General features: G+C 35.3%; 1 pseudogene; it reads left to right on the top strand.

Moving 5' to 3' along the window:
• Window positions 1–63,028: 63,028 nt before the first annotated feature.
• On the top strand, window positions 63,029–193,435 carry LOC116551119 (annotated as a pseudogene).
• Window positions 193,436–250,702: the final 57,267 nt, after the last annotated feature.

The raw sequence follows: 250,702 nt of genomic DNA, 5'->3' as shown, positions 1-250,702 counted from the left end.
AAAAACTGGATCCCTATCTATCTCTCACAAAAAAAAAAATTAAACCAAAAAAAAAAAAAAAAATAAAAAAAGAAAAACAAAAAAACAAAAAATAAAAAAAAAAAAAAAAAAAAAAAAAAAAAAACAAAAACTGGGAAAAACTCTTCTAGACATCGGCCTAGGCAAAGATTTTACAACTAAGACCTCAAAGGCAAATGACACCAAAACAAAAATAGACAACTGAGATGCAATTAAACTAAAAAGCTTCTGTACACCAAAAGAAAAAAAAATCACAGAGTAAATAGAAAACCAACAGAATGAGAGAAAATACTTGCAAACTATGCATTCAACAAAGAACTAATATTGAAAATATACAAATAACTAAAACAAATCAGCAACAAAATCCAATTAATCCTGTTCAAAAGTGGTCAAAAAACATAAACAGCCATTTTCCAAAAGAAGATATACAAATAGCCAACGAAAATGAAAAAATTCTCATTACTAATCATCAGGGAAATGCAAGTTAAAACCACAATTATTTACCACCTGACCCCAGACAAATTAACTATACATGAACTGTCAAAAAATAATAAATGTTGGCATGGATGCCATAAAAAGGGAATGCTTACATACTGTCGGTAGAAATGTAAATAAGTACAATCTCTATGGAAAATGGCATGGAGATTTTTTTCAAAGAACTAAAAGTAGATCTGCCATTTGATCCAACAGCCCCACTACTGGATGTATGCCCAAAAGAAGTTGTCATATCAAAAGGCAACTGCATTTGTATTTTTACCACAGCACAATTCACGATTACAAAGCTATGGAATGAGCCATGTGGTATATGCATATATACCATAAAATACTACTCGGCTATTAAAAACAACAAAGTAATGTTTCTTGCAGGAAGTTGGATGTGACTCTGAAGGCCATTATCCTAAGTGAAGTGTCTCAGGAATGGAAAACCAATGCTATTTTCTCACTTACTAGAGGGACCTACACTATGAGTATACAGGAGCATACAGAGTGATATAATGGACAAGGGAAACTCAGAAGTGGGAAGGGTGCAGTGGAGAGGGATGAAAAACCACTTACTGGATAGAATGTACACCATTCAAATGACAGGTACACTAAAAGCCTGAATGTACCAATATATAATCCATGTAATAAAAAATTACTTGTACTCCTAAATCTATTGAGATAAAATTAGTTTTACAACATTAGTGTAAAGGTAGAGACCACAATTCTATGTCTAAATTAAGGCTTTTATGATTGGTTTTACTGCAGACTTGTCATATGGAGCCGTCTTTATAAATGAATCTGTATAGATCTTAGAAATAATTATTTTAAAACTTAATAATGAAAATAATTTAACAACAATATGTTCATAAAAAAATAGAAAATCCTGTATGAATTGAAAGGCATTTTAAGCTAAATGGTGCCTTACCCAAATAAAAATGCTTTTAAATTTTTTGTTTTAGATAAAGTTTTCTATTGTTTTTATTTATGTGAGGTGTATTTTTGTCATTCAATAAAACAAAATTTTTGACTTAAAAATATTTTAGTGAATACTCATCACCCTGCTAAGCTTTGTTGATATAGCATTTTATTGTGAGAAAATAGGCCATATTAATACTTCTTAATAGCAATCATCTCCTTTGCAATGGTAATCATTAAACTTGGAAAAGTGTATACCATAAATATCACTAACTGGTAAAGATGGCATATTGAAACTCATAATGTTTAAATCAATGATAGTAACATAACTGTTTAAGATAAAAAAGTCTAATTCAAACTGTAGCTACTTAGGATTCACAATGGAAAATAAATGTACAGTTCAACCTAGAAATATAATATGGCTAACATTTAAAAAATATGCCTAGTCTCCAAATTAAAAGTGTAATTATTTTCAGAATCGGGCAGGCGGATAAGAGAATATTAGCCACTGCTTTCTTCATTTGTCATTAATAAGCATTCTGCTCTTTATAATTTAAATGGACCTAATAAGAGCACAATGAAATATTTTTTATTTCATTTTGATGTAAAAGTAAAACTGTCTCATTAAGGAAATCATGTTATAATGACTAAAGAACAACTGGTCTTACATAACTTTACTGGGAACAAAGGCTACCTTTAATAGACACAGTGTAAGAACACTACTAAATTGATAGATTTTCTGTCATGCATTTTCAATTAAAGCCAGTTTGTCTCCAAAAAAAGACATTCTTAAGTCATTTGCTAAATTGACTTAATTGACTTTGCTAATTATGAGTATCAAAAGTTCTTGGAATAAAGAATCGTAGAGAGAAATAAAAATGATCATGATTACATGAGCACCACTATGTAATAACATACAAAAAAGGGATCTATGGAATGTTCTTTTTTGAACTACATTGTTATTTAATAGTAAGGTCTTTAATTTCCCAGCATCCGGAAATTTTCCAGGTATCATTTTGTTATTGATTTCTAATTTAATTCCATTGTGTTCTGAGAACAGACATTGTATGATTTCTATTCTTTTAAATTTGTTAAGATGTGTTTTATGACCCAGAATGTGTTCTATCTTGGTGAAAATTCTATCTGCTTTTGAAAGAATGTGTACTCCATTATAGTTGGATGAAGTAGTCTATAGATGTAAAATTTTTAAAAGAGGATAATTTTCCACCCAGGAGTATCTTGTTAAAATTTTCCTGTCAGTGAATAGAGAACATCAATCAAATTTACTTTTATATATGTAATTTTTCCCAACTTTATACAAATAATTTCTCAACTCATATTCAGCTTATGCATAATTCCCATGTGTTTCCAATTATCTCACATTTCAAACCACCTACTTTTCCATTACCATGGCCCCTGTTAACCCATATACAATCTAAAACTATTTTTATCTTTAACTTCTTACCATCAAACTTTATACTTTGACCCCCCATCTCTGCTAATGAATTGCCATGTTCTTAGTTATGCACAAAAACTCAGTCATATTTCTTTCTTTTATATACCCTATAAATAATCTGTCGCCACAATTTAATTCTTCCATAGAGTTTGCTATCACTTTTGTTTGCTTCTTCACATTTTTATTGTGAACAACATAGTTACTATTGCATTATTGAACAATTATAGTAGTTTTCCAATGGGCCCTTTGCTTCTAGTTTACTGATGCCTAGTAGAGTTACTCTAATTCACTTTTTATAATACTAGCAGATAAATAATGACAGCACCTCAGTGTCACCAAATTACTGCTTCAGGCACAATGTCTTAGTTGTCTGGTCCTTCAACCTACAGAATTCAATGTTAAGCACTTTTAATGGATTCAGGACTCTATATAAATTTCTTATTTCTTATGCTTTCAACAGAAGCCAATAATTCTACTCAATTTCTTCCAAATAATTTTATGCTATCTTATGTCCACACCTGTAAGTTTGACCTTTTTCTTTCCTCATCAAATATTTCATTTTATTTAAACTCTCCATGAATCTTTCCATGTCCATCACAGATCATACTGGCCACTTTAATTTTCTGAAATAACATTTTTAACTGTAGTGCCCAATTATTTTTGTACCTCAGTTGGCTAAGGTTGAAAAGATTTAAGTTCATATTTGCATGTTATGTCTCCATCACAACTACCAGCTTAAGATAGAAAGAGTATTTTAGTTTTTACTGCATTCCTTAAAGAATCTAGTAGCATATTTTAGATATTGTCGACACCCTATTATTATTTTGACTTTCTGTTTCTGCTTCTGAGGCTATTGTAATTAATAATTATTATTATTCTGATAGAAGAACTTGATATTATGAGAGGCTCTGATTACTGTTAAGCATTGAGTTAAGTATTTACATACTATTAGATGATATAAAGTCAGAGACGCATGGACGCCTGAATCATGTTCCACAAATCACAGCTCCCTTTCTATAGGATACTCAGTGTTAGAATAAAAATACTAAGTATTAATAGCTACAAAAGTGTGTCATATAGAGTAATATTATAAAAGGCTAAATTGGAGCATTTCTATGAGTCTTTGGCATAAATGAAACATTATCCTTCCTTTCCTTGTCCTAAATTTTATTACTTGCATTGGCATGTTTAGGCATTTCTGTGAAGAAAAAGATAAAATGGAACATGCTTCAGAAAAAGCTCTGTGCCCATTTTCCCTTCTATCTACATTGAGTCAATAATAGAGAGAGAGAGAGAGATTGAGAGAGAGAGAGAGAAAGAGACAGAGAGAAAGAGAGAGAGCAAGAGAGAGAGAGAGTGAGCCAACAGGACTCCAAGGGTTCCTAACTCAAAATATGTATCTTATTATGTTATGATAGAAAAAAAATCCAGAAAAAATAATACCAAATAGGGATACATTCACTAGGAATCACAGAACAATAAACATTCTTGAATTGGACTGTTTACATTAACAACCAATCCCTGAGTGAGGTTAGAGGAAGTGGGGGAAGTGGGAAAGAGGAGAAAAAAGAATACTTTTTAGATCACTAGAGTTAAGCAGAAAACAGTGGATTCTTTCCTTCCTAATAAATATTATAACCACAGCATCTGTTTTGTTTACTCATAAGTTCAGTGAAAATCATTTATCATGGGATAGATTGTGTAAATGATACTTCGTGTTCTAAATTCTAAAATGTACATTTCATTTCAGGTTTTTGCATTTCTAGGCTAAGGCGTGTCTTACAATTTGTGTGTGTATTTCGTGTGGGTACAGTTACATATATTTTTAAGTATGTGACTTTTATACCTGTGATGTACCAAAAACAGTCAAAATCTTAAAATTAAGGAAATGTAATATTGTATTTATTGATGTTATATATGTGGTACACTTCTCAAGACAATGAAGGAACAGAACCTTAATCTGAATCAATATATAATCTTCTGGAATCTTTAGGTATACTACCATTAAGCATTATTTTCACTATTGGATTTCCATTTTCTTATAGTTAAAACTATATAGTAAGTTTTACTGTAAAAATTATAGCTATAACACATACTCAGCTGTAAATTATAAGAATGGTTTTTGTTCATAATTTGTTTCAGATGAAAATAATAGGAAGTATTTTGTCTATTATTAGGATGAAATGGTTAAGGAAGAACACTAGCATCCTGAACATTTTTTTTTCTTCTACTACAGTTGTGGAGCACTGCTACTATGACTATTAGAATTACTAAATTTTATCTTTAGCACATGAGTAGCTTATCAGAGAAGTGGAGCAGAAATTAGTTTCAAGGAGCCAGACCATCAAGGTTGAGTGTGTGGGCCATGTAAATTTCCTTAGAGATTCCTGTAAGTGAGAATACAGGTTAAAAATTAATTAAATGAAAATTCAATTTTCTCAATTTATGCAAAATCAGAGGGCACAAAGTGGCTGTAATTTGGAAAGCTAATGTAAACACTCAAGTTTATAAAACTATGACATACCAGTTACTACTATAAAATAGATAATAAATTTTAAAGGGATTTTAAAAGGTGGTTCATTAAAATGAAAACATAATAATGGTAGCTGAAATTAAAACAGATATTTTAAAATATAACAAAAACTTCATAGTCTGCAAATAAGGAATGGCCATTAACAACAAATGAGTTCTCAGATATAACAAATAAAAATACAGTGTGTGTGTTAACTATGAATTTCATATTAGACATACTTGTACAGAAAAATTATTGCTTAGCTAGATGTCCTGTATTTTTTTCTGGCAACCCTATACTAACACTTTTCTCATTAGGACACAGAAACAACAGATATATGACTTTCTCTAAAACTGAAAATTGTGTTAAAAACGAATATACCAGCCAGCCAAATTTCTTAGCAACTGAGATAAATTACCTTGCATATTTACCTTGCATATTTAATTGCATATTCTGCTTAACAACCCAAATGGCAGAGAAAATTAAATAGCTCTAAATCTGTAAAAGGGTCCATTGCTTTAAGTCACTTATTTCAAATTACAAAATTCTTTGAAGTCTCTTTAAAAAAAAATGTATACATTGTATTTCATACATATATGGGTTGTTTGTAAGTCTCATATGTATATCAAAGCTTCTCTTTTGCCCTGGCCCACTGGAAGGACATCAACACCCAGTTAGTAAATTGCTGGTACAATGAAGTTAGCATAAGACTGTAATTTGGCCTAGAATAGCTTCACTGTTTACTTACTTTTTCAACAGTCTGGGAGCAAATTTTTCCTATTTCGTATTCTCTACTGTTTACACCTTTAGTCTTGTTCAGACTCCTAAATATTTACCCTATCAATTGCCTCTTTTATGTTTCCAGCTCCTTATCATTTCTTGCCTAGGTATCTACAAAAACACCTGAATTGTTGTTCTGCTTTCAGCCTTTCCCTGCACCAATCTAACCTCCATACTGCACCAGAATTATTTTTCTGAACAGAGTATGTGTTACTGCTTTATTGTATTATTTCCCTGCTTAAAATACTTTAACGATTCTCTTTTGTTTTCAAATCCATATACCTTAGTTGAATAATCAAGTTGTACCATGATCAAAGCCTAGTTCTTTCAACATTTTTTTCATATATTCCTTTAGGTTACACCTACTTGTCTCTCAACCTATGTTTTTTTTTGCTTGAATCCTTTCCTTGATCCCAACAGAATGACAAGTTTCATCTCCTATGCCCCTGTTGGACCTTGCATGTAACTTTTCTTGGGAGCTCTTTTGATTTAATCAACATTGCAATTATCACTAAATATTCAGTCACTCCTATTAATTCCAAAGGCCCTCAGAGAAGAATTTGTCTTTTAATTCAGTAATAATATTTAGTACACTGCCTGGAACATTGTAATCACTCAATAAATGCTTGTGGAATGAATATGTTAGTGAAAAACCTGTGTTTTCTAGTTTCATATTTAACTGTAAACATTCAACATATCTGATTGCTTCTGAACCATAACATGAGGGATGGAGCCAAGTGTGGTCAATAAAGTTGTTTTTGCTGTAGTATTCTTAACCGCATATAAATACTGGTCTTATTTTTGTAACACATTGAATTTTTCTGAAATATATAATCAATTGAGAAATATATTTATTGCACATTTGCTAACCCTATGGCAGTTCCAAAAGTATAATGGAAAGACATGAATGACATATCACTGCTCAGGTAGTGAAATGATCAGGGACAAGGATCATTTATCATGCCTCAACTAGGCCTTAAATTATGATAAAAATGCACTGAGGCTCACTTTTGCTGATTTCATTAAAATGTAGTCCTATCTTCCTTGGCAGACATTTCACTTCAGACTCCCCACTGGCAACTTAATAATATTAAAGGACAACAAAATGAGTCATGAATGATGAAAATATAGTTACAAATAATAGAATACTTGGAGGTGAAATATGTTCATTATTTTGTTTATTTTTAAGTGAGCAAAAGCAGTTGTAAACATTATTTGTTTCAGTTGATAAATGTTTATCATGCATTTATATTTCTCAGATATTTACTGTGCAACAGAGTGTGAACTAAATAGCTTATGTCACGGAATGCTTGTAGCCATAAAACAGACTATGTCAAGACAACATGGTTAGAGATAGTATGGCATCCTGTTCTTAATTATCCAGCAGGTTTGAACAGAAAAAGGAATTCATATCTTTGACTCATTCAAATTTTCCATATTGATCAGGTCAAATTATGTGACATATATTGTAGATATGAGATATACTACAACAAAGATTACATCTCAGACAATATGATTCCATCTCTGACAAGCTAGTGCAATTAACTGAGTGCTGATTAGGATATGTACTATTAATGATTTGTGAACTGGGTTCCATAAGAAGTAAATTTTCCCTTTTTTGGAGAGCAGTTTTAGGTTTACAATAAAATTAAAAGGAAGGTACAGAGATTTTCTATGTATCCCCTACCCCTGTAAATGCATACCCTCCTCCCTCATCAACAATCCTCCACAGAGAGGTATTTTTGTCACAGTAAATGAGAATCATATGTGGACATATTATAGTTACCCAACTTCATAGTTTACATTAGGGTTCATTCTAGTGTTGTACATTCTATAGGTTTAGACAAATGTATTATCACATACATCCATTCGTATAGTATCATGCAGACTATTTTTACTACCCCAAAACTCTTCTATTTTCTACCTATTCATCCTTCCCTCTCCCTAATACCTGGTGAGCATTGATCTTTTTGCTATCTTCATAGTTTTGCCTTTTATAAAATGCCATATAGTTGGAATCATATATAATATGGCCTTTTCAGACTGGTTTCTTTCACCTAGTAATATGCATTTAGGGTTCCTTTTCATCTTTTCATGGCTTCATGGTCCACTTCTTTTGTGCCGAATAATATTCTATCATCCAGATGCATCACAAGATTTCTATCCATTGATCTACTGAAGAATATTGTGGTTGCTTCCAACTTTTGGCAATTATGAATAAAGCTGCTATAAACATCTGTGTGTGGATTTTTGTGTGGACATAAATAATCAGCTTCTTTGGGTAAATATCAAGAAGTTGATTGCTGGATTGTATGATAAGGATATATTTAGTTTTGTTTATAAACCACCAAATTTTCTTCCAAAGGGTCTGTACCATTTTGCATATCTGAAAGAAATGATTGAGAATTCCTGTTACTGCACATCATTGTCAGCATTTGGTATTGTCAGTGTTCCAGATTTTGGCCATTCTAATAAATGTGAAGTGGTATCTCTCACAGTTTTAATTGGCATTTCCCAGATGACATATAATGAGAAATAGATTTTCATATACTTATATTTCATCTGTAATCTTCTTTGAAGAGGAACCTGTTAAGGTTTTTGCTTATTTTAAAATTAGATTATTTGTTAACTTATTGTTGAGTTTTAAGTGTGCTTCATATATTTTCGGTAACAATCCTTTATCAGATGGGTCTTTTTCAAATATTTTATTTCATACTATAGATTGTCTTTTCATTTTCTTGTCACTGTTTTCACAGAGAAGTAATTTTTAATTTTATTAAAGTCTAACATCAATTTTTTTCTTTCATGGATTATGTTTTTTGGTATTATATCTAAAAAGGCAACACCATACCCAAGATTTTCTCCTATGTTGTTTTTAAAGAGTTGTATACTTTCATGTTTTTCATATGTTTGGAGTTAACTTTTGTGAAAAGTCTAAGGTCTGTGGTGTCTAGATTCCTTGTTTTGCCTTATTTGACATACAAATGTCTACTTGTTCCAGCAGCATTTGTTCAACAGATCACATTTGTTTCATTGTATTGCCTTTGCTCCTTTGTCAAAGATCAGTTGAATAGATTTGTGTGAGTCTATTTCTAGGTTCTTCATTGTGTTCCTTTCATTTATTTGTCTCTTCTTTTGCTGGTATTATGCTCTCTTAATTTCTGTAGCTTTAGAGTAAATCTTGAATTGGGTAGTGTCAGTCCTCTAACTTTGTTCTTCACCTTCAATATTTTGTTTGATATTCTGAGTCTCTTACCTCTCCATATAAACTTTAGAGTTAGGTTGTGAATATCCAAAAATGCCTTACTGGGGTTTTAGTTGAGATTGTATTAAATTTATAGATCAAGTTGGAAGGAACTGCTATCTTGATGATATTGAGTCTTTCTATCCGTGAACATGGAAAATCTATTTATTTAGTTTTTTGTTTGTTTATGTATCAAAGTTTTATCATTCCTTATATAAATTTTTTGTTAGAGTTAAGAATTTTATTTTGCATATGTGTTAATATAGGTGGTGTTGTGTTTTCAGTTTCAAAATGTACTTGTTTATTGCTGTTGAGGAAAGTGACTGACTTTTGCATGTTAACCTTGTGTCCTGCAATTTGCTATAATTTCTTATTAGTTTCATGAGTTTTTGTCAATTCTTTTAGAATTCTACATAGACAATCATGTCATCTGTGAGGAAAGTTTTATATTTTCCTTCTCCATCTGTGTATTTGCTATTTTCTTTTCTTGTCATATTGCATTAGTGCTTCCAGAATGATGCTTTTGGAGTGACATTAGGGGACAACATATCCCTGTTCTTAATTTTACTTGGAATGCTTCATGTTTCTCACCATTATGTATGAAGTTAGCAGTAGGAATTTTGTACATATTCTTTACCACACTGAGTTCATTTACATTCCTAGTTTACCAAGAGCTTTTAATCAAGAGTAAGTGTTGGGATTTGTTAGATGTATTTTTTGCGTTTATTGATACAATCGTGATTTTTTTTAACCTGTTGACATGATGGATTACATTAACTGGCTTTTGAATGTTAAACCAGCTTTTATAGTTGGGATAAATCCTACATTTTTCTTATTTTTATATAAGAAAAATATTTTAAAATAACATAATGTGTTCATGACATTTTACTATAGCCTTTTAATGAATGTAAAGAATTAGAAAATGAGAAGGAAACTATTTTAAGTACTTTTGAGCCTTTAATTTTGAGTCTTTTGAGCCTAAAAGATTATGAATTCTAAGGAATAATGCAAATTGCACAAATAAACACGATTTGGCATTAATTTGCACTTTGTGCCACAGAAGTAAATATACTCCACTTGCCTGTTTTAATAGGTAAGTAGGCTCTGAAAAGTTAAATATTCTAAACGAAATGGAAAAATGTAATTATGATTGATGCTAGAAGAAGGATGTGTGTAAATTGGCTTTGTGTTAAATTAATTTATGGCAATTAATGAAAGATATAATAGAGTAGTTGCTTTCTAAGGACATTTAAAAATGCAGAATTACATGTATTTAATAATTTGCAGAAGAGGTAATTATTTCCTTGGGTTGTATATTGAAAATTGTAACTCATACCTTTTATAAAAAGGCTAAAATAGAGAAATAGCTTCACCTGCAATCCCAATTATAAGGGTGTCATTTCCATAGCAACTCTCACTATATCTTAGCATTGTCACATTTTTGATAATATGATGTTGTTCCCCTAAATAAATATTTAATGGTTATTAAGGCTGGTTAATAATTCTAAAAAGTCACTGAAATTGTCTACCTTCCAGCCTTGACTCATGCTATCTTTCACTAGAATGTCCTGGGGGAGATCTTAGTTAGCAAATTAGTTCTGGGCTCAAAGACTAGATAACAAATATCTTTCCTTGTGAATTATTCTAAAGCCTCAGATAGACAACATTGCTTTTTTTTTTGTGCTCCCACAGACTCAGGTCACACAATCAGGCTATAGTTCATTCATTCAAGTTCTGCAGTCAATATCTTCTGATAGATTCTGAGTCCTTTAGGGCAGGAGCAGAGTCTCATCCATCTAGGTTATTTCAGCCTCAGTTCTTGTCATGAGAGTAAGCCTTCACGCTGGTTTGCTGAATCAAAACACTTAATGGTTTTTCTGTCAAATGTAAGCATATTATCAGTAGCTGTTAAGAATATTTACCTTTTCTTACTAAATTCTAAGAATCTGTATAAGCAAAGAAGCCATATTAATCTTATGCACCGTTAAAAACACAACATTGGTCATGGTGCCTGGTACATTGCAGACAATCAATAAGTAATTGCTGAATGACCATTGAACAAATTAATTCAAAGTAGCATGAAGGGTACCTACAGAATATATTACTCCAAGTAAACATTTTTTAAATGCTGTAAGTTACAGGAAGGCTTTTCTTTCGATTCATAAAGAAGCTCTTTTGTCATTTATTTATTCAATTCTTTGCATCACAGCTATTACAGCAGAGAAGGTAAAAAAGTCATTACAATAAACTGTAATGAGGGTCATGAAAGAGAAGTACAAGGTCTGAAGCAAGTGGATAGACCAAGCAAATAACATTGTCTAAAAGTCTAGAAAGACTTTCTACAGAAAATGATATTCAAAATGAGAACTGAAGTCTGATGAATTAGACTGGGAAGAAGACATGGGATGAAGGTGAAGGGTGCTCTTGGAGAACAGCTTCCCTTAAAAGCCAGAAATTAAAAGGGCAGAGAATTCCAGAAAATAAAAAGAAAGGGAATATTTATGACTCACTGCTATGCACACATGGTGGTTTCTTTCAAGTACCGTATATTCCAGTACTTCTTAGCCTAAAAATAAAAAGAAATAAAATTTAAAACCAACCTGTTCAGAAGCACCCCAACACACAAAATGCAACTATTTTTTCATTCTCACATTCTTCCATTTTCTACTGAAATGTCACTTTATCAGCAGGGCCTTTCCTTACCACCCTGACCCTATACTTTGTATCCCCCTATCTTCCATTTACTGCCACCTAAAGAGGTATATGTTATGCTTACATGTTCAGTATCTGTCTCCTTTTATAGTAAAATGAAAGCTCTGTGAGGGACTTTTGTCTAGACTGGACTAACTACATGAATGAATAGATTAAGGCAAAGGGTCTGATGCTTTCGTTATTGTCAGCCCTTTCAAGCTGTAGAGCATCCTTCTAGATATTTTAAAAATGCAAATCTTTTTCAGGTCATTCACTTATTTAAAACTTCCTATGTCTTTGCACTACATAAAAAACATGAGCTGAAATCCAAAACTTGGATTAATAAATTCCTCCAGTGAGGGCCTCAGGAAGCTTTTGGTTATGGCAGAAAACAAAAGAGGAACAGGCATGTCACATGAAGAGACAGGAAGCAAGAGAGAGTGGAAGTTCCAGTTTTTTTAAAACAACCAAATCTCATGTGAACTCATAGAGTGAGAACTCACTTAATTCACTCATAAGACAAATCCAAATTGAGGAAATTTTTATAAGACCTGACCATTACTCTGTAAATTTTCAGGAACATCAATAACAAGGAAAGTTGGAGAAACTGTCATAGCCAAGAGGAGCCTTCAGCCACAATGATAACTAAAGGTAATGTGGTATCTTAGCTGATAGCATAAGGCAGACAAAGGGCATTATTAAAGAAATCTGGATAAAGAATGAACTTTAGTTAATAATCATACATTTTAAAAATATTCAGTTTACATATTAAATAAATTATATCTTAAAAATTAAGGTCTATAATATAACGTCCACCAATATTGAAAGTTAACTGATTGGACAGGAAATATACAAAATGAGTCTGTAGCATTTTGATGTACTAAAAGCAAAACCACAATGCTGAAACTATGTCAAAAAAGCATAAAAGCCAATGGAAGGAGTTCTCAATATCAAATGTTTGTGTGTCTCTAACTATTGATAATGTGTCAATATTTGTCCATCAAAATTGTGAAAAATATACCATACCAATGTCAAATGCTAATAACAGGGAAAACAGGATGTGGGGTAACACAGAAACCCTCTGTACTATCTTCACAATTTTTCTGTAAATAAAAACTATTCTAAAGTGTTAAAACGTTTACTTTTAAAAACGTTAACTGAAGCACACTACAAAAAAGTGCAGTCACCAAATTTGTAGCTCCAGTGGCACAATTTGTTAGAACATGATACTTACAAGACACACCAAATTGGTTCTTCATAACTTCTGCCCCATGGTCAAGACTGCCCCCCTACACTTACCTGTTTACTTTTCCCAACTTCCTGCTGTCTCCACCCACTGAGTGAATGCAATAGCTCTAAATGAAGGATTCGTTGTAAGTATTCCTTTTCTGTTTTTTTACAAGTATTCTTAATAGAAAGCGTTCTATATTTTTGAGGAGAACAATGAACAGTAAACATAAATATGAAAAAAATGTCTTAGTAGTAAAAATGTGGATGATACTCCTCTGAATGTCTCACAAAATCTATGGTGCAGCGGTTATACATCCAAACACTATAAGCGTCAATCCTAGCTGTGACACTAGCAGCTTGACTTTTAGCCGTTGCATAAACATATGTAGGAAAATGAAAAGAAGCTACTTATATATCATGTGTGCTTTAAAAGGTGTAATTTGTGCAAAATGTTTACAACTCTGTAAGGTTAGTCACTAATACTACTTCGTGCCTCTCAACTATTCCATAGTGTGGTAAACTATAGAATAATGCAGCCACAAACTCTATACTCTTTTTTTCTTTAACATTTTTAATGTTAACCCTCTTTATACAGTTACATACCAATTATTTTTACTTGGAAACAGAGTGTAATGTGTCTGGAGACTGAATTCAAGCCTCATGTTAATTGTCTGAAATCCAATTTGTTGTCCACATCCCTTTAGAAATGTGAGCTATGTAGTATGCAATATTCATTATATGGCTAGATACCTCATATGAGAGTAATTTAATTGTCAGTGCTGCTCAACCATTGTTTAATGAATTCCTGACAATTTGAAAGGCAAGCTGTTGGAAAGCCGTTATTAAATTTCATATTTGCTCTACAGTTTTCTTCACCATTGCTTCATCTATTTAGGATTATGATAACATTAACTTTTGAATTCCTTGAAAAAATATGACTTTTTGCATAACGAAAAATTTGAACTTTTTATCTACTTGGAAAATAGGGTAAATTTATTTTTAAGGCAGGCATGCAATTAGGTCAAAGAGTGATAATCACACTAGTCTGTATAATAAAAAAGATTCATAAAAAGAAAGGAATGTTTGTTCACTAATTTATACAGTAGCACAATAAACAACATTACGGTACACACAGAAGGAAAATTCATGTAAATAAAGGAAAAGTTAATCTTAGCTTATAAGTAGCTTAATAAACTGTAACCACTAATATCTCAAAGAGAAAATTGTATCTATTTATATTATTGATCATGCCACAAAGCATAGTAGACTATGTATTACTGTGTTCATTTGTTGTAATATCACAAGAGGCACACAGGCAAAGAACATATTTTAGGGGGCTTCATATGAAAATCAGATATATTAAATCTAAGGAAGAAAACTGATTAGATCAATAACTTTAGGTGTCAAAAAACAGGTAAAGCAGGTATATGTGAATATTTCCAGATGCTTCAGTATTATAAGCCTTGAGTCTTACAATGCATTGAATAAAATAAGTTCCTTTGTATACATGTGGATATTTTCTGAATCTCCAAAATATCTCATAAAATAACATTTACTTATTATTTAATCATGGCTAAGAATACCAAGGAAGCCAAACACCATGACTAAGCCATGTTGTATATGTGTACACCCTTTCATGGACTCGGTGGGCTCTTATGAAAAATAGAAAAGAAAATGCAAACACGTCTCCCAGATTTTTGGGAGACAATATTAATGAGAGGGATTGCTAAGCACTCTGCAATTAAAAATTGATGAAATAAATAAAAAATAGTTATTGGGCTGTTTCCTGAATCAGTAAAATGTAATTAGGAAAACCTATCAATTCAGTGTTGCTTTGATGGAGCTTCAGGAAATTCTTTGTAGCACTATGTAAAGTGTTGCCAATTATGAAGAGAAGTAAGATTACCAAACACTTATATTTTGAGACCCAGTATAAATTATCTGGTCTGATATTCAATAACAATGGCCAGGATTCATCATATAAACATTATCCTTAAAATTAAAATAGCAGGATGGCACAGTGGACAGACCATGCATGCTGCAGTTAAAGAGACATGAATGTGAATTCTCATTACAACTCTGAAGGTTTAAAACTACTGATTGTCTCAGAACCCTAAGATCCCATCTATAACTAAGGAGTTTTGGTTACATGCTATGGTAGCCATCTTTCCTGGTGCCTACAAATACTTCTTGCACTTTTCATGTTACAGATACCATCCTCATGGACACAGAATGGTCACGTCTCATAGGCTAGGCTAGTCAACACTCTATCCTTTTCTGAACCTCCAAGAGTGATTGATACCAAAGGATGAGAACCTCACTGAAGCTGGGTCAACCAATTTCCCCGACTCTTTTATACAAACTAGAGATGAGGGACACCAGGCCCCTGTTCCCTTTAGTCAGGAATCTGCATGGTATTAAATCTGGAGTCAATTACAGTCATGCTTCTGATAAAGAGAAACACAACTATGATAGCAAAGCAACAACAAAAACAGATACAAGATGTGAACTAAAGGCATTCTGGGGTCACATTTGCCAATTTTTACTTGTCTTTGCAATTGCTTTTGATATCTTCCTCATAAAACCTTTGCTTGTGCCTATGTCCTGAATGGCATTGCCTAAGTTGTCTTTAAGGGTTTTATAGTTTTGGGTTTTACATATAAATCTCTTAATCCATTTTGAGTTAATTTTTGTATATGGTGTTAAGGAAGAGATCCAGTTTCAATCTTCTGTATATGGCTAGACAGTTATCCCAGCACCATTTATTGAATAGGGAATCCTATTCCCATTGCTTGGTTTTGTCAGGTTTGTCAAAGATCAGTTAGTTTTAGGTATGCGGACTTATTTCTGGGTTCTCTGTTATGTTCCTTTGGTCTTTGTGATGATTACAATTTCTGGCACCTGTGCTAAGGGCTTTTTTTTTTTTTTAAAAAAAAAACACTGTCTTATTTAATCTTCACAGAATTTACTTAATTATATTAATTTTTGTTATTATCCCAATTTATAAAGAAAAATAATAGTACCTTAGTGAGGTTAAGGGGCATACTGTGAATTCATGTTCAGATAGGCTTCACTCTAAACCAGAGTACGTGATCGAGTCATGCTTACTGACATTAATATAATTCAGATAAAATATATATATATATAATTCAGATAAAGATTGGCTATTTGCTGAAATCATACAGACAAGTTTTTCATTTTTCTGTTTCTCTGTGTGTACAAATACAGCATGAGCCCAAGTTGCAGGACCACTGAACATTTCAAAATGAAAGCAAGGATGTGTTATCCTAAACTATAACATGAATGCCAACTCTGTTTGAACACAATATTGTGAGATGAAAAGAAAATCATGCTTCATTTTATTGATTCACCTTTAATATATTTTATAGAATATATAGAAATTTGGTAGATGATATTTACATAGGATTTATGAAATGAGGAATGAAGTGTTGCTATTGTTTCTACAGTCTAAGTCTTGAGAGATTAGTCATAAGCAATACATCTAATAACTGCTTCTGCTAAGAAAAAATGGAAATTGTCATAAACCCAGATCATGCTAGAAAAAATAAAATTATCCTTAAACTGAATGGAAGGGTAGAATATTGCTAGAGGGAGAAATAGTTTCCAAAGGAGCCAGAAAATGGCAATTTAGTGAGTGTTCCCTTCATCTATTCTGCATCCAATTTTTAAATGTTCTTTATCTGGCTTTAGTCCTACACTGGTCATATCCTCTGCAACTAAATCTTTTAGTCATTTTTGGGTCAGTTTCAGTGTCCTTTTCTTTATATGAAGTTATTTTTTTAAAAAAATTTAAAAACTACCTTCTGGGAAAACTCTTCTCCCTGTTCAGCTGTCAAAATGATTTAAAGTGTGACCTCTCAATCAACGGGCAGTGGGCACTTTGCCTATAAACGATTTTTTTTTTCTGACTCTCTTTTGTCTTTTGTTCCCTAAATGTGCCATCTAAAGCAGTGCCTTCAAGTTGCTCAAATTGGTCCATTTCTTGAATTGTCCTCCCCTTTCAATGTTTCATTTAATGTTTCTCTAATGGTTAGTTACTGTCAGTAACCTTGCAAAAAGGTATGCCCATGAGTTTATGTCCTCGCTAATGCACATAATCTTGAATATTTAATAATACAATTCTTTGAAAGGATGTAGTTTTATCTAATTGCAGGCTCATTTTCTTGTCCTTCTTGTGGAATATGCTCATGAAATTTCCATCGGTATTTTTAATCTTAATTTAGACTTCATAGTATTAGAAAAAAAACTTTAGAGGAGGCATGTTTTCTGAATGTCAAACATAATTTAACTTTCAATAAATACTGAGTATGGACAGTAAGGGAAAGAAAATATAAAAACAGCATTTATTTAGTAACATTTTTGCCTTTTTTTTTTTTACTGTACTAGATACTACCTCATTTAATATTTACCATGACTTTCTGTAAGTTGAAAAATGTTCAGCCACAATCAATGAATAAGTGTCTTTTTGTTTATTAATTATTGCTTCATTGTAAAGCTATAAGCCAAGCATTTGCAAATTTATGTATATTAAAGTGTAAGAAACACTATAAAACTAAACATGAAAAAATATAAGCCATTATTTGATAAAAACACTGTTCAATATAAATAAACTTTGTTTTCTCCTGCCAATTTTTTTATTGCAAATTTATCGCTTGTTGAGCCCTCTACACAATCCCCCTGGGTGTCAGATAGATGATAGACTCTGAATAGCTTATCATTTTTTTGGTTCACTGGAGTTAGGGTAGCTATTCAACCAAGGCTTGCCTGTTAAACATACTTGACCCCACTACTGTTTTTGTTTAGATCCATCTCAGATCGTCCCATGACAGTTTTTCAGTTTTGCAGAGATCTCCATTTCTCATTCTTCTTCCTTTTAGCTCTACTTTCTCTTTACCAATGTTCAGGTATTTTTTTTTTCAAGTGTAATTCAAAATATAAATGCTATTTATTTTAAAATCTAGTTTTAGTGTATCTTTCCAAATGTACCCTGAGATACTTAACAAAAAACCCTATACTTTTTCCACTGCTTCCCTTGATTTAGAAAACATTCCTGTTTAAAAGCTGCATGACTTCTGGGATGGCAGCATGAGGAGATGAGCACACCCTCCATATGCTCACCAAGCACATCTGAAAATGAAATTAAGAAAAACAATTTCATTCATAATTGCATCAAACAGAATAAAATACTTGAGATTACATTTTTCACAAGAAGTTCAAGACCTGTTTTCTGAAAACAACAAAACATTGCTGAAAAAAAGTTTTAAGAGATCTGAAATAAATAGAGAGGCATTCTATGTTTATGCACCACTAAGCTCAACATTGTTAAGAAAGCTATTCTTTATAGTTTTATCAATTGGCTCAACACAATTCCTGTTAAAATCTCAGCTGATGGTTTTGTAAATATTGACCAGCTTGTCTTAATATTTCATTGAGAATGAAAAAGGCTTACAATAATCAAAAGAATTTTGAAAAAGAACAATGACAAAGCTTACTATACGTTTACAATAATCATGACACTATGATACTGGTGTAAGAAAAGAGCCATAGATAAATAGAATAAAATTGAAAATTCAGAAATAAAACCTTAGCATTTACGTTTCATTGACTTTTAATAAAGGCGCTAAGGCAATTGAATGGGGGGAAAAGGTAGTCTTTTCAACAAATGATTCTCGGAAAATTAGATAATCCCAAAAAATTACTAACTTAGATACTTTACTTATAGCATAAGACAAAAAAAATTAACTTAAAAGAGATATATTAAATGCAAAAGTTAAAATATAAAATTTTAGAATAAAATATAGGAGAAAATTTTTGCGAATGTAATTTAGACCACAAGTTTTTGGATATAACAACAGTAACATAATAACAGTAACATAAAAGAAAAAAGATATAGATTGGATTTCATTAAAAATAACTTTGCACATACATGACTTAAAGAACTTAAAGTAAAATAAAATAAAATATAAAATAAAATTAAATTAAATTTAAAAAAAAGTTTTTGACTGTGTACGGTGGCTCATGCTGTAATCCCAGCACTTTGGGAGACCCGGGCAGGTGAAACACCTGAGATCAGGGAGTTTGAGACCAGCTTGATCAACATGGTGAAACCATGTCTCTACTAAATACAAAAAATTAGCCAGGCATGGTTGCAGCTGCCTATAGTCCAGCTACTCAGCAGGCTGAAGCAGGAGAATCACTTGAACCTGAGAAGTGAAGGTTGCAGTGAGCCAAGAGTGTGCCATTGGACTCCAGCTTGGGCAATGGGAGCAAAAATACCATCTAAAATAAATAATTAAATAAAAAATAACTTTTTGGCTTCAGACCTTTATGGAAAGAAAAGGATAAGACATTGACCAGGAGAAAATGTTTGTGAAACATAATATCCAATTATGTTAATCCAGGATGTGTAAAGAATTCTCATAATCTAAAAAGGAGAAAAACAACATAATTTGAAAATAGGCAAATCAATAGCATAGGCATTTCACTAAAGAAGATATATGAATAGCTGATAAGCCCATGTTGTGGAGAAACTACATTCTAGCATAAGGAAGAGAAGAGAGGTAGAATTTTGAAGCCTTGGATTCAAATATGAGACTCTCATTTTTCAAATGGATAGATTTGTGAGTAGAAAAGCATCTCTCAGGAAAAAACAAAATTGACTTTTCCAGAAAATAGTCTAATAGAATGATAGGTGTAAGGAACAGATTTTATATTTATTTCCTTTTGCTGGAAGATTTCTTTCTTTCTTTCTTTCTTTCTTTCTTTCTTTCTTTCTTTCTTTTTCTTTCTTTCTTTCTTCTTTCTTTCTTCTTTCTCTTTCTCTCTCTCTCTCTCCTTCTTTCTCCTTCCTTCCTTCCTTCCTTCCTTCCTTCCTTCCTTCCTTCCTTCCTTCCTTCCTTCTGTCTTTCTGTCTTTCTTTCTGTCTGTCTGTCTTCTTTTTTTCTGTTTGAGATGAAGTCTTGCTCTGTCACCAGGCTGGTGTGTGGTGGTGTGATCTTAGCTCACTGCAATCTCTGACTCCCAGGTTCAAGAGATTCTCTTGCCTCAGCCTCCCAAGTAGCTGGGACTACAGGCATGCACCACCACACTAAACTAATTTTTGTATTTTTAGTAGAAACAGGGTTTCACTATGTTGGTCAGGTTGGCCTCTATTTCTTAACCTCTTGATCCCCCTGCCTTGGTCTCCCAAAGTACTGGGATTACAGATATGAGCCAATGCACCTGGCCAGGATTTCTTGATTAACTTATTATAATAGTTTCAAGGCCCTGAGAGATCAGGCTTGCACCTCATGACTCCTGCCCTTTCTTTCATTATACTCCAGAAACAAAGCATTTGCTGACTCAGGACCTTCACACAAGCTGTCAGCAACGTTTGCTCTTGGATATCTTCCACAACTCTACTGTCACATCTTCAAATGATCTTTCCTGATGCCCTCTCTAAAAGCCACCCTTTTCCAGACTCAGTGACAATATTGTTTTTATCACCCTATCCTGGTTTGTTATATTCATTGCATTTCCAATTATAGAATATTCAGAATGAAAGAAAAGCTGTCACACTTGCTAGCAGCTTCATCTTGGCATCCCAAGTGACTGCGGTTGAGAAAGTTGGTCTAGAAATTTCGAGGGAAAGGGCTGGAATTGGCTTCCCTCTCTCAGCAGCAACATCCATTAGAAAGTCTGCCACATGAAAACTGCACCGTTGAAGGGCTGGCCCCAATATCAAAGTCTCTGTCAAGGGGCTTATCATCACTCCATGAGAGTCCGAGAGTTTAGCATCCATGTGCCTCAAAGCGATGTAACCCACAGTTCTAGTTTTCTATTTCTTTTTCAGTTTTATTTGTTTTTATGCAATTTGTAAGATATGAAAAGCAAGAAAAGCCACCTCAAGAAAATGCAGATGCAAAGTTTTGCTGCATTGACCAGGGTTAAATTGTGACTGTGATATACTCAGTGATAAAAGAGTATGTCCCACTATGAGTTTTGAAGATGCCTATGTTCAAAATATCTGAAAATATCTACTTTGTGATCTCCTTTCTAAGTGTTACAAGTTGAAATTAAGGTGATCGATAAACATCTGCCCGCTTAAGTATGTTATAATAGTTTTTTATGTGAATGAACCAGGCAATTACTTTCTCCATTCAAGCCATCCGCTTTTAGAAATGCACTGGTTTTCTCTAACATGAAGAACAAATGTGACTTTTGAAACAACTCCATTGCTCCATTTTATTAAATAGGTTGGGTGCTGATTGCGGCAGTAAGTCTTTTGAAAGATTCACTCCTGCATTGCAAGCTTCTGCAAACATTGTAAATGTGCGTTAACATTCTGGAGACCAGTCTTTCACAGATATTGGCTATGTAGAGTTAAACAGCGTGAATCTGCTAGGGGTATAGCCATATTTCTATCAAGCAAGAGAAAACCATTATTTTTCTGGCCAAGTGACTACCTAGAAAAGAAGGCTGGTGTGCATATTCAGTCCTTGATAAATATATTCTTCTTAACTAGTCATTTAACACATCTCTATCTAAAGACCTATCATTCTTATTGAAACCTAAGGAACTATGCTTAGTCCTCTAATTCTGTTTAGACAGAAAATTAAATTGTTTTATGTCTTAATCCTCCATTTGTCATTAACAGAGCAGAACCAAAGGGAGAAATAAATAATGCTATGAAAATGTGTAGCTGTAGGAATAGTTAAGATATGAGGGGCAAATTGCTAATTATTAAAAATAAAATTCCATATAAATACAAAGTCAGAACCCTGCTCCTGGAGGCTTTTAACCATGTTTTACTTGGTGATGCTTAGAGTATGTATATGTATAGTGTGTGTGTGTATGTATAGTGTGTGTGTGTATATATATATATATATATATATATATATCTAACTGTAAAGCAGCCTCAGGCAGGCTCTTTAGGAGGTATCTGGGAGACGGCATTCTTGTCATAGGAGATTATATTTCCATGTGTGTTATTGCCCCAAAGACCTTCCAGTGATACAAGATGTGAAGGTTGAAGACAGTGATATTGACCCTGACCCTGTAGTCCTAGGCTAATGTGTTTCATTTTTATTAGTTTTTAACACATTTGTTTAAAAATTTTAAAAACTTTTAATTTAAAAATAGAAAAAAGCTTAAAGAGTGAGGATATATAAAAGAAAACATTTTTGTACAGCTGTACAAGGTGCTGGTATTTTAATCAAAGTGTTATAAAAAGAGTAAAAACCTTAAAAAATTAAAAATTTTATAAAGGAAGTAGTTGTTAGCTAAGGTTAATTTATTGCTGAAGAAAGAAAAAAATGATAAATTAGTGGAGCCTAAATGTACAGTGTTTATAAAGTCTACAGCATTCTGTAACATCCTAGGCCTTCACATACACTCACCATTCACTCAGAGACTCATTCAGAGCAACTTCCTGTCCTGCAAGCTCCTTTTATGGTAAGTACTCTATGCAGGCATGCCATTTTTTATATTTTATACTACATTTTTACTGTACATTTTCTATACTTCGAGGTGTTTAGATACAGAAATACTTTCCACAGTGTTACAGTTGCCTATGGTATTCAGTATAGCAATATGCTATACAGATTTGTAGCCTAGGAACAATAGCCTATATCATATACCTAGGTGTGCAGTAAGCTATACCATCCAAGTTTGGTACGCTGTATGTTGTTCACACAAGGACAAAATTGCCTAAGGAACACAATTCTGTTATGAAGCAATGCATGACTGTATGTACTTTTTATCATGACTCCTCTTTCAATCTCTGAGAATATTCCCTAGTTTTTATTCTTCCCATTACAGCTCATTTCCTGCTACTCTTATGTACACTTATCTCATAGATCATTCTTTTTCATCTTATATTCACCCAGTATCAAGTACAGGAATCAGTGTTTGCCTGCTGATACAAAACTGAGACCTGAACCTTGAAACAATCAGTTTGTGATTGTCAAAAAAGTACCTAGTATTCAGAGAATAAGTCTTCTCTAGGGATGAAGCTCAAAACCAATGGAAAGAATAAGGTATGTAGAAAGAGTTGGGCCAGAAAAAATGGAGTTAAACCTAATGTGGGTAGCAAAGTTTGAGTTTAGATGAATAAATTCATGTACTATAAAAAATAAGTTGTGTGGTATATTCTAGTTATTTTGCTGAAATTCTGTAAAATGGTGTGAACCACTTTTTCTTCCTGTCTTAGAGATCCAGTGTATTTTCTCTGTGATCTTAGGCTATCATTTCCTTCTCTTCCCCAGCTACTATGGAAATTATTTTCTGAAACAGGGGTCAACCAGCTATGGGCTTCATAGAGACCACCACCTGTTTTGTCAGTAAACTTTCATTTGAAATAAAGTCACATCCATTAGTTTACTTATTGTTTCTGACTACTTTTGTTCTACAGGGCAGAGGTGAGTAGATGCAACAGAGACTATTTGGCCCACGAGGTGTAAAGTATTGACTCTCTGGCCCTTTGTAGAAAAGTTTGCCTGCTCTGAAAGACTCATTAAATAATTATAACTATTGCATTTCTTTGTTTTGTTTTCATGTGATTTATTCCTCTCTAGTAAAGTCATGTGCCTTTTTGAGTAGATGTTCTGAAATGTGTGACTTGGTGTCCTTAAACAAAGCCAAGTAAAGTAAGCTTTAAACAATAAATATTCAAATTCTAGGAGTTTAGAAATTATACATGTCTTATTTATTATTGTATCCTCAGTATCTTGCAGTGTATTGAGTGCACAGATGTGCAACAAAAATGTGAAGAAATGAAAGAATGTTGGTTACAGAGCTTAGGATTTAACTAAAATATTTGAATTTAGGGACAAAACCAAAATATACGTACCTAGTCAAATCCAATTGCAGATGCAAACTGTACATTAATATACAAGGCAAAATCAAGTAGTAAGCTTCAAACAGGGAGTCCAGCATGGGTCATTCAGCCATTCAATAGTGTTGCGACCTATTATATTTGAAGAAAACTGCCTTTACATAAATAAGCATTCAGATAGAAGATATTTTCTCTAAATGGTAAACATTCTTCCTCATATTTTTCTACCAACATGGTGTTGGCTCTTTCAGACAACAATATCCATGCGTGGTTCCAACTAAGACTAATTGAGCCTCCAAAAATATGCAAAGCCCACCAGGAGAGGACTTAATTGTTAGGAAAATAGTGCAGGTTTTGTACATCTTAGTTGCTATTTTATTTTTTTATTACCTTGCCTTAGCTCATGTCATACCTTTTCTCATGCTGATTTACGGGATCTAAAAATGAAGCTAAAGGAACATATACTGGAAGCTGGAAATGTAGAACCTGCTGATTTTATAGATGAAAACTGAAAACCTGTAGATATCTGTTGACTGTTTATGAGCTTTCATATTAAAATAAGAGTCAACATGGCATTCTAGGAAATAATTTTGGAGGGGTGTTTTTGTTTTTAGCTTTCTAATATTATTTGACCAAAATTCATTTTGTCTGAAAATTATAGGCCAAGATGGATTCTCTGATGCTTTTGTGCTGTACCAGTCTACAATTAGGTAGTACCATGATGCTCTAGGTGTTGTTTTGTAGTCCTTTAGCAAATGTTCTAACATCTACACTCCTCCTTCCCTGCCCACACTCATTTGGGCCACTTCAGCTGATCACCTAGTAGCTGTTTCAGCATCCTGCTGTCATTCATCCTCCGCATGTATCCAGCCCAGTGGAACTGCATTAAAGTGAGCAGGGCTTCATTGCAGGAAGATTGGCTGCTTGCCAGGACTTCATTATTAGTGATCTTTCTTACTGCTCATGTTTCATAGGCTCTTGGGTAATACTGAATCAGGTTTTCAAGAAACTCGATGGAGAGTTGTGGCAAGCCCACATTTCACTGCCTCCACTCTGTAGACGCCAAGCTTGACAGGTGACAAGTACGTCCCCTGCACAAAGCAAATGTGTGTGCAGATAACATGGTATTTCAATTTTTGTATACTAAGATGATTTGGCAAGAGTGATGGTGACTGCACTTGCTTAGCAGAAGAAAAATGCCTCATCACAACTCCAAATAACATTATGTTATGCTATTATAACACTGAGGATTTGTTTTCAAAGGAAACTAGATGTATTGGTACCCACCATCTCCGTATCAACCAAATGCCTATTTTCTAATCCCTCTTTTTAGCAACAAAGATATGTGTATTTTAGTATGACAATGCCTTTATTTTATTTAATAGTTTCAACTCACCAGGAAAATTAGGAAAAATCTAGGAAGAATATGAAATTAAACAGAAATATATTTGGAATTCATGTCTTATTTTCCAAACAAATGAAAATGAGTATCAAAGAAGCAAACAAAAGAAGCTTTGAAGTGCTTTCCTTCCTTGATTTTGGCTCTGTAGGAAATAAAAATTCATAAATGGAGATTATAATCTCATTCCATAATCCAGCTTGCCAAATCATCACCTAGAAGATTCCATCAGGCAACAGAATTTGAACAATGTTAAATATGAAAAATATTTTAGCATTATTCACTGTAACGCTCTCACATTTCAAATGAGAAAAAGAAGTCAAGCAGCATAGTAAATGTCACACACTTAGTTAGCAGCAGATATGGGTCTACAATTCTTTTTATTTTACTCTACCACTGAAGAGATAGGTTCTTTTATTTTAGACAGAAAAATTCTTGGATTTGCTCACCATCCTCCACTCCTTCTCCCCAATTTCTTTTTTTATTTCTTCCCAAAGTGCCACTTTCACTTTACCCTAGAAAGCTTTATTATAAGTAAAATGGAGAGAGGAACCTCTGAATTTTACTTTTTCATAGTGTTTGGCTAGAGCATACCATGAAAACTCAGTAAGATATACTGAGGCCTAGACAACTCTATGCTTTCTTGCTTTCCTTCAAGAATCAAAGAAGACAAGCATAGCGAAAAGCACGTGGTATAAGAATAAAAGCACAGGACAAGGGGTCAAAAGAACCTGGATCTAAGAGCCAGGTCTTTTATTAACCATATTGTCTGTACACATCTGAGTATCTTTGGCATCATATGTAAAATATAAATGACACCTATCTCATAGAATTATAAATTTAATGAAATGATTCATTCATTTAGAAAAAAATATTTATCAAGAAACTACTATGTATTAAGGATTATTCCAGATGCAGGGGCTATTATAGTGAACAAAACAAGTACAACTCTCTGTCTTCCTGGAGCTTTTATTCTGGTGTATAAATCAGACAGAAATCATAATAAATGTGTAAATTACATAGTATTCTAGGATGTAATAAATGCTATGAATAAATTTAAAGCAGAGTAAGGAGGAGGGAACATGCTCGAGGAGGAGTGGTGGGTAAGATAGAATGATCAGGGTAGGCTTCAATGAGAAGGTGGCATCTGCAAGAAACAAGAGGCAGATATCCAAATGGATACCTGGAAATTAATATGGTCAGCCAGCCAAAATATTTAAAACAAAGACTCTAAGGCAGAAATATTCCTACCCTACACTAGGAAGAAAGAAGGGGATAGTACAGTTTGAGTGAAGTCACAGGGAGCATACAGGAGATGAAGTCAGAGAGAGTGTGAGACTCAGGTCACTTAGGCCTTTGAGAAAACTGTGAAGCCGTTAGTTTTACATTGAGTAAAATAAGAAATTAGTGATAAAGTTTGAGTTGGGGCATGATATGGTCTGATTAGTTTAAAAAAAAAATGTTTCACTTTGGCTTCTCTATAGACAGTAGACCAAGGCAGAAGTAAAGAGGAAACAAAGGTGTTGAAAGCAGGCTGCCAGCTAAGAGATGGCAGAAGTTATTCAAGAGAGATATGATATCTAAAAACAGGAGAGAAGCAGAGGCATTGATGAGAAGTATTTTAACTATAGTAAAAGGCAGATGAAAAATATAGTATTTACAGGTTACAAAACCAGCCAATATGTGCATGCACAGTTTCTGAAGTGCGGATTTCAGGACTTGAGTATTTGTGGATTTTGGTATGGGGGTTGGGGACCTGGAGCTGATGCGCCATGTACACTGAGGGGGACTGTAGTGAAAATACTTCTCATCAATGCCTCTGCTCCATCCTCTTATAACACAAAAGCAAACAAAAAAATCAAATAATTTAAAATGAGCAAACAACTTGAATAGACATTTCTTCAAAGATGATATAAAAATGGTCAACAAGCATATGAAAAAAATGCTCAAGATCACTATTCATCAAAGAATTGCAAAACAAACCCACAATGAGATATCACCTCACAGCCATCAGCATGGTACTGCAAACAAATAAGCAAACAAATATGGAAACTGCTTTCTCAGAAGTTTTATCAAAGATGGGTAGAAATTGGAATTTTTGTGCATTGTTGGTGAGATTTTGAAGTGTCACAATCATTGTGGGAAAAAATCATGAATGTTCTTCTAAAAACTAAAAATAGAATTACCATATAATCTAGTAATTCCACCAGTGAGTATATATCAAAAAGAAGTAAAAGCAGGGTCTCAAAAGATATTTGAACACCTATGTTCATAGAAGCATTATTCACTATAGCCAAGATGTAGAAGCAGCACACATGCTTGTAAACAGATGAATGGATAAACAAAATAAAGTATATACGTACAATGAAATATTATTCTACCTTAAAAAGTAGGGAAATGATGTAACATGCTACAACATGAATGAATCTTCAGAACGTATGCTAAATGAAATTAGTCAGCCACACAAAAACAAATATGGATCATTTCAATTATATAAAGTATCTAAAGTAGTCAAATTTATAGAAAAACAAAGTAGAATAGTCGTTACTAGGGTTGGCAGAAGGGGAAAAGAAGGCTGTTTAATCGTTATAGAGTTTAATGATTACAGAGTTCCATATTTGCAAGATGAAAAGGTTTTAGATATCTGTTTCACAACAGTGTAAATACAATTAAAAATGGTTCAGATGGCAAAAAGAAGGCAGAAAGGGAGCTAATATATGAAACATAGGCAAAAGTCTATGTATATTTCCTACATAAAAACAACTATAGAAAATATAATGGAAGTAAAGAGGTCATATTCAATAGCAGCAAAGTAAGATCAACTGTCTAGGCAAAATCTTAAAAAAATGTACAGGATCTAAATAAAAATGCAGTGAAAGACTTACAAGAATGCTTGAACAGAAAAGCACATATTTCTCTTCACTCTGTAATATAAAGGTATCAGTTTTCCATAAAGTCATACTAAATGTTTTGCAGCAGCAATAAAAACACCAAAAGTATTTTTGTTTGCAGCCAAAAATGATAATAATAGGATTTACTTGAAATATCTAGCAAGAATGGTCAGGAAATTCTTCAAAAGGAGAATAATAGGTAAGAAATAACCCTCTAAGATATAATGTTTATAGGTGTAGAAACAAAGATAACTGGATACTTGCATTTAAATATACTGAGAAATGAAGGAAATAGCACAACCAGAAACAGATGCCCAACTAAGAATTTAGTGTATGAAAAATTTAGTGTATTTCCTGAAGAAATTCCTTTAGAATAAATGGAATTGAGAAGGACAAACACGGTGGCTCTCACCTGTAATCCCAGCACTTTGGGAGGTGGACAAATCACTTGAGCCCAGGAGTTATAGACTACCCTGAGCAACATGGTGAAACCCTGTCTCTACAAAAAATACAACAATTAGCCAGGTGTGGTGGCACACAGCTATAGTCCTAGTTACTTGGGAGGCTGAGGCTGGAGGGTCACTAGAGTTTAGGAGGTGGAGGTTGCAGTTTGCTGAGATCAGCCTCAGCAACAGAGGGAGACCCTATCTCAAAAACAAAACCAAACAAACAACAAACAAACAAAAATATAGAATTGAGAAAACCTGCTAACCATCAGGAAAAAATAAAACATAAAAATAAATTTCAAATTCTATATCACCCCTGAAAACATAACAAACTCAGCATTAAACAAATACAGATAAAAATGAATTTGTAAGAACATTATAATTGTATTTGAAGAATGTGCTTTGTTAGCATGAGCAAATATTTTCTAAGTATAGTGCAAAATTAAGGTGTCATAAAATCAGTGCAGATTAGTTGGACTACACAATTTTTAAAGTAACATTTGATAATCATTTCATTTTGAGGATTGTATCCAACAGATATTTTTACACTTTAACACAAAGACATTTGAATAGGGATATTTATATCAATAATCTTTGTGGTAATAAAAGATTAAAAACAACATAAATCATTGAGAGATCATTTGTTAAATACATTATTTTCAGGCTATGTTTTATTGTATTATTATGGGTATTGAAGAGATAAAACAGTTCTATATAAACAGATATCAATGACAACCAATTTGTATTAGAATAAAGCAAGTTGCAACAGAGTGTATATATTACAAAACCACTTAGATATTCAGAGATATATCTGAAATTATAATAGGACACTAGTAGCTGGATATTTCTGAGAAAAGATTGAAAATCCTTAAAGATAATATTGAGGGGAGGCACATTACCTATTAATTGTTTGCATTATTTGAATTTTCTTGGTTATATTATTTGAATAATCCCTACTAATAAAAAACAAGTATAAGGTCTTAATGATGGAAGATGCATTACAGGGAAAACTCCTGTCTATGTATTTTGTTGGTTTTCACTGTATGCTTTTTAATCCTTGAAGTATGAACACTATCTGTGTATAGATGAGTTTTTTCACCAGCTAACTCTACTAGCGTTTCCCCGGAAATACAGTGTAAACTGCTTGTGAGAGGAAGAGAACAACCTAATGACTCTAAATAGTGTAAAAAATATGTCATGCATGGATTACTACTTTTTTTTTCACCTGTACTCTTGTCTTTAAGTATTATGGAGGAGAAATTCTTTCATTCATTTTCCAAGTACTTATTGCGAGATTGTATGAGCTAGTTACTGTTCCAGGTACTTGAGATACATCAGTGAATAAAACAGGCCCAAATCACTGCCTCACACCTTGCGGGAGCTGCAATCATCCCTTACAAGTGGTCACTTTTATCACCTGCCAGAAGCATAACTCTCAATATTCTTGAAGGACTATATGAAGTACTGGGAATCAATGCACTAGAAATCATGAGTGCATAATTTATTGGGCTAACATGTTGATAAAAGTGGATTAGCTGAAAGATGATATTCAGAAAGACATTTTGGCTGACCACATTTGATGTATGATACATTATGTCAACAAATTAAAATCAAACCATTTTTCAAAGTACAACCTAACAGACATTAAATAATTACATTTTATTTCTGCATAAATCTTCACAGGTTTAAAATACTTTCATATATTACTGTCATGTTTTCCTAACAACCAGATTATAGGAGGGAATCAGGGCAAGTATTTTTAGCCCCATTTTGTAGATGGAAATACGAGCCTCATAAATGTTGTGAATTTTCAAAGGTTAATTGGCTGGTAAGTGGCAGATCTTAAACTAGTTCCCAGGTTTTAAAAATCTTAGTTCACTTTTCAGCAATACACTTTTCCTTTAAAATACAGGAAAACTCCTATAGCACTCCAACACAGGAACAATTCCTTAGGCCATAAAGTTTCACTGACAGTACAGAGGTGATAGATGCCACTAGACCATGTTAAATCACAGAATGGCAATCTTAAAATCTACCTATGTAATGTTACTAAGAACATCGAAGATGCAAATATTTTGCACTCACATAACAGTAAAAGAAAGTACTCTTCCACAGTTTCATAGGTGAATGAAAGAGTGAATAATGTTAGCTTCTATTCTTTTGAATGTTTGTTTGCTTTTATATAAAATATAACTTCAAGAATTTTAATGAAAAATGTAATGTTTAAAATAATCTTTTAGAAACAATGTCAGGTAGAGAACATTACTTATTCATATTTAGCAGATAGTATCGAAACGGAATTGACAAACACAACATAGTTTCTACTAAAGTATTTAGAAAGACTTGACTAGTCATTAAATATAGTCTGAAAATACTCTAGAAAATACAATGGAATTGTAACTGATGTATTTTCTATATGACTAGCATCACAAATCCATTTGAGAATCAGATACGGTGGTTTCCCAACACTCTTCCAAAATAGTGACAGTGAAAGCATCATCTTGGAAAACGTAATTATAAAATGACATATTCAATGTGACAACAGAGGTAGTCAGTGCCATACATATCTGACAATGCACTGTGCAAATCACAAACACCCTTACTGATTGGTGACCAAGGTAGGGCACAGACTGCACAAAACCTGGTCTCTCAAGAGAGTCTTTGGTGTGGTTGTCATACTCTCTGTCTTGATAGTTCCTTCCATCTATTTCCTGTACATAAAATCATCATTTAGAGACTGCACATTTCAAGCAATTACCAAATGGTTCTCTGATTAATCCATGTGGCTGAGAATACACCTTCAATATGTTTTTGCAAAGAGAGACACTTGACTGAAAGAAGGATTAGGGGCTCAAATTTAACCTGAGTCCAAAACAAGTTATCACCCCCACTCCACCACCACACGCACACACATGATTGCGCCTTCAGCTTGTCAACCTGGAGAAAAGGGCTTCTTCTTTTTTAAAATTTTCAGTGTTAAAAATATCTTTTTTTTTTTTGGTAAGTTATACAAAAGCAGTGGTTTCTTTTAGTTGCAGTTCTGGTTGAGATGTTGATAAAATTGAAAACCAATAAAAATATTTAGAGATAGTTTTTAAAAATCTTCACCATACTCTTGCAGAGCCAGTTTTATAGTAAGAAACAAAAATTACTTCAAATTATATAAAAACTGAACACGTGCCACAGGAAATTGTTATGGTAAGCCAAGTAGGGGCAGTGCCAAAAATTACAACTGATCTAAATACAGTCCATATTGTCCTAGAAGCCTGGACTTACATAAATTTAGCTTTGTTAGAGCTAACAATATCTAGTTCAGGTATGCAAGCTAACCTAATTGTAGAGAAAACACCGACTTTGTTAACCAGAATCATGTGGAAACATCCAGTAACACATAAACATGGGTTAAAACCACGCAACTAGGCTTATTTTGGGATTGTTTCCCTTATAAGAAAAAGAGAGAAAATCGCACAGACTGTTGGCTTCTGTGTCAAAACCTGTATTATTTGAATGAAAACTGAGAAATATTAAAGAACTAGGAAGGGGAAGAGCATAGAGAATATGTCCAAGGAAGGATGGTATAGTATGATGAAAAAGGTGTGTGCTTGGGAGCCTGGAGAACAGGTTTAGTCTCTGGCTCAGCCAACAGTGATTTGCCTGTGGTGTCTCTGGTTCTCTAGGTTTGAGTGCCTTGACCACACAGTAAAGAGGCTAGATGAGACATCTTGTAAAAATTTCTAATTCTGGGGATCTAGGACTTGATGAAATTGGCAATTATCACAGCAATGGTGGCAGCCCTGGCTGTCTCAGAAGGTTAAATGTGGAAATGAGCAGCCATACTCACAGATAAGACAGAATTTGTCTTTCTCCCTCTTCCCTGTTTATCAAAAGCCCTTGGAAGAATAAGCTGCCTCTATAGTGCAAGGAGTATTGAAATCAGAGAGAACACAAGCTTGAAAATCAGAGAAGACTGAGTTTGAACATGGCCTTTCCATTCACTATGATTTTGTATAAGTCAAATTATTCAACATTTCAAAGCCCCAGTTTTTTCATGGATAATAGGAGTATAATACTCCATCTTCTGTAATTGCTGGACTTGGCTGGACAGCGTTGGCCAATACAAGCTTTTCATTCTGCTCTAATAGAAAGCAAGCTTCTTGAGGTCAGAGATTAATGTAAAGATCTATGAAGCTCTAAGGCATTGACCAGTAATTGACAGTCTGTAGTTGCTTTATGAGTGTTATGTTCATCGAGTAATCAATTATATAATTAGTAGCAAGTGACCCAAGGACAGACTGTTATCAGAGTTGTTTTCTAAGGACAGCTGATGCAATCAGAATCTCTTTTGGATGGCATGCAACACAATTGACATCAGTTCTGCATAATACTTACAGCAATGGCCAAACGTTGAGGATTGTAGTGATCACCTTGACCATAAAGTGATGTTTAAATTATGCTCAGGTGTTCTGTTTTAGAGCCAGGGGAAAAGTTGCATATTTTAAAACCGTGTCCTTTTTAAAGCACAAGGACAAACACTAGTGATTAAAATATTAACTCCTATTTGGAAAATTTAGCTCTCTGATTTTCTCTTTTATGAAACATTCCAAAAACAGAGGCTTACAATTCTGTAATAGAAAATGTTTAACAAATCTTATTGACAAGCAGCAACTGCTACAAAATAAGAATAGAAAATAGACATGGCATTTGTAAATTTGTTATTTATCTATTTGTGCTTAGCCATCAAGTAAGATATGTAAAGGTTACTCTTAATTTATAGATTGGTCTATTCAAATGAGAATGGTCAAATATTCTATACTTCAAATTGAAAAGCATTTGGCCTATTAAATTACAAATATGAACTTAAAGATTAATTGAATAAGATCTATAGTACAAAGAATTCATTAGAAATTACCTGTGAGACCTACACATTATGGAAATACTGCTGGGGTGATTGGATTGGGAGGACTTGTTTGTGCATATGTTGATGTGAATATGAGTTTGTCTTGTAGTTGCTTTATCTATTTCAAGAGAGAAATAATTTGAATACACTTAAATAAATTTTATTTGCTAAGATGTTAACATCTTATTGACTTTAACTGTCCAAATTGTTCACTCAACTATTTTAAATGTGGGAGAGTTGGACAGATATTGGTTAGGCAAACAGTAATTTAGACTATTTCTACAATTTTAAAGTTTTTTTGTTAATTTTATTCAAACCGAACTTCAGTGATTTCTTTTTCAAACTTTTACTTTTGATATAGTAAGTTCCACTTTACTTCTTACATCTAGTTAATAATGTGATTTCATTTTTCTAATAGAAATAATCATATATCATGTTTTATTTGATTTTGAGGTTTGTATGATTCCTCAGAATTGGGAAATTATAAGTTCTAAGATTAGTTTTTCTACCAATCCTCTTATGCAAGCCTCATATGTTTGAATGTGAGTTAATTCTTCATGATCTATTCTTCATTGCCTCATTCCTTGTAGTAGGGGAGAGTGAATCTATGTATCTAGATAAAAGTGATGTTTTATTGAGATGGTTGTATAACGTCATCTATCACCTTGACCAAACTGACTTTTACAGAACACTGAACCCAACCACAGCAGAATAAGCATTCCTTTCCCATTCATGCACGCAAAACATTCTCCAAGATAGATTGTATGTTGATAAATAAATCTAAATAAACTTAAAAGAATTCAAGTCCTGCAAAATGTGTTCTGTGACCAAAACAGAATTATATTAGAAATTAATAGCAGTAAAATATCTAGAAAATTTCCAAAAGTTTGGAAATTTAACAGTGTGCCTCTAAATAACACATAAGTCAAATAAACATTATTAAGTGTACTATTTAAATTGAATATTTTTAAAAAACTAGAGTGAGAAAACAAAAACTATTAACATCAAGAATGAAATAAAAGACATGAGTATAAATTCCACAGATGGAAAGAGAGTAATAGAAAATATCAAGAAAATATTTATGCCAATTAATTTGATAGCTCTAATGTAATGGAGAAACATCTTGAGAAAAAAGTTTGCCAAAATTATTATAAGCAGAAATAAATACCCTAAATATTATATCTTTTAAAAATGAAGAAATTGTCAAACACCTCCACCCACACACACACAAAAACATATCCAGGAATCAGATCCCTTAATAAGGAAATTCCATCATTTATTTCTAGGAGAAGTAATACAAATCATAAGGAAGTTTCCTTCAAAGATAGAAAAGAAGCAATATTTTCCAACTCAGTTGATTGGGACAGTATAATTCTGATATAAAAATCTAATAAAATGTTACAATATATGAAAAAAACCAAAAATGATCTTCATGAACATAGATGCAAAATATTAGCAAATTGATTCAACCATATGTAAAATGTAATATATCATGATTAAGTGGGGCTAATCATGATTTAATCAAAGAATGCAAGGTTGGTTTAACATTTTAAAATTAATTATTGTAATTTATGATGTATAACTATGATAAAATACATGTAGAGAATGAAAAATATCAACATCTATTTATGATTAAAAAAAAGGAGAAACAACTTTAATCTCTAGGTTTTGAAGGGAAGTTTCTCAGTCTGAAAAAATAAGTTCATTTTAAAAAACCTACAGCTAACATCAGTTAATAGCAAGCATTGAATATTTCCTCCTTAAATAAAAAAGAAGACATCCAGCATAACTTTGTATACCAATACTAATATCTGGGGAAAACTCCAACTACACGGAGTCCAGCAAAGATCACCAAAATGCCAGCCATCTAGAACTAAAGTCCAAGTACTTTTGTCCACTGCATCTTGGCATCCAAGTCACTGAGTAAAACACAACACAGCACTGGATGGAACAAGCTTTTACTCATGTAGAGGACAGAGTAAGATTAGCTCCAGTAATGTGCATTGGTCTCCCATGACTGCTGATGTAGAGCAATTAGCTTAGTCACACCTCCATGCCACATAAAAAGACCCCTTCTTCTCTCACATGGAGTCTGGAATACTGAAAGCTAAAGGCATGACTGAGGGCCATTTTTCCACACAGTTAAGCAGAACAAAGCCTCCTTTCAAGATATTCATACTTGAAAGATAAGCCAGGCCCAGGCTGTGTAGTCTCTTTATCTCTTGGTAAGAAAGTATTCCAGGCCCAAGACCCATTCATATGTAACTTAGTGAGGTTCAAAATACTGCAGCCATGGAATTGCCTCTCTCAACAGAAGACAAAGATGTTTGCCAGGTACTTACCTCTTCTAGTCAACTTTGTACCCAAAACTCTAGCAAAGAGTAATTAGACAAGAAAAATAATTTTTAAAAAGCATAAATGAAGAGAGATAAAAAAAAGCTGCAGTTATGTATTAGAAAATAATTTGGGATATACAAAATAACAATAAAATTAGGAAAGTTTAAGATATAAGATTAACATAAAATTAATTTTATTTTAATATTTGATCAATAAATGTTTGTTATATAAAACTAAAATAACACTAAAGAATATATCTAAAGAAAATGTTTAATATCTCTATTCTGAAAAGTACAAAACATTTGTAAAATAAATGAAATAAGATATAATGACAGGAGAGATACATCATGTTCATGGATTGCAAGCCTCAATATTTTTTTTTCCTACCAATAATTCTACCAAATAATTCTACCAATTATTATTTTTTTTAAAGAAAGGAAAAAGAAAGAAGAAAGAGAGAAAGAAAGAAAAAAAAAGAATAAAAATAGAATGAAGGAGAGGAAGAGGAAGAGGGAGAGAGAACAGGCGTGTTGCTTTATTGCCCGGGCTAGAATGCAGTCTAAAAATGGGTATGAGACATGCTTCTTCTGATCTTTGCTGCTTTAAAGCCTATCTTCACAGAGGCAAAAATTACAACTCCTGCTTTTTATTTATTTATTTATTTTTGCTCTCCATTTGGTTGGAAAATCTTTCTCCATCCCTTTGTTTTGAGTCTTTGTGTATCCTTGCATGTGAGATGGGTCTGGATGCAGCATACTGATGGATTTTGGCTTTTTTTTTTTTTTGCACATCTGTGTCTTTGGATTGGGGGATTTATTCGATTTAAATTTAGAATTAATAATAATAGCCCAGGTGCGGTGGCTCAAGCCTGTAATCCTAGCACTTTGGGAGGCCGAGGCGGGTGGATCATGAGGTCAAGAGATAGAGGCCATCCTGGTCAACATGGTGAAACCCTGTCTCTACTAAAAATACAAAACATTAACTGGGCATGGTGGCACGTGCCTGTAATCCCAGCTACTCGGGAGGCTGAGGCAGGAGAATTGCCTGAACCCAGGAGGCGGAGGTTGCGGTGAGCCGAGATCGCGCCATTGTACTCCAGCCTGGGTAACAAGAGTGAAGCTCCGTCTCAAAAAAAAATAATAATAATAATAATAATATATGTGAGTTTAATACTGCCATTTAATGTTAGCTGGCTGTTTTGTCCATTAGTTGATGTAAATTCTTGATTATATTGATGCCCTTTACTTTTTGGTATTTTTTAGAAAGGCTGATACTGGTTGTTCCTTTCTGTATGTAGTGGTTCTTTCAGAAGCTCTTATACAGCAGGCCTGGTAGTGATGAAATCTCTGAGTGCTTGCTTGTTCACAAAAGATTTTATTTTTCCTTCGCTTATGAAGATTAGTTTGGCTGGATGTAAAATCCTGGGTTGAAAGTTCTTTTCTTTAAGGATGTTGAATATTGGCCCCCACTCTCTTCTGGCTTGTAGGGTTTCGGCTGAGAGACCTGCTGTGAGTCTGGTAGGCTTCCCTTTAAGGGTAATCTGACTTTTCCCTCTGGCTGCCCTCAGTATTTTCTCCTTCATTTCAACCCTGGTGAATCTGGCGATTAAGTGCCTTGAGGTTGGTCTTCTTGAGGAATATCTTTGTGGTGTTCTCTATGTATTACCTGGAGTTGAATATTGTCCTGCCTTGCTAGGTTGGGAAAGTTTTCCTGAATAATATCCTGAAGCGTATTTTCCAGCTTGGATTGATTCTCTTCGTCACATTCAGGTACACCTATCAAATGTAGATTAGGTCTTTTCACATAGTCCCATATTTTTGGAGACTTTGCTCATTCCTTTTTATCCTTTTTTCTCTAATCTTGTCTTCTCGTTTTATTTCATTAAGTTGGTCTTTGACCTCTGATATATTTTCTTCTGCTTGATCAATTTGGCTGTTAAAACTTGTGCATACTTCGTGAAGTTCTTGTGTTGTTTTTCTGCTCCATTAATTCACTTATATTCCTCTCTAAATTGTGTATTCTTGTTAACATTTCATCAAACCTTTTTTGAAAGTTCTTAGTTTCTTTGCATTGGGTTAGAGCAAGTTCTTTTAATTCACAGAAGTTTCTTATCATCCACATTTTGAAACCTGCTTCTGTTAATGGAACACACTCTTTCTCCATCAGGCCTTGTTCCATTGCTGATGAGGAAATGTGATCCCCTGTAGAAGGAGAGGTGTTCTGATTTTGGGTTTCTCAGCCTTTTTAGGCTGGTTTCTTCCCTTCTTTATAGATTTATCCATCTGTGGTCTTTATAATTACTGTCTTTATAATTGGGTTTCTGAGTGGACATCCAACTTGTTGATTCCCAGCACTAAAATCTGAGCAACCCACTGCACCGGCCAAAACAGCAGTGTTAAGATTGATGGTGTTTTTCTGACTCTGCACCAAGAACCGCTGCACCAAGGCAGCAGCAAAACCACCTCGCCGGCCACAAGAGTCACGCTGGCGGCCTGTGGGGCTCTTACGCTGGGAATCTCCTAGTGTGTGAGTAACAAAAATTTGTCTGAAAGTGTGGCGTCCTCTCGTTCTCTGTGCTTTCACTGGGAGCTACAATCCCAAGCTGCTAGTGATCAGCCATCTTGGATCTCTCCCCCAAGCCTCAATATTTTTAAATATTCTTTCTCCCTTCTTTGATGTATAAATTCAATGCATTGATAGCCAAAATTCCAGTAGTCTTTTAAAGACAAAATTGATAAGCTTATTCTAATATTGATACAGAAATACAAAGTATGCAAAAAAAATCAATCTTGACATTTGAAACACAAAGGCAGAAATAGGGGATTTACGCCTTCTGATTTCCAGACTTACTATGAATCTACTAAAACAAATAGTGCTTTATTGGTCTAAGGATAAACACATGGATCAATGTAACAGAACAGAGAGCCTCAACCCACACATAGTAGTCACTGCCTGTGTGTGGAAAAATATTGTTGGAACAACTGGATATTTCTGTTCAAAAACAAAAATTGAAAAGATTCTCAACTCTTTCTTTATCCTATAATAAAAATTAATTTGAAATGGCTCACACCTAAGCATAAAAGCTACAGGAAAACAACAAACTGTCTTCATAATCATAGTAAGGTATTTCTTATGCATAAGACAAAAGTATTAATCCTAAAAAAATGCCTTTGTCACAACTAGTAATTTCTGCTTATGAAATATACCATTAAGAAAAAGAATCTGCAAACCACAAACTTAAAATATATGCATTTAGGATATATAAAGAAAGAATTTCAACAGTGCAATATTGAAAAGGTAACCAAATTCAAGGCAACTGAATTGAAAAGAACTGAGAAAATATGTCCAATATACACATCAAAAGCTGCACAACATTATTACTCATTAGAAAAATCTAAATTAAAGCTGTTGAGGTTCAGAAATATTACTGCAAAATTAACAGTTTTTTTTTTGTTTGTTTAACCTTCTTCAGCCCTCCTGTCTCTGGCCCCTCATTGTCCCCTGAGGCTAGTCATGGAAACTAGCATCTGTCTTCCCTAAGGTAAGTTAATATAAATCAGAACCACTTTCCCTAAAGTCAGTCATAAAAACTAAAAATATTACTCTAACTTTCCCCCCACCTTTTTGTATAAAAACATAAAGCTATGTTCTGACCTACCTTGTATGACCGTAGGTTGTAAGACCCCTATTATAGAGAGGATCCTGCCCCATACCCAGAAAGAAGGAAGGCTGTTCAGAGAGGCAAAAAAGAATCTAGACAGATAGGATTCACTAGGTTTTGTTTCACTCAGTCTTTCAATATTAGTTCCTATCTTTTTAGCCTAATCATATTTCCACATGGCTGTCCACATTTTGTTGAACCTAAACATAAAAATGGACAATCTCCCCTGTCCCTTTGGGTCTTCATTCCAAAAGCTCCCATGTCACCTAAAACTATGATCAAATAAATTTGTATGCCTCATCTACGATGAATCTGCCTTTTGTAAGATCATTTTCAGCAAACCCTCAGAGGGTAAAGGGGAAATTTTTCATGGACCCTACAAACCCAAGATGAGATACCAGGTTTCACCTGCTAGAATGACTAATATCAAAAATATTCACAATGCTGACAAGAAATTAAAGCAATTGGAGCTCTCATACATTGCTGATAAGTGTGTTAATGAACAAGAATTTTAGAGAACTCTTCAGCATTTTTAATAAAATTATAAATACCTCCACATTATGAAACAATTCCACTTCAGGGTATTTAACCTATTGTGTTAATCTGTTCTCATGCTGCTACTAAAGACACACTCAAAACTGGGTAATTTACAAAGAAAAGAAATTTAACTGATGCACAGTTCCACATGGCTGGGGAGGCCTCGCAATCATGGAGGAAGGCAAAAAAGGAAGAAAGCCACATCTTATATGGCCCAGGCAAAGAGAGCTTGTATGGGGAAACACCCTTTATAAAAACATCAGATCTCTTGAGACTTATTCACTACGTCACGAACAGCATGATTCAATTATCTCCCACCTGGCTCCTCCTATGAGACATGGGAATTGTGACAGCTACAATACAAGATGAGATTTGGGAGGGGCCACAGCCAAACCATATCACATATGTCCGCAAAAAATTGTACATAATGTTTATAGCAGCCTTATGTATTATTGCCCCAATTTGGAATGACCCAAATATCCATCAGGAGAAGAGCCGATAAACACATTGTTGTGTGCTTATACAATGAAATGCTTGTTGGTAACAAATTGGAATAAAGTAATGATATATCCAACAACATGGTGAATATCTAAAACACGCTTTGCCAAAGAAACCAAGCACACACAAAAAATACGATCTCTGTGATTCTGTTGTATAAAAAACAAGAAGCAAAAATATTAAAAGGATTATAAATTCAGAAAGTAGTTACTTCACAGAGCAAGGGCATTTGTTTAGAAGGGATATGAGGGAACTTTGTGTGGTGGTAGATATGTTCCATATCTTGATTGTGGTTGTTGTTACATGCAGACATACAAATTGTGAAAACTCATCAAACTGAAAACTATATACATTTTGTATGTAAATTATATCTCAACTTAAAAACTATATATCAAATAAAAATATGTGTTGATTCTTGGTTACCTTTAGCATAAATTTAAAATACTTTTCAACCCATATAAGGTTTTATATAATTCATGTATTTCATTTAGTCTTCCTTGTCACCTGTTTCTCCACTTGCATGTGCTTTACAACTTCTAGTGATTTCCATGAACCCTTCAAAACCAAGATGAGATAACCTCTATTGCATATAAAACTCCCCAATGTGGCATGCTTCTCAAATGTTCATACTATTACACATGATTCTTCTTTCCTCTGGAACTTCTTGCATCTATAACTTTTATTAAATATGTTTTAATTATTTTTCAGAATTCAGCGTATTTGTCTGAGGTGCCTTGCCTAAACTTGCCAGGTCAGTTTAGATGCACCTACTAATTCAAAATTAGGTAATCTGGCTCAATTTCCATAGGATAATTAATATTCAAGAATAAAGATTTTCTATTTTCTACATATAGTGCAAAGTTAATGAATAATCAATCTGCTTAACTTCCATTTTAAGCAGATTGCTGAATATCCATTTAATGTGTCTCATTAATTAAATTAATTCAGAGCTCCTTCTTTTCTAGTACATGTGCTTTTGTGCATAGCATCAATGAATATAGTCATTACCACAATGTAATGCCATGCCAAGTTTGTTTGAAAACATGTTTGTCAACAAAAAAGACAGAAAGATAATGTATGAAAAATTCCCCAGAATTTCCTGCCAGCAGCCATCAATGTAGAAATCAAAACAGCAGCTTTTGCCATTAACATCATCCAGTAATGTGTTTAATTTCACCTATGTCTAAATGGTATGTGCCATCTTCTAAAACGTGTTTTTGTCTCAAACTTGAAATGTCAGAGACACTGCACAGCACACCCTTTGTTTTTAAATACAAATCTACACACATATAATTATGTATTTCTCTAGCTGCATCTCTATGCCTCAATTATTTTTTCCAATTATTTCTTGTATACAAAGCAGAGTTTAAAGCCGACCTTAACTTAGATGATACTCTCTAAATAATATCTTTTCTGACTTTTCTTCAATTTACCAATTCAACAGACATCTATTGGGTTTTTAATTACTTCAGGGTAGGAAACTAAACATGAACAAGAATTTTCTCATGGCATACGTATATAATGAAACTGTTAAATAAAATAAATAAATGTATTTACAAAATAAATGCTAAATATATAGTGCTTAAATAGGGAAAAGAGGCATTCAAAGGAGAAATCACTTTGTTTAGTGGACAGGGTAAATATGGTCATAGAGAAGTAAAAAGAGCCTCTTACTCAAATTTTTCTTTGGAATGTCAACTAACACAAAATTTGTGCTTTAAGTTTAGTCTTCCATGACAATTGATATACTTCTTGGTAAAATAGTCATTTCAAAAATGTTTATAATTTTGTTTGGGGTAGAAGAACTAAAAATACTGAGAGAAAGTTATTCATTGAAAGGCTTCTTCAACAAGCCAAATAAAACACAAAGGATCATTTTAGAAGTTCCCTAGCGTCCCTTTATAGACGTGTGTATAAATTGGGAAATTGCAGAGGAAGAAGCATATATTCCAAGTGCCATATTACGTGGAATGTTTACTTTCTTGGTTTCTAAATTTGGTTTCTCCTTAGTAGATATTAGAATTCAACATCGCAGGATAAATATGTGTGTTAGTCCATTTTCACATTGCTGATCAACCTATAACCAAGACTGGGCAATTTACAAAAGAAAGAGGTTTGGTGGACTCACAGTTCTACGTGGCTGGGGAGGCCTCACAATCATGGTGGAAGGTGAAAGGCATGTCTCACGTGGTGGCAGACAAGAGGAGAGAGCTTGTACAGGGAAACTCCCCTTTATAAAACAATCAGATCTCATGAGACTTACATACTATCAGGAAAATAACAAGAGAAAGACCCCCCTCCCCCGCCATGATTCAATTACCTTCTACCGGGTCCTTCCCACAACAGTGGAAATGGTGGGAACCTAAATTTAAGATGAGAGTCTGGTAGGGACACAGCCAAACTATATCAATATGTCACACATTTTTATGACTACTGATAAGACTTTTAAAACTAAAATCCATCATCTATTTAAAAGGGATTTTAAAATAAGAACTATGTCCCATTTATTTTTGATTCATTAGGAAAATATAATTAAATGCTTACCTGGCAACTGGTGTGTACCTAATGAAATAATTTTGTTTTCTTAATTTAAAAAGATATTTACATAAAAACTAAAGAAGGTATGTTTTTCCTTGTTCTAATTAACAGTGTTATATCTTAAATTTTTACAACAAAAAAGACAAAAATTATTGTGTTACAGGCCAGCTCTTTTTTAAAAAACAATACCAATGTTGAAGTCTCTTAAAAAGTATTTTATTCCTATACCATCCTTTTCTATTTTTTCATGCTAAGTACACTCCACTCAAGCCACTAGTTGCTTCCATTCTTCCAAAATATGTAGATCTTCCTTTCTTGTTTAAAACTGAATAAAATTAAGTGAAAGTTTAAATAATTTTTCCAACTTTATACTAAATAAATTATGTATGTAAATTATATCTCAATTTAAAAAATGTATATCAGATAATAAAATCTGTATATCAAACTGTTCATCAACTATTTTTGTTTCTTCTTAAAAGATTAAAGACAGGCAAGATGTAAGCATTAACTCCAGTTTCTGTAACATACTTTCAGTGGTCCATCATCACCATGTGTAAAATCACAGCATGCAATACCATTTCAATCCCACAGCCTTGATCTACTGGATTTGTAATACTTAGTTCGTGGGCTATGTTTCAGGAAGATTTTGATGGCTCAGAGTTATGTTATTATTTTCTTTAGTACCAGTGTTACAGCTCTTTTACTTCTGTAGCTTGGTGAGTTGTGAGTTCTTTTCCCATGACTGAGAATAATGAGGTATGTGGACACGAGAGAGTGAGTAAGGCAGAACAGAATTTGTTGAGCAACAGAAAAGCTCTCGGCAGTGAGAGGGTACCCAAAAGTGGGTTGCCGACCATGAGGTTGATTACAGGAGTTTTTATGAGCTTGGAATGAGGAAGTGTGTGTTGATTGGCCTGTGTGTAGGCTTGGAAGAAGCACCATTCAGAAAGCAGCACGATAGTGTAAAAGACCAACTGAGGGAGGGTACGTATATGTAAAATAGATAAAGAAAGTATAAGAACTAATTGAAAGGGAGCACACCAAATGGGAACGGGAGTTCTCAGTCCGGTCCATGGATTTTAGCTGGAATTTGTAGCTTGGTTTTCAGGTTTTAGACTATCTTTGGCTTGAAAGTTGAGTTTCACTGAGGACCCATCTCTGTCTGCCTAAGAATTTGTCTGCTTCCTATGACTATCATCAGTTCTTATTATAAGAAGCATGCACTTTACTAATCTCCCTTTGAGAGTCTTTGCACCTCACTCCCCTTAGGGAATAATATTTTAGCTTATTTCTTATAAGGCATAGTAAAATTCAAAGAGTTCTTCATTTTTCCCAATTAAAAATTAAAGCCACCTTACTTTTAGGATGGGGATATTTTCCTAAGAGAAATATATGTTGTCTTTAAATTGAAACATCCTAGAGTGCTTGGAAAGTCATTAAGGAAAACCATGTGTAGCTCTGTATTATGAACACTGTGTCTTATGATAAATTTCCATCTGTGTGTTTTTTTTTTATTTTAAATCAGTTAAATATAGCTGTCTTTGTGTTTCTGACTTTTTGAATCTTCAGAGGCTGTAATTTAGAGTTTCAGATAAGCTTTTAATGTACTTAATTTCATTAGTAATCTAAATTTTTTTCTGACTTTTTCAATAACAATGTAATGATGGGGGTCATGGAACACAGCTCTACTTAGCCTCCCTCTAAGAGGTTTGAAGAAATTGCTTGAAAATTAATACTTAGTATAATAACTATGATGCAACCATATATACATTATCTATTAATACAATTTGACAACCTTTCACTGTTTCTATGATTACTTGTGACTTATATAGCCATATATTCAAAATACAAATAGCTATTTCGGGGATAAGGAATCAAAATCTAAGAATAGTGTGTCTAGAAAAACTCATTTATTTTTAGTTGAAATTAGAGAATGCTGCAATTGTCTCACTCCTTTTTATTTTATAGACACATATATTTAATTTTTGAGCAATATAAGACAGGTTTTCATGCACATATTTTTATACTATTTAAAGCATACTACATAGCAAAGTTTCTCTGTTTACAATTATTTTACATTTAAACATAAATATAGCATTACTGGAAATTTTTGTTAAGCCCAGGTATGTATTTTTAGTAACATTTTATTTTGTAAAACTTTAAAAATAATTTCATTTCTCCATAATTATATAACTGTGTTATATAACTGTATTATTTATAATACAGACCACATATTATAAATCTGTATTATAAATACAGACCACATATTATAAATCTTGTTTATAGAGACTACTTAGCTTTGTAGGACATGTCATCACAATGGAAGGAAGTATAATCTTCAGAGTCAAGTAAATTGTTCAAATTTTATCTCTGGCTATTTCTACTATCTCTTAATTTCCCTAAGTCTGAGAATTCTTCACTTATAAAGCTTGAAGATTTGGATAATTCATATGCCTGTACTATTGAATGATCATATTGCATCAACATTACAATAGTTAAATGCATGATCTTTGACTTGTTAAATGTATGATCCTGGACTCAGGCTCTGAGCTTTAATTTTCTCATCTATAAAACAGGAATATAAATGTCTACCTTGCAGTGCTTTAGAGATAGTGGGAGAAAAACAAGTAACATTAATAGTCGAGCATAACACTGGTAAATTGAACGAAATATGGCCTGAGAAGGACTCTATACTTCCATATTTGAGTCCTCATGGACAAACCGTAATGTAACCTAACCTAATAGGTAGATAAGATTAAAAACCTAACTTAGGAGTATGCAGCTGTAACAATAGCTGAGTCTTGACCAATCCCAGCAGCCATACTTCAATCACTCCTATACTGCTGAATGTTAAACTATGTTCAAACAAAGCACATGCCAACCTATAACCAATTCAGCAGATCCAGACTTCACTTCTTTTTCTGCACATCACTTCTGATTTGTTCTGACCACAAGGCGTCTCGAGTCTCTCCCAATCTGCTGTGATTCCAACAGCTGCCCAATTTGTAAATTGTTCATTGCTCAATTAAACTCTTTAAATTTAATTTGGCTGAAGTTTTTCTTTTAATAGTAGAGAGAACTATTATCATAAAATATTACATATATAGTTTTCCTTAACAATAATACACTTTGAACTCCAGGAGATCAGATCCCCTCATCCATTCGGAATAGGAAGTAATCATAACTCTTTAGATTACAACTAATAATTTCACTTCATTTTTTCATTAACCCATAAACTTCATGAGGGTCTTATCCCGGAATTTCTCACATGTAGCACAGAATTTGGTTATAGTAAGGGAGTTTAATTAACTCATTTTATTTACCAATTCCTTTACCCAATAAATGCAATTCAACTTTGAAATGTTTTACTTTGATTTTGGGGAATATGCAATTTTTTTAGGGTCCCCAAGAAGATCCTCAGGCTGGATAATTTGCTAGAAGTATGTACAGGACTCAGAAACATTGTACTTATGGTTACGGTGTATACAATGAAGCGGGACAGTTTAAAATCAGCGAAGAGAAAAGGCACATAGGGAAACTCGAAGAAATCAGGTACAAGCTTTCAGTGGTGTTCCTAAGCAAAGTCACCCTGAGGCACATTCCATTCTCTTACCAACAATATGTGAAAATATGTGTGAAGTGTTGCCAACACAGGTTACCCAAGACTTGGTGTTCGGTGTTGTGTTAGACATAGTCATGTAGTTCCTACATTGGCCTCACACAGGTTTCAGTCATTTTTCACCCTCCTATTCCCCACTCCCATCTTCTCATTCCAAGTTTCCCACCCCTCCACTCTACCCCACATTGTTGGGATAAATTTATCTGGTCAAACTGGTAGAGCATGGCACAATGCCCTAGGCATACAAACATAGATATTTACCTTAAAATGCAGTGTGGCCTAAGGCTTTATTTATACAGAATCACACTTCTCAGGTAGATAGTTCCAAAGGCTGAGAGGTTACTCACAGGGCGATACAAAGGGCCAGTCTTAAAGACAAGCTTTTCTTCAGAATGTGCAGGGTTTGAGCAATTCAGGATTGCTGAGTTAATTCTTTCTTTCCCAGTAATATTTTTATAGAATGGAGAATTTTAAAATATATAAGGGAAACAATTGAAAATTATTTCTCCCATTTTTTTCATCTACCTAGTTTCCCTGAGCTTGATAAAAAATAATCTTCATTTCTGTTGTATTTTTTGTTTCAGAAGTATATGTATACATCTTCCTCTTCTATATATTGGTACCTCATTTTAATTAGCACCAAATTTTAGAAAACTTTCTATATTTGTACATAAACAAGCAACCTCCTTATTTTCTGTGACTATGTATTTTTCTGTTTTGTGATTATACCATAATTGATTTAATCCATCTTGTATTTATATATATTAAGGTAGTTTTTAATATTTTGCCTTTCAACATTTTGAAATGTTTACAAATAAAATTTCTGGGTCAGTTTTAATAGATATTTCCAAGTGAACTTCTGTAGCAGGAGCAGCCATAAGAAACAGGGCTCTGGGACACCGAATGGGGAAGGAAGGGGTTTATTACGGGAGCTGGGCGATGATTTGGCTAAACCCAGCTCGTCTAACAAAGAGAGGCTCTGCCTTTATATGGGTTTTACTCTAGATATTACGTGTGAAAGAATCTTAGGTTTACAGCCTTAGAAAATGGGTTTTGGATTTACAGCTTTAGGATCACATATGAAAGGGTTTCGGGTTTACAGTTTTAGAAAACACATATGAAAGGGTTTTGGGTTTACAGCTTTAGGAATCACATGTGAAAAGGTTTTGGTCTCCGGATGGAGGAGTAGGGTGGGGGTTTGATCTTGTTTAAGTAAAAACAGTGTCTTCTGGAGAGTTTCCCTAATACCAAGTGTGCTATTTACAGGAAGGTGATTCATGATGCGCCAGTGGCCAGCCTTTTCTTCTACTGAAATGCAGTGTGGAAATCAAGGGGGCGTTGATCCCAGATGCCTGGGTCTCGTTCCTCACTTCCATTAGAGTTTTGTTAAATTATACTTAACCAGGCTATGGTTATGACGATATTGAGTCAAAGTTTCCAAAGGAATATTTATTATAAATTTCTAAATATCAGCAACATTGTAAAGTGTAACTTTGAATCATCACATTTCAAACTTAGCAAACAAATCTTATTAAGGACAATTTAATATAGTAACAGGTATAATGCTAATGTTAGTAGAGGAGAATTAAGGGACAGTACTTGTGAAGGATTCTTCCCAGTCCGTGAGGGGCATGTTTTCAAAGGCAGGAGTTTCCTGGCCCACGCCTCCATCCAGAAGCTAAAGGTCTTTGTCTGGGTTTCCCCCAGCGGGCTACGTAGTGAAATCCTGGTGGGCTCCTTTGTCCAAAAAGACCACTGAAAGCTTTGAGAAGAGGGGGCTCTGTTGTGGACCAAGCAGCCAATCTGGTATCAGAGTCAAAGATCAACCACTCCAGAGGAAGTTTGAAAGAACTCCTCCCTTGGATGAGAACATGAATGGGGTGGGAATAACTCAAGGGTTAAAATTCAGCTGCTCTTTACCTCTACAGATTCCTTCTCTGGATCCCCTTTAATGGCAGCATGGGAGCTGTTTCTCTCTGTCTGTCTGTCTGTCTGTCCGTCTAATAAATCGCTTTCTGGAACACTCTTTGGGCCCACGATATTTATTTGAATGGCAAACTCTCTGCACCTCTGGGGCCCCTTCACCCATTCTTTGGGGGTTAGTGAGGCTAAGAACCTCTTTGAATCAGGGAACTGGGAGCATCTTTGGGACACCATCCGCTTTACACTTGGACTTTTTATGTGTTGAATTTTATAAATTTTCCTGTATCAGAAAATGAGAGCATTATTTTAGATGACTTTTTGTAATTGAGTTTCCAAATCTTGATCTCCCACTTGCCTGTATGTGAGAAAATACAGTGATAGTTGTATTCAGGCCAGATAACAAGAGGTAATGAAATAAAGTATTACAAACTGTAGATTTGACTATTAATCTAATTGTTGGGATTACTGAGACTGCAACTTCATCAAGTTTTTTGTTTTCTGTAAGGAGAGCCTTTGCCTAAAAAGAAAATACTTTTCTCCAAATAAAGCTTGCAAAAAAATATTTTATATATAACATAATTACATTTCCAACTAATTTTAGATAGTATGAAGAAAACACTTCAGGAAGATAAACTCAGTCTCTTCATAGTTTGATGACATTCTTGGCCATTTTGTGTGATCCTATGGTTTTTTTTTAATGGCAGTGGGTTCTTTTTTATTCTTGTCATAGTCATTTCTGACACAAGAACAAGACATCAGCATTTTAATATCTTGTATATATTTTCAGTGATTCTGGCTAAGCTAAATTGCCAGCAGGCTACATTATTGTAATTCTCTCTTTGCAAGTCTCACAGCTGCAAGGTTCTTGTTCATGACAAGTTTCATGAACATATTTCCCTTGTTGGAACTTCTAGACCAGCTGGCTACCTGTGGCATATTTGATAAATTCTAAAATAAATCATTTACAGGCTTTCATACTTTGAGATTTTTCCACTCTGATAACTTGTATATTTCAAGCCTTCTGTCCTTCACTTAGGTCCAGCTCTTTGAGTTCTAGACAGCTTATCACTATGAGTAATTTTGTTTTAGTATTTACTTCTAGTAAACTTTTAGTATAAACTTCTAGTAAAATTATTTAAAAAAATAATTTTAATATAGCCTAAGCATGATATTAATTCAAGTTAATTATTTTGATCCTTTACATTTTAATCTATAGCATTGTGGAAGATTTAATTGCTATTCTTTCAGGTTACAGAGAACCACATTTTATTAGTTAGTAGTAACAGTAGTAATTTGGAATATTTACTTCACACACTACATATCAGTTTATCATTTTCATTTTGATTTTTCATTGACATTTGGCTGAATGATTCTAAAAAAAATTGAGATAGATGATTTATTATCTAATTCACAGGGGAGGAAAGCATCTGCTAATATCCTTCGCTTAACACCTAGTTGATAGAAGCATTGAATATAAGTCTGTCTTTCTTGAGCAACAGCAAATGGTCTTTCTCTCTGTAAAAGAAAGACAATTCTTCCTTGTTAGAGTCTCTCATTTGCTTTCCTGTGTGTTGCCCTTTTCTTCCTAGGCACTCCCTCTCTCAGTGTTAGATTTGCTTACCTGTTTTCTCTTTTGTCTGCCTTCCTAACACTTGCTGGGAATGTTCAGAAGTTTGGATGCAGGTTCCTTCCCACCTCATATTAACCTGGGGAATGTTTTTCCTTATCTTTAAAAATGGTGCTAAGATGATCAATTTTTCATTCTTGAAAGATCACATAAAACCATAAAAAACACTAAACACATAGTGGACATTTAGAAAATGTTTATTTTCTAGTTCTATCAGAATGAATTAAATCAAAGCATAATTTGGTTCACTGTATCCAGATCATATTTGTACTAGAACTCTTGTCAACAGTGAGTTTCTACTAACTGATCAAGAGCTGCAGCACCACTTTTTGGGCTGAGGTCATTTAACATCTTTACTGCTGATGTGGTCAGTAGTAGTCCTAGAGGAATCCGCCTGGCATTTAAGGCAAGCTGGAAATCCAGAAAAGTCTCTCCTCTTTGGAAAAAGCATTCATAGAGTAGCAGGATTCATTTGTTATGAATAAAAATTTATTTCATTGCTGGTTTGAGGAACTTTGAGGATTTTTTGAGAAATCAGGTTACCTCTGTCCTTCATTGATTTTCCCTTCTAATGTCTTCAGTGCTTATATAGTACACAGCCTCCCTAAAGATCAGAGTGATAAGGCAATAGGGATATTTAAACTTTGATGAAAATATTCATCAGAAAAAATTCACAGAAAAAAAATTTTAAGACTAAAGAAATAACAAAGCTTGCAAAAGAGAAGGTAAAAACTTACTTATACCTTGGCATATTTAAAGTCACTTCCTCCTCTGATAATGTTTCACAATGTAAGTCATATGTATATTTAAAGCATTATTAATAGTCACCCATAAATATTAATAATTTAATATGATCAAAGTGATTGGTATATCCTCCAAGAGAAGGACTATTTGCTGAATTGGAAATGAAAGGGTGAGAATAATGTTAGCCAATAGGCCAGATATGGGTTTATACCTCATTTGTGTGTTCATAAAATAGCTACTCTTTATTGAGCATTCCTTACATGTCAATTATTGTGTGAAAAATACACCTTAGGCCCCTTTTAGAAATTATTTTAATATACTTATGGGGTAAGTATAATTATATAATTATTTACTGTAAAAACACTAAATTTTTCATATTTCACAACAAATAAATTCCAAAGACAGGATTTTAACTAAAAATCAGTCCTTTTTTTAAAGCATTTACTTTAGGAAATGTACCATTGTAAACTCTTTCTCTGCTAGTTTTAAATGTATGTAAGTTTTTCCCTTAGCCCTTGCGAGTCTTACAAATCAAGAATGATCTTTCTCCTGAAAATTATCTTTCTGAAATGTAAACCTCAAATGAGATAACCTCCCTATTGTCTCATAGGTGTCTAACTTAGGATGGCCACTAATTAGCAAATACAGATGACCTATAAACACTTGCAAATGCATGAATAACTCAATATACTGTACATATTCCATCGATTATTCTTCCTACTAACATCCTCCAACACTTTTCCATTAGCTTATCACAGTGCATAAAAACTGTTCTTTTGTTTCTGTGAAGTTGAGTTCAGTCTCTCTCCCTTATTGCAATAGTCTTGAATAAAGTCTTCCCTATCTTTTTGTCTGATGCAATTTTTGCTTTGATAGTGGAAAAAGATAAAAAAAATTGGCAAGTTGGGCTGGGTGTGATGGCTCACGCCTGTAATCCCAACACTTTGGGAGGCTGAGGCAGGTGGATCACTTGAGGTCAGGAGTTCAAGACCAGCCTGGTCAACATGGTGAAACCTCATCTCCACTAAAAAATACAAATATTAACTGAGCATGGTGGTGCATGCCTGTAATCCCAGATGCTTGAGTGGCTGAAGTACGAGAATTGAACTGCTTGAATTTGGGAGGTGGAGGTTAACAGTGAGCCATGATTGTTCCACTGTACTCCAGCCTGGGCTTCATAGACTGTGTCTCACCAAAAAAAAAAAAAAAGAAAAGAAAAAGTTGGTGAGCTATTTTTAAGGGCTACCACTTTCTCTGGAGTGAGAAACTGTATAGCTTCTTTGAAAAATTCTGTTCATTCTTTAGTGTGTCTTTCAAATAGCTACTTCTTCATGGTGCTTTGCCTGATTTACCCCAAATAATTATCATCTCCTTGGTGTGTTGCCATACTCCATTTGTAACCCTCAGAGTTTGTGAGCTGTGGTTTCCCCATTAGATAGGGTACACTGTATAGGGACTAATAGTGTCTTACATGTAACAAGACAGGATAAAGAATTCTTTGAAGACCTTTTATACCACTGTAACATTTGAGAAAGAGCTACTAAATTCACAAAGACAGAACTGAAAGAAGTATACTTCTTTTTAGACTCTACGGCAGCAAGGACAAACTATGAAGACCATTAGCAAAGAGAGAGAGAGAGAGAGAGAGAGAGAGAGAGAGAGAGAGTCAACAGTATGAGAAGAAGTTGTCTTAAGGCAAAGTTCAGTGTTTTAATAGTTGTTCTACTGTTTTTCCAGAAACCTAAGAAGAGATTCTTAAGAGAATTGCTTAAAGATTTGAAAATGAAAGTCTTAGAACTTTGTTTCCCCATTGGTTTTCTACTAAACAATAAGAGTTCATCATTCTAGATGCTGTTAAAGAATGGGAAAGAGAACTGTAGAAAGACAGTATGTGCCCAGACCAAGAGCAAAGAGGGCAGGGAATCCTTTTAAATGTTACAGATTTCCAAGAAGTTTGATTGAGCTAGTGAAAGTTGAGATCCAGAGCTAGGGGTTTCTTGTAATCTCATCAAAGAATTTCAGCTCAATGCTGTCTGCTGGGTGTCCGATAGAAGATTTGGGACCATAAATGCTTAGGAAAGTTGACTGGAATTCTGTCCTAGGTCAGCATTGCCTGATGAGTTCTACGGTAATGCACAACATTTCTCTTGAAAATGAGCTACGTCAACAGTGATTGTCAACAAAATGAGATAGAAACCTTCCCCCAAAGGCGGTTTGTTCACAAAAGAAAACCATCATTATAACCAAGAACTACTTATGCTTATTTTTTATATTGCCCTCATACCGGCCCCACCATACTGCAAAGCAAATGGAAGAAAGAATGAACAGGAGGCATGAGAAAGCAAACTGCTCCTCATTCTTCCTCCTCATACTTACTCTTCATTCTCCTCCACTGCACTGGAGGGATGAAGGCATAGTCTGGTCTTTGTTTGGTGAGCATGTAAGTCTAATGTAGGACCACTGTTTTTAAAGAGGCATAGTAAGTGTCAGTGATAAACATAGGACTGCTTAAATAACCAAAATTACCCCCAACTGTATAAACCAGAACGAGACATTTTTAAGTTAGCCTAATATCCAGGGAAAATTTCATTATTTTATGTATACTGGTTGGGACCTGACTTAGACCTGTGACTAAATATTTATTGCTACTATCTACAACATTCCTTTCACATATTGAGTCTTTTATGAGTTGTTCTTGAATTGACTGCTTAGAACAGAGTAGCTCAGAAACTGAGAAACCATCTACATACACACTCTCTCAGTTATAACAACAGTATAACAGGTGGAACTAGTGCTTACCTGGATTAAGTATCCATCTATTGGTGGATAGTGGTGAGATAACTGGTTTGATGGGGCTGTGTGAATCACTTGGCCTTACAATTACTGAGTATTCGGTTAGGGAAGAAACACAGAAATTATAACCAAAACTTCTATAATGATGCAGAAACTGCACAGAAGGCAAATGAACACTTGGCCAAAATGTTAGTAGTTCCTTCCTCAGAACATGTTATGTCTTGGAAAGAGAAGAATTGAAAGGTAATCCTGCCATCAAAACAGCAGTTGATCCATCCAGTCCTTTTCTCAGGAAGAATGTATTCTTTGCTGAATGTTTGAATTTATGAATACTCATGTATTAAGGATTTTGTGAGCTTTCTAATAAGTTATTTTACCCACATACATGTTTATTATATTAGAAAGCAACAAACATACATAAATCTTAAGTGAATTGAAACAAAAACTACATTTAAATCCTTCATTTATTTTTCAAATATTGTTATTCCCTTACCTGATGAAACAATAACCTTGAAGTTACATCTCTTAATTTTAAATATGTCCATGCAATTTTGCCATGCTTCCAAGCCTTGCTTGAGTTAGTTCTTCATCTATGAAACAAGTACAGAGATGCTTTTCTATTTTTCCAGGGTACTGTGAGGAATAACTACTAAAAATGACTGTGGCATGCCTTTGTTAAAATGGAAGTGCTATATAAAATGCTAAATAAGTCCAAGGGTCCTAAACACACAGTGAGAGGTGTTTTCATAATGAAGAGTAATACATTCGAATAAACAAACAGCATATCCCACACATAGAAATAAGAGAATCTTTAGTGCTCAGGCAGCTTGTAATACTTTTCAAAGGGGTTCTGTCTGGGGCAAGAAACTGATATTGACTACTTTCAGAAGATAATTCCCTCAAAGTAAAAAGGATTTTATATTTTACTGACACCGATTATGTCACAGTAGAAGGCAAAATAAAAACTCAGAAATGCTCAATTTGTTTTTGACCCTTAATGGTAAATAAATGGTCTAATGTGTGTTGGCTCTTTTGCCACATAAAAGATCCCAAGATTTTCCTCTGGATCTATTCAGAGAACAAAAATAAAAGGCCCACTATAACCATAAAATTCTGTTATGAGTAAACATGTGAGTATTTTTATAAGTCAGGAATGGGCTCTGTTACAGTATCCTTCTAAATTAGCCCCCTTAACTTACTTTTCATTTTTGAATTCAGCTTTGGAAAAATATAAATTCTTTATAATTTATTTACCACCAGCATTACTCCTACTTATTGGAATTTGTATTCAGAAAAAATATATGCCACAGCAATGGTCAGTGACAAAATAAACTTCACATGTTCACTTGCTAAAGAACAGATAGGAGTATCCATCTACATTGTGCAACAAACACTAAAGGTTTCAACTTTGTTCTTAGTTATTGCTACTCTGTTATTAACTTTAGGTAGACATTTGCATAGACTCCTAGTATGAGAAGATTATAAAGAATAGTGGAGGTTGTCCGTTCTGGTGGGAGAAACTGGGCAGGAATTTATTTTCGTACTTAGGGACTTTAGTACTTAGTGCCTCAAACAGTGCTCTGAAGAAATCCTCACATGGAAGTACTTTTGATGCCATTGCAAAATTGAGCCCAGTATTCCTGTATTTACTTTGTATCTTTTGTCTGAGTATTTCAAAATTTCAGATGACTTCATAAACCTCCATGCTATAATTCTTCCACTGGTACTATGATATAAGAGAGTGAATCTTCTACCTTCCCTCTAATTTTTTTTTTAAACAGGAAAGAAAAGTTTTCTTTAAAGAACTCTTACTAGGAATGACCAACCTGTTCAAAAATAGCTTCACTGACAGCTTCATGCCTTTTCAGAACTGAACTTAAGCTGTGTCTTCTCCCTTTCTCTTTTAAGGCTCTGAAATAATTGGAAGAATATTTTTATTATGCCATCCATCTGGAAAAGGAAGGTTGGAAAACTATGAGAAGGGCCATTTTTTTCTTGTGGTATTTTTGGCCATGACTCAGGGTGAAATGTCTGATATGTCATGAGAAAGATGGCCTTCATTAAACTTCCAGCCCATTTGCACAGGCATAGAAAAAAAAAAAAAATCTCAAAGAGAAGAAGATCAGCAGCTGATCAGTAACCTATAAAACTTCTGTCTTCTGACTTTTCACTCTCACTAATTCTCATACAGCATTTTTTGTTGGTTTTCTTTTCTTTTCTCTCTTTTTTCCTTTACTGCTTATTTACACCGAGTTCCTTAGTAGCCGATCCACATGCCAAAGACCATTTGCAACTTTATAATAATAGTAATAACCCATGCTAATGCTTAGGGGCTCTGAGAACTTCATAGATATCATCCTTTTAAATCCGACAACTTATCTGATGGATGGGCACACAGTATCTTTCAATTTCCCCAACTTTCTAGACCAGGAACTGAGAGGTGTAGAAATTTGTCCATATTCATTCTTATCAAAACAATTGCTTGTTTATTGTGCAGAAGTGTGACATGATAAAACAAACCCAAGATTTAAACAACATGACCTTATTAGCTATACTAGTTTCCTTTCTAAAAGTATTTCATCTGGACAGAATTTTATGATACCATTCCTGCTATTAATTAGAAGCATTATTTTTTGCTTATTAATCATCATTTATCTAAAACTAAAGAGTATAATTATGTCTAGATAAATCTCTATTTTGAGTTTGCCAACAAAATCAGCTTTGTCTGAAGTAACTATAAGGGATTTTAAACTGACTTTGTAAATCAAAATTTAACAGGGTAAGAACAAATTCACATGCAGATGTAAGATATTAATATTTAGGTTTTAAGAATAAAATAAAAACATTCACATGACTTTATGTATTTTAGGTGTTGAACCTTCTTTGGTATTGTTTCTGAATGTCATTATTAATAAGAAATTTGCACTTGAGGATATAAAATATTTATAAAACAATGATAGGTTAAAAGTGATATAACTCATATTCACATGCAAAAGTCACAATAAAGATACAGTGAGAACCAGAAGTATATGTTTGTAACACTTGTACCTCATATCTTTCTCTTAATAATTTGTCTTTTGATCCCATTAATAGTCCTCAAACTCTCCTTGGCCCCGCACCTTCATGACTAGAAGTTAAGTATAATGATCAAGATAATGAGCTTTGGAGCATCACAGATCAGCATTGGAATCCAGCCTTTCTTACCTTTTATGGATAATAGGCAAGCTATCTTGTTTGAGGCTGGGTTTTTTCATTGGTAAAAAGCGAGTAATAAAAAAATTCAAAAACACAATAGAGTTGTTGCATGTATTAATGGTGAGTAAAGGATTGGCATGTATCAAATCTATTCAATACATGATAGCAAAATAGTAACATTAAAAAAATTCTTTGGTTATTATGTCTCAAGCTCTGACTGGAGCTTTCCTTCCCTAGTGAGCATCCAAGGCTCTCTCCAAACAATGCATGCATCTCGTGCTTGTTGCTCTGGATTTCATTGAAATTTACTGAGAATTTGTTATCTCTTTGATCTGAGATGTGCAGTGTCTTTGATAGGGACTATTAGCTAGTCTGATAACCACTGTAAACCCACTAGTAAGTAAAAGCCAACTATGATGTCCAGATCATTTATTTTACCCATTTTATCAGTGAACACATGTTTGAAGAGAGAAACTCTGAAGGCCATACAAGATGTCATAGAACTTATAGCTGACAGGAACCATGGTTTTGTCCAGAAAAAAAAAAAAAAAGTCTTTCTTTTTAGTAACAAGAAAATTGTCTCTGGAATTTTTCAAGGTCATATATGTAGCGTATCAATCTGAGTCTAGTTAAAAGACTGAATTCACATTATTCTAACCATGTATATGTATATGAACATCATTAAATAGGTGCTGAAAAGTGAAAAAGAAAGCAAGCTATCACAGAGGTGGTCACTACAGGGTGTAGCTTTCACCCCAGGGCAGAGAAGAGGTTAAAATTAATGAAAGATAGAAGTTTTTTAAAAAAGGATCCTGCCTGATAGGGAGGTAAGTGGAAAATAGAAATGCGACTGGCAGTCCCAATCCCATCATTACATACTGCTGAAGAGTGGGTTAAAAGCTGAAATACTTTACTAATTGGCTAAAATAGTTAATCAAAGGGTCAAATACACCATCAAACCAAATAGAATAACTCTAATAGTAGATGTTAGAAGTGGCAGGTGAAAGGTGTGTCTCCAACTTCAACTTAATCTCTGTTTTATATTTGTGTATAAGAAATTTTCACTGCTCTACCATTTCTGCTCACAGAATTTTCCATTGTCCTGCCAGTGGGCTCTCTTATTCCTCATAATTCATAACAGTTCACACCTTGACTTCTCTCATTTGGCCTATTCCCAGGGCCACGATAATTTAAAAATCATACTTCAGTCTCTCATCCTATGATTATTTTAAAAATCAAGAGGGAAATTCCTGGAGGCAGGAACTGCAATTTTTTAGCAGATTTTACCCTTTGAAGAGATTAAACTTAAATGCAGACCACTACTCAGTGGTCCGTCCATACTCTCAGCACAATCTTAAGTTCTCAAAAATTCTTCATTTGAGATTCTTTCTTCAAGGCCAGAATGGTGGCTCTCGCTTGTAATCCGAGCACTTTGGGAAGCTGAGGTGGAAGGATCACTTCAGGATAGGAGTTCAAGACAAGCCTGGGCAACGTAGCCAGACTCTATCTCTACGGAAAATTTAAAAATTAGTCAGATGTGGTGGTGTGTGCTTATATTCTTAGCTACTCAGTAGGCTGAAGTGGGAGAATCTGTTGAGCCCAGGTGTTTGAAGTTACAGTGTGCTGTGATTATACCACTGTACTCCAGCTTGGAAAACAGAGTGAGACTCTATCTGAATAAAAACACACACCCACACATAAAAAAAAAAAATAAATTTAAAAAGAGAACCTTTCTTCAGCTCTGGCAATTCACATCCTTCCTCGTAATTCTCTCTGCCTGATCTCCCTCCAGTACCACTCTACTGTCTGGTCCCCATGCTTTTGTGTAGTCGTTTCCATTGACTGGCACTGCAGTTACTGACCTCCTCCTCATCTCCTGGCAAAAGTGTTGATAGTGGTAAAGTATCTCTAATCAGCTGATTCATACCCTACTCAACATAGTTGCCATTATCCAGCACTTTTGATTAGGTTATATTTTATTGATAACCTATTACCCTAATCTTCTGTCTCTACTTTAAGATTAATATATCTTCGATGGCAAAACTGAAAGGAAGTGGTTAAGAGTATGGTTTGAGTGCTATGATGCCTGAGTTTGAATCTTAGCTCTGTCATGTCCTAGTACATGGTCTTTGAACAACCTCTGTGCTTCAGTGTCCTCATGTATAAAATTTCTACCTCATTGGTTGTGAGAAACAAATGACTTAACACATTTTTGTTTGTTTGTTTGTTTTTTTGAGATGGAGTCTCACTCTGTCACCCAGGCTGGAGTGCAATGGCACAATCTCGGCTCACTGCAAACTCCACCACCTAGGTTCAAGTGATTCTCTTGCCTTAGCCTCCTGAGTAGCTGGGATTACAGGCACATGCCACCACGCCCAGCTAATTTTTGTATTTTTAGTAGAGACAGAGTTTCAACGTCTTGGCCAGGCTGATCTTGAACTTCTGACCTCGTGATCCATCCGCCTTGGCCTCCCAAAGTGCTAGGATTACAGGTGTGAGCCACTGTGCCGAGACCAACACATGTTAAGTGATTAGAACATTAACCAGCATCTAGTAAACACATAAGAAATGTTAATGTATTATTCCATTCTCACATTGCTATGAAGAAATACCTGAGACTGGGTAATTTATGCAGAAAAGTTTCATTGGCTTATGCTTCTGCAGGATGTACAGGAAGCATGATGCTAGCTTTTGCCTCACTTCTGGGGAAGTCCCTAGAAACTTAACTATCATGGAAAAAGACAAAGGGGACACAGGTATGTCACATCCCTGAATCAGGAGCAAAAGAGAGGGATGGGGGAGGTGCTACACACTTTTAGACAACCAGATCTGGGGATAACTCACTTGCTCACCATCACAGGAACAATAGCAAGAGGATGGTGCCAAATCACAAATGAGAAATCCACCCCTAAGATCCAATAACCTCCCACCAGGCCCCATCTCTAACATTAGAGATTACAATTTGACATAAGATTTGGGTGGGAACACAGATCCAAACCATATCAAATAGATATTTTACTACTATCAGAATTATCTTCACCATTCAAGCAGGTAAACATTTTTGACTTTATCATTTACTAGATAGCTGACTTTGTAAAAATTGTTTAATTTTCTTGAGGTTTAGTTGCTTTACATGCTAAAATGTGGCTTGAAATTGAGATAATATCTAAACTCCTGTGATTGTTGTATTAAATGATAGTGCACAGGTGAGAAGTCAATATGCTTGAGCCAGAGATAAGAATCAGATAGACCAGTGGGGCAGCATTAACAATGACTACATCTTAGAAGTCTTTGTGCTCTAAATAGACCAATCTCTTAAATATAATACATATTTTTAGCATTAAAAAATGTTATACATGGTTATAGATAAGTTTACTGCAGTGTTATCTAGCTATAAGTTTTAATTTATACATGGTCCAGAAACACAGTGTGAAAGAGCATGAACTTATTAACAAACTTCTCTGAGAACAAGTTGTTGAAAGAAGCCAGATAAAAGGACAGAATAAGAAACCAATAATCTGGGAGAGATCTCTAGAAGAAAGGACTAGATTGAACCACAGGATGTAGAATGATTACAGCTAAAATGTAAGGGGCACACTTGGCTGAGAGGGATCCAAGATGACTGAGTAGGAGCAGCTCTGGATTGCAGCTCCCACTGAGAGCCTGGAGGCCGCTGCAGGTGATCCTCAGGCAAGCAGGGCCTGGAGTGGACCTCAGCAGTCCTACAGCAGAGGGGCCTGACTGTTAGAAGGAAAACTAAGAAACAGAAAGAAATAACTTCATCATCAACAAATAGGACATCCACTCAGAGACCCCATCTGAAAGTCTCCAACTACAAAGACAACAGGTAAATAAATCCACAAAGATGGGAAGGAACCAGCGCAAAAAGGATGAAAACACCCAAAACCAGAGCACCTCTCCTGCTCCAAGGGATCACAGTTCCTCACCAGCAAGGGAACAAAGCTGAATGGAGAATAAGTCTGATGAATTGACAGAAACAGGCTTCAGAAGATGGGTAATAACAAACTTCTCTGAGCTAAAAGAACATGTTCTAACCCAATGCAAAGAAACTAAGAACCTTGAAAACAGGTTTGATGAAATGCTAACGAGAATAAACAGCTTAGAGAGGAATATAAATGAACTAACATGGTTATCATGTTCTTAGAATATCTCCACTGAATATCTCACAGACATTTATTAAAAGTGCAATTTTCTGGTCAAGAAAAGGCCCACTTTTTGAGACCCACTTCAGTTCCACTCTACTGAGTACCAGCTGAGTCAGAGAGCTGAAGGAAATGAGAGGCAGATCCCAGATAGGACAGCAAAGTGGGTCCAATGCGGGGTGGGGCAGCAGCCTGAGAGCCTCAGGGGCTGGCAGCTTTCCAGGCGGAAGGCCCCGAGCAGATTCTGGTCCATGTATTTACTCTCTCTGAACAGGTGATTATTATTAACAAACATATTCTGTATTTTCACACAACACAAAAATATACCAAGTAGGCAGCTGTTGCCCACTTACTACTGATTATGGACAAGCTAAACGGTATTCTCCATGAGGGAACCATGGGCGTAGGGTCGGCTAGATCAAAGAATTGTTTTAACAGGTGTATGATATTTATACATTGTCCTGCCGCTTTGGAATGCCCCAAGTAGCTTCCTACTTTGGGGGTGGTGTGTGGCTAGGTTTTCCTTGCCATTGTTCTTCTAGCAAACAATATATTCTATCATACACTCAGCATTCATCAATATTCATAAACTTAACATTTCTCAACACCACTCAAAGTTTTATCCATATACCAGCAACATCAGCATTAGTTTGGAGCATGTTAGAAGTACAGATTCTGTTCTCCACCTCACATCTATTAAAATAGAATCTGCATTTTACCATGGTCTCCAAGTGATTACCCTCATTGTTCTTTTAGCAACCCAAATGCTTTTGCCAATATGTGCAGTTGTTATGTAGCCTGGTAAATTGAGAATGACTTGAGAAGAGGCTTTATGTCTTTGAAAAACTCCACTGCTCAGTGCCTTATTACAGAAAATATTTAATAATGCTTGTTGGATTTAGGACATCTGTGTCACCTATGTGAAAAGCTGATCATTTGTAGCATCTTTATAAACTAGATTATTTTTATTTATAAATAGTAACATTATAGAGTAAATGCTCTGATCAGAAAACTAAACAGAAAAACAAAAACAGAGACTGTCAGCATCCTCTCCTTCCATTTTTAAAAGTAAGATTTTACATGCTTATATTCTAGAAATAATATCTGCACCATATTTTTACAACAAAGAGAAATCAAATACAAATAGACTTTTTCCATGTTAATCATCTTGCCCAGACTAGATTTACTTAATAATACATTGTATTATATTTGACATTTGATTACAACTTAAATGTGAAAATTATATTTCAAATGGAAATCAAAATGCACATTTTATTTATAGAAGGTTTAAAAAAATTGATTTGTATTCTTGGAGTATTATTTTCTTACTAGTTCAGTACTGTCCATGTTTTCTTCCTTTGAGTATACACATATCCCTGGAGTGCAAAAAAGAGGAGCACAGAGCTCCTTATGTTGTTTCAATAGGAAATTTGTTCAAAGTTCCACTGAAATTATCTGTCTTGCAAAGTTTTAATTACATTTTAATGGCCTCAAAGTGGAAAACTTGAGTTATTTCACTCAAAAGGTTGGGTTCCCTCTTCAAACTCAATAACCATTTGAGTGAAAGTTCTCAGATTGTATTGTTTTGAGAAGCAAAATGGGGATATGTGTGACTGACAAAGCACATAATAGTACAAATGTAGCATTCCGCTGCCTGTATGAGATCTTGGAATGGTGTGTTCACAACACAGAAAAGCTTTACAGGTAATGGGAACATTTGTTAGGTTTCCCTTGACACAGTAAGTATTTTATAAGCCGATTCTCTGCTTATACTGAATTCATTTTAATCTTATTACTGTTACACAAAACAAAGGAAATAGGAATTAACACTTCAAAATACTATTCATTTTAGATTCTATAAAAGACAAGTTTACATAAAGATTTCTAGAAAATTTTCCAGCAGTAAAACATGTGCTTTCATGAAATGTGGAATTTTAGAAAAAATACTTTTATTTTAAGGAAAATAAGTTGTGTTATCATAAGAAAATCAATTCACTTCTGATCTGCATAGAAATATAAATTTATTTATTCACCAAGTATTTATTAAGACGCTGCTAGGGGTTAGCACTGTACCTACCACGGGGCATGTATTTAATAATAATGTGCCCTCATGGATCTTACATTCTAGTAAATGCACAAAAAATAAACTATATTACATAAATATTTATAAAATAAACTATATTATTAAAATATGATAAAAATGAAGCAATCAAACAAGGGCAGGTAGGTAAAAACAGATTAGCTAGAGAATAATTTTCTGAGGAGTTGCATTTAATTTGGGAGCAGAGAGCTTGAGGTATTGTGAAAGAGTTATACAATTTGAAATTTAAGAGTGAGTCATGGGCTAGATTATCCAGGGTTTTGTTGAGCTTGGAAGTTTGGATTATATGTGAAGTACAATTGGCAGCTGTCAAAGAAGGTTAAGCAGGTGAATGAAATTATTGAACTTACATTTTAAAATTATTTTCTTAGATATTAAATGGATTTTAGACGGAATAGAGATTTTTTTAAAAAATGGAGAGCAAATTAAAAGATATTGCACCTGAAAACCTAGGAGAAAATGTTGCCTTGGACCACATTTTTGGCAGTAATGATAGAGAATAACAGCTAGATATAAAATATGTTTTAGGGGAATGTGCCATTAGACTTGCTGTTTCTTTACATAGGAAAAACAAATTAGCTTTAATAAACGCGATCATTAAATTGGCTTCTTTTTAATTTAATATGTTGTGATTTAGGAATAGAATTGTCTTAATAAAGCACAAATTCTATCTGGTTACCAACAGAATTTGTCTATTTGCTATTTGGCGTTTTGAATTTTAGCCATTAATTGTTTTTAGATGCAAGCAATAGAAGGTGACCCTATTGAGGCAAACAGAATTAATTGTAAAGATACCAGGGAGCTGAAAAATGTAGAGGCAAAATTAACAAACGGAGCATGGAAGACTCCTAGAAGTTTCAGAAATTATTAGATAGAGCAGGAATTCTCATGCACCATGGTACTATTTTTGAAATAAAACCAATCACCTTTTTTATCATTGCATTGTTAAACCAAAATTCAGTGTTCCGGAAGAGGAGTTATGATTACATATTTCTTTGCCCTATTGGAGTTGTAAGAGAAAGGACTTGTTAAAGGAACTGCCAAAGACCTTTTCAATTGCATAGTGACAGCCAATATATACCTGAAGTTGCAGTCAGACTATCACCATATGAAACAGGAAAGAGATAATTTCCCAAAAGAAGATGGATCCTGGGAAATCACAAACTTAAAAATATTCAGTAAAATAATAGAATGGTTTATTTGCTGGCTTCTATGGGTAGGCTATATATATATTATATTGGTAGGCTATACATACATCATTCTATATATAGATAGAATTCTACCTATCTATATATAATTATATATATATAGATATATATCCTACACATATGTATGTGTGTGCATATATATAGAATTATAGATAGATATAATTATATATATGTAGCCTACATATATATAGCATACCTATGTATAAATATATATATATATATATATATTTCATTCAGAGAATGTAATTTAGAAGAACGTATTTCATAGTAAGTAACATAAAATGATATGGACTACCTTGAAGAGGTTGCTTTATTTAGTTGATTAAATTTATCTGCAAACAACAATACATTCCTCTAGCTCTTACCTTTGACCACTGATTGCTGCATATATGGTGGGCTGCTGATGGTAGTTCAGTAATTACGGAATTAAATTCTTGTCATTTTTTTTTTTTTTTGCTTCATTTACCTTACATCTATCTCCTTTTAGATAAGTACCTCTATTAAAAGCAATAATGGGACTATGAATACATGTGAGCTTTTTCATTACCAGTTAAATTTTAAATTCCTTTTACAAATACTAAGAAAATTATATGATTATGTGAAAAATTAATAGAATGAACAAAGAAAAAGACACATGCATCACTTCACTGCTATGCTTGCCTTTAAAGATATATCTGAGAGAACCATTTGGAAGTCAGTTTTAAATAAAATTAAATCACTTGATTACTTATCAAAAAATTAACCAGTCAGTATTAATTTTTTTCTCTCTTACCTCAGGTAAATCAAGCCACATAGCTCCTTAAGACTGATGTCCTGGAGGGGGTTTGTTAAAGAGTATTTCTGTCTGTCAATGGAATTTTATCAAATCTCATAATTTAATTATAGCACATAACAATGGGATAAATTTGTACAAGAATGCTTAACAAGCAACTGTATAAAAATAGCATCCTTGAGGCTAATAATGGTTAAAAGTCATGGCTTTGAATTCAAATATGGGTTTCTATTTATTACTTGTGTGATCCTACGTTAATTATCTCTCTAAGCCACAATTTTTTCATATGTGAAATAAACATAAAACTACTCAATAACAGATGTGTTATTGAGTAATCAAACTTACTGACTGATTTATTTTTAAGTACCCAATAATTGGCTGTAATGACAATATGATGATGATGGTATAAAGGAGTATGGTAGGGACTAGAAGGAAGAACTCTGCCCTGAGGTTATGGTTGTCCCAAAGACAATAAGCAACAGAAATTCAAGCAGAATCACAGACTACAGTAACATGCTTTCTCAGAAAATTCTTGGACTTGTCAGTTAGGGACTGAACTTTAATATTACCTGACAAAGTTCATTTTATTCCATCATATTAACCTTCTTCCTCCAATCAAAATTATTGAGGCAGGTGGTAGGATTGCTGGCCATGGGAAGCTATCAGCACAGCACTGGACTGTTAGTTACCAAAGGAATCTGAAGAGAATATACAAGTGGTGATTTTTCCCTCTGGTGAATTTAACAGCATGAAATCTCAGATAGTCTTTCCTGCCATATCCAACTTCTTTTAAAAATAAAATAATACAAAATTGTAGACTGTCTTTTTTTTTAATGAGAGTGCAGAATGCTGTCCACATCATAGAATGATCCTTTTCAGGCAGAAATACTGGGTATAATTTTCTACATAAATGGAAAAAAGTAATCTTATCTCCAGTATATTCCTCTTCTGTGTTCTGCAGTTTTAGCCAGGCTAAAGCTGTTGAGAGAAAATTCTTCACTCGCATGAGAAGCAAAGATGAGAAGAGGTACTGCAATGGTGATGGAAAAGCTTTATATAATGAGACAAATCCCAGCACCTCTGGGAACTCATTCGATATGGAAACCATTTCATGTTTCTTTCATTATGGGGATGATACACTGTCTATTAAAAGTACAGAAGTGAGATTGTCCAGACAGTTATTTTAATAGGGTGACTTGCTTTGGATCGTCATTTAGTTTTGCAAACAACAGCATGTAAGCCTATTTTTCTACAGCACTATGCCTCAAACAAGTCCAATCTATCATAGTATGGTGGAGTTAGCACCTCTTATTATATAAACTTGTCAGGGCATTACAACATAAACAACACATTCTGCCCAGCTGCAAAACACTTATTCGAGGAGTCCATTTAGTTTCATAAACTTTTTCTAAGTCTCTGACACCTTAAACAAACTATGACAGGCATTTATATTGTATGCCAAGCAAGTGGAATAACTCACTATATAAAATGTATCTAGAGAATACCAACAAAAGACAACGTTGTAAGATAAAATAAATCTCTCATGGAAAAAAATCAGACATATTAAAAATTTCTAGGAAGATATTCACTTTTCCTGTCATTGAAGAAGGACATGACAAAAGGTAAAATTTAGCTCAGCCTCAAATCCCTTTTAATTTTGTTCATATAATTATTTTCTCACTGGTAGAATTAGTCTCCTTTTAGTAGCGGTGGTGTTTTTTTTTCCCTGGGCTCATTCATTTGATATGATGCTATGTAAATACAAATGTTATAAGGGTAAATACTTATATGTATTCTGTGACTGAAACTAGGTATATAAAAATGTAGATTTTCCAGAAATCATAGGCAGCTTTATCTCACCGTGTGCATAAAATAGTAAATAAAATAATGAAGCAAGACAGATTGTTCGGGGCTTACATATCTATTTTCTATAGAGCAATTACTTTTCTCTAAACTGTGCTTCCCAACTGAAATGTGCCCTAAGGCAATTCTGCATCATAGCACTGTGGTTTACAGAACTGATCCCAAATTCTCCCAACCATACCATTTAGAAGTCACCCCAAGTATTGACAAGGATAAGCTACAGTCATTCACAGAAGACAGCAAGCTCATATGAAGAGAGACAAGTGTACTTTCAAGGGACTAAGATTTGAAATATTGATATAGTCACATTAATTGAATTTTTGCCTTGAGAAGTGATTACAAAAATGTTGCTCCAATATTAATTTGTATCTGCTTTGGATAAGATTAACATTAATTTTTTCACTAGTCCCCATTACTCTTTTATTATTCATTAGCATCTCTCTTTGCATGTGTAAGAGACCTTGATGAAGCATGTTTATTCATAGACTAACCTTTTTAAATAATTCTAACAGCTCTCTAACAGTAACCTTCCTGGCATGCTGAATATCTTCTTTGTTTCATTATTCAATGCTTGCACTCTATCCTCCACTTCAGATGCTGAACATGAATCATACTCCTCTTCCTATTGCTCTCTTCCTCCCACTAAAATGTCCTCTGCAGCTCGTTCCCACAGGAGAGCTCTGTTCACAAAATACTGCAGCAAAATTGTCTCTGGGTTGCATCAGGAACAGTGTAATTTCCACAGATCTGGAGTGTAATTGTTGATTTTTTTTGTACCTCACATATTTGTTATCATATTTTAGTGCATTGTTCATTTACCTTTTGTTAGAATATTTAGTTTCAGTTTGTCTTTGATAAAAGCTCTGGAGGTGACATTTTGTCTTTTCTTTGTGTATGCAAGCTCTCCAGCTTATTTTTCCTAGCTGATAAAATGGACAAAGGTGTGAAAATGAAAGGGAGAAAATGAAAAAAAAAAAAAAGTAAAATCTGTGAAGTAATTATATTTTTCTGCAAACTGAGATATCATTATCTTTACTTGAGCCTTATAATGCTGTGTAAATACTTGAAAATGAGCAAACAAAATATTTCACTTCAATTCTGGGCTTAGTGATAGATACTTAGATTAAAATAAAACGTAAGACTAAGTCTCACATAAAATCACAGGTTTTCTTCTTTTTTTGAGTGGGCTCAAAATATTTTTACCATGGTATAAGCATTTTTATACCTATTTTTCTGGGCATAAGCATTATATTTATGACATTGAAGGAATATTAAGTGCAAAATTTGTCCAGGAAAATATAATTCTCTATCATCTATAAAATGAAAATTACTTCACTTTATTTTACTAAGTTTGAGGAAGGAAGGTACATATTTTCCTGTAGTCACTCATTTTTCTCCCAGAGTATAAGAAGATTCTCTTATTCTTTGTCATACAAAGAAAAATTTTTAAAAAATCAATTCAGTCAAGTTGACAAATAATCTAACAGTTGTGATTTGACAGATTACAGAAATTTTATAATGTTATTTTTCTTTATAAACACACAAAATATAAATCTAATTGAAAAATTCTACTTTTAAACTTCTACTGTTTGGATTACATGAGATAATTTATTATGGTTAATTGTTTGTGTTATTAGCTTTTTTGTTTTCATGTTAAGAACTGAAGCCTTTGCTGCTGAACACCTGCAGCAAGGGCCTTGCATGTCAACCAGGATTTCATTTTACCAAACCTTTCAGAGTGCAGAGGAAGTCTGGTAACAAAGACTACCTGAGGCTACAGTGAACAAAAGGTCCTAGGTTTCATACAACATATCAAATCAAGTACTGTGGACACATTTTATAATTTGACATAGCAAAATGTAATTCAAATTAAAGAAATTTACTCTTGACTTCATCTCTCCCAGTTATAGAATGTTATAGGTTACAACCTAAACAACATATGCTGTGACAGACAAATCTAGAAAATGAACTTCTGTAAAATACTGCAGTGGATCCAGAAACATATTGAACACAGCCATGTACATATGGCAGAACAGAGTAAAACCTATAAAGAAAATGTCACCCCTTTATTAGAAAGAGAGGAAAGGTTCCCATCTAATGACCTTGGGAATGTAGAAGCTTTCTTCCTAATTTGATGTCTTTCTTTGTCAGAGACAAGGCCATAGGGCACTGAACATACCATGGAGCTTTGCTTCTGCAAGACAGGAGAAAATCCCAATTAAATGAAGAGACTTTAGACATCAGGGATGAGTTCAGAGTCTAAAATTCCATGTGACTTAAGCAACTGAATAAAGAAATGGTGGCCAAAATCAATAAAAGATATTCTCATAGCATTCTAGCTAACTAGAAGCAAGAGGATAAATAATAACTTAGAAATATTAGATTGCTGTTATAACCCAAATGGGTTAAACCGCTTAAAGCAAGTAATAACCCTTCTCTTGAGAAGAAATTCAGATGGACATTTATTACGTAAAGCTGATAGATTGGCAGGAACTCATGTTAGGAGAGTAAAATGATAACCAGCTTCTTCCCCCTCTTTCCTTTTTGGGGACCTTTGAGATTCCTCCCTGAGTTTCTAACTCAAGGAGGACAAATTTGAAACCACTCATAGAAAGACTCCTGGACATGGGAAAGCTCAGTTATCTAGTCTAGGGTTCTTTCACAAAAGAGCTGTTCTACTCTGACAAATAACTTGGTACTTTGTTAAAACAAGAGCCAGATACTTTTTTTGTTATATTATTTTCGCTACAATTTTAGGGCTCATCATATATTATATCATATATTTTATAGTCAAGTAAAACTACAGATAAAGTAAAAAAAAAAAAATGAAATCTTTCTATTCCCATCAGTAACAAGTAACTCATTACTTATCCTTCCAGATATACTTTTTTTTATTAGTACAGATGTAATTATGCTCTGTGGATGAAGAGATCAACTGATATCTATCTATCTGTGGATAGAGGGACATAGATAGATAGATGTCTATATATTTTGGGGGTGGTAATGCTTGGTTCCATGGTAAGTCTTAGTTAAATATATACATGGTTTTATATTATATTAATTATATTATATTATATTGTATTGTATATTATATATATAGAGAGAGAGAGAGAGAAAAAGAGAGAGAGAGATTTGTATGCTTTTTAAAGCATACACAACATATTGAAAAATAGATGATAGATAGATAAATTCAGTGATTTATGAATTACATTGATAGATTTCCTGATGTTGAATTACTCATCCATCTATAATACAAACCTACATTGTTTTGCTTTTTGTTTTCGTTGTCATTTTTTCCCTCAGAAATCTTCTGTGGTCTTCTATCCCTCAAAATCTCCTTCTGAAGTTTCACAATTATTTATCTTGGTGTAGGTCTTTTTCTTTCTCCTGCTGGATACTCTGTGGGTTCTCTTAATCTGGCACTAACATTCTTCAATTCAAAGAAACTATTGAATTGCCTCTTTTATGATTGCTCCAACAAAGTTTTGCTATTTTCTCTTTCAGAAACTCAAAATATTTCAGATTATTGCTCATAGCTGGATCCTGTTTTTCCTTTTCTCTAGTATTGCTAATCGCTTTTTGAGCTACTTCCCCTCCAATCCTTCTATTAAATACATATCGTATATATGTATCTGTATGTGTAAATTTTTCACTTTTCTGCTTTTTTTTTTTTTTAAAGATCAGAGCTCTTCTTATTCTTTGCACATTTTTATTTAATAAATACCTGGTATTTTATTGATGTTACATCATCTTATATTGCTCTGAGTATATTACATTTTGGTGATGTATAGGCTTTGTCTAAGGCTCTGAACTATAATTATAGAATACTTCTTCAACTACCTGGAGATATTTAACAGCTTGAATAAAACATGTAGATATTGGTTGTGGATCACCCTACCAAGTGATAGAATTGTTGCTCAGCTTTTCTTTGGGTAAATTTCAAGTATGTGTGTAAGTGTCTATAAATTTATTGTGGTGAAATATTTTGGTTTTTCATTTGTGAATATCAATTATCTGTATGACATCTCTCATTCTTGATCTTATATATCTATTAGTTTTCTATATTATTTTCTGTCTGCCTGTCCTTGGGAGACCTTCTCAGTTTTCAGTTCCTGTAACTGGCTATATGTTCTTCGTCTGAAATTGTGCTCATTATCACAAATAATGTAATCTTAAATTCTGCTACTTGTTTTCATTTTCCTTAAAAGCCCTTTCTAAAATGTATTCATTCACTTTTAATGTTTTTCTATTGCTTAAAAAGGAAACCCTCAGTCTGTCTTGGTTTCTTCTTTAAATTCAGGGAGGACACATCTTCCTCAGGTCTTTTGAAAATGGTGAAGACTTACTGATGCAGTATTACTATTGCTTCTATCATTACTTTCTTGTGCTTCTGCCACAATTTTATATGTTCTTACTTCACATCTTCTGTTTTTTTTTTTCAATCACCCAATTTTCTATAATCTATCATGCATTCATAGTGTTGCTCTTGCTCATCTATCTTCAGTCTTGAAAAGCATGTTTTATACTGATGTAATATTTGTGGAAAAAAAAACAAAAAACAAAAACAAGCGATTTTCCTTCATCCCAGTTTTTGGTCTCTGATTGGGGAATTTAAAACTTCTCAAAATCTATAGCATATAGAACTGATTGATATTTATAACTCCCAACACAATTCCCAGGGTCTCATAAGTGGAGAATTTCTAAAGTGAATTGTTGTTGTGAGATCCTCTGCACATGGTGTACAGAGAAACTTGGATAACTGTTAGATAACTACCTTTTGTTCATTTGTTCAACACAAAATTAGTTACTATGCGGAGCAAAGGCTTTGCAAGTTTTCAGTGCAAGATCCTTTCTTTTCATTCAAAAAGGATGATACGCAGGGGTACACAGGTAGCTATCATGCCGTAAAGACTGTAATTATGAGTAAATGTAGGAGATTGTGCAAATACGTAGAAAGAGCACTTGCCACCAGCTGAGGCTGACCAGGAATGTCGGAGACATAAAGCAGGAATGGAGTTAAACTTCTAAAACATAAAGTATGATGGAGAGGAAAGCTTTGGGGAAAAGATTTGCAGATGCAAAGGTTTAAAATTAATAGTGACAGTGAGCATTATGAGGGCAAAAATTTGTTTTAACAACTTTGGAACACTGATTGTGAGATATTTTTGCCTGTGAGGTAAGATTGGAGAGATAAGCCATTAATTGACCACAAAGGACATTGTAAGCCATGTTAAAGGGGATTGTTATCTGCAGAGCAATACTGAGACATGGAAAATTTAATCAGGGAAGTCACATGATAAACTGCATTTTATAAAGACCTTTCTGACTTCAGAGTGGAGAGTTGTTTGGAAATGAGTAAGAATAGAGACTGGGAGATCAATTAATGGGCTATTACCACAGAAGAGTGATAAGGTTTCGAAGGGGGTGAAATGACAATTAAGAGATGTGACTAGATTTGTCAGATATTTACGAGTTAGAATTTACTGGATTTGGTAAATTGATCTGATGATGTGAAAACGAATGAGAGAGGTCCATCATTATGGTCTTTGACTAGAGCAGCTGGGTCACTGATAATGTTACTTCTTTCAGAAATATTTAAAATAAAAAAATTGGTTTAGTTAGTGTATGTGTTATAAAATGGATGGGGGAACAGATAAGATAAAAATAAATATCAAATTATTACATGAAATATAGCATGTACCAATTAATTTCAACTACAGTATTATTTCAGCAAATCAACTTAACCATGGGGAAATCAAATCTCATTATAAAAATTGTATGTTTTTTTCTTCTTTAATATTATCTTCTTTTTTTCCTCTACTGTTAAACACCAGGGGATTTGGAGAAGAGGCACATAAAACATCATATTCTTTATTCTTAAAGGAGGATTTTGATTTTTTTTTTCCCATAGGGCAGATCAGTAGACCATCTGGCAACATTTTAAAATTCAAGTGATATTTAATAGTATTTCCACTGCAACAAGATAATCATAGAATGCCAGGAATTAAGGATATGAATCTGGAGAGATTAAATGTCAGAGCCATAGTTTGACCAAAGTCTCCATGCTTTTGGCCTTAGGTGTCATTAGGACTAACATATTCTGTTTCTAGCTTTCTCACAGTTATGTGACCACCTAACTACCTATCCATGTCCCTTTCCTTCTTTTTATCTTATGATGGGTTTTGTTTGATTATCTATGGGTGACTGAAAAAATTCCTATCTTCCTGGTGTTCACTGTGTAGTTTCCTATGTAGTCACATCTGAGGGGGCCTTGGATTATGCCCACCTTTCATACACTATTTCCTCTTAATGCAGTTTTGGGAACCCAACTCTTTCTTTGTTTTAGTGTCAAATTATCAAAGACATTTTGGAAATAAGTTTCTAGATTTCTTTCACAAAAATATTCACTCAAACTCTGAATAGATTTCTAGCTTACTTGTTTCTAGTCAATTCCATGTGCCAATAAATGAACTGAAATTATTTTCTAGACATAATGCCTAAGGCACATTTACTTTTTTATGCCCTACTTTTCCTCAAATTAGTGGTCAATTATCAATTTCAGGCTACCAAAAATAATAGATGAGGAATTCACATGTACAAACTGATTTTTGTCATACTTTCAGTCATTTTGTTCACATGAGAATCTTTATCTGGTTCTTGTCTCTTGAGGCTTTTTAAAATCCTGTCACTTTCTTTTGGGCATCCAGATTTCCTACAATTTGAAGATCCAGATTTTGGATTCTCTATATTCCTTTCACTTCTGCTCACAAAGTGGCGAATTTTTTCTCAATTTATTTCTTTCTTGTAATATTTTACAAAAACCAAATGAAATACCAGCACACTAATTCCAATCATTCCCCCAGGAGTCCAGCTCAGTACTTACTTGATCTGCCTTCTGAGTATCACAGTTAACAGTTATTTCACCAAGTGTCTTGCATCCCATGGGTCTCCATCTTTCAAGTCTCTGATAGTTTCCTTACCATCTGCTCCTTGACAAATAAACCAATGTCACACAATTTTCTTTGGCAGTTCCTGTTTCTCTTCCCTTTCCCTTCCCTCCCCTCCCTTCCCCTTCCCCTTCCCTCTCCTCTCCTTCCCCTTCCACTTCCCCTTCCCCTTCCCTTTCCCCTCTCCCTTCCCTTCCTTTCCCTCCCCTTCTCTTCCTTTCCCTTCCCCTCACCTCCCCTCTCCTCTCTTCTCCCCTCCCCTTCCCTCCCCTCCTCTTCTCTCCCCTTCCTTCCTTTGCTTTCTTCCTTCCTTTGCTTTCTTCCTTCTTTTGCTTGCTTTCTTTCTTTCTTTCTTTCTTTCTTTCTTTCTTTCTTTCTTTCTTCTTTCTTTCTTTCTTTTTTCTTTATTTCTTTCTCTCATGCTATTGACTCGATTAGAGTGCAGTGGCAGGAACATGGCTCACTGCAGCCTTAACCTTCTGGGCTCAAGCAATAATCACACCTCAGCCCCCCAAGTACCTGGGACAACAGGTGTGTACCACCATGCTCAGCTAACTATTTTTTTTACTTTTTTTACAGAGGCAGAGTCTAACCATGTGAGTGGTAGAAGGTATCTAAATTATTGGTGGTAAATCCATATAGGTCTGAAGCAACCTCAATTCTCGACTCATCAAAAGAAAGAATTTGATTGAGGGACATAAGGCAAAAAAAGAGACAGAGGCATGTTTCAGAACAAGTGTCCAAGTTTATTAACAAAAAGCTTTTCAACAAGAAAGAAAAAAATGTACACTTGAAAGAGACCCAAGCAGGCAACTTGAAGGACAAGTATCCCATTTATCTTTGATCCCGGGACTTAATATGCTGGCCCACTTCCCATATCCTGTGCATTTTTCCCTTTATTCTTCCCTAAGGGTGAGCTCTCCACATTCATGATGGCCTCCTTGCATTTGGGAGGTGAGCACGCACAGGGTGTTTAGGAAGTTGTAAGCATATCCATCTGAGGCTTTCTTCCCTTTTCTGGTAGAATGCCCTCAGCAGGTAGTACTTTGTCATTTTGTCTCTTAATGCACATGACCAAGTTCAGTTGCTCGATCCTGAGATTTTACTGGAAACTGATTACTAATTTCAAGTGTTTTTACATGTTTTGCAAACTGCCTCTTCGTGGTGCCTGCAATCAATGAACACTTTAGTGTGACAACTGTGTGCCTCTCAGAGGGAATTGCCTCTCCCTGGTGCAAGCTGCCAATTATCATTTTTAGAGAGGCAGTGTAAAAACTGGCAAGCCATCACCTGATGGTTGCCTGACATTCCTGGTAGGTGGCTGGGGAGGGGGTGGCATGGATCCCCCTCCTGCACTGCTCATGCCTAACTAATTACCTGTTACAACCGTGTTACCCAGGTTGGTCTCAAACTCCTGGATTCAAGCACTCTTCCTGTCTTGGCTCCCCAAAGTGCTGGGATTAGAGTCCTGAGCCACCACACTCAGTCTGTCATTTTAAATAATAATAACTGTTTAAAAATATGAACCCCAAATTTAAATGTTATTATACTGTAGACTTTGTTTCTCATTCATGTGAAGTTTGCAACAGATTTTCCTGATTGACTCCATATTCTTCCCAAAATGGTGAACGTGAATTCAGGTTTCTTCAATCTTTTGAGTTTTTCATTTTAAATTTGTGGCTTTTAAGATCACCACTGGTATTTGCCTGAAGCCTGGGGAATAGGGAAAAGTATGGAGAATTTAGGATAGGAGTATTTTTTCTGCCCAACATGGCAATAACCCATATCAACTCAGTTCAGATTTTGTTGGCTAGAACTCAGTTGTATGGTCACGCTTACCTACAAAGAAGGCTTGGAAATGTGGATTGGTATGTTCCCATGAAGAAGAGAAAATGGGTGTGGTGAGCAATTAGCCAGCCTTCACTGTATCAAACATCATTATAGCCTACCTCAGCTTCCACTCCACCTTCTTTATATTAAGAGAACTGGAGCTTCTGAGTCACCAGAATAGATGATTGCCACCCCTCTGTGGATTTTTGAGGCCATAACCATTTCTGGTCAGACTATTCTGGGGGACTCCATATAGAAATTGAATCTTCAGTTTCTGAACCCTCAGTAGGGCAACCAAGATCTTTACAGCTCTAACGGCAGGAAGGCAGACACACACAAACTTTCCTAAAGTTTAGATCTTCCTATTGCAGTAGGAAGTTCTCTAAGACTTAGTTCAGGCAGACAAACACAGGATTAAAGCAACTAAAAGCAGATGTGAGCTTTCTGTAAGTCAAAGCAAAATTCTGACTTAGTAAGAGAATTGATAATGCATGCAAAGCAGCAAGGAGGGTCAGACACAGACATGCCAAATGGCACAAGACAAGTTGTCCTAACATGGATTTTAGGATTGGAGGCATTTTAATTTTTAATCCAGCAACCTGGGGCTTCCTAATCAACCCACTCAATCTTCCTGGGAGCCTTCTGATCTACAGGGTTTGGAAAATTATCAGAGAACTATAACAGCTCAACAACAAAGCAGATGAGAGAAGTGGGTGGTTACTTAAAGTTTTTGGTATGTCTTTATTCAGGAAAAAAGGAGGAATACAAATTCAACCCAGTTTTGTCTGCTGCTCCAGCTATGAGAACCATCCTCCTTACTAAGAACAAGCTTCCTGATGGCATTTTGGCCAGGAGGGGACGATTTGCTTTCCTGATTAAGTGTCTCTGCTGGAGCATTACTGCTTTCAGTGATGACTGTCCTTTTTTAAAAATGACTATGTTTTTGAGTCTCACCTTCCCTTAGGTAAGTAAGACCATACAGTTTGCAGAGTTGAAAACAGCTGTTAGAATTTTTGTTTTATACACATTTCCTTTCAGCCACTACTGAATAACAGTAGTGGGAATAAAAGCCAATCAAGTTTATGCCTATTATCTAAATATCATGTAAATATTTCTAATAAGTTTAATTGATCCTCTCAATCAAAAATTGAAAAATTAGCCTTTCCCTAGATGTCATCAGTTTCAGTGTAATTGAAAATTGATTATCTTTACATCTATGCTGATGAAATATTTTCTAGTATTGCCTCTTTAACAGATTTAAAACATCCTGGAGCCTGGATGTGAAGTCGAATGTACCCAATTTTAAAAGGCTTGGTTAGAGGCTATTTGGTTATTCTTGCTTTTTTTTTTTTTTTTTTTTTTTTTTTTTTCAGATTGCTGCTTACTCATTCCAATTGTTTACTTCACAATTAATCATAATGACAGGCTAAAAGTTCAAATCAACAGGCCTTGGCCAAACTGTGTGTTATTGAGAAGATTTGGCTCTGCCTAACTGTGCTCTGAGGACAACTCTTACAGCACCACTTACCTAGTAGATGCTCGATAAATATTTGATGTTGATAATGTTGATGGCCATAACTGGCATCAAGTAGGAAAATAATAAACAGAAATCAAATTTTCAGTTAGGCTCACATACCAGTCTGCCTTTTAAAACAGGATTATAATTCTTCCTGTCTCTGAAATTTGCTTTCATGCCCAAAGTCAAGATGCCACAGAATTAGCATAGCCACCAACACTGTTCAGCACTTACTCTCAAAATGATTTTAGATGTATCTGTAAGTTAAAATGAATTTCCAACATGCTGAGCAATGTGATCTGTCATATTAGTCTAGATGTCAGGTGCCTAGACTTTATCTATAAGAAAGTATTTACAGTGCTTTTGCTCAAGAACTCATGAGGAACATAAGTGGGAGACAATTGTTATTTAAATTAGTGAATTATAAATATTGTGAACTTTTTAATAAAAACACCTACACCAATTAGTTCATATTTTGTATGAAAGTGATTATTTCCCAACCTCATTTTCTCTAATCAAATCACTGTTTGTTATGAAAACATGGCAAGCTGTCAAATGAGTGAAATGTCTTTTTCTAATCCTGACTTATTAGTATAATTTTTCCCTTCAAGAGAGGCAGCAAAAATATCCACAGGAACTATAATTGGCTATGGAATGAGACAGTCGCCTCTGGCAATTGAGGTGAAGTGGGTTGGCTGCTGAATTGTAAAGATCCTATTTTTCGTTGTTAGCCCTTGTCCCTCCCTGGTAACCCATCCACATGGGCAAGTTTAATCAGCAGTTATATAGTAGGAAGCTCCATGGCACTCTGAACTTGTATTTGAGCTCAGTTTTCTACTGATTAAACATGTGAGCTTGGAAAATGACTGCACTCTTGTAAGCATTAGTTTTCTCACCTGCAAATCAAGCATAATATCACTTTCTTTGTTGAACTGTCTAAAAAGAAACATAGTATATATTATGTGCCTAGCATGAGGCAGTAAGTAATGGCAGAAATTATCACTATATTCTTGGAAATAACAATTTAGCTAATGAGAATGGCATGGCAAAAGAACCCCGCCCTCTTTCCTGACCCTTCTTCCCAGAGCATGATCATGGCTATCCCATGGTCAACAAATTAAATGTCAATTTTAGTCTCAGGGTAAAATTTTACAGCCAACTATCAACTCTAGAAAATGGAGGTTGATAATGGAAGTGCTGACAAATCTTTTGATGTTTTCAGGAATGTAATGGGCTTCTTAAGAAACTGGAGTTGCAAGGTAAGCTGTTTATTTATTCTTTTCTGCTAAGAAGGCAATTATGCAGTCTTGTTGGAGAAGTTTATAATATGATTAAACAGTCAACATTAAATCAAATGGTGATGGAATCCCCAAGAGGCAGTTTACCTTGGCAGTACTTTTGAGATACTGAATTGTATTTTCAAATGCCTTTGCACTGAACTATGAAGAAGAAATTGCTAATGTTTTTAAACATTAAAAACATTAAAATGGGCTGATGGAGGGATGACCTTTTAACAGTTTTTTTTCCTAATTTTAATATTTACTAACTGACAAACATTTTCTATATTGGCATTAAAAAAAAATCTTCACAATAACTGAATAACTGGTCCAGACAATCCACTGACTATTTGCTCATACCAGTTTGCATTAGGTTCACATTTGATGTACTGTAAAGCAACTTGTGCTAACACATGTAGTAACAAAGATTACACTTTAAATCTGTGTAATAATTCAATTAGCAATTTATTTCTAATATAGTAGACATTAGTATTTTTATAAACACCAAATATATTAAACACGTTTTAAAGGAGGATTCTGTATATCAGCCTTAGAAGATAAAATTATGGTAAGCAAATCAGCTTGTAGTAATATGGTTTTTATATTTAATAAAGGGAATATTTATTTACTACCACTATGTCTGCATAAAATAAAAATCTACCATCTTCTCTCTTCTGGTATGCATTAAAATAAATAGAAACCTCCTTATCAGTGAATTTACATTCAAAAGTATTTTTAAAAATCTAAGAGAAAATACATTGTAATCAAAAATGGATCTACTAAAACATTATAATAATGATATGCAATTAGAAATGTCATATATCCTCCCTAAGCCTCAATTTAACTAGTATAAATTGGAGGAAAATAAGGATTAAATATGACACAATAGGAGATACTTCAAGTTGTACATGTATGTTCAAAATTCTGATTATTATGAGAACTTTGTGTTTTTAAAAACAAAATAAACTTAAGAAGGATAAAAGAATATTTATTTAATAAGTAACATAAAGTAGTGTTTGAATGTTTGAAGTAGTAGATTGCCTGAGTTAAAATATCTACTGTTTCTCAACTACCTTTATGACTTTGGTAAGGGTACTTAAACTCTGGGCCTTGCTTTTCCTATCTGTGAAATGGGAAGTTAATAATACCTCATAAGTTGCAGAGAAAAGGGTACCCTTATACGTTGCTCATGGAAATATAAATTAGTTAAGCCACTGTTGAAAAAAGGTTTGTAGATTTCTCAAAAACTTAAAACAAAACTACTATTTGACCCAGCAATTCCACTACTGGTTATATAGCTAAAGGAATATAAATCATTCTACCATAAAGACCCATGTACATGCATGTTCACCGCATCACTATTCACAACAGCAGAGACATGGAATCGACCTAGATGCCCATCGATGGTAGACTGTATAGAGAAAATGTGGTACACATACATCATGGACTACTACCTAGCCATGAAAAAGAATGACGTCATGTCCTTAGTGGCAACATTGATGGAATTAGAGGCCATTATTCTAAGTGAATTAATGCAGGAGCAGAAAAACAAATACCACATGTTCTCACTTATAAGTGGGAGCTAAACAATGCATACACATGGACTCAAAGAAGGTAACAATAGACACTCAGGCCTACTTGTGATGGAATGTGGGAGGAGGGTAAGGATTAAAAACCTATTCATCAGGTAATATGCTCAAGAATTGGGTGATAATACCCCATGACATACAGCTTGCCCATGTGACAAGCCTGCACATTTACCCCCTGAAACTAAAATGAAAGTTGAAAAGAAAAAAAATAAATAATACCTCATAAATTCATTCTGAGGATTGAAGGAGGCTTCAAACTATAGAAAAGCTTTCAAACTGTACCTGGCAAAGAATGATATTTAATTATTAGAGGTACGTCTGAATGTATAAATTTATGTATTTGGAACCCTAACACTCATGGAGCTCATTTTCCAAAAACTTCAGATGTTGTTTTTTGCTATCAACAGAAGCTTATAGTTAACTCACTCATTTTTTCTGTAGCAGGAGTGACCTAGAAAAGAGTACAGCATTTCTTTTATACCAATCTCACTTTATTTTGAAAAATGAGCTCGGGATTGGTAGGCATTAGTGTAGTGGTCCTCAAAGTATATCACATATTAGAATCACATGGATGACTTGCTAAAAACAGATTGCTGGGCCTGGCTACCAGACATTCCAAGACTGAGAATTTGCATGTTTTATAAATTCTCAAGTTCAGTTGATGCTGTTCTTTTGGAGACCACACTTTGAGAACCTTTCCCAAGTAAACAATTTGGAGACAAATGGAGCCACCTGGATATAGCTGCAATTGCACTATACTACTAACGTTTGAAACAGACATGCCATTTCATTTTTTAATTAAAATATAGAACCACTTTTATTTCTGCATATAGGTAAGAAATCACATTAATGCAGTATATGCTAACATTTGACTAGCTAGTTGATATGCAGAGGATATTTACCCCAATGACTTAAATTCTGCTATTTAAGAGGTTCTCCTTTGCAAATCAATGTAGTCTGGAAACCTCTTCAGCACATCCCATTAGGGAAAATGGTCAGGTATTTTGTAGCAGAAGATAAATAATGAAAACATTTGGATAAATGATGAAAAAAGTAGACAATCCCATAGAGCCTTTGATTGACAGGCTAATGAGATTACACTTCAAAATCCTAAGAAAGGGGGCAGCCAAGTCTCCCTCTTCTACAAGGTGTTTGACCAGAAAAGTGTCATCTAAGTAATGTTTCAGGAAGATTAATTTTGTGGTAGAATACAAAGAAATAGTGATTAAATTGGACTGGGAGGGAGGCTATGCTCATAGAACGCTTGTGAATGGTGGCAGAAATGAAAAGAGAGAGAGAAAATGAATTAGCAAAACCCACTCACTGATTCTATGCGGGGATAATTGAAGTTTCAAGCTTGGGTTCTTGTAGATTAGTGTCCTTGAGAGAAAGGGAAGGCAGCTGGAAGAAGTATTTTATGGGTATGCTATTGGATTAAGTTTCTGATTTTAAACCAGTGTAGCTTGGCTTCAAGGATAGACTTTTTCCCCCCTACATCATCCTGAAAGCAAAATCAGCACTGGTCTTCTTGTCTCAAATAAAAATCCACCCTGCCAGCAATTAGTTCAACCAGAATTTCATGTCTTCACAATCACCTTTAGAGAATCTCTATCAATTTCTTTTCTCTCCTTTCATCTTCCAAGTCCTATCATCTGCATTCTCTACTCTCCCACTCACTCTACTTCATGTAAAATGTGGGTAGAAAGAAGCAGGATCAAAACAAGCGTTAGGTGACTGTTATTTTTTATTGAATCATTTTGTTTCATCTTATCTGAACAGCAGAGAACAAGGATAAACTGTAATTTGGAACAAGAGAGGAGATAGAAATTGGAGAGAAATAGAAAAAGAACTTTTGAGAGAGCACTGTCTAGGAACAGTTATTGGCTTATTCTTTATCATCTTGTTTAAAAACATGAAGGCAAACTGTGAGCACACAAGATAAGTTATAGGGTTGGAGACAGAAAAGAACGGAAATCTAGGGTTTAGTGATGAGAGAGAAAACTGCTGAATGGGATGCCTGATACTACCTACCCCATAACTTGGTGAAGGACATAGGGAAGTTCAGGAGGTTGCAAGGTCAATAATCACCACATGCTATTTAGAGCATTCTCAGCTATCGCCAAAATTGTAGAAGCAGTTCCATTATGTAATATTATTTTCATGTACATTATTCCCATGGAACACAGCAAGTCAAAGGTGAAATTATCCAACTACATTGATTCTTTAGTTTATAAATTGAAGGTGTATTGTGTAATGTATTACACACTTGGCACTAAGTTGCTTTTGTTGCCAATAAACAATATGAAGCCAAAGTGCAAAAACAAACATTTGAAAGAGAAAGATAAGAGAAAGTCACTAGATCACAAAGCTCTGCACAGAGAAGTTAAAGAAACCCCAAAGCAAGTGCAGCTATAAATATTTAGCATTTAATTGGACAATTCTAGTCTCTCTGTATTTGGGAAATCATTCTGTAATGAGCACAGCAGCTAAGATTCATCTTTGTATCACGAGACAATGTCTAAATGACAAAGTTGTCTGCAAATGTTTCCTACATTTTTGTGTGAGATATTTTTAGGGGTGAATCTCCATGACACAGTAATGACAACTGATATCTTGGTAATGTTTAGTGTGAGAGTCCTTATCGTGTTGATATCAAATTTATTTTAATGCTTCAAAAAATGCACCATTTCAGAAAGCACTATTCTATAAAATGTGTGCATTATTTATTTTAGTATGTGTGTTTTCCAAGGAAATAATGAAAAGTTGAAAAATAATATGAACACTTTCAACTTTGACATGGAGATAGACTTTTTACATTTGTGTTATTATTGTTAATTTTAATCTTCATTATAACATCATGAAAATGCTCAGACCCACAGAGATAACAATGATAAAAGTAATTACTCATTCAGGTGGAATTTTTAAAGTGCAATGTTTTCTGAATGGTGGAGAAAAAGATTTGAATGGGGAGGAGAGTAGTGTTCTATCTGGAGAGTGACTGACATGACAATGTCACTGAAAATTATGAAAATAGTGGGTAAAATTTAGCAGCCTTTGGGGGCTAGGAGAGCAGAGGTGAAGGCATCCACAGGAAAGTGGCTATTGGCCTAGGGGTTCTGACTCTCTGCAGGAGATGCCACTGCATTCCTATATACGATATTTTCTGTTATCTCTAGTGTGCCTAAGAGGCTGAGAAGATGGGAGAGAAAATAGGAAGACATTTGATTTATGTGGACAAGAAGGAATATTTACAGCATTGTTCCTATTGAAAAGTATCTTTTGCATTTTAAACATTTGAATTGCAGTTGAGCATCTGGTACATTCACAAACTAGGGCTCGAATTGTACAGAATGGTACAAAGGAGTTTTAAGAGTCTGTGGGAGGATGGTATTCCTTGAATACAATATAGTTTAATGAGACAGTGGCCATGCATCTGGAGCCAGTCTTGTGAAATTGCCCAGCACAGGCTTAGTCATTTACCTACATTTCATATGAGCTCTCCTTAAGTTTATCCATAGCTAGCCTTCTTTCAAGAACTTATTGATCTTCTTATCTGGTCTGCTTAATTAAGCACACTATTGACAAAATCTGGATCTTTATTTGATCTAGCCTAGTAGAAGTTAGAAGCACTCTCTCAATTGCTCATGAAGCTTAGCCATGGTGTGAAAATAGAAACCTTGTAGTAACAAGCAAGTCAAGTTAGTATTCTGATATTTACTACATGCTAAACATTCACTACCACTTAACAAATATTGTCTCTTTAATCTTTCTAATAAACATATGATTATTATCCCCATTAGACATATAAGAAAGCAAAGGCCAAAGTCTTATAGCGGTAATTGCAGAGCCAAAAATCAGATCCAGGCATTTTATTTCAAAAGATTGCTCTTAATTTCTCTGCTCCATTGCAAGCTGTTTACATCTGTCTGGGAGGTGATGCATTCATTCTCATCAAATGTATTTTGAAGCAGAGTTGAGTAGTCAGCCTGGAAAATCAAAAATTACTATCTTATCTTCCCCAAGTGATGATAAACTGTTTTTCAAGGATTGGTGCCTTTAACATGTTTTATCTCTCATTCCATCTAGAAAAGTGTTCTGCACCTTTCAGGAACTCAATAAGCATGGATTGACTTAGAACTAATATATATGTAGTCAACTAGCTCCTTAAGATAGAACTATTCTATCAAAATAGTTAGTGGCTCAACAAAATAATTGAATATCTTTTTCATATTTTTCATATTTTGCTATTCTTACAGCGTATGGTTCCTTATCAATAATTTTATTTTTTATATCATTTCTTGAGTGGTTACTGACCAGAACATTCAACACATATATTAGAAATACTATCTAAGATTGACTTATAGATGACATATAATTTGAAAAAAATGCACATTAATAACTGCTTAAAATGCAGTTGTAGTTTCATATGGATGAAAGAAAACGTGTACATGTATTTCTATATACATATATGTGTGTATTTCTATATACATATATGTGTGTATTTCTATATACATATATGTATATATTTCTATATACATACATATGCTTAGCTTAAAAATATACATATATATGTTTTATATATACATACATGTGTATATATAAATATACATATATACATACATGTGTATATTTATATATACATATAAAATATATGTATATATACATATATGTTTTATATATGTATATATACATACATGTGTATGTATATATACTTATATATGTTTTATATACACACATGCATATAGAAATATACACATGTATGTATTTAAAACATATATATGTATATTTTGAGCTAAGCCTTGTTTTAAGTTCTTTACTTTCATCATCTCATAACTTTCCTTATCGGGGAAAGAACCACTATTGTTCCATTTGACAATTGAGACAACAGATTTGGGGCAGTTAATAAACTTGTCTCTTGTCAGACAGCTAGCTAATGGTGGAGCTAGAATTTAAAACTAAGTATGTGGACTCCAGAGCCTGAGGTCTTAAACATTGCACAACACTGGCTCTCTACAGTCATAAATCATAAATTATATTTTCTTTGATGTGTAATTTCTTTGAAGCCTTCCTCCTTTTGGGTCTGCATACTAACCAGTTGTATTACATGTTTTGTGACTGTAAATTAGATAGAATGTTCAGATTTTCATCAGTATTCTTTAAAAAAATTTAAAACAATCTCATTTTTATAACATTTGTTCAATACATTTTGTCTCAGACATGCTATGCTGAAGAACACAGGGTTTTCAATGAGGCTTGGCATGAATCATTTCCTGGATAATCATATATATATATATATGTGTGTGTGTGTGTGTGTGTGTGTGTGTGTGTATATATATATATATATATTCAGTGAGAATGCTGTTCCTCAATGAGAATGAAGTGGAAGGAAGACAGAGAATTACGAAAATCATGAGAAGCATTTTAAAATCTTATATGTAACACATTTGGCAACCCTCTCCCTGAGAATCTGATATTCCCATCTCTAGTTTTATAGTAATAATAATATATTTTATCAAGAGGAGCAATGTGTTTAAATATCTCTCCCTCCTCCTCCCTACCCCCTTTCCCTCTCTTTTCTCTCTCCTCTCACTAGACGCTTTCTCTGTAGCAGTGCGTGAAGTGATAGGGCTCAGAGGGTGCTTGCATTTCCTTTAGTAGGGCAAATGTGAACAGGGTGATATTTAGGGAAAAGAGAGCTAGGAACAATCTATTTAGTTCTGCTTCTAGTATAGGTTTAAGCTAAGGGTGATTTGTGTTCTTGAAGCCCATGGACTGTTCAGATTAGATTGCCAGGGAAATCATCTGCATGGGTACCTTAGAATTACAGATGAAAACAAAGCCATGCTGCAGGAGGCCACTCTGAATCTAATTCCTCTGGGAAGGAGAGAATGTCCACATTTGTTCAGAGATATGAGGCTATAGAAAATTATCTTTTCATTTGAAAAATGACTAAGAGTTATACTGCTTCGACTTTTTTAAGGTTTTGATAAAGCTTGTGGCACAATGTTACTAAAATTATCTCATTCGTTTCTCATAATGAGCCCCAGAGTAAAGTTTTTGTTTTACCAATGAGAGAGAAAATGACCCTTTCTGGGAAATATAGGACATTGGCTTAAAAATGAAATGTATACTAAGCAGAGATGTGTGTACCCTAATATTATAAAAGCTACATGAGTCATTTAGCTTTGCAGACTGACCTATGTGAATGTGGTTGCCATGAGGAGAGATTAGGGTAGGTAGGTTTTGACTAAGTAAGAAAGCTGTAAAATCACTTGATAGAAGACAAGTTAATGAGGATTATTCCACTGTACCAATTAATACAACCCAAGTAAGATGAAAATCAAATGTGAAAATCTTATGCTAGTATTGAATTAATGACTATAATGAAAATAAAATTTCGGCTATATATTCAAGTGCATCAGGGTTTAGTTTGTTTCCAATTCAGAAACAGGTGTTAAATGCAGGTTTAGATACTGACAGGGAGGTTATGATCTCTGTGATCCACATGCCTACAAAATCACCCTATGTAAGTTGCCCAGCAAATACCTAATTACAACTTAACATGTTCATACAACCATGATATAATCAATAATTTTCCTCATAAAAATCAGCCCTCCATTGGAGGCTGAATTTCATTTCCATTTTTTCTTTCCTTTTTTATTTAAAAGCAAACACATTTTCTGTTTGAATGTTGAATAGGAAATGCCCGAAAATTTGCTACATCTCCAGGGCTAACTTTTGAAATTCTTTATTTTTAATATAGTTTTGATGAACAATTTTTAGTCAATAGGACTTAATAACAAAAACAACTGAGTATTATTTAAAGTACTCATGATTTTTTAAGCAAATAAAAGCCAAAGGAAAGAAAAAGCCTTTAATATATCAAAATATAGAACCAACAGTATAATTGAGAATTTCAATTGTTTAGAGGAGTGGTTTCAGTTATGTCCTCTCAACCATTGTATATTTGCATTTAAAGGCAAAGATATAATGTCCTTGTTTTAAAATATGTGTATATTCTTCCTTTTTACCTTAATAGGAAAAAAAAATGCCCAGTGGTACAAGTAACATAGCACACAACAATTTTAATGATTATTTAGTTTAATGCTGTGGTCTTAACAGAATATAATAAAATCTATGCATTGACCAAATTCTTAGTCTTTGAAACATATCATTTTGAGATGAAATATGCTTTGTCCTGAAACAGATTGATATAAAAATGCATGCATGCTATAAAAGAATAAAGACAAACTGTTTTCTAAAACATTAACTTTTTTTATATTCACACATTTGGATATTGGTGAAAATAAACATTTAAAGCAGTCTAACAAGCTGCCCCAAACCTGCACAGTCCCTTTGTATTTTACCAGAATGACAGATGCAAGACTGGAGAGTGAATAATTCCCTTTAGATGATGTATTCACAAAGCCAGTGTTGCCAGGATTTTAATGAACTCTTTCATTGCTCAAACCAAAAGTAAAATAAAATTGAAAATGAAATAATTAGCTATTCTTAATTTTTTAATATATGCCATCTTGTCACATAGTATCTGTTTCTGTCAATCTGCTAGTTTAATTAAATCAATTCTTTTTAGTCTCAAAGCACAAAAACTTACAAACTGGATAAAATCTGTAAAGCAGCTTATGATGGTTTCCATGGTGTGCCAATAATGCATCAGAGTGACCATATTCCAAGACATTAATGTTCAGCTTGATTGTAATAGATACAACTCTCTTTCTTATTATATTTGTATTTAAATACTTTACCAGTATTTGATGCTCAAAATTAAATGATAATAGAATTAAGATTTTTTAAATCAACTTTGGGGTTCTGCATCCTCCTTTTCCTATACCACTCCAAGAAGCCCAGAGTAAGCAGCTCTGGGGTTTCATGATCAAACTGTTCTCTGAAAATTAAAGGATCCCTTACTCATTTATGTCCTCAATACCTTCATATTTGACATCATTGATACCAAACTCCCATGGAGTTCACAAGATACAAAAGAAATCTGGAATGAAATGAAAACTGGACTGAAGATCCAATTTGTAATCATTTGTAATCACTGAGTTCCTAGACAAGGTAACTTACCGCCAGTAATTTATGGAGAAAACCATTTAGTTTATTAAGTGTTGCATTCTTCTTGCCTAGTACAGACAAAAAGGATTTTGTACCCCATACTTCTCTTTCAGCTTTGGTTTACTGAGTTACGATTTAAATACAATAAAGTCTATCTTAAAAAGGTGTCATATTCTATATATTTTGACAAACTTACACAGGCCTGCAACTATCGCAAAAATCAATATAGAATAGTTTTATCCTCTCTCAAATTTTTCTCATCCTCCTTTGTAATCAACTCCCTCTCCCCATTACCAACTTTTGCCAAATACTGATCTGGTTTCTGTTCCTATATTTTTACCTTTTCGGGAATGTCAAATAAAAGAAATTTTTTTAAATATATTTTTTCTGAATCTTTCATTTAGCACAACACTTTTGAAATTATCCATGTTACTGCATGGAACGGTGGTTTGTTCCTTTTTATTGCTGGGTAGCATTCCACTGTATGGATGTATCACAGGTAATTTATTTGCCCAACCCCCTACCTTTGGTGGATATTCAGGTAGTTTACCACTCTAGGTAATTAGAAATAAAGCTGCTATAATATTTGCATATTTTTTTCTGATCCTATGTTTTCATTTCACTTGGGTTATTATCTATTAATAGGAACAGATTGCTGGGTAAGAATATCTTTAACTTTGTATGCAAATGAGAAACCTTTATTCAAAGCCACCATACCAACTTTCATTTCTACAAGTAATACATAAGACTTCTAGTTACTCTAAATCCTTGCATGTTTTATTTTTATTTTTAGTTACAGAAATTCTAAAAGCTATGTAGTACTCTCATTATGGCTTTAATTTGTATTTTCCTAATGACTAATTTCCTAATGACTATACTTTTATGGGCTTATTTGCCAGTCATATATTTTATTTGGCTTTTGTTCAAATATTTTACCCATTTTTAAGTTGGGTGGTCTTATTACTGAGTTTTCAGAGTTCTTTACATATTGTGGTTCTTTACATATTCTGGAATGTAAATGATTTCTTTTTTTTTTTAACTTTCTACATACTTAGTGGAAGTGAATGTTCTTTGTTTCACTTGATGAAACACACTATCTGCAGATACTATTTGCAGATAACTGCTCTATAACACTCAAGGTTCTTATTCAAGTTGTTTGACCATCTTAAATGTTTACTGTATACCAGTTCTGTGCTTTTCACCTAAGTAAAATATAAATACAACCATATATAGCCACTTGCTTATTAAAAAATCTATAAATATAAAATACTGTTATTTTAAAAATAAGCAAATGAATGATTTTGTTAGTTTTTCTTTTATTTTTAATTTGAAATTCCTACATGATAGTTGAAATACAAGAAAATCAAATCTGATAGTAATATAATTTTTGAGAAATAATTTTATAAAAAGTTCAGCTCAATTAGCATGATAACCAAGCTGTCAGAATCTACCTATGAATCACCTTTAGTTCCATTTTGCCTGGATTCTTGCATTAATTTTAGTTGCTGAATTTATTTCAACAAAAGGAAACTACTCTAAAGTTTCTGTAAGAAGTTTGCTTAACTTTTTCAAGGAGTCTGAATCAAATTGAGTTGTTTATAAAAGAAAGAAATTCCACTTCTCATTTTGCTGCATAAAGTCATAGCAGGAAATGCACAGAACTTCTGTGAGATATGTAAGGTACTGCTCTAATGGCATAGCACATAAACAACTCTAATGATACAACACTCTTTAGAACACTCTGAAGATGAGTAAGCATCATAGCCTTGAATGTGGATGCACTTCATTAAGCATTCCCACTTTATATTTTATTCAACCTCTTTTTTTCTTAAATATTTCAAAAAAAAGAGAGGGACAGAGGAAAGACGAGTCAAAATTGGTAAAGAGATGAGGAGCTAAGCATTACAGGTATTTAAAATACTTACTACCTTTACCTGATTAGAGATTTAAAAAATAGTGAAGAGTATTCTGCACAAATATTTCAAGGCTTCTACTTAGAACTTCTGCCAAATGCCTGTAGAACAGTCCAATATACTTAAGTGACCTATATTGTAGGATACAATTGAGGAATGAGACTTGGCAAGTGGAAATTCAGCTAATGAAAACTGTCTATCCTGATAATGAGGTGTTTTTGGACATAGGGAGGTGAATGCCAGCATTCGAATGTTAGGACTCCAAGTTGGAAAAGAACAGGGCTTGGGAGTTTGATACGTGGCAGGAATAATTAATCTTTTGGATTTCATCTGACCTATGGGAAATAGTGGTATGGCATCTGCAGGTTTATCTGATATATGTGTATGGGAGGGTGGACAGATATTAGACCCACTGTATCCCACATGTCAGAAAATGACAGCTCTTTTTAAAAAAAAAAACCCTGAAAGTTAGAGGGGTAAAATAGAAGATTCATAGCCTTCTAAGTTCCTCCCCATATTCCTGCAGCTATCTACTTCAAAAACCTTTCTGATATCTGATATCTTTAGAATGTTTATTGAAAGTGTTCCACCAAGGCTGGTGTGGTGGCTTACACCTGTAATCCCAGCACTTTCACAGGCAGAGGAGGGCAGATTGCTTTAGCCCAGGAGTTCAAGAGCAGCTTGGGCAACACATGGTGAAAATCCATCTGTGCAAAAATTACAAATGTTGTCTGGGTGTCGTGGTGTGAACCTGTAGTCCTAGCAACTCCAGATGCTGAGGTGGGAGGACTGATTGAGCCTGGGAGTTTCAATCAGATGTTGCAGTAAGCCATGATGGCACCACTGCACTTCAGCCTGGGGGACAGAGTGAGACCCTGTATCAAAATAAATAAAATGTTCCACCCTGAGATTGAATACAACCATTTAAGGATGATTTAAAATGATAAGCATTTTGATGTACCTATAAATGTAGCTTTATATGAGGCTTTTTTATAAACTGATCCACTTAAGAGCAGTCCAGGAAGTTTGCATCTAATGTTGAATTCTCCTTAGTGTCTCTGCTATACAAGGATTTCAGATTTTTATACAAGCATGGCATTAAGCAATAAATGGGACCTGTTTTTCCTATTCTCAACTCTTCGTGTTTCCCAGACCAAACCAAACAAACAAATCAAAAATCCCTCACAAAATATTTGATGCCTTTTGCCACCAATGCTACCTTCTGATTCTTGGATATTTGTATCTCTTTCTGCATACTTCTTTTAGAGCTTATGCATAGTAGGAAGCTTTGCATAACCATGGAGAGAACCATGAGCATAGTGCCATGGCTCCGTCCTAGTGAATACAGAGGAGTTTTCTCATAAAAGCAGCTTCTCCACATATTACCATATTTGTGGTGTGGATCTTCAATCCCTCAGTCTATTAGATAGATGAGGGGAGGGTCTAGGAATATGGGGTGGGGTTATTGTCTGTTAGCTCCTGTGTAAGGACAATGTTGCAGATATTAACTTATTTTCCCTCTTATTTACCAGGTATTTTCTGTCTTCTTCTTTTACACATTAATAAAAAAGAAAGAAAAAAGTTTCAGACACAGGGAGGGGAGCACTACACACTGGGGTCAGTTGGGGGGAAATAGGGGAGGGACGGTGGGAGGTGGGGAGCTGGGGAGAGATAGCAAGGGGAGAAATGCCAGATGCAGGTGATGGGGAGGAAGGCAGCAAATCACACTACCCCGTGTGTACCTATGCAACAATTTTGCATATTCTTCACATGTACCCCAAAACCTAAAATGCAATAAAATAAATAAATGGGAAAAAAAAAAGAAAAAAGTTTCAAAATTCTTTGGAAGAGGGGTATGCAACAGGTTGAAAACCAAAAAATAAAAATGGTATGTCCTAGCTGTTATATTTCAAACACCCAAATAAATCATTTGGTAGTCTCAGAGCATTGCACAGAATTACTGGAGAGTGTTCCCGTTCCTGTGAAGCCATTGCAAAGAAGACCAGGGAAAACTTTGAAAGAGAATTGAAATTACTGACTTAATGGAACACAATTGGATAGGTATGGTATTGGCCAGTGCCTGAGTGAACAGATGATTCAAGTGCTCCCTGCCTGCAACAATGACTTGGCACTATATAATACTCTGAAAACTAGATATGACCCTTAGAAAATTGAGAACTCCAACAGAATAAAATCTAACTATTATCCTATTAGGGCTTTCAAATATAAACTAATCTATTAAATCAACATTTTTGCACATGTCAGTTTATAGTGTAAAATTCCTATCTGCTACACCAAATTATACTTGGAACAACAAAGTGTGCATAATTTGAACCCCCTTTCTTGAGGGGTAACTATGGGTGGTAGCTCTAATGTCTCTTCCAACAAAGGTAATTATATGTATGAGTAGGAAAAGAATCAGTTAAATTAATATTAACTTCTATATTCTCTTCTCTATATTTCCTGAAATACAGTGCTTTAATCCCACTAATCTCAAACAAAAGAATTTAGTTTATAACTACAAAAGTCAGGGACAAGATATCATCTGGTACATTGGGTCAGATGACATTAGTAAGGACCATATATACAAAACAGATATATGGAGAATTCCCAAGTACAAATATGACAGCAATTTTGAGAAAAACAGTATTTTGGCTCTCATACGTTCTCCACCAAATTAAACTCATCATGCTACTGGTAGTAAAATTAGGAGTGGTGGTAATAACAATAATTACTACAATAAGAAGAATTATCACAGCATGTATTATTTATTATGTGCCAAGCACTGTACTAAGTATTTACAACATTATATTATTAAAACTTTGTGATAATTTTATCACTAGAGTCCATGCTTCTGACCACTTTTCCATATTGCTGTCCCTTGCCACCAAAAAACTCTAAAATAGACATTCCAAAGGGTAGGAATCAAGTCTAAGTGCCTCCAATACAATTCAACATTCCCTTTGAAATAGTACATATTTGTGCAGCCAAAAACATACATGTTATTTTCAGTACAGCCTTTCTGCATTTCTCTGGATTCTTTGTCAATGAAATTCTGTTGTAAAGGGAAGAATGCATTGTCATATTTTATTTTGTACTTTAATGAATGCACAACTAAATAATCATCCAAAGGATATAATCTATCATTCATATGCTTCCATACTAATAAAACAGAATGCCCACTTCCTGCATTTTATATGGCACATTGGTTAGAAGTTGTAAAAGCAGGTTATGTTATAGGTAGTTGTGGGTATTATACTTCTAGACATGGTTGAAGCATATCTGGAAAGAGATATCTCAGCTGCACTGTTATTTTTATATGTGAAGAGAAGTTCTTCACAGTTATCAGAGTGAAAATTCCATCTGCTGCTTGCTATATACAGACTGGGAGCAGAAGCCACAGACCTTTAAAAATGCTTATTTGTTACAAGAAAATACAATACATTTTCAGAATCCTCAAATATTGAACCAGAAAGATTATAGAAAACTCCATGCCAAGAAGAGCCAGTAGAGATTACAAACATCAGAGAGAGAGGGAAACAAAAGCATCCTGAATATCCCTGTTGAGTAAACTGACTCATTATTTAGTTTTGAAACACAACTTAGATTTTTTTCCCTCTATTGTCACTGATATAATTTCAAAGTTAGGCCGATAATTGAAGAGTGGGTGAGGAAAAGGCACGTACTGTACATGGCCGGGGCATGTGGAACCAAGGAGGCAGGGGGAGATATGAGCAAGTTTATCTTTTGATTCTTTTTAGAAAAGAAAACAATGAGAAAGAAAACAATGTCTTAATTGAGAGGTAGTCCCACACACCTCCAGAATATCAAAATTGAAGCAGCCGGTATGGCATTTCAAATATGCATTGCAGGCTGTTCCTTTAGAAAGTCATCTTAACCTCTCCTTTCCATTGTCTGTAAAGAATGGATGTTTAATGGCTTTGAGTTTTAAGAGAACACTTCGGGCATCACAAAATCTCCAAAACATGTTTGTTTGCTTGTTTTCTAAATATTTAATACAATGCATATATAGGCTAGTATACATTATGATCCCTTGATATTTTTTGATTGACTTTCCTTTTCAGATGTTCATGATACTTGGTATTCATGTACAGCAGGGAAATATTCATAACAAAACTATGAGCATAGTTATTATTTATGTGTATTCGAGTCTTCTATCCTTCTCTTGTTCTTTTGTCCATTAATTCTATTTTACCTATGCCCATGCCCCTTATATACTTGAAGAACCTTCCAGGAGAAAAAGCTATTTCTATATGCCCTTGCTTGTCTTTGTTGTGGGTGTTTTTTTCCACGTAGGTTTTTTACTAGCCCCTAAGGTGTGCCTTTTTGGAATAATTTAATACTATCCTAGGGCTAGTCAATTGTAAACAAGTCTGTTCTATGAAAAAACTGCTTAAAAATTTCAACTGAACATCTTAGAATATGAAAAAGAACTGACTGAGAATGTATTTTATAATAAGGCTCCTCAATTCATATTTTAAATTAACACTTCCCATTGGAGTTTGTGTGGATTGGAAAGAATAAAGAGAAATTCTGAACTGTCATTCAGATAAAGTTAATAACAAAAATAGTTTCTATAATTTTACAAGGGCAAATCTAGTTCTAGAAGTCTTACATCAACGATTCACCAAAGTTTACAAAATTTGCTTTGTTCACCTGGGGAGTCACATGTATCTGAGTTTGTTGCCATTTTCCACAATATAAGTGACCACCAAAAATTTGAATGATTTCATCTAGAGGTTGGCAAACATTTTTCTTTAAAGGACCAGTTAGTAAATATTTTTTGACTTTGTAGGCAAACTGTCACAACTGCTGAAGTCTGCCATTACTGTGACTCCCAAGTACACATAGACAATAAATTAACAAATGGGCATGGATGGCTGTGTTGCAATAAAACTTTATTTACAAAAACAAGCAATGGCCGCACTCAGCCTGCGAATTGTAGTTTGCCATAGTTTCAAAATAGAATCATTACAATTTAATCGTTTCCATGAAAACTCAAGAATATTTTATGAAAACCATTTTATTTCAGATATTTCTAGAGTGTCACAACTACTCTTTATCACGTTGTCACCAGATTCAATTTTTTGACTGAACTGAAAGCTTAGTATAGTCATATATAAAATGGTTGTAAAATATGAGAATTTTTATTCTCCACATGCTTTTCATATTTTTATTACTATTTCAGATTTCTGAATTAGTTACTGCGATCTGACAGAAGAAGTCAGTTTTCTTTTACCTTCCAGTGATTTCTTTCATCAATAAACAGCTCGATACAAAGCTTTGAGGGATCAAATACACTGTTAGTCTTTAACAACTTCCTGAAAAGAGGTCTCACCCATGTAAATTATTAAAATATTGATGAAAGCAAAACGAGCTACTCCAGTAAACATTATACATAGTGAGAGTATAATACTGCGGTTAATGTAAAAAATAATTTGTGAAAAACGATTATAGAAAAAGAAAGCTTCATCCTATACATACAGTTTTAAGGTGTGTCTTCATTCTTATTCATGGCAGTACACTGCCAACAATACATGACTTTAATGTTTCTGACTGCCTCTCTTCTCTCTTGATATTACCAGGAGACAGAGGATCCTTTATGTACATTTTCAGCTGCATAAAGACTCTGTTTAGAACGTTTTACTAGAGTGAGCTAAGAGCTTTAGCTTGCTTAGTGGACTCCTAAATTACTGCAGCTTCATCCTGTCCTTATGCAGACTGTGACAATGTTTTATTTACTTTATTATCTTGTTACCCTTTAAAGTGTGGGTACTTTGCCCACTTAAATTAGCAGAAACCCATTTTCTCCTTTCACTAACAATAGTAAAATAGATCTATTAAAACTTTACAAGTGTAAAAAAGGACAGTCTACCATTTAGCTTGAATGAACTAAGAAAACTAAGACTCACTTTGCACCACTGATTTATACTCTGCCTTTCACTAGATCTCATTTACCCTATATGTTGCTGGCAAACAAAGAAATATTGGAGAACATCTCATGTGTTTCATTTATGGTACAACATATTCTGTGTCTAATTCTAACATACATCCCAGAATGTTAAATCTACCTGGCATCAAGCAATTCATGGCTTGATGATTAATTACAAGTCTAATAGAAAAGATAAACAACCCATTGCAATTGCAGAACAGTAAGCAATTTCCTTAATCATGGAGAAATTACTAAACTCTATTCATCACAGGTGTGTAGGTTTATGTTATCAGCATCTTCTGTGAATCACATGAAGTTATTATTTTCATTCTACAGCACCAATGGGTGTTTATGGAAATAACGGTACACTATACAATTTTGATTGCACAGTGAGAAAAATAGTTATTTGGAATGCAATTTGGACTGCAATATTTCTTTTTTGTTGCCTCTCATTTGGCAGCTTATGCTACTCAGATATTATCATCAATATGCCATACATAAACTTACATTCATCACTGGTACTTAGGCTTATTAACTAAACGGCAATTATATTGTCGTGGGAGGATTACGGGAATGCCTATGACTGAGTGTTGCAACGTTTCCTTCTTTACAGAACAATGTGTTTTTGTTGTTAACAACAAGCCATAATGTAAACGCTCTGTCTGAAAGTATAAGAAATGTCATTGAAGGCAAAAACATCATTTTCTGAAAATGGCCATTTATAAATATTATTTTATAAAATTTAACAACTCAGCATATTCTAACATAAAGTATATTAAACACAGTGTACACAAAAGGTTCAACTATAATATGCAATTTTACAAATCAATTAATGACTGATATTCATGCAAGATCACAAAATCACTTGAACTGAATCTCGATATTTTTTTAAAAAGTAGGTGAGTTTTAGAGTTATCAATTCACAGTAAATGGTATATAACTTCCCCACAAAAGAAAATGGTGGTAACTGGTTGTACCTCTTGGTAGCCCATCATCTCTCTGCGAGATGCTTCTCCAGAGCAAACCCAGCCTTTGTGACTCCAGATCAGCTGAAAGTAGAACAAAGACAAACAACCTCTCTTGCATCCCAGCATCACTACAGCAAGTTTATGCACCACATGGTAGGTCCTTGATATTCTTTTGACAATGCTCAGTGTCTGTAATAGGGAAAAGTTCATTTTTAAATCTTGTCACATACCTGAAAAAAGAGTCGAGAGGGAACATCTCTGCCTGCTACCTACATGGTGAATTTAGTGGGCTCGTTATCAGAGTTCAAGACTACAGTTCTTCCATAATCTACAACATCATAGTGAGTTTGCTAAAGTGGACTATGTAAGGCTGGTAGTATTGAACGTTTCCAGATTTGATTTTTTTTTTAAAGGACAGAATTGAAAGGGAGAGACTACAAGCTATTTTATATAGGAGATAGAAAACTAGTTGAAAAATAGACTCTCCTAATCTAATAGAAATGGTATACCAAATACTTTAAAATATGTAAATGTGCAGAGAGAAGAATTTTTACTGGGGAGATTTTTTTTTAAACCATCATCAACTGCTTACTTGTAAATAGTAAGTTGTAATATGTGAAGTAATGAAAATCATATTAAATACTATCACCTGAGTTCATTAGGTTTATTGATATAATTGCAGTTCTGCTTTAACTTGCATATATTATCAGAGATTTTGTATTCACTATGCAATAGCTTCATAAAACAACATGACGTGACTATAGTTGGGACTAGAAATTAGGAATGGCCAAAAAGAAACCACAGACTTTCTATTCAAGCTTCAGGCAATGATTCCGTCTGAGTTTGAATGAGCTGTTTCACTTGCATCTGTACTCATCTTCCTAGGTATAAATTAGAATCATTTCTGCCATGTGATTCCTCAGAAGTGGTAAGAGTATAAGTTTGGATTTCAAATAAATCCTGGAAGTCTTTAAAGGAAGAAAAGAGTTATACCAAATAACAATGCATCTATAATTTTTTTTTTATATTTAAAAATTATCATGCAAATTTGCATTTTATTTTAAAAACTCAATGCCGCTGTGTGGTCCAGATGTTGAGTTGACATTCCCACAATGAGCAAGAAGTAATTCATTCTCTACATGTGTTATTACAATTTTCAATCTATTTACTCTTTTAAGACTGCAAACTCCTGTTGATTTTTTACACTTTTCGAATATAGAAAGACATATACATACATACAAAATACAATTATTACTTTTTAAAGGAGAAATTTAGAATATTGATTTATAGTATATAGTTCCTGGAATGATTTTTGCCCTGACATTTTAGGCTTATTTTTCTTTCAGCGTTCAAGTAATAGTATTTATTTAACGTATCTTTAAATAAGCTATATGAAAGAAGACTATTTTTTACCCAAGATGACTTAGGTTATTAAGCGTTTTATTTTTTCTCCTATCAAGTATTACTTAATTTTACCTTATTTTCTATGAAGAGATTTCTATTCATTGCTATTTTAGGAAGAAATTTGATTTTCTTATTTTTTTCCTGTCTTGTATTTGTCTTATCTATTTGATTCTTAACCTGTGGGTTGGTTTTATTGTTATCTCAATATGATAGTTGAGGATGATGAGGCACATACTGACTAAGTACCCTGCTAAGGCTATACAGCTTTGAATTGGGAGAGGAAGAACTCATTCAGGCTATCTGGCTCCAAAGCAATACTTTACCCATCTATTATATTGTCTCTCTGGACTATTGCCCTGAAAAAATAGAGAAATGAAGGCACCATTTATCCAATATGGGGAAAGGTGCAGAAAGATAAGACTGGTGAAGGCAAGACTTAAGGGAGAAAGAGGAGGACCCAAGGGTTTGTATTTAGATATGCTGGCATTAGGGGACTATTATAAGTTGAATTGTATACCCTCAAAAGGTTTCGAAGTCCTAACCTCCACTATTTGTGAATGTGGCCTTATTTAGAAATAGGGTCTTTGATGGTGATCAAGTTAAGGTGAGATAATTAGGGTGACTCTAAAATAGTATAACCATGTCCTTGTGAAAAGGAGATTTGAACACAGAGATGAACATGCAGAGAGAGCACCATATAAAAATGAAGGCAGAGATTAGGATAACATATCCATAAGTAAAGAAATGCCAAATACCACAGGCAAACCACAGGAAGCTGGTAAAGAGGCCTGATATAGATTTTCCGATATAGCCCTCAGAAGGAACTCACTTTACCAGCACCTTGATCTAAGACTATAGCCTCCAGAACTGTGAGACAATAAATTTCTGTTGTTTAAGCCAACTAGTGGGGTACTTTGTTACAGCAGCCTTAGGAAACTAAGCAGAGGCTTGTGTGCTTACCAACTGGGGTGAGTTAAATAGCAGTTGTATATATGAGACTAAGTGCAAAAAAGAAGTCTGGGCTCGACGTGGTTTGAACAAAGTTTCTATGTGAATTTGAACAAAATGCCTTCTTATAAAACACACCAATTTATGTTTATTTTTATTGGAGTCTAACTTTTAATTACAAAATGGCCTATATCTCCATATTTCTCAATACCGAATTCATTTTATCATTTTTCTTTTTCTCTTCTTTCTTTCTTTCTTTTTTTGAGATGGGGTCTTGCCCTTGTTGCCCAGGCTGGAGTGCAATGGTGTGATCTCAGCTCACTGCAACTGCTGCCTCCTGGGTTCAACCAATTCACCTGCCTCAGCCTCCCAAGCAGCTGGGACTGCAGGCACACATCACCACGCTTGGCTAATTTTTGTATATTTAGTAGAGATGGGGTTTCATCATGTTGGCCAGGCTGGTCTGGAACTCCTGATCTCAGGTGATCTGCCTGCCTTGGCCTCCCAAAGTGCTGGGATTACAGGTGTGAGCCACCATGCCCAGCTCATTTTTCATAGTATGCCTCCTGGATATTACCTTAATTTTGTCCTATTCCACCCTTGTCACCATCACTCTCCCTGGAAAACCAACATGAAAACTATTTTGCAAACATATAATATTTTAAGTATATGGAACTAACATTTTGGAATATTTACTTCATACCAGGAATTGTGTCGTGCATACTACGTGGAAGTTCTCATTTTATTTCTATAATATTCTTTAGTAGCAATAGATGAATCAAAAATGTTTGTAACTATCCAATTCATAGCCAAGTAAATGTGACAAAATTTTAATAAATGTGATGCCAGGCCCATGACAGGTTTTCAATACATACAGTTTCTCTGTCTTTATGCCATTTTCAATATTAGTTTCCCTACCTTTATGGGTGGATTGTTGATCATAAAAACTATTAATATTATTGAGAAAGTATCAACATAACCAAAATCAAAGTAGCCATGTGTCTATCTTCTGGTATTAAATTGAAGGAAATGTGTGTGTGTATATCATTCAGTCTTCTTAGTTGTAACTAGTAATTTAATTTTGGATAATAACAATAGAAAAGGAGTTTATTAAAAGTATACTATATAGCCAGTTGAGTCAATGGAAAACCTATGGAAGCAGATGAATGGCATCTATGGAATCGCCTCAACTAACAATATCATATGCAGAATTTATCTGGTCGGGAAATCATTGTCATCCTTGCTTACCAATCACCAGATGTTATGGCTTTCTCTGCTGCCACTACAGTATGGAAAACTCAATCTTATAGAATTCTTGTCAGAGAAACCCTAACCCCATTTGTCAGAGATCCATGGTTACATTTTTCTGGTGTGAGCTTTTGTGGCAAAGCCAGCACCAGTGTCACTGATGGGCAGAAAGTAGATCATGTGTCTGAGTCTCTGTTGTAAGAAGTCTTAAAAAGCAGGAATCTGGCATATTAACCTCCTATGATAGGGAATGGTCTCTTACTACCAATAAAATCCAAATGGTGAAATATAACCAACTATACAAAATAGATTCAGATATTCCATAGCCATAAGGAGTGACAATGTTTACCACACTGTGGCAGAGGCTGTATCTTATTCATCTGCATATTCTAACACCTAACCATGTGAATAAAACATAGTAGGCAATTCATTTAACAAAAATCAAATAATAAGGAACATGAAGAATAATACACCAATTAAGTTCACTTTTATTATTTATTCAAACTTTAAATAAGGCTCACAATTTTGAAGCCATGTCAAATCTCATAGTTTGACCTGTATGTTTATGGGATCAGTAGTTTGATTCTATTTAATCTAATATTGGACAGCTACTGAGATTGAGATGCATATTTAAAAATGCAAGTGTTTTGTTCATTTAATAAATAATTATGGTAAATTTATTAAAAATATGTTATTCCCTGGCCACTGAAGCAATAATTTCTCATTCAAATTCAGTTGTCATTGAAATAAGGCTAAAGTAAAAATCAGTACATCATTCACTTGGAATAGAAAGTAACTAATAAATCTGGGTAAATGTTTTAGCCAAACACTCTGAAGAACTAACCAATTAACACAGTACCCCACTCATGGTCTCTGAACATTATTCACATTATTCATTCATTATTCAGCACACATTTATTGAGGAACTAGTGCAACATGCCAAGTATACGGTTGGAACAGAGGATATGTCCTATATATAAAACAGTGCCACATTTCGATCTTTAAGGGCAAAAAAAAAGGGGAGAAATTCTATTTTCAAACTAATACTATTGAAATTCTCAAATGTACAGCTAATCAGAAAGTTATTTTTGCCGAAATTATCATACAGGTTTCGATTTCACTCCGGATGTAATTGTCAAGTGCAGTTTGTGTCTCATCACTCTTTGCCACATCCTTTCTTTGGCCTTTCCTTCCATATGCTTGTCTCTCTCCTGCCTGTGGTTTTCTATTTCTGTCTCTCTCAAAAAAAAAAAAAAAAAAAAAAAGAATACCACTTTGCCTGCTGTGCTGTGCACTAAACTGAACTGAATAAGGAAATGATATCCATCAAGTTTATCTCTTGGCACCATTGTTCCTGGTAATATATAGCATGCTACTAATTTTCAGGTGAATAAAATGCCCTTGCCTCCTGACTGTGGATATATGGATATAATCTATCCTTTTGTATGTGTTTTTCACTGCCTTGTGGCACTTTCCTGCTATAGTATTAGCAAAATGGAAAGAAAATCTAATCCATCCTTTGTCTTCTTGTCTTCTGAAGGGCAGGAGGTTAAAATATTTATCCACTGACCCACGGGTCCCATTAGTTGAAAGTTGCCCCCAACGGCATTAACTTCCCTTCCAGGTTATAGTTTTGCATAGAACTGGCCTGGGGATCTGTGTTAAAAAAAAATTGGCCAGAGGGTGGGAAAAAAACATGAAGAGGCTTACTGTTGTGCCTGAGATAAGATGCCATCTGCACAAGATATGTCTGAATTCACATGGAGCTGTCCCCCACAGTAGCATCCAGACTCAGAGGTAGGCCAAAGGGAGGCAAGTGCAAATGCCATTCCATGTATTTATTTATTTGTTTTTATTTTGTCACTCAGGCTGGAGTGCAGTGATAAGATCATAGCTCAGTGCAGTCCCGAACGCCTGTCTTCAAACAATCCCCCTACTACGGCCTCCAGTGTAGCTGAGACTATAGGTGGACACCACCATGACTGGCTTATTACTATTATCATTATTATTATTTTTAGACACGGGGTCTTGATTTGTTGCCCTGACTAGTCTTGAACTCCTGATCTCAAGCTATCCTCCCACCTTGGCCTCTCACAGGTGTGAGTCACTGTGCCCAGCCTGCCATTACATGTCTTGATGTAGCAGTCAATTCTAGACTTTCCCTGACAATATTCACCCAGCCAACAGCTGATTTTGCCAATCCTTTCTCCTTTCTAGTTAACTAGCTTTGGAGGTGCAGTTGTAATACAAGATTGGGCAGACAATGACTTTGGGAACAGTTATTTTGTATTATAGTTTTCAAGTTGTGAAAAACTAAAAATCCAATCAAACAAAAGCAGTATTAGAGGGATAAGAGTTCATCATGTGCAGATATTTGCTATCTACCATCTGAAGTATTTTGCTCTTACCTGTGTTTCAAGAGCCAGATGTTATATCATTGCCAGTTCTACAGTAAATGGGGAGAAAAAGTGTGGTATAATTTAGAATACTAGGTGTCTGAAGTTAACACCATTTTTTATTCACTAACCTGTATAGTGATTTTAAATGGAAATTCTGGGGACTAAGTACTCAAGAGTCTTTAGGAGCCAGACAGGCAAGGTAAGCCAAGTGGACATTATGCCAAACTTCATAGCAGATCCCCATCCATAGAAGACAGCAGCTACTTGCTCTAACCAAATATTACAGGTGAGAAGAAAGCCACAGTGATAGCCCAATAGTGGCTTTCTGAAGATAAACCAGAAATCAGGATATTTATATAAAATCTCCCAATTTTAAAATTTGACAATGTGTTTAAATGTTTAACTTTTCTTGATTTTTTTTTTTTTTTTTTTGAGACGGGGTTTCTCTCTTTTTGCCCAGGCTGGAGTGCAGTGGCATGATCTCGGCTCACTGCCACCTCTACCTCCCAGGTTCAAGCAATTCTCCTGCCTCAGCCTCCCGAGTGGCTGGGATTATAGGCATGCACTACCACATCCAGCTATTTTCGTATTTTTAGTAGAGACAGTTTCTCCATGTTGGTCAGGCTGGTCTCGAACTCCCAACCTCAGGTGATCCACCTGCCTCAGCTTCCCAAAGTGCTGGGATTACAGGTGTGAGCCACTGCGTCCAGCTTCTTGATTTTTAAAATGTTGGAAAATAACTTTGAAATGTTCTAAGTGTACAAAACAAACCACCTGTACAGGCCAGGCTGTTGATTTCTTCTTGTTCAAGTGAGAGGTGACTGGAATTACTATTTGCTTATCTATAGAGTGTAGAGGCAATATATAAAAACGTCAACATAATCTCTTAAATCAATGAATTTCTTAAATTTTATCAATCCTTTCAGTTATTACTACTAAAAATTCTAATTTAAGACTGTGTTAGGACAACAAAGACATATGAGCTCTGTAATTTTATTCCTTCAAATTTTATTCCTTGCCACCATTTAAATAAACATTTGGTACCTTCTGAGAACATATGTGAAGACTAAACACACCACAAAAGTGTTTACAAAATTACCTGCTCTAAACTCAATTCAATTGCAGAATATTCGCAATCAAGATATGACATTAATTTTTACTTCACTCAGGTGAACAAATAAAGCATTCGTGTGGCCACTGTTTGAATCTATAATATAGGAAATGGTTATATTAAAAATGATAAATATTTTATTATATGCTGACCAACTGCACAATGCTGTCATAGTCTTAATTATTCATGTAAATTTCTGTTTAGTTAAAAACTTTAAAAATTCCTATATTATTTCAGTAGATAGTCATTAAAGTCTTTCTTTTTTTCATGTCACAGCACCAAACATATTAGGGATGTTTCTCTGTAATAGTTTGTATTAGTCAGGGTTCTCCAAAGGGACAGGCCCAATAGGATATATTTATTAAGGGATTTGACTCATTTGATAATGGAGGCTGGGAAGTCCCAGGAAAGGTCATCCACAAGCTGGAGAGCCTGAGATGTCAGTGGTGTGGCTCAGTCTGATTCTGAAGGCCTTAGAACCAGGGAAGCTGATGGTATAGCTCTCAGTCCAAGGTCAAAAGCCTGAGAACCAGGGGACCTCTGGTTATGTCCTGGAGTTCAAAGCTCAGAAAGCCTAGAGTTTTGATGTCCAAAGGCAGGAGAAGAGTGTTGCAGCTCCAGCAGAGAAGGGAAGGGAGAAAGAGTGAGGGGAAATACCCTTTTTTCTATCTGGGCCCCTAGTGGATTTTATGGTGCTCGCCCACATTGAGGGTGGGTCTTCCTCATTCTGTCCACCAACTCACAAACAAGCCGGTCTCCTCTGGAAATACTTTCACAGACACATCCAAAATAATGCTGCACCACTTCTCTAGGTAATCCTTAATCCAGTCATGTTGACACCTAAAATTAACCATCACAATATTCAAAACAATAACTAAATAATTTACATTTTTTATTAGAAAATCCTACTCACTAAATCTTTTTTTCTTATGAGAGTTAATATTGTCAGGTTATAATAACCCAAAATAGGGAAATTTGGTGGTAAAGATGACAACAACAAACTAACAGTGATGACACCAATAAGTGCTTATATCTCAGCAATTTACAATCTCAGATTTGACTCTGAATCAAATTGTCTAAAAATATGTCTACAATTATTAATAAAATTAGAAAATCTATTGAATATAAACCACATAATACCTTTTTCAGGAGACTTTGCCCTTCACAGTAATTTAATCAGACGGGGAACTTATGATTGGATTCAGAAAAATAGTGTAACTCTTTGTGAAACCCAAAATGCATGCAAAGCCTGACACATGTCTTTGTATGTAGTATAAGGCCACCTTACTAAATCGTGAAGACATGTAACAAAACAAAATGTCATGCCTTTTTCTCAGCTTTGTTTTTATTAAAACATGTAATATAGTATGTAACTTCTTATCTATTTCTCTTGTTTTGGGACAAACTTCAATATGTATTTACTGAATATACATGCATAATAAAGCTTCCCAATATAATCTTTACTAAATAGCCATTAAGCTACTGTTCATTTCTTTTATTAAAGCTGCTACTTTTAAAATTCATGTCCAAATAGCTACATATGTACAGTTTAGTAGCTACTGCTAAACAATTAAACCATCTGGGGTGGTAATATCTTAAAAGGTACTTAACTTTAACCTTTCACATTCAGAGGAAAAACTGCTTTAAGAGTTATACTGTCATATTATCTCTAAATTTTTTCTTCTAAAAACCAAAAATTCAACTTTGGACCATTTGGCTTCCATGGCATCTTCCCTTAGATTTTTACTTATTACTCCTAATCTGATTGTTGTTACCAAAGTTGTCTGCAAATTGTTGTACCCTGGTGAACTTCAAAAAATTGTAAAGACTTTGGTGCATCACAAGAGACTTTGAATTGATTGTGGGTGTGTCTTAGGCTTTGGGACATTTAAAGAAATTAAGGAGATTCTAATTTGCAGACAGATTTGGAAACCACTGTGTTAATGTAATGTCATGGCTCCTTGATGGGTACTTCTTGAGCACTGGCAGTCTTGCTCAATGCCTGATCTCAGAGAAAATATGAAGTACACAAAGACATTTTAAAGAGTGCAGCTTTCTTAAAAGGTCATGTCCAAAAGAAGTTCATAGAAATAAAAATAAAAAGAAGATGCCTAAAGAAAAGTCACCTAACATGTAGGAGGTATGGTTCTCAGAGTATGGTCCCCTGCAAATTCTGCATGTTCTAATGAATTTGGAGCCATAAAGCTCTCTTTCTCCTGAATGCAGCCTAGAGCTCATCCACATTACTGGAAGAACAAAACACTAATTCCATTGATCCAATTGAGCATGATATTTTGAGAAAATGTAGATAATAGTTCTATAAGGATATACAGTATTTGTAAGAGCATTTCATTTAATGGTATCTAACATAAATGGCTGTATACAAGGAGGTTAATAATTGCATTGGTGTTTAACGTTCCGAGAATCACATTATAGCAATCCTATATAAGGAACAAACTGTTGAAAACATAGCTTTATATGCAGTGTAAGGTAAATGAATATTTTATTGTGTACCGTGGGTGCCTAATAAAAATGTAATTCTTTTAGTTATCATTAGCTCAATACCAAGGATGATGTAATAAGTACTTATGGGTGTCATGTCACAATTGTCTTTTTCTCCTACACAGCTTGAAACTCTGTAAGGCACAGCTGCAAACAAAGGAAGTGCTTGATATTTATTCATCATCTGCCACAATTTCATTGCAGCTTGAACCAGATAAATTATGAGGGGTAGTTTAACAACTTATACCTCAGCTAGTAATCAGATGCTTATAGTTTAGCACAAAAATGTGTTATATTGAATGGAATAGTCTTTCCAAGTAGCTTCTATTAGATCCAAACTTTAGTTAGGAAGCATATGCACATTTATTTACACATTTTAAATTTGGAAAAAAGCATTGAAAAGAATAGTGTAAATGCTATATTTGACACTGACTTTCTTACCAAGCTGACATACACTTGTGTGCCTTTTCAAGGAATCTACTTCTGAGAGTTATCATTCATTTGTAAATACAAATGTTAGTTCATCCATTAAAATTATGTTATTGTTAGAATTTACATAATTAGGCATAATATATAAATTGCTAAAATATTTTAAGCAATGATAGAGATATATAATCTGATACATACTCAATGAAAATGTTTTCTAACATAGAAGGGACCTGAGAGATTATTTTATCCATTTCTTTCCATTTATATATCAATATATTAAACATTAACTAAACAAATATTTATTGAGTCTTTATTGTTAAAAGTGCAAGTAGAAATTGAGACACAAGGAACTGAGATGGCTCACCCCAGGGTCAAACTGGAACAAAAAGTTACAATACTTGGCTTGCAATCCAAGGGTTTACACATTGCATGATATTGCCAATACTACAGTTCTATCTGCCACCAGCTCACTGCCACTGCCTGTACTTGGTAGCAGATAAACTTTCCTAAGCCATCTATTCAACATTTTATTATGAAAAATTTCATATAAATGGCAAAAGAAAGATTTAAGGTGAATATCCTTACTTGTGCCACCTGGATTTGTCCATTAACATTTTACCCAATTACTTTATCACATATCTACCCATTTATTATATCAATATTAATCTGCTTTACAATCTTATTTTAAAATACATTTTAAGCTAAATTGCAGACATCAGTCTATGTTCCCCAAAATGCGTCAGCACACATATCATTAACTAGAATCCAACATTTGCTGAAGTATAAGGAAATGCACAAGCCTTCAGTGTACATTCACTGAGTTTTAATAAATAGATATACCCATGTATAATCTCTGTCAAGATACAGCACACTGTTATCACCCTATGGAGGTGCAGCAATCTGTGGCTGGCAGGACAAATCTTGTACTTCAAGAGTTTTTGTAAATAAACTGTTTTTGAAACATAGCTACACACTTTTGCTGACATGTTTATGGCTGCTTTTGTGTTACAATGGCAGCACAGAGTAATTGCAACAGGAACCATCAGGCCCACAAGCTGAAAATATTTGCAATCTGGCCCTCTACAGGAAAAGTTTGGTACATGGTATTCTAGAAAGTTTCTCATGGTCTTTTCCAGCCAATCCTACATATCAAGATTTTCATATAAATAAAAGCACACAATATGCACTTTTTTGTAGAAGACTTTCTTTACTCATTTTACTGTTTTTGAGATACATTTATTTTGTTAAATATTTCTGTAGTTTACCTGTTTTTATTGCTCAGTAGTATTACAATGTATGAATATACTCCAGTTTCCTTATCTTTTATTGATAACATTGTTTTGTGTCCATTTGGGGGCTACAATGAATAAAACTGCTATGAATACCTCCTATGGTTTGAATTAGACCCCTGAAGTTCATGTGTTGGAAACTTAATCTTCAATATAACTGTGTTGGGGGTAGAGGGCCTTTAGAGATGATTAGGTTATGAGGGTTCTGCCCTCACAAAAAGATTAATGTCTTTATTGCTGATGTGGGACAGTTATGTCAGGAGAAAATTTCTGATAAAAGGATAAGTTCCGCCCTCTTTGCCACTCTCTTTTGCATGTATACTCTCATATCATGTGATGCCTTTCACCATGTAATGATGCAGCATGAAGACTCTTTTTAGTGTAGCCCCTCAATTTTGAACTTCCCAGCCTCTAGAACTGTTAGAAATACATTTCTCTTCTTTATAAATTACCCAATCTCCTGAAGTCTGTTATAGTAATACTATAGTGATCTCAAATGGACTAAGAGAATACCCTTGGGTTGATGGCTGTTGTAAAACCTTGGTTCTTATCTTCTTAGTTTAAAATAATTTACAAGAGGCGCACGGTAAAGGAGATGCAGTAGAGAGCGATTTATTGCAAAGAAGAAAGAATATTTTGAAAGTTAAGTGCAGAATAGCCAATACAGCCTGAGGGAGAGAGAGGATTCAGAGCTGGCTGCTTGGAACGATGTGACAGCATTGGCTGTTACTGGGAAAACTCCCGTTATGGGAGTCTTACCTGATTATTCATAAGTGGATGGGAAGAGGTGTTACAAGTAAGCATATTCTGGTGTTCCTCTGGGTGCACATGTTCAATAGCTGTACAGGCTTGTTCGTACATCGCATGTCTCATTAGCATCTTAAATCTCCACCCATGAGTGTGTTTTTTACTATTACAATGAATAACAGTCAGTCTGAGAATAGGTAAAATGAAAATGCACATGCTCTCTACAGGAGAAAGATTTCCTACCGAAGATAGCTTTGCTTGAATGAGCTTGACTACAATGTGAATGCCGAGGCTCTTGTGTTGCAGGTGCAGTCACCATGGTTGCTATGTCACAGAGCATGGTTACTTCCTTGACTGCTTATCCCACCTCACTTGTATATGTTTTCATTTTGGAGGAGTAAATAGCTCGGGGTTGTTAGGATAGTTCATAGGGTAAGCATATATGCAGTTTTATAGAGAAATGCCAGACTGACTCTCAGAGTGGTAATACAATTTTACATTTCTACCAGCAATGAATGAGAGATTCAATTGCTCCACATCTTTGAGCATACTTGATGTTGTCACTTTTTTATTTGTTTGTTTGGTTACTCTGGTTGGCAGATAGTAGTATCTTGCATGACTTTAATTTTCATTTTCCTAATGACTAAAAGTATTGAAGGACTTCCTCCATGCAGTCTGTAGTGATGTTACCAACATTTGCTTCTCAAATCTCAAATATTTTATATGCATCATTATTATAGGTCATGTATCTTGAATTATAATAATTTCAATCGAGGAGTACAATTCTTTATTTAGTGCTATGGAAATAAAATTAATGTTTGGATGTAGAGAATTTATTAAATGATTGATTAATTCACTCATGTATTCATTCATGGAATTAATTTTTATTGACATATTTCTATATGTTTTTGTTCTGCTCTTCTAGAATCTAGGATTAACATAATGAATAAAACAGAAACTGTCTTTGTGTTTAAGGAGTTTACATTCTAGAAAAGAAGATGGGTACCAAATATATAACACTGCTAAAAATAAGATATTATAAATAATAAACCATAGTTTACAGGAAATAAACAGAAAGATTAGCTAAAGAGAGGTGAGTGCACCTTTGGACAATGGTAGTCACATTTGTGCTGAAATCTACTAGTAGAATTACACATTGTCTCACCAGAATATATTCTTTTCTTTTGTCCTTCCTCACAGAACACCAGCTTAGTTCGGGTTCTTCCTTGCTTATACAGTATAAGTTGAGTCACCCCAGGTGCGGGAATGCATCTACTTGGTCTGAGGCAGTTCCATCCCAACAAATATATCACGCCAATGGGATGCTAGGGAGCTTCTGGCAGAGTTTGTTCGAGATCTTTAAGAAGAGCTTATATAATCGCTAATTATTTCTTTATACTTTTATACGTGTACATAATTGAGAGCTGTAACTATTCCAGCTACTTTAGTACCAGCCTGAGATACATTAAGGCTATTAAATCTCAGAGCATCTCAGAAGCATGAATGGCTTGACTAAATCAGATATGAAGCCTGCTCTACCATTGGACTTATTGAATATATATTTCAATAAATTTAAGCCATTGGCCTTGGATTTCTGGTAACAGAATTACTGATATGACTTGTAGTATGGTGCAGGGGCAGATGTAGAAAGAGTGAAGGGAAGTTCATTCACAGGGGTCAGTAAGTGCAAAAGTCACTGAGTAATGAAAAAAGATGGGCATTATTAATGAAAAAAGAAAACAAGAGGACAGTGGTTTTGGCAGTGTGGCAGACTAGAAAATTGTGGTGATCAACAAGTACTAGATTACAAAGTACCATAAGGCAGTAGTCGGGAAATTGTATTTTATTTGCTGTGTGATGGGAAATCATTGAGAATTCTTTTTTTGAACAGCTTATCGAGGCATAATGAACATACAATAAACTATGCACATTCAAAGTATAGACTTTATGTTTTGATATATGTATGTATCTATAACAGATTACCTCAATCAAGTTAATGACCATATTAATTATCTCCCAAACATTCCCCATGCTACTTTGTATTCATCCTTCCACTCCTCCACTCTATCTCTGCTCAGACGATCATTGATCTGCCTAATACCACTATAATTAAGGTTGAATTTTTATTGAGTGTTAAATAAGGAAATCATACAATGTGTAATATTTTTGGTCTAAATTTCTTCACTCAACACAGTTGTGTGAGTCATCCACACTGTAATATATAACAATATTTTATTTCTTTTTATTGCTGATATATACAAAATATATACAATATTGTATTGTTTAAAGAAATTATAACTTCTTTTAAATCCATTAACCTGTTGATGAATATGTGGGTGGTTTCTAATTTGGGGCTATTACAAATGAAACTTCAGTGAACATTAATGCACAGGCCTTGTATGAATATAGCTTTTCATTTATTTTGGGTCAATAAGTAAGATTTGGATTGTTGGATCATATGGTGAGTGGATGTTTAACTTTTGAAGAAACTGCTAAAGTTTATTTCAAAGTAGTCATAATATTTTACGTATCTACCAACAAAGAATGGGAGTTCCAGTTTTTCCATATTTCACAGTTCATGCCAACACTTGTTATGATTAGTCTTTTTAATTTTAGCAATTCAAATAGGTATGTCATAGAATCTCATTGTACTAACTTTTTATTGTCCTAATGACTAATGATGCTGAATAGCTTTTCACTTACTTCCTATCTATGTATATGGTAAAGCACCTGTTTAAAACATTTGCCTATTTTATAATTTATTATTTGTTTTCTCCTTGAATTTTGAGAGTGTTTTACATTCCAGTTATAAATCTTCTGTCAGATTTATAATTTGCAAATGTTTTTACCAAATCTGTGGCTTGTATTTTTATTCTCTTAACAGTGTCTTATGAAAAGCACAAATTTATAATTTTGATTAGTACTAAGTGTTAGTACTCTAACTTGTTTTTCTTTTTAAAACTTGTTGTGGTCCTTCTAGCTCTTTTGCCTTTCCACATTAAAATTATAATTAGTAAATTGACATAAAATATGTTTAAAAATCACATTCTAGTACTTCTGTGAAGAATACATCAGTGGGTTTAAGTGAACCTTTTTTAATACAGCACTCAATCCATATTTTTAAATAAATGAAAAAATAAATGGATGAAATGATATAATTTTAAGGCAAAAATTAATAAATGAAGAGCATCATTTTATATTGATATATAGCACAGTTCACTAAATAAATACAAAAATAATAACCATATTCTTGACATCATCACATCAAAATATCTCACACCTGTAATTCCAACAGTTTGGAAGGCTGAGGTATGCAGATCATCTGAGGTCAGGAGATTTAGACCAGCCTGGCCAACATGATGAAACCACATCTCTACTAAAAATACAACAATTAGCCAGACATGGTAGCAGGCACCTGTAATCCCAGCTACTCAGAAGGCTGAGGCTGGAGACTCACTTGAACCCAGGAAATGAAGGTTGCAGTGAGCCAAGATTGTGCCCCTGCACTCCAGCCTGGGTGACAGAGCCAGGCTCCATCTTAGAAAAAAAAATTAATACTTTTACAAATATAAAGCGATAATCACAGAATCTCTAAGTGCTTGCAAAATCAGATACACAACATTTATAAGCTTAGAGAGCATTTTAATAATATTGTGTTGCTTATAAAGGGTGATTTAAACCAATATTAATTTGCTTTTCCTTACATAAAGGAAATCTAGATGTTGGTAGGTTAAGGCTAGTCAAGTAGCCCAATTATGTCTTTGAGCCTTAACTTCTTGGCTTTCCTATAAATGGTCATGAGTGGCTGCTGTACATTCAGTCATCATATTCCAGTTGCAGAGAGACTGGCAAACAGTAAAGGCTACTATAGCTATAATTGTAAAGGCTTTATCTCACATCTCCAGCAGACAAGAATGGCACATAGGCACCTCTCACTGTGAGGAGGCTGGGAAGCTGATGATCTAGCTTCCCTGTGTCTATAGTGTCTACTTTACGTGCAGATTCATAGGTGGATACTGATTATTTTACTTGACCTATAGAACACTAATGAAACTGCTGTTTAAAAATTGTAACTGAGACAGTGAAAGAGATCTGACCTAACTGTTAAGTGCTCTCTGAATGAAGAGACCCCCTAAGCATGCTTTGTGTGAGCAACATGGCTGTTTATTCATGGGGGTTGGGGGTGGGTGTGTGGGCTGAGTCCGAAAAGAGAGTCAGCGCAGGACGGTGGGATAGGAGTTTGTTTTATAGGTTTGGGGTAGGCAGTGGAATGTTACAGGAGTTAGAGTTCAGAGTGGCTTTTGCAAGCTGGGAGGGGGTCATAGGACCTGGAGTCATGAAGTTGACCTATCATTTGAGCAAGGTTGGTTACAAAAACCTGTTGCCTTATCAGCTGAGGTGGGAATAAGGAACAATAGAATAATGTCTCAAAGTCAGTTAGGCACTGTAGGAGTTGGTTATTCTTCTCCTTTTGAAGTTTTCAAGTTACATCAGAGTTTCTAGTTCCAGGAGCTCATCTGGAGGTGTATGTGCAGGTCACAGAGGTTACCATGCAGTCCATAGTGTAGTCAGTCAGCCTAAGACACCTTACACTGACCAACTCTAGCTTCTAACTTCCAAACTGTCCTCATTCATTCCTGGATGTAGGCTGAACTAACTCTGGAATGAACTTAGTTTACAGTTTATGGTTTAAAACAAAGATGATAATAGCCTTTCCCAATGGAAATTTCCTTCTTTTTTGGGGACTAGATTGCCTTTGTAGGACTAACAAGTTAACCATAAGATTAGAAGTTATGGCTTACGAGTCATGCAGCTTGAGGCTATAAGATTCTGACCTTCCCTAAACTGCTCCTAAGATCAGTGCTTGAGATATTTTGTAGACCCTGCACTTGATGAATTAGCTGGCACCACCCAGATCGATAAACTGGTTTATCTGATCTTGTGGCTCCCACCCAGGAACTGACTCAGCACAAGAATACAACTTCGACTTGCTATGATTTCATCTTTGACTCCCTATGATTTCATCTTTGACCTAACCAATCAGCACTCCTGGCTCACTAGCTTCACTCTACCCAGCAAGTTGTCCTTAAAAACTCTGATCCCTGAATGATCAGGGAGACTGATTTGGGTAATAACAAAACTCTGGTCTCGGCACAGCAAGCCCCGAGTGAATTACTCTTTCTCCATTGCAATTCCCCTGTCTTGATAAATTGGCTCTGACTAGGCAGTGGAATGGTGAAAACATTGGGTGGTTACACTAACAATAATTACCCACATTCGGACTTCTGTTTCCTATAGTAAAAAGTATTTTAAAAAGGAAGCAAACAAAACAAACAACTTTACAAGAAAAAAAAATACTACATTTCAAAGAAACAACAGTTCAAAAAAGAAATCTGAAGTAAAATGATACTTTGTCTAGCTCCTATCTCTGTAAGATTTTTTTTAATAATAGGAAAAGTTTGCAACGAACTGCCATTTTAAAAGTTGAAGACAGTAATTCTCCAAATGGTGACTTAAATTCACTTTTGCAAAAGCAATTTGAGAGAGTTCTCCACTTTCACAGATGTAAAGAAAGGAAAATATCTACCTATTGTTCTTGAATAAAACACTGTTAAGTGACCATTTTCCTAAACTTCCATGGTAAGTGTTCTGGTCTGAAATGTAAATTGCCTCAAGACGCCAAATGACCACAGCAATAACTGACCTTATAGGAAGTCTTTGAGAATAAAACTTAATATGTGTTCATGAAAACCTGTGCTATGGCCACCTAAGTATGCCTTGTTAATACACAGGAACATATTTACTCAAATAAGTGATGAGAGGTCAGGTAAATTTTGTTTGAGGACTTGAAAGAAAGGTAAAATGATTTTTTACTCAGAGGCAGGTGAGGTGTAATTTTCTCATTCAGTCTGTAGATCAAATCATACACATGCTAGAATTGCATTAAGACAGGACCTTTATTGCGTTTGTGTACATAGTTGTAATTTCAGTGTTTGAAATAGTTCTGATCACACTAACACAGTGGGGTGCTTAATTTGTTAATATATTAAGAGATAAACCAATTAATAAAAAATGAAGTAGAAAAGGCTATATCTCAGGATTAATGGGTTGCAACCAAAGCTACAATTAATGGGAAAATTCATAATTTTAAAAGTTACAATTATTTTTTAAAAAGTGAAAGTAAATAAGCATTTTACTTAGATATGAGAATGTGATGTAATTGTAAATAAAATGTAAGAAACAAAAATAAGTACAGAATAAAATTATAATAACATAAAACTTCATCATAAATATGAATGTAAGAAAAAGGTAGATATTTCTTGTGTATGTGTGTGTATATGATGGTTAAAGGAGACATAGAGCTAGATAGAACACCAATACCTATCAGTCTTATTTGTGGGATCCTATTTTTATTTCATTTTTTAGCCTTTTCAAGTTTATATAAATAAGCAATCCTTTATAAAAGTTTGCATAAATTTATATAACCTGTATAGTTAAATGAATGATTTTTTAAAAATTTTAGCTCTTGAACACATATTATAGACATAAAATCTTAGAGATAATTTAGTCCAACCAATTGCACAAAAAGGACACTGAGGCCATAAAAATAAAGTATCTTGTTTAAAGTCACATATTATTTGGAAACAGAGTTGAGCTGGGATAATTCATTTGATTCAGCAAAAATAATTTTTAAAAGCATATTTTTATATATGTGCATATATGTGTTCATGTGTATGTGTATATATGCATGTACATATATGTGAATATATGTGCATGTATCCATGTACATGTATATCTGTACACATATGGATGTATGTGTGTACACACATTATATAATGTGTATGTATAGATGCATACACATGTACATATACACACCTACATGTATTCATAATATGTACATACAAGTGCATATTTACATATGTACACATATGTACATGTATACAATTGTACATATATGCACATATATGTACATATATAAGCAAAAAATTTAAAAATATTATTATTTTTACATAGGATTTCGCACAGTCATCTAGGTTGGAGTACAGTGGCGTGATCTGTCTTTACTGCAGCCTCACTTCCCAAGCTCCATTGATCTTCCCACCTCAGCCTCTCAAGTATCTGAGACTACAGGCAGGCACCAACATACCTGGCTAATTTTTGTATGTTTTGTAGAGATGTGGTTTCACCATGTTGTCCAGGCTGGTCTTGATCGCCTGGCCTCAAGCGATTTACTCACCTTAGCCTCTTAAGATGCTAGGCTTACAGGCATGAGCCACTGCAATTGGCTCCAAAATGATTATTTACATTGTAAGATGTTTAAAATTCGTGATCACCAATTATATGATTTTTAATATCATTATTAACAGATGTTTTGTATGCAGTAGCATCTTCTATTTGTAACATCTTAATTTTTTAAAGTTATCCATGATGTTCTTCAATGTTATCGCAAAATTTATGCAAGAATAAAGGGTAAATATAAAAGCCATTGTGGAAAAACATTCAAGACAGGCATACAGTGACATGGAATTGCTCACAACAAAAAGACTTTGGGCTGTATCTCTTGCAAGCAGCAAATATGAGGAGTACATACACTTTGTGACATTTGGCCCACTTTTCAGTTTGTTATAAAAGTGATTCTGGCATTCTAGCAGTTGTATTTGGATTGTAACTCAAGAATTTTCCTGCAAGTCATTTTGTTAAAAATGTTTCATTGAACTTTGGGGACATCATAAATATACTGCACTTTTTTGTCTTATATAAAGATTGACTGAAAACGTTACATTAAGAAATATATAAGTTCTATGAAGTTGGGACAATAAAAACTAAGGGTTGTTTCTCTAGGAGAATGTTGATCATTTAGATATTTTGGGGAGTTTGTCTATGTTAAAAACAAGAATTTAAGGTGACGGTATATTCAAAGAAATCAAAACACTATTGTCTATTAAATTTAGGTTGATAGCAAATATAAACTGCATTATAATTTTGTACACTAAAGCAAAAGAAAAGACACAGTACTTATACCACTGACAGTGTGTTTCATCATGATCCCAGGGACATTACAGTGTGAAAAAATGCATGGCTTAGAATGTATACATTAGTTTTCAGTATGGCTGGATCATATCCTACAAAAGTGATGGCGGAAAGAGACAATGATGTAGATTTAGCATGGCTACATCATGTTGGACACAGCAAACCAAATACACAAACTGGAATCTGGACTTTGAAACCAAGAGAGATAAAATGCCATTGGTCAGTTTTTGTTGTTGTTGTTTTTTTTGTTTTTGTTTGTTTTTTAGATGGAGTCTTGCTCTTGTCACCCAGACTGGAGTGCAATGGCATGATCTCAGCTCACTGCAACCTCTACCTACCAGGTTCAAATGATTCTCCTGCCTCAGCCTCCCAGGTAGGTGGGATGACAGGTGCCCATCACCACGCCAGCTAATTTTTGTATTTTTAGTAGAGATGGGGTTTTGGCATGTTGTCCAGGCTGATCTTGAACTCCTGACCTTGTGATCCACTCACCTTGGTCTCCCAAAGTGCTGAGATAACAGGCTTGAGCCACCACACCCAGCCCGGTCAGTTTCAAGTGGAAAGTGCCCTTGATCAAATTTTCACGTTAGAAACATAATTTTGTTTGCAGTATGGAAAAGGGTGCTGGGATTCAGAAAGGAATACATGATCCAAACGAAGGGAGAGTACCCAGTGATCAAGTTGGAGGAGTAATGAGGTGAGAGATGATGAAAGGCCTGAACTAGAATCATAGCAAAGGACTTAGATAAGAGTGAACAGATTTTTTTTTTTTTTTTTTTTTGAGACGGAGTCTCGCTCTTGTTACCCAGGCTGGAGTGCAATGGCGCGATTTCGGCTCACCGCAACCTCCACCTCCTGGGTTCAGGCAATTCTCCTGCCTCAGCCTCCTGAGTAGCTGGGATTACAGGCACGCGCCACCATGCCCAGCTAATGTTTAGTATTTTTAGTAGAGACGGGGTTTCACCATGTTGACCAGGATGGTCTCGATCTCTTGACCTCGTGATCCACCCGCCTCGGCCTCCCAAAGTGCTGGGATTACAGGCTTGAGCCACCGCGCCAGGCCAAGAGTGAACAGATCTTAAGATCACATCAAAGTCGGAGCCAGAGAAGACAGTGGTCTCTCATATAGTGAGCCTCCCTGCATCTGTTAGAATGCCCATCGAATTATTATTCAGTAAACTCTTATAGATGACAACCTAGATATTGAAGGTACAGAAATAAAAGGTATGATCTAATTCTCTGAGGAACTCTTGGTCTGAGAAGCCAAACCTAGCTAAACTGACTCATTTCAGTGTGTCACTGTGATGTCATAGCATTGAAGGCGAATCCACTTGGAATCTTGGTACCTTGTAGCATAAAAGTTTGGCCTTAGAAATTTCTGTAACTTTCTCTAAAATAGTCCATGCTGGAGATGCCATACTGTCTTCTAGCCCTTTGGTTGAAAAGAAACAATGAATAAGGCTGTGATTGCTATGATGGCTCTTTTAGGAGAGGATGGAGGAGGTGACTAAAAAGACTCAACAGGACTTCACCCAGTTTTGAAGTCTCTATTGGATCCAAGCCTTCTCTTTATTTTTTACTATTACCATCACTATTATTGCTGTATTAGCAGTAAAAGTAAATGATGGCTTAGCCCCAAATGATACTATCATAGAAATTCTGACTGAAAATTATATCTCTTATGTGATTAAAATACTCAACTGATTTCTAGTTTTTTATTTTTTCTTTCCAGGTGGGATGGGAGAGTTCAGTTTGTTATAAAATTTTGCTATTCAAGATGAAGAGGATAATAATTTGTTATTACTCCCTGCTTCTTCCTCCTGAGATATCTGAAGTTACAGAAAGAAGAGAAGCAGCTGTAGGATAAGCAACAGCAATATCTGTTTTAGACAAATCAAGCATCCCATGTATAAGGAACACATTATCCACATGTTTCATGAAACTACCACTAATTCACCTGTTACAAAGCAGCTGAACTTGCAATTTCAGGCATGCAAAGCTAAAAGTGAGCAAGGGAAAATGACAAAAAGACTAATAAGAGACTAATAAGAGAATAAAGCCAAAAATCTCATATGGTGAGCCCCCTGCATCTGTTACTGTATCTGGAGGCAGAAAAAGACTGTGATTAATGTAATTTGATTCATCAGAGATTCACTGAGCACTTAACGGCTCACCTAGCATTATCTCTTGTCTACTAGGGGCAAAAGGATGGTAGACCATTTAAAATGAAAGCCATACTGTGCCCACCTTCCACAGGATTAGTACAGTACCCAGACACTATTTCTTCACAGAAAACCATCACATGGTATTTGAGTTAGTGATATGATCTATCTTCTAAACATTTTGCCTCATTGACTAAGTGTCACTCAAGATCAGCAGAGAAGAGGAATACAGAAAAATCTGATATATCATCCACTAAATGCTACAATAAGTGAATGAGAAAAAAAAAAAGAATTAAAAAAAAGGTAGTACACATTTACAATGTGCCAAGCACCAGTCTAAGAATTTAAGTTGTATTATGCCATGTAATTGTCACAATGGCTCTACAAGGTCAGTAAAACTTTTGAGGAAATAAAGGTAGAGATCAAGTAACTTAGATTATAGAATTCGAAATTGAAATGTGATTTTAGCCAGGAGCAGTGCCTCACGCCTGTAATACTAGTACTTTGGGAGGCCGAGGCGGGTGGATCACTTGAGGTCAGGAGTTAGAAACCAGCTGGACCAACATAGTGAAACCCTATTTTTATTAAAAAATATAAAAATTAGCCTGGTGTAGTGGCACATGCCTGTAATCCCAGCTACTTGGGAGGCTGAGGCAGGAGAATTGCTTAAACCAGGGAGGTGGAGGTTGCAGTGACCCAAGATCCCCAGCACTCCAGCACCAGCAATAGAGCAAGACTCAGCCTCAAAAGAAAAGGAAAGTCATTTTATGTACCTTCCACATCACAAAACTGCTCTTCTTCTTCAGTTAAGTTATGAACAAATGTGTTGGAAGACACTTTACAATTGTTAGTGCATGTCTGTCAATCACTGAACCTGAAATTTTATTTCATGCCAGAGCCACCTCTGTGTAAAGTCTTGTGAGGCAGAGATCATTATGATTGATTTAATTAATTCATTTGTTTATGTACCAGATCCTAGTTGACCTCAGTCTGCATGACAAATACTTTTCCAGAGCTTGAAAGAAAGCTGTTAACACTAAAGTTTCTTCCACTATGGTAGCGACATCCCAGGAGAGTGTCAGAAAATCAATACAAAAAATATAGACGTATATTTACAATAGTTTAGAAACAAAGGCTAAGCAGAACATGATAATAGATTGAGGGGGTATAGGAGAGTGAGAAGCTGTTTTAGGCCAGAAAATCCATGAAGACCTTTCTCTGGAGGTAATATTTTCAGTAACCTGAATTAAGCTGTGAGCCATGCAAATATGTGGGGGATGAGTATTTGAGACCAAGGAGAAATTAATGCATTGGCCGCAGGTAGGAGTGTGTTTGTTGTGTCCAAGGAACAGCCAGGAAGGCAGAGTAGCTGGAGAAAGATGAGAAAGATCATGAATAGCAGAAGATGTGATAGAGGCCATGATTGTTCACACAGAGTGCTATTGGCATGGGAAAGGATTCATATTTTATTTTAGCTGTTGCAGAAAACTAATGGAGGTATTGGAAAGGCTTTAGTTTGCATTTAATAAGATAATTCTAGCTGCTGTCTGGAGAATAAATCGTAGCAAGTCCAGTGGAAGCAAGGAGGACAATAAGGAGGCGACTGCAAACTTACAAGCTTGGTCTAGAGTGGTGAAGATGGATGCTATGAGAACTGCTGAGATTCAGAATATATTTTAAATATAAAGTTGACAGGATTTGGGGTATAAGCAAAGGAGTCTGGAATGAATCCAATATTTTTGCCTCAGACATTTGGTGAATTGTGGAATTGTATCCTGAGACAGAGGACTGTTAGGGAAGATGCAGGTTTGTGTCTATGAATGCCTGTACATGTGTTATGTGTGAGTACATGTATATGTTTGCATGTGTGAGAATGTTTGGGGAATCAGGGGTTCTGTTTTGGGGCAGATTTTAGATCCCTATTAGTTCCCAGAATGAAATCTCCATGAAAGCAAGGACTCTGTCATCATTTTCATAGCACATAGAACAGTGCCTGAGAATTATTAGCAGGCAAAGAGAAAAAAAAGTTTGTTGCGTAAGAGAACACATAAATAAATGTATGAATGAAAGTTGAGATGTTGTAGCAATTGATTCTAAAAATTTGCAATTAAAGGAGAAGTTCTTTACATAGACTTTCTATAAAACCATAGTATTGAATGAGATTATGTTGAGAGTTATGCAGACACAGAAAATACTCCAAGGAGTGCTTCCTGGGGCACCCAATCAAATATTTCAATAGAAATAGGAAAAGTTTCCACCAAAAATCCTGAGAAGTTTTGTACAGTTAAGCAAATAGAAAGCAAGAAGTGTGCTATTTCTCAGAAGACAAGTAAAGGAAGTATCTCAGCTGAGAAAAGCCTTTTTATTATATTTTAAAATGTGGAAACCATTCTAATTTTAAAAAAATTCTTATCTAAATATAACTTGGACAAAATTACTAATACCTGCTTTATAAGAAGATAAAATCCTGCATTGAAGTAACCAACAGAGAAATTTGTGATTTTTTAAATGCAGAATTGAAATATATCTAACTGACTTAACTGCAGGCTATCAAAAGATCATTGGCAAGAAAACAGTTTGATACTGTCTCTATTCTCTCTGAAGAGCACCAATTAATTTATCAGATTACCTAGTACAGGTAAGTATAGAGAAGGGTAACAATATACATTTTGTAAAACTATGACACATTTAAAAGTGAAGGGGCACAATTTTTAACTATGCTAGGGAAATAGGCATTATTCCTGATTTCCCCCGGGTTATCAAGATGTAGGATCATCCTGTCAAGGTGGGGCCATGGGTAATATACAGAGTCATGGTCCAAGAAAATAAATGAAGATAGTACATCTCAGGGGCGCACAAGTAAATATCTTGGGTGCTCTGAAGTCAAGGGATAGCATTTAATGAGGAGGCAACCAGGTTGAGGAGAAGAGCAGTAGGTCTAAGGCTCTGAAGGACACATCTGATAAGAGTAGGTTTCCAAAGAAAGAAACAGAAGGATGTCAACCAAAATGGCAATAGAAGAGTGCCCACAAATGCTAGCGTGCATAAAAATAAATCATCTTGGATTAGTGAAAACAGTAAGAATCTTTACAGTTCTGCAGGACCTGGTTTCTTTTGTTTATCTCTTACCTCTAACAATTTTTACATTCAAGAAATGTTACAAACTGGCTGATTTTTCAAAACAGTGAAGAAGGAATCCAAACACCTATTTTGTAGGCCCAGTTATAGGAGGAATTACTTATTTGATCTTAAGAAAACAGTTGGATATGTCAGAATTTCAAATCTTTGATATCTGAACCTCAAAGTAAATAAGCGTAGCAATATATCTCAAAGGATTAGGGTAAGGATCTGGTGACATTATTTATGTAAACTTCTTCATAGAGTTTATAAAGTCCCATAAAATTGAGAATTGTGTATGTTCTAAAGTGATTGATTTATTTTTATATTTCCCAGGCAAAATACTAAAAGCAGCACTTGAAAATTAGTTATTCATGCTTCTGACTATATAATTCCCCAATAATCCATGAGAGGAATCCAGAGTTTGGAACTTTCTGTGGCTTACGCTATTATGTCATGTGCACTTTCAGAAGTTAGTGACTGAGTTTCCTTTTTAATGCAGAATTCTACTCTGCTTATGAAAATTGGATTTGGAAATACAAGGATGTTGCTTTATAATGCCCCTTCTGGTGATAACTTGGTACTTCCTATAATTTCTGCCTGGAATATTATTTTTTATTTGTGTTAATACCAAGTAGACTCTTATTTATGCTTCAAAGCCCATCGAAAATATTTTCTTTTATCTATCAAGACCTTCATTAGGAGCATGTGCAAATGTATAGAGAGATTTAAGGATTAGTGGAGTGAGTATGTCAAAGATGCTCCTCTTATCCAGCGATCGTCTGAGTCAGTGCCAAAGATGTCTTACCTGATTTCTCAGTGTCTGCAGTTTTAACAGAATGTGGAATAGACAATGCAAGCATGTTATGTTGCATCTGGGCACCTTTTAGCCTTGCTGTGTGATAGGTCTTGTGTGGTCGAGAGTCAGAACACCAGGATACTAGTCTTTGCTCCACAACTTGCTAGCTGTGAGGTCACTGTCTCCTTAACAAAATATAGAGAATGTCCCTGTATCCTCTGTTACAAATAAATGCTAGAATCTCTGCTCACCTCAATGTTGTTTAAATTACAATTAATTGAAATAATTTATAGAGTCTTCCTGATTACTAACTTGTATCAAATGACTTACACATTAAAAATCATTATTTTATTATTTCATGTAGTCTTTTAGAAAACTTTAGAAACAGAATAGCATATGATTTGCTAAGAAAATGTAATTGGAATGCATTTTTAAAAAACTTAAAAAATAGCTTGGCACATATCTATTAGAAAATCCATTTTCTACAAAGTCTTTCTTTGCAAAAGGCTAACAGAGAGAGATTAACTAGCAGATGTGTGAATTTTTACAACTAGGATGGTTGCAGCTGAGCCATGCTATGTATTTCATTTAGAAACCCATGGCCAGGAGAGAGGCCAAAGGGAAAAAAATAGACGTCTACTGAAGATAGACAGGTGGGTGTAAAGGTGAAGCTAAATTATGAGAAGAGGTTCTGGAGTGAGCTATTTGCCTATTTTATATGGACATACTGAAAGCATGTTGTAAATAAGTAGGATGCCTAAGCACAAGATGTTATGAATCTTGAGAGCTCTTAAGCATCAGATTGGATGTACAAAGATGGTTTAAAGGAGTAGTGAATGGACAAAGTGGGTCAAAGTGCAAAATATCATAATGTTTAATGCATTCTGCAGACAGACATTTTAATGCCAGTTATTTGGATGCAGACATGAACAAATGGTGAGCAGAAAAAGAAAAAAAGACATTCTATCTAAAACAAAAGAGCTCCCCCAAAAGCACAAATAAAGAGGTGGAGGTGAGAGGCTGTGGGAAACACAGAAAACAACATTGCTGGCTTGAGATCAGAGCTCAGAGGGAAGAAGTGTGTCCTCAGGCACCTGAGGGAAAGAAACGGAGTCAAGAATGAATCTAAACAGAAAGATAAATTAGTGAAAGAAGAATGGCTTTGTGGGCTATAAATAAGAAAGTTTGCTAAAATGCTTTTGCTCTTTGTTTCTTCCTAAAGAAAAATTCAGACAGGGAAAACAAAAATAGACAACATTAGCCTTGGGAAGAATGCTTTTGTTTTCAGTAAAAATGCATAGATATAAGGATAGAAACAAAGGTAGTTAATGTCATTGGGCCACTGTTCTTACTGCAGAAAATACTAAGTTCCTTATGATTATTTCTGAGATTCCATTGAACTTCAGAGGTCTTAATTCTACAAGTAAAAGGAGGAAAATTGGAGAGATTAGTCATGAGGAAAATGTGAGAAGCTTTTTTAGTCCTGTTTTATTTTGGAGGTGGGATCCAAAAATAAAATTTATTTTTATTTACATGGTCAAAAATAAAATTTATTTTTTGGTTGTCATTTGTTTGTTTTTAATGCAGTTTGCTGTGAATGAACTACATCAGCATTTCCCTGAAGGCTCTTGGTGAGTAAAAAATTGATGTCTGTCTCTTTGAGAATTGCCGTATATAACCTTAAACTGGTTTAGGGTGGTGGGGTAATTATAAATTACTTAAATTAGAGCATTCTGTTTATCTCTTTTGTTTCTGGAATGACCATGTTAGTTAGAGAAATGACCTTCTCCAATGAAGAGGGTTCTTACCAGCAGTGAGTATTACCAGCAGTACTTCATGTGCATCTCAGGGAGAGCGGATCATCTGAGTCAACCCAAAGATGTCTTACCTGATTTCCAAGTGTCTCCTCTCTGACTTGCTGTGTTTCTCTCTCTCCAAGAGGACTTTATGGCTTCAGCGTTCATCTACCGACTTATTTCCCTCTATTAACTGAGCTTCCTGAAATATTTTATATGACTAAAAGTTCCCAGGTTTGGATATAATAAAATCATATAGGGATCTTATTAAAATACAGATAACTAGGCCTCACCCCATGAAAGCTGGCTCAAACAGTGGGGTTGGGGAGAAATTGGGTAACTGTATATTTAACTGGATGATATAGAAAATGAAATTTTTATTTTCTTCTCTCTATCTTAAATTCAGAGCTGAGGCTCCCTATAACAAAAGTCAGATAAATAGGAAAAAAAGATATACATTCTTTAATATAAGTTTGATGTGACATGGGAGGCTTCACAAGAAAATGATGACCTGAAGAAACGGTTAAACTTATAGACTTTTATGCTAGGTTTGATGAAGAATGTATAGACAAGTAGAAATGTGATTAAAGAGTGTGATCTAATGGTCATAAACTGGAGGGAAATTTAGCAAGGCCTATTTGTTCACATTCATCTCTATGACTCTTGGTCTTCAGAGATAAGGACACTTGTTTTCTCTGGGTATTAGAAGGGAAACTCTAAAATGAGGGTCTAAGATCTGCTTCAGGGGAGGGTCCGAAACTCATTCTTGGGTTTTAAGACATTTTTCAGAAAAAATGGACAGGGGAAGGTGAGAGTGTCCTTCCTTATCCTGCTGTTTTTTCAGATGCCAAGGTGCCATATTTTAGGGTACCATGTCCTGAACCCCATCAGTGGGATTCCTCATGTCCCTCTGGAGTTCATTGTCATCAAGCCCTCCTGAGTTCGGGAAGCAGACTGGTTTCATACCTGCATACAAAAAGGCCCAATTCGAAGTCTCAGTTTCTTCCTATTCAAATGTTTATTGCCTGGCATTTAGTATGGGCCCAAGAAAAAAACTTATGCCATATTATTGTTGTTACTCTTTTACTTCTAAAATATTCACTTTATTTTGGATATCAATTTAGTTATTATTTTTCTGATGAAAAACTATGAGAATTTTTATGAAAATAAGATAATAATAGTACAGTTGATCCTTGAACCACACAGATTTGAACTGCAAAGGTACATTTATATGTGAAGTTTCTTCCACCTCTGCCACCCCTGAAACAGCAAGACTAACCCCTGATCCTTCTCCTCCTCTTCGGCCTGCTAAAAATGAAGACAATAAGGATAATGGCCTTATAATGATCCTCTTCCACTTAATGAATAGTGAATGTATTTTCTCTTCCTTATTGTTTTCTTAATAACATTCTCTTTTCTCTAGCTTACTTTATCCTAAGAATACAGCATTTAATACACATGACATGCAAAATAGGTGTTATTCAACATTTTAGGGTTTTGGTAAGGTTTCTGGTCAGCAGTAGGCTCTTTGCAGTTAAGTTTTTGGGGACTCAGAAGTTAAACATGAATTTTCAAGTGTGAGAAGGAATCAGCACCCATAATCCCAAGGGTCAACTGTGATAATACTACCAGGTAAAAAATTTTTAGATAAGTATGTGCCTAGTATTCTTCAAAGAACTTTGCATTTAATTTTTACCTTGATCCTGTAAAGAAAGTACAACTATTAACTTTATTTTATAGATGTTATAATTCAAGCAGCCCATTGTCCCATGGTTTTGAAGGGTTTTGAAGTAGACCTAGGACTCAAACCTAGAACATTGGACCCTTATATATTGAGTGAGCTTCACTGCTGTTGCATAGAGATAAGAAAGCATGGGCTTTTCTGAAGTGTTCTTTGATGACTCATCACTTAGCAAGTCTCAGGAGACTGGCTGTACTAAAATTTATCAATAGTAGTTATATGCTAATTTATCTTAAGCATAAATGAAAACAGATGCAATATAGAGATTGAATTGCCTACACCAAACCATGGTGAGACTCAGTAGTTTTATTGGGCTCAGGATAACCTAATATCTGAGTGTAGAACCGAAGTAAAGTTTATCTAGATCCAAATCTTGGCTCTGTCCTTTACCATAAATATGATTGTGAGTTAGATGCTTAATTCAAAGCCACTTCATCTCTATTCTCTATGAGGCTCAGTTGCCTCTTTTAAAAGGTATATTAATGATATATGTCTCAGTGCTTTTGTGAAACAGTACACAAAGTTCTTAGTAAGTTTTCAATAAATGGAAGCTATTATCATTATCATTTTTGTGCATCTTGGAAGCCCCAGAAGAACTCTTAATGTGACAGTAGCTGCTGATGACACTAAAGAGAGAAACAAAGGAGAGCTTTTCCTTATTTATGCATATCAAACTAAAAGCATTAATAAGGAGGCAGCAGGACAGCAAAAACAAAAAAATGAAAGAGAGAAAGCAACATAGTTATAAGAAAGGAATCTCATCAACAAGCACATGTATTTAGGGATTTTGAGTATTTATTTCAAAGTAAAAAGTGTTTTTTATTGAAAATATTAGTAAACATATAGGAGAGAAAATGTAATGCCTAATAAAAACCTTTAACAGTGCAATTATAGGTAGTAGTCAGTTGCTTTGTTCTGGGGTAAATGGGCAGAACACGCAGGTTTGTTTCATAGGTATACACCTGCCATAGCGGTTTGCTGCATCCATTCCCTCCATCATGTACATTAGGTATTTTTCCTAATGTTATCCCTCCCCAATTCCCCCACCTCTTGTTATCCTTCCCCTAGTCTCCCTACCCCCTAACAGGCCCCAGTGTGTGATGTTCCCCACCCTGTGTCCATGTGTTCTCATTGTTCAACACCCACTTATGAGTGAGAACATGTGGTGTTTGGTTTTCTGTTTTTGTGTCAGTTTGCTGAGAATGATGGTTTCCAGCTTCATCCATGTCCCTGCAAAGGACATTAACTCATCCTTTTTTATGGATACATAATATTCCATGGTGTATATGTGCCACATTTTCTTTATGCAGTCTGTCATTGATGGGCATTTGGGTTGGTTTCAAGACTTTGCTATTGTAAACAGTGCTGCAATAAACACACATGTGCATGTGTCTTTATAATAGAATGGTTTAAATGCTTTGGGTATATACCCAGTAATGGAATTTCTGGGTTTAATGTTAATTTTGTAGTATAGCATGTCTTCTTTCTAAAGATGATATGGATAGGCATTTGTTTAAAAAGTGTTTTTCATGTTATTTTATTCTTTAATAGAATTTTACTATTTGATGAAAAGAGCTGGATGTTCAGTACTAATTGACATGAAATACATTGATGCGCCATTAAGCTGATCATTTAAATCCTCCTGAAAAATATTTTTAAAGTCACTTATAAATAAGATATACAAATATAAAACTGAACACCATTAATCATTTAAGTTTGATTTGTAATGTCTTTTAAACATTTATTGGAAAGTCAACAATGTCAAGCATATTAAAATGGTGGCCTGACAGAAAACCAAAAAATAATCTCTTTTGGTAGCAGATCAAAAAAAAACAAAAAAAGGACTTGTTCTTCTGGACCAGAACTGTATTTAAATCTCAAAAGATGGACATCTTACAACTTTCTTATAGCAAGTAGTGTGAGTTAATAATTGATTATTATATTAATTATTAAAATTACTGATGTTGGAACTCAGATTTCCATTTCATATTTACATATATAATTATTATTATTTTTTTTAAATTTTTTTTTTTTGAGACGGAGTTTCACTCATGTTACCCAGGCTGGAGTGCAATGGCGCGATCTCGGCTCACCGCAACCTCCGCCTCCTGGGTTCAGGCAATTCTCCTGCCTCAGCCTCCTGAGTAGCTGGGATTACAGGCACGCACCACCATGCCCAGCTAATTTTTTGTATTTTTTTTAGTAGAGACGGGGTTTCACCATGTTGACCAGGATGGTCTCGATCTCTTGATCTCGTGATCCACCCGCCTCGGCCTCCCAACATATATAATTATTAATGAATTCTAGCTTAAATACAAGGGAAGCAACATGATTCATCAAGGCAGGGTGTGGGATTGAAGACCTCTGGAAATTAATCCCAGTGTTCTGACAGATTTTACTTCTGTGATCAGGTGATATACCTTTTTATAATAATACTGCTGGTTGGATTCATTCTTTTGTTCTATGTATGCCAATTCTGCAGAAACCACTGTGGTAGAATTTCAAATATAATGAAAAATAAACATTCACTTCTTTATTATCACAATTTGCCTGCCACAAAGACAGATATTGAGAAAAAAACAAAACTTAAATATAATAGTCACAGTTTCTGTTCTCCCAAAGTTTACTTGAGATGTAGTAGGAAAGAAGACACACCAACAAATATAAATGTGTATGCCCTTTGAAGGGAAATTATATGGTGTTTTAGAGTTATCATGAAAGATGTAATCTTTCAGAGAAGCTTGGGGAAACTCCCCTGGGAAATGACACTTGAGCTGATCTGTAGGAGACATACCTGAGGAATAGAAGAAACAGCATTCAAGGCAGTGAAAATGATACAGTCGAAGGACCCAGGGAGGAAAGACGCCTGGCAAATGCAAGGGGAATAACAAGATCCAAGTGGCTGGAAGCAGAAAGCAGAAGCAAGAGTGGTTTACTAAGGCTGGGATGAATGAAGTAGGGAGACCATATAGGGAGGGCTGGAGCCACAGGATACCGTTAAATGGTTTTAATTAGGAAGTTAACTGTCAAAGTTTGCCTTTGGAGAGAATTTCTCTGGCTGCCAAATGGAGAACAGATTCAAGAATGCCGAAGTGAATGTACACTGACATTTTGGAAAGATTTGACAGTGTCTAAGCAAGAAATAATGACGAAAATCATCCCTCCGAGTGTTGTCCAAAGTAAGCTTTTGCAATGATGGAAATCCAATCCGTATTCTACCATAATCACCATTATCTACATGTGGCTATTCAACATGTAAACATAGCTAGTGTGACTGAGCAACTAAATTTTTTGTTTTATTTAATACTAATTATTTCAAATTTACATTTAAAAAGCCACAGGTTAAAAAAGAAGCCATATGTTGCTAATGGCTAATGTATGATACAGCTCTGCTCAAGAGGATTAGTTTAGCATATTAAATGATTTCAATACATGGCAATATGGACAAGACACTGTAGTTCAAAATGAAAATGAAAACAGAGATAACATGAGAAACATCACTCAGCTACTATCTGGAAGAGACCAAATTTGAATCTAAATTACAGTCACGCTTCACTTATCAATGGTGATGTGTTCTGAGAAATGCCTTTAGGTGATTTCGTCGTTGTGTGAATATCGTAGACTGTACTTACACAAACCTAAATGGTGTCACCTACTACACACCTAGGAAATACGGTATACCCTACTGTTCCTAGGTTACAAACCTATATAGCATGTAAATGTACTGAATACTGTAAACATGTCTAACACAGTGACATTTGTGTTATCTAAACATATCTAAACATAGAAAAGGTACAGTAAAAACATAGCATAAAAGATAAAACATCGTGTACCTGTATGGGGCACTTACCATGACTGCTGCTTGCAGAACTGGGTGTTGTTCTGGGTGAGTCAGTGAGTGAGTGGTGAGTGAAAGTGAAGGCATAGGGCATTACTATACACTACTGTAGACTTATAAGCACTATATACTTAGGCTACCACTAAATTGATAAACAATTATTTTTTCTTTAATAATAAGTAAGCTTGCTGTAATGATTTTACTTTATAAACTTGTAAATTTCTTTACTTTTTGAATTTTTTATAGTAACATTTTGTATACATTGTAGAGCTGTACAAAAATGTGTTCTGTCTTCATAGCCTTATACTATGAGCTTATATCTATTTGAAATTTTTTTACTTTTTAAATGTTTTTGTTAAAAACAAAGACACAAACACATACATTTGCCTAAGCCTACATCGGGTCAGGATCGTCAATATTTTTGTTTCCAGAGCCGCATCTTGTCCCACTGGAAGTCTGCAGAGACAATAACTTAACACACGGAGCCATCATCTCCTATGATAACAATGCCTTCTTCTGGATACCTCCTGAAGGACCTGCCTGAGGCGGTTTCACAGTTAGTTTTTTGTAATAAGTAGAAGGATTACACTGTAAAATAATAAGTGTAGTATAGTAAATGCATAAACCAGTAACATAGTGGTTTATTATCATTATCAACTATGATGCACTGTACAAAATTATATGTGCTACAATTTTATATGACTGGCAGCACGGTAGGTTTGTTTACACCAGCGCCATCACAAACACATGAGTAACACGACACACTGTGCTATTCTGACAGCCATGACATCACTAGGCCAGGGAATTTTTTAGCTTGATTATCATCATAGGCGACCACAGTTGTATATGTGGTCTGTCATTGACTAAAATGTCATTATGACTGCCCTTAGTCTCCAAACCTTATTCTGTTTTCTTTTCTCATAGCTTTTTCCTCTGTAAGAAGTCAGAGGGGGAGAGAAAAGACAAAAAAAAATCTTCAAAGAGGAGAAGAAATCTGATCTATCCTTATTTCTGATTAGTTGGCATAACTTCAGGATGTCCGTAAGTTGTGGCTTTCCTGCAGAAATTTGATTTCACACTGGTTATCTCAGCATAATATTAATGGTATCCCCTTACATTCCCAATAGTGTCCTGGTTTGGATGATAAATTACATGTTCTTTTTAGCCAACTGTTATTGAAGATGTCAGATTTATTGCACAAAATGCATTAAAAAACAAATAGCATAAGATGAAATATCGCCTCAAATATCTTGCTTAAAGTTTCCACTAGTAAGTATTAAACATTGAAAAGTACAAAATTAACTACATTTATTGAATGATAAAGTATAACATTGTATGAGGTTGATGACTATTAAAACTCTTTGAGTGTTTAAGTTTTGTCAGGTTCTTTTTGGTGATGTCAGTTAAGTGTCTTTCATTAATTATTATATGCCTCACTTTTCCTGTAAATAACTTCTTAACCACCCACTACTTTTTCTTCTGACTGATTAAATGGTGTAAATGTTGAGAAAAACAACATGAATGACATAAATGCCAAGAATCACTTGAAATGTGAAAATATATTTAATACAGAGGTTCTGTTTATGACTCCTAAAAACATACTTAAGGAAGCACACAGTTAACTAACATCTAATATCAACAATTAACTAGGATTGGTAGAAAACCTTAATTTTAAAATTCTTATTCTGTAGTCCATTTGTGATGAGCTTAATATAAGAAAGGTAGTAGGTCAAACTAATAAAGAATAGGCCAATGTACTATTCCAAGAACTTGTCTAATGATGTTCCAGTGCCAAAAATGATCTGAAAAATTGAGATAATTGAGAGTCTTTGATCAGAATGGTGGAAAGTAATGTTGGAAATAATCAAGTGAAAGATGTAAGGCTACGACTTGGTTTCCCATGCTGAGCATGCCAACATTCTTCATTGTTTCTTTTTGCATGCTGCACATGGGTGACATTTTTCAAAGTGATGAGAAACACTATCTAGTGAAGTTCTTTTCATCTTTGCTGTCCACATGTATCACTCCCATCTGAAAGTTGCAGTTGCATTTAGCAGTTACAAAGGAAAGGATTGTTCTTATGCAGACATGAATATTTGAAAGGGCTGCATCAACACATAGAACAGTTAGTTACACATCCTTCTAAGTTGCACTGCTGAACAAACACCAAAGACCAAGGGGTGGCAAACAGACAATTTAATCCACAGCTGCATCCTCTGGATTTAATCATTTACTCATGAGTCACAGGCTGTAGCCACAGGATAAAGGACTTTTTGTCACATGAGGGATATTTTCCTAGGTGGTATCCAGAATAAAAGTTGTTTTTCAACAAAATTTTAATATATAAAGCTCTTCTAGACATGTAATATCCCCCCCACACACTATTTTTTGGGTCAAAGGAATCATTTCTTATATATTCATGGATTTTTGCATGAGTAAACAGGCCAAGAAGCAACTCTTATGAACCATAGATTAATGAGAAATTTCTTTTGACTCTGAGTTATGTTTGGCACAAAGATGTGTGAATTCTCTGCTCTCATACACAATTTGCTACAAATTAATGTGAATTGTAGACTGATGAGAGGCATAGAATGGGACTCGCACATCACCCGTATTAAGAGACAGGAGAAGAAAATCTTGATGAGTACCAGGTCAAAGATTTCTCTGTGTTATTCCTAGCGATCACTTCTCTGATGCCTTGAAAAGTGGAGAGTGAAAATAACCCTCAAACCTACTCTTAGTGATGGCTATCAATTATTTGTAATTGATGTATGTACTTAAATTAATATTTGAGATATTCAAAGGTTTTGACACACTTTGGTTTGTGCACATGAGTAAGCAAACAGACAGGGTGAAGCTGAGATGTCTTGGAATCTCTGCCAATCTCCTTTAAGACTCAGGCCATGATCAGTGTCTTCCAACACGTACCTGTCTGTCTAGCTATAGTATCTATGTAGGCTGAAGTTTTCTGAGTTTTCTTAGTGCAGTCTTAAAATATACCTATGGGCCAGGCATAGTGGATCATGCCTGTAATCCCAGCACTTTGGGAGGCCAAGGCGGTCAGATCACGAGGGCAGGAGATTGAGACCATCCTGGCCAGCATGGTGAAAACCCGTCTCTACTAAAAATACAAAGAGTAGCTGCGTGTGGTGGCACACACCTGTAATCTCAACTATTTGGGAGGCTAAGGCACGAGAATCACTTCAATCCAGAAGACAAAGTTTGGAGTGACTCAAGGTTGCACCACTGCACTCCAGCCTGGCAACAGAGCAAGACTCTGTATCAAAAAAAAAAAAAAAAAAAAGTACATATAAATTTCTGTTATTGATACTGATCATGACCTATTTCTCATTTGCAGTTATGATTTTTCAGAGTTTTAACTCTAAGCAAACGTTTGTTGCCCATTTCCTATCTGAAATGCATCTCATAACTTATTCTGCTATTATATATTATTTCTGTTTTCTTTTTAAAGAGTTAGTCTTCAGATACTCAGACTGGATACACAGCATTTCTTAAAGAATGATTTCTGAGGTGTGCTCATTTCTGTTTCAATTTGCAATGTATTACTCATAAACAAAGAAAGGTGAAGAAAGGAGGCAATCTCACCTAAGACTTAGGAGGACTAACTTGAAGGCAAAGAAATACTGTTGAAAAGTTAGTGAAGAAATTTATAGCTATCATACATAGTATGAATGAATGGAACATTAAAATACACAGGACGCTAATTTTTTTGAGTTGCCAGATAGTAGAATATAACAGGGACACATGTAAATACAATTAAAAATAGAAGTTATTAATTGCAGTGAGAGAGATACAAAAGTGTAACAAAAAGTTCCGAGGAAATGTGAGAATATAATTGGGAATTCAAATGAGGCTCTGAGTTTATCCTAAAGTCTTGGTAGCATTTTGACAGCTCAATATGAAGTAGAGGAGCATTTCACGTGAAGGGAATAGTATCTCAGAGATGGGAAAGTATCTAGACAATGTCAAGTTGTCAGGTTGCACAAAGGATAAAGATGTATTATGGGAAAAATAGAATAAGAATTGCAGACAAGTATAGAGATTAGGACATGGCAGTCTTTGAATTTTATGCCTACACACTTGGATTTATTTAGTAAATGGGAGGGGTCCTTTTCTGATGTTTGACTATGGCCATACATACACTTTAGGATGATACTTTGGTGATGACATGTGGAATAGACCAGAGTAGACAGATAAAGAAGGTGAGCAGTCTAGATTAGAGATATGGAGACTGGGCCTCACTGGTAAGAATGGAGAAGAATCCTCAAATATGATACTATTTCTCCCTAAATACTGTATCATAATAACATCATAGGGCCCAGTTTCTATATTAGTAAATGTTGGTTGAATGCAGAAAAGATAAGATGTGATCCCTGGTAATACGGCAAGGGAAGAAGCAGTGGGATGGTGCTGGAAGTAAGTGCATATTCTTTGGTGTTGCTAAGAAGAATTAGCGGTTAGACTGTAAGTTTTTTCAGCAAGATGGTTCTACATTCTGCAAAAAGGGCACAACTCACTAGCAGTCTTGTTACGAGAGTGTAATGAACAAGGAAAGGGGGAAGTATTTATCTTGCACAGCTGGGCCTTTGTTGTTGTGTCTTGTATCTATTGGCCAGAGCTAGACTTCACAGTCTAAACTAGACTTGATTGGCTATATTTTAAAACTTTTTAAAATAGGTAAGGGGCAGGAAAGAACAAAGAAAAGAGGAGGTTACTTAGAAAAGACTTGACTTACTTAAATAAGGAAAGGGATGTGTTACAAGTTAAGACATGCCTGGGCCCACCCGGGCATGTCTGCTAAGAAACAAATGGAGTCAGGCTTCTTAATGCTAGAGAGCAGGGAGATTAACATATGCTTCATTTGAGAAAGAACTTTGCTATATCTTTTAGAGAGAATCATAGATGAGGCTTTGATATGGTTTAGATTTGTATCCCTAGTGTAATCCCAGTGTAATTCCCAGTGTTGGAGGAGGGGCCTAGTGGGAGGTAAGTGGATCATGTGGGAAGATTTTCCCCTTGATGTCCTCATGATAGTGAGTTCTCAGAAGATCTGGTTGTTTAAAAGTGTGTAGCATCTCCCCCTTCTCTTTCTCTCCTGCTCCAGCCATGTGAAGATGTACTGCTTTCCCTTTGCCTTCTGCCATGATTGAAAGTTTCCTGAGGCCTCCCTAGCCATGCTACCTATCCAGCTTCACTAATACAGGCTTCAAAAGCTATGTGATTGGAAGAATGAAAAGATTGTTAGTAAAAATAATAGGATAATTATTTTCTGGGCATTAGGAAGTTGATAATAAGTTCTTGCCATGTCATAGGCAATCCTATTTTAAATTCTAATAGTTAGATTTTCAAGTTTTATGCTGATTTATCAATCAAATACAATTCCTGACTTTTGAAAACATTTAACATGGTTTGTACAAATATAAAGATTTTTCTAAACACACTTCATTTAAATATGTGACTAATTAGAAAGCAAAATTAGAAAATTTTATGTAAATCACAGATAAAGAAAATGGCAACTTTTTTTTTGTTTTTGCTTTGATTCTAAGCCTCGCTCTTGTCACGCAGGCTGGAGTGCAGCGGAACAATCTCAGCTCACTGCAACCTCCTGTATCTATTGGCTAGAGCTAGACTTCACAGTCTAAACTAGACTTGGGATCAAGCGATTCTCAGTCTAAACTAGAACTCTGCGTTCAAGCCATTCTCCTGCCTCAGCCTCCTGATTAGGTGGGATTACATGCTCCTGCCACCACACATGGCTAATTTTTTTTTTTTTTTTGTATTTTTCATAGAGACAGGGTTTTACCATGTTGGCCAGGCTGGTCTCAAACTTTTGACCTCAGGTGATCCACCCACGTTTTCACTAGGTGTGGTTGCTCACTCCTGTAATCCCAAAGTACTGGGATTACAGGAGTGAGCAACCACACCTAGTGAAAAAAGCGATTTTAATGAAAGAATGAAAACATCTTTCATCACCATTATAAATTTAACATTTTAAGAAAATTACAAATTAGTGATAAGTTAAGAAAATACACCCATACTCTACAAAAAAAAAAGCTTATTTATTTTGAAAATGAGTTGGTTTTTCCTGAAAATGAGTCTGTCATGAAAAGTACAATTTAAAAAAAATTGTCTTCCTATGACCTCAAGGTTTTTGTTTTTGTTTTTAAATTTGGGTGTTTTCTGTATTTTTGTTTGAGTTAATTATTTTTTTTTGAGTTCCCACAATCAGAAGTTTTATCTTCTAGAAGGCAAAATGCCAACTTTGTCATATTAATAGCTTACTATTCTCATAATTGTCATTGACAACAACTCTTCTGAAGTATACGACCATTTACAATTTTCAGCAGAGCACAATCTCTAATGAATGTTTCACAAATAGAGCACGACCATATTCATTGTATTTAATTTTCACTATAACACTTTGAATGAGGTATGGATATTCCTTTTTTACAGGGTGTTTGACATTGTGATGCTAAGTTAATTGCCAAAGATCAGTAAATTCTTTACATGACTCAAAGTGCTGCTCACTTTCTACTACCTGTCAGCTACTTCTTCACTATCGTTGACACCCAGAATGCTTCCTCTAAGGTGTCTTCTTGGGTGGTACAGTAGCACCAAGTAATGTCTCCAATGTTACTACACAAACTATAGTTGCTGTGTAAATAACCATGTGCTTCTATAGAGAGGAAATCTGTATAGAATTTCTCTGTAACTGTTAGGGAAGAATCTGTATAGAATTCCTCTGTAACTGTTCTCTGTAACTGTTCGGGAAGCTATGGTTCAGTCTGATTAGTGTCAAATACTCTAGATAATGGCATTAGTAATGCTCTTAAGTCTGGAACAGAAGGGATTAGTGAGTATCAATCACCACTACTTTTCAAATTAGTTTAAAATATGTATATTATGCACCCTAACATAGAAACTCTGTAGGGAAACCCTATGGAACCTTGGATGTTAAATAGCAGGCTTTGCTATTCTGACCTGAGCATCTAGATCTAGCCCAAAATCATGTTTTAACTGATTGTGGTTCTTTAGAGTGTCACTTGATATTTTAGAGCCTCAGGTTTTAAACAGAAAAACAAAGTGTTGATGACTGGGGATCAATTCCTCATAGGTCTCATGTTTTTTCACATCTTATGAGCTGATGTGACAGCCTTTGTTCCAGACTATCTTTTCAATTATGTTTGTATAGTGAACAGCCTTGGAAAATAGAGACTGTCTCCCTCCAGAACAATGGTCAGTCATGCTTATTACCCATTAATAGCTTTTGGGTTCCCTAAGCTCAGGGTTTCATTTTGATAGTGCAACCCACTGTGTGAATAGATATCATCTGGCCCTTTTCGTGTTACTCTGTGGGAAGTGGGGCTCAGTGAACTGTCACAAGATAATATTGATGATCTGGCTATTGATATTACTGTGAGTATTGAAATTCTTTGTCTTGGACCCAGGAGCCTTCTTGTCTTTTGCTGGCATCCATGAAACTGCGGCAGGCTAACTAGTTAGATTGCAAGAACTGTAAATTCCCAGACACTTCACACTTCTTGACATTGATATGTATGGTCTTCATAAACTTTTGCAAAGATTTATTTGCCCCCATCACTCAAATCCCCAAAACTGTACTGTCTAACTCCATCTTCAGCTCAAATAAACAGCAGGCTAAAACCTGACCTTTGCTGGGTAATTTAATTAGCTCTTTCTCAGTAACTTGGTATCATTGACCTTCCAACTGCCCTGCTCTGAAAACATGTGCTGCAGTTCTAACTAGGAACAGGTTGAGACCTTTAGAAAACTTGAGTAGTGAAAAGATTATCGTGCCCTCCACACGTGTAATTTAAAACAAAAACAGTAATAAACAGCAAAGGAAGTTTAAGGAATTCCAGTGAAATTCTGATTATGTGCATGATGATCGTTCAGACACTGCTGTTCTCATAGCAGCAAATATTAAAGACTTTCTTTTCTCAGTCATTTTCTACATCTAAGCTTGTGATTATTCTCTCTGTAGAATAACCCGGCAGTACTGATTTGAAACCTGAACCCCAGATCTGAGCTAGTATCTACTCTCTTCTTGCATATATCTATGTTGTACCTTCTCCCCAACTCCATTTCTATTCTGTCTCTCTGCCAAGGCAAGCTGCCTCTCTTCTGCTGAATTAATCTGATATCAATAGCTTCCCTGTCACCATTTGTCAGAATTCCCTCCCACTGCCCATTTTGATTCATACTGTCCCACTGCCTCAGTGATTCTGAACTCACTGTCTGACACAACCCACATTTCTTTGAGGTATTGCATGATTCAAAGCTCAACTAAGGAAAGAGGTTCATGTCGGAAACCCCATTTTTAGCAGCAACTCAGGTTATGTTTACTTCTAATTATACTGTTAAGTTAGTGTCATTTGGTATTTAACCTTGTATTATCAAGAGGTATATTGAAAAATAAAAGGCATTTATGCAAAAACATTTCAGGGGTTTTTAGTATTCTCTCATCAGTCAGAAGACAATCCTATAATTATCATTGTCATGATATTTATTTTAAAAAGGGTAAGAAAGTAACAGTAAACTCAAATGCCTTTAAGGGTTTAGGAAAAATATGTAATTTCTTAACACATCCCAGTATGTGAGATGGGAAAGAAGAATGAGGGATACCTCTCATTTGTAAATGTCTAATAAGTACTGGAAAGTTGTGAGAAAAAAATTCAAATTACATGAAACGGTGAAGTCACTGATTCATATATATTTTTAGCTCAATGAAAATTTATTTAAAGAGTGTATCAACATTTTACATATATTATGGCACACACTCAGAAATCCACCCCCTTCTTCCCCCCAATTACACCAATGGTCTTTTCTCTTTTTCTTTATTTTCTTCTTTCTTCTTTCCTCCCTCAACTCTCACTATTTTTTTTTTGTTTGTTGTTTTGTTTTTGTTTTGAGACAGTGTCTCACTGTCACCCAGGCTGGAGCGCAGTGATGTAATCATGTTTCACTGTAGTCTCCCTCTCTTGTGCTCAAGTGATCCACCCACTTTGACCTCTCAAAGTGATTACAGGCATGAGCCACCACAACTGGCCCCTTACCATCTTCTTATAAACTGGTAACTTTTCCTTTTTAGTAATCATTAAAATACTTAAAACATTTTCCTAAGCCTAAAGGCACAACTAACAACGAAAGCCTTCCCCTACTCGTATTCCCTTAATCTGAGTGGGGAAGTAGGTTTTACATCAAAAATACTTACTGAATAGCAGTATTAAAAACAGCAGCAGTTTAGCCTTAATATAATTTATATACGCAGCATAATTGGGAAAGACATTTACTGTGTTTCTCTGCTGTGTCACACTCAGGACTCCATCATGCCTCCTGTCTCAAAGAGATTAGTTCCTCTGTGATATCTACTTGGAGTATGTCCTTTCCTCTTTTTGTGGGTATAGACTCTAGTAATTGCCTTAAATTTCAGATAGCAGCCAGGCACTTTTACTTCAAGTCGCTTGTCAGAAGCTAAGTTTTCAGCACACTGTCAAATCTCCCTAATGTCAACAAAGCTAGCAGTCACTCCTAGGCCGAATTTGTTCCCTTCCTGAAGCATTGTCTGAAGCTGAACAAGAATCACTCCCTAGCATCTCTCCAGTTCTAGTGTGCAATGTGGATAAAAAAGATACAGTCCCATGACTGGCTAGCTGAGGATGCCAACAGGTCTCAACTGTCTTGACTCGGTTTATGACAAACCCAGCCTAAGACTGCCATTTAAAAATGGAGAGAGAGCTGGACTCATCTTTCTGAAGTTATCTGGACTTCAGGATTACTCTGATGACCTGAATTATCTTATTTAGTTGTTTTCTTGGTTGGTGCAAGTCAGCTCCTGGAAGGTGGAACTGTTTTGTTCTCCATTAACATCTCCCAGGATTTTTGCCATAGGCTTTTCTGTACTGTTTGCATTACTGGTTGTTTGTTTGAATTACCTCTTTGGGACCTGAGGAATTTACACTAAAGCACCTGTTTCTTTACAGAAAAGATGCTGGCACCCTTCTGGCAGAGGCCTTTGCTAGTCTCAGGCACGCTGAGTAGGCCTACACCTTGCCTTCTGCCAGAGAGGAGGACAGTCGTCAGACTCCCTGGAGCCTGGCAAGGCTGCCTTAGTGAAGACATCACCTGTAACTCCCAAATGGATAGATGAGGCCATGGAGAGAGGAGAGCACCAACCCATGAGTGACAAGTGCCTGCCATTGTCAAAGATGCCGCAAGCACCACTATGCCCCTTCTTAGCAGGGACCCAGCAGGCCTGACCAGCTTCATTATTTTCTAGGTATGATTTCCATCCTGTCTCTCATTATTGCTAAAATTCTATCTGGATAAAGAGCTCATTTTTAGCTAAAAAAACAAAATCTTTTTTTATCTGCTAAAAAAAAAATAACATAAAATAACTATTGGACTGTTTGGAATGGCGTGGCCTCTGCTCTGAATTATGAACTGTGATCTTGACTAAGTTAAGCAGTCACTCTGACCTTACATTACTCCCTCAAATTCGAGTGAAAACAGCAACTTCCTTTCTTATAAATTACTTCTAAAAATTAGATTCTTGAGAATCAGAGACAGGTAATACCTTGCTTCAAGAAACTCACTCTCAAGGCTGGGGGATTGAAATTCTGCCTCCTAACTAGACTGCCTTCTTCTAAATGCTGTGCTAATGCTATACACATTTGCCAAATCAAATTAATTTCAAAGTCTTGCCAAATCTACTTTTTTGAAATCTCCAAGTCATGTGGCCATCTTTCCATTCTGCTTCCCCATTGCAGCCATCAGCTTACCTCCTCTCCTAATCCAAAATGTTCCTAACTGGTCTCCCTGCCTTGTCTTTCCCCTGACCGCATCCTGTGATAGAGTGATCCTGACTGGAAATGGAAATTATATCATATGACTTATCTCCCAGAAATATTCAGCTGCCCAACCCCCTTCACATGGAGTCCAAATTTCCCTAACGTGTTTTAAGAGTCTCTTCATGAGCAAAATGCTTCTGTCTTTTCCAGTCATATCCAAATCCTTCCTAATCAAAGGCCATTTGTATCAGTGTAAGAACAGAGACAGTTGTTCCAGATATAAGGAAGAGCATTGGCAAAGTTACAGATAATAATTCAGGTGAGTGTGATTCAGAGATCTGATTAGTAATGTCTCAGAATGACTAGAAGGCATGGATGAGAGGATAAAGAGAAAGAAAAGGAGACCACAAAACTACAGTCCAGATTGTAGGAGGCTTGGGTTGTCCTAACAAGCAGGGACTTCTCTGCTGGCTCTCAGGAGTTCTCATCCATGATCTGCTAGAAGAACATTGTAATTAGAACTGCATTTTAGAAAGTTAACTCTAGTGGCTACAGAGCATACATACAGGAGGTAGCGATTTGGGTCCACAAGAACATTATAGTTTAATAAAACTCTGCAAGAGAGAGTAGAGCTCAAACAAAGGCAGTGGTAATGGAAATGGAAAGAAAGTTAAAGACTTCAGAGACATTGAAAAAAATGTGGGAAATTAGGAGAGGAGAAGCATCAATCATGACATCAGGGTTACTAATTTGTGACACTAGGGGATTAGGATGTTCTTGATGAAAGTGAGCAAAGGAATTTAGCAGAGATCAGAGTAGAACATTTTTTTTTTCCTGAAAACTGTAAATACCCTACTGCATAAGATATCATCATCCTTATTACCAAGCAGTCCTATGTTAACAGCCCTTTGGGTCTAGAGCTTGAATTATGGGCTATTTCTTGTGCTTGAAAGAAACTGTATGCTGACTAGTCCAGATGGATATTACCTAACCTGCTTTAAGATCCTCTGGGGAGGAACAACCATAACAAATCCAAGAAAGCCTCACTTGCTAGCAACTGTGCATCCTTCCAAATGTCTTATCAATGATATCATTCCCTCGATGTGTTACAGAGTCCACTTGGACAATTTTTAAAGAGACTCATGACATTCTGGTATAAGAGAATCATGATTTCTGGATTCTTTAAAATTCAAATGTAGGGGGAAAAAAAGCAAGTCTTCTGTTTGATCATAAAAGCTACAAAGATGCAAAGACAGAAAGGTCCATTCTGGCATTTCAATAATATCTATTTTCACTGAAAACCTGAGCTGACTTTAATCATCTACACTCTACACTTCAGACTGGGCTAATACCTCAGAAAGCTGCAAGTACTGTGAACGCTGTCACACTAGCACAAAACCCTTTGCAAAAAATTTCCCAAAATACATAGATTAAAAAGCATATTTTCTCTGTCTCTGTCTTCCTCTCTCTCTCTCTCTCTCTCTCTCTCTCTCTCTGTTGTACACACACACACACACACACACACACATTTGTCTTTCATAAATTATTTTCACTTTATGAAAGATAAATTTTTTCAATTAACATACTTCATGCTAAAAAATGTTTTATCCATTAAAAAGACACTCATTTATAATAGATTAGTTCAATCAATACTTGTAAATTGCACATTTTGAGGATATAATTGGTAAATGCAAACTCAACTAGGGAAGAAGAGAGCAGTGTGTCTTTATTCCTTCTGTGAGGTTGGAAAGTAAAGAAATGCAGAACACCACTGGTCCACATGCTTGAATTATGAAAACAGCACCTACTACTGCATTGCTCAGAGAGATCGCTTACAAATCTCTTTTTCAATTGTATCTACTTTTTTGTGTGTGCTGGCATTAGACAACAGACCACCTTTGTATTTAAAGTCTTTTCTTAAAAAAGATTTTAAATTTAGAAAAAGCCTTTGCACTTAAACAATGCTTCCTTATCTGTCACTTTCATGCTTAAATGGTTGTCCAATTTGACATTAACTTTATTGAGAATAATAAGTCTCATTAGAGCTTCTATTATCCAATGTTCTGTGAGTAGGTAGCACTTCAGTTGAAAGAAGATTATTTCATTTTTATCTTTTCTGGAACACTAGAGGAAAGGCTCAGAGATTGTCACATTTCATTTGCAGGTAAACCTGTATTCATCTTAGGTTAACTGGTTACCACTACTAACTTTCACCTAATAATTCCATATTTTTTTCTTATAGAGCAGTGTCTACTTTTATTGCAGAATGAATCATGTGTGGCTATTTAACATTTTATGGCTCATGGATTCCTAATGAATATCCAAATTGTATTTTCATTACCCAGTATACAATCCTTTCTAAGTAGCAAGATTTTTGTTGTACATGTACAGTTTGATGCCATTTCTTATGTATTAATAGCAAATATCTACTTGGCTTATTCATGAAGAAATGAGTGATGAAGGTGCCCACAAGCATTTCTGCTTGGTATTTGTGCTCAGGTTCTTTTAATCAAGGATTTTGACATCTCTACGAGTTAGAAGAAAGTATGGTGAAGAGCAAACTATTCACATGTTTATTCTGTACATTTTTATCTTGCTCATGAAAACAATTATCTCAATGTGGCTCTCTATAAATAAAAGTTTGGAAGTTTTAGTTAAGAAAAACTCTGTACTTTAAATAAAGTAATATGCTGTGAAAATTCCTGCCTATATAAAACTTTTTAGATTAAAATGAAGGAATAACTAGAAAGGACAAAACTATGTCTTGTTTTTAAAACTCCTCAAGATTCAAGCAATGGGCTATCATGGGAAGTATTGATAGAAACATGACAAGGAAAGGCTAATAATGTCAATCATTTAAAGCAAAAAATAGCAAACAAAATATTTAGGTCACAATTCCATAAAGGATATGAAATTTATAAATTTTAGATGACATCCTCTGATCAAGTACTAACACTTTGAAAGCAGAGGTATATCTTATATATTATCAGAAGTACATTTTTACAGCAGACTTAGTTTTTTACTTCTAAAACAAATTATTGACAGAATTTGCTCATCTATAAGTAGGCTGCTTATTTCACATACCCATGTTCATTTTTATAATTCTGGGCTTAAATTTGTGGACAAATATATACAGAGAATACAGAAGTATTATGTGTTTTAGTATTTCTTCTCAATCTAATTAATTCTCTATAATAATAATCCTTTGGATTATAACAAAATACATTGGTGAGGAGATTTTTATTGGTTGTGTGTGTGTTTTGAACAAAAACATTCAACTATTGAGCTGCATAACTTTTTTTGTTTTATTTGGATTTTTCAGATTTATTGAGTATAATTAACAAATAGAATTTGTATGTATTCAAGTTGTACAATGTGATGTCTTTTTAAGATTTGTTTTTTTGCTTTTTGTTTTTGAGACAGAGTTTTTCTTTGTCACCTAGGCTAGAGTACAGTTGCACAATCATGGCTCACTGGAGCTTCAGCCTCCCAGGCTCAGGCAATCCTCCCTTGTCAGCCTCCATACTAGCTGGGCCAACAGAGGTCCACCATGCTTGGCTAAATTTTTTCTTTTTTCTTTTTAGTAGCAATGGGATCTCATTATATTGCTCAGACTGGTCTGGAACTCCTGGGCTCAAACAATCTGCTCACCTTTGACTCCCAAAGTGCTGGGATTATAAGGGTGAGCCACCATGCCCAATATGTGATATTTTTATATGTGTATACAGCTTTAAAATTTTGTATTTTCTTAAATGGCTACTTTTATATTATTAATAGATTATTTTTTAAAACTTTTACTCAGCAGGAAAAAAGATTTTCTGTTTCACTGATTCAATCTTCTTTACTTCTGTTTCTCACTTACCTTTCTTCATGACAGCAACAGTGGTGGGAGGAAAGTGTTATAATATATCATTGATGCTCAAGGTTTGAGAGGCAAAGCAACATGAGAATGACTTGCCTCTTTTTTCATGTTTCCTATTCGGAGCATAACAAAATCAGATCTTAATAGTAAGTACTTACCTTGCACCAAACAGATCAATCTTTTCCATTAGATTGTCACATGAGACATGAACTCCACTGTAATTGATTTCAAAGTCATGTGCCACAACAGCCCTTATAGTATTTTTTCTATGATAGTCTCAGTCAATAGACCTAGCAGCTTAACAAAAATAATTACATCAACATATCTGCTTTCCTGACACCATTTTGTTCTTAGGTATTAGAAACAGTCTGGTATTAGAAGAAATCCAATAAGTTAGAAGCAGAAAGATTAGGAGTCTGGGTAACTAAGTGCTTGTACCTCCTGGGTTCCAGTGATGCTGATTCCCTCATTTTCTCAATCTTTTCACAGCTCATAGAACAGTCCATCAGTCTTACAAGCAGTTCTAATAGTTCCTGGATTTGGAGTTTGATGCAGAGCTTGATGCAGGCTTTGTATTAGCAGTTGCTTATATAAAAGCTAAAATAGGCAGGTATTAAAAGGATTAAGTGATTCAGTAGAGTATCTCAGCTGCCATAATTCAGGACACAGTAGTTCAAATCTTTCATTGCTGTTTTCTTTGATAAAATGTAGGTTTTAACCTTTTGGGAAGTCTTTTTCTATAGTGTCAGCAGCAACTCTAGACCTGTCAACTCAACAATACTTTACAACTAATGCCTTTCACAATGTCTGAGGTAGAGAAAGGAATTGCAATAATACTGCCTAGGATTCTGTGAGATTGGAAATGCAGTAGCATACATGGGCTAGTTACTTTGTGTATGAAAATAGGTGAGTCGGCAATGACATGAAGGTTAAAAAAAAAAATACCTGCAGCAGAAATGTAAGTCACTGAAAAGAATAAAATTATTCGGGGATGCTAAAGACCAATATGTGTTATGTCTGAATTAAAATGATAAACTATTAAGATGTCATTTTTGTGCCTGAGAGCTTTCAAAGATAAACTTTTGTTTGCATCAAAAGAGTAAATAGTAATTTACTCATTAAAAGGTTGAGAATTGACATTTATGTTTATACTATTTATTTATTCATTTCGAAGTACAGATGTCTTCTGTTAACCTCATGGGATATGACCATCAATTAACTTCAATTGTGTCTTGTTCACTGTGCAAACCTTTCAATTTCTTAGTTATTTTGCCCAGATCTAAACATAATTTTATTGACCAAACTAAGGATATTTTCCTACAAAAGTGTGTTAGCTGTAGCATTATTTGTCCCATAACTGAATTATCTTGGGATTCTTTAATTACAGTCAATTGAAATGAGAGTATGATTTCTTTTTTTTTTTTTTTTTTTTTGAGATGGAGTTTCACTCTTGTGACCCAGGCTGGAGTTCAATGGCGCAATCTCGGCTTACCGCAACCTCCGCCTCCTGGGTTCAGGTAATTCTTCTGCCTCAGCCTCCTGAGTAGCTGGGATTACAGGCACGCACCACCATGCCCAGCTAATTTTTTTTTTTTTGTATTTTTAGTAGAGACGGGGTTTCACCATGTTGACCAGGATGGTCTTGATCTCTTGACCTCGTGATCCACCCGCCTCGGCCTCCCAAAGTGCTGGGATTACAGGCTTGAGCCACCGCGCCCGGCCGAGAGTATGATTTCTAATGGAAAGAAACAGACTGTAACAATGCTGGGGTAATCTGACATGGTAAGTTCACTGAGAGCAGTAAAAGACAGAAAGATAGACAACCTGGGGAGCTACAATTCCATAGAGAAGCTCTTCCTGCTTTTATAACAACACTCTCACTAGTCAAGCTTATGCTAACAAAGTTGTGAATTGAATTTATTGTTAGATTTTATTTGAGAATAACACAGACATTGATTTTAGATCATTGATTTTATAAGGTACACAGTGCTAGCAAAGAACATATGTAGATATGAGAGGGAGAGAACAGAAACCTTTCTATTAGATAATTAGCAATGTTATTCTCATTGCCCAACAAAAAAAAGTGTATAGTAGATATGTGACTAAGACAGGGCAGTAAGTGAATAGAAGAGAAGTAACCTATTTTTCTGAATAGTTTTCTTTGGTAATAGACTTTCTCTTCCTTCAGTTAGTTTCCTCTTCCACATTCTTCCTTTTTTTCCTTCTTTTCTTCTCCACTATATTTTTTTCATTTATACTTTAAGTTCTGGGGTACATGTGCAGAACGTGCAGGTTCGCTAAATAGGTATACACATGTCATGGTGGTTTGCTGCATCCATCACTCCATCATCAACATTAGGTATTTCTCCTAATGCTATCCCTCCCCAGCCCCCCACCTGCCAACAGGCCCCAGTTTCTGATGTTCCCGTCCCTGTGTCCATGTGTTCGACTACCACTTATGAGTGAGAACATGTGGTGTTTGGTCTGCTGTTCTTGTGTTAATTTGCAGAGAATGATGGTTTCCAGCTCATCTATGTCCCTGCAAAGGACATGAACTCATCCCTTTTTATGGCTGCATAATATTTCATAGTGTATATGTGCCACATTTTTTTTATCCAGTCAATCATTGATGGGCATTTGGGTTGGTTCCAAGTCTTTGCTATTGTGAACAGTGCCACAATAAACATACATGTGCATGTGTCTTTATAATAGAATAAATTTATACTGCTTTGGTTGTATACCAAGTAATGGGCTTGATGGGTCAAATGATATTTCTATTTCTAGATCCTTGAGGAATCGTCACACTGTCTTCCACAATGATCAACTAATTCATACTCCCACCAACAGTGTAAAAGCATTCCTGTTTTTCCACATCCTCTCCAGCATCTGTTGTCTCCTGACTTTTTAATGATCACCATTCTAACTGGCATGAGATGGTGTCTCCTTGTGGTTTTGATTTGCATTTCTCTAATGACCAGTAATGATGAACTTTTTTTCGTATGTTTGTTGACTGCATAAATGTCTCTTTTTGAGAAGTGTCTGTTCATATCCATTGTCCACTTTTTGATGGGTTGTTTGTTTTTCTCTTGTAAATTTGTTTAAGTTTTCTGTAGATTCTGGATACTAACCCTTTGTTGGATGGAGAGACTGCAAAAATTTTCTCCCATTCTATAGGTTGCCTGTTCACTCTGATGAGTTTCTTTTGCTGTTCTGCACTATTTATCTTTTTTGTTGTCATCATTGTCTTCTCTACCTCCTCCTCCTTATCCCCCATCTTCCTCATCTTTTTCATTATTATTAACTATGAGATGATAATCTAAGGACTCCTCAAATGTAAGTTCCTTTCAAAAATCACTGAATAATTGATTAAAGATATGTATTTAAAGTAGAAATAACATTTCAAAAACAAATACAGTATGACATTTCACTGGTGTATGGAAAATTTTTTTTTAGCGTATTTATTTTTTAGAGGAGTTTTAAGTTCAAAATTTAAAAAATAATAATTTCAGGCCAGGCTCACACCTGTAATCCCAGCACTTTGGGAGGCCAAGGTGAGCGGATCACTTGAGGTCAGGAGTTCCAGACCACCGTGGCAAACATGGTGAAACTCCCTTTCTACTAAAAATACAAAAATTAGCTAGGTGTAGTGGCCCACACCTATAATCTCAGCTCCTTGGGAGACTGAAACATGAGAATACCTTGAAAATGACTTGGGGGCAGAGATCATGCCACTGCATTCCAGCAGGGGGACAGAGTGAGACTGTCTCAAAACAAACAAACAAACAAATTTAAATTTAATTTAAATTTAATTATTTTCAAAAGAATTTTTCTTACTATTTATTTAACAGATTAATACCAACATTCCTGTAGAAAAAATTATTAGCTGAAAATCTATTTCAGGAAGAATTTAGAACTTTACACAGTAAACAATTGTCATTGTCATCGAATATGTAAGAGAGATGAAAAATTCTGTTTTTGTAGTATTATTGTCTTCATGGTATATTTAGCTCTTCATTTAGATAAAACTTACAATACTTCTTATATATTTAGGTAATTTTGAATTTTCTGTTATGTCTAAACATCATCTTTTAGTGTTAGAAATAATTTAAGAAATTGCTCACATAAGTATTTTAGCCAGAATTGTTTTAAGACACATTTTGTAACTAGGTGTTTGTATCTTATTTAGATAGTCTATTTTATATTTAATTCTAATCTTTAAGGATATTGTCTCTGAACAAAACTTTTTCTTTATTTTAGATCATGATTTGTAGAATTTATTTATCTTTTCTGCAAGTGACAGGATTTGTTTTGATGAAAATTATGTTTATTGTATCATAAATTATTTTAAAAAGGCCTAAATTCAACATAAAATTTAAATATACATAAAATATAAATATACTGTATTCATTTTTTTTCAGTTACAAGACTAGTATGGAATACATTCTTCTTCTAGTAAATGTGGGGAACAAGTACTATAGACACATTTAGTTCTCCATAGTGGATCAAGATTGTGAAATAAAAAATAAACCATTTATACTTAAGTCAATGCATTTCTATTATTTTCATAATTATTATAATTATGTATCATAGAAATGAATGTTGTATTGAATGAAGTTTAAGAAAATCTAGTATTATAAATAATAGGCATGACTTGGAGAAGAGTATGTCATAGGTTCAGTTTTTATACTTATAGTTTTGTATTCTGTCTCCAGCTTTGTAATAAGAAATGAAGAATTTACATAGCCAAAGCCATTAAATGACTAAATTCTTTTTGGCTCTTTTTTTTTTTTGATAAATATTTTCCAGTTTTAGTTTCCTGTTGATAGTTTTAATTTGCATTACATGTTATTTAAATTTTTGGTTTGAAGGACAGTTGAGAGTCAGGTTAAAAGTATTGCAATTTTAGTCAACTAGATTTATTGAGTGTCCAAAGTGTACAGTTAGCACATGTGTCTGTAATATGAAACAGAAGAAATAAAAGCTCAGTTCTGTCTCCTTCAGAAGCATTAATTTTTATCAATGCAGCTGAATCTCACTTTGAAATGAGATAGATTTTTAAAAGTCCCAGGTAAACAAGTTGTAAATATAACTGCATATTTAAATACGTAATAAGAGTTTATTATTTAAAGGGCTCCCATGCTGAATTACAAATGTGTTAATTTGTAAGAAGGTGATAATTTTTAATAAATATTTTCTCAATGCATTTTTAATTTATTATGTATGTTTAACCTAATGACTATGTATGTACATTTTGTGATAGGGATACAAGAATACTTTGAGATAGTAGTATAAGGTCAAGTTCATCAAGAATAGTTCCACAGAGGAAGATTTGAGATTACTGAAAAAAGAACTGATTATGTATTAAATAACAGAGGGCAATAAGAAATATAATACAGAAAAATTTTCTTAATTTGTCTGATGGAACACTTTCCATTAGTTCCTATTGTTTTGTTTTCTTTTGTTTTACTGTCATTAGGGTGTTTGAATGACCTACTGTCAGATACTTGAAGTCACAAAAATATGATTACACAGTTTCATTTGGCATCAATGCTATTTTAAAACTTTAATAATTTTGAATGGTACATACAGTCTCCAGTTTATCTGGTTTCTAAACTCTATGATGTCTCATATTCAGACTAATAGCATTTGAGTTTGATAGCCATGATTTCAGTCTATACATTAATTGAAAGTATACTATGCGCAAACATAATATAAAAGACAGCCATTCACCTTAACATCATATGAAACAGTCCATTAGAAGAATAGATAGCAAAGAAATAATTACATATTTAAATTGATGTTAAATACCTCAAATAAATTACATATGCAGTTTGAAGTTTTAACAATAGGATTTAAACTAGGAAAGTGACACATAAGCCAAAGCTTGAAGAATTCATGTATCCAGTGAAGAGTTTTGGGAGTCGTCCCCATTTTCTGATGAGAAAATGAGGTCTGTAGGAGCTGACACTCCAGTTAACACAGAAAGAAAATTTAGATCATCTGGCTTGTATGATAAAATTCTTTTCACTGTCAAATCTTTTATCATCTATTTATAATTCAATCATATAAATGCAACTTTTTTGTAGATTAACATTTACAAATTTATTAAATACTTAAAAATTAAATGAGCAGAGATAATTTGATTACCTTTCACTGTTTTATTCGGTCTTTCCTAATTTGTCACAGCTAAGGGCCATGGGAAAGAATAATCAGAAAATCCACTAATTAGAATCAGCGTCTACTTTCTTCAACTAATTAAATCATTTGTTTGTTTTAAATAAGATATACTTTTATTAAAATGATTATTTCTCATCTGATATAAGAGTATATTGTACTTTTTCTTTAATTAATAAAATTTGAATTTGGACATAAATTCCAAAATCAGAAACAATAGGAACTTTGTGCTTCAATGAGCATATTACTATTATATTAAAAAGAACTCTCATTAATGAATTTGTTAATTTTCCTTTGTTGTGACTTTGGATAACACATTTATTTTTCTTTCAAACATGGGAACACCCAAAATGTATTGTTTTAAAGAGGTCAAAACCTGTCTTCTATCAGTGTGCACTTAGAGGAGCAAACATGATGAGAAAGAGAGACTATGGTAATAATTGTTAGTATTAGATCCCCAAGGGCAATCTTCCTAGTTTTGCACTCCCATTGCTGTTCTGATGATCTCTTAGACCAATCAAGTCGAGTCGTTAAGTCAATGAATTAAAAAGAATGACCTTCAATATCATGTGATTTTGACAGAAGTTTGATCTAACCTGGGATATGACAAGACCCATCCCTTTGGCCAGTTACTCTGCCTGTTCCTGGATTCAGGCACCGTAGACTAGAATTCAAAAGCTAAACATATCCAATTCTACTCAACCCTACTTCTAAATATGGTATGGATGGAAGGGAGACAGTCAAATGGAAATGCTTAACACTTTATACAGCTCTCACTATGTGCTAGGCCTTGTTCTTGGTGCCAAATATATGTTAAATTATTTTAATCTTCATATAAACCCTATAAGGGGACTATTATTATCCTTATTGTTGAGAAAAGTGATGCACAAAGATATTAATAAAATTAGCCCAAGGCCTATAAATTATGAGGTACTGAACTAAAGTGATGGTTCCAGAGGCTGTGCCTACTATAAAACTTATCTTGGGAATCAGCCTGCTTTCAGATCTGGACTCTAAAATTTACCAGCCATGAGATCTTGAATAATTTATTTATCCTTCCTTAAAATCGATTTCTTAATCTGTAAAATGAGATTAACAATACCTCAGAGGATTACTGCAAGGATTGATTGTGATAACCTACTTAAAGCACCTTAGCACAGTGGGTGACACACAGAGAGCACTCTCAGTGGTTGACAATTACAGTCATTGTTATCATACATGTACATCTCTCTTTCTGTTTTGTTTTTTGAGATGGAGTCTTGCTCTGTCACCTAGGGTGGAGTGTAGTGGCACAATCTCCACTCATTGAAACTCTGCCTCCTGGGTTCAAACGATTCTCCTGCCTCAGCCTCCCAAGTAGCTGGGACTACAGAAGCCCGCCATCACACCTAGCTAATTTTTGTATTTTTAGTAGAGACGAAGTTTCCCCATATTGGTCAGGCTGGTCTCGAACTCCTGACCTTGTGATCCACCTGCCTCAGTCTTCCAAAGTGTTGGGATTACAGGCATGAGCCACTGTGCCCAGCCACACCTCTTTTTATCTTGCTTCATACTTTACTGTACTTCCCACCTATTGCAGTTTCTACAAATTGAATGTTTATGACAATCCTACTTTGAGCTATCAGCTTATGGCACTCCTGCTATCAATGTCATTTTATGACATCATGTGCTCACTTCATGTCTCTGTGTCACATTTGGACAATATTTCCAACTTTTTCACTATTATTACATCTGTTATGATCATTGGTAATCAGTAATATTTGATGTAACTATTGTAATTGTTTTGGGGCACTGTGAACCACACCCATTAAGACTAATTAGCAGACTTAATTAGTAGATGTTGTGTATTATCAGTCTGTTTCACCAACTGGCTGTTCCCCATCTCTTTCCCTCTCTCCTTGGTCCTCCCATTCTCTGAGAAACAGCAATATTGAAATTAGGCCAGTAAGTAACCCTACAATGACCTCTAAGTGTTCAAGTGACAGGAAGAGTCACATGACATAGAATGTCTCTACATTCTATTACATTGACAATGCACCTAGTCACCCAAAAGCTCTGATGGAGATGTATAAAGAAATTAATGTTGTTTTCATGTCTGCTAATGTAACATCCATTCTGTAGCCTATGGATCGAGGAGTCATGCCGATTTTCAAATACCATTATTTAAGCTTAGTGATGAAGGCACATCAAAAGCTGAGACAGACTGGAACTAGGCCTGTTATGCCAAATAGCCAAGTTGTGAATGCAAATAAAAAGTTGTTGAAGAAAATTAAAAGTGATACCCCTGTGGACACATGAATTATTTTTAAATAAATGAATGTGCTTTATTGCTAATATGGAGAAAGTTTTGGTGGTCTGGATAGAAGATCGCATCAGTCACAACATTTCCTTAAACCAAAACCTAATCCAGAACAAGGCCCTAATGCTTTAAATATTTGAAGACTGAGAGAGATGAGGAATCTTTAGAAGAAAATGTGAAGCTACAATTTGATTTATGAGGATTAAAGAAAAAAGCTATCTCAATAATATAAAAGTACAAGATGAAGTAGCAAATGCTGATGTAGAAGCTGCAGCAAGTAATCCAGAAGTTCAGATAATTGATGAATATTGCTACACTAAACAAAAGATTTTTAATGTAGGCAAAATAACCTTCTGTTGGAAAATGTTGTCTAGGGCTTTCATAGCTAAAGAGGAGACGTCAATACTTGGCTTTAAACTTTCTAAAGACAGGCTGACTCTGTCATTAAGGGATAATGAAGCTGGTGACTTTTAAGTTGAAGCCAATAATCATTTACCTGCCCCAAAATTTACAGTCCTTAAGAATTATGCTAAATGTTCTCTGCCTGTCCTCTATAAATGAGACAACAAAGACCAAATCACAGCACATCTGTTTACACCAGAGTTTGCATTGTTTACTGAATATTTTGAGCCCACTGTTAAAATCTACTGCTCAGAAAGAAAAGACTTATTTCAAAATATTACATCGACAATGCACCTAGTCACCCAAGAGCTCTTGGAGATGAATAAGGAGATTAATGTTGTTTTCATGTATGCTAACAAAATGTTCATCCTGTAGCATATGATTCAAGGAGTCATATCTACTTTCAAATCTTATTATTTAGGAAATATATTTCATAACGCTGTAGCTGTCATTGTGATTCCTCTGATGGACCTGGAAAAAGTAAATGAAACGCTTTCCAGAAAGGATTCAAGATTTTAGATGCCATTAAGAATATTCTTGATCATGGGGAAGAGATCGAAATATCAACATTAACAGGAGTTTGTAAAAAGTTCATTTCAACCTTCATGATGACTTTGAGGGGTTTCAAGACTTAGGTAGAGGAAGTAACTGCAGTTGTGGTGTAAATAGCAAGAGAACTAGATTTAGGAGTGGAGCCTGAAAATGACTGAATTATTGAAATCTCATGATAAAACCTGAACAAATGACGAATTGCTTCCTGTGAATGAGCAAAAAGTAGTTTTTTGAGATGGAATTTAATCCTGGTGAAGAAGCTGTGAATGTTGTTGCAATAACAAAGGATTTGAAATATTACATAAAATCTAATTGATAAAGCAGCATCAGGTTTTGAGAGAATGGACCCCAATTTGAAAGCAATTTTACTGTGGGTAAAACGCTACCAAACAACATTACACAATAGAGAAATCTCTTATCAAAGGAATAGTCAATCTATGTGATAAACTTCACTGTTGCCTTATTTTAAGAAATTGTGTCAGCTACCCCAGCGTTCAGCAACCACCACTCCGATCACTCAGTCAACATCAACAATGAGGCAAGACACTCCAAAACCAAAAAGGTTATAACTCACTGAAGGCTCAGGTGATCATTAGCATTTTTTAGCAATAAAGTATTTTAAAAATTAACGTCTGTATATTTTTTTAGACATAATGCTATTGCACACTTATAGTGTAAACATAACTTTGATATGCACTGAGAAACAAAAATAATTATGTTACTTGCTTTATTGCAATATTCATTTTATTTCAGTGGTCTGGAACGGAACACATGATATCTCCAATATATGCCAATATTTTAAAAAAAGAATAGGTATGCCAGGGTCTGGGTCCTCCAAGAGACCTTGGTGAAAACAATGATAGAATCTGTAATATTGTGTATCTTAAATATCCTTAAGTTAAAGTCACAAGACTTATAAAAATGTTTTTGCCTTGAGCCTTTCTCTCCACTCTGAGCAAAGTGCTATCCTTCTAAAGAATTACATTTGTGAAAGACATAATCTTGTTTCTCTCCTTGTTGATTCTTTTTTTCCTCCAATAGTTTGGAGATGACTGCAGTGGTCCGTTATAGAGAGTGAGATAACAGCAATCTTAAAAAAGAAAAGGAGGAGAAGTTAGAGACTCATCACTAATAGACCATTGTTCCAATGGTTGTGGGATAGTGGAAAATCGTGGTACGAAGTGAAGAAGAACAATCTCTTGTAGCTTAGATCAAAATAAAAATAGATAGTGATATCAATAACAGAGATAGGCAGACAAGAAAAAAAATCATGATGGATTATAAAGACTTTCCTTTGGAGTGTGTTGAGAGTATTTTTTTTGGTCTCAATGTACAGGTCATTGTTGAAGACTAAGATTGTGAGTCACTAACTACGTGTAGATATTACTGTCACTGAAGAGAAGTCCATTAATTCTCACCCCAGAATATTTTGTCCTATATATTAGATGTCTTTACTTAATGAGTTAGAAGTGGAGCCTGAAATTATTATTCCTGTTCCAAATTCTATATGATGCTCATATAGAGAATCTGATTTTGGGAGAATCTCCCAAACCACATACTATCAACAAGCCAAGAATCCAAGCAAAGTTTATATTATTCTTTGCTGAGGAGGAGGTAGCCTAGAAGCTTCTTTGCCAACTTCTTATTCTTATTCTTTGCCAACTTTCACATAGCATTTTGTCGTGACCTTTTATAACCTTTCTTTAAGGGTAAATAACCTCCATGTTTCTTTAAAACTCATTTTATCTGTATACTAATTAAAATTTATAGAGAATGTTGAGAGATAAACTCATTGTGATTTCTCTGATTTCAGCATCCAACAGGAAAGGTCTATACTCTAAATCTCAGAAAGAGAGAGCATGTGACTGCTGACTGATATTTCATTTATCTACAGTTTGACCTCCGCCACTGCTTCATCTCATTGCCCACACTCGCACTGCTCTGACTTTTTTCTTTATGGCACATAATCAATAAAAAGGGTATTATTAATGTTTCTAACACCTATGTGAAGGCAAAAGTTCCAAAGTTCACTACAAATCTGGGGGAGCTGTCCTGCTGACCAGACCTGAAACCTGCATTTAGACTATCTTCTGTTAAAATATTTAATGTAAAGTTGATTTCTGAGTTGTGCCTTGGTCTTAAAGTGTCAAAATAAATTTTCTAAGAAATGTATTTTTTAAAAATGTGCTCAAGAAACTTCTCCTGTTCTATTCTATAGGCAAAGTTGTTGTTATTTAATGAATTTTGAAATAGATAAATGAATAGGCTGTACAAAATGATCCCATCACTTTGTAAGGTCATACTAATAAAAATAAAGAGCTTCAGTCTACAAATTCTATAATTTGACTGGCTCTAAATTATAAATGCCAATTCTTATCCTACAAATGCAAACTCACTGAGGAAATATCAATGGAAAACAATTACTGGGTGAATTTTTGTGCTCTGGTTCCACAAAATAAAATATATTTAGTGTTTTCAAATCAATGCTGGAGGAAATGTCAAGGCAGGGGTATGCATTTACTCATTTTGCAAAGATGTCCAAAGCTATTAACTTTCTGCACTTTAATTAGAAAAGCGATGAAGAACTATTATTTTGCTCAATTGTAGGAAATTCAACACATTTGGTATTGGGAAAGAGTCCTGAATTTGTAAAATCTTATAGATCTAAATTTATTTTTTGTATAATGGCAATAGTTACCAAAATGTGTTTCTATTTTTATGATGATAGCTTGATTCATTAAGCATGAACCATAGGCACACAAAGATAATGGATATTGAAAGAGGAAGATAATTATAGGAAAATTAGGATGCTGAAGTAGCTTTAAAAATAGTATTATATAAATTTTCTTACACAATATATGAAACTGCCTGATTTTGAAATTAGTTTTAGTGTAGGAATTGCCATGGCTTTCAAAAATTTTAAAAAAAAATCATTAATAACAGATCAAAGGTTTCTCTGTTTATTTAATTACAGTTTCTTTTCTTCACATATAATTACTTTAAACTATTGTTCCAATGTTAAGTCACATTAAGGGAATTAATATGGAATATTCCTTAAGCCCAAGACACTTGAAGTTTATATCAAGGCTCAGATTTTTAGTAGAGGGAAAGGGAACTGCAATATTTTATGCTGCATGGTAATCATCATTCCTTTATTTCAAACATTATTTTCATATTGAGTTTTATGGATGAGCAATGGATATAAATGGAAAGCTAAATAGAGGCGGAAAGAGAGAAAAAGAAGAAGAAAATAATACTCTGAAAAATTTGGCTGCTTTGAAAGTTTATAAGAATTCTCAATGCTACAGAATAAGAGGGGCACTGCTCATTCCCACTAATTTAAAAAGTGACTGGCTGTATGCTAAGGAAAATTTTTTGTTTATTTTCATTTTGAATAATGAATTCTTAATTGCTCTATTTTCCCCTCAAGGAAACATTTCATTCTTAACCTAAGAATGTGAGATGGAACCAAGAGTGCCTTGAATATAAATAAATATTCTGTTCAATTTATTCAAATTCAGTGGCTACCGAATTCTAGCTATGGGCCAAACGTTGTTTTAGAATAGAGGTAAATGTGGCAGAGTTCCTGTCTGTAAAAATTATGGCAGGAATTTTGATTTAATCATAGGTTTTAACACAAGTTATGTAGCTAATGGAGCCCAAGGCTGAATTTCTAAGTCTAAATTGTTGCTTTCTTTTCTGTTCTTCAATTTACATGAAAAGTCTGTGGACTTTCAAGTTAGATGATACTAAGCATCTTACCTACCCTCCCTTAATAACCATTTTCCTATACATAAAGTAAAACTGTCACCTATGGCACTTCTTCATAGGCCCTGCTAGGAAGTTTTACCTTTTATCTTATTTTAAATACAAAATTAAAATGGTTACCATAAAATGCAAATGGTACAAAATAAAACATTCACATGTAAAGGTCTCCGTCACTGTTGTCACTCAGTATAATCCTAACCCCTTAGAATTAACTTCGATTAATGTATATTCATCTTTATTTTAAAAATTAACCTCTAGATTGATAAGAGCTAAAGAACATGTCTCCCTCACAGAATTTTTCACTTACTAGAAGATGCTTTTATTCCTTCAACATAATAAAACAAAACACTTTAGCTGTGGCATATGTTGTGGTTTCAATGATGGTGTCCCCTCCAAAACTCATGTTGAAACTTTTGAAAATGATTATGTCATTAATAGAATTAGCATTCTTAGTAAAGGGCTTGAGGTTGAAGCTCTCTTGCTCTTCCACTCTTCTGCCATGATCCTCCCTTTCCACTTTCTCCCTTTTCCACCCTGTAAAGATGCAGCAAGAAGGCCCTCACCAGACACCGGTTGTGAGCATCTTGATCCTGGACTTTTAGCCTCCAGAACTTCAAGAAATAAATTTCTACTATTTGTAAGTTATCGAGTTTGGGGTATTTTTTAAAGCAGCACAAATGGACTAATACAGTACATGTTCTAAAAATGTGATAAAAGCATTGCTGAATAAAAATATGCACTTATTGTTTAAAATAGGACTCTCCTTGTGTAACTTAAACATTAGCCTCCCCAAAGCAGATTTCCATTAGCTCCTGGAGAAATATATATATATATATATTTTAGTTTAATGTGGTTAAAATATCTGACTCACTCAGGAAATAGCCTACAAATCAGATCTCCACTCATCCACTAACTAAATGTATAATCTTGCCTCTGTTCTCCATAGCTCAGATTCCTCATTACATGATGAGTTAATAATACCACCTATTTCATAAAGTTATTGTGAATATTAAATGAATTAATACATGTAAAGCAATGGGCTAGAGAAAGTTAACTCATTATTAAATGTCAGCAATTATTTTCTCTACTAAAATTGAATTGATAAACTTAACTATAGTTAAATAAAAAGTAAAGTATAAATGATTATTTTCTCCTTTATGATAGTATAAAAGAACTATCTCTTTGGAAAATACCTAGTAACATGTTTAAAATATGTGTACAAACCAACATGCAAAGTAAAGTATCTCACCTTTTAGAGAATTCACATAAATTTGGTAATAAGGCAGCAAATGGAAATGTTTTTTTTTTCCCCCTTAGGGCTCTAACTAGAGCTTTTTGATACATCTATTTTAATTATTTAAATAAAGTTATAAATAAAATATATCTCATTTGTGGGTAATATGTGTATTTATCCCTTATAGTACTTTAGGATCTTCCTATCCTTCTGATGTAAAAAGTTTATTATAATATTTTGATTTCTATCACTAGTATAGTTTTATCAGACTGCTGTTTTTGCCCTAGATCAAATCGGGCAGCTGTCATACTTACTAACTCATGCAACTGATTATAAACAGCCAACAATATAAAGACAGGAAATCGATCTAAAATCGTAGACAATATGGACATAATAATTTTGTGTCCTTGAACACTGACAGTCATTTTTTAAGATAAGAGATTATTTACTACTTAAAACTGAACAACAGTTGTAACTGTATATGAAGATAAAAAACACTGTCCTATATTCTCAAACTACAATAATGCTTTACGTCTTATAAATCTTTGTACATGTAAATATAAAACTATTTGTTTTGATGGCAGAATTTAAAAAAGAATCTGTGGCTCCTTAAATTTTGTTACTCTGAATTTTAATAATTTTTAATAATTAAAATATAAATATAAAGACAAATACCATGTATAATGTTATGCTTCGAAAATATTGTTTTGAAGCATATAAGGACAAAGGGAAGCCAGGCAGCTGTGGTTCAAATCCTAGACCTGGTGATTTCAAGCAATGTGAAAGTTTAGCAAATTACTTGATCACTGTGTATCCTAGATTTTTTTAAATCTAAAAAATGAGGATAATAATAGTACCTATTAAAGAGAGATTCATATAAAGTACTTAAAGTGCTAGAACATACAAAGCAGTCAATTTATGTTTGGTGCAATTGTTATATTTAAATGTACATGGTTCTTTGAAGACAATATCATTGCTATTGGTTTTACTTCTACAAATGCTCCTGACTTAAAATGTTGATGATTTTGTACCTTAGTTGATTGCACCTAAGTTGATGTACCCAGCTAACATTCAATATCTGTCAATGTCTATATAGTTAATGACAACCCTACCCTATGGTGATTAGTACTCATGATCGTAAATTTTGAAAATTATTTTGAAATCTGACTGACAGTCTGGCTTTGCTGCCGAAGTTCAAGATTTATCTTTGCTCACAACCTTTTTCCACAGGACCTGAGTTCAAAATGTTTCTTGGCAGTTAATCTTTGTATTGAAAAATTTCAGAAAAATATTCTGGTGGAGGAAGGCTTTTTGGTGTGGAACCACAGACATAAACTATGGAAATACACAGGAGTAAAGGCACTTTTCAGAGACAAGGTAATCTATCCCACATTAAAATCACTAAAATGCAGATCAGAAGTCCTGAATTTTTATGCCAGATCAATAACTTGCCTATTAATTTAAATTATCTGAGCTCCAATTTCTTCCATATAAGATACCTCTGCCATGATTGGTGAGTTTTACATAAGTTGTCATGGAAAAGGTAGATCAAGAGTTCAGGAATGATGTTAGGACAACATTCCTGCTTTCTACTGATCCATTTTTCCATTTAATAACAAGAGCAATATATCACATTTTAGCATGTCACCATGTCACTTAAAACTTAAAAACTCAAATTTTTAATGATTTCTCATTGCTTTCATTTGAAATCCAAATGTCTCTGGTGGTGTATAAGGTGCTATGTGATATGGTCCCTCCCACCCCCACGTGACTATGCTGGATTTCTCTCCGTTCACACAATTTAAAGGAAATATGAATGCTAGCAAAGATGTGGAGAAAGGGGTATCATTATACACTGTTGGTGGGAATGTAAATTAGTACAGCTATTATGGAGAACAGTAAAAAAGTTCCTCAAAAAACTAAAAATATAACTAAACGATCCAGCAGCTCCACTCCTAGGTATATATCCAAAGAAAGGAAATCAGTATATTGAAGAGACATCTGCACTCCCATGTTTATTGTAGCACTTTTCATAATAGCCAAGATTTGGAATCCATCAACAGACAAATGGATAAAGAAAATGTGGTGCATATGCACAACGGAGAACTACTCAGCAATAAACAGGAATGAGATCCTGTCATGAGCATTTTTAAAACTTCTAATACATCATAAGATCTATCACACTTCCCAATTTATATTTATTTACTTTGTGTTTTCATTCTTAATAGAGTAACATCACACTTAGGGCAGGGGTAATATGAGTTTGATTGACTTTTTATCCTTAGCTAAAGGATGCCTAGTACACAATAATTTATATTAGATTATATATATATATGTATGTGTGTGTATATATATATAAATATACACATTTTTTTTTTTACTGCGATGGAGTTTCACTCTTGCTGCCCAGGCTGGGGTGCAATGGTGCGATCTTGGCTCACCACAACCTCTGTCTCCTGGGTTCAAGCGATTCTCCTGCCTCAGCCTCCCAAGTAGCTGGGATTACAGGCATGTGCCACCATGCCCAGATAATTTTGTATTTTTAGTAGAGGTGGGGTTTCACCATATTGGCCAGGCTGGTCTGGAGTTCCTGACCTCATGATCCACCTGCCTTGGCCTCCCAGAGTACTGGGATTACAGGTATGAGCCACGGCGCCCAGCCTAGATAATATTTTTAAACAAATTAATCTACTACCATAGTTTTTAGTGCCAACTACAAGTTGATTTTAAAGCTTTAGTTCAAGCCCAGGCCTTTCTCCCAAACTTAATATTTGTTTATCTGAATTTCTCCTAAACTTCTCACTAAAAGTTCCAAAAGAACTTTAAATGTAAGATTTCCAAATAATGCATGGTTATTTCCTTTTTCTCTTTTCTTTCTCCTATATGAATTTCAGTTAGTAGTACTGCTATCAAACCAATCAACCAAGAAGAATACTGACTAGGCATTTTTACCAGCTTCTCTAACCACTCATATTTTTTTAAAATGACCTATCTTGTGTATTTGAACATATCAATCTGCTAAATAAGTTTCTTTAATGGAAAAATAAAATACCTAGGAATATATTTAGCCAAGGAAGTGAAATCTCTCTGTAAACAAAACTATGGAAAACTGATGAAAGACTATGGAAAACTGCTGAGGACACAAACAAATGGAAAAATACCCCACATTCATGGTTAAGAAAAATTAATATAAAATGAACATACCACCTAATGCAATCTACAGAGTCAGTAAAATTACTGTCAAAACAATGTCATTTTTCACAAAATTAGGAAAAACAATCCTAAAATTTAAATATAATCAAAAAAGAGCAAGGATAGCCAAAGCAATTCTAAACAAAAAGAATACAGCTAGAGGCATCACTTTACCTGTCTTCAAATTATACTACAAGGCTATAGTAAACAAAATAGCATGGTACTGGTATAAATATAGACATATAGAGCAATGGAACAGAAGAGAAAATTCAGAAATAAGCCACATATCTGCAGCCAACTTATTGTTGATACAGTCAACAAAAATATACACTGGGGAAAAGGTACCCTACTTAATAAATGATGCTGGGAAAATAGGATGGTCTCAGGCAGAAGAATGAAACTGGACCCTTATCTCTCACCGTATGCAAAAATCAACTCCAAATGAATTAAAGACCTACATGTAGATGTGGAATTATAAAAATACTAGAGGAAAGCCTCAGGAAAATGCCTCTTGACACTGGTCTAGGCAAAAACTTCTGGCTCTGACTTCAAAAGCACAAACAATAAAAATGAAAATAGAGAAATGAGACTTAATTAAACTAAAAAGATTCTGAAAAGTTAAAGAAATAATTAATAGAGTGAAAAGAAAACCTGAAGAATTGGAGAAAATATTTGCAAACTGTGCATGTAACAGGGAAATAATATCCATTTATAAGAGACTCAAAGACTCAACCCACAGTAGCTCCATTAAAAAACAGGCAAAGGACATGAGTAGACAATTTTCAAAAGAAGATGTACAAGAAGCCATAAAAAATGTTCAATATCCCTAATAATCAGAGAAATGCAAATTAGAACCATGAGATATCATGTTATATCAGTCAGAATGGCTATTATGTAAAAGTGAAAAAAAAATGTTGGTGAGGATGCAGAGAAAAGGGAATGCTTATATACTGTTGGTGGGAATGTAAATTACTACCACCTCTATGGAAAACAGTATGGAGACTTCTCAAAGAAATAAAAATAGAACTACTGTTCTATCCAGCAATTTTAGTACTGAGCACCTAAAGGAAAAGTAATCGTTGTATCAAAAAGACTCTAGTAGGGAAATATCAGTACCAAAATAGCTGACTGGAAGCCGCTAGAGTGTGCTGCTCTCACAGAAAGGAGACAGAGTGGCCAGTAAACACTAACTCTTCACCTGGATTATCCAGGAGGACACATTGGGATTCATCAAGGAAGTAAGGAAAACCGCAGAGAGCAGAGAAGAGTGAGACAGCACAGCTATCCAGCCAGGATTAGCATGGAGGCAAGGGAGGTGCCCTCCCTGCAGAAAATGAATGGGAGAACCCCCAGGGATCCATATTTCTGTCACAGACCTTTGCAATCCCGGGCACAGGGAATCTCCCTCGACCACGTTCCCCTGGGGCCTCTGGACTGACATAGAGCTTCATGGAGTCTGGGCAGAGCTGCTGCTCAGGCCCACATGGAACCCCAAGGGCCTTGGATTTCTGATCATCCCAGCACTAGCTGCTGCTTCTTTGCCAACAAAGGAGTCCAGGCTCTCTCACATACTTCCAGGACAGGGTCTGCATCCATTATGCTGAGGAGCCTATATACTGCAAGCATCATCTCAGCCAAACCTCACCAGGCAAAGCCCAATGCCTTGGGACTCCAATGCATCTAACCCTACCACTATCTGAGCACTTGGGCTGGTAGCAGCTCTGCACTTCTCTGGGATGGAGCTCACAGGGGTAACAGACAGGCCGGCCACTATAGTCTCTGTCCCTGCTGCTCTCAGGCTGGGGAGGGAGTGAAGAGCCTAAAGATTATCATGGGGCCTTCAGCACACAGCAACTGGAAAAGTGGCCAGGCTGTTTTCCACGCAGGCCCCTGCTCCTGCTATTCCTCACTGGGCAGGACCTCCTGACCTGGGCCCCCGCACACCCAACCCAACCTCGACCTGAGCTCTCAGGCTGGTAGCCACTCTGCACTTCTCTAGGATGGAGCCCCCAGTGGTAACAGGCAGTTTGCTCTTTTTTGCTGCATCTGTATTTCCCACCCCAACCGCCCTTAGGCTGAGGAGGGAGCAAAGAGCCTAGAAACTTCTGTGGGCTTTCAGCACAACACAGCTGCCTTAAGGAAAAGAAGTCAGACTATTTTCCATGAGGGCCCCTGCTCCTGCTGCTCCTCATTGGGAAGGGCTTCCCAAGCTGGGCCCCCAGCAAGTCATGCTTCCCCAAGCCTGAGCACTTTAGTTGGTGACAGTTCTGTGTTTCTCTGGGGAGGAAATCCCAGAGACAACCCACAGGCTCTTTACCATTGCTGCCCTCACCCTGCAAGAAAAACGTAGACCCTGACTGCTTTGCTGGCACCTCCAACACACAAGCAGTACTTCCCTTGCTGCTATGAGGAAAGGAGTCCAGTCTCTCTTCCCTGTGAACCCCTGAATCCCTGCTCTTCACTAGGCAGAGCCCCCAGCTTGAGCCCGCAGTGCAGCTATCTCTCCCATAGCAGCTCTTTGTATCTCTGGGGTGGAGCTCCCAGAGGCATCTGACAGTCCCTCTGACACAGCTGCTGCAGCCATACCTATCCTTGCTGCCAACAGGCTGGGGAAGGAACACAGAGCCTGAGTGCTTTGCTCACATTTCCAGGATGCTGCAGATCCCCTGTAAAGAAGAGGCCAGAATGTCTTTCTTGCAATCCCCCTGCCCCTCCCTGCTTGTTACCAGGCAGGAGCCCTTGGCTTGAGCCTGCAACACATCTACCCAACACTGGGCTGATGGTTCCAATTAGCAGCAGCTCTGCATTTGTCTAGGGTGAAGCCCCAAGAGACAAGTGAAAAACTCTCTGCCATTGCCACTGCGAAATCCCCCACCTATGCTATCCCAAGCTAGGGAGAGAACAAAAAGCTGGATCATGACCAAGGACTCCAGTGAGCAACCTAAAAGACACAAGCAGAGATCTGTAGGTAGCCAGAACTCCAGTAAGAGAGAGCTCACACTCTGAGAACAATGGGAGGGAGCACAGTAGCCAATGCCAGGAAAAACAGAAGAATCCCATGGCTGAGCAAGAGCCTACTTACCACCCATTACACGTAAGTGCCATCTCCTGGATTTCAGCCTAAACATCAACACCACAAACACGTTTCTAATATGCTCTTCTGAGAAACCAAGGACAGGAGTTCAGCTACAAATAAAAACCCTTCACAAAGCCTTGGCCCTATGAAAATGCAAGAATGAAGCCAACTGATTATACTCAAAATACACCACAGTTAAAGGAAGATTAACCCACATGATGAGAAAGTAACAGTGCAAGAACTGGCAACTCTAAAAGCCAGTATCTTCTTAACTCCAAATGACCACACTAGCATCCCAGCAATGGTTCTTAACCAGAATAAAATGGCTGAAATGGCAGACAAATAATTCATAATCTGGATATCTGGATGACAATGAAGATTATTGAGATTCAGGATAAAGTTGATACACATTCCAATGAATCTAAGGTATCCAATAAACTGATTCAAAAGATGAAAGACAAAATAGCCATTTTAAGAAGGAACCAAACGGAGCTGAGAGAGCTGGAAAGCTCACTATAAGAGTTTGATAGTTATCAGAACTATTAACAGTAGAATAGTCCAAGGTAAGGAAAGAATCTCAGAGTTGAAAAACAAGTTATCCAAATTAACTCAGTCAGGCAAAAATAAAGCAAAAAGAACTTTTTTTAAAAAAGAACAAAGCCTCTGAGAAATATGGGATTCTGTAGTGAGACCAAATCTACAACTAATCATCATCCCTGAAAGAGAAGGAGAGAGAGCAAGGAACTTGGAAAACATTTTCAAGGATATTGTCCATAAAAATTTTCCCAACCTTCTTAGAGAGGTTTACATAAAAGTCAGGGAATTCCGAGAACCCCTGCAAGATACTATACAAGATGAGTATCTCCAAGACAAATAGCAGATTCTCCAAGGCCAAAGTGAAAGAAAAATATTAAAGGCAGCTGAAAAGAAGGGGCTGGTCAGCTATAGAAGGAACCATCAGGTTAACAGCAGACCTTTCAGCAGAAAACTTGCAAGCTAGAAAAGACTGAGAACTTATATTCGGCATCCTTAAAGAAAATAAATTCCAGCCAAGAATTTCATATCAAGCCAAACTAAACTTCATAAAAGGAGAAATAAAACCCTTTCCAGACAAGCAAGTGTTAAGGGAATTTGTTACCACAAGACCTGCCTTATAAGAGGCTCTTTAGGGAATTCTAAACATGGAAACAAAAGATGGTTACCAGCCACCACAAAAACACACTCAAGTACATATATCATCAATACTATAAAGCAAATTCATAATCAAGTGTACATAAAACCCAGCTAAAAACATGATGACAAGATCAAATCTGGATATATCAACATTAATATTGAATATAAATGGGCTAAACTCTCCACTTACATGGCACAAAATGGCAAGTTGGATAATGAAGCAAGACCCAACTTTATGCTGTTTTCAAGAGATCCATCTTGGCTGGGCATGGTGGTGCATGGCTGTACTCCCAGCTGCTTAGGATGCTGAGGCACAAGTAGCTTGAACCCAGAATGTGGAGGCTGCAGTGAGTAAAGATTATGCCACTGAACTGTAGCCTGCATAATAGAGCAAGACTTTGTCTCAAAAAAGTAAAAAGTGGAAAACAATCCATCTTACACTTAAGGTCACCCATAGGCTCAAAGTAAAGGGATGGAGAAAGATGTATTAAGCAAAAAGAAAACAAACAAGATCAAGGGCTGCTATACTTCTTTCAGACAAAATAGATTTTAAATCAACAACAATAAAAAGGACAAAGAAGAGCATCAATACATAATGATAAAGGGTTTGATACAACAAGAAAGACTTAAGTATTGTAAATATATATGCAACAAACACTGGAGCACTCAGATTTATAAAGCAAGTTTTTAGAGACTTATGAAGAGACAGATAACCACACAATCACAGCAGGAGACTTCAACACCCCATTGACAGTATCGGACATATCACAGAAGCAAAATACTAATGATGGTATTTGAGACCTAAACTTGACACTTGACCAAATGAACCTGACAGATATCTATAGAACATTTCACCCAACAACAACTGATAAGATATATTCTTATCTGCACATGGCACATACTCTAAAATTGACCACAGCCTTGGCCATAAGGCAATTCTCAAAAAATTAAAACAATTTGAAATTATACCAACCACACTCTTAGACCACAGTTCAATAAAAGTAGAAATCAATATCGAAAGGATCTTTCAAACCTATAGAATTAGCTGGAAATTAAACAGTCTGCTCCTAAATGACTTTTGAGTACACATTAAAATTGAGGCAGAAATAAATTATTTGAAAGTAATAAAAACAAAAATATAGCATATCAGAATCCTTAGGACAGATCTAAAGCAATGTTAAGAGGAAAGTCTACAGTGCTAAATGCCCATATCAGAAAGTTAGAAAGATCTTAAATTAATAACCTTACATCAAACCTAGAGGAACTTAACAAACAAGAACAAACCAACACTGAAGCTAGGAGAGGGAGAAAAAACACAGCTGAACTGAAGAAAATGGAGATGAGGAAGACCATACAAAACATCAATGAAGCCAGAAGCTGATTATTTAAAGGCTTAAATAAGATTGATAGAACACTAGCTAGACTAATAAAAAAAGAAAAATGTCCAAAGAAACACAATTGGAAATGACAAAGGGGAAATTACCGCTGACCCCACAGAAATACAAAAATCTCTGAGAGACTATTATGAACACCACTATGCACACAAGCTAGAAAACCTTGAAGAAACTGATAAATTATTGGAAATATGACCTCCCAAAATTGAACAAGGAGCAAATTGAAACCCTGAACAAACAAATAAAAAGTTCCAAAACTAAACCAGTCATAATAATTAAAAAAATACCCATCAACCAGAAAAGCCCAGGACTGGAAGAATACACAGCTGAATTCTATCAGATGTATGAAGAAAAGTGGTACCAATCTTACTGAAACTATTACAAAAAATTGAGAAAGAGGGACTCCTCCCTAACTCATTCTTTGAGGCCAGAATCATTTTGATATCAAAACTTGGCAGAGACACAGTGAAAGAAAACAAACAAACAAACTTTAGACCAATATCCCCCATGAACACAGATGCAAAAATTCTCTAACAAAATACTAGCAAATTGAATCCAGTAGCACATCAAAAAGCCAATTCACAATGATCAAGTAGGATTTATCACTGGGATACCAGACTGGTTCAATATATACAACTCAATAAATCAGATTCATCACACAAATGGAATTAAAAACAAAACACACACACACACACACACACACACACACACTCTAATCTTAATTGATTCAGAGAAAACTTTTGGTAAAATTCAACATTTCTTCATGTGAAGCACTCTTAATTTACTAGGTATTGAGGGTACATTCCTCAAAATAAGAAGAGCTATGTATGACAAACTCACAGCCAACATTCTACTGAACAGGCAAATGCTCGAAGCATTCATCTTGACAATGAGAGCAAGACAAGAATGTCCACTCTCACCACTCCTATTCAATGTAATACTGACGTCCTAACCAGAGCAGACAGGCAAGAGAAAAAAAAAAAAAGGCATCTAAATAGGAAGGGAGAAAGTCAAACTCTCTCTCTTTCCAGACAATATGACACAATACCTAGAAAATTCCACAGTTTCTGCCCAAATTCTCCTAGATCTCATAAACAACTCCAGCAAAGTTTCAGGATTTAAAAACAATCCAGGGCAGTCCCAAGATGGCCGAATAAGAGGCAGCTCCGGAAAGCAGCTCTCAGTGAGAGAGACACAGAAGCCAAGTTGTCTGACTATTCCAAATGAGGTAACAGGTTCATTTTGTGGGTCTGGCCAGAGAGTGGGTCTAAACCAAATAGGGCAAGTTGCACCTAGGTGGGGTACCCACCCAGGAGGAGCATGCAACCAACTGGAGGACCAGGGGATCTCCGTATCTGGGACTTTGGTTAGGATACAGCACTCTACCCAAGCCTATACAATCCACAGAACAGGAGATGTTCGCCAGGCTGAAAAGCCTTAGCTAGCTGCCTGAACAGGGCAAAACAGCAACTTCAGCACTGGGGCTGTCAGCATACATCTAGGCGGAAGCACAGGCTGGCAATAAGAAAGCCAAAATGCTGGTGGGATGGAGCTACCTGCCCCCCAGTAAGAAGGGTAATGGAACACAGGGAAACAGCCCAAATGGCAGGACGGATCCTCCCCAATGCCAAACAAAGCCCAGCAGGTCAAAAAAGTCTTATTCCAGAGTTACGCACCCAGAACATTACTTAGAAAGTGACCAGGAGTGCTCCAGCTCGGCAGGCGGAAGGGAAGCCACCATTGCAGAAGCCAGCCTAATTTTCCTGAGTAAATAAAAGACACAGCAGCTCCACTCAATCTGTGGCAGCCCAGCAGCACCTCCGCAGGCAGACAAAGGAGAGGCTGCTTCCCCAAGAAGCTACCTGAGATCAAAACTATATAAATCAAAGAGATGGGGAGAAACCAGCACGAGAAGAATGAAACCATCAAAAACCAGAACACCTCTCCCCCACCACAAGTTCACAACTCCTCACCAGCAAAGGAACAAAGTAGGATGGAGAATGAATTTGAGAAATTGACAGAAGCAGGCTTCAGAAGGTGGGTAATAACAAACTTCTCTGAGTTAAAGGAACATGTTATATCCCAATGCAAAGAAACTGAAAACCTTGAAAAAATGTTAGACAAAATGCTAACTAGAATAACCAGCTTAGAGAAGAATATAAACGACTTGATGGAGCTGAAAAACACAGCACAAGAACTTCATGAAGCATACACAAGTTTCAATAGCCAAATAGAAGAAAGGATATCAGAGATTGAAGATGAAACCGATGAAATAGAAGAAGGCAAGTAAAGAGAACAAAGAGAAAAGAAATGAACAAAGCCTTCAAGAAATATGAGATTATGTGAAAAGACCTAATCTATGCCTGATCGGTATACTGGAGATGATGGAGTGAATGAATCCAAGGTGGACAACACTCTTCAGGATATTATCCAGGAAAACTTCCCCAACCTAGCAAGCCAGGTCAACATTCAAATACAGGAAATACAGAGAACACCACACCTATACTCCTCAGAAGAGCAACCCCAAGGCACACAATCATCAGGTTCACCAGGGTTGAAACGAAGGAAAAAATACTAAGGGCAGCCAGAGAGAAAGGTTGGGCCACCCACAAGGGGAAACACATCTGACTCACAGTGGATTTCTTGGCAGAAACCCTACAAGCCAGAAGAGAGTGGGGGCCCATATTCAACATCCTTAAAGAAAAGAACTTTCAACCTAAAATTTCATATCCAGCCAAACTAAGCTTGATAAGTGAAGGAGAAATGAAATCCTTTATGGACAAGCAATTGCTGAGGGATTTTGTCACTACCAGACCTGCCCTGCAAGAGCTCCTGAAGGAAGCACTAAACACAGAAAGGAAAAACCAGTACCAGCCACTGCAAAAAAGAACCAAATGATAAAGACCAATGATGCAATGAAGAAATTACGCCAATCAAAGGGCAAAACAACCAACCAGTAATAAAATGGCAGGATCAAATTCACACATAACAATATTAACATTAAATGTAAATAGGCTAAATGCCCCAATCAAAAGATACAGACTGACAAATTGGATAAAATCCAAGAACCATCAGTGTGCTATATTCAGGACACCCACCTCATGTGCAAAGACACACATGGATTCAAAATAAAGGGATGGAAGAAGATTTACCAAGCAAATGGAGAGTAAAAAAAAGCAGGGGTGGCAATCCTAGTCTCGAATAAAATGGACTTTAAACCAACAAAAATCAAAAGAGACAAAGAAGGGCATTGCATAATGGTAAAAGGATCAATACAACAAGAAGAGCTAATGATTCTAAATATATACGCACCCAATACAGAAGCACCTAGATACATAATGAAAGTCCTTAATGACATACAATGAGACTTACACTCCCACACAATAATAATAGGAGACTTTAACACTCCACTGTCAATATTAGATCAACTCATTTTATGAGACCAACATCATCCTAATACCAAAACTGGGCAGAGAAGCAACTAAAAAAGAAAACTTCAGGCCAATATCCATGGTGAACATTGACACAAAAATATTCAATAAAATAGTGGCAAACTGATTGCAACAGCAAATAAAAAAGCATATTCATCATGATCAAATAGGTTTCACCCCTGGGGTGCAAGGCTGGTCCAAAATATGCAAGTCTACAAATGTAACCCATCACATAAACAGAACCAAAGACAAAAACCACATGAGTATCTCAATAGATGCAGAAAAGGCCTTCGACAAAATTCAACAGCTCTTTATGCTAAAAACCCTCAATAAACTAGGTATTGATGATACATATCACAAAACAGTAAAAGCTATTTACAACAAACCCACAGCCAATATCATACTGAATGGGCAAAAACTGGAAGCATTCCCTTTGAAATCTGGCACAAGACAAGGATGCTCTTTCTCACCACTCCTATTAATTAGAGTATTGAAATTTCTAGCCAGGGCTATCATGCAAGAGAAAGAAATAAAAAGTACTCAAATAGGAAGAGAGGAAGTAAAATTGTCTCTATTTGCAGATGAAATGATTGTATGTTTAGGAGACTCCATCATCACAGCCCCAAATTTCCTGAAACTGATAAGCAACTTCAGCAAAGTCAGAATACAAAATCAATGTGCAGAAATCACAGGCATTTCTATACACCAATAACAGACATATAGAGAGCCAAATCAAAAGTGAACTCCCATTCACAATTGCTACAAAGAGAATAAAATACTTAGGAATACAACTAACAAAGGATGTAAAGGACCTCTTCAAAGAGAACTACAAACCACTGCTCAATGAAATAAGAGACGACACAAACACATGGAAAAACATCCCATGCTCATGTTTGGGAAGAATCAGTATTGTGAAAATACTGCTCAAAGAGCTAATGATTCTAAATATATACGCACCCAATACAGAAGCACCTAGATACATAATGAAAGTCCTTAATGACATACAATGAGACTTACACTCCCACACAATAATAATAGGAGACTTTAACACTCCACTGTCAATATTAGATCAACTCATTTTATGAGACCAACATCATCCTAATACCAAAACTGGGCAGAGAAGCAACTAAAAAAGAAAACTTTTTTAGTTTTAGTATGGGCCATACTGCTCAAAGTAATTTATAGATTCAACACTATCCCCATCAAGTGACCAATGACCTTCTTCACAGAACTGGAAAAAATCACTTCAAACTTCATATGGAACCAAATGAGAGCCCACATAGCCAAAACAATCCTAAGCAAAAAGAACAAAGCTGGAGGCATCAGTCTGCCTGACTTCAAACTATACTACAAGGCCACAGTAATCAAAGCAGCATGGTACTGGTACCAAAACAGAGACATAGACCAATGGAATAGAACAGAGGCCTGAGAAGCAACACCACACATCTACAATCATCTGATGTTTGACAAACCTGAGAAAAACAAACAATGGGGAAAGGATTCCCTGTTTAAAAAATGGTGTTGGGTTTTCTGTTCTTGTGTCAGTTTGCTGAGAATGATGGTTTCCAGATTCATCCATGTCCCTATGAAGAACAGGAATTCATCGTTTTTTATGGCTGCATAGTATTTCATGGTGTATATGTGCCACATTTTCTTTATCCAGTCTATCAATGATGGACATTTGGGTTGGTTCCATGTCTTTGCTATTTTAAACAGTGTTGCAATGAACATACATGTGCATCTGTCTTTATAATAGAACGATTTATAAATCTTTGGGTATATACCCAGTAATGGAATTGCTGGGTCAAAAGATATTTCTATTTTAATATTGTTATGAAACACAGAGGATCAGAGAAAACAAGAAATACACCTATATTTTCATAGCAATTACATTTTGGAGAACCAAACTCTCATTCACAAGTCCTGCTTATCACCACCATAGTGTGTTACCTCTTTTAGAGTGAAGCACTTTCTCTCTCCAGAAGGTCTCAGGATTTCTGAAATTCCTATAAAGAATGCATTATAAGTAGAAGTCAATCAATTAAATGATTAATTTGAGACTAAAGAAGCAAAAATTGATTATTGTTCTTAAACTGTGGAACTAGGAAGGTGGAAATGCCATTGATGGAAGAGGCTAAATTTCTGATCCAGATTTTTTGAAGGTAAAGACAAGTGTTCATGGCAAATTTGCAGAATTTGAGGTTACAATTGAACACGGAAATGGAAAATATCAATAGCGATGAAAAGTAGGTAAAGGTATTAAAAAATGACTGGAGTTAAAGAAAAAATATTTAAGGATCACCAACATGGAATTGGTTGAAGCAACAAAAAGGGATTGATTCTCTTTGGCAGGGAGTGAAGAGAAAGAAGGGAGTTGAGAACAATACTTTAAAAAAAGCTACTGGGAGAGGATGGAAGAGAAAATGGAGCCAGCAGAGAGCACAAAGGTGGCGTAGTTACAGATGCAGCCCTGCTTCTCAATTCAATGGCAGTTGTGCTGGCAGAGGATCTGTGGTTCAGGCCATCAGAGTTTGTCAAGGCATGGGTGTGGCAAGTTAGACTCAATCATCCAAATAAAGTCAAGGAGTAAGCTGAAAATGAAGAGATGTTCTTGTTTTTAAATTGAATGTAGGCCACCAGTGGTCTCTGGGGTATGCTGTGCTGACTGCCAAGAAAGAATCCCTGAATTATCAGTTCCCCAGGCAGCTGTTTTGGTGTTTCAAGTTAAATCCTAAGTAAAGTCTGCATTTTTGCTCCCTGTGGTATTCTCAGTCCTAGCAAAGAGGCCAACTGTGTGACTGGCAGGTGTTCAGGATGATAAATTAATACACACATATGGATTGAAGCAGTTCCGTCCTATTTGCCAGTCACATCCTGCCTGGTCAGCAGCTGCCTGAAAGCTAAAAAAAAAGTAAATAAAGAAGTTGGGAAAATAAATGGTTTCAGTACGTGAGAATCAGAGATGCTCAAACATTGGAATACATTGGAATCACCTATGATATATGTTAAAATTTTAATTTCAAGGGCCTTACTTCCAGAATTATTGATCAATGGGTCTTCATTGAGCCAGGCCCCTGCATTCCTGGAAAAGCTCATTGGTATTTCTGATGCCAGGTTGTCCTTTGAACACATTTTCAAAAAATATTTTCCCAGATAGTAGGAGCTGAGAAAATCTTGTGAAACTGGATTGAAATATATCTGAGTAGACATATTCTGTTTTCAGGTATAAATACCACTTTCATTATTAATGTTATACTATCATATGCTTCAAAATATATGATTAGTGTGCAATATATTAACTTTTCTGCAATTTAATACTAAATGATATTAAATACATTATTGTTTTCTGTCCTAGAATAAAATGAACAAAATTAATCAAATTTTGAGACAATTGAGGGCATCATAAATCATGACCTAAACACTCTCATATTTGCACGTTGATAAATTACTAAGGGGAGCATGTTCAGGAGGCAAGGGCTTTCCACTGAGAATACCCTGCTTCAAATTCGAATCTAAGAATAGATAAGATTCCAGCCAGCTGCAACTGACATGACATGGAGTGGGGGATGAAGTACTTTCAGAAATAATTAGGTCCCAACACATTCAGAACGTTATAAATAATAAATGAAACCTTGAATTGGCTAAAGAAACAATTGGTGCAAACTTAAGAGCACAGGTGTTTTGTGTTTGGTATGCTTTGCCTTGCCCATAAGGAAAGCAGACACGTTCAATACAACCTAATGAATCTTCTGGGAAGGCCCCAAATAGATTACTTCACAGGAGCCCAGAGCAGGAAGCCAAACTAACAGTAGCACAATGCATAGCTGAAAAAGAAGATACACTCTTGAACATTATTGACTGTAGAGGGAGAGTATTTCACTGTTATGCACAAAAGCTCTGATAGAGCCATTAAAAATCTTTACTTAGAATCCTCCCAAGTAACAAATATGATTGCTGTGTAGCCATTTCTTTTTTTATGTGTGTGTTGTGATGTCTTGTATTTCCATTTTTAAGAGCAGGGTTGTTTCACCAGGATGGCAATGTTATTTATTTTACAAAGAGTTTAATAAGGTTTACTATGTGCCAGGCATTATTCTAAGTACTTTACAAACATTAATCATCTATTCCTTATATCCAGTTTATAGGCAAAGAAACTGAAGCATAAAAAGGTTAAATAACTCTCCCAAAGTCACACAGCAAAAAGTGGTAATACTCGATCTGGGAATTACACTCCACAGTCAGCCTTCACTCACACAATAATTTGTTATTATGCCTTTTTCTATATTCTGATGCCAAAGCACCCAGGAACCAGGGACTGGGGGCACTTCTTGAAGACAAATAAGTTTTATAAAATACATATACTGCAACACATTTAGTAAGATGTCTATTAAGTTGAATTGGATCACACTATAAAATGGCATTGGTTCTGGTGTTAGGTCAACATTTTAAGTCTGCTAAATTAATGAATACTGCATATAAAACAAAAGAGTTGATCCCACCTCACAGGACATGCAACAGAGGTGTGGCTTATCAGTTCAACCACTGTGTATGCTCAAATCCCTGTGGGAGTGGAAGCATGCAGATGGTCAGGTTATAGGAGCCAGGGTGAGTACCCCTGGGCTCCAGCTTCATAGCAGTGTTCAAGGGTGGGATCCTGTGACTCCTAAGTCCAAGGGGGTCATGTGTTACAATGTGCTCTCTTAGCCTTGCCATCCGTGGATGGCTTAAGTGTTAACCACTTCAGTGCCCTCTTGGTACCCAGGTTATTTTCCTGTGTCCAGGAAGAATTGGGTCACACAGAGACTTGAGGATTTTTGAATGTGGGGTTTCATTGAGTGGTGGAGGTGGCTCTCAGCAGAATGGATGGGGAGCTGGTAAGGGGATGGAGTGGGAATATGATCTTCCCTGGGATCTGGCCATCCAGTGGCCTATCTCTTTTTTGACCATCCCCAGCTGAATTCCTCTTGGTATTCAGACACTCCTCTTCTCTCCTCCTCTGCTGTGCAATTCTGCCAATCTTCTGCTCTTTTGTTTGTCTCCCCTACCGCTTCTGGAGCCTGGGCCCTGGAGTTTATCTGAGTACAGTATAGAGGGGTGTGCTGAGCCAAAAGGCAACTTTTGGGTGTGAAAACAGGAAGGTCTATTTTCATTTAGGCTGCAGGTTTCCAGGGTTGAGGGTGGGGCCTTTGCTGGGGAATCGCCTTCCTCTGCCCAGTATTTCCCCATCTCTTGTTCATATCATTTACAGGCTGAAATATCACTTGTAAGAATGTTCTCTAATTAAAGACAAAGTAGGAATACAGAAACAAAGTAAAAAGACCACAGCTGTTTCCCATCTCTGACATCTCTAGTTACATGTATATAATCTCAGGTTGTCTTAGCAAATGTGAGTGTGAGTTTGGTGAACAATTAAATGAGAAGGAAATGTTAAATGGTGGCTTTCATATGTTATTAGCAGCAGAAGACTATTTTCAAAAATATGTGCATGAGCTAATATATTAAACAAATCAAGTAATAATATTAAGGTTGGCAGGGTGGGAGGAATCTTGACTCAGAACCAAATAACTTTACCTGCTTTTGAGCTTTTTGAACCAAATAGCTTTTCTTAGATAATTCTAAAGCACTTTATAGTAATGAACTTTACACTTCCCACAGACAGTGTAAGCTACATTATATATATTTGAAAATTCTGGACTTCTGTGAATTTCTTGGAACCTATTTACTTTTACTCATACTACAGACCTGACTATGATTAGTCTTCTGAATTAGACAAGGATAGAAGTTCTCTTTCCGGAGCTCAGAAACAATTACTGACAAATTGAAAAACACTTAAAAATTGTGTCACATAGCCACAACATATTTCCTTGTTATGAATGATTGAAGATATTGTAAAATAACTAAATATTATGAGCTTTTCTTAGAGGTATTATCAATGTGTACCTAAAAATACTGAATGGTGCCCAAAAATACAAAAAAAAAAAAAAAAAGACTATCTTGGACATGACCTTTGTCTATTATAGGGTTATCACCAAAGGTTAGTGCATTATGCAAAGTGCTAATAAGTCTCATAAATTTAGAAAAATTTAGGTGCAATGGAGTTGATTTCCCTCTACCTTCTCAAAAGATTTTCCAATGAAAGTGTGGATCACTTGTATTGAGCAGAAACTATGTGAAAATAAATACCAATAGCCAAATCAAGTTTGTTTATCTCATTGACATGTATTTATTCTCATAAAATAAGAGCTCTAACTTTATTTACCACAAACACTTTTATATATTTATTATTACTCAAAAAATCAAGGCTAGAATCAAAGCTAAGCTTGGTTCTGTAGCTAAGTTTTGGTTCCATATCCAAACGTAAGTATGCTATTATAATATCAGCACAACTACCAGGGGGAATGTTAACTTATCATGAGGGATTTTTTTGCTGTTAAATAAAAATTCAAAAGCTTTTGCAATAAAACATGCTACACAAATACTTTTATTATGTTTCTCAGTATTACACAACAATAAATGAGAAGAAAAGCTTCCTATGGCATATGTGCAGTGAATCTATCTTTTAATGTATCCAATTTTAAATTCTCATGTATAGATTTCTTTAAAGAATGATTATGTTGTCAATATATTATAGGCGTTTTCTTTATTTGATGTTAAGTTTTAAAATATTTGTTTTACCAAAAATAATCTTAAGCCAGGCCTGCAACTCAAGGATGATAAAGAATTGACTACATGAGAAGTTGCAGTCATAAGTACTTCACCTGACCATATGTAATCCCAACTCTCTCATGACCAAAATTGATGCCACATCTTAGACATAACTTCTCATGGGTAAACACCTGTAGAGTTCTGTGACAAATTGTTCCATAATTCTTTGCATATAAAAAGAAATGGAAGTAACTTCATAAAAAGAAAGTTTGTGACCTGAAGTGACACTTTGGCTAGGTTTTTCCCATGTTCTGAATCTCCAGGATTGTCAGAGTGTGTGAATGCACAAATAAACATGAAATAGCTAAAGCAAAACACAAAAAACCTGCACATTATCCCTCAGGTCTTTGGCTCTATTTCCCTTTACCATTTGGAATCTCTACTCAACTCATCTTTAATATACTATTTTATTTTTATTTTGTTTTATTTTTTATCTTTTCAGATGGAATCTCTTTCCCGGTGTGCTGGCAGGAGTGTAGTGGTGCGATCTCAGCTCCACCTCCCAGGTATAAGTGATTCTCCTTCCTCAACCTCCCAAGTAGTTGGGATTACTGGTGTGCACCACCACCCCTGACTAATTTTTATATTTTTAGTAGAGAGGGGGTTTTGCCATGTTGGCCATACTGGTCTTGAACTCCTGACCTCAGGTGATCCACCCACCTCAGCCTCCCAAGGTGCTGGGATTACAGGCATGAGCCACTGTGCCCAGTCCTATAATATACTTTTAAAAACAAAATAAAGTTTATTCTTCTCTAAAATATTATGAAATTAAATAATTCTGTATATGAAATAGACCACATCAGGCACACTATTAATAATTTATATTAAAAGCTTGTTTTATTATAATATTTTGAACAAATAGCTCTTTTGTACTATTTGATCCATATTAATGTATATTACAAAAAAGAAGCAAGTACCCCATCAATTTGTCAGACCTCAGCTTCCTCTACTTATATTTCTTCATTGGAGAATCTGAATTGTACGTTCCTAAGTATCATACAAATTTTAATAACTAGTGAAAGCATTTTGTTGAACAATCTGTGTGTGGGTTTGTTTATCATGATGAACCACTAAATTATATAAATTGGTACACATAGGTAACCATATGCTGTATGCATTTTTGAAATAATGAAATTATAACAAAAAAGATAATTGTGATAAATGTATTTTTTGAAGCATGAAAAATATTTGGGGTAAATCCCAATTCCTGCAATAGCCAGGAAATGCTACCTAAACTTTAGGAGAAATTACAATAATTTCTTTTTAAAAAATTAATTAATTAATTAATTAATTAATTTTTTATTGTACTTTAGATTCTGGGGTACATGTGCAGATCATGCAGGATTGTTGCATAGGTACACAAATGGCAATGTGGTTTGCTGTCTCCAACCCCCCGTCCCCTACATCTGGCATTTCTCCCCATGTTATCCCTCCCTGACCTCCCCAACCAGCGGCTGCCCCTCCCTTGGCCACCCCCAACAGACCCAAGTCTGTGATGCTCCCCTCCCTGTGTCCATGTGTTCTCATTGTTCAACACCTGCCCATGAGTAAGAACATGTGGTGTTTGATTTTCTGTTCTTGTGTCAGTTTGCTGAGAATGATGGTTTCCAGATTCATCCATATCCCTACAAAGGACACGAACCCATCATTTTTTATGGCTGCATAGTATTCCATGGTGTATATGTGCCACATTTTCCTTGTCCAGTCTATTGTGGATGGGCATTTGGGTTGGTTCCAGATCCTTGCTCTTGTAAACAGTGCAGCTATGAACATACGTGAATATGTGTCTTTATATTAGAATGATTTATAATCCTTTGGGTATATACCCAGTAATGGGACTGCTGGATCAAATGGAATTTCTATTTCTAGGTCCTTGAAGAAGTGCCACACTGTCTTCCACAATGGTTGAACTAGTTTACACTCCCACCAACAGTGTAAAAGTGTTCCTATTTCTCCAAATCCTCTCCAGCATCTGTTGTCTCCAGATTTTTAAATGAGCGTCATTCTAACTGACATGAGGTGGTATCTCCAAGTGGTTTTGATTTGCATTTCTCTAATAATCAGTGATGATGAGCATTCTTTTCATGTGTTTGTTGGCCTCATATATGTCTTCTTTTGAAAAGCATCTGTTCATATCCTTCGCCTACTTTTGGTTGGGTTTGTTTGTTTGTTTTTTCTTGTAAATCTGTTTTAGTTCTTTGTAGATTCTGGATATTAGCCCTTTGTCAGATGTGTAGACTGCAAAAATTTTTTCCCATTCTGTTGGTTACCAGTTCACTCTAATGATTGTTTCTTTTGCTGTACAGAAGCTGTGGAGTTTAATTAGGTCCCATTGGTCTATTTTGGCTTTTGTTGCCAATGCTTTTGGTGTTTTAGTCAAGTCCTTGCCTATGCCTACGTCCTGAATGGTTTTGCCTAGGTTTTCTTCTAGGACTTTTATGGTATTAGACCTTATGTTTAAGTCTTTAATCCATCTGGAGTTAATTTTAAAGTAAGGTGTCAGGAAGGGTTCCAGTTTCTGCTTTCTGCACACTGCTAGCCAGTTTTCCCAACACCATTTTTTAAACAGGGAATCCTTCCCCCATTGCTTGTTTTTCTCAGGTTTGTCAAAGATCAGTTGGTTGTAGATGTGTGGTGTTGCCTCTAGGGCCTCTGTTCTGTTCCATTGGCCTGTATCTCTGTTTTGGTACCAGTACCATGCTGTTTTGATTACTGTAGACTTGTAGTATAGTTTGAAGTTAGATGGCATGATGCCTCCAGCTTTGTTCTTTTTGCTTAGGATTGTCTTGGCTAGGCAGGCTCTCTTTTGGTTCTATATGAAGTTTAAGGTGTTTTTTTCCAGTTTTGTGAAGAAGGTCATTGGTTGCTTGATGGGGATAGCATTGAATCTGTAAATTACTTTGGGGAGTATGGCCATTTTCACAATATTGATTCTTCCTAACCATGAGCATGTAATGTTTTTCCATCTGTTTGTATTCTCACTTATTTCATTGAGCAGTGGTTTGTGGTTCTCCTTGAAGAGGTCCTTTACATCCTTTGTTAGTTGTATTCCTAGGTACTTTATTCTCTTTGTAGCAATTGTGAATGGGAGTTTGCTCATGATTTGGCTCTCTGTTAGTCTGTTACTGATGTATAAAATGTTTGTGATTTCTGCATGTTGATTTCATATACTGAGACTTTACTGAAGTTGCTTATCAGTTTCAGGGGATTATGAGCTGAGATGATAGGGTCTTCTAAATATACAAACATGTCGTCTGCAAATAGAGAAAATTTGACTTCCTCTTTTCCTGCTCGAATACACTTTATTTTTTTTTCCTTCCTAATTGCTCTGGCTAGAACTTCCAATACTCTGTTGAATAGGAGTGGTGAGAGAGGGCATCCTTGTCTTGTGCCAGATTTCAAAGGGAATGCTTCCAGTTTTTGCCTATTCAGTACAATATTGGCTATAGGTTTGTTATAAATAGCTTTTATTGTTTTGAGATATGTTACTCTGATATCTAGTTTATTGAGAGTTTTTAGCATGAAGGGCTGTTGAATTTTGTCAAAGGCCTTCTCTGCAACTATTTGAGATAGTCATGTGGTTTTTGTCTTTGGTTCTGTTTATGTGGTGGATTATGTTTATAGACTTGCATATGTTGAACCAGCCTTGCATCCCTGGAGTGAAGCCTAGCTGATCATGATGGATAAGCTTTTTGATGTGCTGTTGCAACCGGTTTGCCAGTATTTTATTGAGTATTTTTGCGTCTATGTTCATCATGGATATTGACCTGAAGTTTCCTTTTTTTGTTGAGTTTCTGACAGGTTTTGCTATCAGGATGATGTTAGGCTCATAAAATGGTTTGGGAAGGATTCCCTGTTTTTGTATTGTTTGGAATAGTTTCAGAAGGAATAGTACCAGCTCCTCTTTATACGTCTGGTAGAATATAGCTGTGAACCCATCTGGACCTGGACTTTTTTGGTTGGTAGGCTATTAATTGCTGCCTCAATTTCAGGTCTTGTTATTGGCATATTCAAAGTTTCAACTTCTTCCTTGTTTAGGCTGGGGAGGGTGCAAGTGTCTAGGAATTTATCCATTTCTTCCAGGTTTACAGTTTCATGTGCATAGCATTGTTTATAGTAATCTCTGATGGTAGTTTGTATATCTGTTGGATCAGTGGTGATATCCCCTTTATCGTTTTTTATTGCATCTGTTTGATTCTTCTCTCTTTTCCTTTTTATTAATCTGGCTAGCTGTCTGTCTATTTTGTTGATCTTTTCAAAAAACCAGCTCCTGGATTTATTGATTTTTTGAAGGCTTTTTTTTTGTCTCTGTCTCCTTCAGTTCTGCTCTGATCTTTGCTATTTCTTGTCTTCTGCTAGCTTTTGAGTATTTTTGATCTTATGCCTCTAGCTCTTTCAATTTTGATGACAGGTTGTCGATTTTAGATACTTCCTCACTTTTCATGTGGGCATTTCCCCTAGAATCTATAAATTTACCTCTAGACACTGCTTTAAATGTGCCCCAGAGATTCTGGTATGTTGTGTCTTCATTCTCGTTGGTTTCAAAGAATATCTTTATTTCTGCCTTCATTTCATAGTTTACCAGTCGACATTCAGGAGCTAGTTGTTCAGTATCCATGAAGTTGTGCATTTCTGAGTTAGTTTCTTAATTCTGAGTTCTGATTTGATTGCCCTGTGGTCTGAGAGACTCTTTGTTATGATTTCTGTTCTTTTGCATTTGCTTAGGAATGATTTACTTCCAATTATGTGGTCAATTTTAGAGCAGGTACAGTGAGGTGCTGAGAAGAATGTATATTCTGTGGATTTGGGGTCGAGATTTCTGTAAATGTCTATTAGTCTATTAGGTCCGCTTGGTCCAGATCTGAGTTCAAGTCCTGGATATCCTTGCTAATTTTCTGTCTTGCTGATCTGTCTAATATTGACAGTGGAGTGTTAAAGTCTCCCACTATTATTGTGTGGGAGTCTAAGTCTCTTTGTAGGTCATTAGGAACTTGCTTTATGTACCTGGATGCTCCTGTATTGGGTGTATATATATTTAGAATTGTTTCTCTTCATGATGCATTGATCCTTTTACCATTATGTAATATCAGTCTTTGTCTCTTTTGATCTTGGTTGGTTTAAAGTCTATTTTATCAGAGACTAGGATTGCAACTCCTGCTTTTTTTTTTTTCTCTCTCTATTTGCTTGGTAAACCTTCCTCCCTCCCTTTATTTTGAGCCTATGTGTGTCCTTGCATGTGTGATGGGTTTCCTGAATACAGCACACCTACGGGTCTTGACATTTTATCCAATTTGCCAGTCTGTGTCTTTTGATTGGGGCATTTAGCCTATTTATATTTAAGGTTAATATTGTTATGTGCAAATTTGATCCTGCCATTTTGTTGCTAGCTGGATGTTTTTCCCTGTAGTTGGCACATTTTTTTTTCATTTTTTCAATGGTCTTTACCATTTGGTACATTTTTGGAGTGGCTAGTACTGGTTACTCCTTTTCTTGTTTAGTGATTCTTTCAGGAGCTCTTGTAAGGCAGGCCTGGTGGTGATGAAATCTCTCAGCAATTGCTTGTCCATAATGGATTTTCTTTCTCATGCACTTATGGAGCTTAGTTTGGCTGGATATGAAATTCTAGGTTGAAAACTCTTTCCTTTAAGGATGTTGAATATTGGCCCCCACTCTCTTCTGGTTTATAGAGTTTCTGTGGAGAGATCCACTGTGAGTCTAATGGGCTTCCCTTTGTGGGTAACCTGACCTTTCTCTCTGGCTGCCCTTAGCATTTTTTCCTTCATTTCAATACTGATGAATCTGACGATTGTGTGCCTTGCGGTTGCTCTTCTTGAGGAATATCTTTGTGATGTTCTCTATATTTCCTAGACTTGAATGTTGGCCTGGTTTGCTAGTTTGGGGAAGTTCTCTTGGAAAATATCACGAAGAGTGTTTTCCAGCTTGTATTCATTCTCTCCATCACATTCAGGTACACCCATCAAATGTAGATTAGGTCTTTTCACATAATCCCATATTTCTTCAAGGCTTTGTTCATTTCTTCTCATTCTTTTTTCTCTAATCTTGCCTCCTTGTTTTATTTCATTGATTTGATCTTCAATCTCTGATATCCTTTCTTTTGCTTGGTTGATTCAGCTATTGAAACTTGTATATGCTTCACGAAGTTCTCGTGCTGTGTTTTTCAGCTCCATCAAGTCATTTATGTTCTTCTCTATGCTGTTTATTCTAGTTAGCATCTCATCTAACCTTTTTTTTTGTGGGGTTCTTAGTTTCTTTGCATTGGGTTAGCAGATATTCTTTTAGCTCTGAGAAATTTGTTACTACCCACCTTCTGAAGCCTGTTTCTGTGAATTCATCAGATTCATTCTCAATCCATCTTGGATTGATCTCTAGCTGGTAAGGAGTTGTGATCCTTTGGAGGAGGAGAGGCATTCTGGTTTTTGGTGTTTTCATCCTTTTTGTGCTGGTTTCTTCCTATTTTAGTGGCTTTATCTACCTGTGGTCTTTGTAGTAGGTGACTTTTGTATGGGGTCTCTGAGTGGACATCCTTTTTGTTGATGATGAATTTATTTCTTTCTGTTTCTTAATTTTCCTTCTGACAGTCAGGCCCCTCTGCTGCAGGACTGCTGGCGGTCCACTCCAGACCCTTCTTGCCTGGGGATCACCTGTGGGGGCTGCAGAACAGTAAGGGTTGCTGCTGGTTTCTTCTTCTGTTATCTTCATCCCAGAAGGGTACCTGCCAGATGTCAACCTGAGCTCTCCTTTATGAGGTGTCTCTTAGGGTATATGGGGGTTGGGGAGCTGCTTGAGGAGACAGTCTGTCCCTTAAAGGAGCTCAAGTGCTGTGCTGGGAGCTCCATTGTTCCATGCAGAGCTGCTGGGCAGGTACTTTTAATTCTGCTGCAGCAGAACTCATAATTGCCTCTTTTCCTAGGTGTTCTGTCCTAGGAAGGTTGTCTTTATTTATAAGTTCCTGTCATGCTGCCTTTTTTCATAGATGCCTTGCTCCACACAGAGTAGTCTAGTCACAGTCTGCCAGCAGAGGTGTTGCTGAGCTGCCACAGGCTCTGCCCAGCTGCTGTATGAACTGCTTCGGTATTGGTTAATGGCCTTGGTAGTGGTGGTCGTCCTTCCCCCAACTGAGCTGGAACATCCTGGGTCCAGCTGCACTTGCTGCAAACCTCTCAGTCCAGAACATTTCAGACTTGCTTGTTTTGTGGGGGTGGCTGAGCCAGATCTCCTGGCTCCCTATCTCTGTCCCCTCCCTTTGAGTTGAATGGGTGGCTCTGTCTCCCAGGCATTCCAGGCACCAGCTGAAACAGCAGCACGGATTTGTGTCTCTGTGTGCCAAGCTGGCACTGGCTGAAACCGCCATGCTGAAAACTAGTGACGCTTTTCAGCCAGGAATCACCTGGTCTGTTAGGCAGTGAAAATTTGTTTGGAAATGCAGTAGGCACTCACCTTCTGTGTTGTTCTTGCTGGGAACTGCATTCTGGAGCTGTTCCTATTCAGCCATCTTGGATCCACCCTTCTAGATTAATTTCTTTAAGCTGAGTGTATGCAAAGCAAGGAAGAAATGTATACAATGAACAGGGACAAAAGATTTGGGCTAAAGGTTAATAAAATTTTAACAGTGAAACAATATGTATGCTGCCTTGTGGAATAAACCATTTTCTTTCACTGATAATTTTAACTCAGACAAGCAGTGGAGAGAAGCCAGATTAATTCATTTATCTATTAAACATTTTATGTATCAGGGAATGAGCTAAGTGTAGGTATTAAACAAGGACCAGCATCTGTGTTTTCTGTAATGCATTGCCCAGTTAGGAGGCAAGTTCTGTCACCAATAAATAGACCAACTGAATTTTATGCAAGAGGCATTGATTGAGGAAGCAGAGGCATTGTGCATGTGCTGGACTCTGACAGCAGAGCACAGAAAATACGAGTTGTGGACACTGTTTCCCAGAAACTTACAATTCACTTGAAAAGAAAATGCAGTCATACATAAAAAAAAAATTCACACAAACAGGATCATAGGTTATTTAGGTAACCAAATGATAAAGAAAAAGCCCGCTTAGACAGTTCAAGAAAGAGAAGCAGCAGTACTAACTATGATGGGGCTGAGGTTCTCTAATGGTAAGCTCAGGTTCTCTTGTGTATTGTATCTTTTCTGCTGACCTCTAAGTGCCTCAGAATGGATTGTGTTTTGTTTTAAGAGTTTTGTAATTTATCCATTGCCAGAGGATTATCCTACAAACAGTGGCACTTAAAATGATATAAACAATAATATCTGCTATTATTATTATTTTAATGATGTAGAATTGGCACAGAATGACTTTAAGCCCAGGGCTGACTTGCCCTGAATTTAGCAGGAAAATGCTGGGCTATTGCTTCCACACCTGTATTTTGATATTTTGGCTTTACTGCTATTTTAAGACATTTCAAATCCTATTTTTAATGCATATTTTAAACGATGTTTTAACAACTTTTATTTTTTTAAAAGAGTTAAAATATTATAACCACTAAAATCTTTTTGAAAAATGTAAATCAAGATGAAAAAATATACATGATGTAAATTATACCATCATTGTAAATGACATAATTTCTTGCTATATATAAGCTGAAAATTTCACTATCTCATTTATATGATGATTTCCATAGTGGAGCGAAATGCATGAATTCCCTATTTCAGATGCATTCAGCTGTAGTAACAGAAAAAAATCCTATTCATTTAAGGTCATTCTTGCCTGTAGCAGAGCTCTGAAAGCTATAGCTCTGAGGGCTTGAATGCTATTTCTTCAATTAAGATGTTGTCACTGGGGAATGTGCCTTTTATAGTCTATGTTTTACATTTAAAGAAGGGTATTTCTCTGAGGATTTGAGTCCAATTCCTTGCCGAAATTTAAATTTAATTTAACCATTTTTCAATTCTTTTCTAGTTCTTGATTTATTTTCAATAGCAACATATTTAGATCTATGATGTTCTCTAATTTATGCAAATGATAAATTGACTTCATTGCCTTGTTATTTAGTGACTATGTGTTAAAACACAATTGCTCTGAATCTGCCTATATCTGGTGTTAAAACAATTTAAGCATAACTTCATATTATTAGTATTGGTTCTATTTATTCTAATCCTTGGAACCAAGTAAAATCTTTAAAATACTTATATATTTATTGAGACAATCTCCCTCTGCTGCCCAGGCTGTCATGCAGTGGCGCTATCTCAGCTCATTGTTATATATTTATTGAGACAATCTCCCTCTGTTGTCCAGGCTGTCATGCAGTGGCGTTATCTCAGCTCACTGCAACCTCCACCTCCCAAGTTCAAGCAATTCCTACCTCAGCCTCCTGCGTAGCTGGGATTACAGGCGCCTGCCACCACACCCTGCTAATTTTTGTATTTCTAGTAGAGAAAGGGTTTCACTATGTTGGTCAGGCAGGTCTTGGGTTCCTGACCTCATGATCTGCCTGCCTGGACCTCCCAAAGTGCTGAGATTACAGTCATAACCTACCACGCCTGGCCGATTATTTTTATTTCTAATAGATGTTACAAATTTTGTTGAAAGCTACCAAATGCAACTGCTCTAAAAATTTCTTACCATTGATTAGATGGAGAGTTTGAAATTTATGTTTCACAATGATTTTTATCAATACAAATATTAGATGTTTTCTCAATATATAAATTTTGAAACTTCAATCACTTTTATTGACTACTTGTAAAATTGGAATTATATTCATATAGTCAGCAGATGGTTCTAATATGTAAAAATATAAATAAGAACACAATAATTCTTTCAAAATAAGATATTTAAAGAGAAAATAATGAGTATCAATGTTTTAATTTGATGAAAAGCAGATCACAGGAGTTGGAGTTGCCAGTGAGACATGATCACACACTTGTACCCCTGCCTGTGTGACGGAGTGAGACACTGTCTCTCTTAAAAAGAAAAAAAGCAGAAATACTATAAATAGATATACAATCTTCTGTTTGAAATAGGTTTCCCTTAGTGTTAATCTTCCAGCAGAAAGATCTGCATTTAGATACTGTTAAATCTACCCAGTTACTGTGGCTCGACCTCTCTTCTAGTCATACACAACAAATTTATTTACTCATTAGTGTAAGTTTCAACATTGCGTCACCTCTTCTGTATGAAAAGTACTTAATCTCCTTATCAAAGAATTGCCTCATCATCTGGTTATATTTAAAACACATAATTTAAATATAAGAAACATTATTTCATTGAAGTGATATATTTTACAATATATGTATTCATCTTTGTAATAAGAGGTCTAGTATAAATTTTGAATATAACAATTACTTAAAAGATATTTTGTGAATTGAATTCATTCTCTTTATTGAAAAAAGTTTCAGGATTCCAACACATACTTAAAGAAATGTATCTCATCTAGCTTATTGCATTTTTCTTAAAATATTAGTTATTTAATAAAAATTTAACCTTAATACAAATATTAGCTAATATGATTGCCTCAGAAAGTCTTCCTCCTTCTACACAGGATGAATATTAGTTTGTGCTACTGTAGAGTTTTGTCAGAATTCTGATTTGCAGGCAAGGCAATGATGCTGAGAAAATTTTGTGTGGATTATGTACATAATGAAAGAGTTCATTATGTTTGAGGGAGATTCTTCTTTGAATTATGGGAATTTTCATAAATAGAGAAGCATTCCAAAAGAGAGATTCAAGCAGAGGTAAGACATGTTAATGATTTCATGAACTTCCAGTTCATGAGTAAGATAGTTCATATTTGTTCAGGGAGAGATGAAGCCAATAGTATGGCATTTGGATTGAAGATCAGAGTGAAAATGCTTATTAAGGTCAGGATTTAATGACAATACATTTGAGCACATATTTGGCTTTTGTGCTAATATTCCTAAATCAATTCCATCAACTACATTTTTTTGTGTGTTTTGTTAACTAGAAAACTATTTTGTACTGCTAAATATTTTCAATAATTTTTGATAGAGATGACTAAACATTACTGTTCCATGTATCTCTTTCTTCAATGTGCTTTTATAAGCTTGAATATATCTCTTCTGCTTTCCATATTTTTTTTATTCCTCTTGGTGAATAAAATGTGAATAGTAATACTAGTAACACAATATTTATCATTTTGTGAATGGTATCCTTAAGGTAGCCACAAAACATTATACTTAGGAACAAATTTAAGTCTATTTTATAGTTTGCTTTTTGTTTAAATGAATTATTTCAAAATATGAAGGGGAGATTTACAGGCAAAATCTTTCATAATCAATTGTCACAGAATAAGGTTCGCTACTTTTTTTTTCAGCCCTTTGTGCACCTCTCTAGGGTTGAATAAGTGATAGACAGGAAGACAAGTTGGGATGGGAATGTAACACTGTGGGCTAAAATATAGGTTTATATATAATTAACTCTGCATCAGAGCCAGAACAAAATAACAAATCACCATTTTCAACAAAATAATGATAAAATTTCTTACATGTAAATATTGCAATAGAAAATTGTTTGCATATAAAGGGGGGCAAGTTTACCAACTCATGACATTAAAATGTTATATTTTAGTTGGAATAAACAGTTTGTCTTTCTTAATACTGAACTGTGGTTAAAAATGTGCTACATATTTTATGCTCAAGTAATACTGTCACTTTTCATTTGCTAACTTATCCATTTTACCTACGGCTTTGCTCTGTATCCATTTATTTCTATTGAACCAAACCAGACCTTAAAGCTGTAAGATTCCTAAATCAGATACTTACCATGTTCATAATAAAGACAGCTGACTTAGGATACTCAGTAATTATATTAGATGATCTTTCATTATTCAGACTTCACAACTGAATTACATATCTTTAAACCACACGAATGCATGTTAAATATATATAAAGTAGGTGTTTTTCTAAGTCACTTAGGATGCAATTAAATTTACTTGGACTCTATTGGCTCATATATCCCTTCTTCAAACACAACTGTTTATTTTACTTTTTTCACTTGTACCAAGTGGCCCAGCAAGCTTGTAATTGGGTATATACATTTTAAAACACAAAGAATCAGAAAAAGATGTAAGTATCAAAATATTTATTTCAGTAATGACACAGTGAAAAATGGGAATTACTATAAATATACAACAAGGGATATGTTTAATTAAATTAGGGAGCATTTCAAACTAAACTTATTTGTATATTCTAAAACTATAATTATATAGATTGGGTAGCAATATAGAAATAAATTCAAACTGGATAAAATTTTGATATATACTTTGCTCATAATTATACACATATTTTGCTATAGAAAATTGAACAGATTAATGGATTGAAAAACAAATAGATATGCAAAATCCTACAGAACTGTAAACAAAGAAAAGAAAAATATACAAAAGTTATGTTTAAAATGGTAAGATTAAATTGTCTTTTTCTTTTTTAGCATCTCTATGATATTTAAATGATGTTAAAAATAGCTAAAATTATGGCCATTTTTACAGTTATTTATTGCTGATTATTGGGCACTTTTTTGAAATTGATATTAGAATTAACGTATGGTGAATAAAATGGTCTCCATAGGCAAGTCCCCAAAATATTATTGAATAACTAATGAAATGAGACACACTAATTTTTTCATCAGGAGTTTTAAAAAAAATATGGTAAGAGTGTTAACATTTCCAAATTATTTTTGTTGTTGAATATAAAGTATATCCTGAGGTTGATATGAAGTGTTTTCATAATATAAAGGCACTAGACAATTTATATTTGTGATTTTTAGGATTGGTCAATGGGAGATATGTAAAAGGAAATGGCTGAGGCATGAGCGAGATTTCAAAAGAAAGAGATGTTAATTAAAAACCAAGGGAACAATATTTTATCTTAAATGAGGTTTTGGAACAGTATCATAGTAAGATGAGCATACTTTTGCATTTGCTTGGGAATTACCAAATTAACACTATTTCAAGGTGTAATTAATAGCAACTTCTTTCTGCCTTAAAATTTTCATGTTTAGATGTACATTATATGATCACCTTATGACTGTTTAGAGGAGTATAGCTAGCTTACTCAATTCACAGAGCACGCTTGGATTTCATCTGTGGAATGGAGCAGAAAATGATTGTGAAAGTAATAAAAATTATAAGAAACACTTACAAACTTGGTAGATTGCTGGAGATGCTCTTAGAGAGGTCTATTTCAGATCCAGGTCTTGTTCACTGACTTTCTACAACCTTCTAATGGGGGTTACATTTTGAGGACCCTGCTTTCTCAGCACTGAGCTCTCCATATGTCTTTGAAGTGCTATGTTTTGCTTTGATCTTAAAATCATTTTTCACCATGTTTTGATGATTAGTAATGGTTAAAGTCACAAAGACAGAGCATGGTTTTACTTATTCTCTCTCGTAGGCTTAATGGGAACCTCAAAGCTAACTAAAGATCCTCTTTGATAAAACATATCCGAAGTAATTTTTCAAACTTATTTTCCCATCTTCCTGAAAAAGAGATACACAGACTTGTGACAATAAATAAATACCCACACATGCCTTGAATATTGTTTCTTTTTTAAAGTGAAACTTATGTTATTACAAAAACATGAGCATGTCTTGAGGGTGGCCAGGTACTTTGATTTTGGCCAGGTACTTTGATTTTCTTATAAATACCAAGAGACTTTATTTACCACGGTTTTAGTTGTTGGTTGTAAAGTAAGATTACCTAAATATCCAGAATGATTTCAAATAGCAGGCTGAGCATTTGAATGTGGGATCCAAAGATCCGTAAACTAATATCTCTTTAAGTAGAAGTTGCTAGATATTCTGCCAATGTAGTTCATGATAAATGTGCCATGCCCCCTTCTCTCTTTCTCGGCGCTGCCTACGGTGGTAGCAGCGATCTCCTTCTGGCATCACGGCCACCCTTAGACCCCTTGTGAAACCCAAGATCGTCAAAAAGAGAACCAAGAAGTTCATCCGGCACGAGTCAGAGCGTTACATCAAAATTAAACGTGACTGGCGGAAACCCAGAGGCATTGACAACAGGTTTCCTAGAAGATTCAAGGGCCAGATCTTGATGCCTAACATTGTTTATGGGAGCAACAAGAAAACGGAGCACATGCTGCCCGGTGGCTTCTGGAAGTTCCTGGTCCACAACGTCAAGGAGCTGGAAGTGCTGCTGATGTGCAACAAATCTTACTGTGCTGAGATTGCACACAATGTTTCCTCCAAGAACCGCAAAGCCATCGTGGAAAGAGCTGCCCAGATGACCATCAGAGTCACCATCCCCAATGCCAGGCTGCACAGCGAAGAAAATGAGTAGACAACTTATGTGCATGTTTTGTGTTTAAATAAAACTGGCATCTTTCTTCCTTGAAAAAAAAAATTGTGCCCTACTTATTTTAAGGCAGTTTAAAGAGCTTTCTTACATAAAGATGATTGGCCATCACCATTATCAAATTGAATGTAAGTTCATATATAACTTATGAAACTATGCTACAATCTGAGAAGTAGACTAAATGGACTCAGTGCCTGTTCTGTTAGGATTTTCATTTCCTTGGGACACTATTAGTGTGGATCAAGTGATGATTTACCACTGAGGAGATGAGAATAAGTACAATGCCAGCAATGCAGACTTTATTGTGCTTACTATGTTTCTGGAAATGCAAAAGAAGTCTCCTGGACTTAGAAATTGTTTCAATGGCTGAATAGTCACTTAATTAAGAGATATGTGTGGGAAAGACAACTTTTTAAAATTTAAAATAAAAGGCATTCCAAGCACACAAAACAGCAGGCATATGGATTAAACATCAAGCTAATAGCATACAAAGTAGGGAAAATTTGTGGAAATCTGTGATACAGGGCATCTTTCAATAAGCAATGCTGTTGTGACACTTAATGTAGTTTGTGGTTTCCAAACATACATATGGAATAATGGAGCACGAAAGAACTACATCAATGATCTGTCCCTGCCTCTGTTTAAATCACTTCACCTGTGTCATTGATCTCATCCTCTGCTACCTTCCCTGGGTTTTGTCATCCTTATCTTCAGGTTCCCTCTTGCTTATGGGTCTTTTCAGTCTTCCATAAACATTTTCACATCTATCCCACACTTCAGTCAAACAAAACAGAACAATCTTCTTTTCACACTGCATGCCACTTTCCCTTTTTTACTCTTTGAATTCCATGTCACTACTTGCAGCCTTTCTAAACTTCCAGGCTGGACTAATGCCCTATTTAGTTGCATTATTTTCTTTTATTTTATTTTACAAATGCATATGTAGTTACAATAATTTCATATTATTAAACATAGGTTGGAGGCTAAGTGCACTTCTAATATCTTTATATTCACTTTATTTAATTCTCATAACAACACTATGAGGAGGGTACTATTATTTCCATTTTAAAGATGAGAAAAGTGAGGCACGTTAAGTAAGTAGCCCAGTTAATAAATTGCTGAAGGAAGATTCTAACCCCAGCACTCTGGCTTTAGAGTTCCTGCTCTTAACTGTGATGCTATTCTGTCTTTCGGAAAGTTCTCTTACAAGTGTCCAAGAAACCGCCAGGCTATCAGGAAAAAAGAAACACTAATGGATAGCTCCATTGGCAAAGGCTAGATATTAGGCAAGGCCACAACTTGTTGGCCACATCAGCAGATTAAGGCTTTATTTTTAAAACAATGTGAGATGTATAGGTGAGTCTTCAGGGTCCACTGCTCTGCATTTAGAAAATAACAAAACACTGGATGAAGCACATTTTGAATGCCACTCTAGATAGAGTGCCTGGCAGTGTATCCACGATATTGGTATCTTTCTGCAGGTACAATTCATGCATTAAGTAATCTTTCACCAGATTCAAGGAAGCGCAGCTACTTTTCATCAGTGGAAATTACTAGTTCTTCATTTTTTCTTTTTTCATTCATTTATTACTTGAATACATGATTACTAAGTACTTTGTAAGAACTAGTAAGTAACATGTTAAGAGTCACACCAATTGCTATGTCTCCAGGAGGACATCCTAACAGTCTGACATCTAACTAAAGTGGAGAAAATGGTCGACTTATATAGTCTTTCCCCCATCCCTCACTACACCCTAAAACACTGACAGTCAATTATAAGGAAAAAATCCTGCAATTTCCTATCTCTGTTTCTGCTGAGCTATTTAAATTAAATGCATTATGCTCTGAGGCATATTTGGTTTTCTTTGTTTTTCTTGTTGATTCTTCCCCACACCCCACATTTCTATCAAGTTTCTGTGATGCCTTTGTCTGCTAAATTGGGATGTTGATTCCCCTTCACCTAAGGATGACTTCTATTATTTGTCAGTTTATTGCCGAAGTCTCTTTGATGATGAGTAGTATCTACTTGCTGATTGCTCTTGTTATCTACCACCAAAGTCTCAGATTCTTTCCAGGCTGTTAGAAGATCCTATAGCTACTATAGTATCTTAGAAAAACTCACAAAAAGGAATAGGAAAAAACCTGATTATGTTTTAATCTCCCAAAATCCTTGGCCTGGGAACACTGAGACATTTATTGTATTTAAGACAGTGCCCTTTCTCTCATTAAGCTTGCAAACTTTTGTCTACCTCTAAGAAAATACAAAAAGCATAAGATTAGTAGTAAATCAGTAGTAAAGTATGGCTATTGAAATGGAAGAGGGTGTTCATTCAGAAAGGAATAGTCAAGAGAAATTTTAAAAACTGAGTAGCAAAATTGACCTTTGGACTTATAAGCACAGATACATTTATCAGTGATATTTTTTATGTGACTAAATATAATGGAAACCAGGCTGAGGTGGGTGAAGGAGTGAATATAAAGTATAGAAATAAAAGATGGATGTGAATAATAATTCTTTCAAGTACAATAGAAAAATTAAGAAGTAAAATATGGAACACCTACAGAAAGTCTTTAAACATAGGTATTAGGGCATGTGTATGTGTGTTTATGTGTGTGTGACAGAGAGAGAGAGTTTACTAAAATAAAAATTGTGTACTCAATTTCCAAATTAGTTGTATCTCATGTTACATAGTAAATATATTTTTCAAAAGTGAATATGAGTCTAAATTTTGTTGAAGTGTTTTAGATACAACAGGAAAATAATTTAGAAAGGATCTCTTGTGAATCAATGATTAATTTTCAGCAACTTTTCACATTATCTCTGTGATTATATGAGCACTTTTATTCCTACTTGTCTAGCTTTCTTTAAATCAGTTATACTCATTTATATTTACGCACATTAGATATTTAGCCTTGCTTAATACCCATACCTTTTAGTGCTATCTCACAAATTCTACTATTATCTGAAATTATTTGCTCTTAAATTTGAGTTTGGTTATATTATTGACTAGTATCATGTTTTCATATCCCAGCTAAGGGCTACTCAAGTAATATTTTCAAGTAAAGAAGACTTGGATCCTTTACCTCTGGAATAATACTTAACACCTTGAGACTACCGTTATCAGAGAAGTTCAATTATATCTGGAAAACTACAGATATAATTGAACTTCTCTGATAACGGTAGTCTCAAGGTGTTAAGTATTATTAATATCCTTATAGTAACTAGGCACATTTCTTTTTTTTTTCTTTTTCTTTTCTTTCCTTTTTTTTTTTTTAAGATAGAGCCTCCCTCTGTTACCAGACTGGCATGATCTCAGCTCATTGCAACCTTCACCTCCCAGGTTCAAGTGATCTTCCTGCCCCAGCCTTCCAAGTAGTTGGGACTACAGGCACATGCCACCTTGCCCAGCTAATTTTTGTATTTTTAGTAGAGGCGGGCTTTCATCATGTTGACCAGGATGGTCTTGATCTCTTGACCTAATTATCTGCCCACCTCAGTCTTCCAAAGTGCTGTGATTAATGTTTTTAAATACAGAAACAAAGGAATCTAATTTCTCACCCTAAAATCAGACATATAATCATGAACTACGACAAGAAAATATGTTCAACCTTTGATAATGAAAAAAAAGCTAAATAAATAAAAATCTTAAATAAAATGTTGAGGACAGGCTTACGAGAAAGCTACAAATTCATCTGATTGTGGTGAAACATTGCCCATCAAGAGAACATGATACATGGGTATAAATTAGCTATTCCTCACAAAAATCTGAAATCTCCTGTAACATCTACTCATCATCCTCCAGGGTAACAGAAAAGTCTCTTCATTTCTCCCATACTTATTGGCCTTTTGCATATTTGGAGACAGTATATATGTTACTCCATCCCAAGTATTCTGATTTTCTAATTTAATTATTCATGCCTTTTTAAAACAGCTTCAACGTTTCTGGATTTTATGATACTTAGTTTTCTAATGTGTTCCAGTTTGCTAATATTCAAATAAAATGTAATGTTCAAAACCAAATATGGTATTCTATTAGTTAATTAAGAATTTTATAAATATTTATTGGGTACTTAATAGGTACTATTCCATGCACTTGGGGATAGAAATAGTGAGTGACATAGAGAAACATCCCTGTCTTCATGTAGCTTACATATCACATATATATGTGATATATAATCAGCTCCTTTTGTGATAGTTCAGCTTCCTTTGTGATAATTTCTCAAAATATTTCAGTAACCATGCAAGTATTCTTGGGCTTTCTTTAAATGTATTTTTTCCTCATTCCCTTGTTTCTCATGCAGAAAAAATAATAGAGAAATAGAGGAGGGAATAAGGAAATATTATGATAGAAAAGCTATTAGCTGGGTCTCACTTCTACTCGGGCTCCTCTTTTTGTGGTTATAGTTCATAACTGCTTGTGGGTATGGACTATTTATGGAGTCAACAGAGAACTGTTCCCAATATCCCTGCTCAAATAATTTGGACATTACAAAAATATGTTTTGAAAATTAAACTATACAATTGACATATACTGTATGGAACAGACAAACACTTATTTCAAAATGACAGAAGAAGTGGAACGTGGGACAGCAAGCCTGTTTTTTGATTGAACACAATAACAATTTAAAGGAAATTTTTATCCTTCAGGAAGAGCACATAAGGAGTATTACAAGGTGTTTGTTAGTCTTCAAAGCAAAGCAAAGCAAGAACCACAGATGCCCCCTCAAGAAATACTCTAGGAGGTGAGTATCATCTAAGGCTGTTACAAGTTCTTTGTACAGCTGTCTTTACAGGTGTATGATTATTACGGAGATAAATACTTCAGCTTTTTTAGAATTCCAATGATTAAAATTTCATAGCTAATTCACATTGTTGTTCTGGGTGTTTGCTAAGGTCCAGTTTGACATTCTTTTTTGATTATTTTAAAATAAAGAATCATTTAGGTTTCTAGGTTATAGTCAGCATCTTGAGTCCAATCTATTGTGAGAAACTGGAGATCTTCTCTTTGAAGCTTCAAGGCCAAAGAAGAGCAAAATCAGTAGACTTCTGTCTTAGTGGCCAGTACTTTCCCCAGGCAGCAACTCTTTACTGTGAGCTCCTTCTGTTAAAAAAGGCCCCAGTCCTTTACATCCACCAGACCAATGGCAATCATCATCTTTATAATGTTTGTGTATGTGTGTGTGTAAATACTCAATGATTGGATTTGTGTCATTTGTTCCTGGTTATTTTCCAGGGAATTGTTTAATTTGCAATAGTAATGGTAAGAGTAGGTATATCGCTGCCAAACTGAAGGGTAAGTTTGCTCACCAGCTCCATTCATTTCCTTCAGGATCCTTTTCTGCAGGCAGTGTCTGAACAACCTTGATGCTCTTCATCCAGGCTTTTACATTCAGAGTCCAGCAGTTTGTCTACAGATGTGGACCCAGCAAAAGCAGAGTGAAGAGCCTCTAGTGTTCTTCTCGCTCTCCTCCTAAGGTCTCTTTCTAACTTCCATTTAGTCATTTCTCTTGATTTGTCACTACACTGTTTCTCTTTGCTTACCATTAGCCTGTATCATCTAGACAGGAAGGAAGGAAGGAGGGAAGGAAGGAAGGAAGGAAGGAAGGAAGGAAGGAAGGAAGGAAGGAAGGAAGAAAGGAAAGAAGGAAGGAAGGAAGGAAGGAAGAAAGGAAAGAAGGAAGGAAGGAAGGAAGCAAGGGAGGGGAAGGAAGAAAGAAGGAAAAAAAGTTCATCATGATTGCTCATTAGTGAAATGCAAATCAAAACCACATGGAGATAACATCTCTCACCAGTTAGAATGGTGATCATTAAAAAATCTGAAGACAACAGATGCTGGAGAGGATTTGGAGAAAAAGGAAGACTTTTACACTATTGGTGGGAGTGTAAATTAGTTCAATCATTGTGGAAGACAGTGTGGCAATTCCTCAAGGATCTAGAAATAGAAATTCCATTTGACCCAGCAATCCCATTACTGGGTATATATCCAAAGGATTATAAATTGTTCTATTATAAAGACACATGCACACGTATGTTCATTGTGGCACTGTTTACAGTAGCAAAGACCTGGAGCCAACCCAAATGCCCATCAATGATAGACTGGACAAGGAAAATGTGGCACATATACACCATGGAATACTATGTAGCCATAAAAAACAAGTTCGTGTTCTTTGTAGGGATATGGATGAATCTGGAAACCATCATTCTCAGCAAACTAACACAAGCACAGAAAATCAAACACCGTATGCTTTCACTCGTAGGCAGGTGATGAACAATAAGGACACTTAGGCACAGGGAAAGGAACAACACTCACTGGGCTAGGTTGGTGGGGGTGGAGGGGAGGGGAGGGGATGGACAGTGCGGGGTGAGGAAGATGGGGAGGGATAACACCAGGAGAAATGTCTGATGTAGGCGGCGGGGTTGGGGGGATGGAGACAGCAAACCACCATGGCGTGTATGTACGTATGCAACAATTCTGCAGGAGGCGGGATGTACACACGTACCCCAGAGCTGAAAATACAATTTAAAAAAAATGAGTTGTGCATTGTTTGGCTAACTATATATCCCAATTTGCTTTGAAGATTCCCCATAAATCTATGCCCTGCCCCCTTTTACTCTCCAATTACTAGTAGTCCATTTTCACTTTCAAAAGTATTCCATTTGGACCATCACATGTATAGTAATCTTAATCATACTTTCAATAATTGTAGAGTATTTCTTTCTTCTGAGCTTATTGATTGTTGGTAGTTTGCATGTTTTTCCTTATAATCGTGTTTATTCAGTATGCTGCCCTGTGTCCCTTAGGAACACATCTATTTTGTTCGTTCTGTATGAATGTGTTAACATATGAAAAGTATGTGTGTCCCCCACATTTAATAAATTGGTGTGGCTCATCCTTAATTATATATTTGCTTATTCACTAACAGCACTGGATATATCTCTTATCATTTTATGGTAGTTAAAAAATAAACTGTGACACTATTGGAAGTACTGTTCAATGTTAGCATTAAAAAATTTCTAAAAAACAGGTGATCAACTTTGAATTTTAAAAATAAACATAAATCATTTTCCCTGTTGAGTAATTCATGCATAATTACATAATTACGTTATCACATGGCTCTCATCAAATAATTATATATGGCCTTTAGGCAAGAATTCTGTGCTCTGAGAGTTTTAGATACATGATTAATTAGTTAGGGATTTTTTTTTTCTTAAAGGGAATGATGATTTACTATACATTTCTTTTAAATCAAATAACTAAATAATTAAATACGCTATTCTTTGTTTATAAAAATGGTTTCAATTCTCCATCCTTTCTGAAATCACATTCTTTGTAATGTGGCTTTGCAGCACACCTTGTAAAGAAGTAGATTCTAAGTTCTTCTTTTGTACCTGGGCTGGTTTTGTGACTTGTTTTATCTAACAGATTAAGTAGTATTTGCCAGATCAAAGGCTTCAAGGGGTCTTTCACACTTTTGCTTATTTTCTCGAAACTCTGGAGCTCTGCTCAGCTACCATAAGCACAAGTATGGGCTAACCTGGTGAATGATGAGATGCATGTCTACACCATCCCAGTTACCTCTGTTGAAGGCTGAATGCCAGACATGAAGGAGGTCAGCCTAGAAAAGCCATCCTCTAGCAGATCTAATGGCTAACCAAAAAATTTTGTATGACTAAATCCACCCAGCTCAGTCACCAACTGACCTTGGCTTAGATCAGCAAAACTACCTAGCTGACCACATAGTTTAATAATAAATGCTTATTGATTCAAGACGTTAAAATAAGAATAGTTCGTTACAAAGTAATGGCTCACTGACACGATGCATTTTGGATATACTTACTTAACTAAATAGAAAACACTTCAAAATAACATAACCAATTTAAATTCCCTTCACTAGCCAAACAATTCAATCTAAATGTCCTAGTGGTACTTGAACTGACAGTATCCAAAAAATAGTATGTTACCTCAAAACTACTCCTTTCTTACAAATTTTGTTTGATCACTCTACTCAAACTAAGAAAATGTATTTATTTCTACATTTGCTAGTTTTCCACATGAAATTATTTACCACAGCTAGTGGATTTTCCATTTAAATGTTGATCCAGTATGCTCCCAACTATTCATTTACATAGTTACTACCATATTCCAAACTATACATCTCTGTCCTGAAGTAATTGCCTGGCCTTCAGTCTCTCTCCTTTCAGACAATCCTACCAGAGTTATTTCGTATAATACATATCGAATTTTGCATGTCATTTTTCTTTAAAGAGATGTTTATGGAAAACTTAAATTTAAATACATACCCTTTGTATTAGCAAGTATATTTTTTTTATGTATAGTAAATATTCAAAGCCCCCAACCTAGATAAAATAATATTCATTGTAGTAAAATTAGCTTTTATTTTCAAAAGGATTCATATAGATAGTAACTTTATGAGCAATTTTAAAAATTGTTGTTTCTTTCTTGGCATATTAAAGAACAAGAATAACCAAGTTAAAAAATTGCATGTTATGAGTCAAATCCAGTTTTTCATTGCATAGATATTAAAGTTCATATGCCTTTGCACTTCCAATATTGACTCCTTTTATTTACATTCTCCTCCTTATCCTAAACACTGCATATCCCTTAAATTGTCATTGCTCAAGAAGCTTCTTCTGCCACAAATGTCCTTTCTCATTCTAATTCAAAGAAAAATTAAGTTCATCTTCCAGAAACAGATTAAGAGACCATCTCAGTAAAACCTTACTTGATCATTCAGTCAGAAATAATTTCTCATCTCTGTGCTCCCAACAGTTTTATGTTAACATTAATATGAAATTTAACATTTTGTATTTGCTTATATACAGATATGCTTTCTGCTTGACTGTGAGCTCTTTGAGGGCAAATGATTATATAATTTTTATTTTTATATCTTTAAATTCTAATAAAGCGTTTGACAGTAGCTATATGACAATCTATCAATATGTCAATTACAACACATTTGAAGTACAATGTGTAGAACTTTTTCCTTATTGATTCTTAGTAAATGTCTGTACAGAAAAACTGCAGTAGGTAATTCATGAGCAAACCCTTGCATTTAGAATTGTTTTTATATTCTAGACTAAGCAAATTTGATGCAGGTATTATTATTCCTACTTTATAAATGAAGAAACCTAGAGAAGTAAAGGGATTTGACAAGAATCACAAAGGTTCTTTTTAACTTTACAGCTGCATCTCTTTTTACTTGACTAGAATTTCTTAGCTTTAAGAAAACAATTTAATCACAATGTAGCATATATTAACATTCCCAAAGTATGCAAGTAACTGCAGAGGTTAAATGTGTTGAAAGGTTAAAAGTGTAAAGGAACATTTTAAGGTGCATTTTCCCCAACATGCACTGTGTTTTCTCATATATAGGTTCATTGTAATTCTGGAGTCTTGCTGGCCTGAACAGAAATTACTGTTTCTTTCTTTTTTTTTTTAAACTGTAATATAAATAACTGTGAAAATTGCAAATCATTTCATATTTTTCAAAACATGGAAATGAGTGGAAAACACTGGTGTAAAAATATAATTCTCAAAACACAACAATTAATCCTCAGTTTGAATTTGTCTGACCCAGAAGTTTTACAAATGACCTTTTTTGCAAGACTGTCATCCTTACTTCCTTGAAAGAATCTCCTTTATTCTCTGGCACTACATGTATGTTTCCTGCCTCGAAGTTGGACTTTCTTTGTCAATCTACTTCAACATTCAAATGCACAGGGTGGGGATTTGTCTCCTTTATAGATTCTGCCATAACAGCACATTCTTTCCAGCAATGAAGAGAAAATAACAAGAATACTAAGAACATATACCAATAAAAGCAATAATGATACAGATAGTAAATAGACAGTAAGCAAAACATCAAAGTTATCTCACGGTATGAAAAAATGTGAATAATCACATAGATTCTGGTTTGTCTATTTATTTGGGGACAGGGGACTATCACTGATCTTATTCTAACCTAGAACTCTTGCCAGACAATTGAATATACTCTATGGGGTACAGCAGCAGTACAACTCAAAACAAATTAAAACCAATTATGCAATGTTATCCTCGATAAAATGTAACACACTAGCTGAAATTACATCCTAACTTCACATATGGGACAATTAGGCAATGTTTGTCAGGCAGGTCCTCTGACTGAGCAAAATTTTTTGGAGCAGTTACATGACATATCTTTAAATGAGGAGCAAGTCTGTTGCTTATCTGAGAGTAGTGTATGTACAGTAAATATATTCAGATGTTGTAGTAAATTAAAAGAGGAATCTAATTTTTATCTCTGTGAAAAAGTAGTCTTAATTTACCACTGGGATCTCAGTCACTATATGTTCATTACTGATTCCCATGAGAATATCCTATTGAAATTGTAATGATTCACCAGGAGCAGTGTTGTAGGCTTCAACACAGTCAAGAGCAGATGATTTTAATTTCGACTCTTCTAAAACGTATATAATGAGAATCCACTGGACTATCCTTTGGCAATCCTTTATTAACATAAAATTTTTAATTAAATATTTTCCCTGACATCTTGCCTCCTTTATTACATGCCAGTTTCATCAAGGAAAGAGAAAAGATTAGGTACAAAGTAGAAGTTTCTCATGATATTTACTTTTTTTTCCAGATTCAAGTGAGAACTGAAAAGTTCATGAAAAGCAACTTGAGGTTTGCTTTCCTTAAATTCTCTGTAAACTAAACCATACATGGCATTCTTTGCTCCCAATAATGTGACAGAATTTGGAGGGACTGTCACAGGAAACAGAAATGGATTATAAATTATTCAAATAAGAAAAATGGATCTTGCATTGTTCATAGGATCAAAACAAAGCTGAAAACTGAGGTCTTGGGTTCAAATTGTTGGAAGAAAGAATTTGGTTTGCCTAATGAGAGCTCTTTGCCCATCCTGAGTAATATCAGTAGTGCTAGATACTAGGGTTTGTAGTTGTAGTGTTTGAAGTAGTGAATCATTTTAGACAGATTCCACTAAAGCAATAAGTGAATTATTCTGCCAATCTTATTCTCTCCTATAATAATTCCCTGACTCATTTGTTTCCTTTACGCCTTACATTTAGCTCTCAAAATAAGAAAGAAAGTGAACATTGATTGATAGAATGAATGGAGACTTAGTGCTCAAGAAATCTATTCCTATCCTAAAGGTTAGAGCACAAAATATATGGGTTCAAGAAGTCTCTGTTTTGGAGAAGTACAACAAACTTCTCACATTGTTTTTACTAGGCATATTTTGCATATAATGTAATAGAATGTTATAGGCATTCTAATTCTGAAATTAAGAAGGGTTCCATAAAAACATACATTTTTGTTAGCAAAACCAAATGTATTGTTACATGAGCCATGATTTTTGAAAAATAAATTGTTTGGTAATTTTGGAGCACAAATAGCCATGTGATGACTGTAAATATTTCACACATTCTTAAATAGAGATTTGAGTCAAGAGAAGTAAAGTAACTCCACAGTAATAGTATCATAATGGTGATGATACACGATTCCCTTCTTAGCATGCAGCAGACAGAAAAAATATCATCCATAGAATCAGAAAATTAAAGTTCCAAAGTTCAGACCTCATTTTATATAAACTTTGGCAAGCTTATATAATCAATTAATTTTTATAAGCTATCATTTTATTAACCTGTTAATGAGAATGAGGACTTCTGACCTACCCAATAGTACTATCGTGAGAATAAGTAATTTATTTGCAACATTTTTCAACACTTAAATAAGTATAGGTTGTTATTAAGTTCAGTGTAAGTCAACATTCTTTTTTTTTTTTATCATTTCTATAATTACCCTAATCCTAAATTTTGAGAATTTAAAATAAAAGGCTTCTTGATAATATTTTCTAAATTAATCAACATCACAATCACAATTGTAATTTCTACCTTGGAAGCTTCAGAAAAGCAGTGATAACTTCTGATGTGTTTATAGCTCTCACTCCATGTCCTTCAGAATCTAATATTCTATAGGTACGAAATCAATATCTCTTGATAGAATGAATGAATAGAAGATATAGCTCAAGAAATCTATTCCTATCCTAAAAATTAGGGCACAAAATATATGGATTCACTAAGTTTCTGTTTGGGGGAAGTACAACAAACTTTTCATAATTTTTTTACTAGGCTCTACTTTGTATACAGTGTAATAGAGTGTTATGGGGATTCCAATCTTGAAAGAAGGGTTCCATGAAACCTACATTTTTTTCCTGTTCTTTGGAGTAGTGGCACCAATTCAATAAATAAATCACCACAGTGGAATGTTAAGTAACAGGAAAGGAGAGCAAGTGTTATTATTCACCTCTCCCTTTCTGGAGAAAAATGTCAAAACAGCACCATGCAGAGGCTGAAGTTGAGATGTTAAATGTGTTGCTTAGCAATGCAAATTGGGTATATATGTAGTCAGACTGCCCTATAACAAAATTTAAAAAATAAGTTTCCTATGTAAGGATAGAAACACTAATGCCCATTAAAACGCTATTTTATTCTTTTTTAAATTGACATGTAATAATTGTACATATTTATGGGGTACAGTATAATATTCTAATACATGTATACAATGTAAAATGATCAAATTAGGGCAATTAGCACATCAATTACCTCAAACATACATTGTATCTTTGCTTTGGAAACATTCAAAATCCTCTCTTGCAGCTATTTGAAAATACACACTAAGTCGTTAACTATATTCACTCTATGGTGCTATAGAACACTAGAAATGTTCCCTTCTATATAGCTATAATGGTGTATCTGTTAACCAACCTCTTCCTACTCCCCTTTCAGTTCTACCTTTTCTATATTCTATGAGATCAAATTTTTTAGATCCCACATATGAATGAGTTATTTCACTCAACATAAGGTCCTCCAGGGTTATTCAAGTTGTTGCAAAAGACAAGATTTCATTCTCTTTCAATAAGTGAATAGTATTCTACTGTGGATATATACCAGCAAGTGTGTGCATATGTGTGTGTGTGTGTGTGTGTAATTCAAGTACTTTTCACAAGTGATCTGTCAATATAGAAGACTGATCCTCTCCTTGTTGTGCACTAGAATGAATGTTGTGAATAGCACATGAACTAGATTACTGCGTATTTTCCTAGACTGTTGACACTCCCTCACATGTCACATAATCCAGACTTTGGAAATGAATCGGCAATTACAGTATTTCAATTGCCTTTGTGAAATTATGTGGGTCATAACACAGCTTGTGAGTCATGGTAAACGTTTTTTCTTTCTTTCAGCTTATCATCTGGAACAGAAAAGGAGACATACCTTCATTGAGTGAGTGATGGAATTATTGTTGGGCATGTTAGTTGGAGTTGTCGATTGGGATTACGTTCCACAGCCCTTCTGTCAGTGAAAGGTAAGCTGGCCCTTGTCACAGGTGATGGACAGGTTGAGAGATAAGAAGCCAGACTAAGCCATCCCTTGGTCTGTGGATAGCAGAAACAATGATATTTCATGTTTTCAGTGTAATTACCTTTGTTCAATCAAGTTTTGCTTATTTCTTTTTTTGTACTCAGGAAAACTAAGTGAATGGTTGTTATCTATCACTAAAACCAAATCGTATGTGCAAATCAGCAGCAAACCTAGAGAAGTCCATCACAGGTTGGTAATTGATGTCTTAAGAAACCTGAAACAGATGTCCAGAGTGCACAGGCTGGCAGATATAACCAGAAAAAACTGACATAGATTTCTGGAACTGGTATCTATTCCTTTGGCAGCTCCAGAAGTGGTTAGGGAAAGGAACCCTGTATGTTTAGATTCCTACTTTCACATTCACAATATCAGCTAAGATTATTGTTACCTGGCTATTACCATGTAGCTTGACACTTGATGGCTGGATAATATAGGACTATGTGGCTATAATGATAAATAAAATTTATTTCCTTCTCCCCATTTCCATTCTGCATTGGCTACATATACCCCTTTAAACTCCAACCATAACAGAGCATTTGGGGCCCTGTAACTGAAGATCCTCATTGCTTATTTCTGTACTCAGCCATAGAACTAATGAAGTATCTGTCAAGCTTATGTAGTGGAATGAGCTGGAAGAGTCAAACTATGAATTTACATGTGAAAATATGTCATATGTGATTTTTCTGGTACACTTGGTTGTTTGCGTTTTTCAAATGTCTTTTATCAATTTTTAAAACAAATTGTCTCTGGTTTACTCCCAATGTGCTTTTCCCAATTGTTTCTCCATTAAAAAATTTATGCTAACTCTAATTTCTGTGTACGCAAACATTTAAATCTGAATGTCTCTATGTCTTTTCAATTATCCTGGAAATGAGCTGATTTGGAAATTTTGTTTGATGTATGAGAAAATATTGATTATTTCATTGTATATGTGTAAAGAAATTCTACGTGAAAAACAAAGTTGCTTAATTCTCATAAGTTTTGAGTTTGGTTTGGAGAAATCAGATTATTTGCTAAAAAAACAGATTCAAAAAGATGTTTTCCTCTTTTCTTCTTATATGTAATAGAGACCAAATATTTTACAGAGGAGTGAACATCTTCATTGGATATAGTAACAGTCCTATATAAACCCTGACAATACAAATTATTATACTTATTATGAATGTTCAGATAATGAAGTATTTAACTACATCATATATCAATTTCTTGTCAAGGCTTATTTCTACCTCTCTGTCTTTGCAGTTCATTATTATGAAATCTTGTTTATAATAACTTCAGGATGACTAATGACATAGCTAGCTATTATGTGTATACACAATGCAGCAATTCTTATTTTAAAAAATTAAAAAGGAATAAGATAGAATCAGGAATGGAAAGACCTTGGTACAGAAATATGTCCATGCTGCAGAGCATTAATTCAGTTATGCCATCACTTTTTGTCCTTGCTTTTATTTATCTGTTAATTGATTGATATGGGATTACTTATCTGTTATTCAATAATTAGTTATAAATTGAGCAACTGATTGATAAGTAACCTCATGTCATTTGATAGACTGATTGTTAAGTGGTCCCTTACTCAAATGCTTTGGAAGTCAAACATAATGTAAAGAAGGAAGAGGGTCAGATGTAAGACAGTGTGTGGGCAACCATTGGGAATTAGGAAGCATATATCCTTCTTCACAAGGTCAGTTGCTATTTAGCTGCAGGTTATTACAGAAAGGCAGCCAGAGTATTGTAGATTTCTAAACTTGTCAAAACAGCAGCCAATTCTGGATTTTAGGAACAATATTATAATTGTTAAATATTGACAATTTAATACATTTTTAACACTATACATCATGATATGACATAATCAGCATCCTGTTTTTGGTTTATAAGCTGCCAGTTGGCAACCTATGGGCTAAAGCATTTCCACTCTGGGTGCTAAAAAGCCTTAATTGGAGGTATACTGAGCATGACTTCATATCCCTTTCATGATTCAAAAACATACAAGGACTTTAAGGATATCATGCTAAAGGCTGTGGAAAAGCCGGTTAATTAATGCCAAAAAGTCAGTAAGATGTCACTTATATTTTTAGTGAGGATTCTTAACTATGGTTGCATAGTTGGCACCTCAATCTCTTGGCACTATTTGGTACCTAAAGTCACTTTTATTTTCATTATTTTCTTTCAACATTTAATGCCATTTGTTTTTACAGCCTTGTGAGAATCAGTACAATTTGAAATATGCTAGGTGTAAGTTGAACAAGCCACATATTGTTCCATGTTCCATGTTTTGCCTTCAGATCCTGGAAAAATGCATTATTACTCAAACCAATGTCTGGTATTATAATCCAACGACAAGTGAGGAGCTCAAAGCACCTGCTAATAATGGCAGCTTCTACAAAAGGCTTTGCCTACCATCTCTTTGTTAGAAAAAAATAGCTTTTTGATCTAATTATCATCATTTTTATTGATTATGGTGTTTTTAAAAAAATTAGGCTAAAACATGATGTTTTTTATATGATAACATCAAATAATGACAAAGACACTCACACAAAGTGCTTGATCTCAGTGACAATTCTAAATTGTTAGTCACTAAGACATGCCATCATTGGGAAAGGTTTTAGTTGGCACAGAAGTAAAGTTTTAGTATGGAATTTGGATGAAAAAATAGATTTCTCAGTTTTACTTTTCAGAATATCTAATTTATTTCAGAAATCAGTTTCTAAAAATATAGTCCTATACCTAGATGTTGCTTTGGTTTCTATAAAAGATTATTAGCCCTGGACAGTGGGATTATAGGTGATCTTCTGTGCAGTCATGGTATTCACATTAAAAAAGCAGCTAATTCACCTGACAAAATTCAAAACAAATGAAATAGCCATCTAAACCACTCTTAGCTAGCCTTTTTTACCTGAGAAACCACTTAATACTCTAGCAGCATTGCTATCCTTTGTGTTAACCTTTTCACAAAGATCTATGTTTACATACAGGCTCCTTTTCCTCCCTACTCAGCACTTAATTGAAACTTCAATTAGAAAACTGTGCAATTTGGTTTTTATTGTATGTACGTATGTATGTATTTCGGGATGGAGTTTTGCTTTTGTTGCCCAAACTGGAGTGCAACGACTTTGGCTCACTGCACCCTCCGCCTCCTAGGTTCAAGCGATATCCTGCCTCAGCCTCCCAAGTAGCTGTGATTACACACGTGTGCCATCACACCCAGTAATTTTGTGGTTTTAGTAGAGATGGGGTTTCATAATGTTGACTAGGCTGGTCTCAAACTCCTGACCTCAGGTGATCCACCTGCGTTGCCCTCCCAAAGAGCTGGGATTCCAGGCGTGAACTACTGTACCCAGCCTGGTTTTTATTTTATTAATAGATTACCTTTTCATATTTTTCCTTTTTTTTTTCTTTTTTCCTGTCTGCAACTTAAATGAATCATGAATTCTGTAAATGCTAAATATAATCATACATGACTTTTTTTTTTTTTTCTCAAGAGATAAGGCCTCCCTCTATCACCCAGATTGGTGTACGGTGATGTGATCATGGCTCACTGCAGTCTTGACCTCCTGGGCTCGAACAATCCTCCTGTCTCAGCCTCCTAAGTAACCTAAGTAACTATAGGTGCACACTACTACGCCCAGCTAATATTTTTATTATTTGTGGAGACAGGGTCTCACTATATTGCCCAGGCTGGTCTTGAAATCCCAACCTCAAGGGATCCTTCCACTTAGGACTCTAAAAGTGAGGGGATTACAAGTGTGAGTACTATACATGTCTCTTAATTTTAGATTAAGATTTTCTAATTTTTTGTCTTTGTCTTTATTTTCCTCTGCACATTTTAAATTTCTCCCACAACCCCTACACTAAGTCACCTAACAGACTTCTTCCTCAAAATATCCCTCTCCCACCAACATGCGCACACACACACACACACACACAGAGAGAGAGAGAGAGAGAGAGAGAGAGAAAGGGAGGGCCTCTTAGTTCTTTTTTAAAAAACAATTAACAAGGCCAGGCACAGTGGCTCACGCCTGTAATCCCAGCACTTTGGGAGGCCGAGGCGGGTGGATCACGAGGTCAAGAGATCGAGACCATCCTGGTCAACATGGTGAAACCCCGTCCTTACTAAAAATATAAAAAATTAGTTGGGCATGGTGGCGCGTGCCTGTAATCCCAGCTACTCAGGAGGCTGAGGCAGGAGAATTGCCTGAACCCAGGAGGCGGAGGTTGCGGTGAGCCGAGATCGCGCCATTGCACTCCAGCCTGGGTAACAAGAAAGAAACTCCGTCTCAAAAACAAACAAAAAACCAATTAACAGTAATATTTTGAGAAGTTTATGTTTGATCCTGTTTTCTGAATGTTTCTTCATCCCAGAAGCTTCTTGTTTCTTCTTGAAAAAAAAAAAATACTATCTTCCCTAGTCTTTGTGAGAATGCTAATTAGAAATTTTATAAATTACTTTTATATTTTCATACAGCAAAATGTTCTTAGTGATTTGTATTTCCATGTGTTTTGAAATTTGATAGAGCTTTACAATTACTGCTATAATTATGATACAGAACAGTTCCATCACTCCCTAAAAATTCCCTTTTTCTGCTCTTGTGGTGTATCCTTCCCCCTGCCCCAAATCCCTGACCACTATGGTTATCTTCTCTGTCCCTATAGTGTGACTTTTTTTCAGAATACAATATAAGTGGAATCATACAGCACATAGCTGTTTTGCATCTGGCTGCTTCACTTACAACATGTATCTGAGTTCCACAGAATGTTCCTCAGTAGTTTCTTTAATTACGATTTTTTATTAAAAATTTTTCTTTTCATTTAACCAAAAGCCCATTTGATATTCCTGAGGTCAGTTTTTTGTTTGTTGTATTTCTTTGGGTCATTTTCTTGTGTGATAATTGTTTATGTAAATATCCGGCAGTCCTTAGTTGCTGTTAATTTTTATAAGTGATAAGCCATATTCATAAAAGTCAGTGACACGAGATTTTCTATTTTGAATAGGCCTTCTTTACATAATCACCTTTCCCTGAAAGAGGAGGATTGACAGGTCTGTGTGGAGAGTGGGTAACATTGATTGTCAGGCTTGTTTTTTTGCTTTTTTGAGACAGAGTTTCACTCTGTCACCAGGCTGGAGTGTAGTGGCGTGATCTCGGCTCACTGCAACCTCCACCTCCCCGGTTCAGGTGATTCTCCTGCTTCAGCCTCCTGAGGAGCTGAGCATGCCAGGATGCCCAGCATGCCAGCTAATTTTTTTATTTTTAGTAGAGACAGGATTTCACCACATTGTCCAGGATGATCTTGATCTCTTGACCTTGAGATCCACCACCTCAACCTCCCAAAGTGCTCAGATTACAGGCATGAACCACTGCAGCTGGCCTGATTGTCAGGCTTTTTAGGGGTAGAATGGGAAGTTTGCCTATATTGGGTATACAGCTCTCCTCACATCTATTCAAATGCCAAAGTGAAAACTTTTTGGTGGTACCAACATGTACACTGAAAACCTTGGTTTTCTCCTGGCAGATTATTCACTTCCTATAAAGGGCAGGGTTCCGTTTTGTTGTTGTTTTTTTTTTCATATAATTAAGAGCAAAGACCACTTTTGCTCCTCAGCCACCCCCAACCCCTGTGTATGCGCATGTGTGTGTTGGTGTGTGTTAGAAGGAGAAGTGCTGAGGAGTATGTTATGTAAGCTAGCCCAGGGGTTATGAAGAAAGTTCTCCTATTTCAAGTTGATGTCTCTACAGCTGTGATGAAAAAAGGACATCTCCTGTTTTAGCAGAAACATTTTTCTCTACTTTTTCAACAATATAAAACAATTGGTTTTGTCTCCTAAGTTTATCATAATTTCTGAAACACTCTTGATTCTGCTTCTATTCTCACAGCTACTATGAATAGTGTCTTATATATGTTTATCATTCATTCACTGAGATTTGTGGAGGAAGAGGAGGCAAAACTGCGTGTACTCCCAGCCATTGTAAGCCAGAATGCAGACATTACTGTCATTGCAGAAATGCCTAATTTCATGCAAGAACTGTGTGACTTTGAGTTACAGAAAAATAGTCATTACTGTCTTCTCACATTACTATAGATCTCTCTCATTGTCTGTTGCCTATCCTAGATTGTATTCCCAGAGTTCAGATTCAGCTAAATTTTTTCATTTACAAGTGGCCTCCTGTATCTTTGGACCCAGAGAAATAAAATGGGAAATGAAGAAATTTAGATGCTTTAATGGACACAGGAGCATACATAAGGGAGCTTCCCATGCACACTTTATGCATGGAATAACATTGTACTCTGCCTTTGGTTGATAGTAAGAGGAAACAGTAAGGGAGCAAACATAACTAGGGGAAAATATGCTAGATTCCTTACATGCATTTCACTAATTTTTCCTTAAACATCTTCCTTAAAATAATTAATGTCATATAAGGAAACTGAATCTTAGGAAAAATTTGCAAAATTACTCAGCTCACAAGTAGCAAGCCACTACTCCAATCTATTTCTTCTGACATCTAAAACCAAGCCCTTAACAAAAGGCAAAACGTTTCCTGCTTTAGAAGGCAGAATGAGAGATAAGGCTCTTACTCAGACCCATTTGCATGACGGAACAAAGATAACTTAACTAGGCTTGGAAATTAGGTGCTTATATTCCTCACTCCCCGCTTTTTCCTATTCTTTCTTCATAAGAATGATGCTTTTTAACAGCTTAAATGAGGTATCATATACATATCATAAAACTTAACCATTGCAAGCATGTAATGCAAGGATTTATAGTAAATCTACAGAGTTGGACCAGCATCTTGGTAATTCAATCTTAGAAAATTTCTATTACTCCAAAAAATTCCCCTTACTTATTTGCAGTTAATATCCCCATCTACCCCTAACTCCAGGCAGACAATGATCTGCCCTTAGTCTTAATACATTTGCCTTTTCTGGACTTCTTATAAACAAATAAAATCATGTAATTTGAAGTATTGTGAGTGGGTTTACATTTATACCATATTATAAGTGGTTCATTCCTCTTATTATCAAAAGTAATTTCTTCTATAGAGTTCCACATTTTGTTTATCCATTCACAAGTTGAAGAACATTTATTTGGATTGTTGCCTCTTTTTGGCTCTTATAAATAATGCTGCCATGAACATTCAAGCATGCAAGCTTCTTTTATTAATGTCTACGTGTTTATTTCTCTTGGGGAGATTCCTAGGAGTGATATTACTGGATCATATAGTAAATGTATGTTTAACACGTTAAGAAACTGTCAAACTGTCTTCGAAGTGCCTGAAACATTTACATTTCCACTAGCAATGTGTGACATTTCCTTTGACCACATCTTTGCTAATACTTGATATTGTGTTTACTATAGCTATTCTAATAGATGTGAAGTAGAATTCAATTTGTATGAAGTAATGATACCAGACAACATTTTATGTGCTTATTGGCCATTTGTATATTTTCTTTGATAAGGTATCTATCAAGATTTTTGCTCATTTTTTAATTAGGTTGACTTTATTAATGGTGAGTATTAAGAGTTATTTGTATATTCTAGATACATGTCCTTCATAGAATATTTGATATGAAATATTTCCCATTCTGTGGCTTGTTTCCATGTTCTTAAAGGTGTTCCTTGAAGTACAAAAGTTTTAAATGATAATGTCCAATTTATTTTGTTTCTTTTATTGATCTTACTGATGATGTCATATCTGACAATTTACCTAACCCAAGATAACAAAAATTTTTCTTTTCTTCAGAATTTATTATAGTTTTATGTTTTCAATTGAGTTCTATGATATATTTTGAGTTAATTTTGACAAATATGAAGTATTTGTTGTTTCAAAGTTTGCATATAGACACGGAATTTTTTCCAATACCATTTGCAGAAAATAATATATATGTTTTTTCCAATTGCCTTTGTACATATGTGAAACATCATATTACTATATTTTTATGTGAGCCTATTTTGGGTTTTCTATCCTGTTCCACTGGTCTGTTTTCTATCCTTTTTTCAATACCAATATCTTGATAATAAGTAAGTCATAAAATCAGGGACTGTGAATCCACTGTTCTTTCTCAAAATTGTTTTGGCTATTCTAGTTACTTTGCCTTTCATTTGCATTTTAATATCACCTTGCCAGTAAACTAAAAAAAAAATGCTGAAACTTTGATGGCCGTTGTGTTAAATCTGTATATCACTTTGGGAAGAATTACAATCTTGAAAATATATAGTCTTCCAATCCATGAACATAGATCACTCTTCATTTTGTTTAGACATGTATTGATTTATCATAGAAATGTCTTGTAGTTTTTAGTGTACAAATCTTGCCCTTCTTCAGTTAATGTTTTCTTAAAATTTTATTCTTTTAAATGCTATTATTAATGGATTGTTTTTAAATTTTCATTTTTTAGATTGTTTATTGCAAAAAAAATAAAGCAGACCTTTATATATTGACCTTGTATACAGGACCTTGCTAGATTCAGTTATTAGTTCTAGCAGTGTGTGTGTGTGTGTGTGTGTGTGTGTGTGTGTGTGTGTGTAGTGTACATGTACTCAGGATTTTCTACATACAGTTTTGGGTTTTTTTTGCTCTTCTTACTATGCTAGCTATAATTTCCAATGATCATGTTGAATAGACATGGAGAGGGAACATACAAATTTTGAGAGTGCTAAAATAAGCTTTCTTTGGTGCCATTTTTGACCCAATTTATAGTTGATGTTGGGGGAAAAGTATTTGCCAACTTTTTATATTCAGTAATGGTTCAAAATCCACTCCTGAAATATGTTTTTAAATGTATCTGCTCACCACAAAATAAAACTTTACTATGCGCAAAGTGAAGATGAGAGATGATAGTAATTGAGAAATCAAAGTAAATTAGGCATGGGCCCACACTGCAACTAAACACATTTCAAGTGCATAATGGTTCCTTATAAAACAAAACCAAAAATCTTGTGGTCAACAAAATTTTCATTGCCAAGATATTGGGCACAGTTTGATTGTGAGAATACTCAAAATTGTTGATAACAAGGACTTCTTGGATAAAAAAAAATAACTAGATTTTCAAAATGACCTATTTCTGAACATTTTACTTGTTTTCACCTAAATTATACATAAAACCCCATAGAAAGTTTATATATCCAGAGTTTTAAATAAGTAATTGAAAAATTATCTACTGAATTTTTTATACAAGAGCTTAATAATTCTGAAAAGGAAACAAAGTTGTCATATCAATATATTTAGAAATAATATTAATTAAAGGGAATATATAAGAAATTTCACATACATTCCTTAAAACTAATAAAGCTGTATGCCTCTTTCCAAAGCATAGTTTTCCAAATTTATGCCACTGTGCTATAATCCTATTGCATTTAGTATATACCTTTATTTTAATCCCATCTGATGATACGACAATTATTATTTTCATTTCTTCACTGGAGAGAGCTCTGCAAACATTGTCTATCCAAGTAATCTATGTATCAAAAATAATACTTTTGTGGAATAATCCTTCTTTTCCTGGATATTTCAAAGTGACAGAGAGTTACCTAAACAGCAATAAACATGTTAAGTTTTTAGTTATCTAAAACTAAATGTTTTTAGTATCTGTTAACATCAAAACAATAAGAGGAAACTGTAGCTGTAATACAAATCTAAACGCTTTTGGAATGAGTAGGTTGCCACTAGCATACATCAGTATGATTTTGTGTCACCATCCATTTATTGCTCCACCCAGTAAGGATTTCACAGAGTGAAACTGGGAGCTGTACCGTTGTGAGTCAAAGCCTGGAGAGTAACTTTTTAGATAGTTGCACCTCTTTTATTATATTCTCTTAGTTCCACACAAAAAATTTTGAAACAAAAATATGTGCAATCCTGCATGGAATGTTAGAAAATTGTAAATGATGTACGAGATAAAAACTACCTTTGTCTAAAACCAACACACAGAGAGTTCAGCTGTTCTTGAACTGCTCTTTGTAAGGCTAAGTCCCGACAGCTATCTCCTTTAAATAATGAAAGGCCTTAACTTTTTAAAAAGCCAAGCCAAGAAAAAAAAAAATAGGTAGGAACTTTCTAGTTTCTTCCAAAGTGGCTTTTGTTATCTTCCAGACAAGAACTCTTTGCCTCTCTCAATAGAAATATCATAGATCAGATATAGAAGTCAATATTTCAAGCTAAATATTGGACAAAGAGGTCATTTAATTTCTATTGTTTTTAATCTATTCAAATGCCAGGAAGTGAATCATCTATGAAACTTTCTAAGTATAGTTTTAGACCAAGATAACACTAGACCTTCCATAGATAAGTCAGCAATTTTAATATATGAACATTTTCTGTTTTGTTTTTAAAAATCATGTTTATATATATATATATATATACACACACACACACACACACAAATGGAATCTATTTTCATAATTTGCAAATATTGATATGCATACTTTCTAAATGTAGTGCCACTTCACACATATAATTAAACAAAGAAATAAATGCATTTGAAATAAGTGTAATGTGTAAAGGAGATATATATATATATATAATATCTAGAACAAAAATAATATTTACAAAAAATTTTCTTATTTGATATCAAGGATTCTTCAATCCTTTTTCTGAAATTCACTGTAGGGATTTAGTTAACATTCTGGACACATTTCCATGGTATATGAATGTTTTCAAGCACTGTGTTATTGATGCTAGAGGCAAAGAAGAGGCAGGTAATGTACATTTTCAAATTAAATGTCTAGACACTTTTTCAGTAATCAAGGACTCATCTATGTGTCATAACACATAGTTTGTCAAGCCATCAGCTTCTGATCAGGACTAGATAAAACGCTGGCCAGGTTCACTGCAGGGAATGAGACTCTCAGCGTTGTTCACATCCAACATCGTTTAAGCCTCAATTTCCTTCCCAGGTCTTGGCTTTGAAAAAATCCCTACCAAGTCTTCAGAATGCATTGACAAGAACCTAAAAGCAGAGGACTTTCCTTTCACATTGCCCAGCAGGTTAGTGGGGAGGTGTTCCTAATAATTCAGTGAGTTAAGTAAATGGTTCTTGTTATAACAACTTGTAACTTCAAACTGCATTTTTCTACAGAAATATACTGGCTTATGTTTCATAATCTAGAACTAACAAAACTGTAATTGAAGTAGAATGTTGATTAAACAGAAGTTTTCTGTTCTTGAATGTCTACACATTGATTTTAATTTGTAACAGGGAAACCATAAACCAAGTACAATCAATTAACTAAAAAATGAATTTATGTAATGCAACAAAGTTTTTAAATGGAACTCCCATAGAAAAGTAATTATTGCTGTATTTTAATTCATTATATGTTTTAGAATATGATTCAAAATTTTTAAAAAGGATTTAAGTTTTATTTCTAAAAGAAGGTTGAAAAACCTTACAGATATAGACAAAGAAGCAAATAGAGTAGAAATCTTGAAATTTAAGTTAAAGGCACATGATTTCTAGAGTTAGACAATAATAGTCGTTAATACGTGTGCTTCCATTTATTAGCTGGGTGTAGGCATTTTACTTCTCTGTTACTCCATCTGTAAATGAAGAGAATCACACTGATATGAAAGGACAGTCGTAAGATTAAATGAGATAATATAAAATTTTACTGCACTACCAGTCATAGAGCTATTATTTAAAAAATTTAATTCCCTACTTTTCGCTTTTCCCATGGCTCTTTGAGAATCTTTTATTTTTTTTTTAATTTTTATTTTTTTTCTTTTTCTTTGGGACGGAGTTTCACTCTTGTTACCCAGGCTGGAGTGCAATGGCGCGATCTCCGCTCACCGCAACCTCCGCCTCCTGGGTTCAGGCAATTCTCCTGCCTCAGCCTCCTGAGTAGCTGGGATTACAGGCACGCGCCACCATGCCCAGCTAATTTTTTGTATTGTTAGTAGAGACGGGGTTTCACCGTGTTGACCAGGATGGTCTCTATCTCTTGACCTCGTGATCCACCCGCCTCGGCCTCCCAAAGTGCTGGGATTACAGGCTTGAGCCACCACGCCCGGCCGAGAATCTTTTAATTTCTATTATTTGGTGGTCAGTGAGTTTCCTGGTGCAGTGATTTTTATTTAGAGACCATTATTGCTGAGTCGTGCTATTCCAATTAGTATTCTTGATCTACTAAAAGGAAGACTGGCATCTGTTTTGCCCTGCTAAGCCAGTTGGCTTACCTCCAGAAAGTTGACAAGAAGGCCGTCAGGGACTCTGATTGACATCCCAATAAACATATTGTTGGTCATATTTCATCCATCTTATATTTTGAATGACTTGGTAGTTATTTGCAGCTCATGAAATTATGCCTTTTGAATGGACAGTGGTTTAGTTTGTGTCACCACAAGAAAAGTGAGGCAGGTAATTTATCACAAACACTCAAATTTCTGTAATCTTAATAGCTACAAATTGTGGGTTCTTGTTATTCAGGTAGTTATACTCTATAAAGTTGCTGAGAATACTAAATTAACCATTGCTCCTAGGGGAAAATGATGTTAGGTTCCTGCAGTCCTCTGGTCACAGCATCTTCACCAACGTGTCAATACATACTCTTGTTTGAGGTGTGCTTCTGTTCAAAGGCACCTTATTTAATATATATTGAGGATTTATTAACATTGAACTCATGGCCAACAGCACTATAACTTATACCCGAACAAAGCTTATCTAACACATGCATTTTGTATGCAAGGCACATCATTCTTTTTGTACTTGGGAACTCTAGATAGCACTTGACAAGACCTGCAAGAGCCACAGTGTTACTGGAATTAGGGTGTCCCTAAGGCAGATATGTCTGCTGTGGTGAAAAACTTATTCTTTAAGAATAAGATCCTGTCATTTGCAACAATATGGATGAAACTGGAGATCATAGTGTTAAGTGAAATAAACCAGGCACAGAGAGACAAACTTCATTTGTTCTCACTTAGTTGTGGGAACTAATAATTAAAACAATTGAACTGATGGAGTTAGAGAGTCCAGTGATGGTTACCAGAGTCTGGGAAGGCTAGTGGTGGGCTGGGAGAAGGGGTGGGAGGAAGTGGTGATAGCTAATGGGTATGAAAATATAATTCGATAGAATAAGATCTAATACTTGATAGCATGACAGGGTTACTACCGTCAACAATAATGTATATTACATCTTAAAATAACTACTTTGTAACACAAAGAAAGAATAAACACTTGAGGTGATGGATACCTCATTTACCCTGACGTTATTTTGCATTGAATGCCTATATCAAAATATCTCATGTGTCCCCATAAATATATATATATAACCACTGTGTTCCCACAAAAATTAAAATTTAATAATTAAAACAAAGATATTAAAGTTTTTAAAAAGAGAACTAATGGTTTTGTCTCTGGAGGCAAGTGATTCCTATAAGGTTAAGAGAATATATTTGACAAATTTTAAGAGCTTGTAATAATTGTATTTTATTTTATATGCTACATATGAGTTGTAAACAATCAATTCCTTGCTCTAAAAGAAAAGAAAACTGATAACTTTACTCCTGATTTTAATGTGTATGTGTTTATGTGCATTCACTATGCACATATACATACAATGCATGTACATACATACCATGAGAATATGTCTCATGTAACAATGTCATGTTGCTGCCATGTTGTTTTTAATTTATGGCTTTATTATGCTTTCTTTTGTTTCTTATGTTTTTTTCTAGACCAGTGTTCCCCACCCTTTTTGGCACCAGGGACTGGTTTCATGGAGGACAATTTTTCCATGTACTGGGCTGGAGGGTTATGGTTTCAGAATGATTCAAGTGCATTACATTTACAATGTACTGTATTTATATTATTATTACATTGTAATATATAATGAAATAATTATACAACTCACCATAATGTAGAATCAGTGAGAGTCCTTGGCTTGCTTTCCTGCAACTATATGGCCCCATATGGGGCTAATGGGAGACAGTGACAGATCATCAGGCATTAGATTCCCATAGGGAGCATGCAACCTAAATCCCTCACCTGTGTAGTTCCCAATAGGGTTTGAACTTCTATGAGAATGTAATGCCACCACTGATTTGACAGGAGGTGGAACTCAGGTGGCAATGTGAGCAATGGGGAGTGACTGTAAATGCAGATGAAGCTTCCCTCATTGCTCGCCTCCTGCTGTGTGGCCAGGTTCTTAACAGGCCATGGATTGGTACATTTGTTTTCTCTTTTCATACTTTTACATAAATAGATCACGACCTTATATTTGTTTGATTTGCAAACCTTACTTGATATCTCCCTGACTTTTCCCGCCTTATCAGAAAAAACATTTTTACTTCTAAGCTGCTGCTTGAATTCTGTTCTAACTTCCTGGGTTTTTTTTTTTTTTTTCAATTGGAGAATATTGAGAGGGGTAGCATTAAAATGGCAAGTTAAAGCTGTGTGCTACCTTTCTTTTTCTTTTGAGAATATGGACTCATCTTTTTTTGGAATGATGTTAAATGTTCTGAAAGACTTAACTAAATGTAAGCAGAGTGTTATCTTTTTAAAAATTCAACTTTCATTCTAGATAGAGTGGTACATGTGCAGGTTTCTTACATGGGTATATTGCATCCAGGTAGTAAGCACAGTATCTATCACATAACTTTTCAACCCAGGCTCTCATCCTTCTCCCATTTAGTCAACCACAGGGTCTGTTGTTCCCATAATTGTGTCTGTGGGTGCTCAATGTTTAGCTCATTATAAGTGGAATAGGTGGTATTTGGTTTTCTGTTCCTGCATTAATTCACTTGAGATTATGGCCTCCAGGTCCAATCATATTGCTGTGAAGGACATGATTTCTGCCTTTGTTATGGTTACAAAGTATTTCATGGCATATATGTATCACATTTTTTTAATCCAATTCGTCACTGATGGGCACCTAGGCTGATTCCATGTTGATATGGTTTGGCTGTGTTCCCACCCAAATCTCATCTTGAATTGTAGTTCCCATAATCTCCACATGTTGCAGGAGAGACCTGGTGGGAGGTAATTGAAGCACGGGAGCAGTTACCTTCATGCTGTTCTCCTGATAGTGACTGAGTTCTCATGAAATCTGAAGGTTTCCCCCACTTTGCTCTGTACTTCTTGCAGCTGCCATGTGAAGAAGGACATATTTGCTTCCCCTTCCACCATGATTGTAAGTTTCTTGAGGCCTCCCCACCCATGCTGAACTATGAGTCAATAAAACCTTTTTCCTTTATAAATTACCCAGTCTCAAGTAGTATATCTTTATTAGCAGTATGAGAACAGACTAATACAGTGTATTGTTACCAGTAGAGTGAAGTGCTATTATAAGGATAACTGAAAATGTGGAAGTGACTTTGGAACTTAGTAACAGGCAATGATTGGAACAGTTTTGAGGGCTCAAAAGAAGACAGGAAAATATGGGAAAGTTTGGAACTTCTAGAGAATTGTTGAATGACGTTGTATGGACAATGAAATCCAGGCTGAGGTGCTTTAAGATGGAGATGAGGAACGTGTAGGAAACTGGAGTAAAGGTTACTCTTGCTATGCAAAGAGACTGGCAGCATTTTGCCCCTGCCCCAGAAATCTGTGGAACTTTGAACTTGAGAGAGATGACCAGGGTATCTGGCAGAAAAAATTTCTAAGTAATAAAGCATTCAAGAGGAAGCAGAACATATAACTTTGGAAAATTTGCAGCCTGATGATGAAGTAGAAAAGAAAAACCCATTTGCTGGGGGAAATTCAAGGCAGCTACAGAACTTTGCCTAAGTACAAGGAGCCAAATGTTAATCACGAAGACAACAGGGAAATCCTCTCCAGGATATTTCAGAGACCTTTGCAGCAGCCTCTCCCATCAAAGGCCCCAAGGCCTAAAAGAAAAAAACGGTTTCCTGGTCAGGGCCCAGGGCCCCCTGCTGTGTGCAGCCTAGGGACTTGGTGCCTTGTGTTCCAGCAATGCCAACCATGGCTAAAAGGGGCCAAGGTATAGCCTGGGCCATTGCTTCAGAGGGCACAAGCCCTAAGACTTAGCAGCTTCCATGTGGTGTTGAGCCTGAAGAAGTCAAAAAATGATGTTTGGGAACCTCCCCCTAGATTTCAGAGGATGTATGGAAATGTCTGAAAGTCCAGGCAGAGGTGTGCTGCAGGGGCAGAGCCCTCAAGGAAAATCTCTGCTAGGGCAGTATGGAAGGAAAGTGTGGGGTGGGAGCCCCCACACAGGGTCCCTACTGGGGCACTGCGTAATGAAGCTGTGAGAAGAGGGCCACCATCCGCCAGACCCCAGAATAGTAGGTCTGCTGATAGCTTGCCACATGTACCTGAAAAAGCCCAGACATTCCACACCAACCTGTGAAAGCAGCCAGGAGCGAGGTTGTACCCTGCAAAGCCATAGGGGCAGAGCTGCTCAAGGCCATGGAAGCCCACCTCTTGCTTCAATGTGACCTGGATGTGAGACATAGAGTTGAAGAAGATCGTTTTGGAACTTTAAGGTTAAATGACTACCCTATTGGATTTAGGACTTGAATGGGGCCTGTAGTTCCTTTATTTTGGCCAATTTCTCTCATTTGGAATGGGTGCATTTACCCAATGCCTGTTCCGTCATTGTATCTAGGAAGTTACTAACTTGTTTTTTATTTTACAAGCTCATAGGTGGAAGAGATTCGCCTTATCTCAGATGAGACTTTGGACTTGGACTTTTGGGTTAATGTTGGAATGAGCTAAGACTTTGAGGAACTGTTGGAAAGGTACGATTGTATTTTGAAATGTGAGGACATGAGATTTGGGAGGGGCCAGGGGCATAATGATATGGTTTGGCTGTGTCCTCACACAAATCTCATCCTGAATTTTAGTTCCCATAATCAATGGGGATTATCCATATGGCCTAAGAGTTATCCAGTGGGAGGTAACTGAATCATGGAGGTGGTTACCTCTGTGCTGTTCTCCTGACAGTGACTGAGTTCTTACAAGATCTGATGGTTTTATAAGGTGCTTCCTCTTACTTCACTCTGCACTTCTTCTTGCTCCTACCATGTGAAGAAAGATGTGTTTGATTTCCCTCCCACCATTAACGTAAGTTTCCTGAGGCCTCCGCAGCCATGCTGAACTGTGAGTCAATGAAACCTGTTTCCTTTATAAATTACCCAGTCTTGGGTATGTGTTTATTAGCAGCATGAGAAGAGACTGATAAAATGTCTTTGCTATTGTGAATAGCGTGGCAATGAACATATGAGTTGATGTGTCTTTTTGGCATAATCATCTCTTTTCCTTTGGGTATTTACTCAGTAATGGATTACTAGGTTGAATGGTAGCTTTGCTTTTGTTTTTTGAGAAATCTCCAAACTGCTCTCCACAGTGGCTGAACTAATTTGCATTCCCACTAAGAATTTTTAAGTGTTCCTTTTTTATTTTCTGTAGCTTGCCAGCATCTGTTGTTATTGTTTTACAACTTTTTAATAATAGCCATTCTAACTGATGTGAAATGGTATTTCATTGTGTTTTTTGATTTGCATTTCTCTGGTAATTAGAGATATTGAGCATATTTTTATATGTTTGACCTGATTGCACTTCTTTTGAGAAGTGTCCGTTCATGTCATTTGCCCATTACTTAATGTGGTTGCTTCTTGTTTGTTGATTTGTTTAAATTCTTTATTGATTCTGGATATTAGACCTTTGTTGAATGCATAGTTTGCAAATATTTTCTCCCAATATGTAGGTTGTCTATTTACTCTGTTGATAGTTTCTCTTACTGTGGAGAAGCTCTTTAATTTTAGTTTCACATGTCAATTTTTGTTTTTGTTGCAATTCCTTTTGAGGACTTAGCCAAAAATTCCTTGCAAACACCCGTCTCAACAGAAATGTATCTTCATTCTAGGGAGAATATCTCCTAACTTGAAAAATTTTCTACTTAGAGCCCTGAAAGTAGCAATGTCCAGTAGTACTTTCTCCAGCATCTATTCCTGAAGCACTGAGATATTTAAACACTAACATAATTGATGATTGGTAGCAGATTATTTTAAGTACGTTTGTTTATTTATTCAGTCATTTTCTCTTCTAATTGATTGAATGTGTGCTTAAGAGGGCAGTGCATTAGTGAAGAATGTCAAATTTTTTCTACCTACCTCCTTTCCCCAATACCTCCTCTGGGAATTGAGACAGAGAGTTGGGATCTGCTCTTTCACCATTAAGAGTTTTCTTTTTCTTTGTTACCCACCATTTTAGAGAAAGCAACTGTACTTCAATAACAACAGTTTGGCAGAACTCCATTTTTGTGTTCATGTTTGTCAGAATTTGGTGAATTATAATCTTCTATTCTGCTACTTATATGCAGAATACTCAACATTCTAATTTTAATTAGAGAAAAAAATTGAAGTCAAAATCATTGCCTACTTTCTTCAAATTTTCCCCAAAAAGAAAAGATTGCTTCTAACTTATAGAAGTCATTAAATTTTTTAGTGAATACAGTTCAGTGAAACTTTTTAGGAACACAGTTAAGAAAAACATAAGCAGGCTCATTTTGAAAAATATATACATTTACTAATAAATATTATTTAGGAACTTCTTTTTTTTTCCCATTTATTTATTTTATTGCATTTTAGGTTTTGGGGTACATGTGAAGAACATGCAAAATTGTTGCATAGGAACACACATGGCAGTGTGATTTGCTGCCTTCCTCCCCATCACCTACATCTGGCATTTCTCCCCTTGCTATCTCTCCCCAGCTTCCCACCCCCCACCCTCCCTCCCCTATTTCCCCCCAACTGACCCCAGTGTGTAGTGCTCCCCTCCCTGTGTCCATGTGTTCTCATTGTTCAACACCCGCCTATGAGTGAGAACATGCGGTGTTTGATCTTCTGCTCTCCTGTCAGTTTGCTGAGAATGATGGTTTCCAGGTTCATCCATGTCCTTACAAAGGACCCTAACTCATCTTTTTTGATGGCTGCATAATATTCCATGGTGTATATGTGCCACATTTTCCCTATCCAGTCTATCGTCGATGGGCATTTGGGTTGGTTCCAGGTCTTTGCTATTGTAAACAGTGCTGCAATGAACATTCGTGTGCACGTGTCCTTATAGTAGAACGATTTGTAATCCTTTGGATATATACCCAGCAATGGGATTGCTGGGTCAAATGGAATTTCTATTTCTATGCCCTTGAGGAATCTCCACACTGTCTTCCACAATGGTTGAACTAATTTACACTCCCACCAACAGTGTAAAAGTGTTCCTATTTCTCCACATCCTCTCCAGCTTCAGAGATATAGACCAATGGAACAGAACAGAGGTCTCGGAGGCAACACAACATATCTACAACCATCTGATCTTTGACAAACCAGTCAAAAACAAGCAATGGGGAAAGGATTCCCTGTTCAATAAATGGTGTTGGGAAAGCTGGCTAGCCATGTGCAGAAAGCAGAAACTGGACCCCTTCCTGACACCTTACACTAAAATTAACTCCAGATGGATTAAAGACTTAAACATAAGACCTAATACCATGAAAACTCTAGAAGAAAATCTAGGCAAAGCCATTCAGGACGTAGGTGTAGGCAAGGACTTCATGACCAAAACACCAAAAGCATTGACAACAAAAGCCAAAATAGACAAATGGGACCTAATCAAACTCCACAGCTTCTGCACAGCAAAAGAAACAATCATTAGAGTGAATCGGCAACCAACAGATTGGGAAAAAATTTTTGCAGTTTACCCATCTGACAAAGGGCTGATATCCAAAATTTACAAAGAACTAAAACAGATTTACAAGAAAAAAACTAACAAGCCCATTCAAAAGTGGGCAAAGGATATGAACAGACACTTTACAAAAGAAGACATACGTGAGGCCAACAAACATATGAAAAAATGCTCATCATCACTGGTCATCAGAGAAATGCAAATCAAAACTACATTGAGATACCATCTCACGCCAATTAGAATGGCGATCATTAAAAAATCTGGAACTTCTTTACTGTTGCTGTCATACATGACTGTGACTTTTTAGAGAAACAATAAATATAAATATTAAAAGTCAAAATATAAAATTTATGTCAAGTGAAATGTGAAAACTCTAGACATAATTCATATTTTTATACTGCCACTGAATCAATTATGTCTAAGCACTATAGTCTGTACCTGGATTAAGCAACAATTTAAAATAATTACTAGCACTTTACTCAGTAATTGGTTAAACTGTAGGAATGTAACAAAGAAAGCATGAAAAGTAGAGGGGTGTGGGAAGTGAAAGAGAAAGGAAGGAGGAAGGAAGGAAGGAAGGAAGGGAGGGAGGGAGGAAAGGAAAGGGACAGAGGAAAAAGAACAAAAAGAAAAAGAGAGAACAAATGAAAGAGTTAAAGCAAAAAGTGCTATAAAGTCTGAAGTTATTAATTAGCTGAATGTCTGAAAGTTTTAAAAATATAACATACTAAATTTTTAACTATTCTTTTCTCAAATATTAAACAAAGGCTCACTAAATCTAATCACAAGACCGGTCATCACTGCTTTGTTTGTCAAATAGTTTAGGTTCATAAGCTATGATCTCTGGGACATATGGTTAGACAAATTTCGGTAGTTTATTTAGGAAAGAAACAACTAACTGTCTCTGGTAGATGTTAGCTTTTTTCCTTTAAATTGTACTAATACAGAAACATGGTAAAATTCCTTCATCTCTTTAGTTGAAAAATTCCTTTGCCTCTTAGGAGCTATAGTCATGTTTAAGAGTCTTAGAGTCTCTTGCTCTCTTTTCTCTCTCTCTCTCTCTCTTTTTCCTTTCTCTCTCTTCCTTTTTGTTTTGTTTTTCATTTTTGGTTTTTCACCTTTTACTTTGCTTGGGCCATCAGACTAGGCTACTACATGCCCCATTTAGCTCCCAACTGAGCCTTTTATTCTTAACCAGTAGGTTGGCTAGTTCCCAATTTCTTTCTGTTTTTAAATTTTTTTCCCTTTCTCTGCCTTGTCTCAGCTGGTCTGCCAGCCTTGAGAGATGACTGCCTCATTATTTCATGTGTATTGAATTCAGCAAATTGTAACTGCAACTGTTGCCTATTTAGAGTTCCTCTATTTCACTGACAAGAAGCTGTTGCATCATGCACAGCTGAAAAACAAGGCTCACAATGTCTGTTTACTGGGTCTTTTTTGGGGGGGAGATAAAACAAACTTTGACCACAGTGCTTTCCAATATTTTTTACACGGCTGTTACTGTATTAAATAGAACACTATCACATTTTTTAAAGGAATTTCCATGGATTCCAAGTTACATTTCACGTCTAACTCTTCTTAAAAGGACTGAAACACGCAGGTGAATACAAATGGGGAAAACTTAACGATATAAGAACAGAGTTAGCATACTAAGAAAGTGCTGGAGTAAATCTAGGTAATTAACAAAATAGCCATACTCAGTGAAATAGCCACAGCTGTGACCAGGGAAGACGCGGCTCTTACACTGGTCTGTTCAGTCTCCTTTGGCCGCTGTTGCTAGTGAGTCACCAGTATTCAATATGTGCAATAGCAACACGTCTACAGCCACAGTTCCTTATCCCATGCATGAAAGCACGGTGAAGTTCTGGCAGTCTGACTGAAGGATGACTCATCTACCAAGACTCAACTCAAGCAGAATTTCCTCAGTAAGGCCTAGGTGCTCAGCAAAAGTAAGTGCTCCTGCCTCAGGTTCTACAGAAGCTGAGACATCACTAACATGATACCTATCACATACTATTGTCCTTGTCTTCACATGGAGGATTCTCATTCCCAGAACCTCAGTTGGAGGTGAATGGAGAATAATCATGCTAAGAACACCTGTAAAACTGCAACAAGAACTTTTATTCTTAGTCTTTCTGTATGTTGCCTGCTTAAGACCACCTACTTACCCCTACACACAAATTTGTCTTAACTTCCCTTTGCATATATATATATATTGGTTTAATATTTTACCTTTGCTATTATGCTACCTGAACTTCAGAATTGAATCTCTGGATTACATGTTAGAGTAACATAGTCTCTAATATTTTTAATGAGTAAATTTTTTCTCCCCTAAAATACTTTGAGGATAAGCCTGACACTGTGAAAGCACGCATACACTACAGGACCATGATCCTTTATCTACACTGCTAAAATCTTAACTCTTGAAACTTTTTTTAAAATGTTGCTTTTGCTTTATTTTTGGTTATTTTTGTTGTTGCCGCTTTTATTTTTTGTTAACTCTCAGTTGGCAACACAATCTAATGTCACTGAAACTCATTTGCTAGCAAAACCAAACCAAAAACTGATGTGTGAATAATTATAGTCTTTATTTATTCCGTGATATTTGAAAATATGTATTTTATATGAATAAATATTAATGTGTTTAATTATAAGATGCTGTCCAAACCCTACTGAGATGTTTTATATCATAAAGTATATTTTCCTTGGTTTCTTGCTAAAATCCAAAAGATTCAAATTTTCCATATGCATCTTGCCTCACCTATTTTGTACAAAGAATTGTGGACATGTAGATGTAAAATCAATTTTTTTAATTGATTTATTCCATGCTTATTCACCTGAAAATTCATTTCATCTCCTAACTGATGCCACCTGGAGTATGCAAACACCACTTTGACACCTTCTGCTTGCTCTCAATTCCTTCTTCTTCCCTATTTTTTTTCCTCTCTTGTCCAATTATTTTGATATCATTTAACATGGAATTAAATTTCTGCTACCACTACTTTCTGTGCTTCCATTTATATTTAAAGCTGAACACAATTTATTTTAATGTATAAATTGACTAATTATAATTAAATTTCTCTAGGAATGTAAAGTACAAATGATACAATCTTCATAAGCATCTTCCAGACTTTTCACAGTGGCACAAGTAAATTGGCCTAATATTGATAGTTTTAGGAAAATTATCACAACATGCCAAAAATGTTTGAAAGGGAAATCTTCTAAGAAAACACACTATTTAATATTCCTTTTACAGACTTTCAAGAAACAGGATACCTTCTAAAAGGAATTATCTACATTATGCGTGGATAGCTAAATTCAATCTCTACATATTTTTACCAAAACAATTTTTTCAGTGTATCTTTTAAAAAATCCTCTAAGAATTCTAAATAACAGGTAAATAGATGAAACAATCATTTCTGCAAGCAATATCTTAAAGTTACCTTTTTACATTTAAAAACTTTGAATTTAGGACATGTACATATGTATCTTTGCTATTATACATTAGATGAGAAATTATGTTTACATAATATACATTTTAGAAAATTTGTACTTTAGGTTCAGGGGCACAGGTGCAACATTGTTGCGTAGGGAAACTCATGTCATGAGGGTTTGTTGTACAGATTATTCTGGCACCCAGGTGTTAAGCCTAGTATCCCATAGTCATCTTTTCTGTTCCTCTCCCTCCCACCTGACACCCTCAAATAGGCCCCAGTGTCAGTTGTTCCCCTCTTGGCAACCATGTGTTGTCATCATTTAGCTCCCACTTCTAAGTGAGAACATGCAGTATTTGGTTTTCTGTTTCTGCATTAGTTTGCTAAGAATGATGGCCTTCAGTTCCACCCATGTTCCTGCAAAGGACATGATCTCATTCCATTTTATGGCTGCATAGTATTCCATAGAGTGTATGTACCACGTTCTCCTTATCTGGTCTACCATTGAAAGGCATTTAGGTGGATTCTATGTTTTTGCTATTGTGAATAGTGCTGTGATGAACATACAGTATATAAAGGGTAGTAATGGGATTGCTGGGTTGAACAATAGTTCTAGTTTTAGCACGTTGACGGATCACCATACTGCTTTTCACAATGGTTAAACTAATTTACACTCTCTCCAACAGTGTATAAGCATTTCCTTTTCTCTGCAACCTCACCAGCATCTGTTATTTTTTGACTTTTAAATAATGGCCACTCTGACTGGTGTGAGATGGCATATTGTGGTTTTGATTTGTATTTCTCTAATGATGACTGATACTGAGCTTTTTTCATATGCTATTTGGCCACATGTATGTGTTCTTTTGAAAGTTGTTCATGTTCTTTTCCCATTTTTTATGTTTTTTGTTTGTTTCTGCTTGTAAATTTGTTTAAGCATCTTATGGATGCTAGATATTTCACTTTTGTCAGATGCATAGTTGGCAAAAAATTTCTCCCAAAATCTCCTTCAGTTGTTAAATAATTTTCACAAAGTCTCAGGATACAAATTCAGTTTACAAAAATCACTAGTATTCCTATATACCAACAACTGCCAAGCTGAGAGCCAAATAAGGAATACTGAGGAAGCTTCCTTTGGTCAAATATGAGATTTTCAGTTGAATAGTCTTTTCTTTAAGAATGTTGACTATAGGCCCCAATCTCTTTTGGCTTGCAGGATTTCTGCGGAAAGGTTCACTAATAGCCTGATTAAATTCCCTTTGCAGATGACCTGCCCTTTCTCTCTAGCTGCCTTTAACTTTCCTTCTTTTTACAACCTTAGAAAATTTGAGGATTATGTGTCTTGGGGATGATCTTCTTGTGCAGAAACTTGCAGGGGCTTTCTGTATTTCCTGAATTTGCCTGTAGGCCTCTCTAGCAAGGTTAGGAACGTTTGCATAGGCAGTATTCTGAAATATGTTTTCCACATTTTTTTTGCCTTCTCTATGTCCCTTTCAGGGATGTCAATGATTCATAGATTTGGTCTTTTTACGTAATCCTACATTTCTCAGAGGTTTTGTTTCTTACTATTCATTATCCTTATTTTTATCTGACTGTCTTACTTCAGAAAACCAATCTTCAAGTTCTGAGATTGTTTCCTCAGTTTGATCTATTATGCTGTTATACTTGCCACTGTATTTTGAACCTCTTATGCATGTTTTTCAGCTCTAGCATATCACTTAGTTTCTTTTTTATACTGAATATTTTGTCTGTCAGCTCCTGTGTTATTTTGCATAGGTTGCCTTCCAAGGTTTTCTATAGTTTTGGGTTTTACATTTAAGTCATTTTTAAAAATATTTAAAAAAAATATATTTGAGACAGAGTCTCACTCTAGCTACCCAAGCTGGAGCACAGTGGCACAACCTTGGGTCACTGAAGCCTTGACCTCCTGGGTTCAAGAGTCCTCCTCCTCCTTGACCTTCTGGAGGCCAACGTTCTCCCACCTCAGCCTCCAGAGTAGCTGAGATTACAGGCAGGTGCCATCACCCTGGTTAATTTTTTGTATTTTTAGCAGAGGTGGGGTTTCACTATGTTGCCCAGGCTGGTCTCAAATGACTCAAGCAATCCACCTGCTCAACCTCCCAGAATGCTGGGATTACAGGCATGAACCACTGCACCTGGCCAACATTTAAGTCTTTAAACCACCTTGTGTTGATTTTTGTATATGGTACAAGGAATGGGTCCAGTTTCAATCTTCTGCATATGGCTAGCCAGTTATCCCAGCACTGTTTATTGAATAGGGAGTCATTTCCCATTGCTTGTTTTTGTCAGCTTTGTTGAAGATCCAGTGGTTTTAGGTGTGCAGACTTATTTCTGGTTCTCTATTTGTTCCGTTAATCTATGTGTCTGTCTGTGCCAGTACCATGCTGTTTTGGTCACTGTAGCCCTGTAGTACAGATTGAAGTTGGGTAACGTGATGCCTCCAGCTTTGCTCTGTTTGCTTAGAATTGCCTTAGCTATTAGGTCTCTCTTTTTATTTTATATGAATTTTAAAATAGTTTTTCTAGTTCTCTGAATATTGTCATTGGCAGTTTGATAAGCATAGCATTGAATTTGTAAATTGCTTTGGGCAGTATGGTCATTTCAAATATACTGATTCTTTCTATCCATGGGCATGGAATGTTTTTCCATTTATTTGTGTCATCTCTGATTTCACTGAGCAGTCAGTGTTTTGTAATTATCCTTGTGGAAATCTTTTGCGTCCCTGGTTAGCTGTATTCCTAGGTATTTAACACTTTCTGTGGCAACTGTGAATGGGATAGCTAATCAGCTTTTAGGGTTCAGGCTATGGGATTTTCTAGATACAGAATCAGCAAAGGAGAAATAAGATCCTTTTCAAATAAGGAAATGCTGAGGAAGTTTATTACCACCAAAACTCCTGTACAAGAGATCTTCAAAGAAGCACTAAATGTGGAAAGGAAAGACCATCACCAGCATAATGAAAACATATATTTTGTCCCATTCTCTGGGGTGTCTGTTTACTCCATTGTTAGTTTCTTTTGCTGTGCACAAGCTCTTTAATTTGATTAGATTCCATTTGTCAAGTTTCACAGTTGTTGTGATTTCTTTTTTTGTCTTCATTATGAAGTTTTTGCCATCTTATTGTGATTCTTAGTTTTCTTGGATTGGGTTTTGCTGTTCTCTTGAATCTCAATAATCTTCATTTGTATCTATATTCTGAATTCTATGTCTATCATTTTGGCCAATGCAGCTGGTGAAGAACCCTTGTTGGAGAACTAGAGCAGGTTTTTGTTTTTTTTTTTTTTTTTTTTTTTTTTTTTTGAGGACATAAGACCCTCTGGTCATTTAAGTTGCTGGAGTTCTTGCATTAGTTCTTTCTCATATCTGTGTGTGGGTGTTCCTTTAATTGCTGGGCTGCCTCCATTGAATTGGTCAGGCAGGGGCATGGTAGCTTTGCTGGAGTCCTAGGTTGGGCAGCTCTGCCCAGTGAGGAGAAGTAAGGACGACGACCTGCATGGAGAAAGTTCAGCCAATTTTCCATGAGGTAGCTGTTCTCTCCTGTGGGTCTGTACGAGCCCATGCTTCCACAGACTCCGCAAAGCCTGTAGACAGCAAGATCAAGGCCTATGAGACAGCAAAGATGGCAACCTTTCCCCTCGACTGGGAGTTGTGTCCCAGAGACTTGCAGAGTAGCTACTGGCTCAACAGTCCCAGTAGAGGGTGGCTGGAGACTCAGGCCAGGGGGACTCATCAAGTGGGGAGATAGGGATCGAGGACCCACATAACAAAGAGTCTGGCCACTTTTCTATAGGGCTAGGAGGTCTGCTCCAGTCCCTAGTTACTTTGGATCTTCTAGTATCTAGAGATATCAACAGCGAAGGCTACAAAACAGCAAAGATGGGGGCCGGCGCCTTCCTCTAGGAGCTCCATCCCAAGAAATTCCAGACCTGTTCCTGGCCTGAACACACTGGCGAGGATGGCTGGGGAGCCTGGTCAGGAGGTCCTGACCAGTGAGAAGGAACAAGATTGGGGACCTGCATAAAAAAAGCAGTCTGGTTGTTTTTTCATAGAACTGCTGTGCTATGTTGGGAGTCCAATGTAGCTCCTAGTCACCTGGGACTCTCCAAATCCTGAAGGTGACAATAGCTAAGGCTGTGAAATACTGAAGATGGTGGCCCACCCCTCCCTCCTGGAGCTTCATCCAGGGGAGTTTTGGAATTGCTGTCACCTGGAAAGCACGAATCAGGTTGGTTGCTGACCTCGGTCAGGAGATTCCTCCCAGTGAAGAGAAATGGGATCCATGATTCAGGTGAAAAAGCAGTCTAACTGCCTCTTTATAGAGCTGCTGTGCTGTGTGGGGGGACCACTCCAGTCCCTAGACACCTCAGAGTCCCTAGAGCCCAAAGGCATCAATGACTGAGCTTGCAAAATACCAAAGATGGTGGCCCAACCCTCCTTCTGGGAGGTCCATCTCAGGGAGATGTAACACTGCTACTCATGGCTGGCTAGAGTTCCAAGCCAGTGAGTCTCATCCTGCCAGGTACCCTGGAAGTGCGGCCTGCAGACCATTGCTTCTCAGTTCCCTGGGTTCAGTCCTTTCCTAAGGGTATGTATGGGGGTCTAACCTCCTGTTTTGCAGGAGCTGCAGCTACTTTGGCTGGAAAGCCTGGGTATCTAAAGCTCCTGGGCCTCTGTGTGTGTCTAAATGGCCACTCTGCCAAGACTCCATGAAGCACTGCATGTCAGATTGAAAGTCCTGGTGGAGTGGGTTCACAGGGATCTCTTGACCTGAGTATTGCAAAGATCCATGGGAGGGGCATGGGTCTCTGGTATCGCTCACTCACTCACCACTTCCCTGAGCAGAGAAGTGTTCCTGTGTGGACAGTCATCCTGCCTTGCTTTTCTCTATTGTCCATGGCTCAAGCTGTTTTCTTGAAGAATTCCAATGCATATACCTCAACTGTTTGAATTGTTTAATTGTTAAGTTTGTACTAAAACAAAATATAAGCAAAGAAAAAAGCAGCTTTACATCATGATAGAATTCCTTTTCTTTGACGTGACGATGTTTAATTTTTGGAGAGCTCTTCTGATGTATTTTGGAGTACTAAGTTATTTAGAAATGATAATAGTTGCTGCTTCTAAATTTTTTGTCATGATTGAATGATCTATGAAGTGGTAATCTATAAGTATATGAACTTAATGCTGAATGATGAATTTATTAAAACAATAATTTTGTTTAATCTTTTGACCTTTGGCCTGTGGCCTTTTGGCCTTTGGGCAGTGGACTCAAAATATAATGATTTTTTAATTTTCTTTTTAAAAAAGTGCTAATATGCAAGATGGTAGCCATGGAAGTCAGAATCCTCTAATTAGTGTGTAACAACTCATCTGCAAAATAAAGAAAAGTACTAATATGTACAGACATTTTTTTCTAGGAATGCAGGACATGGAATGAATAGAACAGCATCTCTTTTATTCAAAATCAAAGTCAAATATAGTGAGACTGACAAAAAATATTAAATGAAATTAGGTGTTTAAGATATGAAATAGTAGAATCAAATAGTAGTAAGAGGAAGTGAGGTTGGGGGTCATAAGAAAGGATAATACATGAAAAGTTTTAGAGATCGGGTTGATGGCATGTTTGATGAAAGAGATATCAGTAGAATTAGGAGTATATGTGTTGGGGTTGATTGGTGGGGTGGGTCAGGGTTGTGGGTCTTTAATCAAAGCAAGTTTGAACATTTGGACTAAAGGCCATAAACCATGAATGTAAACTGCTTTATTATGTTTGAGAATAGAATGAGTAATATTGAGAAAGCAGTCTCCTGAAGTTGACAAGGCTAGAGAAGTAGCTAACTGGGGGCCAGACCATGGAAGCATTTGTAGACTTGTTAAATAGATTGGGTTTTTCTGTGCGGGAATGTGGGGCACTTGAAGGGATTTTAACTTGAGAAAAATCAGAATTAAATATAAAAAGGTCTATCTAGATGTATCATACATGATAATGCTAAGTCCTTTAAGACTAGAATCAAAGAATATTTCCTTAAGACTGCCTGTGAGATATACAGAATGACTACAGAAATGCAGAAGTAGTGGGAAATAAAGATATGGAATTAAAAAGTCAACAGAATGATAAGGGGCAGATGCTTTTGATCTTAGGAAGATCTATACTTGAGTTCTGGCTTTATTTGCAACTTACAGTATGACATTTGGAAAATGAGTTAATGTGTCTACTCTTAGATTGCCATTTGTAAAATGTGAATAATCATGGTACATATTCATAGGGTTATTGTGATGAGTCAATGAGATATTCATAATGTTTATAAACTACTGGGACAAACCTGGCACAACATAAGCCTCAATAAGTGTTAACAATTTTGGTTATTAGGAGCACTCCAAGTGAACAAAAGGGCCAAGTAGAATCATAAATGGCAAGTAGCATTTGAAAAATGTTTCAACCACACAAATGTGAAAAGATATGTAAAATAACACCAAGGGATAATTTACACCTAGCGAATTAGCCAACATTAATAGAAGGGTAATACCCAGTGTGGACAGATAGGTGATACCATGAGCACTCAAGCTTCCAGTGGAACTGTGTGGTCATTCTAGAAGGTTCATTAGTCAATGACCTTAAAAAGCACATCCTTTCACACAGCAATTCCACATTGAGTAGGTGATGGAAATAAACAGATAAATGTAAAAATGTAGATACAGATGTCATTTGTGACATTGTTTATAGTGACACAATACTGGAAACAATCTAAATATTCAACCACTAGGAAATGCTTAAATAATTTATGCTGTAATTTATAGAATGAAATGGTACTCAGCCTTTAAAAAGATAAAATAAATGAATATTGCTGTGTAAAAGTCAACATGGCATTTAATTTTTAAAAAGAGCAGTTTGGTGCAAGCTAATTTTTTATTGAAGTCATAAACACACAATTCCATATGATAAATTTAATAGATGTGACTAAAATTATAGGTATATTAAAAGTTGTTAGAGTAAAAAAATAAGGATTACAAATAGAGAAACGTGAAGAGAAAAATGATTAATAAAATTATCTTGGCAAGCAAAAGCTCCTTTTGTAGCATTAGTGTTATGAAAATAAAACACTTTTCTCAAAAATTAAAAGAGGTGAGGATAGATCATGTGTCCCAACAATTTCCCGAATCCAGAATAAACAACCTCAGTTTATTTATTTATTCATTTTTTAATTTTTGGTATTCAGCCCACACTTCTCTATTCTTTTTCATTTCCTCTCAAATATTTCCTTTGTTTGCTTGTTGACAAACATACTCTGCAGGTCGTAACCATATGTTTCTGTTACATTTGAGTCAAGAGGTGAGTGATGGCTTGCTTTATAATCTGAGCTATTTTTGTTAAAATATTGGTAAGATCCTTTACCATGAGAAGGGGAGGCATCAGTGTGAGAGTGTTTTAGGAACATTGTAAGGAAATCAAACACACTGTAGAGCAAGACATCAATTTAATCAACATTTTTTTTTTGGTGGGTCCTCTCCTGTTCTGGCCCCTAGTGATATAACTCAGCCGGTTTGACTAACTCCTTCCAGCTTCTTTACCAGGAGTCTATAAGAGTATGGTAAGCGAAAGTCTTTTTCCTCTAGAAGTATGAGTTTAAAAGAATATTTAATCCTAGAACTGTTGGAAACATTTTTTTTCATCATGTGACAAGACATTGCCTAGAAAACGAATACATTCTACACACACACACACACACACACACACACACACACAGGGTGGGGGGAGAGAGAGAGAGAGATACAGAGACAGAGACAGAGAGAGAGAGAACACACACACAGAATATAAGAGAATATAAAGATGTATTCTTATGATTTCTTTAAACATCTGTATCCAATCATGCTTGAAGAGAATCCTATGCCTAGACCAGTGGTTCTTAAAGTGTGGTCCCACCTCTGGAAACTTATTGGAAAATCAAATTGTCAGTCCCTATCCTGGACCTACTGAATAAGAAACTGGAATGGAGACAAACTTTTTTTTATTTTATTTTATAAGCCCTGCAGGGGACATTATCATAAATTCTAAAGGTTGACAATCATTGCCCACACTTTTCAAATATATGAGCCATTAAATATCTTATTTCTATTTCTTTCCATTAAAAGGCCCTCAATAACATAGCTGCTAGAGTAGATAGAGTACATTGGCTAGAGATTGCTGATCAGTATTGTGGACCCAAAGGAAGTTAAAGTTATCTTTTAGTGGCATCCAAAATATATGATTGTGTGATCTCATAGGTCTTCGTTAAGTTGTCCAAAGATACTAGAGTTGGCATGTGGTGTGAATTTTCAGGGAAGTAATTTCAGAAAGACAAGAGCAAGGTAGTAGAACTTTAGCTGAAAGTTCAGAAAGAAAATAAGCAATAAAGGAAGTGACCAATGAAGTTATAAGGTGAACGCCTGGGACAAGATATTAGAATAACATTCAAGGGCCAGACGTGGCGTCTTACGCCTGTAATCCCAGCACTTTGGGAGGCTGATGTGGCCAGATCACCTGAGGTCAGGAGTCTGACAACAGCCTGACCAACATGATGAAACCACATCTCTATTAAAAATAAAAAATTAGCCAGGTGTAGTGGCACATGCCTGTAGTCCCAGCTACTCAGGAGACTGAGGCAGGAGAATCACTTGAACTCAGGAGATGGAGGTTGCAGTGAGCAGAGATCGCACCACTGCACCCCTTCCTGAGCTGCAGAGTGAGAGTCTGTCCCCCAATCCCTCCTTAAAAGAATAACATCCAAGAATGTGTGCAGGAAAGTAAGGCATAAAAAAACACCAGGTGACTATGGTCATTTTTGTATAAATATTCAAATTAGAGCAGTCATTAGGAATAAGTGTTCAGGGTGAGGACATAGAAACAAATTACTGAAGTTGATTGATGGTAAAGGTTTTCAATGTTGAGAAGCTTAAACAACTTTGGATTTCTGAATCAAACCCATGCACATCCACAAGAATTTAGCCATGTGCCAAATTCCATAATGAACAAGGAAATAGTCAAACTAGTGATAAGTAGGAGCACTGAGGTATTTTAGGATGTCACACCTAGGTGAAATGAGCATCATAAATGGAAGCTGCTTTGTATGACTGGAAAGTTGTAGTTAAGAAATCACATGGACAATTATGAGAACTACAACGTGATCTGTGGGACATGGTGCATAGGAGGCAGGATTATAGACCTCCTCTGCCAAGTAGAGCTAAGAGAAGCAATTCTCAGAGGAACAGCGGCAGTTTTCCATGAAGACACAGAGTTGGCCTGCCTGCCTGCCTGCCTGCCTGCCTGCTTACTTGTTTTGTGTGTGGTGAATAAACTCAGCATTTTTAACAGTTCTCCCACCCTGGCTTGCCAGGGCTGCAGTCTCATGGCCCTTTGCTGGCCCAGCACTTGTGATTACCTTTATTATGGAGTGACAAACTGACTTTAAGCAGGGCACTAGGCTTTTCAACAGTGCCTATGTTGACTGACATGGGAATATCACTATTAGTGTCGAAGAAATTGATTCATATTGTGACTGAAAATACCCATTCAAGTACTGTGTAGGTACCAGAAATCTGTAAATTTGTAAATGTGAACAACTATTCTTCAGGTTAATAGATAAGAATTATTTCTCCAGTTCTTTACCCAGGAAAGAAAATATCCTTAACAATATCTTCGGTCAATGACACAGTAACCTTAGCAAAAAGTACTATTTTACTCTTAGACATTTATCAGACATTCTTAGGTATCACATTCTGGAGAAAATGATAAAACATAACAGTTGATGAGAACACAAAAGTAATGTGGCTTTCCATCCTTTTCCTTCAAAATGTTATATGTTCTAGGATGCTTGCTTTTTCTGTTTTTGCTTCTTATTTATAATAGTGGCTAGTCCCATGATTAGGTTAGTTCCATAGTCCTAGCAAAGAGAATAAATAAATGAAATAATGAAGTGCATTTTATATTGGAAGTTGTATTTTAGGCTGATTCGTTTCTGCTGTGTGTTCATTAAAGTCTATTTGTCACTGAGCCACATGTTTCCCTTCCCATTTAGGCAAGTACCACATATGTAAATCTAGTCTCAGGGCATTTAAAAGCACATATATTAAGAATGTTAAACATTCTCTGTACATCAAAAAAATGCTACTGAGTGGCTCCCTGCAGAGCATATCTATCTCTAGCTAATGAGTTTTAATGTATGATTTTCTTGTACTTTGCCTTTCTTTACACATCAATCTGTTCATGGCATCTGTCATGCAAACAGTAACAGGGAAACTGCTGGGGCTGTCAAGAAAATGACACCTTTCTCCTTTACCAGAATCTGAAAATGATGCCCAGATTTCTCTGAAATTCTCCAGGCAAACTATGTCTTTCTTTTAAAACCAACACCATCTGCCCAGGCAGACATTTGTGAGCCAATTGTCACATAAAAGATTTTAGCTGATTTCTGATGTTCAAGCTTGTTACATTAGGGTATCAAGCTTTCATTTAACTAGGTGGCTTCCCTTTCACATTTCAGATTGAAGATGGCTATAACAGAATGCTATGACATGTATTAATGTTAGCCAAACTATAAAATGGTAAAAAATGTATCATTGGCTTATATCTAAAAATAAAAGCATTCATATTTGTTTTAAATAAGTAAATCTATACATTATTAAAATTTTTATAATTTTTAATTTTTATGGGCACATTGAATTATATATACTAATATATATGCACATACATATGTAAATACAAACATATATAAACATAAATGTATATAAAAGACAATTTTTAACCTAATTCAGCTGGCTAATTCAATTGTTTTTCCCTAATCCATAAACTTTTTCAAACATTATCTTAGCAAAAAAGTATATAAGTATATATATTTTTCATAAATACGTATAAAGATGTGTGTATATAGAGATATACATTTCACATAATATAATTTTTTCACTTAAAAATGAGCATCATTTTGTGTAAACAAATATGCACATGCACAAATTTTAATGTTGTCAAGAATTTAATTGTATGTTTGTATCATATGTGTAACCTCTTTGAGGAACTGTTATGAAGTTTTAGTGTTTTGCTATTACAAAAACTGTCTGATGAACATTCTTATATGTATGTTTTTTATAAACTTGCACAATTCTGTTCATTGTCATAACTCCCAAGGAGTTGTGATGGATCATTAAGAGAGTATAAATATTTGAAGGATTTTGATATATTGCCATGTTGTATAAAAATTACTAAACTTAAGTAGCGCTGTATGAATGTTCTTATTCACCATAACTTTCCAACAGTAGACATTTCAATCAGTTATCTCCTGGTAATTGAAAAATGATCTCATTGTTTTAATTGGTACTTTGATAACTAGTAGGATTTTACATTTTTCAAAAGTTTCCAGAACATTCCATGTATCCTTTTGTTACTTATATCCTTGGCTATTATTTCATAACAGTGTGATATTGCTTGGCTGTGTCCCCACCCAAAACTCATCTTGAATTGTAGTTCCCATAATCCCCATGTGTCATTGGAGGAATCTGGTGGAAGGTAATTAAATCACCGGGCTGGGTTTTTCCTGTGCTATTCTCCTGATAGTGAATATGTCTCATAAGAGCTGAGGGTTTGATAAAGGGCAGTTCCCCTGCACCCACTCTCATGCCTGCAGCCACGTAAGTCATGCCTTTGCTCCTCTTTCACCTTCTGCCATGATTGTGAGGCCTCCCCAGCCATGTGGAACTGTGAGTCCATTAAATCTTTTTTTCTTTATGAATTACCCAGTCTCAGGTATTTCTTCATAGTAGTATGAAAATGGACTAATATACAGTGTTCATCCTTTTATCAGGACTTTTTTTTACTCACAAAGTTTGTTAATTATTTATATCAATATTATCCTTTATGGTTTTTATCTTTGTTATCACCTTTACAAAATTTCTCTCTATGATTCACATATATTCAACTATATAGTCTATTAGAACTTTTGGAGGCCAGGCATGGTGGCTCAGGCCTCTAATCCCAGAACTTTGGGAGGTTGAGGCAGGTGGATCACCTGAGGTCAGGAATTAAAGACCAGCCTGGCCAACATGGTGAAACCCCATCTCTACTAAAAACACAAAAAAATAGCCAGATGTGATGGTACATACCTGTAATCCCAGCTACTGCAGAGGCTGAGGCAGGAGAATTGCTTGAACCCTGGAGGCAGAGGTTACAGTGAACTGAGGTCATGCCATTGCACTCCAGCCTGGGTGACAGAGTAAGACTCTGACTCAAAAACAAAAACAAAAACAACAAAAAAAAGAAAAAAAACCCAGAACTTTTGTAATTTGCTCTGTATGGAAAATATTCTAATATATATCATTTACTAATGAATCTTTCCACTAATTATTTGAAATACATTTATCATATGCTATCCATTTTACAAATTATGAAATATGTTCTGCATTGTAACCTTTAAGCTTTTTGTCTATGCCTCCACTAGGAGCATACCATTTTAATTATTTCATATGTTGAAATATCTTTTAGGATAAATTCCTTTTCCAATACTGTATCCAACTCTTATTTTTTGTTTTTAGGAATTCTATGATAATTTTCACATGTTGCTTATTTCAGGTCAATGTTAAAATGATTTAAGTTCTTAAAACAAAACAGAACAAAAAACAAAAAAGGATGTTACTTTTGTATCTGGATGTCATGAAAACCTCTAGACATGTCTCATTATTCACTTTTTCCCTTCTTCCTTTTTCAATAGAAGCCCCAAAACATTAGCTGAATCTGAGCTGCTTACCCTTGCAACTTCTTGTGGCTATGTGATTAAATTAGTGCCAAGGATAGTGAGTGTAACTGGTGGGTACAACTCCTAAGTCAATTTTACATATATATATGTATATCCCTAGATCATTCATCTTTGTATTGATACTTGAGAGAAATACTTCTCTTTCATTTAAGATAGTATATAATTGAATATTTTTCTACCACCTTAGCCCCAAAACTTACAAATAGAATTGCGTTCTGGAATATAACAGCATTAACTGGTGAAAAGTTACAACTGCTTCTGAATTCAAACAGTAGGAATTAAGATTACTGCCAAAAGGCAGGCCAGAAGCAAAGATGAGATTAAGAGTGTTGCCTTACCACATGAATTTACGGTTCCAGATGCCTGAAGGGAGTCCCCATTACAGGACATAGAGGGATAATGAACTAAGCTCAGAAGCCATCCAATATAAGAAGAGATTGAACAAGTTTAGGGAAAAGAGCTCTTTGGGATTGTTTATTTCACATACAACTAGCCGGATGCAGGTAGACCAGAAAGTACTGAATTTTGGAAGGAATAGTATTGGTCAATAAATTAGAAACCTAATGAGAGAAGCCTGTGATCCAACTCCAAGCCAGCTCTGGATTGTCAAACTTTCATATTCTTGAATTTCTCCATTATTCACTGAAAGAGTGACCATTAGTATAATGCTCAAGGAAGAACTTGCAAAGGCTCAAACAGGAGCCATGAAGGACTGTGAAAATGGAAGTTGCTTCTTGAGAGAACAATCAGGGTTGTTAGCATCACAGGTTTAACCAGCAAAGTTACTCTCTCTGGGGTAAGGAGTCTTCTGCCAAGTAAGATTTGATATATGTGATGGACAACTGAGTGTTTTCAAACCTTCCCTTTCCGAACAAGTGTTTGCTTATTTATTTAAGCTTTTTAATTCTTAATCTTCCCTGAATAGCATCGTGTTTTTCTCTGATAGTATCATTTGCCCAATCCCTAAAACTCATTCTTGGAATTAATGCAAAGAAAGGGGCTTTACCCACAGAGCAAAAGGTGAGTGTAACTTTGGATTAACTTTCTGAAAAGAGAGAGAGAAAGAGAGAGAGAGAGAAAGAAAGTAAGTGTGTCTGTATTTGTATGTGTGTGTGTGATTTTTTTTTTTTTTTTTAATGAGGATCAGGATATATGTTTACAGACTTAGAAAGTCAGAGGTGCCTGGACAGAGACTGATAGGCATTTCTCAACTTGTATTCTCTCATTCTTCCTTTTAGTAAGCATGGCAATTTTCAAATACAACCCCAATTTTTTTGTATACTCTTCCATTAAAAGGTGCATTCTGTGCCTTCTCTTGAATCTGGTGGGCTTTTTCTGCATTGATGGGTAGAATATAATGGAAATGACACTAGGTGACTTCCATAATCCTCCTTATAGTACTATCTTAAGGCAATGAAGTTTGTGTCTCATTCTTTGCAATGAACACAACTCGATTCCTAAGATATCAGTCAGTCCTCAGGAGTCTGGACTTGCTTTATAAGCAGTCCAATTGCCCAGGGACTGCCCTGCAGGAAGAAAACACCAACTGGTCCATGTGAGGAGACCACATGGTAAAGTTTAAGGATAACAAGGGAAATACCTAGCCAGCCACCAGCTGCCCCACTACCCAACAGCTCTATGCCACCTCCAGAGACCTTCTAACCGTAACTGGAGAGAGGCTGAGCCAAAATCACCCAGCAAGAACCCTTCCTATATCCCTGATTCTCTGAAAGATTGGAAGTTAATAATACGATTGCTGATGTTTTCAGTCACTACGTTTTGAGTTGATTTGATTTTAAGCATGCCACCCTGTTTTAATAGCTACAGATTTCATTTCCTGGCTTCTTTGGCAGTCAGATGCATCAATGTGACTAAGTTCCTGCCAATGAAATGTGTGCAAATTCTAATACATCTCATTAAACATTTCTTGCCCTGGCCTCTCTATTTCCTCATTCTGGCTTACTAGGAAGTAACAAAAACTATAGCAAATTTGGAAGATACATGCTAAAGTTAACAAAATCACTTTAACATCTCTGAGTCTCTCATCTCCCAACTGATAGATTAAGGAGAAATAAACTTTCTTACTCAAGTCACTACATGTTGATATTTGTTAGATCACCTTAGTGTATACTGAAATAAATGTGATAATATTGCAATAAATGTGGAGATGTATGTTCAATATTGAAAAAAGTAATTAATACATATTTTCCCAGAAATGCATGAATCAACCTCTGTTTATTTGATGTAAATTTTCTTCTTCCAGTAATATTTTATACTTTGCTTGTTCTTGTAGAGTTTTTATGTATATCTTGGTCCATTTATTCTAGACTGTTTTATATTTTGTGAGTGATTGAGTGAAACCTTTTTGTTTTATAATTTCCTTGTTTTTATGTGGTTTTTATGTATATCTTCGTATGTTTATCCTATTTTATATTTTTGTGCTGTTGAGTAAAATATTTTTTTAATATTTTCTAAGTTGTCGCTGGCATGTTATAAGAACACATTTTTAGATCTTGATGTTTAATTAATCAGCCCTATTATTCTATCTCATTTTTAAATTATTTCTTTTTATTTTTCACGCTTTTATCAATATAATGACATTGGTCATGCTTGCTTCCTGATGACAGTAATATGCAAATGCTAGCTCTCCCTTTGATGTTTCACTTAGGATTTTCACGTATGCTTAGGTTTTTTTCACTAAGATGTTACTGTGAAATTCTGCAATTTCATTCACAAATAGAGATATTTGTCTCTAGCAATTTCTTGTATTTCTAATCTCATTTTGTTAGATTTTGTTCAAAGTTAGAGTGATTAGGCAAAGGGGATTTCTTTCTTTCCTTTTGAATGCCAGGACACTTCAGTGACAAAAGAAATGTCAGGTTTGGAGTGTTGAATGAGCACATCTATGAAATATTGTTATTTTTCTGTACCAGGTACAATTCTGAACAATTTGGATACTTCCTTCATGTCTTTAGTTATAGAGAGTTGTTACGGCTTTCTGTATCCTCTTGAGTCATTTAAAGTCATATATTTTTTTCAAAAAGCCTCATCACGATGAAATTTTCCTCAAGAAAATTTGTTAGAAGAGAAAGTTATGGTCAATTTTTAAAAGGCGTTTATTCAGGAAAAACTGTAGAAAATCATTTAGAAAATAACATCAAAATTTAGCGGCATAGAGTGGACAAAGGTATAGTTAGAGTGGAGTGCATAATTTTAAACGATTTTAATTGTTAAGTATAAAAGAATGAAGATAAATGTATTTAATTTAAAACCTGAAATCCAACTGTAAGTAAAATAAATTAGGCTGATAAAAATGAAACTATATTTCAAAACAGAAAAATGAAAATAAAATATTCAATGCTAATATTTTTAGAAGGAATAGCAAAATAAAAAGCAACTTGCAATAGTAACAATAAAATTGAACATATGTATGCCTTCAGGAATGAGAAAAATTATTTAAGTAAGTGTGTGTGTGTGTGTGTGTGTGTGTATGTGTGTGTGTGTCTTTTTATAATTGTACATGGAATACTTAGATTTTAAGGAAAATTTGGAGTTTATTTATTTTCTGCTTGCTACAGTCTCTGAATTTCTCAAGACCTGTGTGTCCTCAACTGGGTGTTAACTTTTTATACTATCTCAATTTGTTATCATAGAGTGTTTTACAAATATATTATATGTAAGCTAATCTACTGTGCTGCCTTCTACAACATTTCTGACGGATGGATGGCTAACGCTTTATACTTTGGTCACACAGTTTATGAAGTAAATCAGACCATGAAATCATTCCAGATCAGAGAGTACACAGTGGCTACAAAGTTCATATGTGTAATTGCTTAAAGTTATCTGAGTGATACTTTTTATTCTAACCTCAAATTTAAATTCTCCATGTTTCTCTGTATATCTTCCTGCTAATGGTTATAAGTCATTAAAGTTGCACTTGTAACTATTTTACATTTTCAACCATTATTAAGATATAATAATGCAGGGGAACTTTTAATGCAGTTCTCAACATTATCCCTAACAATCTCAAACTATAAAAGATATTTCTAGCTGGGCATGGTGGCTCACACCTGTAATCCCAGCACTTTGGGAGGCAGAGGCGGGTGGATCACCTGAGGTCAGCAGTTGGTGAACAATCTTTTTGAGAGCGAATTTTGTAGAATTTTTTAAAAGGAGAAGAAAGTAAGGGTCAAAGCAAAACTGGAGTTTGTTTTTAAATCATTTTGCACAGTTGAAATCACAAACTGTGAGAACTTTTTGGGTGTGAGGGGTGAGGGTGTGTTTCTCATTCACCTTGGTAATTACCACTTAAAATAGTTTCCTCATTTTAGAGCCCAGTTGTTTGAACTGAAAGTTTTCTATAGCAAAGGAGGGGGGCCCTGAAAAAATGCACTGTTTGCTTTTGTTATATATTTTTTTAACTTAAGATATATTGAAGGAAAGTTTACCTTAGTCTTCTAGAGTTGTTTTCAAGGGAACACTTGCTTTACATAAGGAAAAGCATCTCCCTATAGCATTAATATGGCATATTAATCTTCAAAGAAACCATTCTTTTTTATGAACTGTAACAGATGAGTCTAAAAATGAAGGCTTTCAAGTTTGTTGACTCTATAACTGTTTTTTTCTCCCCACACTGCAATAAACACCCTTTTACTGATGTGACACTGGGATTAAAAAAAGCAAATTTTGTCAGCATAAGTCACCCAAGGAACAATATCTGTGCTTGTCTTGGTCACAGTTTTTCAGCACCCTAGATAATCAGAATAACTGAACTTCCTGTACCCCCACCAGGTTATCTATATCTGATGGCCGCTGTGCTGTAAATTCGTACTGAAAACTATTACATTCTCCTGAAATGCTGCAGCTCCCCAGATAAAATGGTAACTTTTCTGCAGATTTTCCTGTCAACTTCAACCTGGAGGTAGGATTTAGGAAAGTCACATGCCTTCGTCCACTGACAGAGAGTGATTTCCTCACTGTCTTCAGAGCACCCTTACCGAAGCCCAGCATGAAAAATAGCACACAAATATTCTAGTAATAAGGCTGAGCTATAACAGGTCCAGAAATGTTGTCTTTAGGCACTTTCATTTTCAAAAGTCCTGATAAGTCAGCTCAGCAAGGAATCACAGTAGTTTCTTGTTAAGTAGCCTTCTAGCATGCTGTTGAGCAATTTAGCAGTTATCTTCTTGCAGATTCATTAGTTTAGGCTCGAAGTCACTCATTTGCAGATTTAAGTTTGAGTTTCTCAGGGTGAAAAATAGCTTCTACATTAAGCAGAGAAAGGCCAACAACTCTTTGAACTGATACTTCAAAGGGTCTTGGCAAATGGGGTATCACAGTGTGCTCTGAACCCATGCTCAATGCGAAGGATCAAAAACAAAATTCAACTCAGTCACTTACTTATTGATTGATTAAAATAGATTGTGCTTTGGTTAGACTGTTATAAACTATGTAGAAGAAGGTAAAAATAGGGACGAGAAAGGAAAGAAGATATGAGTATCTCCATTTGTTTAGGACTGGGGTCAGGGGGTGGTCCATAAATGTGGGACTTTTAGTGATAAAACTAGTCAAGTACTAGAAAACCAAAATGAGCTGGTTACTCTAATTCTTAAGTGCCCTCCTAGTTATCTCCATCCTTACAATGTAGCAACCACTTATAGAAAAAATTATCATTTGACTCTAGCAAATAAACTGCCCAAAACAAAATATTTCTTCTGTCAATTCTGCTAATTGACAAACACTGTTATACCCTGATTGTCTCTTTTTAACATTTAAGTAGTCTCAAAATAACTATTGCAAATAAAATAAGTATGTGAATATTCTAGTTGATATTGTTTAAATTCTAACTCTGTTCCACCTGCCGTGGTATACCCATGCATCACAGTCCAGGCTGACCATCTCTGTCCACTCTACGAAGGTTCTAACTTCATGGTAGAGAAGATATGGATTGAATGTCACTTCAAGAAACAAAAAAACTGGATATTATATAGGCTATCAGTTTTGACAGTGAAAAGTAAAGATTTAACCTTCCCTGTTGCTGTTGCCTCAAGGTACACTTGCAGAAAATAAACAAAAATAGTTTCCACAGGTAAAGCATAGGCAATAAAAAAGAAAGCAACATCTGTGTTAAGGGAGACTCTTAGAAAGTTAAGTCTGCATTGTTTGACCTAAAAACTACCACAGCTTGTTTGAATGACCTGGCCACCTGGCACAACTGTGCTTGAGAGTCTTCTAAAACAGTAGGTGTTTGTCACATAAATGGAATGTGTAGGATTTAAATTATTGGAGACCCATGAAGCTACCCCAATAAATGTGAAAATTTTAAAACAGAAATGACAGGGCTCAGGGTCTCCTAAGGTCATGCCAAACTTCCTGTTAATAGCTGCCCAGAATTCCTACAGTGACACTGCACATTACAAGAAAAATATTGAACTTCTAACAAAGTTAACTTATACTAGTTATTACAATTAAATTATTAAATATCCACTTTGTAGATACATAGATCTATGTGTCATAGATGTTACATAAAGAGCAAGTCAGTTTTGAAGGTAATGATAATAGGTGATTGACTAGATGATCCAATTTAGCCATAACCATCAATGGAAACTAAAATTTCACAATATATGAAACTATCCCTTTATTAAAGACTTCCCTTATCTGGTGTTCTCCTTTCAAAACACCTGGAAAAGTGACACAGTCACCCACATGCAAGAGTGAATTGGTTAAGGAAAGTGTTTATTTCTTGGCTCCCCATTCTCTTTTTTGCCTTCTCAAATATCTCATGGTCTCTCCAGATGAAGAAACTAACAGCTAAGAGGCAGGGCATAAGCAAGAAGGCAAAACATTTTCAGCAGAAAACTCTGTCTGAAAATCTTTGTGAAACTTCTGGTCACATTCTCTATCCATAACGCAACTGCTTTTCAAAGACACACCGCAACTTTCTTACCGAGTGTCATCTGTGGCCCCTAGCATACTGGGCCTCTCACTTCTGAGTGTGTTTACACATTGAACTTCTTGACTTACCTTAAATGATACACATTTCACTCTTTATCCTGACCTAAGATTTTATTTCATAAAATGCTTCTTTCTTTATTTCTTTACCTCCAATTTTTTTTTCCAAGACCACGCTCAGTGTCACCTGTAGTAGTTACTCCCTTTCCAGTGTTCTCTTATCTTTTTCATTATACATGTTGACTCCTATTTTATTGTTAAAAGTAATTAATTTTCTGTTCAGAATATTGAGAAACCCAACACATTACATGTAAATTTTTAATATACATCATCTGCATATGGAAACGCAATTTGAAGTCACCTGTAAATTCACCACACAGGGAGAGTCACTATTTAACTTTGAGTTATACCCTCACAACATATCTATGATTTTGCTTTTACGTGCGTTGACAGGCAGTGTTCAAGCTATTGTCAACACCCATTTAATCCATCTGTGCTTTAAGATATTTCTTAGCTTACACAAGTTAGAGCTGTAAGGAGCCTGGGAAGTCAAATAACCCACTTAACTTCTTTTACAGAGGAATAAAGTGAGGAAAAGAGATACTTACTGCCTAAGTCTAGACCATATAGCCTGTCTCAGAGTCGAAACTTGATTTAGATAAGGTCAGTGTGTTCAGTTGCACAGACTGTGCAATATGCAGGAGAGCCTGTATAGGTACCAAGCTGTGCACCAAGGCTCCATTATGCATCATCTGGAGAAAAGGACAGGAGAGCACTATCCACTTACTATGCATGTGCAGGGCTTCAAGTGCCAGTGGTGGTAGGTGGGGATTAAAAAGGGAAAAGAGTGCATATTGTTTCCAATTCTTTGATAAAATGGAGTCCATTGAACTTAGAAATGGGCCTGAATCCAGGTGAACTGTTAACCAAGATGATGTTTTTTTTTTTAATTTTTTTTTCCATTTATTTATTTTATTGCATTTTAGGTTTTGGGGTACATGTGAAGAACATGCAAAATTGTTGCATAGGAACACACGTGGCAGTGTGATTTG

Source organism: Sapajus apella, unplaced genomic scaffold (assembly GCF_009761245.1).
Source record: "Sapajus apella isolate SASKATOON/1434 unplaced genomic scaffold, GSC_monkey_1.0 scaffold9, whole genome shotgun sequence".
In the NCBI taxonomy this organism is placed as follows: Eukaryota; Metazoa; Chordata; class Mammalia; order Primates; family Cebidae; genus Sapajus; species Sapajus apella.
Note: the sequence above shows the minus strand (reverse complement) of the source record. Positions and strands in the feature narration are given on the sequence as shown.